The 207,617-nt window shown below is 34.8% G+C and overlaps 9 protein-coding genes across 12 annotated transcripts; 5 read left to right on the top strand and 4 right to left on the bottom strand.

The window, feature by feature from the left end:
• Window positions 1-5,649: 5,649 nt before the first annotated feature.
• Ccs (Copper chaperone for superoxide dismutase) lies at window positions 5,650-14,161 on the top strand. Its single transcript, XM_068771182.1, has 7 exons — window positions 5,650-5,739; window positions 7,058-7,150; window positions 8,637-8,748; window positions 9,310-9,485; window positions 10,790-10,945; window positions 11,738-11,841; window positions 13,398-14,161. Exons 1-7 carry the CDS (start codon window positions 5,725-5,727, stop codon window positions 13,576-13,578), a joined length of 837 nt encoding a protein of 278 aa, XP_068627283.1. The 5' UTR covers window positions 5,650-5,724; the 3' UTR covers window positions 13,579-14,161.
• Window positions 14,162-24,716: 10,555 nt separating this feature from the next.
• Stat92E (Signal transducer and transcription activator Stat92E) lies at window positions 24,717-75,486 on the bottom strand. Of its 2 annotated transcripts, XM_068770998.1 has the most exons (22): window positions 75,339-75,486; window positions 70,175-70,222; window positions 69,014-69,071; window positions 68,251-68,327; window positions 67,424-67,573; window positions 66,486-66,609; window positions 65,307-65,427; window positions 64,076-64,185; window positions 62,748-62,854; window positions 61,411-61,615; window positions 60,128-60,210; window positions 58,645-58,714; window positions 57,998-58,152; window positions 57,017-57,140; window positions 54,220-54,348; window positions 53,017-53,123; window positions 50,438-50,599; window positions 48,411-48,535; window positions 44,285-44,437; window positions 43,011-43,146; window positions 26,546-26,682; window positions 24,717-25,006 (listed from the first exon to the last, which is right to left on the bottom strand). In XM_068770998.1, the coding sequence occupies exons 3-21, from the start codon at window positions 69,062-69,064 to the stop codon at window positions 26,547-26,549; spliced, it is 2,325 nt and encodes a 774-aa protein (XP_068627099.1). In that variant the 5' UTR covers window positions 69,065-69,071; window positions 70,175-70,222; window positions 75,339-75,486; the 3' UTR covers window positions 24,717-25,006; window position 26,546. The 2 variants fall into 2 exon arrangements, with proteins under 2 accessions (XP_068627099.1, XP_068627098.1); XM_068770997.1 differs by lacking the exons at window positions 24,717-25,006; window positions 26,546-26,682; window positions 68,251-68,327; ... (1 more) ...; window positions 70,175-70,222; window positions 75,339-75,486 and adding an exon at window positions 41,364-42,403 and having other exon boundaries at window positions 67,424-67,568.
• A 2,066-nt stretch (window positions 75,487-77,552) lies between these two features.
• On the top strand, window positions 77,553-86,212 carry LOC137927283 (uncharacterized). Its single transcript, XM_068771066.1, has 4 exons — window positions 77,553-77,636; window positions 78,369-78,476; window positions 83,587-83,666; window positions 86,082-86,212. Coding segments are annotated over exons 1-4 (321 nt in total). The 5' UTR covers window positions 77,553-77,634.
• A 2,934-nt stretch (window positions 86,213-89,146) lies between these two features.
• On the bottom strand, window positions 89,147-93,405 carry LOC137927426 (dynein axonemal light chain 1-like). The gene is made up of 5 exons (XM_068771232.1): window positions 93,251-93,405; window positions 92,842-92,953; window positions 92,015-92,161; window positions 90,922-91,092; window positions 89,147-89,200 (listed from the first exon to the last, which is right to left on the bottom strand). Exons 1-5 carry the CDS (start codon window positions 93,403-93,405, stop codon window positions 89,147-89,149), a joined length of 639 nt encoding a protein of 212 aa, XP_068627333.1.
• A 1,395-nt stretch (window positions 93,406-94,800) lies between these two features.
• On the top strand, window positions 94,801-102,355 carry LOC137927434 (zinc finger protein interacting with ribonucleoprotein K-like). The gene is made up of 6 exons (XM_068771243.1): window positions 94,801-95,087; window positions 97,423-97,484; window positions 97,982-98,140; window positions 99,316-99,569; window positions 100,428-100,620; window positions 101,711-102,355. The coding sequence occupies exons 2-6, from the start codon at window positions 97,428-97,430 to the stop codon at window positions 102,302-102,304; spliced, it is 1,257 nt and encodes a 418-aa protein (XP_068627344.1). The 5' UTR covers window positions 94,801-95,087; window positions 97,423-97,427; the 3' UTR covers window positions 102,305-102,355.
• Window positions 102,356-106,684: 4,329 nt separating this feature from the next.
• On the bottom strand, window positions 106,685-117,628 carry LOC137927435 (neurofilament heavy polypeptide-like). Of its 3 annotated transcripts, none has more exons than XM_068771246.1 (9): window positions 117,404-117,628; window positions 114,409-114,675; window positions 113,595-113,709; window positions 112,027-112,148; window positions 111,483-111,601; window positions 110,377-110,489; window positions 109,640-109,768; window positions 108,771-109,039; window positions 106,685-108,319 (listed from the first exon to the last, which is right to left on the bottom strand). In XM_068771246.1, the coding sequence occupies exons 2-9, from the start codon at window positions 114,475-114,477 to the stop codon at window positions 108,098-108,100; spliced, it is 1,158 nt and encodes a 385-aa protein (XP_068627347.1). In that variant the 5' UTR covers window positions 114,478-114,675; window positions 117,404-117,628; the 3' UTR covers window positions 106,685-108,097. The 3 variants fall into 3 exon arrangements, with proteins under 3 accessions (XP_068627347.1, XP_068627346.1, XP_068627345.1); XM_068771245.1 differs by having other exon boundaries at window positions 106,685-108,322; window positions 109,640-109,765; XM_068771244.1 differs by having other exon boundaries at window positions 106,685-108,322; window positions 117,404-117,622.
• A 521-nt stretch (window positions 117,629-118,149) lies between these two features.
• On the top strand, window positions 118,150-122,834 carry LOC137927440 (uncharacterized). The gene is made up of 3 exons (XM_068771251.1): window positions 118,150-118,323; window positions 120,443-120,561; window positions 121,599-122,834. The coding sequence occupies exons 1-3, from the start codon at window positions 118,195-118,197 to the stop codon at window positions 122,719-122,721; spliced, it is 1,371 nt and encodes a 456-aa protein (XP_068627352.1). The 5' UTR covers window positions 118,150-118,194; the 3' UTR covers window positions 122,722-122,834.
• A 23,207-nt stretch (window positions 122,835-146,041) lies between these two features.
• LOC137927282 (monocarboxylate transporter 12-like) lies at window positions 146,042-180,573 on the top strand. The gene is made up of 19 exons (XM_068771065.1): window positions 146,042-146,050; window positions 148,339-148,446; window positions 152,363-152,491; window positions 154,546-154,679; window positions 155,823-156,016; window positions 156,985-157,128; window positions 159,439-159,505; window positions 161,952-162,067; window positions 163,191-163,316; window positions 163,524-163,526; window positions 165,632-165,780; window positions 169,447-169,522; window positions 171,347-171,473; window positions 171,907-172,062; window positions 173,333-173,475; window positions 174,609-174,714; window positions 176,584-176,657; window positions 178,793-178,939; window positions 180,437-180,573. Exons 1-19 carry the CDS (start codon window positions 146,042-146,044, stop codon window positions 180,571-180,573), a joined length of 2,145 nt encoding a protein of 714 aa, XP_068627166.1.
• An 8,371-nt stretch (window positions 180,574-188,944) lies between these two features.
• On the bottom strand, window positions 188,945-200,291 carry LOC137927437 (E3 ubiquitin-protein ligase RNF220-like). Its single transcript, XM_068771247.1, has 8 exons — window positions 199,747-200,291; window positions 194,661-194,867; window positions 194,341-194,478; window positions 193,194-193,265; window positions 191,906-192,034; window positions 190,771-190,836; window positions 190,092-190,166; window positions 188,945-189,552 (listed from the first exon to the last, which is right to left on the bottom strand). Exons 1-8 carry the CDS (start codon window positions 200,104-200,106, stop codon window positions 189,460-189,462), a joined length of 1,140 nt encoding a protein of 379 aa, XP_068627348.1. The 5' UTR covers window positions 200,107-200,291; the 3' UTR covers window positions 188,945-189,459.
• Between the last annotated feature and the right edge of the window lie 7,326 nt (window positions 200,292-207,617).

Raw genomic sequence — 207,617 nt, 5'->3', positions numbered from 1 at the left:
ATATTCCAACACAGCCGTCTACATTAGATGATCATAGACAAGTACCACAAAAACCAAGACCTCAACCGAAATTCGGGAGATTGCACCCCATGCCAAGAGGTCTGTTACTCCCCGGAGGTAGACGATGGCGTCGACCTGGCGAAGAAGTCAGCGAAGAATTAATAGCGGAGACAATTCTTGCTCAATCAGAACTAATTCATGGAAAAACATTAGGGTATAAATGAAGAATACATTTTGAAATATTATCTGTTGTGACAGTTGACATTTTGTGATTTATGGCATGCTGTACAAAACTGACAGATTTATAATTATTGACAAATAATATTTAATTTGAATAATTATCGACGTATTAATATAATTTCTGAAGATGTTTCTCCTTAGATGTCTAATTGAAAATATCATATTATTATTTTGAATTGAATATAATCATCTTCATCATTTCAGCAATAGGATGTCCACTAGTGGACTTAGGCATCCCAAATACATTTCTAATGGGAACAGATGGAAGCGGCTTGCATTCAGCGTCTTCCAATGACTGTAACAAGGTCATCTGTCCTTGTTAGCAAACGTCATACACTGAAAATACAGTTAAATTATTTAACAAAAATTAAATAAAACAGACGTTGATAATACAAGAGTTAATATGTATGTTTCAGGAAAGCATTTATCGGGGTAGACTTCGTGAAACAGAGGTCAAATGCTTTGACAAATAAAAAAAAGTTTAAACTTGAATGACGTCATTATTACTTAGTTATCTGCGTCTTATGCGAAATATAATAAACATTGGTGTACTGTTTATACAAAGTGTCATAGACATTATTAAAAAGAATAAAATATTAATTTATTTAATTCAAAAGGCAATGCCAATTTTATTAATTTAATAACAATAGTTTTATTTGGAAACATGTTTATTATTTACTAAATATTAAATATTTAAACTTAATTACCTATAGTTGAAATGATGATGGTTAACATTATTTCTGAACGAATGCGGGTTACTTTTTTAAATGTCACCTGTCATTAAAATGGCGCGGAAGAATGTGTAATTTGTATAACTTTAAATAGATCCCTTTTTAAATTACCATACTAACATATTAACCTTTTTGTTTGTTCGCATGTTTGTCCACAAGGTGGAATGGAACAAGATTTGGCCCGGACCTTCGGTTTGTAGGAAGTTTAGGTAAGTTCGGTGTGACCAGCGAAATAAATATGACGTAATAAAAATTAAAAAATTAAAAACTCAAATAATTAAATTTAATTCGAAAAGTGTTTACGTATAAGTTCATGTTTAATATCATCATCATGTCTGGTGATAAACCACTGGAAGGTACCTCATCCGAAGGTAGCAACGATGATCGATGTTTCGGTGCCCGAATTCAGTGACTTATCGCAACCTTGACTATATGGTTCCACGTACCCACTCACCCACGCTGATGCTACCGGCTGGTGATCACCTCTTGAGACCTGATCATCAATTCAGACAAGCAATACTTCATGTTGGTGACGTTTGTTCTTCTGCATATCTAATTACTGGTTCTGTAGCTCCGAGCATATCTCTCTCCATTGCTTTCCTTGACCTCTCATAAGGTCCATCATAAACGACCACGTCTCAGATCAATGAGTCATCATCTATTCATATTTATTTTGACAACTTTTGACGTCTACCATCATCTCTCCCTTTAATTTGCTTACAAAACAAGCACTATTTTAACAGATTCACTACCAGTGTCTTGAACATGGAAGTCAGTCAGAAGCCAAAATTCTTTATGGTTTTTAATTTGTTATAAAAGAATTACAAATGTTATTAATTATCATTTTCATATAAAAGGTAACTTAAAAAATTAGAAATTAAAAATATCACGCACCGGCGCGAGATCGGCACTGTGAAAGGAATTTTCAATCAGTACCGAGTATCGCGTTTTTCGGCACGTACCCATTCTCGTATTCATATTGCAGGCGAAATAAAATATTAATAAAAGATAAATAAAAACCAATATTTCGCTAACAAAGTTAGAAAGTGCAAGCGCAGTGCAAATGTGTTAGGATATTACTTCGTGCGATGCCAGCGCCGTACTGGCTCATATAAGTTAGTCGGAAGGTATCACGCGCCGGCGCGAGATCGGCAACTGAGTTGTTTGTTCGGCGAATACATAATGAGTTAATACAGTGATTTTTATTTAGCTGGTCATAATAAAAATTTAACAATGTTACAGAGAATCGAACTGCCATCTTGTGGATTTCCATAACGTACAGGAAAAGGTCGTACCCACTTATAATAAACTGATCGAAGTGAGTTGTCGTTTTTGTATGTGTTGCTATGCTTTGAAAGTTTTTATATTTAATGTTGCATGTTTAAAAAATCTTTTTATATTGTTTAAATGTAAATTTTTGTTGGTTTTACCTATTAACATTGCTATTATTTATGATTTAAGATTATTTAAAGTTAAATACAATTGTAGTTTTCATGAGGTGGAAAACTCATTTGATCAATGTGTCATGTGCTGGAGATTTCTCTGTTAGTTGATGTAATGAGGTGATAAGATTCTAAGGAGATTTTAAGGAGTTGAGATCAGGAAACAGCGTCCCACAGTATGAGCAAACGACCTTGGTAAAGTCATCGGAAGACCCTGGAAGCAGACCGCTTTCAACAGGTCCTATTGGAAATCTCTGTGGGAATCTTTAGTCCAGCAGTGGGCATTTTACAGCTAAAATGATGATATTTCTCTGATCTCCATTAAATAAGCTACTCTTTTATACCGTGTATAGTTTCACAAAACCTTCCTGTGTAATGCCTCCGAATTATTATGGCGTTACTGCCTCATTAGAAACTTATGTTCTCAACTATTAAGTTAAGTTCTCAAGTAATAACTTCAAATTATGACATAAGATATATATACACATTTAACGAGGATTAAAAATGCTTAACTCCTGAAGAAGCACCGTGGAGGGGAGAAACATATGTTGAGTCATTTGGCGGTGGCGGTTGTGTGATTAGCATTGTTTGCCTCATACGCATTTATCAGCGGGCTGGCGGGCGGTGCACTTTGTTGCACGACTACCACTGCATGTGCGGAAGTGACTAAATATTGGTCCTTTTCTTACTTAAGATGGACTTCCGCGAGGTAATGCCTGTTTCCATTAAAAATTAAAAATGCTTTCAGGATAAACTTCATGAAGTACGAAAAACCTCCTATACCCCTCGACCACCTGCAACACTCCGAGGTGTACAAGCTGATCCACAACGTGGACCAGGCACCCCTGAAGTGTGTTGAGATGAGAGGTACCGTCATTGCCGAAGCTGATTATAGAGAGGTAAAATCTAATGACCCATTGTATAATACTATCTGAAACTCACTATAAAGTGGTAATTTCTTCATATGACTTTCAAAAGGTGATTTAAAATTTTAAAATACTAGCGTAAACGACTATATAGAGCTAATTTCCTATGACCCATTATATAATACTAGCTGCAACTAACCACAAAGAGGTAATTCCTAATGACTCATTTTATAATACTATCTGAAATTCTCTATAAAGATGTAATTCCTAATGACCCATTGTATAATACTATCTGAAACTCACTATAAAGTGCTAATTTCTGATGACACATTGTATAATAATCGTTGAAACTGACACAAAGTTAATTTCTAATGACTTATTCTATAATACTATCTAAATCTGACTTTAAAAAGGTTATTTTAATATTTAAAATACTAGCGGAAACTGACCATATAGAGGTAGTTTCTGATGATTCATTATATAATACTAGCAAAAACTAACCCCAAAGAGGTAATTCCTAATGACCCGTTGTATAATTCTTTCTGAAACTCACTATAAAGGTGTAATTTCTGATGTTTACCCATATATCGCTCTATGCAATAATTGGCAGCAAATGCGCTATTCACATCCCTTTAAAGCTTTACACCTATAACTAATCACCCTGTATTTAATATTTCGTTCGTCTTAACGTAAACAACTTTAGTGAAAAACTACCAAAATGTCTCAATATATTTTCCTACCAAATTCGTTTCCTACCAAAGTAATGATCATAAAAATTTGTTTCCAGAAATGTCGCTCCTTATCTCCACGTCTTCCGGAATCTACTGAAGAAGAAAAATTGACAATTTCAGAGCAGCTTCAACCGTAAAACTACCGCAATGGTATTTCTCACATTGTAATATTTAATTATTTTGATAAACGACGAGTTCTCATAATAAATATTTATTTTAATGTGTTATTTATTTTATCTATATTTTTAGTGTTACCATGATTGCAATATTCTTACTGAAAATATACAGGATTATTTTCCAAAAGCATTAAGTCGAGGAAAAATGCTTTTCCCACATATAACGAATATAAACAGAATAAAAAAGAAAAAATGCAACCAAAATCGCAAAATCCAAAATTTGAAATATTTACGGACATATAGTAATGTACTCACTGACTACAATAAGTCTATAAACTGAAATTAATACTCCTACTAATCTAGAATTAAAATAAATTCGGCATAAACTTTTTCATTCCGGTAATTTTGAAGTTAAAGAAAAACCTCGCTCTGATCGCAAAGATACGGATAAAATGGACACCATGTTTTTAACAATTTGTGATTCAAAATCTATATCGAATATCGATACTGAATATGTTTTGTTTTGCTACTTATGAAAAAAGACCGACATACAAAATAATGATTAATACTTTTGGATACAAGAACACATTGGATACAGCAACGGCATCCTACACCTACAAGATAAAAAAGTCATAAAACAAAATGGCACCTATATTTATCAGATTTAAATGTAAATAAACCTAAAAAAATTATGTCGTGAATTTTCATATAAAAAGCAAAGGAATCTTTTCTCCAGAAAGGGCCCACGAAAATTCCATTAATTAGATATTGCACTAGATTAAGGCACCGCCAATCTCTTATCTCGCTAAAATGACCTTCAAAAAGTGTGTAGGCCCTAGCTCGGGTAAGGCTTTAATGTGTTTAGCATTTAAATTCGAGGCAGTTTAAAAGTACCTCATAGTAAAATATGACCTCTGATTCTTTTTACTGCAAAATTGTGTCCAATTTGTTATTGTTCTTTATAATATTATAATGAAATTTATTAGTGAATTCTATAGCTACAGTGTGTTTAAAATAGAAAAAAAATAACAGGCCAATAAAAAGCTTCGGTGGTGCAAATTTAAACGGAATTTTATAAAAAAATATAGAATACAGTGAAGTGTTAAGGTGTTTGAAAAAAACTTTTTTTAATAACGAATTAAAATTTGGTTAACAAAACTAATTTTAGTTGTTAAAACGGTTTGCACGTAACATTAGATACAAATTTAAATATTACTGTTAAAATAAACTAAAGAATAATCAATTTAAATGCATTTACTCATGCTCCTATTAACATTGCAAGCAGAGCCTTCTCTTTTATTTAATACCCTAGTTTAATTTAATTCTTAATTATTTTATTTTAAGACATTTTACCTACATCTCTAGCACGTAATATACCCGTGTGATTTCTTGAGGTATCTTCTTTAATAAATAAATTAAGCAACATAACAGCAGTCTCCGTAAACTATTTAATTATAAAAGTGACATTTAAACGTCAAAGTCGTTGTGAATGTCAAGTAATGTTTTCATTACTTCGCACTTATCTACAAGTGGTAATATATTCCAGAAAGTTTTTTAAATAAATAATTTGAGATCTGCTGATACATTATTTACACAACATGTTAACGTCTAAGGTAAATGTATAATTTTTTCTTCTAACAACAATATCGTATTTAAATCAAATATGTTTATAAAAATTTTACTTCTTATTGATTGTAATTTAAAAACCTTGTTGAATACAAGCATTATATATGTCCTCTTTTGTTTAAACAACAGCGTAATACATAGCCCTTTTTATATAGCTAATTCGAATTCACATTTATATACATATATAATAATTTTAAATCTTAAAAATATTATTTGAAGGTAGAAGCTCGTATGTGCAAAACATGCGCTTAACTTAACCAATAATATAATTACTTAGCCATTATTTTGCTTAATTAAATCATTTCATTTTAAAATATATTTAAATGGAACAGCAGATGTCAATTTGTATATTATTTACTTCAAAACAATATTTTTAAGTCGCAATATCTCAATTGTATCGCCATTAATATGAAAAAAATATATTTAATCCATATAGCTCACTAACCTTGATTTAATAAAAATTAAATTCAAAAGTAAAATGTAAATAATGCAGATTTTGAAATATTTTATATAGTTTTTTTTTACTTATTAAGGGTTGCCAACAAAGTTAATATTAATAAATATAAATACAAAGCAATTAAAAAAGATTACAAGAAGACAAAACAGTATATAAGGGCAAACAAAAGAAAATTTGCATATGAACATTACTTCAAACATTATTCTATTTACCTACATATCACAAATTTTAAAAAATAGCACATAATTATTATTCTTTTATTAAACATTTATTATAAGAAAAATGTCTCCACTATAGATTCCCTATAAGACTGATTGTCAAAGGCATGCAACCAGTAGCCTCTGGCAAGCTTTACGAGGTTATTTGTTTGGTTTCTGTATAGATGTTAGGACTTCTATACAGAATGCTGCACTTGTTGGTTCATCTTCTTTGTCATTCTGTGGAGCTACAACCCTCTATTAGTCCAAGGCATTCTTGACAATCCTTTTCTATCTTAATCTATCATTCACCATTATTTACCAAGATGTCTTCTTTCCAATACTCCTGGGATCTACCACTTCACACTCCTTGGTCTTCCATAGTTTTGTTGGTTGATGTTCTTCACTCCAAAGGCTCCAGCGGCTAGATGCTCTGTGCACTATATGGCTACATCACTACTACTTCAATCCATCACTTGCCAATCCATTGGGCTATGTTAATAAATTTAGTTTTTCTATGGATTCCTGTATTCATTTTGGGAACAAATTCTTAGTGTGGGCTTGTATTTTATTTTCATACTTACTGGTAACATATCTAATGTGTGTTTTCTATGCAATATTAAATATATATTAAAATTAATTATTTTCCAGCTTGAAGTCTTGGTGGAGTTTGGTCCAAGAATTGATGACCAGATAGTAAATAAAACTTTAAATGAACTCAAGTCTCGGGACGGAGTAACAGATGTAAGTAAGTTTTAATATGAATATGTTTGGTAGTTTCCATAACAAGTTATTAATATAGAATTTATATTATGTGTACATAAAACATGAAATAAAAGGGAATTTGTTATTATCATTTTATTTATATACATAAAAACTAAACCATATATCCCATAATGACACTATAAGTTGAGGATGTTCAACTGCTTAATGGTGATGAATTATATAATTATTTTACATAACAGACCTGTATAGACTATTTATAACTATGAAGATATCTAATGATTGCTTTGTAACACATTTTTAATAACATGATATTTATTTGACATAACTTCGAAACTTATGTCAAAAATTGTCATGACAAATACAATAAATATCACTAAACTATGTCTTCAAAAAAAACTGAGTGCATACACAACATTATATATAATAAAGTTTCACGACATTTCTCAGACATTCCTTTTCTTAATTTTAAATCTAAAATTAAATGTATGTTGCTAAATAAATCATATATGTGTGTGGAACTTGATTTGTTGACGCATTTACATTGTTGATATTATAAATGTAAATGTGGAAAGTTGTTAAATTTATTTTAAAAAAGTTTTCTCTGGCTCTCAGCATATCAACGTTCCGTGCCAGTGGTAGCTTACTATATATAATGTTAAAATAATCAAAAATGTAATTGCATATGCAAACAGAAGTAATTTTTCAAACTTTGATGATGTTTGTACAATCAAAAGTTGAATAATGTCTATAACAGTCTGGTAAAAAAAAGAAGCATATTTCAGAGTAATATTTATCGAGTTTATTGTGGGATCTATGTCATCTATTCATGTCTAGAAGTGTTTCAATCTCTCGTATTTTTAAGTTGAAGTATGACATTAAAGATTTCCATTATGATTTGTATGAATATGCCTTCGTCAAGTTCCTCTGAATTACCTCGACAAGGATATCTGTTCTCCTTGTGACTGGACATCTTACATTGCACTTGCTAGCAATATTGTCCCAGCCATATGATGTCCTGCAGGACATGAGCTTTCCCCGTAGATTCCCAAAATTATTAGTTAGAAAGGACCTGCATCCAGGGTCTTCCGGTGACCTTAAATATTTGGACAGGCCGTCTTGTAGATGGATGTTTTATGCTACCCTTGTCAGTCCATACTCTCTGCAGGCCCTCGAGACTAATAGTCATCATCTTCATCACCGTTTCAAACGCAAGGCATCCACTATTGGACTCCCATGAGTTTCCAATATGATGATTGGAAGTAGCTATGTCTAGTCTCCTGACGACATTAACAAGGTCTGTATACTTAGTGGGTGAACATCCAATGCTTCGCTTGCTGATCTATAATCTTACCTCGAAACCTTAGTACCCTTGGTCATCACCATGATTTCAGCAGTAAGATATCCATTGCTGAACATAGATCTTCCTTGTATTTTACCTATAGAACCAGTTAAAGGTTGTTTATTTATCCTTTGGAAGTGTTTATTAATGTCATGTCTTTTACAGGCGGTGTTCAAAGATGGTGCGATTATGGTTGAAACCACATTACCCAGTACAGAAGTCCTGGATGTGGTGACCAGGGCGTCTGGGAAGAGAGCTGTACTGCAAGGATTTGGAGGTAATGATACCAGTCTTCAAGGTTTAAATTAAAAATTCCTTTCATGAGTTAAATCAAGTCGAATAGAGTTTACTATAGGGTTTTACTATATTACATGTTTAATGAACATTGAGGATGAAGGTCTTTCACCTATGTGTGTTGCCGGTGATGATGTACGGATCCGAGACGTGGTCACCTGCGACCGAACACATAAGAAGGGACAAGATCATCTAGACAGCAATGGACGGGACTGTGCGTTTGGCTGCAAGATATAACTATATATATATATATATATATATATATATATAGTTATATCAATGATTTCAGAAATGATATAGTAATTTGACTCCTGGGAGACAATTTCCATTGTTCACAAACAAGTTTCATGGCATATCCTCCACATAGATATAATTGAGGGGGGGGGGGGCATATGCCCTGCAGTGGGCATTTACCAGCTAAAACAACGACATTACAATTTTAATATAATTTTAATACATAATTTCATTTACCAGCTAAATTAATTTAGCTGGTAAATGAAATTATGTAATATATTTCAAAGTGTTCAATTTTATTTAATCACAGATGCACAGTCTGCTGTATCAATGGTGTCGAGTCAGGCTTGTTGTGGGGCACAAGTGATCGGTGTGGTCAGGTTCCAGCAGACACCTGAAGGTCCTTTGGTCGCTGACGGCTGCATCGACGGTCTCAGCACTGGACTCCACGGTCTACATGTCCATGAAGTTGGGGACCTAAGCCAGGTAAGTTCAATACTTCATCGTGAACACTGAAGATAAGTCCACTGGAGCCTTGAGGTTCTGGAGGCCATAAACCAGCAAGCACAGCATAGGAGATCTTATTAAGATAAAGGAATTGGAAATATATGAGAGAAATCTATCCCTAGTCCCTTGGCTGAAACAGTGATGATAAAGACGAATAATTATTAAAGTGATCACAAAAAAAACTGTCTGAGTTTGTTGTGTCCTCACAGGTCAGGTTTCGTTTTATATTTTATTTGAACACTAGGTATATACACATCCGATCCCTGTCTAAAATATTTAATGGAATCAGGCGTTACCTTGCGGAAGTCCATCCTAATTAAATTGGACCAATATAATAATAATAACACTCTGTGTTTGGCACTAATCGGTGTAACATAACTCCTGAAGATGCCCCGTAGAGGGGTGAAACACGTGTTGAGTGATGTGCGGAAGTGGCTAAATATTGGTCCTTTTCTTACCCTGTCTAAAAGTTTCTATGATCATCACTCAACCAACCAATAGTACGTCAAACATTAAATCCTACTGCTGTCTCGCTCGCACAGTACCTACACGCAGACCTGTGCATGTTCACTCACCCACGAGTTGTACTACCCAAAATGTAGATAGCAGCAAATTAAAAAAGCCGAAAGAACCATATCGACTAGCGATATTGAATAAAGTGTTTCTTATACGTTCCACGAACTTTTACTAAACAACCTATCTCTTATATTTCTAAGTAAAAATAATTTATTTATCTTGTAACATATAAATGCTAGGAACATTACTACCGTTATTCCTAACAGTATATCCCAGTATGAAGGATCTAAATTACTATTACATAGGGTGATTGAAGTTAGATGTAAAAAATACATTTAAAAAACTTTTAGGTTAAACGGTTTTTTGATACCCATATTGTGGTGGTTGTGGAAAAATATGTACCTAGTCCGCCATATTGGAACGACGTCCATCTTTAATTTTAAATTTTGACATAATCATCGTGTTTTACTAGTGTAGCCCTTTCATTTGATACCCATATTGAGGGGGTTAAGGAAAAATATGTAATCCGCCATTTTGTATCGGCGGCCATCTTAGATTTATAGTGTTATTGATTTTATTATATTGTATTGTCATCAAAATTAAATGTGTGTACCAAATTTCAGATCTATCTGACAACGGGAAGGTGCCTAAATTTCAATTTCTAATTTTGATCCAAATAAATTCCGTACGGGTCGAACTAAATAAAACCGTTTAAATATAAAAAAAATTCTAATAAAATCTCCATATTAACAGTTTATGTATTTCAGGGTTGTGACAGTATAGGAAGTCATTATAATCCTTCAAACACAAAACACGGAGGACCTGATGATCCACCTGAGGAACGTCACGCCGGGGACCTGGGTAATATTGTTGCAGACGAGACTGGAAGGGCCACCTTTAGATTAGTCAATGATGTATTGAAGGTATGATATCTAACCTTTCTCTTGATAATATATCTGTAGAGATACATCAGATTAAAAAAAAATAGTTGCATCAATTTTGAACGCAAAGTAATCATTTGTATGATTGAATGTTTAGGTAATTTTTTAATTTTCGAACGCTTGTTCAGTTTTTTTTCTGTTGGCATCCTTGGGTCTTAAAAGTCAAGTGGTATGAATATTAATGTAATATTAAAAAAAAAATCTGCCATGTTAATGGTTAAAATTATTAACACTTTTGTGTGCGACTGTACGTTATTACAATATATGTAATGTTTCTAAGTTATTTTTTTATATATTTATGTAAATTAAATATGAAACTTACTTTAAATTCTATTACAGTGTCTTATATAAAAATTTGTAAATGAATGTATTTACTACTGTATTAAGTATATTATAAAAATGAATACCTGTGGGCACTTTTTAGATGATTCTAGATCACAGTATCATCATATATGATTCACACCGGCAATAAATATTGCACATCGACCTTTGGAAAGAGACAATTGCCTAAATTCGGCTTTGTAGAGCACTATCTCTGTCGCACGAAATACAAACAGTCCGGTATCTATTAGGAGCTGTTACATCAAGTATCATTTGCTTCTTTTGATAATTATTTTTATTCTTTGTATAAAATGCACCGATTTTTCTATAAGTGGCGGCTTTAGGTTGGGGTAAAATAGATTAAAAAACCTAAAAAATGTGGTATTTGTTATATATATATATATATATATATATATATATATATACATATATGCATATATATTTATTTTCCAGGTGTGGGATATAGTTGGTAGGTCTGTAGCTGTCACAGAAAGGAGGGATGACTTTGGAAGGGGCTCATCACCAGAATCAAAGATCGATGGAGACAGCGGTTGTAAGTGAGTATTGTTCTAATACACCTGGAGTCTTCCGCGTTGAATCATTTACAGTTACCACTTGTGGGAATGCCTGAAGAGTATTTATAGAAAATTATAATCAAATCGAGTTCCTTTATAATGGTATCCGTCAATTGAAAGATAGGTTTCCCAACGGTGCTTGATATGTTAAGAGTCCAAGATAAACTCTGTTTTTTGTGATCAATTTTAAAATGTGATTACCAACATTTATTAATGATTCTCTCTCCTTCAAGTTGATAGTCACTCACTGCATAGCATAATCATCATCTCCATCACCTCTGGAAACTTGTCTGTGTGCAGTAGCAATCCTAATGTACAAAGTTTGAATTATGGGTTACATCCAGGGAATCGAATCCGCGACCTGTGATCGCATGTCTCAGTCCCCCACCACTGAGCTGCCACTCTTAGAACATTTTAATTTTTTTTTCGTCTCAAGTGGCAGTGGATAGGTCAGGTCGCTCCTGCTGACAGTATTTGGCGAAGAAAGGTTCTCATACCAGGTTGACCAACGTAGACCATGGCAGTTCAAGACTGGTGTTACTGGCAAACTAGAACAATGATGACGATCTTGGACTGATGATGAAGGGCTTCCAAGAGTAAAATCAACTCTTGAGTAGATTATATAAGCCTGAACAGTTTTACTCTGTTCAGACTACAATCATATATGATTTTCGCAAGTCTCAATCATTTGATATTAATTATATAGGATTGCTTATACCGACAAATAGCGCCTTTGGTCAGCAGTGGGCATGGCGAACTAGAACAATGATGACGATCTTGACTGATGGTGAAAATCTTTCTAGAGTTGATTTTAATTTGAGTAGATTATATAATATTTAATGGAATCAGGCGTTACCTCGCGGAAGTCCATCCTAAGTAAGAAAAGGACTAATATTTAGCCACTTCCGCACATGCAGTGGTAGTCGTGCCCGCTGATAAATGCGTATGCGGCAAACAATGCGAATCACACAACCGTCACCGCCAAATCACTCAACACGTGTTTCACCCCTCCACGGGGCATCTTCAGGAGTTATGTTACACCGATTAGTGCCAAACAAAGAGTCTCTGGTCTTTTTCTTACTTAGATTATATAAGCCTGAACCACTTCTGTTCGGTGTTACTACTGTGGGAGTCGTATATACACTGATGTGATGTCTGAATGAATAATAGGTGTAAGATTTTGTGTGCGAGCGTAGCCGACGGGCGAACTTAGTGTGCCGAATTAGTGCAGCGGGCACATGCACGCACCGGTGGCGCGGGCGCAGACCTTTTGTTACTTTTGTTTCTTTTGCGCCTTTGTTTTATTGCCCGGTTTCACTCGGTCGCAGAGCACATTGCGCCCCAGAGTCCTACGACGAATGCACGTCCTTTTTGCTCGCACTCAAGCGCTAATAAAAATTTGTTCGTGTGTTAAATAAATTGATAAAGTGCTACAAATATCTTTTAATAAGACACAAAACTCTTTACTTAGATTATATAAGCTTGAACCACTTATGTTTGGTATTACTACAATCATATAATTTTATTTTCTGGTGCAGTGTCGCTTGTGGGGTGATCGCTCGTTCAGCAGGTGTGTTCCAGAACCCAAAGCGCGTGTGCGCTTGTGACGGTGTGGTAGTGTGGGACGAGCGCGACCGTCCGCTTGCAGGTCACGGAAGGAGGGGAGGCTGTTGCCAAAAAGGGGCGAAGTCCCACTCGAAGCCCTGTTGCAAAGTCTAAAGCATTTTCCCAGACTTTAATACCCTGTCTCACCTTTGCCTATCTTAAAACGCCTCCATATGTAACATATATAATTTTTATATTAAAGCATAAGGTTTAAACTCATTTCCAAACGTGGGCCCAACTTTGGGAACCAATGGCATAAAGCAATACAATAATCTCGTGTCCAGGCGTGGGACCCACGTTGGGAACAAATGGTATAAAGCAATCAAACAATACGTAGATATATGTGTTTACATTTCAAATCTATATATATACAGGGTGATTGGTTATATATGTAAAAAAATTAAAAGTGGTGAATGTATAACTCATATTCTCTATGCCGTCCGGCGACACCACAGTGGTGTCGTGCGCAAAATAGTATAAATAGTATCGCTGAGTTCTGTCAGTGTTTTGTTTAGGTAACAATAAATTAGACACGTCAAAAAGTTTTTTGTTTTTATAAGTGCTTGTGCCCTTTCATCACGGCAGACGAAATAGACGACACGATTATTTATGATGAATGCGCGGACGTCTTGCCTGACGTTCCGGACGATTCGGAAGAAGACATTGGTGATGAAAAAAGTGAAAGTGGAACAGAATAGTCGCAAGATAGTGAAATATTTACAAGGAGAATTCGACGTTGCATCTTGGAGACTGTTTTGTCTGACCATACGAAAGAAAAATACTGAATACCAAAGAGAATGGAAATAAACAAATATATAAAACAAACAAATTTTGTATTTATTTACGTATGTATATCTTCGAAATTTCACGAAAGTAAGGGAACAGGGTTAAGAACGCATGAGAACTAGCGATGAGTTGATTAATACTTTACAATTCATAATTTCCTGATAATGTCAAAGACGGCCGGCGACAAGCCAAGTGATCCGAATTAGCGCTGCTGGCGCCAAGCGAAAAAATTTTTACGAAACGTGCGGACGTGAAAAGTGATTTTTTTTAATATTACTGTGTTTGCTTGAGGGTCTAGATGAAGGGAAAAATAGACTTTTTTTAATTTCCTTGGAAAGAATATTATACAACAGTAAAACCCGTACAGCCAACCTATAAAAAAACTAATAGTAATGTGAACATTCGGCTTAAAAGATTGGTATCAAAATTGAAACTCTAGGCTATTAAGGGTTAAGAAAAAGCGGTTTCAAATTTCTACATATTAAAATTAATAATTCTTTACTATCTATCCTTTCAGACTTTGTTCAAACAGAAGTAGTTCTCGTATTTTAATATAAAAAATAAATTAATGTAACATATCTCTGAATGATCCACACCTATAACCAATCATCTTGTATATATTTATTTTTAAATATAAAATATTATATTAATAACATTGATAAGTGATTTATATCAATCTATAGCAGTGTTTCCCATAAAACCGAAAGCTTTAAACACAATTCCATTTTCGAATTTCCCCACTGTGGACCCCACTTTGGGAAACGCTGTTTTACATTGTTATATCTAGAAATGGGAGCTTTCTGTGCATTATCTATGATCAAATTGTCTATAGAAAGATTTGATAAATCGAAGTCGAGTTTTGGTTGCAATAAATTTGACCTACATAGAGAAATTGGTATATTTTTATACATTTGAAAGAAGCAAAAGTTAATATATTTACAATCATTTTTAACTATATTTTATTATGACTTAATATCATCGGGGTTTGAAGGGTTTTGTAAAATAGAAGGGGATTCCCGGTTTTTAAATCATTCACAGATAATCTTTAGCGTATATATTAACGTAAATATGGCTGCCTCCACAGAATGAAATGACAATTGCCGTTATCATCTTTGACGAGTTTTTAAATATTTGCAATCTACGAGTTTAAATATACATTGTCAATTTATGCCATAATTTTTGGCTTAAAATGGCGGAGATAGGCAAAGTTGTCTTTTTTTTTTCTAAATAAACAAGTTCAAAGTACGAACTAGAATATAAATATTCATATTGTTCGGTATAATTGGCTTTCAAACTAAAGAAAATTTTATGGAAAAGCGAAAGAATATAATACAAGGCTTATTGCGTTGCAAATGAGTAGCAAGAAGCGTGCGTCCAACGCGCGAGTGAAGCTGACAATGACAAGCGGCGGCCGGAAATAGCCGAAGTTGCCCGATGCGCCGGCGCAGGGAAACGCTCGCGTAATGTAGGTGCGATTTTTCGTTACAAAAGGTACGACCATTTAGTATGCGTCCTTTTGGGTGTTTGTTGTTTTTTTTTTGCAATCCGAATTCTGCCATCGGACACTATATTTGATTTATTACTATAGAAATCTATTATATCAACCTTTTAAATTCCGCTTATTTAACCCTTAAATGCATAATGATGTAAAACCGCAACATACTACTTAAACCTAAAATGAGTACTACACGTAAAAGTAAATGCATTGTGTTGTATATCTGCAACATAAGGTTTTTGAAAAAGTAAGTATAAAAAATATTATAAACATATTTTTTTTATTTTTGCTATCATTTTGGTGTACTTATCTGCAAGATAAATATTTTTTTAAAGTATGAATAAAAGTCATGTATTTAAGGGTTAAGTGCTTTGGCATTTTGTAATTAAAAATGTGAGCTTTGATCTTGTATTTAAGTCGTTTCTATTGTGATATTTGGGTTGAATATTTCTTGTGGGTCAGTAAATAGTGTGGGTAGATGGAAATTTTGAAAGACGGTCGTGGTAACATTTGTGTATATTTCAATTGTACAAAGCTATTGGGTATAGTGTTGTGTGAATATGTTAATTTTTGATTGTTTGAGAATAAAAATCATTTGAAATATTATTGAATCTTTTATTTATCAACTGTCTAACTTAGATAAATGTTGGATTACCCTCACCAAACTAAAGAATGTCCAGTTCTTAAGACAGACTACACTAACGATTGTATGACAACAATGTCTCGCTTTGAATGCTAAGAGGGCATTATTGAGAAGTGACGAACTAAAAAGGTCCCTCAAGGGCGCCATTAAGCTTAGTCACTCCATAGAGCGTCCACAGAAGCGATTTAAGAGGTCAGCGCCCTCCAAAACCTGAAATAGGAGTAAATGGCAACTTGAACCGAGGTTTCCAAGGAGCCTTCAAGTTCCGCTACTTTAATAGGACCCTCGGGCTAGAAGCCCTCTGCAGTCTGCTACCTCAAAGCCGCGGAATCTGCAAATGCCATTTGGGCAGCAGTGACAGTTTGGACCAAAAGACATGTCTTTTACAGTTCTAATAATGTTACGCCTTCTGCAGTCTACCTCAAACCCGCAAATCTACAAATGCCATTTGGGCAGCAGTGACAGTTTGGACCAAAAGACGCCTTTTGCAGTTCTAATTTTACCAGAAACCATATTAACACATTCCATGCCATGTGGGGCATATACGACTCCCGCTGCAGTTTCCGTTCAGGCCATTTGCAGTTTTCATAAAAAAAAAACAAAGAATTCTTAACCCTTAAATGCATAATGACGAAAAACTGCCACTGCCACTTTGAATACGATTGTGTACAGTATATGCATAGCGTTTTATGTCTGCAACATAAGGTTTTTTAAATAAATAAGCATAAAAACATACATTGTAGTGTACTTATCTGCAAGATATTTCTTGAAAGTATAAGTCATGCATTTAAGGGTTAAACAAATGAATTGAAGGGTTGAATATAGATAACTCCATATCACATATGCGCGTACGTAATGAATATTAAAATTTATAACTTTTTCCCGCTAATAGCTTTGCAGTATTGAAAAAGTATAAAGCATACGTCTTAAGCGACTTTTTAATCTTTAAAGTGTGGGTCGTATACGCTTGACACGACCCGAATGGCAAATCTTCAAAAATTGCCGCGGCACGGAACGTGTTAATAATTCACTGTATTTATAACAGATTTTTATTTAGTATTTTATTGCATTTTCTTTAATATTGGGTGCCAGAGGAAACGTTGACATTAAGATGTTATGTACAGCTTGACCCATTATAAATGTGAAAACTTTATAGGGATGAATGCATAACTCACTTGCCAACAGATAGCCTTTTACACCTTTTTCCAATCAAAATGTAAAATTTCTCAAATAAATAATATTATTGATTTTTAATAGAAATTGTTGACAGTAATCGAACTATACATTGAACCATTTAAAACTTTCACATTTATAATTAATCTCCCCTTTATTTATAAAAATATACGTGTACAAAAATTTACGTTATTTCAATATTAATATGTTCAACAACCATCTTTATTTTTTCATTTATTATTTTATCTATTTTAGATAAAGTTGAAGCTATAAACATGAATAAAAGATAATTTCACCTATTGCGAAAGGTATATAATATGAATATAAATGAAACGAATAGTTAACAGTAATAATTTTTATTTAGGCTTACGTGTACAAAGCTACATAGAACAGCGCTGGGCAATAAAATTCATTGACAGCTGTCAAACTGACACTGACAGCTGTCAAACTGACACTGACAGCTGTCAATTTGACATTGTCAAAGTGACATTGATTATTTAGCTAAAGGCTATGTAATTAATATAAGTACAAACAATGTGATTATTACACAATTTCACTACATTATAAACCAGCTGACTTAGGTATATTTATATGTTAAACAGATTATAAAAATAAACATTACATTTATAATCACTTTATTTACGGGCGAATGAATCGATTTGCACTATTCGGTGTAGATATTTGTAGGGATGTCAAAAATATTTAATATAGAATGGCAATCGAACATTTTCAAAATATCCTATTATATTGTTTTGGATATATCATACTTTAGTACAATATTAATATATGCTATACATAGAGTATAAATGATTTTAATCAGCGTTTCTTAAACTCTGAAAACTGTAGTTCCGTGTGGATTACTTAGGGATTGCACGAACGTTAAGATCATGTTTTTAGTAACGCTTCTTACAACATTCAAGGAAGTAATAAAAAAATATTATAATCTCGATATACGAAATGCGATAGTCTGTCGTCGCGAATTGTTACGGCGCCAACGACAATTTTACTTATTTAAAACCAGCCCTGGTATAACTACGGGAAATCCCCGACTCAATTCTTTATTTATCAACACTCTGTGTATATACGAGTATCATACTCACCTGCCGATATGAACTGATGCCGAACCTGACATAAGAATTCAACTTTCATTTTTTGAATATCTTTTAAAGATTTTTTTTTTCAAAATAACTGTCAATTTGGTCGTATAAAATGCATTTATATAATGTTACATTAAAAGCATACCATTGAAAAAAACCAGAGGTAACACAATAAAAGTGTCTTGTAAATAGGGTTCCACTTATCAAAATGATTAAGAAACGCTGATACGAATTTAGATACAGGCTTCAAACTCATGTAATATAATACATTATTCTAGGGCCATCCAGTATGATCTATAAAAACGTAAAAGGTTGACCCAGTACGTATACGGTTCAATAAATTTTATTCACGTACGTAATTGAAGGTACTCTTGCATCTGATTATTAGAAATGTAGGGTAATCTTGAAAAAATAGTAATGGTGTCATCGCTTGTAAAAGCATTTGTGTCGCACAGAAAGCTTTCAAAGAGTGACATAAGGTGTTGGCTGCTAGTGTTATTCTGTTTAGAAACCTGTATATTGTTTGATCCATTAACTAAACTACAAATGCACCATCAGTGCTGAAACTGCCTGTGGAGGTAGATATTAAAAACTCCTTTTTGAATTTGAAAAATTTCAAAGGAACGTTTTTTCTGGTGCCCAAAATTAATCTTCTTATAATATGTTATATAGTTCGTTATACATTATTTAGTTTCTAATTTTAAATGTCGGTAGAGTTAATATTGGAACGCAAGAAATATGTGAGGATACATTATAACCATTAGTAAAATTATGTATTAGCTAAAACTAGCATACATTTACATTTAGAACATATCATATTGACTTTTAATTCTACCCTCAATATTTATACTCAATTTTATTCGTAGATGAATTATAAAATGGCAACACTGACTGAAATACTTACTATAAAGGCACTGTGTAGTTCGTGATGGCGGTAAATTTTATTTTTTATCTAACTACCCTCAATTTCAACTGCAAATTCGATAAGGCCACGTTAGATCACAAACGACTTATTATCATCTATTTCAGAGGGTAGACAAATAAAAGGTTTTCTAAGATAAAATTCGTGAAACATGCGGATCTATTGAATAAACGCCTTATTTTAGCATGTTAAAAAATTGACAAATTTATTGACTTAACTATATTCTATTACCGAAAGGGAGCTCCAATGTAAATCTTACATATATCCAAATTATTTGGGGGACAGAAAAGTAATGTCGCTATCTTAAGTTAAATTCACATGTCTACATTTTTAAAAAGTTTTTATTTCTAATCAACAATACATTCATCTTCGTTATCAACAACTTTTTGTCGTCTAGTATACAAAATCAATGCCGGAGCGGTAACAAATCAATCGGTTTTTCTGTATATTTCGACAGAAACGACATTACTTTCCGGTTTCCCTAATACATCAATGTAAGAAACTCAAAGCAAATAACAAACCGATCTCTCGGTACATTTTATATAAACATAAAACCCTTATTTGGTTGTTTTATTGCATATTAACGCATTCTTATATAATATATATACAATAAAGTAAATAAAAAAAGAGAGTACGTATATTTTTTTTTGATTTTACGACTACCCACATTTGATAACCAGTTTTTATTCCGTACGTCATCTGTTTAGGCGTTAATATAACCGATTTTTTATTCCATTTTGCGTTTTAAAATTACTCTCTGATAGTTTGTTCGAAAATTAAAAAATGTAAAACGCTGTTATAAAAAGGTATCAGAATTCCTACCTACATGAAAAATCTAAATTCGTGATGCCAGGGCTCACCAAACTCTTCACATATAGTATTTTTTTCAGCTGACACAAAATTAAATGTGGCTAGAAATGCTCTTTTTGGTGTAACATAATTTTACTTACTACCCGCATATTTTAAGAAAAATAAATTGAAGTTCGAATTAGAAGAATTTAAATTTTGTAAAGCGCTCGTTCTTTAGATATTTCATATAAATATTATAATTATTTTATATGTAGGCTTCAATCTACGGTTGACAGAAAATTGCCTCCCAGATATATATCTATGGGGCATATACTAGCATCGCCACGCTTGGCTATCGCAATATGGTATTGTTACTCAGAGGATGCTACTGCCCATCTTCTGGTAAATTGTGTGTAGTAGTAATCTATATAATTAACGCATAAAGTGTGAATTAAATAAGATTTTATCCCGGGAATCGAACTCGCGACCTCATTCCTTTATCGCCTACCAACCACTGCTCGAAAATTAGATTACTTAACCCTTAGTAGAAGGCTCCGAAAGAATGCCGAAATTGAGACTATAGTAGCACAGCCAAATATCATTGGCGAATATAAAGCTCAACGAATCCGCTGGCTTGGTCACTTGGAGCGAATGGGATCGGATCGGAGCGTGAAGGTAGCGTACCTGGAAAAACCGAGGGGTCGAAGACCAGTGGGTAGATCCAGGTATCGCTGGATCGATCGCGTTGAGGCAGACTTGCGCGAATTGAATGTCAACCAATGGCAGACGATGGCGCAAGATAGAGGAAAGTGGAAGTCTCTCGCTTCGGAGGCCAAGACCCACTTTGGGTCACTGAGCTAGCGGAGTAGTAGTAGTAACCCTTAGTAGCCTGATTTACGAAAATGATTTTTTTTAATATTACTGTGTTTGCTTGAGGGTCTAGATGAAGGGAAAAATAGATTTGTTTTTTAATTTCGTTGGAAAGAATATTATACAACAGTAAAATTCGTACAGCCAACATATAAAAAAAACTAATAGTAATATGAACATTCGGTTTAAAAGATTGGTATCAAAATTGAAACTTGGTTATTAAGGGTTAAAAGTAAGTATTGAGGGTAGTCAGACAATAGACCGGCGAGCTTGTCAATGTCTTGATGGCACTAGACACTGGCCACTTCCAACCGATCCTGGTGGAAATCTATCGAGGATGCAAATGTAGTAGATGTACTCTTGAATGAGTTTGACAACATCTATTAGACAAGAACACCGTACTATCAAATGTTTACTTACTAAACCCATTCCAATGTTTTACATTCATCATTTTATTTATAAAAATATATATAGATATATACTATAAATTACGTTGCATTTGGTATACAAGTTTATACTCGATATCGTTTACATTTATAAAAACACTTAACATATACACGTGTTAAAATCAAATAACACGCTAGTGGTATATTGATATATACAAACATACGTACACTGTTACCCGTTTTTGTGCGGTGAATAAGTACCCCACACTTTGAAAATATATAACTACCCTACGTGCTTGTCACATGAAGATCAGAAACTAATAAAGAAAGAACTCGGCTTTCTTAAAGTACAATGGTAAAACCAATCTGCAACATATTAACATGAAATCAACTCCGCGACCTAATATATCACGGGTATGTAATATCATGAATAATTTACAATATTAGGATTCAACGAATAACTTCCTCCTCCTTTTTTTTATGGTTTTGGGGGGAAATCTTCCGGAAGTTCTAGGTACCCCGCCTCTGGGGGGAGGACAGGGGTATGTGGGATTCCTACCCACTAACCCCCCCCCCACCCGGTAATCGCCCTCTGCGCTATACGGGGGACCGCGGTATCTCCTGGTCATGGATCGCCACGCGGTTTTCTCTCGCGCCGTGCTATATCCGTATATATCTAGATAGCCCGTCCCGGGGTATGCGTATATACGCTACCCGCGAAACCCTCGTGGTGCTATCACGTCGAACCATCGTCCGCCTGCGAGTCGCCGAAGCTAGTTGGAGTTTAGGGCCCCCACCCTAAACTACCGCGACTCCGAAGGCCCCGTTTATGGTAAGGGAGCACCATTCACCGAAGGGCCATCGCGAGGCGCGTCTCTGCGCTGTGGGCATTGACTCCGAGCGGGGTCTGTCTTCTGCAGATCCCGTTGGGCCGCCACCTTCTGGACCATGACAGTCTCACAGAAAGAGGCCACGGCCCCTCACGCCGAACGACATAAGCCTCCCTCAACGTGATATGACCAGTCTTACGCTGTTCGCATCTAGAAACTATCGGTCTACCTATTGAGGGACCTACTCACGCAGCGTCTACCTGCTCATGGTCATACTAGAACCTTTGATAAAGGCCTTCGGTACAAGCCATATGCCCCGCCCTAACTGCCACTTCAGACGTGAGCAACTCTTCGAGCTATGTCAGTGACCTTTTGGTGGATTTCCTTTCCCTGCAACGATACTCCGTGCAAAGCTCTGTCCATTGCTTTCTATCTAACCTTGAGGCTTAAGAGACTATAAGTCATCACCGGAAACACACTCGTCATATACCTTCATCTTCTGATATTGAACATATCCCAAATCGAACAAACTAAACGGTCGATTGAACGTTGGTAGGTTTTAAATTGATATTATCAAGTATATTCCGATTCATTTGAAATTACATATTCTCATATACCGCACAAAAACAGGCTTTATTATTTACGTATATAGTTGTCAATTGTAAAATAAAAATCGTATTTATAATAATTAAACAAAAAAAAACAATAATTTGAACACTGGCTTCATAGTAAAAACATCATTTCAATATTTATCATAGACATCTGAACCGCATAAAATTTAAATATATTGGGCAATTGGTTTTACTTTTGGATGGTATTTTTGATAAGTTACAGTCTTCAAATCTTGCTTGATATCTAGACAATGAAAATTGCACGGTAACAAATATGTAACCTATAAAAGTTATAATAAAAAAATATTGACCCACAAAAATCTTGATATTTGGCAAAAAAAACAACATATTTTACACGGAAAAGATGTACACTATACCTTCTTAAACTTAATAATGCAATAAATAAATACATTTAAAAAACTTTTAAGTTAAACGGTTTTTTGATACCCATATTGTGGTGGTTGTGGAAAAATATGTACCTAGTCCGCCATATTGGAACGGCGTCCATCTTGAATTTTAAATTTTAACATAATCATCGAGTTTTACTAGTGTAGCCCTTTCATTTAATACCCATATTGAGGGGATTAAGGAAAAATATGTAATCCGCCATTTTGTATCGGCGGCCATCTTGTATTTATAATGTTATTGATTTTATTATATTGTATTGTCATCTAAATTAAATGTGTGTACCAAATTTCAAATCAATCTGACAACGGGAAGGTGCTTAATTTCAATTTCCAAATTTGACCCAAATAAACAAATTCCGTACGGGTCGAACTAAATAAAACCGTTTAAAAATACACTGAACAATATTATAAGGCGCTGTCAAAACATGGCGCGAAGTCGTATGTCGACAATACAGATTAAAAATATTCGTACTCGTGTTAACAAGTCAAATATTTTTTTTTTTGAAAATTTGAATTTCATGCGGAACAGACATACACGAAAGCTTAAACATAAACATTAAAATAAAAATATAAAATACATTCAACAGTGTAATAAGGTGCTGTGAAAATATGGCGCGAAATCGTCAAGTCAATACAGATTAAAAATTGTTCTGCCTGTTTTAACATGCAACATAAAAAGTTTCTATTTAGAAAATTCTAATTTCACACAGAACACGCGTACACCATATTTTCTTAAATATAATCATTAAAATAAAAATATATGATACATTTAACAATGTAATAAGGTGCCATCATAATATAGCGCGAATTCGTATCTCAATACAGATTAAAATTATTTGTTTTCGTGTTAACACTCAAAAATTAAGTTTTTTTTTAAAAAAAAAAGTGATTATCATACGGAACATACGTAGACGACAATTTCTCAGACATATTCATTAAAACAAAAATATAAAATACATTCAACAATGTAATAAGGTGCCACCATAATATGGCGCGAATTTGTATTAAGTCAAAACAGATTAAAAATTGGTTCACTCGTTAAAATGAACTATAGTTTTTTTTTTTTTAATAAAGTTTACACGGAACAGACACACTCGAAAGTTTATTAAACATGATCATTAAAATAAAAATAAAAAACATACTAAACAATTAAATACGATGCTGTCAAAAAGTTGCGCAAAATCGTGATTGTGTAAAAATACAGATTAAAAACTCTTGTGCTGAATTGTAATATAAAGTTTTTTTTAAGTTTCAGTGCCACGCGCTTAAAATATCTACATTATAAAGTCTATATATAGTTTAACATATATATGTCACGTTTAATTTCATTACATTTATATATATTTACGTAAATAATCACGTATAAAAGCGTATTTATCATTTTTGTTAATTATATATGTATTTATATATCGTAATTTTTTATTTTTTCTCTATGGCACGGTTTTTTGCATAATCTATATATATGTTAATATAGCCCCTATATTAATTGACTCGATGTGGTAATCATCGACTGATTTTGTTTCTGGACGCCATCTGAAAGAAAATTAAAAAAAAACAATCGTGATTTTGTTGTCACTGTCACTTAAGTGTCAATCGTTCCGACTAGGGGCAGAACAGTGATTCCCAAAGTGGTCTATATCGACCCCTAGGGGTCTATGACAACCTGCAAGGGGTCTACGTCAGCGAAAAAAAAATTGGGGGTCCATGAAATGAAAATGGGGGTCCACGATAGTGGATCTCAACACATACACTGATAGTACCTATTTACTTACATAATACTATCTGATAATATTAAAACATTTACATTATTTATAAAAGTACCTATGAAGTAAAAAAATTATTATATATGTTTATAAAATTGTGTAAGTTGTTGGATGTTGGTATTCGCTTTGTGGTCGCAATGCATTTTGAAATTGTAAAAACCTAATAAATGTATAAATTAACATGTGTTTTTACTTAAAGTTTTTAACACTAAACTTCACTACAGTTAGAAATTTACAGGAAATCAATATCAGGTATGTAGGGGGTCTACCCAACACGGAAAAACATGGCAAAGGGTCTAAGACACAAAAAAGTTTGGGGAACTCTGATCTAGAACGAGGGACCGCCGCTTCAAGAACGAAACCAAAATTATCGTTCTAGAACAGAATATGTGCTAATAAATTACTGTCTTACGGAACTTCATCATCTTCATCACCACCATCATCAGCCGTTTACTGAGTCGTGGTCAGTAACGTCGGTTGCACTCTGCTCAACACAACACTGCCACTTTAGACAATAACTTTTAAAGCTACGTCAGCGTCCTTGAGAGTTCTACGAATCTCCACATTTCTGCTTTGATCTAAAAGCGAAATTCCGAGCACCACAGTCCTTTTAGGTGATCTTTAGCATTGAGGCACATTGAAAACGACCACGCCACAGCCGTAAATCATCACCGGCAACACACAGTTGTCATATCTTATAGATATGCCGGCATGTGCGGAAGTGGCAAAATATTGGTCCTTTTCTTACTTAGGATGGACTTCCGCGAGGTAACGCTTGATTCCATTAAATATATCTTATAGAATCAGGCGTTACCTCGTGGAAGTCCATCCTAAGAAAGGAACTAATAGATAGCTACTTCCGCTATGCAGCAGTAGTCGTGCAATGAAATGCACCGCTCGCCAGCCCGCTGATAAATGCGCATGCGGTAAACAATGCGAAACACAACTACCACCGTTAATCTACTCTACACGCGTTTCACCCCTCCACGGGCTATCCTTAGGAGATGTTAATCCGACCAGCGTCAAACACCGAGTGAGCTCCGTCCGACACCGCTCTGCCATTTATATGCCATCTCCCCCCCACTAATCAAAGTCACGTAACCGATCACGTGAGTGATTTTTTTTTCTTAGCTTACACGTAAGTTATATGTTATTGTACGTAGTAGATGAGTGATTTGAGTAAGTGTGTCGATATATTCGTAATAAATGAGAAGAAGAAACATTCATCTGCACGTTAAATATAGTTTTTCCACACTTATCAAACATCTAAGTGTTCAGATGATAAACCCCTACCATTTGCGATACCCACCTCACTTCATGCTCATATTGCCGCTGTAGAAGTCGAAGTCATCCAAACCGTCCGGCTCGAAAGCACGGATCTGCTCGAAAAGCTCGCTGTCCATGAAGCTGCTCTCAGTCTGAGCTGGTGTCGCTGCGCTGAAGTAGCTGCGCCCGCAATAACACTCGTCGCGGTGTGTTCGAGTTGTGTGCGAGATTATTGACAATGGTAGTGGCAAAATTACGTTAAAATTTTCGTATTTTTTTTTCCAAATTGTGTGCGAGATTATTGACAATGGTAGTGACAAAATTACGTTAAAATTTTCGTTTTTTTTTTTCGTTTCCGAGTTTTGTGCGAGATTATTGACAATGGTAGTGGCAAAATTACGTTAAAATTTTCGTATTTTTTTTTTGTTTCCGAGTTGTGTGCGAGATTATTAACAATGGTAGTGACAAAATTACGTTAAAATTTTCGTATTTTTTTTTGGTTTCCGAGTTGTATGCGAGATTATTGACAATGGTAGTGACAAAATTACGTTAAAATTTTCGTATTTTTTTTTCCAAATTGTGTGCGAGATTATTGACAATGGTAGTGACAAAATTACGTTAAAATTTTCATTTTTTTTTCCAAATTGTGTGCGAGATTATTGACAATGGTAGTGGCAAAATTACGTTAAAATATTCGTATTTTTTTTTGTTTCCGAGTTGTGTGCGAGATTATTGACAATGGTAGTGGCAAAATTACGTTAAAATTTTTCCCATTTTTTTTTCGTTTCAATTATTTGTTACGTTACCATAAAGAATATTTTTGTGTAAAAATGTGTTATTTTATGTACATGTGTTTGTTGAAGGTTTAAAATATGTTGAGTGTGTAGTCGATGCGATGTCGTTGTCGCCCGGCAGGAAATCGGATCGGGAAAAAACAGAAAATGCAACACGTTATTTGACGGTCGTTACAACAAATGAGAAAATTAAAAAAAAACCACACGCACTGACAAACTAATTCCCCGCCAAAAATGGCATCACAGACATAAAAAAAGGCTTAACATCTGCCCGGGTATACAGACTAAATATAACTCCGAAATTAAACAAAAAATTAAAAAACAATAACCTTATATTTACAATATAACGACCGTCTGTGTTGCATTTTCGCGAAGGATATTCAAAAAAGTTGTCTTTCACATCTCAAACTATTTTCAAAAACAACTTTTTTCTTTTAAATAACAACAACGCATTTTAAATTCACATATAATTCATAAATACATCGAAATTTCACATCAAAATACATCTTATTAATTGTTAAAATTGATTAGATCAGAATTTTAATACAATAGCTAACAACATTTACATTCAATTGGTTCTTTTTTTTCGGCGACATTGTAAAGGCGGGTCCACACGTTCGTTACTTGATAAAATTTATTTAATACAGTGCTACCGAAACCGCTGTACCGCGCCTTAGGTATGCGACGAGGGGGGAGTATCGGGCGCTCCGTTTCTTCATACCTTCATCACTCCGCCGCGCTGTCCTAAGCTAGGTACAGCGGTTTCGGCATACATTCAAACTAGTTTTGCATTGGACAGGAGTATGAGTTAAAAAATAACTAACATGCCGCATAGAAACAGGTGTGATTATCGATTTGAAATTTAAAAAAAAATTATCATACGTCAAAGTTGACGTCTATGGACGGTTTTTTTTAAATTATGACGCCAGTGTTGCCAAGGCATATCTACTGTCCCCCAATACAAACAACACCGAAATATCGCTTTGCAATTTAATCCTTTGAGGCACGGAATTTAAGAAATTAAAAATACCAATCGCACATAAATTTTATTTCGTTCTATATTTAACAAAATTGGTGTGTAGAAAAATTAATTGTCATTAACTACAAAAAAATTTCGGTTTCAACACTTGATCAACCATATGAGAAACCTTGCCATTGCAATCGTGTATATTTTTAAAAAATGCTAATGGTGTTGCCAATTACTTTAAATAATAAAGTTCAGAAAAAAATGTATGAGCATGCAACTATTCCAATATTTCCAGATGGGTAAAGAAATGTCCCACCATGTGTTATTACGCATCAAAAAAGTGCGACATTTTTAATATCAGCGTGCCCCAAAGTGTTAAACAAACAATATATGTTACATACACCAATTTTTATTCTATCCATCTGTCTGTCTTGTTCCGGCTAGTCTTTAAGATGACTGAACCTGATGATGATATGTAACATAGGCCATTTTTATTTTATATATTTTTTTTTAAATCTATATATTTTTAATGCCATAATATTTATTATAAATTTGGTCACAGAACGATCAATGCACTTAGCGTGAACCAACCTGTTTCTAGTGTACACGTATCGTGAATTCCAGGGATAGTCCAAACGGCATAACATTAGTATAAAATAAACCAACTTTAATCTTTAAATATGGATGCACCGCCTTCACTTTTATAAATATACACAACGATTGGTTATAAATGTAATAGTTTTTAATACTTCGTTAGATTGTAAATTGAAAATTGTTAAAGAAAGACGTAATAAAAACCAAATGTGATAAGGAAATGTGTATAAGAAGGTTAAAACGAAATGAATGAAAGAAATTGTGAAGATTAAAAAGAATTTAAAAAAATATTCAAACAGAAATTGTGATGTCCCTGCCCCAAACAAAACAGGAAAAACGAACGGAAATGCCCCCAAAATGGGGAGAAATAAGCTTGTCAGCAAAATATAATAGTCATTCGAAAATAATACTGCGATCAAAAAGTAAAGTGAATTTGTTTATAAAATATAAACTATTTATTTATTCTTCCAAATCAATTTCATCACGCAATTTCGCCAACGCATCTTTCAATCCGCGAAACAGTCGAGCCTTTTTCCGGTACAGCCTTCAAAACCTTTAATTTAATTTTCCTCACGTGTCGATGAACGATCATGCTGAAATCATGCGGAAGATCTTGGGACCAGCGAGAAATCAGGACGGATCTTGGAGGCTCCGAAAGAATGCCGAAATTGAGACTTTAGTATCACAGCCAAATATCATTGGCGAATATAAAGCTCAACGAATCCGCTGGCTTGGTCACTTGGAGCGAATGGGATCGGATCGGAGCGTGAAGGTAGCGTACCTGGAAAAACCGAGGGGTCGAAGACCAGTGGGTAGACCCAGGTATCGCTGGATCGATCGCGTTGAGGCAGACTTGCGCGAATTGAATGTCAACAAATGGCAGACGATGGCGCAAGATAGAGGAAAGTGGAAGTCTCTCGCTTCGGAGGCCAAGACCCACTTTGGGTCACTGAGCCAGCGGAGTAAGTAAGTCGATGAACGATATGTGTCGAGTTTTCGGTGAAGTCGCGAAGAACCAATGCAGTGTAACATCGACCAATCCACACTTGACGGGTTTTAGACACAAAACATCTTTTAAAATAGTTTGAACTGAGTCAAGTGATATTACAACTTTTAACAGACAGACGCTTGGCTAATGTTATAGAAACAACTACCCACAAAGGATGAAAATAAATACATTTAAAAAACTTTTAAGTTAAACGGTTTTTTGATATCCATATTGTGGTGGTTGTGGAAAAATATGTACCTAGTCCGCCATATTGGAACGGCGTCCATCTTGAATTTTAAATTTTGACATAATCATCGTGTTTACTAGTGTAGCCCTTTCATTTGATATTGAGGGGGTTAAGTAAAAATACGTAATCCGCCATTTTGTATCGGCGGCCATCTTAGATTTATAATGTTATTGATTTTATTATATTGTATTGTATTGTCATCTAAATTAAATGTGTGTACCAAATTTCAGATCAATCTGACGACGGGAAGGTGCTTAAATTTCAATTTCTAATTTTGACCCAAATAAATAAATTCCGTACGGGTCGAACTAAATAAAACCGTTTAAAAATACCCGCCTTCGTACCAGTTACACATAAACATTTCATCTTACTTTTTGATTACAGTTTTTGATTACCATAATGTAATGGAATGCGACTCGCAAATAACTTTTATCAATACAGTCTGCACAGACAGATAATAATTAATTTTTTTGCTATATTATAATTACGAACGAAAATTGACAATAAACTTTTAAAGCTTTTCACATCTATAACCAATCATACTGTATATGCTATATATGTTTATTAAAGAATTTCACAAATTATTTAATACAGTACCCGGCGATATATATTGCACATCGACCTTTGGAAAGAGACAATCGGCGTTGTCTCTATCGCACGAAATACAACTGACAAAACGTTACATAGGTATTGTGCGACAGAGATAATGCTCTACGAAGCCGAAATTAGCCGATTGTCTCTTTCCAAAAGTCGATGTGCAATATTTATCGCAGTTTACTGTATTTCTATCAACATTTTTAAATTCAAATATCAAGTCAATAGTCTTTTATATTCGATACCTATCATTTTGCAGATATTTTTAACCTACACTTATATTATAGCCTAAAATAGTCACATCCTTTTCACTCTAACCAAGTTATACATTGTTTTGTCTCACTCACACAATTTCCTCATAGATACATCAGATTCTCTTATCGATTACATGGAACAGTGTTGCCAATTTAAAAAATATTAACCAATAAACAATCAACTTTATAACACGGTGTGTAAGTTCAACATCGAGCACTCGTATAACGCGCTATCACTCAAATTATTAAATCTTGGTTTATGTGGGTATTTCCCGCGTTATAAGAATCACCTTGTTTTATCTATACACACATATATATCCACAATCTTTATCAATGATATATCTTAATGCTTAACGCACTTAAAAATAATATCATAGTACTTCCTTCGCCTTTAAAATAGGATATTGTATAGCATCTCTTAATTATTCGTATTTATGTAGTACCTTTCCCACGTTAATATTGGTGTAAACATTCACGTTGGATAAATATACTTGTATATATATGTATATGTATATATATATATAGTTTGTCATGGCTCCCATAGTCCCTATGTAACCGAAGTTATATCTTCATAGGTACTGTGTAAAGATATTTCTTGAATACGCCTGATATGTCAGACATGTGAAATAAAAACCAGAATCCAAAGACCGCCACGATGAACGGTTCTGCCCGTATCCAGCGACCTCCTGCCACCTTGACCATGCCACTACCGGTCTGTAGCAACCACTATAAAGCCTTCCAGCTCTACTACTCTAGACATAGTACACCAATACCTCACTTTGCGTCGTGGTTACGTTCCAAAAGAACACGACGCAAATTGAAACGACGCAAAGTGAATTAAGATTTTCTATAGCAAGCCATGTAAAGGTCGAAAATAGGTTCCAGGGTCACGAAAATACAACTTTTTAAAAAGAAAATCGAACAAAGTAAACATTTATATAAATTTATTATTCTCTTTTAAAATAAGCACAACACACTACTTAATTGAAACTGAACTCTTAAAATTAGCAAAACAAAGTGAAAAAAACATCTGTATTAAAATTGCTTTGATTTTTAGTTAGAAAGGGTATCCCCGAGTTTTGGTGCATGGCGCAATTAGAAACAAAAGTGTTGCCATCTTTTAGAAAAAAGAAAATTTCAAAACAAAATTAAACACTCGAACCCAAAACAACGCAACCTCGAAAATCTAACGACGCACAGTGAAAATTATTACTAATTAAGCAGCGACGCAACTCCGAAAAAAACGAAACGATGCAAATCGAGGTATTGGTGTACTATGTAAAATTCTTGCTTCCTCTCAGTTGATGGTAAAAATAATGCAAAGCTCCAGGTCTAATTACCCCAAGGCCCTCATGTAGCTTATATTGGGTTGTTCGGAAAGTAATTTCATTTTATCACGAAAGAGGTTTTATTGTATTTTTTCACATCAAACTTCACACTTAAGTCGCATTGTCATTATAAATTTTGACAGCTAAGTACAATTGATTTTAAGCAGTAGTTTTTGGACGGCGCCCTTTCAAATATGGAGGGCAATAAGAAGCATTTTCGTCATTTTACTTTTCTACCATAGAAAAGATAAAAATGCTGTTGAGTCAAGAAATAAATTAACCCTTAATAACCTGATTTACGAAAGTGATATTTTTTTTAATATTACTGTGTTTGCTTGAGGGTCTAGGTGAAGGAAAAAATAGATTTTTTTTAATTTCGTTGGAAAGAATATTATACAACAGTAAAATACGTACAGCCAACCTATAAAAAAAACTAATAGTAATGTGAACATTCGGTTTAAAAGATTGATATCAAAATTGAATCTCTAGGCTATTAAGGGTTAAACTATATATATGGAGATGTGTTGACAGTTCGCCAGTGCCAGAACTGATCTGCAAAATTTCGATATCGAAGGTTCACCACGTTCTGGAAGATTGGGTGAAGCTGATGAAGACGCGATAAAGGCATTAGCTGATGCAAACCAGCGAATAACAAAACTTGTGATCGGCTAGTGATCAAATTTATCGAATTCAACTGTTTATGACCACCTGAAAGGTCTTGGTTTAACCTCGTAGTGTTCCACCAAGATAATACAAGAACTAATACAAGTAAGAAAAGGACCAATATTTAGCCACTTCCGCAAATGCAGTGCGGTTTAACGTAGTTGTATAATTCGCATTGTTTGCCGCATACGCATTTATCAGCGGGCTGGCGGGCGGTGCACTTTGTTGCACGACTACCACTGCATGTGAAGTGGCTAAATATTGGTCCTTTTTTACTTGGAATGGACTTCCGCAAGGTAACGCCTGATTCCATTAAATATTTAACCTCCTACAAGTTTGATCACTCGCCAAAAGTTTTTACAGTTTGGATGGGATGTAATACCACTTTCACCATATTCTCCACACCTGGCCTCTTAGAGTTATTATTTGTTCCGGTCACTGCAAAACTTTTTGCACGGTAAAACCTTTATCTCAAATGAACACGTCAAAAATCACCTGCATGAGTTCTTCACCAGAAAAGTTCAAAAATTTCCTGAGCGTATAATCATGCTACTATCAGAAAAATGACAAAATGTGTTGGATCAGAAACGCCAAAATAAATTTGATTTAAATATTTATTAATTATACGAAGAACGTATTTCATTTTCAACACAAAAAAAAAACCAAATTACTTTTCGAACAACCCAATATTATATTCGAATTGGTAAAACAATAATACAGTGCCCACACCTAACCAACATCAGCAACACATATATAATATGAGATTCGAATCACCTAACATTTATAATAAACTCATATAGTGTTTCCTAATCTTTTTAAAATTCTTACACGATCTATAATACATAATTTTATATTAAAGCGAAAGGGTTAAACTCGTGTCGAGTTCATTTTTTTGCCTCACTGTGGGGCGTGGGAATCACGCTGGGAAACACTGCGTTAGAATCTACTATTTAAAATTATTATACTACCCTCAATATTACCCACAATTCTAGCAACAATTATATATATATATATATATATATCTTTCATATGTTTCCAATAACATCAGCGTTCTGCCTTATGGGTGTCTGTGGTCATCACTCCAGAACCTCGACTTAACACATTGCTGACTGGCCACTAGTAATCTCGTGATGGGTTTCCTTTGCATCACTGTTGTTATCTGTTGGCGACCATGCAGTACATTGGTAAGTATAATACAAGCTGTTCCTCTCGCTTATAAGAGCCGACAAATCTTTTCTTGTAAAAATAACGATGATGGAACTTAATGAAGAATCTTTCAATGAATTATAAGCAGGCGCTTTATCTGATTGTCCAAGCGATTGCGAATCAAACTGGTGGTGAACTGAACATGATGCTACGTCAGAAGAGAGCGGCTCTGATGTTAGGCCAACGAAATATCAAAACAGAAATATTATAGCATCAGATAGTGATGGTTTGAAAGAAGAGTGAAACGAACTTATTACACTAAACTTACTGAATTATTTAAATATTCCTGTTGCAACTGTTGAACTTGGTGACGCCACTGTCAGTTTGGTATCGGCTTTATATTTTGCTAGTTATGTTTTTGAATTAGTCGTTACGCAGACCAGTTTGTACCGTTCTCAAATGAAAGGGTTTCATATTTATGAAAATCCAGTGACATGAGATAAATTTTCAGCAAAATCGCCAGTCAACAATGTGTTAAGAGGTCATTTGAACAACTCGCTATGACACATCCACTTCTATATTCATCTAATCTCTTCATATATATATTTTAATATATATCAAGAAAATATCTTAACATATTATTATTTTGTCATGGTCATAATAATGCAAAATGCATGGAGATCAATAAAATTGGTCATTTTAAATCGACACATAAATGCCACATAAGGTATGTGAAATAAAAAAATCTCAAACGCGTTTTTTATACATTCCAAATCACATTTATACTATTTTAACATTTATAACCGATGATTGAATATTCGAATGCATATTTGCAATGGATTAAAGCGTTGGATTACTATGGAAGAGGCTTTTGTATCGAAAACGTGAAGTCCACAGAGATTCTTTTTTATTTCTGAAACTATTGAATCAGCAAAAGTATACTTCTAGCATAGCTTACAGTACCGAACTAAAATTTGAATATCGGTATTTGATATTTGGAATATCTGGATACCGGTATTAAAACTGGTATTATTAATAAAAAAATTGACTACAGGCAGTTATCGAGTTACGTTTGAACTTTCAATGAAAAAATTTCATAAATTTTTTTCCAAAACATGTGTCAATTTTTTTTACATTTTTCGTCACATATATCTAAAGATTTTAAAGAATGTACAACGCAATATTCACCAAGCGATTGACTGATTAAATGAAATTTATAACGAGAAGAAAAAACAAACTGTCCAAGCGAAATTGGATTTGTTTATAAAAACAAAACGCACTAACACTACACTCGCTGATAAATCTCAAGAGACAACAATGAATATCAGTAGCTCAGTCAATATGCCAGAATAATGCTTATATATATACTTATTTATATCAACAAAATAAAATCAATTAAAAATCAAAATCATCAAAAATCAGTGTTGGATAGTATGGAATAGGTTTTTGTATCGAATATATTCTAGTATTTCAAACTGAACACATCTTTAATCAAATAATTAAATATATATCTATTGATGTAGAAATCATCATCATTATTTTAACCGTAAAATGTCCACAGCTAGACTAGTTGGATACAGCCTTTATATCTTTAATCATATATATAAATGTATTGACATTTTCATCAAAGAGCCGACTCCATATTTTAGTATCATCTTTTAGCAAACACATCTTACATGACCTATAGCTACACGATACCAAAATCGACTTAACATTTTAAAAAAGGAACATTGACACATTTAAATATGATAGCAATCAATCAAATCATAATATAATATTAAATTTTATTTCAATTATTGCCAATATATTAACTTAATATTACGTTAGTATTTCACGATAACATAATTTTAAACCTGTCAAAATGAGAATGTAAAACACAATCGACATACTGGCAACATTCGATTAGGAAAAAAAACAAAACATATTTTGACGTAACACATTTAGGCGGTAAAACATATTTTAACATAGAAAAAGAATGAGAATGACCCCACAGGTCGCCCACAGTTGGGACATGGGTCTCCTCATAGATTTTAAATGCCGGCTTGAATCAACCTGTCCACTTAAAGAGAATATCTCCTACACTCTTAGTCAAATATTGTCAATATATATAATTATTTGATAATTGTCGATGTGTTAGCTAGTATGGAATACACTTTCATATTAAAACATCTCGTGATTTCTGAATTGATGGGTTCATTGGTCTAGACCAGTGATTCCCAAAGTGGTCTATATCGACCCCTAGGGGTCTATGACAACCTGCAAGGGGTCTACGTCAGCGAAAAAAATATTTTTAATGTTACGTATTTTTTACAATACAGATACAAAATTTTATTTTGAGTAGTTTTAATTTAAATTCAATTAATAAATGTATAAATTAGCATGTGTTTTTACTTTAAGTTTTTAACACTAAACTTCTTACCGACACGGAAAAACATGGCAAGGGGTCTACGACACAAAAAATTTTGGGGAACTCTGGTCTAGACGATAAATAACTTTTGCCTGTATACAATTGTATCTAGACTCGTAGAATAGTTTTGTTCTATCAGTGACTTATAAAAGCCGCCTCCATAGCATCTGAGCGACATTTAACTTTAGACAATTACGCATTCGAATATACCAACCTAGTCTTTAATTTTATTGTGATTAAAACCTTTTTTCACTCTTTACAAAAATTAATTATAAAAAAAGTAAATAGATAAAAAGGCTTAAAATTTATTTATTTAACCTCAATAATACGGAATAAATTTGACGTTAAAAATGGCGCCAAAATGATTACACTTTTTTTTTAAAATACGACTAACACAATAGAATTTTTTTCGTCATTTTAATTTTATTATTAAATTATATATTTTTGGTTCATTAATTTCAAACAGATATTCCAATCAACCGTGCCCCCATTCATAACGATAATGATAAAAAATTTGTACAACACACGGCATTTGATTTGGCACACCGGATAAAAAAAATACGAAATATATCGGCTAAGTTCGTTAATCTCGGTGTATATACAGGGTGTAACGCGACCTCGTGATCTCAATGTATTTACCTCAATTTTTTTACTGGACTGTCACTGCTGCCTAAATGGCATTTCAAGACCCTGCAAGTTCGAGATGGCAGGGCGGAGAGGGCACCTAGACTAGATATCTTTTACATTAGGGTACCACTAAAAGTAATTTCGTTTCTGTCGACATATTTCACAGAAAAACCTATTGCTTTTTATCTCACCGCCATTGATTTGTATACTAGATGGCAAAAGGTTGTTGATAACGAAGGTGAACATATTGTTGATTAGAAATAAAAACTTAAGTAAGAAAAGGACCAATATTTAGCCACTTCCGCACATGCAGTGGTAGTCGTGCAACAAAGTACGCATATATCAGCGGGCTGGCGGGCGGTGCACTTTCTTACTTAGGATAGACTTCCGCAAGGTAACGCCTGATTCCATTAAATAAAAAAAAAAATTGTTAAAAATTTAGTCGTGTAAATTCGACTTAAGAATGCGACATTACTTACCGTTCTCCCTAAAGGCTCCGTTGGAACTCAGACTTGGGCCTGTACAAACTAATGTTTCATAGGATTTGGCTGCCACTACAATTTCGACACTTATCTAGTATGATGATTGTTGTCATACCCTGTGATATATAATCCGGCTTCGTTTCGACGATGTGTTCAATGTAGGTGGCTTGTCTTATATTCATCGTTCGGAAACTCGTGTAAGTGTCATGGTTTCAGAACATTGCGTTTGAATGTACCGGATGTGAATGTATTGTAGGCGACGACACCTACAATCAATGATTTGTGTTTTGAGCGGAAGATTCAAAATAATGAATTGATGCCCGTTTTATGAACTGAACATATCGACATGACTCTATTTATGTTCAGAAATTAAAAATGGTTCAATTCATCTTTGTGAATTTTGTAATTTTCGACGTGCCAAATCATATGCCGCGCAAAACATACATATAATAATTTCAATAAAATTATTATATTAGACTTATTTATAAACGCCTATTTTTTCTTACAAAACATTATATGATCATTTGGAACGTATTTTGTTAACCACTAATGTAATTATTAAAAATTTAAATTTCACAACATTTAAAACAGTTTATACCGAACATCTTAGTTTCTATCTTTTGAATATGAGAGATTGCTAATTAGGGGACAAAATAGGTTACTTCTTATAGCTCGTTGCATAGTTAAAATATTTAAAACTATATTTATCGATGCGAACGCTAAAGACCGCTCTATCAATTCGTGTTCATTCGTGTTCGTTCATGTTCAATCATGTCCATTCGTGTTCAAACGTGTCCATTCGTGTTCAAACATGTCCATACGTGTTCGAACCACCGTACGATGTACCGCGCTTTTAATTGAATAAACTGTTATATGTATTGATTTAACAAATATAAACATTTTTGTTTTCGTCCGGTTTATCAGTTTAAAAAGTTAAAATGGTTAGTTCCAAAATCAAAAATATGCAGAATTTTTTCAACAAATCTAAAGTTTGAAATATCACGTTTGAATATATTTTTTAATTAAACGATACAACATACAGAATTTAAATTAATTAATCCGTTTTGATCAAATAAAAAAATCTTAAAACTGCTAGTTCCAAATTTAAACATTAAGATAAAAACGTATTTTTTGTAATAAATCTCTGCTGTAACATTTATACAATATAAGAATCTGACTTCATAAAATTTTATTTAAAAAAAAATTACGATACATAATTAGATCAATTCGAATATAAACATTTTTATTTGATCATCATCGCGTCAGTTTAAAAAGATATAAAACGAAAAAAAGTTCCAAATTTAAACGTCATAAAAGATTTTTTAAAGATACACTACTGATTTTTTGCTCAATTGGAAAATCTAAATTTTCATTGCATATTTTAAAAATATTTGAATTAAAATATATATATATATATATATATATATATATTTAATAAAAAATATTTTTTGACAATTCGCTGTCAGTTTAAAAAGTTATAACGGTCAGTTCGAAATTCAAACAATAAACAGAATTATTTTAATCACGCCACGAGTGACACGGATATCTTGCAATACCACAGATATTAAAACTGTATTTTAATAGCGCATGTCGTTGTTGACGAATTTATCTAAAAAAAAAAAGAAGAAATCGTTCTAAACGGTTTTAAAAAGTGATCGTTAAATTCGTTATGGAACCCTGAGAATGCTCTTTTAGATATGTTATTTATTATATAAGTATTAATAGATTATTAATAAATCGTTTTTTTTAATTAATTGACAATAATTAACAATATTCAGCTATATTATAAAGTTTCTCCAAAATATTTTCAAAATAGTGTAACCGAAACCGCTGTACCGCGCCATAGGTTTACACGCGGCGAGACGGGGGGAGTATCCACCGCTCTGTTCCATCAATCCGTCGTCAACGCGTCACGCTTTCCTAAGCTATATAAATCGTAAATATCAAAGAATTGGTTTTGACAGTAATTACGTTTTCAGCAGAGATACTAGAATGCATATTTACCTAAACAAGTGTTGGATAAATATGGAAAGAACTTTTGTAATACTAACTAGCGAGTAAGACGATTAAGTATATCTGTTTGTGCAAGGGAGACGGCTACATCTGGTCGTGAGCGGGTAAAGACGACAAAAATATATTTGTAATTAAATTATTATTACAACTATTTGAAAACTCCACAATATGCATAATATTAAACATTAATAAGTATATATGCATTCGAATATTCGTCTGCCATTAACTATAAAAGCTAAATATGTCGACAGTTGAAAATATATTTCGAACCGAGTCACGAATCTCCAGAATACTTCTAGTTTTTATATATGATTATTTCAACTATACATAATTAATATTAATAACTGATTTTCCTTATCTATGGTTGTATACGTGTGCAAAAATCAATTGTCGAACAGAATCTTTACCATAAGCTAAGCTATGTTCACAGTTCATAAATATATGTCGAACCGTGTCACGAATCTCCAGAATATTTCTAGTTTTTCTATATGATCATTTCAACTATTGATAAAAAATATTAATAACTGATTATCCTTGTCTATGGCTGTATAAGTGTGCACATATCGATTGTCAAACAGATTCTTTATTAAAAGCTACGTATGTTGACAGTTGAAAGATGCAAGTCGAACTGAATCACGAATCACCAGAATATTTCTAGTTTTTCTATATGATCATTTCAACTATAGATAATTAATAATAATAACTGATTTTCCTTATCTATGGTTGTATACGTGTGCAAAATCAATTGTCAAACAGATTCTATACCAAAAGCTAAGCTATGTTGACAATTAATAAATATATGTCGAAATGAGTCACGAATCTCCAGAATATTTCTGGTTTTTCTATATGATCATTCCAACTATAGACAATTAATATTAGAAACTGATTATCCTTATCTATGGTTGTATACGTGTGCACATATACTCGATATGTGAAACAGATTCTTTCCCAAAAACCTAGGTATGTTGACAGTTGATAAATATATGTTGAACTGAGTCACGAATCTCCAGAATATTTCTGGTTTTTCTATATGACCAATTCAACTATAGACAATTAATATTAATAACTGATTATCCTTATCTATGGTTGAATACGTGTGCACATATCGATTGTCAAAAAGATTATTAAAAGCTACGTATATTAACAGTTGAAAGATATAAGTCGAACTGAGTCACGAATCTACAGAATACTTCTAGTTATTCTGTATAATCATATTGATATATGTCGTCAAAGTTTTCAGTTTATTTTTAGAAACGTATATGTGAACATCTATAGATGTAAACATATATACACATGATTTGGATCACTAGACTATAGAATATTTCTTGTAAATTTATTTCATATATTTATATTTGTCTACAGATGTGTGTGTATGTGTGGACATATCCCAGACAAATATACTTTTGTTTAATATATTGTTATCTATATATATATATATATATTATAATAAATTCAACAGCATGAATATTCGATATAGACAATTAAAGTCATATGGACATATAAAACGTCTGAACATGAGTAAGTCGTCATATCATAGTACATACAATCCTTTATGTTGAACTTAGAAATTGCATTTTTTTAATTTCCTATGGATTAAATAAGTAAATACTAACATATTTAGACCAAATCCTTAAGATTTAATTTTAAAAGGAATTACAATTATTTTAATACTGATAATAAAATTTACCACGAGCTTGGTGCATGAATGAGACAGTATAATGGGGAAGATAGACAAACGTCAAACCGTCTGTACTTAGAACGTCTCATGTGGGTCTTGCTTAATATTCCCTTTACATCTCACTTCTGAGATACATCAGGCGGTGAATATAAATTATTTGAGGATACCTCTAGAGATATATGAGCAGCAGGACTGGAAATGTTGACATACGTCAAAACATCTGTTCTTATATCTCGTGTGAGTTCAATCAGGTCATCTATCTTACCGCTCATATACTGTGGTGACTATAATATGCCTGAGGAAATCTCTAGAAGTATGTAAGCGATAGGATTGAGGAGACAAGTCAATCTGTTCTTAAATATCACATGTGCGTGTTTCCAATAGTGCGGTACCCCGTTCCATCGCTCATATATATCTAGAGCAAATTAACACTTCAGTAATTAAAATCTCGTATCGAATGTTATATTATTATAAATGTCAGTTTTAAATTTCGAATGAAATGAAATTTTTAAAAAGCGTTATTATTACAGACCTTATGCGCTTTAACATAGTTTAAAAAAAACCAAAGTCGTTCATTCACACATATAACAAACAAGATGGCGGACAGTTGAGATTTCCCGCCAAATTTTAACAACCACTCTCAAAATAGAATAAAAATGTTTTTAAATTTAACTACGCTACATCGAATGTTTTTTTTTTTAATTTTTGGTGTGCCCGCGTCCGCTCAGCTTATTGCAGTAAGATCAAAGATCCGCCGCTAGAAAAAGAACGAACATTTCTTTTTTTTTTTGGTCACATTAATACTAACACCCTACAAATTCGCCAGTCTCAGATCGCATTTGTCATTTTTTTTTAATTTTTCATAATTCCACGAAAATTAACACTGAACTCACACTAAACTGAAATGTACTTTAAGAGAACGTGTACAGAGTTCAGTTTTGATTTTCGTGAAACATCTTACACTAAGGAAGCACTTGTCACTTATGTTATAAAAAAATACGTATAAAAAAGCACAAACAAAGGATGTGACTATTCGCAATACTTAAAAAACTTAATGTCGACAGTAAAAAAAATATAAAACTATAATACTCCAGGCTTCTTCAAAACTCAAGCATGTACCTGGGAAATGATGGAAATAAACAAAAAAAAATGTATAAAATCACAAAAACACAAAAATAAACCAAAAAAATGTTTGCTAGTACGAGAAATGCACAAATAGAATACTGAAGCTACAGACAATTATAACCATAAAATGCACAAATAATATCATTAGATATACAGGATGTTCAGTTATAGGTGTAAAACCTTTAATGATAAATGTTCTGTTCACATATATCTATATATGGTGTATGCCTTGGAGTGGAGATCTATCTGCTGAGAAGAAGTAGAAGAATGTATTGTACACTAAATCCAAAACTTATTTGATATAAATATAAATAACTACTCGTATAATATCTAAGAAAAAAAATTAAAATTCGAATCACTACATTCATTCACGACTTTAAATCTTTTACACCTATAAATAATCACCCTGTATAATAATAGTATTCGTGAGAAGGTAAAGATGCGTTTACACAGGATTGGAAACAGCTGATTGAAGAAGTTATAAAGGCATAATGGATCAGAAACGACCATTAAAAAGATTATACTGTAATAAACGACTTCGAAGGGGCGTGGCCCGAATTTTAAGTGGGCGTGGATATGAGGCAGGGCTTATGGTACATACCTGCTCTGGACACTCGGCGTGTTGCGGTGCGAGTCTGGTGAATGAGAGTGGGCGTAGGCTGGCGATGGTGACATGTACGGCGGTAGAGTGGTCACCAACACCGGCTTCACGTATCCGTTCTTCAGCATTTCATTCTCTGCGAAAGTCACATATTTTAAGAATTATTCGATACATAAGATAAATCATCGTAAGCTGCAGGCTTTCAACCAGTCATATTGGAAATCTATATGGAATGATTATGCCCACTAGTGAACATCCTATAGCTTAAACAATAATGATAACCAAGGGTATTTTGGTTCCACCTTGAAGATCACCGACCGGGTGGACAAGTGACATTGTTAAAGTCGTCCGAATGACACTAGATACAGGGTGCTTGCAATAGCTTCTATTGAAGATCTACGGGGGCGGCCTATGTCCAGCAGTGGGCGTCAATGAAGATGGTGTGACAACCCCACGTTCAAGTCTTTCTGCACATTTTGTGTAATGCTATTGTAGAAGCAAATACATTGCCAATAAAAAAAATTTCTTAAATCGAAGTCGAGTCTGAGGTATAAAAAATATTTTTGCTTCTGGTATTTATATTGTATATATCAGAGGTGGCCAAACTCTTTGATAGTTCAGGGCCATTTATCGAAATTTGAAATTTGTCTCGGGCCGCAATTTAATACGTTAGTGAATAAACAGACGTTAACTATAATAGTATATTCACCTATAGATATCTTTAGTGGTTGCCTGTGCTTTAAAATATGCATGTGTTTAAACTATAAACCTTATTGGTATAAAACTTGTCCAAAACATTTGGTTTTGGTAGCTTTTTTTTTCTTAGTCGCCATCTATAATCACCAACTACTTGCATAGTCTTTTAGTCTAAGGTATTATACTTTTTTCAAATTCTTCACTTCGTATTCAGCCTTTTAATTTTAGCCTAGATTAAATTTAAAGCATTTTAAGATATTTTTGACATGTTACAGAAAATATTTTGATTTGATATGTTACACCGATTAGAGCCAAACACAAAATCTGTGTTAATCGGTGTAACATTACTCCTGAAGATGCTCCGTGGAGAGGTGAAACGCGTGTTGAGTGATTTAACAGTGGTAGTTGTGTAATTCTTTTTTATCAGCGGGCTGTCGGGTGGTGTATTTTATTACACGACTACCACTGCATGTGCGGAAGTGGCTAAATATTGGTCCTTTTCTTACTTAGGATGGACTTTCGCAAGGTAACGCCTGATTCCATTAAATATGTTAAAACAGCCGAGTGATGGCACTGACCAGGCTTGGTGTAGTACTTGGAGAAGACGTCATCCTTCGCGACGTTAGGGTAGAGGAACTGGAGCTGCGCGAGGTCCAGGATGCGGTCAGCTAGCGAGCGCAGCATCAGGTCGCGCGACGTGAATGGCTGGAGACTGAACACCTCATTTCCTTCTGCGGAACAACAATATTCAATCGTCAGTTGAAGTATTTACTTTGTACATCTCTTAGATATAATAAAGTGTGTAAGTCAACTTGTACTTTTACTTTAAATACATATTAAAGATTATAATCGAATAGAACAAAATAGAACAGGAGAAAATCGAGTCAGCTGGTGGAGTGGAGTGAAAAGCTGTGTACAGCATTGTATAGTAAGGTGGAGTATAGAATAGTGTAGAGTGGAGTGAAGAGCAGTGTACAGCAGTGTAGATTAAGGCAGAGTATACAGCAATGTAGAGTGAACCGAATACCCGTGTACACCAGTGTAGAGTAAGATAGATTTTAGAGCAATATAGCGTGGAGTGAATAGCAAAGTACACCAGTGTAGATTAAGGTAGAGTATGGAGCAATGTAGAGTGAACTGAATAGCAGTGTCCACCAGTGTAGAGTAAGGTTGATTAAAGAGCAGAATAGAGCGGGGTGAAAAGCAGTGTACACCAGTGTAGAGTAAGGCACCAGTATAAAGCAATGTAGAGTGCACTGAATAGCAGTGTCAACCAGTGTAGAGTAAGGTAGATTAAAGAGCAGAATAGAGCGGGGTGAAAAGCAGTGTACACCAGTGTAGAGTAAGGCACCAGTATAGAGCAATGTAGAGTGCACTGAATAGCAGTGTCAACCAGTGTAGAGTAAGGTAGATTAAAGAGCAGAATAGAGCGAGGTGAAAAGCAGTGTACACCAGTGTAGAGTAAGGCACCAGTATAGAGCAATGTAGAGTGCACTGAATAGCAGTGTCAACCAGTGTAGAGTAAGGTAGATTAAAGAGCAGAATAGAGCGGGGTGAAAAGCAGTGTACACCAGTGTAGAGTAAGGCACCAGTATAGAGCAATGTAGAGTGCACTGAATAGCAGTGTCAACCAGTGTAGAGTAAGGTAGATTAAAGAGCAGAATAGAGCGGGGTGAAAAGCAGTGTACACCAGTGTAGAGTAAGGCACCAGTATAGAGCAATGTAGAGTGCACTGAATAGCAGTGTCAACCAGTGTAGAGTAAGGTAGATTAAAGAGCAGAATAGAGCGGGGTGAAAAGCAGTGTACACCAGTGTAGAGTAAGGCACCAGTATAGAGCAATGTAGAGTGCACTGAATAGCAGTGTCAACCAGTGTAGAGTAAGGTAGATTAAAGAGCAGAATAGAGCAGGGTGAAAAGCAGTGTACACCAGTGTAGAGTAAGGCACCAGTATAGAGCAATGTAGAGTGCACTGAATAGCAGTGTCAACCAGTGTAGAGTAAGGTAGATTAAAGAGCAGAATAGAGCGGGGTGAAAAGCAGTGTACACCAGTGTAGAGTAAGGCACCAGTATAGAGCAATGTAGAGTGCACTGAATAGCAGTGTCAACCAGTGTAGAGTAAGGTAGATTAAAGAGCAGAATAGAGCGGTGTGAAAAGCAGTGTACACCATTGCAGAGTAAGGCACCAGTATAGAGCAATGTAGAGTGCACTGAATAGCAGTGTCAACCAGTGTAGAGTAAGGTTGATTAAAGAGCAGAATAGAGCGGGGTGAAAAGCAGTGTACACCAGTGTAGAGTAAGGCACCAGTATAGAGCAATGTAGAGTGCACTGAATAGCAGTGTCAACCAGTGTAGAGTAAGGTAGATTAAAGAGCAGAATAGAGCGGTGTGAAAAGCAGTGTACACCATTGTAGAGTAAGGCACCAGTATAGAGCAATGTAGAGTGCACTGAATAGCAGTGTCAACCAGTGTAGAGTAAGGTTGATTAAAGAGCAGAATAGAGCGGGGTGAAAAGCAGTGTACACCAGTGTAGAGTAAGGCACCAGTATAGAGCAATGTAGAGTGCACTGAATAGCAGTGTCAACCAGTGTAGAGTAAGGTTGATTAAAGAGCAGAATAGAGCGGGGTGAAAAGCAGTGTACACCAGTGTAGAGTAAGGCACCAGTATAGAGCAATGTAGAGTGCACTGAATAGCAGTGTCAACCAGTGTAGAGTAAGGTAGATTAAAGAGCAGAATAGAGCGGGGTGAAAAGCAGTGTACACCAGTGTAGAGTAAGGCACCAGTATAGAGCAATGTAGAGTGCACTGAATAGCAGTGTCAACCAGTGTAGAGTAAGGTAGATTAAAGAGCAGAATAGAGCGGGGTGAAAAGCAGTGTACACCAGTGTAGAGTAAGGCACCAGTATAGAGCAATGTAGAGTGCACTGAATAGCAGTGTCAACCAGTGTAGAGTAAGGTTGATTAAAGAGCAGAATAGAGCGGGGTGAAAAGCAGTGTACACCAGTGTAGAGTAAGGCACCAGTATAGAGCAATGTAGAGTGCACTGAATAGCAGTGTCAACCAGTGTAGAGTAAGGTTGATTAAAGAGCAGAATAGAGCGGGGTGAAAAGCAGTGTACACCAGTGTAGAGTAAGGCACCAGTATAGAGCAATGTAGAGTGCACTGAATAGCAGTGTCAACCAGTGTAGAGTAAGGTTGATTAAAGAGCAGAATAGAGCGGGGTGAAAAGCAGTGTACACCAGTGTAGAGTAAGGCACCAGTATAGAGCAATGTAGAGTGCACTGAATAGCAGTGTCAACCAGTGTAGAGTAAGGTAGATTAAAGAGCAGAATAGAGCGGGGTGAAAAGCAGTGTACACCAGTGTAGAGTAAGGCACCAGTATAGAGCAATGTAGAGTGCACTGAATAGCAGTGTCAACCAGTGTAGAGTAAGGTTGATTAAAGAGCAGAATAGAGCGGGGTGAAAAGCAGTGTACACCAGTGTAGAGTAAGGCACCAGTATAGAGCAATGTAGAGTGCACTGAATAGCAGTGTCAACCAGTGTAGAGTAAGGTAGATTAAAGAGCAGAATAGAGCGGGGTGAAAAGCAGTGTACACCAGTGTAGAGTAAGGCACCAGTATAGAGCAATGTAGAGTGCACTGAATAGCAGTGTCAACCAGTGTAGAGTAAGGTTGATTAAAGAGCAGAATAGAGCGGGGTGAAAAGCAGTGTACACCAGTGTAGAGTAAGGCACCAGTATAGAGCAATGTAGAGTGCACTGAATAGCAGTGTCAACCAGTGTAGAGTAAGGTTGATTAAAGAGCAGAATAGAGCGGGGTGAAAAGCAGTGTGCACCAGTGTAGAGTAAGGCACCAGTATAGAGCAATGTAGAGTGCACTGAATAGCAGTGTCAACCAGTGTAGAGTAAGGTTGATTAAAGAGCAGAATAGAGCGGGGTGAAAAGCAGTGTACACCAGTGTAGAGTAAGGCACCAGTATAGAGCAATGTAGAGTGCACTGAATAGCAGTGTCAACCAGTGTAGAGTAAGGTAGATTAAAGAGCAGAATAGAGCGGGGTGAAAAGCAGTGTACACCAGTGTAGAGTAAGGCACCAGTATAGAGCAATGTAGAGTGCACTGAATAGCAGTGTCAACCAGTGTAGAGTAAGGTAGATTAAAGAGCAGAATAGAGCGGGGTGAAAAGCAGTGTACACCAGTGTAGAGTAAGGCACCAGTATAGAGCAATGTAGAGTGCACTGAATAGCAGTGTCAACCAGTGTAGAGTAAGGTTGATTAAAGAGCAGAATAGAGCGGGGTGAAAAGCAGTGTACACCAGTGTAGAGTAAGGCACCAGTATAGAGCAATGTAGAGTGCACTGAATAGCAGTGTCAACCAGTGTAGAGTAAGGTTGATTAAAGAGCAGAATAGAGCGGGGTGAAAAGCAGTGTACACCAGTGTAGAGTAAGGCACCAGTATAGAGCAATGTAGAGTGCACTGAATAGCAGTGTCAACCAGTGTAGAGTAAGGTAGATTAAAGAGCAGAGTAGAGTAGAGTGAAGAACAGTGTAGGGTAATGAAAAGCAGTGTAGGATTGAGTAGTATAGCACATTGGTGTACGCTACACTAGTGAACAAAGAGTTGCGTCGCTAAACCTTTCTGTAGTTCTACAATAAGGTAACAAACAGATAGAAAAAAATTAAAATCAATTAATATATAAAAACACACCAACCTCCGGTCCAGGCAATGGTGATGCCTCCGAGTTCTGAATCAGAGAAACGTAGTAAGAACGTTCCGGGCGGACACTTTGCTAGCATCTCCTCGGCCTGCTTCTTCTGTATGAAGCCCATTATCAGTCTAGAACAGAAGAACACGTTTTACATATTTCTAAATTTATCACAACAATCTCTATTGGGATATAAGATGATAATTACAGAGAAAATACGTGTTAAATGTATGAACAATAAATGAAATGTTGCAAAATAAAATAGTAAGGAAACCTAGAATGTAGTGGTTGAGGATGAATGTATGGCTAATGGAATGAAAGAGAAAGACTGGGAAAATTGTAGAATGAAAGAAACAGTACGATAGATAAGATGATATATGAAAGAGAAGAATGATAATAATAAAAAAAATGAATAAATTACTAGAATTAAAAAGTCCCTGTCCCACACGAGATAGGGGAACGAGAGGTCCCCAACAGCGGGGACCATATAAAAAAAAATCTCTATTGGGAATTTTTAACACTTTTACAAAGGTGTTTTATAGTGTAGTGGCAATTACTAAAACATAGTACAATCATGTACAATACCCGGCGATTAATATTGCACATCGTTCTTTGGAAAGGGAAGATCGTCTATTTTCGGCTTCGTTTTTTTTTTAATGGCCGCCGCTATTGGGGGCCTCTCGTACCCCTATCTTTGGTGGGACAGGGACTTTACGGGCAATTTATTTTTTCACATAGTTATTTATTATTTCCATTCTCTCCTTTCGTTCTTCACGTATTCTTTCAATCTATTCTTTCATTCCACATTTCTGCTATCTTTCCCTTTTACTCTGTGACCTTTCATTCCTCCCTCATTACATGTTACATTTTATCTTTATTTCTTTTCGTTTACATTTTTATCACATTTTTTCTTATTGTATATTTAAAATTTTTCTTATTTTCTTTAATTTTTATTTTTTTGTGTATTACTTTTTTAATTATTTCCTTGCAGTATGAGAGGAATTCTTCCCTAGTATCCTTTCCGCCTATCAGGGAGGCTATTGACTCCTTTTTCGGCTTCGTAGAGAGCTCTATCTCTGTCCAACACTACCTACTTGACGTTTTGTCAGTTGTGCGACAGAGATAACGCTCTACAAAGCCGAGATTAGCCGATTGTCTCTTTCCAAAGATCGATGTGCAATATTTATCGACCGGTATAGTAAAAAACATGTTGTTGATACTCGCTAAGAAAGCTAATTATTGTCGCCCACTCTTTATAAAACTATATTTGTAAAGATCAACTGTTTCTCTCCGACTCTTATCAGAACTGCTTATAGCTGATGATAGCTTACTGAAGGACTGACAATGTCTACATATATATATATATATATATATATATATATATATATATATATATATATATATATATATATATAAAAACCAGTAGAGGCATGTTCAAGGTGGCAGGAAGTCGTCGGATACGGGTAGCGCAGAACCGTTCATAGTGGCGGTCTTTGGATTCTGGTTTTTATTTCACATGTCTGACATATCAGGCATATTCAAGAAATATCTTTACACAGTACCTATGAAGATATAACTTCGGTTACATAGGAACTACGGGAGTCATGACAAACTATATATATATATATATATATACATATATATATATATATATATACATATATATATATATATACATATATATATATATATATATACATATATATATATATATACATATATATATATATATTAAGGGCACCGGAAAGTAATGTCGCTTTCTTAAGTTAATTCACACGACTGCATTTTTAACAAGTGAACAGAAATGAAATTCTAATCAACAATATGTTCACCTTCGTTATCAACAAACACCTTTTGCCATATAGTATACAAATCAATGCCGGAGCGATAACAAATCAATCGGTTTTTCTGTAAAATATGTCGACAGAAACGACATTAATTTCCCCCCTAATATAATATTCATATCGATTCATGATTATAAAGTGCTTTTAAAAGTCTATCCAAATAAAAAAGTAACTTTGAAATAAACTCACCGATCGCACCATAGTGTCCGAAGGTAGTCCCTGGTGACTTTCACCACCATGTAGAACCACTCCCAGAACGTGAAGTTCCTCTCCGGCAGCGCATCCTTGCAGAACTGGGTCCAGCTGACTGTCATCGCGTTCAGTTCTATCGTTGACATTGGAAGACTTGTCCTGTATATGTTAAAAGTAAATGAGTGATTTGACCACAGCTTTGGCTTGGAGGACCCATTGGCTGTGTGATGACATCACTACCACTTTGGAAAGCATTAGGAGTGGAAGAAGAATTGAGAGAAGACATCTCCGACAACGCTTCTATCGTACAATGCGATTAAAATAAGAATAGGACGGGCTCTCGGCTAACTTCACTTATATAAGTACGGTCAGCATTAAATATATAAAATAAAAAAATAATAATAATTGTTTTTGTTGATTGTTTAATTTGTTCTACAATGAGCAAAAGAGGTAAGTGTTTTACATTGGCGAGCTCGAGAGATTATCAGCAATGTTGATAAGTACTTCGAGGAAGAGAAAAAACGTGCCATTATGTTGTTGGACCAGTTAAAACAAGCAAGAATTGTACCAGGGCCAGATGGCAATATTCATATATCGCGTGATGTATTTGGAAGTTTCATTAAGCATTTGGAAACTGCTTCGAAGGTAACCGAGCGAGTGACTAGCCACTGGTATTATTTTTTAACATTGCTTTTTTTGCACACTATACCAAGTTCCCGTTGTGACGTCACAACATGGCGCTAGGCCGGTCCTATTCTTATTTTAATCGCATTGTATGTTAAAAGTAAATGAGTGATTTGACCACAGCTTTGGCTTGGAGGACCCATTGGCTGATTTGGTCGGTAGCTTCTTCCTGACTTACATCACTACCACTTTGGAAAGCATTAGTAGTGGAAGAAGAATTGACAGAAGACAACTCCAACAACGCTTCTATCGTACTTTTTACGAACACATAAAAGAAATCAAGACCCGTACTTGAGTATACAGATACGGAACAGATCGTATATCACAAGGGAATACAACTACTCATCATAATAGATATGAGAGTTGCAGTTTCTTTTGCCACTACTTTTCTAACACTTTTCGAAATTGCAGTAATAATTTCTATCTAATTGCATTGCGCAAGCCCATCCTAAGTAAGAAAAGGACTAATATATAGCTACTTCTTTCATGTAGCAGTAGTCGTGCAATTCACTCTGTGTTTGACACTAATCGGTGTAACATAACTCCTGAAGATGCCCCGTGGAGGGGTGAAACACATGTTGAGTGATTTAACGGTGGCAGTTGTGTAATTCGCATTGTTTGCCGCATGCGCATTTACGAGCGGGCTGGCGGGCGGTGCACTTTGTTGCACGACTACCACTGCATGTGCGGAAGTGGCTTACATAGGATGGACTTCCGCAAGGTAACGCCTGATTCCATTAAAAAGTAAATATAAAATAGATCATCCAAATTCAAAGATGAAATTAATTTATTCAACTTTCAACAGGAATTTTATTAACTGACAATGCATCTTTTAAAGTTTGACAATACTTTTTCATAAATCTCTGTCAGATCAAGCGACATTATTACCAAGGATTCTTGTCATTTAAATATTCATTTATAAAGCTTTAAAAATTTAAAGGTTTCTGCCTTCAAAAGTAGGCAATTATGATTAAAAATCAAAAGTTGTCTTAATTTTTTTAAAAGACATATTTTTTTATTATCTTACAAACAAAATTAATTTCTTTGCTAAAGAAAATATCAAGTAAAGATAAAATTGAGGCATTACAGGAATGAAAACAGAAGCAATAAAAGACAAACTGTATTTCAAATAATCTAAGTTACAAAACTTAAAATTTAAATCAAGTGCACTATTGCATAGCACAATCAACTGAGTAATGTACAGTATCCGGCGATAAATATTGCACATCGACATTTGGAAAGAGATAATAAGATAATTTCTGCTTCGTAGAGCGTTATCTCTGTCCCACACCACCTTTGTGATGTTTTGTCAGACGTGCGACAGAGATAACGCTATACTAAGCCGAAATTAGCCGATTGTCTCTTTCCAAAGGTCGATGTGCAATATTTATAGCCGGGTACTGTATAAGTAATGCTTCTTTATTTAAAAAAATCGTTTTGTAACGGTACTTCCACGGAATTCGATATTTCTGCTTAATACAACCTATTGTGTATTAAAATAAATAAGGTTGCCAAACTAGTGAATATTCTAATATGTACATTTTCTAAAAGATCTTTATTTGCCCTTTTAAAAGAAAAAATGACAGTAGATTAGTTAAATAATGATATAAATGAGATTTTTATCTTGAAGACGAGTATACTCGACATTAGCGAAACATTTTCGATTTCCTCTGACGAGTATATTCGACATAAACTGTCAAAGAGTTAAATAATAAGCCTTTTTCGTTAATTGACTTTAAATAAGTGTATGCATATTCCTGCGTGTGTACAAATTAGAACTCTTTTCAATTATGTAAGTCTTGAGAATCAGTAAAGGCAACACCTGTTTAATACAATGAAAATTAAATATTACTTTTACATATCATGTAATATATATCATTACATTGAATTACCTGAATATCTTCTCAGCGAGGAATCTAAGGTTGTCTTCGGACAGATCCCCACCGGTGGCTGAACCGAATTTGATGCGAAGTGTCTCAGCCAACTGGCCCCATGTTACCTGACAAATAATTTTTTTTTAATTTATTTATTCATTTATTAATGTCCACCGATAGAACCCCTCTTAGGCCTCCGGAAAATATCGCCACAATGGTTGCTATCAAAGGTCAATTCAATATTTTAATATATATATATTTATATATATACTATGGGGGGGGGGGGGGTATCAGGCAACATTGGTATAGAAGGATGTGAGGATTGACTGTCAGATTTGCAATGTACCATCGGCTGAAATATTGAAAATAATGATGATAATGACATAGTATCGCTTTCAGTTTAAAATAAACCTATGTGGTTTGAAAGTACGTCCTGAAAAAATCTCACAAGTTTTCTGTGATTTCTTTGACAAATGCCTTCAATACAAGAATTGCTACCCTCTATTATAAGATCAGAAGGTTGCGTTTTCAAATCACATCGGGGTCATCTCATGTGGTTGGAGTTTAACAGGTTAGGTAGGCAATGTTGGAGACAACACCTAACGAGCTGGAGCAAAAAATTAAACGCTCGGATGAAAGATAGACACAGTTTATTTAAAAATTCATCCGCCTACAACTTCAGACACACCAACGCCGTAATAAATTATTTGTCATGCGAATGAAATAATTTTTACATAAAACTTTCACCACTCATTTGTAAATATTAAACATTGATTCTAAATTAATATAAGATAGTATTTAATTACATATTCCATCATAGCACTAAAGGTTTAATACAAATTCACAAACAACAACACATATGTCTCGACGCCGTTCGCCATTATTATATTTCATAAAATTTTTCGTCGTGAGACGCGGTTTTGACAGCCGCCTACAAATCATACGCCGCGCGTCCTTACATTTTGCGCATGCGCAGACCGATGGATTGACAGATAAGCGAAAGCATTTTGACAACTGTGATTATTTCGCTACAGTTTAAATAAAAATAAATTATAATTATACATGAATTTCACTATAAAAAAATTTAAATGTATCAGATATAACTCCAACTACGCATTTTGAAAATCTTCGGTCGAAATCTATGTTCAGCAGTGAACATATTACAGCTAAAATGGTGATGAGATTGGTGATAACAAAAGTAAAGTAGTGTAATTTCTATACCTTGTCAGGCACGGCAAAAGGCACGCGGCCCGGCGGGCTGAACGCGTTGTCCCACGTGACGGTCGCCCAGCCGTGGGGCTCTTGATTACCGTGAACTATCACCACCACGGGCAAGGACAAAGTCCACACCTGAAAGAAATCAAATCAGTAGTATTATATACATGTATATACAGATAACACATACGCACACACATACATACACACACACACATATATATACATATATTTACGAATGAAATCCCCCCTATTACCGAGAAGGAGCTAATGGTAGCATGCGGTAGGGTTGGAAACAACAAAGCTCCGGGACCGGATGGGATCCCCAACGTAGCTCTTAAGCAAGCTATTGTAGCAACACCAGGAGTCTTCTTGGAGGCCTACAATAGCTGCTTACTGGAAGGCACCTTTCCTACCGCGTGGAAACGACAGAGACTGGTACTTCTCCCTAAAGGTAAGAAGCCACCAGACGAGCCATCGTCATACCGGCCCCTCTGTATGCTGGATACTGCGGGGAAAATACTAGAACGTATTATCCACAGCAGGATCGAAGCAGCAGTTGAACCCCACCTAGCTAACTCACAGTATGGGTTCAGAAAAGGCCGGTCTACGCTGGACGCTATAGAGCAAGTAGTCAATATAGCAAAACTAGCAGTGTCTGGGAAAAGATGGAAGAGAGGCTCGATAAAATACTGCCTGGTTGCCACCTTGGACATTAAAAACGCCTTTAACTCAGCAAAATGGGAGGTCATCATGGGGGCACTTAGCTCACTGAATGTACCTCTATACCTACGTAAAATAGTCGCTAGTTACTTCTCTGATAGGGTCCTCATATACACTACGGAAATCGGGACGGAGGAGTACAAAGTCACCGGAGGCGTCCCACAGGGGTCAGTACTGGGGCCACTTTTGTGGAACGCTATGTACGATGGACTCCTAAAGAAACATCTACCCAGCGAAACTAAACTCGTCGCATTCGCTGATGATCTAGCAGTCGTTATAGTAGCGAAACACGTGGAGGAAGTGAAGTGGGCATTTGAAAGATCCTTCCAAGTAATCACCCTGTGGATGAGGTCAGTCGGACTAGAACTGGCTGAGCAGAAGACGGAAGCAGTGCTCATTACTGGCAGGAGAGTTGCGGAGACCATCACACTCAATGTCGGCAGCTGTGAAATCACAACTCAACCAGCTATACGGTACCTAGGAGTAATGATCGACCATAGGCTAAACTTTAAAGATCAGGCTGAGAGAGCAGCAGCGAAAGCGTCTCTGGTGACAGCTAAACTCTGCCGACTCATGCCTAATGTCGGAGGTCCCAAGCAAAACAGAAGGAAGTTATTAGCGTCGGTGACTACGTCAGTGCTTATGTACGGAGTACCCATATGGTCCGACGCACTGAGCAAACAGGAGTCCCGACGGAAAATCGCCTCTGTTTATAGAGTCAGCACTCTACGGGTAGCTAGCGCCTTTCGTACAGTATCGGAGGATGCAGCATGCGTGATAGCAGGTATGGTTCCTGTTGCGCTTCTTGCAGACGAAAGAACTGATCTGTACCGTAGCAAAAAAAGCAAATCAGACCCAACTTCAGCTGAACTTAGAATTCGGGGAAGACTGAAAAGCTTGCAACAGTGGCAATCGTCCTGGGATAAGTCGACGAAAGGAAAATGGACGCGTAAGCTTATACCAAACCTAGAGTCATGGGTGAACCGAGATCATGGAGAGTTGAACTACTACCTGACTCAGATGATATCCGGCCACGGATGTTACCGAGCGTATCTCCATAGGTTCAAATACGAAGATTCCCCTGACTGTCCTAATTGTGTCGGAATGATTGAAGATGCAGAGCATGTCTTTTTCGTCTGCCCCCGATTTAACGAAGCCAGGAGGTCTTGGGAAGAAGGTGTAGGATGCAAAATCTATCCTGAAACTCTGATAGCTACAATGCTATCCTCGCCTTCGGCCTGGGAACTTACGAGCGCGTACTGTACGACGGTGCTAAAGGAGTTGCGTAAAATAGAGCAAGAGCGGAGGAAGTTGGCCTGAACAGCCACTCTATCAGAGAAAGCTGCGGCTAAATCCCCCCCGCGAAGTAATGCCTAACGGCCATGCCGTGGGGACCAGGGATACCGAAGAGAGAGGATTGTTTTTAGTCGGTATTGATCTAGATCGAGTCCGACATACGGGGCACCAACATCAGGCCCTATGATACGTAAACGTATTTTTAAACCTCTATAAAAAAAAAATAAAAAAAAAACACACATATATATGATTAAATATTAAATGTATTATGGTTTAGATCAGTGATTCCCAAAGCGGTCTATATCGACCCCTAGGGGTCTATGACAACCTGCAAGGGGTCTACGTCAACGAAAAAAAATTTAGGGGTACATGAAATGAAAATGGGGGTCCACAGACTGGACATCAGTAGCCGAGGAGATTTAAGATTAACCCTTACAAAATTGACGCCAAATGTTGATAATTTATTATTAAAGCATCAGGTTCATCCTTCTCACTAAAAATATTGACTTATTGCTTATGTTATTTTATTTAATGTTACGTATATTTTACATAACAGATAAAAAAAAATTGTTTTTATTTTTTTCTTCAAAATCTTTTGTTTCTATTTTTTTATGATACAGCATACAAATATACATACAACCCTAAATTTTCACCCCTCTACGATCAACCCTTATTTTTTGTATTTTTAACGTTTCCTAGAAATAATATGCATAGCAAAACAACGTTTGCGCGATCAGCTACTATATATACATAATGTGTGTGGTTGTGAATAATAACCAAATACCTGGAACACCAGCTCACCACCGCCCACATTGAACTCGGACTGGAAAAGGAGAGTCAGTTTCTCATCCATTACACTCTCTGTGCCTTTCTTCTCCGCCCTCTTGATTTTTCTGAGTTGCATATTCCTGAAAATCAAGATATTTATTATAACATTGCTATCGCAGTGGTAGCTAACTCATGAGAACCTACCAACAAGGAGAAATAATGGGTTTTAACAGACCTTTTTTCGGACTGTGACAAGATCCTAGATATGGTGACTTCACTCCGTGGGATTCTCTGTGGAGATATCGGATCTATCGCGTTATAGGAGGTCCGTGTGCGGTGATTGAAGTATACGACTCACGTTCACCACACTACTTATATAACATTTTATCAGACGCATTGTAATAAAAATAAAAATACTTGTATTATCAGCTCCTTATAGATACGGGACTGTTTGTATTTTGTGCGACAGAGATAACGCTCTACAAAGCCGAAATTAGCCGATTGTCTCTTTCCATAGTTCGATGTGCAATATTTATCGCCGGGTACTGCACAAATATATCGTCGGAGCGGTCAACGGTAGCACAATCTACATCAGAGTTTGGGAATTGAACCCGCGTGCTATGTTCACAAGTTTTAGTATTCTGCCGCTGTTTATTACATCCTGTATATATATTTATTTGCTCACTTAAATGAGTTAATAAATACATATTTAATTATGCAGGTAATTTTTAATTACGTTGGCGACTTTTTTTCATATATGTTAATATAAAAATCCTCTAAATGCCTAAAAGTGGTAAGGATCACCAATGGTTGCGTTCACGCGAATAAACGGTGTACTATAATTATCATCACAAGGTGAATTATCTTTTGAGATAGAAACAAAGCCAATTGTCTTCAAGTATCTTTGTCATTTAAATATTCCTATAGAGGATAACGGTGATGAAAATCCACATAGCAACCCATGAGTCTCTTGTTGGAGTGTGAGGAGTTGACCGACCTGAAGCTGACGCTAAGTTGCCTGCTGGTCGGCTGGTACTCCATGCAGCCGCTGTTGTTCAGGATGTCCCCGCATTCCACCGGCTGCTTGCCTCGTCCACTCTGCGTGTCGCTCTTCAGCAGCAGCTGTGCCTGCTGCTCCGATATGATCACCACCTGCAAATACATACTTCCAAATGTCAGATGCATGGATATTATATATATATATATTAGTGGTAGCCAAGCTCCTTGATAGCACGAACCATTGTTCGAAATTTGAAATTTTTCATGAGCCGCAATTTACTTCGCATTTAAATACGCAAACGAATGGTTATTTTACAAAAATCATATTTATTGAAATCATATAACAAAAGTACAAAATAAAACTTAATGCAAGCACTGCTGTCATTCATAGTTGCCGGAATAAAACTTCGTGCAAGCACTTCTGTCATTCCGAGTTGCCGGAATAAAACTACGTGCAAGTACTACTGTCATTCCCAGTGGAAAGGGTTTAAGCATTAGCGGCAATCTGTTTTGCGATCTAATACAACACCGTGGCCAGCATCCTGCCAAACTGGTAACCTCCTGGTAAACTATGTATAAAGCATCGGATCAAGTCTAGGAGACGTTGTGGTAACCCTTGAAGTTAAGGTTTTCTGAAACACTCACCGTAACCCTCGGAGGTGTCATATGGACGTTGAGCTGACCACCAACGAGCAGGCGGACTGTAGCCGTGAATCTGAAAACATATCAACACAATTAAGACATATTTTTTTTATTTTAATATTCCAAAGTTTTTCCCTAACATAGTCAGAGACGATATTTCTAAATTACAATTTCTAGGCGGGGGGGGGGGGATGGAGGGCCCAGGCAGTGTCAGACTCTTACTGGCTAAAACCCCCCACCGACGGTTCTGTTACAATTAAGTTTCTAGTTATTTTGCTTATTCTCTAATATTTCTATGGTATTAACTCCTATTTATATTACACTTACTATTTACTTTAGCTATTTACATGTATTTATTAATCTATACTTATATGTGAGTTCTCCGTTTAATACTAATTCCTATCTGTATATCCTTATACAATACGAAAGATTTAGATTATTTACATTAGATACGATTTTTCTTCCTTTGAAATCACTTACATAGTACTAATTGTACCGAAACTTAAGATATATACAAGACGGAGTAAGGAGGGGCTGTCGCTCCCTCTTTTATCAGTCTGATAACGCTCTCTATGGTATAGTGATTTCTTTAATATTGTATTTTCAACAGCTTCTCAGGTCCACGTGTGGGCTACATAATTAAAAATTTCGGTTGCGTAGAGAGTTATCTCTGTCGATAAAACGTCACATGGGTAGTGTGGGACAGAGATAGTGCTACAACGCCGAAATTATCCGATCGTCTCTTTCCAAAGGTCGATGTGCAATAGTAATCGCCGGATACTGTATATATGTTTGATGTCCTTCGGAGAGTTGATTTCGTTGAGGGCACATTTCGCAATCCTTCCCACTCCTATTACAATGTTATGCAGATTTACATTTCAGTGGTCGTTTTGGAAATTTCTAAAACCCAAAAAAATAGTTCAACCCATTTCAAAGGTTTAAATTAAAAATTTTCTAGAATCATCGCTGCGGCTGTCAAGTTCACACTGACACCGAAAAGGCATCCGGATCATTTTTGCATTGTAATTTTCATAAGACGCACCTGCATTTGAATGAATATCATTTTAAATTCGTAAGATTATACAGGGTGTATCGCAGACAATGAAGTGGTGGGTGACTATTACCTCTTGAGTGCAAAGGGATATATCATGTAAGAAAAGGACCAATATTTAGCCACTTCCGCACATGCAGTGGATGTTGTGCAACAAAGTGCACCGCCCGCCAGCCCGCTGATAAATGTGCATACGGCAAACAACGCAAATCACACAACCGCCACCGCCAAATTACTCAACACGTGTTTCACCCCTCCACGGGGCATCTTCAGGAGTTATGTTACACCGATTAGTGCCAAACACAGAGTCATGAGCGAGTCATTTACTTACTGCATGTGCGAAAGAGGCTAAATATTGGTCCTTTTCTTGCTTAAGATGGACTTCCGCATGGTAATGCCTGATTCCATTAAATATTTAAGGGTTACATCACTCACCGAGTGTTAGTCTTCATCACTTGCGGCGGTTGCTTCTCGATAACGAAAGTGGACGTCACCAATGTTGACAGCAGACTCGTCACCTACAAATTAACACTCGAATTAGAGTGACATACTTTCCTTGTCATGGAAAATGTATGAAATATCTCGTCCCACAACAAACGCTAACAATCAGGTAAGACTGGTGAAATCTATGAGGATCTGATGAAACCAAACGGTGAAGAGTGTTTAGTCATAAGGATTAAGATAAAGGCTTATGACCAATGTGTTACATGTGATGACATATGGCACTGAAACATAGTCTCTCACCGATCATTTTCAAAATTACTCGTTCAACGAACCAAGGTTTATACTCAGGATATTATGAGATGCATAGAGGAACGAAATTGACATAGTTCAAGAGTGAAGACTTTCAAATTGTAGTCACAATGACCATATACCAGCAAGCGCTGCAAAGGACATCAACCTATTAGACCAGTGATTCCCAAAGTGGTCTATATCGACCACTTTAGACCCCTAGGGGTCTATGACAACCTGCAAAGGGTCTACGCCAACAAAAAAAAATTGGGGGTCCATGAAATGAAAAAGGGGGTCAACGATAGTGGATCTCAACACATACACTGATAGTACCTATTTACTTACATCATACTATCTTATAATATCAAAACATTTACATTATTTATAAAAGTACCTATGAAGTAAAAAAATTATTATATATGTTATTAAAATTGTGTAAGTTGTAGGATGTTGGTATGCACTAAAAATATTGACTTATTGCTTATGTTATTTTATTTATAGTTTATTTTATGTTTATTTAATGTTACGTATATTTTACATAACAGATACAAAATTTTATTTTGAATGGTTTAATTTAAATTCACTTAATAAATGTATAAATTAACATGTGTCTTTACTTTAAGTTTTTAACACTAAAATTCACTACAGTTATAAATTTACAGAAAATCAATATCAGGTAAGTCATCAGGGGTCTACTCAACACGGAAAAACATGGCAAGGGGTCCATGACACAAAAAAGTTTGGGGAACTCTGTATTAGACCAAACAACTTTCTCAAGGTCACCCTTCAATCGGTCTTATTGAAAATCCATGGTCAAAAGCTATGGATATCTTACAGTTAAATTATGATGAAGCAAGTTCTTGCATTAACCACAATCAATACCAGATCTAGAAATCTGGATCAAATCTAAATTAGTAATAGTGGAATAGGTCCCCCACTATATACTGACAATAGCGATCTTTGAGAAAGGAACTTTGAGTACAAACCTGTTTGCTCATGTCGTCCAGCATTTCAACGAGATGCGGCTGCCGAAGCTCCACGATCGTCTTGCTGTTGATCCTGGCCACGTTGTTGACCTGCTGCCGGCTGGTCCAGATCAGGTCCGCCAGCATCTCGCACCACTCTTGTATCGTGTTCAAATTGGACTGCATGGGTACGCCATTACCACTCAGCTGTTGCTCACGTTTCCACCTGCGAATGGTGATGATGTACAGGAAATGAGTGTTTGGACTACCTCTAGTTATTTCAAGAACTAATAATTTAATTTATATACAGATGTACAGATGATGGTTATAGGTGTATATAACCTTTAGAATATAAATATATAGAGCGATTGTTGTCAATTAACGGTATGGTACACCCTGTCCAAAAATCAACGTTTTCAGAAATATATATAGTGAGAAAAAGCTTTCTGAAATTTCGTAATACTATATATTAAAATTGATTATATTTTTATTATATGTCCACGTACTGCCAAGAGTTATTGGCCAAAAGTGATCACTTTATACGTGGTGATTGGACAGGTGAAGTATACATTGAAGGTCTTCGACCAATTTGTGTAGCCGTGACATGTGAATCCGAGACATGATCACAATGAAGAACCAAGTTCATCAATCTAGCTCATTTGAAGTGACTGTGGTCAGCGAACATTGCTCTTGCAACAGATGACCATTTGCAAGTGAAAGATTCTCAAGTATTGACCACAAGCAGTAGGTAGGGCACTAGGTGTACCAACAAGGTTAACAATCAACATGGTGATCATCAGACGTCTTACCGGCTGAGATGATCAATATATTCACCCCTTCATATCTTGTACTATAATCACCCTGTATAGGGCACGGGGAATTCTCCAAGTACCTTCACCGGTTTAAGCTCGACCCCTCGTGCTTCTGTGAACCGGGCGTGAACCTGACCGTGGTCCACCTGGTTGCCCGTTGTCCCGCATTCGGAGGACTCCTGGTCGACTCCGAATGCCGGTTGGACGTAAAAATAAATAAGGGAAACATCGCCTCTATGTTAGATGCCAAAAGTAGGTAATCGTTTTGCAATTTTTGTAAAGCAATAGTTAAACATGTCACAAATAAAACAGTGTAATAGAGTAAGAAGGCGATATATGAATGAGAATTAGAACGAAAGAGACAGATAGAATGAATTGCGGAATGAACGAATGGAATGATAGATTATGTGAAGAATGATAGTAGAGAATGAAAATGAAAAGGACAGTGAAACAAAATTAATAACACAACAAACGACCCTGTCCTTCCCAAAATAAGGGAACGAGAATAAATAGAAAAAAATCATCCTGTATAAAAAAGTTTCTTACTTGATAAGCTCCTCATCCAGAACCTGACTCTGCAGCTGTCTCAGGTTGGCGATGTTGTCTTTCATACGATCCACGAGTTCCATCTGAGACTGGTTGATTTGGGCGACCTTGAAACGAAACAAATCAATTTTATATGCAGTCACCAAAAAAATTTGTTTAATTTTAAACTATCATCATTTTAGACATTCACTGCTGAATTTTAACCACCCTCATTAGATTTTCTATAGGACCTATTTCGTTTTGTATTTTTATGGCCTTCGCTATTCGGGACCTCTCATACAGCTATCTTTGAGAAAGGATTATTTTAATTTTTTAATAATTTATATGCATTCTTTTCTTTTCATTTCCATACTCTTCTATCATTCTTCATACCAGATATCTTTTCTCTTTTTTCATTCTTTTCCATACTAATTTTCTTTCATTCATCACCTCACTTTCTTCACCTCATTTCTTAATTATAACAGAATTATCACATCTTTTGCTTAATTTATACTTATTTGACATTATTATTATTTCCTGTTAACAATTTATCGCAGTTACTTTATTTTGCAAATTGCAATTTAAAATTGGAACACAATTGAAGAAATTCTTAATAAATTAAATTCGTCGGTACTACCAACCAAATGGTTTTTTTTTTTCTATTTTTGACATTTCATCACTTTACAAATGAGTGCCTTGATAGATCTTGATACTTCTAGCAACTTGTAGTTTATATTTACCGCAATTGTGGTATATAACTCTGAAACCCACAAACACCTAAAAATGGCAACAGTCAAAGATCATTGGCTAATATCCTACTAAAGACTTCTTCCTCACCATACAAACCAGCTAACTGCCCCAATTCTTACATTGTCAAACTGTGCCAAATGCCTGAAGAGGCATGGCATCCTGAAGCTGCATGAAAGAATATAGCTGTGTGATAAGGGAGTGGCTTTGTTGTATACCACCCCTATCCTGATATACTCCACACAAAACATACACATATAGTAACCAGAATGATGGATAGACTCTGTGTTTGGCACTAATCGGTGTAACATAGCTCCTGAAGATGCCCCGTGGAGGGGTGAAACACGTGTTGAGTGGTTTGGCGGTGGCGGTTGTGTGATTCGGTTTGTTTGCCGCATACGCATTTATCAGCGGGCTAGCGGGCGGTGCACTTTGTTGAACGACTACCACTGCATGTGCGGAAGTGGCTAAATATTGGTCCTTTTCTTACTGATAGGCACAAAGGAAAAACTTATTTTTCCACTTTCTATAACTTTTCGTTATATGCTTTCTTCTATCGTACGAAAAGCCGGTTAAAGTATATACAATATAGTAATTTTTACCAGAGCATTGAGTTTCCTCTCCATATCTTCAATCTGCACCCGGAGACAGGCCTCCAGCTCTCTACGTTCGGTTGTTATGGGTCCTGACTGTTGCAAATAGTTGATATGACCTGCGGATAATTAATATTATATTATTTATAGTCAGCATACAATATACCACCTATTTGTACCATGCCTTTCTAAAATCCCTACCCCTCCCCCTACCCCCTGGCCCCTAGTAACATACATTTTTATATTAAAGCGAAAGGGTTTACCTTGTTCCAAGTCCACTTTCTAATAAAACAAGTCCAAAAATACTACTTTTCATGTGTAAAGAAATACTAAACATTGTTAATTTTTCTTTTTTTATTTATTACTTTATAAAACCGAGAGAAAGGTAAAACAAGCTTATCCTTATTTTCAATATAGCCATGTAACAGATTACAAATCTTATTTAATTTACTTATTTATTTTATAACCAATTTTTGTTCTCTTTAAAAAATAGAGGAAACAGAAAGAAACAATTCATACGGTACAAGAGGCGGTGTTATTGTTCGAGACGATCTCTACCAGACAACCTTTGAATGGAGATGAGAGACATAAAGGAAAGTACAATTTAGGATGTATGTACATACAAACACATACATTACTATACACACATATATATATACAAATATATATATATATATATATATATATATATATATAGATCCCGCAAACGTTGATTTGCAAAAAAATAGGTTTTTAATTAAAAAATTTAAAATAAGGGTTGATCGTAGAGGGGCGAAAATTTAGAGTAGTATGTATTTTTGTATGCTGTATCATAAAAAAATAAATTCAAAAAATTTTGTATAAAATACAATAAAAAATTTAGGGGTGGTCCACCCTTATCACTTAGGGGTATGGAAAATAGATAGTCGCCGATTCTCAGATCTACTGAATACGCATATAGAATTTGGTATAAATCGGTCAAGCCGTTTCGGAGGAGTACGGTAACTATCATTGTGACATGGAAATTTTATATATTAGTAGATGCATATATATATGTAGAAAAGGTACTACATAAATACGAATAATTAAGAGTACATAATATCCTATTTTATATGCGATGAAAGTGCACTTTTACCATTTTATTTTTATATCATCACCTTCATCATATCTTTTGGATGTTCACTGTTGAACATAGGACTTCCCTATATATTTTCCCTACGTTCAGATGCAAGATCAATATGGGACCCAGCCCAAAACATACCCTTGTTCTTCAAGCACTCGTGATACTGCAGAGAAAATGACTCGATGTTGGCCTGAAGGTTCCTTATCTCTTCACTTGCCATGCTGACCTTCTGACGAACGTTTTGAAGTCCGGTAATGAGCTGAAACAATAATGAATATGGTAATATATATATATATATATATAGGGTTGGTATTGACAGGAGATGTCACCAGGAATGTATAATGTTCCACAGAATAATTACATTCATTTATCTTATAAAAAACAAGACACATAGAAACATTTTAAGTAATAAAAGGACCAATATTTAGCCACTTCCGCACATGCAGTGGTAGTCGTGCAACAAAGTGCACCGCCCGCCATAGGCCTGTCATCAGCTCTTTTCTAGAACAATCTTCAAAAGCAGAATTGATGAAATTATTTAAAATTTCATTAGGTAGAAGTAAGACAAACTTAAATAATTCAGTTCAATTGGAAACAAACTTAAATAATTCAGTTCGATTGGATAAAAACTTAAATAATTCAGTACGATTGGATACAAACTTAAATAATTCAGTACGATTGGATACAAACTTAAATAATTCAGTACGATTGGATACAAACTTAAATAATTCAGTATGATTGGATACAAACTTAAATAATTCAGTATGATTGGATACAAACTTAAATAATTCAGTTCGATTGGATACAAACTTAAATAATTCAGTTCGATTGGATATAAACTTAAATAATTCAGTTCGATTGGATACAAACTTAAATAATTCAGTTCGATTGGATACAAACTTAAATAATTCAGTTCGATTGGATACAAACTTAAATAATTCAGTTCGATTGGATATAAACTTAAATAATTCAGTTTGATTGGATACAAACTTAAATAATTCAGTTCGATTGGATGTAAACTTAAATAATTCAGTTTGATTGGATACAAACTTAAATAATTCAGTTCGATTGGATACAAACTTAAATAATTCAGTTCGATTGGATACAAACTTAAATAATTCAGTTCGATTGGATACAAACTTAAATAATTCACACTTTGTTCATTAATTATTTAGGATTGCAATTACTAATCTGCCTGATTATGGTGTATCCCCCCCATAGCTGTCTTTGGGGGAAAGGAAGACAATGCCTAGCAATAAGGCTTCTATGTTCTGAAATAACGAATTATACATAAAAAAAAATATATAAAACATTCACCTCACTGTACTTCCTCTCGGTGTGCGGTTGCGCCACGTATGGTGTCCCCATAGCACTTTGAATCACCTCCATCTCCAAAGCCAAGCAGCGACGCAGGTAAGCAAATAGCTTATGGGGTTCGTGGCTGAAATTTGAATAAATTATCAAGCTAAAAATAAAGGCTTCGCTCTGGGTCTAATATAAAATGAGGGGTATTTGCTTAAGAACCAAGTTCATCAATGTTACACAAAGAATTGCTTTTATTTTTGACCATTCTCTGCCCCGCAAGGTGTTATTGTGGAGAAGAAGCAGGAAGAAACACAATAACATCATATCTTTTAAACAAAGTTTTACATTACAAATTGATGCATATACACTTTCTTTAAAACCAAGCGACATCACTGCCAAGGATTCTTGTCATATAAATTTTCTTTTATTAAAAAATAATCCTGATCTATCAATTTACTTTTAATATTAATAAATAGTGATAATAAATATGATACTGTTTATTACAAATGGATTAGTGATTTTTAACAGTTCAGGAGGACCAGATGACAGCTAGTAACCATATCTAATACATTCAGGCGTTACTTTGCGGAAGTCCATCCTAGTAAGAAAGGGACTAGTATATAGCTAACTTTACATGGTTTGCTATAAAAAATCTTAATTCACTTTGCGGCGTTTCAATTTGCGTCGTGTTTTTTTGGAACGTAACCACGACGCAAAGTGAGGTATTGGTGTTTATATAGAATGGAAATTGTTTTTCACCATAATGCCAGACCACACATTTTTGCCACTCTACAAAAATTAAAGTTTAGTTGGCAGGTGATAATGTATCCGTTACATTCTTCACCTTGAACCTTCAAATTTCCACCTGTTTCGGTATCTTCAGAATTATTGACAGTATCATACTGAATGCTCTTTAATATAGCATGTACATAGGGTAATAATTTACTGACCTGTATTGAACACGAAATGTATTGGCAGCCTCCTTCAGTTTCATCTGAGTCACAAACATCTCCGGTGACAGCATCAGGTCGGCATTGGTCTGGATCTCTTGAACCAGCTCCTCGACGAAGTACCTCTGTTGCTCCTCCGGTTCTGAGGTCCTGGAGACAAAGATGCATTATTAACACATTGTTGACTGATAATTTTACTGATATATATTATTTGAGAATGGTAGAAATTGGTCTGCATAATGACTAAATCAAAAACATCACTATCAAAAAACAAAGCCTACCTAACTGACAATCAGAGCATCACCAAGTTCAATAGTTGCACCAGAGATATTTAAATAATTCTGTAATTTTGGTGTACCATCATGTTTGTTCCACTCTTCTTTCAAATCGTCGTTACTATCTGATGATATAACATTTCTCTCTCATGTCGACAGTTCAATGTTGTTTTTTTAGTTATAAGATTAAGATCTACAATCAGTAATACAAAGTGACTATTTGGCAAATTATTTGGACAGTGATTTCTTGAGCGATTTGGAAGTGAAGTTTGGACTAAGCGAAAGTATAGTTTGTGTTAAAGTATGGTGACCGTCTGATTTCTGAATAAAGGACTCCATGTGAACCAATTGGTGTTTCATTTCAAATCAGAACCCACAGTACGTAACAATAATATAGGTAGAAATTTTTACACCAACATATGATTCTTTGCATGCGGTGTCACTAACTTATTTTGTGTATAGCATATAAGGTTTTAATATACAAAACCCCTAGATTTATTCTCATTCTTGAGTTATATGGCATAATATGTTAGATGAGATGTGGACACTCACCAGATCCTGCTCTCTATCCAGGAAGCTAGACAGTGCCTCACTTCGATAGGGAAGTGGTCTCCGTAGATAGCTCGCACCTGAAAATAAATTTACACATCATTAATTCAATAGATGGATGCCCACTGGAAGGTATAGTCCTCCAATAGGCCTTGCCAATACTTCCAATAGGATTGTTTCAAGCAACTATTGTTGAGGTCAATCTAACTCAAGTTTGTATAAAAGTTTACTTTTCAGATATTATCATATACCACCATTAGTCGTCACTGTAAATCAGTGATTCCCAAAGTGGTCTATGTCGACCCCTAGGGGTCTATGACGACCTGCAAGGGGTCTAAGTCAGCGAAAAAAAATTTGGGGGTCCATGAAATGAAAATGGGGGTCCACAATAGTGGATCTCAACACATACACTGATAGTACCCAGATAGTACACAGATAGGATGATGTAAGTAAATAACTTACATCATACTATCTTATAATATCAAAACATTTACATTATTTATAAAAGTACCTATGAAGTAAAAAAATTATTATATATGTTTATAAAATTGTGTAAGTTGTAGGATGTTGGTATTCGCTTTGTGGTTGCAATACATTTTGAACTTGTAAAAACCTGAGTCTCCTGAAATAAATTTACAGGAAATAAATATCAGGTAAGTAGGGGGTCTACCCAACACGGAAAAACATGGCAAGGGGTCTACGACACAAAAAAGTTTAGGGAACTCTGCTCTAAATGATCCAACTTGAATAATAAATATTTTTTTACCTGCTGAAGACTCTCCTGGGGTAGCTGTTGAGCTCGAGCCCAGAGAGACATGGCTGCGCTGAAACAAAATAGGATTTATTAATCCTGTTGCAACGACAAACAGAATACTCTATGAAAGCACTAACAATATAAGATACATATTAGTTGGCTAAAAAGTAATATTGTTTCTGTCTACATATTTTACAGTAAAACTGATACTGATTGATATTTACTGGTCCGATATTGAACATTTGTATACTAGATGACAAAATATTGTCAATAACAAAGTGGAACATATTGTTGATTAGAAATATAAACTTGTTAAAAACGTAGTCATTTGAATTTAACTTAAGAAAGCGACATTACTTTCTGGACCCCCTAATATATGGAGACACCTAGTAGCGACTACAAACCGGTAGGCGCGAGGTGGGTAGTCCACCACTATGTGGACTGACAACATAGTTAAGTTCCCTGAAAGTAGAGCAGGGAGATCACAAGACCATTCATCATAGAGATCCTTGGTAAAAAACCTTTAGCTTGCAGAAGGCTTGCCATATCAGCTGAAAAGAAGATATGAAGAAACAGCACCAAAATACAACTAATGGGTGCCATCCTCTTCATACTTCTATTTAATGGAATCAGGCATTATTTTGCGGATGTCCATCTTAAGTAAGAAAAGGACAAATATTTAGCCACTTCCGCACATGCAGTGGTAGTCGTGCAACAATGCAACAACAATGAAACAACTCTGTGTTTGGCACTAATCGGTGTAACACTCCTGAAGATGCCCCATGGAGGGGTGAAACACGTGTTGAGTGATTTAACGGTGGTAGTTGTGTAATTCTTTTTTATCTACGGGCTAGCGGGTGGTGCACTTTGTTGCACGACTACCACTGCATGTGCGGAAGTGGTTAAATATTGGTCCTTTTCTTACTTCATACTTCTATATGCAAGTCTCTCAAATCTCTTACAAGGATAAGGACAGATACATTTGAGAAGTGTTACTTGCACCAAATGATTAGAAATCCTTGTAGTGTCCTGTACCCATTTATCTATCCACAAAACGCTCTTAATAAGGATTTGAATATACAGTTTCATGCTGTAAGTTAAGACGAGTCAACCAGGGTCCACAAAGATTATCAATTAGATGTTGGTAAATTATTAATTATTATTTAAACTTACTTTTAATTGACCAGTACTACACCGAATCGCTGACTTGCAAAGATTTATCTGAAATTAAATAAAACACTTTTAATATAATGGTTAACCAGATATAAACAAATAGGTGTAAACATTTTAAAGCTTTTACTGATAAATGGAGTATATCAGGGGAGGCCAAGCTCCTTGATAGTCCAAGCCATTGTCCTAAACTTGAAATTCTTCACGAGCCGCAATTTATTTGTCGAAAATACAAAATATGTGCATTGAAGTTAGATATATGCACACGTATATGACAGCACTCCTAACAATACTTAAGACGCCAGTTAGTTAATTATGATCGGTGTTTGGATTTCACTAATTGTATGTTGGAATATTAATAATAATTGTTTACGACAGTGATTTGTTTCAATATCCCAGTAGCTGACATGGGTTATATAAATTTAAATATTGAAATAATTTGATATTCAATCAGAGCCAAAAATAATTGTTCAAAGAGCAGCACGTGGCTCGCATGCTGCAGTTTGGCCATCCCAGGTTCATCACCCTGCATGGTCAGAAATTTAAAAACATTAATTCTAGTATACTCCAGAAAACCATAGGATGCATGTGATTAACATTTTATACCAGATGTCTAACCAGGTTCCTCTCAATAGAGTCAACATTCCGAACCCAAAAGTTATGAGAAGATTTCGACCTATTTAATGGATACAGGTGTTACCTTGCGGAAGTCCATCCTAAGTAAGAAAAGAACCAATATATAGCTACTTCCGCCAATGCAGGAGTAGTCATGCAATAAAGTGCACCACCCACCAGCCCGCTGATAAATGTGCAAGCGGCAAACCATGCAAATTACACAACTACCACCGCTAAATCACTCAACACATGTATCACCCCTCCACGGGGCATTCTCAGGAGTAATGTTACACTGATTAGTGCCAAATGCAGTGTTTTTTGTTTGTACCAATAAATAGTACTATATATAAACATATATTATATTTTCTTTTACTCATTGCTTAAACTGCAATCAGTCTTCGAATAAAACGAGATGTGTTCCTGGTCCTTTATCACATTTAAAGCTCTTCTCACCAGGAGATACTTCATTCTTTACTAATTGTCACCAAGTTTTCACCCATCATTGCAGGTTATAATTGCCAATACTTGCTAAGTTGAACAGTTGACTATCCAGTCATTGTATATATTAGGGGGCCCGGAAAGTAATGTCACTTGCTTACGTTAAATTCACATGAGTAAATTTTTAACAAGTTTTTATTTCTAATCAACTATATGTTCATCTTCATTATCGTCAACCTTTTGCCATCTAGTATACAAATCAATGCCAGAGCGGTAAAAATCAATCGGTTTTTCTGTAAATTATGTTAACAGAAACGACTATACTTTACGGTCCTCCTAATATGCATTCGCTGATACTTTTAATGTCTTGACAGTTATGTACAATGCTTCATGGATCTGTGTTTGTAATGAACCATGGCATGTTTGAAATGGTTCTTAGGACACCACTTTGCAGCTTTTAGTGATGTTGGAATCACTGGCAATTCCTTACAGATGTGTGCTATACATCTAAATTGATTTCCAGATTATTTTATATATCAGCAGTTTTCTTTTTTTTAGTCCCAATTTTTGAGGGCTTTTCTTTCATTATATGTGTGAGAGATCTTTGAGATCATCAGAGAATCTGATATTAATAATGCCGGCACATTTTTCTATGTTTACTACCAAATATTTCACCACACAAGCTGTTCAGTTGTGGAATGATTTACCGTTGAATATATGATTTGCTAACTCACTACCTATTTTTAAGAAAATGGTTAAGACTAAGTAAACCATTACTAGACCATTACTTATTTGTTCTAAGTAAGAAACTAATATATAGCTACATCCGCTATTATATATATTAGTTATTTTCTTAGTTAGGATGGATTTCTGCAAGGTTTCACCTGATTCTAATAGATGCTTATTTGTTCATTAATTCATTTCTTTTTTATTCCTTATGAGCCAAGTGCGATCCAAACCAATTTGATGTTTTTATTTATTATTGTATTATATTTATAATATGTATTACAATGTAATATATATTGTACCTTATTTAATATAAGTATGTATGTAGTATTCATTGCGTGTTTATACTATCATATAAAACCTGAAGAGAATATTGAAAAAATTTTAAACAATAACATATTATAGCAGAAATGGTGGTTATTTGTGTTTTTTTCATATAAACTATCTATAAAAATGCACCTTCTCACTGGCATTTTTGGCATTCAAAGATCAAAAATTTATCATTTAAAGACAAAGGATGGTAACATTCAACAAATTTAATAACAGAGTTACAGAAAACAATGCTTAGATTATTGTGCGAGCAATCACAAATAACATTTTGTTGTAAACCAGTTAATGTAACCCCAACATATAGAACAAAAGCATAATAAAATTGTAATGAGGTATATCCAGATTTTGTAAGTCGTAACATAGGTTCCATCTATGCTGGTGAACTGTCTAACAATGTTCTGCGGCATAAGTGATGAAGATGATGACACTGTTTTAACATGTTGAACGCCATGGCGGACACCGTGTGTCCGACAGCATACTGTCCCTTGGGGCCACACCATTAAATCGAAAATCGACAAAAAATCGCCAAGGTGTTTTTTTGCAAATATTGTCAGTAAAACCCTTAAAAATAATAGGCGACTTACGGAAACAGCGATTTACCCATTATTTTACTGCGGGGCCGCGCGGGTTACATGCCTTGGTAAAAACAGTCAAAACACTGTCCATTGGCTCCATAGAGGCTAAACATGGTTTTTAGTCTGGCATTCAATGTGTTAAAGAGCTGGTGACTTGATAATAATATCTTTATTTCCCTGCAGAAGTATATCTGAATGATTTGTTGAACATTATCTTTCATACAGATGCTGTCTAGTATTAACCACTAATCGGTAAATGAGATGTGTGGGTAGACCCTTCCAGTAGATATATCGACGATATAACCAAGATCGCGCGAAGTCGCTGAACGGGGAGCAGCGCTAACAGTCATCGTGGCGATCTTGGCAAGTCTATGCATTGCAGAGAGCAGTTATCGGCTGACATGGTGTGATCTTCAGAAAAGTTCTTTGAAATTTCTACATTTAAAATGATATTCTCATTTGAACTACACTAAATGTCTTCTCGTATCATAATCGAATCACGAAACGTAGTTTTTATGAAGACGTTTTAACTTTATTATTTAAACTTTTTTCTTGGCACCACTAAAGGTTGTTGTACTAATGTACATTGCTTTATAATTAACAATGGATGAATACAAAATGTTAATAGTTCACTAAGAAATCGTATAAGATATAAGAACAGCTTTTCATTGCAACTTTATAAATATTTTGTGACTTTCCGCCAATTGTCCAACGGGTTAATATCTCTATCACACAGAGAACAACCACTCGAAGTACCTTCCGCTTATATCTAAACATTATAAACTCTGTAATACATTACCTGTTATATTTAAAATGCGTAGTTCGCGGAACTGAGTACGGCTTGCATATACAATGCAAATCTACACCGGTGTAACGAGGAAAAAAAATCTTTACGATAGCTTATCTTATTATTCCAATATACTAGATAAATGAACGGCGCGAATACAGTGGGGAACACGCCGGATTTATAATTCCAGGGCTCCGCAACACCTGTATCGAGCGAGACCCGAACAGAAGTACTGGTGGGAAGCAAATTCTCGGAAATTTTGACGTTTACGCACACAAAACTAACGTCCATAGCACACAGATGAAATGAAAAAAAACGTAGTGATGTGCGCACAGGGACGATCGATGCGAATAATCGATAGTTTAATATATCGATATAAACTGGCTTATATTATTAGTCTTAATTTGACAAGCATATTGTGAAATTTATGTTTAACCCTTAAATGCATAATGATGAAAATCTGCAACATACCACTTAAATAGTGTAAGTAGCAGTAAATGCATACATATAAAAATTATTTTCCTCTGCATTGTAGTGTACCTATCTGCAAGATATATATTTTTTAAAAGTATATTAATAAAAGTCATGCATTTAAGGGTTAAAAGTCTGTCAGTAGACAGCTTTCTTAATAGTGCATTATCAGCTATATATATATATATATATATATATATATATATATATATATATATATATATATATATATTCTAGTTTTATACGTGTATTATATGAATTTCTCAGGAAAGTATACCCAAACGGGGCGATTTTAATTAATTTTATCGTTCCTATTACAGTAATAGTATGGTAACTTGTAAGCATATTTAAAGGTACAATAAATTAAATTAGAAATATTATAATACCCGTAATATTTCCTTTTGTCTAACATGTTACGTGAATCACCTTAATATATATAAATACCATTGTTTAACATTACTGAGTTTAATAAAATCGATTAAGGTAATCAAAAAATAAATTAGTTTTAACAAGCACTATGCAAAATACATCGATAAGATAATTAAAAAAAAACATTTATTTCAGTACAAGTCATGCTTAGCATTATAATTATATTGAATGTTATATACACCAGTAACCAAGTATAATAACGAAATTCTATAGTTATATTCAGTAAAGCAAATGTTTAGAATTCTAGGCTGGTTTCAATTTTTTGGTTTTGGTAGAATACCCTAATTTAAAATTGAATAATTGTTTAAATTTGTAACACTTTTTTTTTGAAAAAGCTTAGTTATGTGACAAAAGTTTCATTAAGTTCACTGTTATACTATGTATGAGTGTTTGAATAAATACGCGAAATTTGTATTGCGTGGCAATAATACAAATTTTTATAAGTAATTAATATAGTTTCGAAAGCACTTTCGCATTAAGTTGGATAAATTAAATTTGAAAGATTGTAACGTATGAAAGATTGTTATAATTTTATAGAAGTCAATTTTTGTAAAATCTATATGTGCAAATTTCTTTCAAAACCTAAATTAATATATAAATTGTATGAGTCTTAAGTCTTTTTATTGGTTAATGTTTATCATTTTCATTAAATTCAATGATCAAAAATGTAGGACCGAATGAAAATCGCGTACTCCCGAGTCTATCGATTCAAGAATCGACATAAAGAAAATCGTACGTCACTAAAACACAATGTGAACAATGCTAATTTTAGATATGTCAACAAGTGTACGCTTACCTGTTATTTTAAAACTTTTGGATATTTCACTTTCGTATTAACATAATTTGATACTACAATACACGTTAACTGCATATATTGATCCACATAAATTTTAAAACTTATCGATAGAATAAAACACAATAAAAACCAGCCCCGCCGTCCTAGGATCCTTTACCCTTCGAAGGATAAGCAGCAAACTACTTAATGTTGCCAGAAAGATATAATGTAGTCTACCGTTACAAAGCCGGGCAAAATTATGACTTGTCAAATTTGTTTAAAATATATACAGAATTAATAAATTTTAAATGTGTATGTTATGTCCTTGATAAATTATCAACTAACTTTAAATTTATACTTTGATGTCAAGATGAAGCTTAATAATTTTATAAATATTGTTTGATCAAAGAATAAAAAAATAAATTGACAATATATTTGTCTAAATTAAAATGTTTAAGGTTCCGTACTCATATACATTCATAAATAAATTATTTGAGTCTTCTGTATAAAAAAACATGCGATTACATAGTGGAACACAAAAAAAAATTCAATTTAGTTCGCAAAAAAATCCGCTTCGCTTCGCATCGCTTTAAAATCCCTTAATACAAGTACTTCTACGAAACATCGGTTGTTTTATCTTAATTTACAAAGTAGACAAGATTGACTTTAATCGTTAGCAACATACTAAATTATTAATTTATTTTGTTTATAATTATTTTAATAATGCAATGCAATCTTGAAAATATGTTACCTGTTGGCTAACCAATAAATAAGTAAAAAAATTTTAATTATATTATTTTATGCATAAAAAACCTTGACTCTACAAGTGATTTAACTAAATCCATATGTACTTCATTGAAAACATTTAATAAACGTTACCACTTGGTAGCAATTTAATAACTGGCAACATAAACCATCAATGACGTATTTGGGAGACGGTAGATAGGTAACAAAAAAGAAATCTTTCAAAATTCTGACATTTTATCAGTTTCAACTCGCGATGATTTTACACATAAAATATTAAAACAAAGATAAATATAAAACAAAAATTACATAAATATATCAATGGAGGATTCAAATTCTGCGTAAGTGTGTAACAAATCGCTTTAGAACGTAGATAACACATGAAATATTTTTACTATTTTAGCGATGAGGTGACATCGATGAAAGCTCACTGTATCTTAAAATATAGTTACCATCTCTTTTAAAAGTTTTCTAAATAGGCATTATAAACGAAATTATGAAAGTTTACTTAAATAATTACTTGTCAGAAGTGTCTGCTCTGCTATCGACTGTCGTGGGGGAAAAATTTCTCTAGTGGTGACAAACCGGTAAACGCGGCATAGGTATGCCCCCTTATAACATAATTGTCATTGTGGTGATCATAAGGAGAGAGAGAGAGATACATTGATGATGAAACGAAAGTCATTTAAATCATCTGATTCAGTAATCAGATGATTTAAATGACTTTAATACGATTATAATCTAAAGTATGTGACAGTTTACATCCTTTATATAAATTAAAAAAATGAATATTACGCAATGACACAGTATGGGATAGGTAAATAAACGTCAAGCCGTCTGTTCTCTTGACTGCTAATGTCAATATTTATTGACATCAACAACAAAAGGGACTCTGTGTTTGACACTAATCGGTGTAACATTACTCCTGAGGATGCCCCGTGGAGGAGTGAAACATGCGTTGAATGATTTAACGATGGTAGTTGGGTAATTCGCATTGTTTGCCGCACGCGCATTTATCAGCGGACTGGCGGGCGGTGCATTTTATTGCACGACTACTCGTGCATTGGCGGAAGTAGCTAAATATTGGTCCTTTTCTTAGTCAAACTAAAATCGGGCTATCGGGCAGGTAGTGATTAAACTCTAAAAAAAATAATGTATCGTACTTTTAAAGTATTTTTTAAATTATTTTTTAGAGATTTCTAGGTTATGCTTTTTTTTGGATTCGAGAATGGAATCTTCTGGAAGTTCAAAATATGGAAGAATCTTTCTTTTCTCTTTACTACTATGCTTCGTTCCATTGCTAGTTACCAAGTGACAAATGGCAATTATGGGCTACAACAAAAAAACTCAACTAATAAACTAAATATATACAGCGTTGTAGATTATTTCTGCGATATAGGAATATGATCATTGATCATCTCCATGTGCCTTGGAACACTGTTTGAAAATGGTAAAATCGATTTAATTCTCGATTTTTAAATTTAGAACGGGTAACGTTTCGTCAAAATCTTGGACCCACAATCGAACAACGGAGACGGAGTCAAAAAGAGTCCATTCAAGACATCCAGGGAATATGTGCGTATTAATTTTTTTTAATATCTTCGAGATGAAATTATTTTGGGATCGGAAAAATCTTTACTAAAATAAAACTGTTACCTGAAGTACACCATATTGTGTTTCATATGGATATTTCATTTTCATTTGATTTTCTAAAGCAGAGTTCCCCAAACTTTTTTGTGTCGTAGACCCCTTGCCATGTTTTTCCGGGTTGGGTAAACCCCCTACTTACCTGATATTGATTTCCTGTAAATTTCTAACTGTAGTGAAGCTTAGTGTTAAAAACTTAAAGTGAAAACACATGTTAATTTATACATTTATTAATTGAATTTAAATTATATTATATTAAATGTAAATGTTTTGATATTATAAGATAGTATGATGTAAGTAAATAGGTACTATCATTGTATGCGTTTAGATCCACTATCGTGGACCCCTAAATTTTTTTTCGCTGACGTAGACCCCTTGCAGTTTGTCATAGACCCCTAGGGGTCGATATAGACCAACTTGGAAATCACTGATCTAAAGGTTTTTACACAAAGAGACACTATATACGTGTATAGTGTTGTGGCTGTTATGTAGCGTAGGTTTACGAAAGTCGGGGGTGATACGGGAATTTTTTGACTACCCTCACTAGAACGCGGGATTCCCCGACGTAACTCTTTCACGCGCGCTTTTCGACACACAAACCGTTCTGGAAACAAAAACATTCCTTTACTCCTGAAGTTGTTTAATACTCTACCTGTTCAGGTCAATCAAGCCGCCATGCCCGTATTGCAAGTCTTGGATGAACGCGCCCGATTACTCCAAGAGTAGGGTAATGAAGACCACTTCGGTTTCCCAGGGAAATGGAAATACGTGAGATGTTTTCGGAATATCATTGCTGTAGCAGAAGTATATCTACTACTGAACATGTGTTTTACAGTTAGATTTCTAAACGAACCGCTCGGAAGCTACCCGCATCCAGTGTCTTTCAACGACTTTTACAGAATTCGAATTCGAATATTTGAATTTGAATATTTGAATGACAGAGATTAAATAAAATAATGAGTAAGTACTTACATTTACTGTGTTTCATCCTAAGACAGGAGGGCAGAGTAGTGACGCGTGACGTATGTATACGCTATTAAGCCTTTGCACTCCATTGTCTCTTCTCGTGAGACATCGTAATTCCATCCTATCACTCCGTTGTCTCCTCTTGTAGTATATAGTAATTCAAGCCCATAACTCCGTTGTCCTCTCTCGTGGGACGTCGTAATTCTACCATATCACTACGTTGTCCTCTCTCGTGGGACATCGTAATTCTACCCTATTTGTCCATTGCCTCTTTTAGTGGGATATCGTAATTCTACCCTATTTGTCCATTGCCTCTTTTAGTGGGATATCGTAATTCTAGCCTATCACTCCATTATCGTCTCATGGGACATCGTAAATCGATATCACTCCGTAGTCTCCTTTCGTGTGACATCGTAATTCTAGCCTATTACTCGGTTATCCCTTCTCGTGGGACATCTTAATTCTAGCCTATCTGTCCGTTGCCCCTTTTAGTGGGATATCGTAATTCTAGCCTATCATTCCATTATTCTCTCATAGGACATCATAAATCGATATCACTCCGTAGTCTCCTTTCGTGTTACATCGTATTTCTAGCCTATCACGCCATTGTCCCCTTTCGTTGGACAACATAATTGTAGCCTAACACTCCAATGTTCCCTCTATTTCTCTTTCCGTCTCTTCCCTTTTCGATCCCTATATTACGGGGAATTGAGTTATTTCTGGACAACTTTTAGAGATGTGCACATTTCCCTGATGTTTCCACTTTAAATGGCACAAGATATCAAATCGAAACATAGTATAATTATCAAAATATACAAAAGAAATGTCAGTGAGTTTTGTATTGGTAGAGAACGTGAGAATTGTGCCCATGGACAAAAACAAAGAGATTGCATTGTCTTTTTAGATAGGAAAACACCCGGTGACAAACGTTAGGCAACTTATCGTCACACGTGTGTAAATAGGACTGAAATCTTTATTGAGGAGTGTTTTAACCTCTATCGTACTGCATAAAATTTAACACGTTCACTGCGGCTTGAGGTCGATTCAGCCTCATGGTAGACTGCACTGGTGCGGCGCGTAAAACTCGTGTTTTCTCTCTAGTGCGGCGGCTGTTTACACTCAACCGTATGAGGTATGACAAAGACAAATATAGCTTTCTTTATGTCTGCGAAGCATTGACTCAATATTGTAAAAAAAATGATTGAAACATGAGGCAGAAAAGGCCTCAACCGCACTACTATGAAGTTCAGCTTGAGGCTGATTCGACCTCAGCCGCACCAGCTGAAAGTTCTTCAAAATTGGGCCCGCAGTGAACGTGTTAAAAAAAGTATATTGATTTTTTTTTTGCAAATGTCTGTTTCTCGATGTCAACCAATTCATATAAGTCCAATGTCAAAACCATCCAAACTCTACTACATAATATGTAAATACAAGTCCCTGTCGCAGAAGAGCGATGAGTAGCTGGTAGCCAACATCTAGAACTGCCTGGAGTGCAAAGGGTTATTGAAACTGAACCTCCAATATAATATTCTGATTTAAATAGTGATAGAACTGAACATGCAATTATTATACATGACAAACATAAAACGAACGGTAGAGACGATAGCTTAAAAGGGATTTCTAAGGCACCGTTATAACACTGTCAAAAAGTAAGGTGAAAGAAAATAAATAAATTATTTATTCTTCCAAATTAATTTTATACTCTTCAAAGTAATTTCTGTCCGATAAAATGCATTTTTCCAACGTTTTTTCCAGTCCTCGAAACAGTCTGAATAGTCTTTTCCAGTATAGCCTTCAAGACCTTCAACTCGGTTTTGTATCTCCTTAATCCTGTTGAAACAGCGTTGCCGTTTTGGTCTTCTGAATTTGCTGAATAGCTAGAAGTCACACGGAGCCAAATCAACCTGATACGGTGGTTGTGGAACGATATCAGTCGATATTTAATGGAATCAGGCGTTACCTTGCGGAAGTCCATCCTAAGTAAGGACCAATACTTAGCCACTTCCGCACACGCAGTTGTAGTAATGCACGTCTACCACTTGCATCATAGTTGCATGACTACCACTGCATGTGCGGAAGTGGCTAAATATTGGTCCTTTTCTTACTGATATCAGTCGAGTTTTTTGCAAAAAAAGTCGCGAGGAACCAATGCAGTATGACATTGATCAATCGTCTTGACGTCTTGAGATACAAAACATTTTTTTAATTTGTTTGTACAGAGGCAAATGTTATTTCAACATTTGACAAACAGATCCTTGACAAATGTTATAGACAGTCCTACCAACCAAGAAAAAAAAATTACCTGCCTTCCTAATGCCCGGGAGTTTTATATTACAATTTCACCTTACCTTTTTGATCACAGTAGTACATATAACGGACGGTTTTATAGGCGTCAATAGCCTTTGTTTTAAAGCTGTGAACAAACGGCTGAAGTGGTGATGGTGATACAAGCGCTATAAATATAGGAAGATACCAAACATTAGACTAAAATCTAGAAGTCAATTTAAAAGTTTTTGATGTTTTACCATAGAAGGAGTCAAAACATTAGAAATCACACAAGAAAAGTCCCCGAAACACCAGCCCAGGCGCCACATCTGAAATACGGCATGTTTGGTCAGAGAAAATCCGCTGCGAATCCGTAAGTAACTATATTAAGTTTCAAGAGGTATATTAGAAGGTCAACAGAGAACAGATCTTACTCGGGGATGACGCAGTCAGGTCATAAACGGGGCCTTTGGAGTCGTGGGGATCTCCCACTAGCTTCAACAGCTCTGAGGCGAACGATGGATCGACATGGTCTTCAACCATCCCAATAGCATCACGAAGGTTCCGGCAGTAGCGTGAACAACGCGAGCTGCGGGTGGTCTTTAATGAAGATACCGCTGTCCCTCACAAAACGTAAGGTGACCGCTATGAGGGTAGTAATGTATAGGAATCTCACACAACCCTGCTTTTCTTCCATAAGTAGGGCATTTTGAACTTCCAGAAGATTCCATTCTCGAATCCAACAAAAATATAACCAAGAAATCTCTCAAAATTAATTAAAAAAATACTTTAAAAGTACGATACAATATTTTTTAGAGTTTAATCACTACTTGCCCTATAGCCCGAATCGACTTTGACGTTTATTTATGGGACACCTGTACACAAATAGTATGTTCATCTCGATCAAATATCATAGTCATTAACTACAAGATAAGATAGTCTTATTACAAAAATGTAAATGTTTCTTGGTGAAAAAACCCTCAAAATAAAAGGATCGAGTGCGGTCTCGGGGCTGACGGCCTGCGTCAGCCCGAGTGATCAGCGGTTGTAGGTCTCCTTGCATTACATTTGCGTACACCTTTACCGAACATTCCTCTCCCTAACTAATATAATTTTAAATGCTCTTACCAATGCTTCTTTGGAAGAATATTCTAGAAACAATGTAATGCAGAAATTGTAATAAATCTTATATTTGATTTTGATATATATAAATCTCTCTCTGACTCTGTGTTTGGCACTAATCGGTGTATAACTCCTGAAGACGTCCCGTGAAGAGGTGAAACACGCGTTGAGTGGTTTGGCGGTGGCGGTTTTGTGATTCGCATTGTTTGCCGCATACGTATTTATTAGCGGGCTGGCAGGCGGTTCATTTTATTGCACGACTACCACTGCATGTGCGGAGGTGGCTAAATATTGGTCCTTTTCTTACTAAGGATGGACTTCCGCGAGGTAACGCCTGATTCCATTAAATATATAAATCTCTGTTATACCTCTCGCTCCTTCGTCCACCGTATACAAACTTACTGTGAATTAATTACTTTTTATTTCGTTAACTAGATCTTAATATTTGTTCAGATTAGTCGCGTGGTGTTTCAATATCGTTTTTGTTTAATTGAATATATATAAATTTGGTAAAAGGCAATATATAATTGCATTGGTATGTTATGTCAAGTCGATCGACGGCCACTGCTCTTCCCCAGAGATCGCCATAGTGACTGATCTGTTACTGTTGGCGTCCAGCAGAGGCGGTTTAACCTATAGTGCAGGGTGTGCAATGCACACAGGCGCTGCCATGCCCATTACGCGGCACTAATTATTAAAATTTACCACATGTTTTATATTTAACCTATCAGGGAAGAAGTTAAAATGCGCCTTGTGTTGTAAGTTCCATGGGCAGAGAAACAGAAATTCGATACATTTCGCTTCTATTTCGCTGTCCATAAAACTTAAAACACAAGACGAAACATGAACTATCGCGGTTCGCCGCTTAGTTTCGCAACAGAGATGTGCTACAGGCATAAAAACAGTGAGTGTTATTCTGCCGTCATAAGAAGAAAGGCCGTAACTAATACCATACTGTAAGCTATACCTACTTATAAAATAGCTTGTTGGAATATGAACAAAACTTTCTTGTTACGACGGCAAAGTTAATAGTTTTGGTCGCGGGGGAGAGGGGGGGGGTCGGGCCTAGGGGGCGCCAGGGTTTTACTGCACGCGGGCGCTACACGAGCTAGAGCCGCCAGGCTTTCAGCGACTTACTACGACCTTAAGTAAGTGGTCGGTTGATGTAACTAGGGACGTTTTGGGGGAGAAATCTTCAGGCCCTGCCCTCAGGAGGAAGGACATACTTATGTGGGATTCCTATCCACCAAAACCCCCTTGGTGGTCTTTTCCTACGGAACTCGCAGTTGCCGCACATTCCGGTTGGAACATGTGCCACCCCAGGCATCCTCGCTGTACCACAGCAACACTTATACCACTTCGCGTTGCTGCCCTTCTCGGTTTGACATTTAGTATATAATAAAAGTCCAAACCCTGAACGCCGGCAAACCACCTAATGAGGGCCACCTGTGTGTACCAATGTGTGTATATGCAGAACAAGTTCAATTTTCATGTTGAATAATTTCCATAATTTTCACGTTGACAGGAAAACAAACGAAGAAAATTCGAAAATGGCAACGAAAGAAAATGTCAGTGAAAAAATCGAAAAAAAGGACATCATACCTGGTAACACTAATATATACTATTTATAATATGATATATGTTATTATATTTATATGTGAATTAAAGATTTGCATAAAGAAAAGAAAAATTAGATGAAAGTTATATGTGTAAGTCTATGAAAAAATACATGAACAGTTCTTGTCTTGTCTCTGCGGACTGGATTCCGCAACCAAGAGTTGCGCTTAAGTTGCGTCGGATTTAACCTTATCCAAATCAATCCAACTCCTGGAGAAATCCCAGCTGATCATTGATATCGCCTGCAATCTCATCAGAGATGGATAGCCCTGGTTGCTACCCCCGTACATCAAAGTAGCGGCTGCCATGTCCTCTTCCAGGCACGTGCACAAAGGACTGTCATGAAAAAGATGATCAATTAAGATCCTTGCCACCAAACCCTGAAGGGGTGGTACTGACTAGAAATCCCATATAACCTTGTCCTCCCTCTAGAAGGGAGGGTATCTTATATCCATCCAGAAGATGTACTCAACAAATCCAAAAAAATGATATATGGCTGTAAAAATAAGAAAAATTTATTAATTGGTCTATGCTAGCTGCAGCTGCGTAATCTGTCAATAGATGATTTTTTATAATATATGTTTTAGATTTTTATATTTTACCCACATAAGTGATTTCCATTTCCTGGCTCATCATGATATTTCTGGAACCATTAGTCTTAGAGGTTTGAAATTTGGTGGGAAAATTCGATTCATCAAGCAGAGATCAGCTAAGAACGGATTTTGATAAATTCCACCCGCAAGGGGAGTTGGGAGAGGGTTCGGGCCGGGAACACCTGGTATATGAACGAGAGATATCCACCAATACACTAATTTATCACGATATCTCTGGAACCATTTGTCTTAGAGATTCAAAATTTGATGAGAAAAATTTTGTTTCGTCTAGAACAAGTCAGCTGAAAACGGATTTTAAAAAATTCTATTCGCGGAAGAGTTAGGAGTGGGTCAATTGAGTCCGCGTAACAGGCAGGTGACACCTGGTATATGTATATATGAGAGACTTCCACCTATATACTGACTCATCACGATATCTCTGGAACCATATGTCTTAGAGAACTGAAATTTGGTAAGAATATTTTTTTATGGAGAAGAAGTCAGCTTAGAACGGATTTTAAAAAAATTCTATTCGCGGGGGAGTTGGGAGTGGGTCAATTGAGTCCGTATAACAGGCACGTGACACCTGGTATATGTATATATGAGAGACTTCCACCTATGTACTGACTCATCACGATATCTCTGGAACCATATCTCCTAGAGATTCGATATTTTGTAAAAAAAAATATTTCTTCTAGTAGAGATCATCTAAGAAAATATTTTAAAATATTCTATTCGCAAAAGGAGTTGGGAGTAGTTCAATTGATTCCGTGTAACAGGCAGGTGACACCTGGTATGTGTATATATGACAGACTTCCACCTATATACTGACTCATCACGATATCTCTGGAACCATAGGTCTTAGAGAATTGAAATTTGGTAAGAATATTCCTTTTGTGGAAAAGAAGTCAGCTAAGATTTTAAAACGTGCTTTTTTTTAAAACTTGTAAGTATAAAATTTGGCCAAAATATTTTTTGGCATTTTAAAAATTACCAAGGGGGACGGCTATTTACCGTTATAATAATATAAATAGACTTTAGTATAATAAGTTTCTGGACTGGAGACTATAGTCCGGCAATCGTAGGATATCCATCCACAAGGATATACGACTTTTTTAAATCCACCTCCAACAGAAATCTACAGCTGACCAGCTGGTCAGCTACATGCAGGGATGCGCAGTGCCCTGGAAACGATTACAAAACTTAAAGTAAATATGGAGAGCATCGCCTTAATGATAAGCGACGACAACCTTCGCCCATCATTCCTATCGTTTGCTCGTAGGGTGGTGAGTGATACTGTTAATAGAAACAAAACAGTATAGATAAGTAGGTACCAATTAAACTGCACATAAAATAACTAGTCAATTAATAATACGTAAATAGACTTAAATAGAACAAGAAAAGTGAATCCCAAAAAAAGAAAACTGTGATATAAGGAATAGGATAAGTAATAAAATAAACAATAAAAGAAATGTACCTAGCCACCTAAGAGTAATAAGATGATGGAAGGAAGGCGATGAAAGCAAGAAGGAATGAAAGAACAAAAACAATGCAAGATATTGTGAAGGAAATACAGTAAGAACAAAAGAAATTGAGATGTATGAAAGTGAGTGAAGAATAAAGATAAAATAATTGAAAAACTCATTTTGTAAATAAAGTCCCTGAGCCCAACATATTAGGGGTACGGGAGGCCCCCAATAGCGGGGGCCAATAAAAAAAATAGAAATCTACAGAGAAGATATGTCCAGCTGTTAACGTCGAAAAGCTGCAATGATGATGAAATGAATGAATATATTTACTGTTGTTACAGCATCTGAACCTAACAGCCCATTCTTCTCAATACGAGCATTGAACGACAAGGATAAAAGCAAATTTTCTGCATCGCAGACGAACCGGGGTGATGTGGAACTATCTCGTCTTATATCTACCGCCTCACCTTGAAATGACCTTTATTTTGTACAATAAAATGTATATTTTTAAAAGTTTTATTTATTTATTTAAGAGCTTATACCCAAATGAAACAAACTACACCAATACCTCGCTTCGCGTCGTTTCGTTTTGCGCTTTTTTTATGTTGCGTCGCTGCGTAATTGATACAAATTTTCACTGTGCGTCGTTAGATTTTCGTGGTTGCGTTGTTTTGGGTTCAAATATTTTTTTTTTAAATTTTATTTTTTCTAAAAGATGGCAACACTTTTGTTTCTAATTGCGCCATGCCATAAAAACTCGGGGATTCCTTTTCTGACTAATAATCAACGCAATTTGAATACAGTTTTATTTTCACTTTGTTTTGCTAATTTTAAGAGTTCAGTTTCAATTACGTAGTGTGTTGTGCTTTTTTTTAAAAGACAATATTACGTAGTTTATTGTAATGTAGTGTGTTGTTTTTTTTTTATAAGAGAATAATAAATTTATATAAATTTTTACGTGTTGTTTCTGGTTACAAAAAAGGTAAATATTTTTTCAATTTATTTATTAGCAGAGTTATATTATTTTTGTTTTTTAAATGTTTACTATGTTCAATTTTCTTTTTAAAAAGTAGTATTTTCGTGACCCTGGAACCTCTTCGATGTTTATATGGTTTGCTTTAGAAAATCTTAATTCACTTTGCGTCGTGTTTATTTTTTTGGAACGTAACCACGAAGCTAAGTGAGGTATTGGTGTATGTATGTTTTACACCGGCACTCAGTTCAATAGAAAATTTAAATAAATAAAACACATTTAAAACAATAAATTTTATTTATTAATTTATTTACTTGATATTATACAACATTTACATAAAAAAACAGACGACCTTGTTAATCGTGGGGTCGCTTGCCTATGTCCAGATGTGGACGTTCTATGTCTGAAATTATGAATAACAAAAATAAGGTTTCTACTTACTAACAAGTCTTGACCCTTAGTAGCCTGATTTACGAAAGTGTTTTTTTTTTTAATATTACTGTGTTTGCTTGAGGGTCTAGATAAAGGGAAAAATACATTTTTTTTTAATTTCGTTGGAAAGAATATTATACAACAGTAAAATCCGTACAGCCAACATATAAAAAAACTAATGGTAATGTGAAAATTCGGTTTAAAAGATTGGTATCAAAGTTGAACTCTAGGCTATTAAAGCTTAATTGATCAAAAGATTCGGATATTGATAAAAGTAAGCGATATATTCCAACGAATTTTTACGTTTAAATGTTAGTGTATAGTTCATAGTAAATAATTGCCTGTGGAGCATTGTTGAGACTACATTATTAAACATTGCTGAGATTCTTTTTTCAAACTCATCACAATAAATATCGTCGCAACTAGATGGCGTTGTCAAATTCGCTTATTTATCTGTGTATATGTTAATCATGTTTCATAAATCCGAGACTTATTTTTTTTAAGTTATATATATAAATGTTTTATTCTATTGTTTAAGTTATTATGCACCCTTATGCAGAATGTGTGACCTCCACAATTTATATGTTAGTGATATTGATATATTTTCATGCTCTCTCGTATCATTTAAAAAACAATTTCGTTCGAAATTATTAAATACATACAATACAATTTAAACTATAATATAAATATATAAACAAACATAATATAAATACATTAACCATAATCTTTGATCTCTGTTTAGTAATGTTTTTATTTTTATTTAATTATTTTATTGTTTGACTATAAATCATTATATGTTCTCAGTGAGATAGTTATAAGGTAACAAAAGTAGCTAATTTTATATTTCTAAGCTTCTAAGTTTGTACTTTATTACTGCCTTTTGTTACTGTTTATCTCCAACAAAGTAAATAAATTAATAAATTATCACTAATCGGTGTAAAATAACTCCTGAAGATGCCCCGGCGAGGGGTGAAGACGTGTTGAGTAATTTGGCGGTGGCGGTTGTGTGATTCGCATTGTTTGCCGCATACGCATTTATCAGCGGGCTGGCGGGCGGTGCACTTTGTTGCACGACTACCACTGCATGTGCGGAAGTGGCTAAATATTGGTCCTTTTCTTACTTGGGATGGACTTCCGCAAAATAACGCTTGATTCCATTAAATATTTAAGATCAGCATGAAAGCAAATTAATCCAATTACATCGGGTGGCAACTTAAATAAATTATCTAAGAGTCGATTTGGGACTCTATGAGTCTGAACTAGTACTCTGGTGAACAGCGATCCTCCCGTATCTTAACTCAGAACTGATGCTAGTACCATCCGATATCCCTCACGTTTTTGAATTTCTTTTTATTGACGCCGGATGTTCACATTGTTTTAACAGCTTGTTTGACAAAGTAAAGTCTAGATCAGAGTTCCCCAAACTTTTTTGAGTCGTAGACCCCTTGCCATGTTTTTCCGTGTTGGGTAGACCCCCCACTTACCTGATATTGATTTGCTGTAAATTTCTAACTGTAGTGAAGTTTAGTGTTAAAAACTTAAAGTAAAAACACATGTTAATTTATACATTTATTATATAAAACTACTCGAAATAAAATTTTGTATCTGTCATGTAAAATATACGTAACATTAAATAAATATAAAATAAACTATAAATAACATAACTTTTATAAATAATGTAAATGTTTTGATATTATAAGATAGTACGATGTAAGTAAATAGGTACTATCAGTGTGTGTGTTGAGATCCACTGTCGTGGACCCCCATTTTCATTTCATGGAGCCCCAAATTTTTTTTCGCTGACGTAGACCCCTTGCAGGTTGTCATAGACCCTTTGAGAATCACTGGTCTAGATAATAGATATAATTTCCTGCCTAATTTGCGCATTACACTGTAATAAGCTGTCTACTTTTTTATAACTTACTATTGTGTATCTGTGGTAAATGTGGATGAGAATGGAGGTTGTAATTCTATATTTTTTATTACGTAGAATTAAAATTTTTAATCATCTTTTTCGGCGCCGACTAATGTCTCCACACCATCACCGTTGTCCGGCTGTAAAGAAAGTATATTTAAAAAAAAGAAACTTTTAATAGAAAAGAGGTTGTATATCTTAATAGAAATGAAACTACGTAATACGCCGCATGACTGTTCAATATAGAATGCTCCTATTGACATAATTACATGGCCATTTCAACCCACAGATGCTCACTGCAAGGAACATACCACCCACAAAAGTATCTACTACCGCAGTGTGTTATGTGTTTATTATGTTACACAGAAGACACATTCTAGTTCACGGACCCTTCCGCTCCGTGAACTCGATACCAAGCTGTAAAAGCCTTGGGGCTAACATCTAACATCTTCAGAAACAATACAATACACCTATCCCCCGATTTACACGGTAGATACGTTCCTGAGAAAAACGTGTAAATCGAAAATTAAAAAATTTTAAGTCAAAACCGTGTAAATCGAAAACCTTGCAGAAAATGCATAATTTTGCTATTTAACAGTTGTGATTTTTTTCAATATGTTTAAGTGTACACAGAAATAAAAATAAAATGCATTGACAAGTTAAAATATTTAATATATTACGGAAACACTGTTTTTTTTTTTTTATTAAAACCAATGGTGTTTTATTATCCTTTATCACTGTCAGAAATTACTCTCTTTTTTTTTCGGAATCGAAGGTTCGAATTCACTTTCATCACTCGAAGTTATTTATGCCGATTCGATGTTTGAAGCAGAAATATTTACATTATGAGAGATGGTAATAAAATCGGTTGATAAAAATTGCTTAAATTTTTTTGTGAAAACCGTGTAAAAGCGAAAACGTGTAAAACGAGTACCGTGTAAATCGTGGGATAGGTGTACATAGAAGACACATCCTCTGGAAACTTGTTTTTTTTTTTATAGGCCTCTCGTACCCCTAATTATTTGGGATCAGGGCCTTTGTTTACAATTAAGTTTTCAGATCTTTCATCTTTATTCTTCACTCACTGTCATACTTCTCAATTACTTTTATTCTTACCTTATTTCCATCACAGTATCTTTCATTTTGTTCTTTCATTCCTTCTTGCTTTCATCGCCTTCCTTCCATCATCTTGTTACTCTTAGGTGGCTAGGCATATTTGTTTTATTCTTTATTTTATTATTGACTTATTCTATTTTTTTTATCACAGTTTTCTTTGAGTTGTGCTTTCTTCATACATTACTACAATTTTCCTATTCTATTTTTCCTATTATTAATTGACTAGTTATTTTATGTGCAGTTTATTTGGTACCTACTTATCTATACTGTTTTGTTTCTATTAACAGTGTCACTCACCACCCTACGAGCAAACGATAGGAATGATGGGCGAAGGTTGTCGTCGCCCATCATTAAGGCGATGCTCTCTAAATCTATCTTTAAGCTAGAAACTTGTTTGTAATCAGTAACAATAATACATAATTCATTCACATCTACAATATTAATAAAAATAGACAGTGGATGTAGTAGAATTAACAATGCAATACAATACCCGGCGATAAATATTGCACATCGATATTTAGAAACAGACAATTGGTTAATTTCGGCTTCGTAGAGCATTATCTCTGTCGAACCAAATATGACAGACAAAACGTCACATGGGTAGTGTGGGACAGAGATAGTGCTCTACGAAGCCGAAAATAACCGATTGTCTCTTTCCAAAGGTCGATGTGAAATATTTATCGTTGGATACTGTACGTAGGTTTTATTTCTAACTATATTAACGTGTTAGTACAGAAAACATTACCTGCATATCAGAAACAATAAGCGGTGGATCATCTTCTCTTAAAACAGTTTCGCCGTCGAGTTTTTTAAGCTGTGGCAATCTTCTGGCAGCTTCCGCGCGCCAAACGTCAAGTTCGCACGCATCGTACAAAGGGTTGCCAACAAATAATAAGTCCTCTAAATTTGGTAACTCCTTAAATATAATTATTTTAATTAATTTATGGAGAAATTGTTAAATTGAAGTCATACATATATAACTACTAAGGTAGTGGGTTCTCTCGTGTGGGCAGCTTACGACTATAGATGTAAAATCTTGAAAGTGGTGAATAAACAACCCCCTTATTGTATGCCCATCCGAAAAATAATGGTTTCAGAGGCAATGAATATTGTAAGAAAAATTGGTTTTAAATTTCATATTAAAATTCAATATTGTTTACTATCTGACATTACACACTTTGTAGAACCAGAAGTTACTGGAGGATCGAAATCAAATTAAAAAAAAATTAACCGCTAAAGGCCGATGGATTGACACGTTGAATTGGCCAACTAGCGTGCAGAACTAATGGATGCTGGAGTCTTAAAGTTCTAGGATGCAGACCCCTAAACGACAAGCAAAGTGTAGAACATTCACCCACCAGGTAGATTGACTACCTTGTAAGTCGTCAAAAGATACTGGATGCAAGCCGCTTCCAACCTGTCATTGTAATTTATAGAAAAAATAAAAGATAAGATAAAGTAGAAATAATGTGATAACCAAAAGCTGTAATAGTAAAGAACGAGGCGAAGGAAGTGAGGCGATGAATGAACGGCAGAAAGTAAGAAAGAGAAAGATAGAACTTGTAGAATGAAAGTAAAAGAAAGATAGATCATGTGAAGTATTACAGAAGAGCATGAAAATAAAAGAGAAAAGAAAGTGAATTGTTAAAAGATAAAAACGTCCCTGTCCCATAAAGAAGATGAGGGAACGAGATGCCCACAATAGCGGGAGCCATAAAAAATCAATGGAGAAGGCCTAGGTCCAGTAGTGGACCCTCACCACTTCAATGATGTTGATGATGAATGATTTATCAATACATATTAAAAAAGAAACTATGAGTGTGTATATATATCCATACCTGAAGCTTGTTAAACTCGCTCCACTCTTTAACGATATTATTACTCATGTAAAGTACCCTCAAATTCCTTAAAACATTTATTCCTTTTAGTTTCTCGATCAAGTTGTATGAAATCCAAAGTTCTTCTAATGTATCACCAAGCGATTCCTGTAATTTTATTTTCTTCTGCTTAAAATGTTCAGATTATCTAATATGTTTATATATCTATTTTGATTAAAAAGTTATTTGATTAAATAGTACCCGGCTATAAATATTGCACTTCGGCCTTTGGAAAGAGACAATCGTCTATTTCGGCTTCGTAGAGCGTTATCTCTGTCGCACGAAATACAAACAGTCCGGTATCTATTAGGAGCTGTTGATACAAGTATTTTTATTTTTATTACATGTATCATTTTAACAATAGGTATAATTGTGTTGTAGTACATGTGTGTACTGTAAACACAATGTGAACATGTTTTTTCTACCCCAACTTAAAGCCACCACTTATAGAAAAATTGGTTTATTAATTATTATTTATTATCTGTTTCTGCACACTATTATTGGTCTGTGACATTTGAATGAAAAAAAAAACAATAATGTATCATATTTCAGAGTGATCACATTAAAACGGTAATTGGAAATTTGTGTACAAATTGTAAAGGTTTTTTTTGACAAATGAGTCGTATGTTTACCACTTTCAAACTTAATTAATAATAAAAGCAACATATGAAATGTTTTTCGTTTTAAATTTATTATTTATGCTTAATAATATGAAATGAATAACTTTGAATATATGAATTTTATGACAGACTAACAATATAACAGATGCTACAGATAAAAAATATTACCATTCCAGCAAATGATTTAATATAATTTCTTCCTAAGGACAAAACACGCAGCTTTTTTAAACTACTAAGGCCGCTTACTTTCTCAATCATATTCGTTGATAAACTTAATTTCCTGAAAGTGAATGCAAATAAATTTTATACAAAGATTATTTATAAAATGAGTCAGAAATTAAAACGGGATATGAACTTTCTTAGAAAAAAATACCTTAAATACATATTACATGGTTTGTAAAATCTCACATAACAGTCTCAAAGAATCTAAAGATGATTATATAATATTTTGTATGTTTGTCTAACTTCAAAATTACTTTGATCTGCTATTAAAATTGGTGCCAATATTTTCATATATGTATTAATGGAAAAAATATATAATTTAAAATTTAAAAAATTAAAACTAATTAAAACTTACTCGCAATTAACTAAACATGATAATGAATTATCCATTTTTTCTATCGGAGGCCATTGAAATATTAAACTGACTTCTGTAGCCGTGCCCGCTTCTTGTCCAGTTTTTTCCTCCCATCGTTTGATTGCTTCCTTAATTGTTGTTGCTTTTGCTGCCATATTTAGTTACATTTATATTAATAAATACTTCCTCCTCCTTGACGACTTATTTATCGATAAAACTACGATAGTAACGTATTATTGGAAAACAACAACGTGAGTATGGCAACATTACACCAAACCATTTGGCGGGAAAAGTTGACATCTTTCTGACATAAAAATGAAAAACATCAAAAAATGGTTATACTCTATTTAGCGCACAGAGTAAATAAAGAGAAATGGACGACTTATCCCGTCGCCATTTATTTTATTTATTATTGAACTATTTTCGTAGACATTGTCTTCTTCGTCTATTAATCAGCCAAAAGATTCCCATGCTGCATATAGCGACTTGTCACAACCTTAATTATGTCAGCTAGTGGTCGCCACTTGAGACTCTTTCGGACCCAACGGCCATTGGAGCAAGCAGCTTCAAACGAGCAATTCTTCAAGCTACGTTGAACTACTTCTGCAGATCACCTCATAGAAATGAGAATTCTCAACAGACATGGTCAAAAACCTTCATCTTAAAACACTGACGCCTTGATTCCTGATTAATTTATGATTTAGTGTATTTCTGGGGTACGGCATCGAAAAATCTAGCAACGAAGAAATTAGTGTGGTGTTCTTGTTTAACGAGACAACAGAATATTTATTTCTAGTTAAATAGTCTGTAATAAATTGACCCTTTTCTCGATCTTCAAAACGTACGTTGAAATAACGCTATATTACTTTTATTTAGCGAATATAACATCGACTTAACGAAATTACTTTCATAAAATTTGTGGCAGATTTAAATTCCAATTCGTTGTAGCTAACTTCGGTTAGTATGTTTGGTAAATTTTAAATTAAAATATTCACGTAATTTCATTACAGTAAAGAGGTTTTTGAATTATTGAAGATAAATGATAATCTTTGTAAAAATATATGTATTTAATAAAATAGTAGGAAAGGATTGAAAAATATAACACTATTTGGAATGCTTAAAAAGCGAGATGCCACACAAAAAGCATAGAGCAAAATGGAAAATCAACATAATATTTTATTATTTCTATCCTTTAAAATAAAGTCAAAGGATTTGAAAATAAAATAAAAGCTAGAATTTTTCAATAATATATTGTTGTTTTGCTTTAAAACATTCTTATTTTCAGATTTATAAGGAAAGAACCGATCCCAAAGTTTTAATTTATTATCTGTGTACTTATGCGTGCTGATATTTCTCGAAGCACGAAATGGCGTCCGAGCTGCTTATTTCGGACAATTAACTGTAAAACTCTGCACTGTGTAGTTAAAACGTGATTTATTTGTTATTCGCATATAATTAGTGCAATGTTTGCGTAATTCAAACGGGCATTTGTCATTTTGACGTTTTGATATTCACCATAGTTTTTAATTTTTTCTTTTTCCGTGTCATTCTTTTTTTTTAATTAAAAAAAAACAAACGCCTCTCTATTGTCTGACGGTCCAAAAGGAATTTTGTTTTCAAAGGTGAATAATAATGAAATGTATTTCATTAATTATATAAATAGTGTTCTAGACGAAATTATTTCTTTTTACAAGTGATCTAGTGTTACATAAAAATAATGGTTATATCAATAATCAAATTTTCGGGTCGTGTGGTCGTTGAAGCTGAGGATTAAAAAGTTATTTTGTCATTTTTCAATTCCCGCTGTTTTTTGTGAATTTGAAAATTAATATCAGAAGTAAGTATCACTATTTATATAGTTTTATAATTAAACTCTGTCGTATTTAAACGTGTTCATAATCCAAGAAAACGTATTTCATATGACAGTTCAATATTTGTTGATTCATATTGGATTTCATTGTTCTTCATTTTATGCTTTTAAAATTATTTATAAGACACGCCTAAATATTCCTTAAAGATAATTTTATTATTTTAACTGTATAAATTGCTATTTATGTATCGGTAATCTTAAGAATTTACTATAAAATTAAAAAGTTCGTATGTTTGTTACGTGTTATGTACTTTATTAATGCGCCGCAGAAAAACTTATACGATTTTTCATTATATAAATCTATTTAATGAAACTTATGAATAACCTATAACCTTTATCCCTTTCTTTTATTAAGATTATCTGAATCTACAAATTTCATTTTTATACATTTCATATATGAATGTCATATTTTAATATTTATTATCCTACTTTAGACAAAGATTAATTACAGAATACAAAAATCGTAAAAATCCGTACAGCCATTCTTAATTTATAAATAATAACATGATTTTGTTTTATATATATAGATATTGAGAAATAGTTTTAAAAAATCTACAAGCTTATGTCAATAACATGTTTACTAATTTAAAAAAAGGACATCAGAAGAAAATGTATTATAATAATGAAAGTTATATGTAACAAGCAAATGAATTCTGATCACCTGCTTATTTAAAATGTGTACATTGTTGATGCAGATAATGTTGTAGATGTTTCCTAGCACAGTGATTAGTTACAACTGTAAAATATTTTATGGAGTGAATGTATAGCTCATTTGTAGTCAATTCATCTATGATATACCAAATCTAAAAATCAATGGTGTCAGAAATAATAAATAACATAATGATAATATAGTATAAAAATGCATTTTCAAAAATCTGATTACTACATAATCAAATCAATTACTGTTTATTATCTGTCCTTTCATGCAAACGGGTTGGTCAAGTTGACCATCTCTCCGATATGAACCTGTTGGCATGGTCCAGCAGGTAAACAATGTGCTGGTAGACCTCGTAAACCATGGGCAGATAACATTGTTCAAGTGGCAGCCAATATCTAAAGCGAAAGATAGAGTAGAATGAAAAGAATCAAGAAACATAAATTGATTAATAACACTATAAATACAATTTTAACAAATGTAAACAATTTATTGTGATAATAAGATTTGATATCTGTCGCTGCAAATATTGTACCATTAGCCTGTGATATTTTGAAAGAAAAAATATATTACCTTAGCTTTTTGAGCTATAGATTCATTCTTTTACAGCTTTATACCTATAATCAATCAGTATATCTTAATCTGCAATAGAACTCCCTTATGATAGTTTTTCTAATTGATTTGTTTCATATACTATCTTCTTCTTCTTCCTTCTTCCCTTTTCCCTTTATTTGGGGTTGGGTCTCCTTATCAATTTGCGCCAGGCCACTCTATCCTGGGTTGTCTCTGCATCAAGTTAAAGGGTTTCCAGTTTCTTTCTGATATTAGACCACCACATAGCTTTTGGACGCCCTCTCCCTCTTGGGAATTTTGGGAGGCTTAGGCAGTTTTTACCATTTTTGTTTCATATACTATACTTTTAAGCATTAAATATATATAATCCTCTTGTATGTTAACTGTCGAAATAGTTATTCAGACCCCATCTGTGGATCCCACTAGAGGACTTCCAACTGATATAGGCGTGAGCAATAATTTTGCATACCTAGGTTTGGAAAAACTGTTTATTCTCTTAATCTAATAGGATTCTGATACAAATCATTTGATTTATCATTTAATTATATTCTTTGATGTAATTTCTTACCATACACTTCACTTTGACCTGCATTGCAAGTGTTCTATGTGAAATATTATGAGCTACTAAAACTTTACTTTTTTTTCTGATATATAAAATTACTTAAAAAAATAAAATGATTTATGGATGTCATGTTGTATCTTTTTATACAATTTTACTTGTATGATAAAATGAAAACCAATTACCATATTTTACAATACTTTGTTTTTAAGCTAAACTAGTTTTTAAATTTGGACCAAAATAAGTCACTAAAGTGGATGAACATATCTTTAGATATTAATACATTCTTGATTTTGGGACAGTTTAGTTTTTTGTTTACAATAATTTAAGTTTATATGAAAAAGTAAGAAGTATATAAACTTTAAAATCTGATCTAAAGAAAACAAGGTAATCACATCTATAGCGTGTTCTGTCAAAGGACATGCCACAGATGCGTGTAAGTTTGTTGGGTAGCATTAACAGTAATGTTACAGATTCAATTTATAGATGAAATATGTTTTATATTATTGTTACAGACAAAATGGACGGTATGGTGAGGTCCGTAAATGTGGTGCCGTTGCCCAAATTGAAGATAAAGGTAAAATTATTTCTTCTTTACTTAATGTGGTAAAGATATATATACTTGTAGTATATATATATATATATATACTCTTAAGTTTGATTAACAAATTAACTTTAACAAACAATGTACAAGATATAGGTCTCCACCAAAAATAGCCAAAATAACCGGTGCTACATGTGTCAAATGACTTGCCAAGTCCAGTCACTTCACACAACCTAGATTATGTTGTGATTGTATTTATATTATTAATATTTTGTTGTATTATATTGTTGTTAAGGCCTGTCTTGCAGTGTGTTGAGATGTTAGCGACTGATATGAATATATGAAAATATTTATATGCAATTGTGTGTATGTCTTGGCACCTTTTACAATATACATCACAAATGAAATCAATCATATATGGTGTACAATAATTCTGGTTACCAGTTCAGGGGAGTTGGTTTACATGATCTCAAATAAAGTTATGAAAGTTTGTATATTTTATTTACATTATACATATTGTTTATTTACAGAAGGAGCTGTTGTCGGAAGATGAGGATGAAGATACGGTGATGTGCAGTATTTGCTGTAAGAACTTCGCCAATGATGTGGCCCTGAGGAACCATGCTAGGATGGAACATGTGGAAGCATACATAAGTGGAGATTCATCGCTGTGGACTGAGAAGGTTGTGGTAAGTGTTATTGCAATGATTCCTTACAAGACACTGGATGGGAGCCTGTGAAAATCTGCCTTACCTGATGTAACCTTGAGTTCTGTAAAAGTTTAAGAATTCTTCACAGGAACAGTACGGTATTACAATATACCAGACTTCCCCAAACTTTTTTGTGTCGTACACCCCTTGCCATGTTTTTCCTTGTTGGGTAGACCCCCTACTTACCTGATATTAATTTCCTGTAAATTTCTAACCGTAGTGAAGTTTAGTGTTATAAACTTAAAGTAAAAACACATGTTAATTTATTTAATGGATTCAGGCGTTACATTGCGGAAGTCCATCCTAAATAAGAAAGGACCAATATCTAGCCACCTCCGCACATGCAGTGGTTGTCGTGCATGAAAGTGCACCGCCCGCCAGCCCGCTCGTAAATGCGCATGCGACAGACAATGCCAACTACACAACCGCCACCGTAAATTCACTCAACACGTGTTTCACCCCTCCACGGGGCATCTTCAGGAGTTGTTACACAGATTAGTGCTAAACACCGAGTCCACTCCATGCATTTACGAGCGGGCTGGCGGGCGGTGCACTTTCATGCACGACAACCACTGCATGTGCGGAGGTGGCTAGATATTGGTCCTTTCTTACATGTTAATTTATACATTTATTAATTGAATTTAAATTAAAACTACTCAAAATAAAATTTTGTATCTGTTATGTAAATAGGTACTATCAGTGTATGTGTTGATCCACTATCGTGGACTCCTATTTTTTTTTTTCATGGACCCCCAAATTTTTTTTCGCTGACGTAGACCTCTTGCAGGTTGTCATAGACCCTAGAAACATTCGGTACAGAATATTTATTGTTATTTGTGAACCGCGATATTTCAAAATCGTGAAAGAAAAGAGTTAGGTTATAAATGCTTTTATTATGTATTTAAATTTTTCCACCGGTATTTGGAATAATATTTAGATTTGTTGAACATGTATTCAAATTTCAAATTTACTATTAAATATATATTTTTTACGCAAATTTTTTAATAAGCTACTAACAAATATATCAACTATGTAAAAAATAATTGGATGTAATTGTATGTGTTTTTCAAAAGCATACTAAACGTATGATTTCGGTTTTTTTAAATGACTTGGACAAATTTTTTTTAATTAAATATTGAAATTTCTCTCCGAAGCCAAAGAAGCCGATGCTATCATCACTGTCATCAGACAAGAGAATGATTGAGGAGAAGACGCGGGAGCTGATCGCGACGATGGGACCTACCAGCATGATGAGCCTCGCCTCCAAGGACGTCAGCTACATCATCGTCAAATCAGAAGGAGAACCTGAAACTTCAAAAAAGAAGAAGACAGATAAGCTGGACAGCAAGAAGGATAATAAGCTGAAGTCTTCAACCCAGAAGAAGGATAAAGAACCACAGCCAATTACGTAAGTATAATATTCACCGGTATGGGTAAGTTGAGAAACCCCCTTGTGGGGTCCTGGAATCCAGTGATTCCATGGAGCATCAGCAGAAGCGATATGAAAGCTCGGTGATCTACAGTCTGATAAAATTGTAGTATGTATCGATCCCAGGTTTCTCCAGAAGCCCTGGAACTTGGCCACCTTTAAAGAAGTCTTTGGCACCATGCCATCTAGAACCGGCGAAATGCCACTTGGGCAATAGTGTAAGTTAAGAATAAATGAAGCTATTTCATCCAAAAGTCGTCAAATTTGTTCCTCAGTCACGAGGAAATGTCAGTATGATTCTGAAAGTTTATTAAAGTTCAATTTGGTGGGCGTTTGTTCAAAGAGCATCTGGGGAGTCCCCGCATGTGGTAAAACAATGAAATTCTTCGATTGGTGTAGTCTTAGTTTCCAAAGTGGTCCAAGAGAACCCTGGAAGTCCACGGGAAGCTAGACGTGGGTCTATGTTGGTGTGATAAAAAGGGGTCTTCGTAATTCAAAAGCGAGGTATAGGAAGATTTATATGCTTTGAACAGTGAAGAACTAGAATTTTGTTTCGACTTGACCAATCACGACTACCACTGCATGTGCGGAAGTGGCTAAATATTGGTCCTTTTCTTACTTAGGATGGACTTCCGCAAGGTAACGCCTGATTCCATTAAATATCTATCAGATCTAATCTCTACATTCTTGTTGAGTTTTTGAAATATGGTGGAACTGTAGCTGGTGGGTATCCACCACCAGCTAAATATTGAAAGTGGTGACCAAAGTCCGATAATGGTCTTTTTTCTCCTCTCCTCCCCACCTTCAGTATGATAACAAGATATCTTTATCCGGTAGGGGTCCATTCGAGTGTCTGCAACCTTCGAACCTGGTGGCGGACGGCACATGCCATCAGATCTTCTTCTCGTGCTGCGAGTACTCGACACACTATAGAGACGAACATACGCGACGCCGCAAGGGGCTCCGGTGCCAGGTCTGCGAGAAGCCCCTGAACACAACCGGAGAAGCACAGTCTCTTTACTTTTGTGACGTAAGCAATTTATATTTTTTCATTATCATCACTATTTCAGCCATAGGATGTTCACAAAGAGTCTTTGGTCTAATTAGAGCTCTAAACTCCTAGCTTCAGCTACTCTGAGGCGGATGTGAACTCGAACCATCGTGATTGTCCCTGAGTTTCAGGGGTTTAGGGACCACAAATAATCATCATTCATGGTACGTTACTACTGGGAATAGTCTTTGTCCAAATATTTCCAACGACGAGTCGCTTAATAATACTGTGTATGTCAGGACCTATTTTTGGAACCCTCGTACCCTCTGGTATTACTTTAACGTGAACAAGTGTGAATGAGGAACGTATACAGCTGGACATGTTCCTCCACCATATTTGCAATAGGACCAGATGGAAGTCACACCTGCAGTGTCTTGCAACGACCTTAAATAAGTTTGTCCACCTTTGGTTGGACGTCGTTCTCTGAGCTTACCAGCTGGTGGAACATGATGTAATTAATAGGTATTATTCGTTCTCTTGATATAAACAAAGTGATCACTGTAAATGATCATCATTTCAACGATAGTTCACTGCTGGACAAAAGACTCCTCGCAGATTTTCAAAAATATCGATAGGAACCCCAGTGTCTTGTAATAACTTTAACGAGGTCATTTATGTAAATTGTGGTGACCTTACTACTTGTCCTCGGGCTCCAGAACCTTCAGGGTTCAGATTCCAGCGGCCGCTTGATCCACACACTACGTGGTCTGCTCATTGCCATTAACCGCTGGACAATGTCAGTTATTACTTTAGCAATATGATGTCCACTGTTGGTCATAGGCAACTTTTATAGATTTCCAAAAGAATCGATTAGGAGGCCTACATTCAGTGTTCTCCCATAAGTGGTATATTAATACCATCACCTTTCTGGGATCATGTCGCTGGTTCATCTAGAGGAATACCTACCTTCGCTGCGTCTACCGGCTCCTTGACTTTTCGGTCCCAACAGTTGTTGGTTGAAGTCTCTGTCCCACACGAGATAGGGGAACGAGAGGTCCCCAACAGCGGGGACCATTATATACCAGTTGTTGGTTGAACTGAAAAAAAATGATAAATCTTGTTTCTTCAGATATGCGGCACGGGTTTCCAAAACAACAGAGAACTGTCCGAGCACAGTTCAAAGGCTCACGTTAAGCTGAAACCATTCGAGTGCACAATATGCCACAAGCGATTCACCCAACAGGGTGGACTGCAGCAGCACACGCGAATGCACACAGGATATCGCCCTTACACCTGCACCGTCTGCTCAAAGTCCTTCACCCAGAAGTCTGGTCTCGACCAGCATTTCCGAATCCATACTAAAGTTCGCCCCTACCGCTGTGTGATCTGCAATAAAACGTTTTGTCAATCCGTCCATCTAAAACAGCACATGAGGACTCACACAAACGTATCTCCATTCCAATGCGGCATATGCGAGAAGAGATTCAAACAGAGTTCACATTTGAACTACCATCTGAAGTACCACAACCCGGCTACAATGACGGAGGAGCAGAAGAAAAAGTACATGGAACTGGTCGGAATGATCGGTAAAGAGACGGTGGAGATTAAAGTGGAGTGTGAGACAGAGATGGAGATGCCGATGGTGACGGAGGTCAGCACGGAGTACGTTCTTGACGGATGCGAAACTGTAGGCGACGAGACTTGGTGTGTGAGCTTAAACTGATTGTGTATAAGTGCCAATACGTCCGAGAGCTGTTTATAGCACTGCAAACGGAACATCGACCATCTGGTTGCATATATACAGGGTGATTCGTATAGATATAAAAAATTTGAATTTTATATGTGGAAAACAGGCCAATAATTTATGTCAGTACATAGAAGTATTTCCAAAACCATTGATTTTTTATGTGGTTCACCATATATTGATAGCCAATGAGGTATGCATTCAATCCTTTAAAGCTTCAACATCTAAAATCACCCTGTATAACTGTGTAAAGTTTCCTCGGATGGACAATAGTATGAGACTTTGAAAACGAGAGATAGGTTCTAGTTTTTGTAGGGTAGTTGAAAGTTTGTGTACAAATATTTATATATACAAATAGTTTTTGTATAGAGTTATCTTAATGAATTGTTTTTTTTTAACCTGTTTTAATTTAAATTGTACAGGTGCATGAAACTGGCTGCGTGTGTAGGTAGTTTCACAATTTTTATTAATTTATTTCTACCCTCAAATTTTTTTTAACAATGCACGACCACTTATGTTCGCCATGCAAGTCATTTTTAAATACAAAATCCTTAACAAAAAAGCACATGGTTTTACCAACGTATTTGTGATGGCGAAAGGTGATTATCAAATGGTAAAATAGATGGAGACAAGATAAAATATTGAACTTTAAGGTAAGACGAAGGATATAGGCCGCTAACAACCGGTTTTAAGAAATCTATGAAGGAAGCAGTGGAAGCCTTACGGCTGAAACGAGATTGTCTCCTATACACTCAAATCTGTTTTTGTGCAATTGCGGGTACGTCAACATTTTAATTAAGTAAAAAAACATTATTAAGTAAGTAAAGGATCAATATTTAGCCACTTCCGCACTTGCAGTGGTAGTCGTGCAACAAAGTGCACTGACCGCCAGCCCGCTGATAAATGCATATGCGGCAAACAATGCGAATCACACAACTGCCACCGCTAAATCACTCGACACGCGTTTCACTCCTCCACGGGGCATCTTCAGGAGTTATGTTACACTGATTAGTGCCAAACACCGAGACTCTGTGTTCTTTGTTGCATGACTACCACTGCATGTGCGGAAGTGGCTAAATATTCGCCTTTTTCTTACTTAGGATGGACTTCCGCAAGGTAACGCCTGATTCAATTAAATATGAAACATTATTGATTAGTTATTAATAAATAAATTAGTTGTTAGGTTCTTTTATATCTGGCTACCTAGATATACAGGAGGATGGATTAGTCATTGCAAAAATTTATCATCGACTTTTAAAGTGCGAGGTAATATTTTCTAGTGACAATGTGAATGTAAAAAGGATAATTATTATACATTTTGCGATTTTTAGTTTTTTTATTCGTGATTCTTTTTAATTCGATTCTATCTAGCCGCACAAAAACAGGTTTGAGTGTAAATCGTTTTAAAAAATAATTTTTATACATACCACACTTCACGTGCTAAATTAAAACATGGTAAGTTTGCTACAACTCTGACAATAATGGGCATTTAAGATGCTCTATCAATGTACAGGATGGTTGGTTATAGGTGTAAGATAAAGGGTTAAATTTATAGCTCATTTGTCGATAAAAATCCTTAATTCCTTTTACATCTATTTTAAATCACCTTATATATAGTGATTACACTGAAATGTTACAATACCCGGCGATAAATATTCGTTATCTCTGTCGCATGACTAGTTACATAGCTAGTGTAGGACAGAGATGATAAATGATACTTGTTGTAACAGCTCTTAATAAATACTGGACTGTTTGTATTTCGTGCGACAGAGATAGTGCTCTACGAAGCCGAAAATAACCGATTGTCTCTTTCCAAAGGTTGATGTGTAATATTCATCGCCGGATTCTGTAATTTATTTCTTTTATTGTAATGTAACTGGACAATAACTTCTGGCATTAGTGAACATTAGTTTTATTATAAAGTAAGCAGAATTTGACTGCATGAGATATACATTCGCCCCTTTAAATCTTTTATGCCTATAACCAATCAACTGATTTCGACATTTTTGTTAATAAATTATTACAAGCCAAAGGTTGTAAACCGATTTGAATTCTAGGAACTAGGATTAATTTGATGCAATATACAATACGATACAAGCGTAAATAAATGTGAAAACTATTATGGCGTTATCATTTTCCTATAAGGGCAACATTACTTGGTACTTACGTATTATCGCCGCCGCGGCAAAAATTTACCTAAAATGTCCACCGTAACACATCACTCTAACCTAAATTACTGATGATTAAATATAAAATGAACCACTTTTCATAAAATAAAAAAAAACAGCCAAACCTACCTTCTTGTTTTATCGGCTAGTTAATAGAATTTTTGCCGCGGTGGCGTTAATACGTAAGTACCCATTACTTTATAGTGGCGCATCGAAAAGGGGAATTCCACAAAAATAAAACTGTCCAATTACAGTACCCAGCGATAAATAGGAAAATCCAAAGAAAAAAAACTGTTCAATTACAATACCCGGCGATAAATATTGCACATCGACCTTTGGAAAGAGACAATCGTATAATTCCGGCAAAACATCACATAGGTAGTGTGGGACAGGGATAACGCTCTACGAAGCCGAAATTAGCCGAATGTCTCTTTCCAATATTTGATGCCGGGTACTGTACATTTGTTTCCTAATTTAAATTTTTAGTTTTGTAACTTACGATTTAAAATTCAGATTTTCTATTGCTTCCGATCTCAATCTTGTAATGCTTTAACTCTATCTTTGTGATATTACCAATGAAACGATTTTGTTTGGTAACAAATAAAAAATGTATTCTTTAAGAATCCAACAGACAACGTTTGATTTTTAATCATAATTGCCTACTTTTATAGGCAGAAACATTTTACTCTTTGTCGAGTATACTCGCTTTCGCTGGTAAATAAGCAGTCAGAAAGTTTTTCGAAACAAAAATAAAGTGTTAAAGCCTTTGCCCAACAGTGGACATCTTACGACACGATGATGACGGAACTTTAGTTCGCTGAAAAACAACGCTCGTCATAGGGGATGCTTTTGTACAGATGCAGAATTTGATCACAAAGTTTGAAATTCGAATCTAGTTTACTTTTAAGTACATCAAACTAAGAAAATTAAGCATAATCAGCCACTTATCTCTTGTTTGGACATCTTGATACGAAACTTTTCTCTGACGAAATACAAACCCTCGTTAAACCTGAAATAAATAGACTGACGTTGGAATAAAACAAACGAATTTTGTAATATTTTACTTATATAGGGAATTTGTCTATAAACAGTTAAAAATCGTTATTGTGACAAATGAAAAGAAAATATATGTTTATATATATATAGGTAAAATTACATGTTATCATAATTTTTATAATGGATACAAGCACTTTAGGACGACAAACAGACGTTTCTCGCTTGTGTAGGGTAACCATGAATCTACAAACGTAATACACACAAAACTCTTGCGGGCATAGTCAGTTTTACGACTACCCACACAAAAACCACTTCAAGAATTCACTGCATTTTTCATCGCGTAACCGGGAAACACTCCCTAATACGCTATCAATTAAAAATATCTAACATTTACGAAAACAACGCCATCTATCGACGGTTTAAAAACAAATTTTACAAGTTTGTATATACACAAAAAACATCACGCAATCACGAGTGATCAAGATATCATCACGATAATTTCCGGTGACAAATGAAAACACAAATCTGCATATAAAATTACAAAACATCTTACAGATTAAAAATTTAACTGTTACTTGTAATTAAACAGTTTCCAATCCCGCTTGAGTTAAGGCACTATATTTCATTAAAATGGGCAAAGCGGTTCATCATTCCATTTTTAAATCACTTAAAACAATTGCAAATCAAAAACGAGTTCATAATCAAAATTTTGGCGTGACAAACACATCTCATCAAAGCATAATTTATAATCTCTATACAAACAGACGACTGATATTGGACAAATAAAACCAAAGAAATCCATTGCAATTTTTTTTTGTACATGATTAAAATTATAATTGAGGGTACTTTGAAAAAAGGTTGTAAAAATACTCTTTAGATATTTTTGTTAAAAAACAACCACTTTCACAAATATTTCTAGGCTCAAACTTTATTTTATTTTAATCGTGATTTTCAATCAATTCTCTACATATTTATAACACCACAATACATGTAAACACATTTAAAACTTACAAAACCGATGCTATTGGGTCTGTAAGTCGTCCCGGGATGCCTAAGTCTAAATCTAAACGAATAGATAACGTCACACGAGACCCCACCTAAGATAGTCCTAAACGATAAAACTAAAGTCCTGCGCGGGGGGGAGGAGGAGTCCAAATGAGGGGGTGAATAATGTGAAGTTCTAGATTAGGTGAACCTGGTCTGGACGAAGGGAAAATGGTTTAAGAGTAGGGAAGGCGGGTTTACATGAGGGGGAGAGGGTATGGAAGGTAGAAAGCTGGTCTTGACGAGGGGAAGGGGGGGGGGCTAGAAAGAAACTTCACTCGCACAGCTAACCCTAGGATATACTTAAACTAATATTACATAGCATAATACCCATATGACACGCGCGTGCATTTTTAATATACATTTTTTTTTCATTACACAGTACATGATAATTCCCAGTTCCAAAATAATTTCAACCGGGTAGGACAGTACCTCACATAGGAGCTAGGCTGCGACCTCTTTTGAGACCTCGCGGTGGGCAGTGGGGAGGTTTGAGCAAAACCCAAAAAAAAAAACTATTGTCTATGCACCGTTGAACACTAAAGGCAGTGTTTGACATACCCTAATATCCTCGGTTACTAATTTTCATTTTCATCTACCAATTTGTTTAATGCAAATCGCAATCTTACATGAGGGTAGTACTAAAAATCAAAACGCTATAAAAATTGTACATCTAACATTTTTAAATCTATGCGTTACTTTACCAGTGCAATAGATAAATTTTAAATGACTACATATAGTACATCCTGAATAAGACTGGCATATTAAAATTTTATATATGTATATATAAGAGATTTCTACCAATGTACTGACTTTTCACAATAACTCTAGAACCATAAGACGTAGAGACATGAAATTTGATAGGAATATTCCTTAATCCAAAGATGGTCGATTTTGAACGGATTTTAATTCTACCCGCAGGAATTAAGAGGCCATATTTCTTTAAAAATGAATATATTCAAATTATAGCCCTTATAGGTATAAAATTTGGCCAAAATATTTAGTTTTTGGTAATTAAAAACTACCAAAAATTTAATTTAAGATAGGACACCAGCAAAAGCGGGTCAAGTGGAAGAGGAATTACTTTATAAATGTTAAAGTTTATATATAATAAAGTAATTCTTTAGAGTTATATATATATAACCTAAAGCGAATTTAAATAACACTACTTTATAAAGTGTTGCAATATTTAAAATATGCTTCTAGAAAATAACATACCCTAATGTTAACATCTAAAATTTTGCATTGATACATATGCAAATGTCTTCCTACCCACTGTCCACGGCGTTTCATAAGCAAAAGATAAAAACTATATGTATACCTTTTTTTAATTAAATTCTAAATAATGTTTATCTTAAATATTCACATATCTCTTTATACACTATGATTTTTTTTTGTAATTTTTCCAAAACGCGTGAGAGAAAAAAAATGCAAACCGTATATACGCCGGGTGAATATCACATCTTTACAGACTAAATAAAAAATAGAGAAAGATACGTTTGCCCTGCGACAAAAAAATTTTTTTAGTAGTTTTTGTACATTGAGACGATGTTGCCAATTCATATCACTTGGCAGAGTTTTTCCTTTGAACACTGGGCTTCTCCGTCTTAGGTTTTTCCTTTACTGGGAGCTTTTCCTTCTTGTCGGTCTTGTCTTTGGGCGCTGGGTTCTGTTTATCTATGGGAGGTGAGGTCGGTTTCTTGGGTTTGTTTGCTTTCGCTGCTGCTGCATAATTGATTGGCTTAATCCCTCCTGGAAACGTCTCCTCTGCTATTGGGGGCTGCGACTGCTGGAATTTGGAGCCTTCAGTTTAAATGGGCCCTGGGAGTTGGTCTACTAATTACAGGTAAGAACCAGATAAGATCTTAACCAAAAATGGTGATATTAAATCATTATTAAAATTCTGAACTACTATACTGAACATGATGAAAAGCTATAATAGGAAGACCGGAAAGACATGTTGCTTTCTTAAGTTGTGTACAAAATGCATTTATTGATATATGATATATAATTTAAAATTGTGTACAAACAAGTGTATTTATTTGTATTTGTAAACCGCTATAGTTTAAAATCATGTACAAATAAGTGTATTTATTCGTATTGGTGAATTGGGATAATTTAAAACCATGTACAAAAAAGTGTATTTATTTTTATTAGTCAACTGCATTACTCCATGTGTTGCCAACATGTATTGACTACCTTTTTGTTTAATATATTCTTTCTGACAAGATTCTTACCTTGGCAATCTCTCCCACCACTACAACTTCCTCCGTCTTCTCCTCTACTCTTGTCTCACTTTTAACAGTTTTCACTTCCTTCTTCTTCTGCGGCACTTTTGTTTCAGATTTCACCACCATCGGCTTAGGCTTGGGTTTTGCCTCCTGCTTCGCGGGTTTCTTTGCGTCCTGTTTCTTGGCCGGCTTGGGCTCCTTGGTTTGCTTGTCTGCGATGGGTTCCACGTCTGCTGCACTTACTTCTGGTGTCTCACTGGCCGCTGGCACAGATGCTGTGCATATATTACATAGATGGTTAGTTATATGCCAACACATTTGACAATTATTATTGTATATACAGGGTGATTTGTGTGAAGAGTGAATGTACCAAATAGCTTATATGCTGTCAATTATTGTATGAACCCTTACACCCTACCTAAAAATCAATGGTTCACAGAAATATCAAATATATATTAAAACTAATTATTGTTTACTATCTATCCTTGCAGACATTGTACCTTGATTATTGACCTGTCGTATTGCAATAGAATAAATTATGTAAGCTATTTCAGTGATCTCTTTATACAGGATGATCAAAAATATATGTAAAAGTTGCTGTAAAATGAGCTATACATTATTTACCCTTTGAAAGATTTCCGATAGAAAAATAAATTAAACTTTATCAGAGTAATCACCATATACAGAATGATTGGAAATAGATGTACAAACTTTACACTTTTAAGAAAAATAAGATATAAAGACAATAGTAAGATTTAGGTAGAAAAAAAATATATTACATGTTCTTTAAATAAAATAATTTTGCAATACGAAGACCGCACGGTTTTCGAAATCACCCTGTATATAAGTAACAAGACTCAGAATCAAAAACTAACCTTCAGTTGGACTCGCATCTGTAACTTCTTTACTCTCAATCGTTTCTGTCTGAGGTGTGGTCTCTTCTTTTGAACTCTGTAGCTCCTCTATTTGTTTCTCTTCTGTACTTTTTTCTGCTTTTTCTTCTGCTGTAAACAAATATACAATGTCACCATCAACATATCAATTACACAGGAACAGATATTCTAAAATATCTCATGTGCATTTTGTCAGTGGCGGTCTCCAGATTCTCCTTTTAAGTGTAAGTCTAAATAAATAAAGGTAAGTTTAGTTGAAAGATCAAATCAGAAATGAGATCTGTAGAAGAACTAACTTCGAAGAATTCCTTGTCTGAAGGCAATGGGATGGCACATCTCTTGTGCAACCGACTGTTGGAACCTGAAGTTTCTAGCGACCACAAGCTGGTAGATGATGATAGACCCCCCATCAGGTGGACCGACGACATAGTCAAGGTACCGGGAAGTCAATCTTCAGACCTTTGGATGTAGCCCTATGTCATGGAGTGTCCTATTATACACCAAAAGGATGTGGTAAAGGGAGGCAAAGTGTAAATGGAATGTACATAAGTAGTAAGAGAACGAAAGAAAGAAAGAGAAAGGTAGAGGAGAGTGATAAGAAAACGAGGACTTAAAGATGCTTGGCATTGGGCTTTTATCGGATATGATGAAGATGATCATCACCTTTATTTTAACTTCAATAAAAGTTGTGAATACACCAGCTTAGTTAAATATCTTACCCGGCGAGGTTGTAGATCTTGCCCGTGTTGGAACAAACTCTGCAGCGAGCGGGTTAAGGGTAGACCTGGACACTGTCTCCTCCAGCGACAGTGACGCTTGTCCGTTGCTTGTGCTGTAAACATTTTCATCATCGAATCAAAATCAATCATGGCTTCTAAAGATTGGAGGAAAAAGGAATCTAGATGATGAACATAAGTATATATGTCCTTTGAAAGAAGCCCACAGTGATGCATAGCCTAGCGGTGGGGTAGATTATATAATATAAAGGGTGATTATTATTACATTTATTTAAAAAAAATAATGGCATCGTTCAACTTTAAGCTATGATAGTTCCTAACACCCTGACATAGAAGAAGCCATAACAAACACATTTATATTTCTCTTTATGGTTTTCACATGAAGTTAATACTGTAACAAAATTCTCTGATTCATTACAATATAATTTAGAGTAATTACTCTACACAGTTGCCCATAAGTGTTTCTTAGCCTTTTGTTTGCTGCAACATGGCGCCTGTCAGTGTCAGAACGAATTTTTTTTAAAACCATAATTGAAATATTATTATTTATGATCCTGTGGTCAGTAGTACATCCAGAACAAACGATATTAAACTGAATTTCTAAGCTGATTCAATATAATGCAGCTTACATTATTTCAGACAGATCTGACCCATGTGCACCCAGGGGAGTTCGGACAAATATGTTGGTAGACATTTGACAGGTTAAATCAGTGATTCCCAAAGTGGTTCTATATCGACCCCTAGGGGTCTATGGCAACCTGCAAGGGCTCTACGTCAGCGAAAAAAAAATTGGGGGTCCATGAAATGAAAATTTGTTTATTTATTGTTACGTATATTTTACATAACAGATACAAAATTTTATTTTGAGTAGTTTTAATTTAAATTCAATTAATAAATAAATAAATTAACATGTGTTTTTACTTTAAGTTTTTAAGACTAAACTTCACTACAGTTAGAAATTTACAGGAAATCAATATCAGGTAAGTAGGGGGTCTACCCAACACGGAAAAACATGGCAAGGGGTCTACGACACAAAAAAATTTGGGGAACTTTGGGTTAAATAAAGCATAAAGTGAAGTGTAACTTACGTTGGGTAATGGTTGTTGTGACCGTTGGAGACAGGCCTGTGCCTCTCTCTCTGCTCGTCCTCCAGCATTGCTTCTATGCACTGCTCCATCAGAGCTTCTTCTTCTAACTGCTGCATAACCTGTATGCGAACATTTATATATGCAATTACCATTTTCACTGATAGATATTGATATAATATTTGTGTTACAGAGTATAGCATTACAATTAATTATTGTCAACTATCTATCAGCATTCCTAGAAAGAGAAGAATTGACATAGGAAGAACGAAGCAAAATCCTAACATGGTACACAAGAAGACAAACTGAAAAGAGTTAGTTCATCTGTAGACGGGAAGAATTTATTTATCAGCAGAGTTATATTAATTTTGTTTTTTAAATGTTTACTTTGTTCAATTTTCTTTTTAAAAGTTAGTGACCCTGGAACGTATCTTCGATCTCTACATGATTTGCTACAGAAAATCTTAATTCACTTTGCGTCGTGTTTTTTCGGAACGTAACCACGGCGCAAAGTGAGTTATTGGTGTATATATAAAAGTCATCTCACCTGTTTGTCAAACTCCTCCTCGTTCTCCATCCACATATAGTCTGCAAAGTCATCCTGTGGTGCTGGTGGAACTGGTGGATACGCTGCCGGGGGGTAGTACGCTCCCGCCATCACGAAGCCTGCTGGAATGTTAAAAAAGTAATTTCAATAATATGTCTATATTTTTGTATTTACTTACTATGCTACCGTGACTCTTTCACGGAACATCAGTTTTTCCTATTGTCCATATCAGGTCCTATCTCCCTAGATCAGTGATTCCCAAAGTGGTCTATATCGACCCCTAGGGGTCTATGACAACCTGCAAGGGGTCTACGTCAGCAAAAAAAAATTTGGGGGTCCACGATGGTGGATCTCAACACATACACTGATAGTACTTATTTACATCATACTATCTTATAATATCAAAACATTTACATTATTTATAAAAGTACCTATGAAGTAAAAAAATTAATATATATGTTATATGAATAAGTATTATGGAATATTGTGAGGAAATTTTTATTTTCCTTTCCATCGTCATACCTAGTGGGAAGGGGGTTAAGCGCTGTTACCGATCTCCTAACGAAAAAAAGAAACAGACTGGACATCATTAGCCGACGAGATATAAGATTAACCCTCACAAAATTGACGCCAAATGTTGATAATTTATTATTAAAACATCAGGTTCATCCTTCTCACTAAAAATATTGACTTATTGCTTATGATATTTTATTTATAGTTTATTTAATGTTGCGTATATTTTACATAACAGATACAAAATTTAATTTTGAATAGTTTTAATTTAAACTCAATAAATGTATAAATTAACATGTGTTTTTACTTTAAGTTTTTAACACTAAACTTCACTAGTTAGAAATTTACTGGAAATCAATATCAGGTAAGTAGGGGGGTCTACCCAACACGGAAAAACATGGCAAGGGGTCTACAACACAAAGAAGTTTGGGGAACTCTGCTCTAGATATTGAATAAAGAATAATCAACCAACTAATAAAAAGAGATATGGCTGATATTATCTCATCTGTTGGTATAAAATGTATCTAACAATACTAGCCATGAAATTTTAAGTAAGAACAGGACCAATATTTAGCCACTTCCGCACATGCAGTGGTAGTCGTGCAATAAAATACACCGCCCGCCAGCCCGCTGATAAACACAGAGTTTGGCACTAATCGGTGTAAAATAACTCCTGAAGATGCCCCGTAGAGGGGTGACTCACGTGTTGAGTAGTTTGGTGGTGGCGGTTGTGTGATTCGCGTTGTTTGCCGCATACGCATATATCAGCGGGCTGGCGGGCGGTGCATTTCATTGCACGACTGCCACTGCATGTGCGGAAGTGGCTAAATATTGGTCTTTTTCTTGAGGTAACGCCTGATTCCATTAAATATCCATGAAATTTTATTAATAAATATGTGGATGTGTGCTTCCAACCTTTCTATTGGAATAAATCTATCCTATGGCTTATGTTCAGTGGACATCTTACAGTTGAAATAATAACGATGATGAAATAAAGTGAAGTTTTATTCTGTGATAAAAGTAAAAGGTATGTTCAGTCTGATGATGTCACTAACCAGGTATATGTCCCCTCGGTATGTGAACAGGGTAGACAGGAGCTCTGTGGACACCAGCGTCGCCGCTTCCAACTACACCGCCACCTACGCCGTTGTCGATAATTACGCCGTTTGGCTGAAAAATTGAAAATTCACTATTTTACAAATAAAATTATCAAATTCTTTACTCCACCTAAGATAATTAGAATTGCAAAGTTATTTTGTGTTCCTTACACAATACCTGCCACCTCATCATGCATTCAACTTTTTTTTTTCGACTTTATGCCTTTGGTTATAGGAATAGAAAGTTTCAAAGGGTGTAATTTTGTTGGAACACTAGACTGGTCGGTGAAGATGAACACCTAAGCATTACAAGTTCCTGTTTAAACTTGATACATGGGTACACATCAGCCATGAGCACCGTACATGAATTGCTGAGAATTAACATCTAAAATAACATACATTTTTATATCTTTTTACATAATCCCTTCGCTCCACATTGTTCCCAACTTTTAAAGGTAATGTCAAGGAACCTACACTCTGAATTAGGTGTTGTCGGTGTCAATCGATATGGTCACTCTGTGTTTGGCACTAATCGGTGTAACATAACTACTGAAGATGCCCCGTGGAGGGGTGAATCACGTGTTGAGTGATTTGGAGGTGGCAGTTGTGCGATTCGCATTGTTTGCTGTATACGCATTTATCAGCGGGCTGGTGGGCGGTGCACTTTGTTGCATGACTACTACTGCATATGCGGAAGTGGCTTTTCTTACTTAGGATGGACTTCCGCAAGATAACACCTAATTCCATTAAAAATATATATGGTAATACACACCTGCCACTGTCCATTTTCTTCATTGCCATAATAAGCACCGATATTAGCTGATGTCTCCGGTATTTTCATTCTTGTAATACTTCACAAGTTACCTTTATCCATATACTGGACTGGGTTAAATCATATATAGTCCACAATCTACAAATGTCTATAGTTCTTAAAACAAGTTATACGAAAATTTACTTCTTATTGGTCAATAGAGGCACTGTTATCATAAGAATGTGTAACTTATTTAATAGATTATCTTCAATCTTCATAGCTGGCACTCTGAAAAAAAAAGACAAAGTCAAAGTTAAAATAGCTTTTATTACATGAGAACATTTATGATCAACAATTTATTTAAGTTTATGTTAGTTTGTTAAGCGCCATCTAACGAAGGCAACAACTAACTATAGGCTTTGCAATTGTTTCCTTAAGAATAGAACAATTCATTCCCAACATATTTATCATGTACATACTCTGAAATAAAGCAATATGCCACATGTCAGAGCCTGAGCTTAAGAACTAAAACAAAAGGTCAAAGTTGTATATTTATTTTCAAACCACATATCAATTGATAGACACCCAATGCAAATCATCGTGCGTTGCTCTGACCACACCCAGTCAACTATTTAGTCAGTCAATCTAGTCGGGGACCTACTCATGCCACATCTACTGGCAATTGGTCACCGCTAAAGATCCTTTCAAGCCTCCACCATTGGTCATTGATTACATGAGTGATAAGCCCACAGGCACTTCATCACACTTCCTCACTAATAACAGCTTTTATTCAGACTGCCTTACATGTACTTAACTTTTCAAGCACAAATTTATATATATCAGTTCCTCCTACTCTTCCATTTCCATCTATTGTTGACTACTCTTGTCCAATGACTACATACGACCATAACATCATCAGCTCTACATCTAAAATCTCTACCCTGTTTTCTTTTCCTGCCATTTTCCACCAATTTGTAATTAACCCTTCACACTCAAGCAGTGAGTCTCCCTCACCATGGGCCTTGATGCCCCAACTCAAGAGGTGACTGTCATTTACCACTTCTTTCACTGCCGTAACATGATGCGCAGCAGTAATTGTTTAGTTTTTGTTCTTTCCATGTGAGTTCCTACACCCTTTTATCATTTTACACTTTATAAGATAACCTTTTAAATGATATCCTTTCAAATGCAGAACAGACTGAAATTAGTATGCAACCGGATTGTGTTTTCTAGAAAAGGTGAAGTCAAAAAGGTGAAGGAGAAAACATCCGGTCAAATGGAAAGCTCCATATCATTCTAGCAGGACTTAGAAAAGATTGCAGTCAGCTTGCAACGAAATCAACATGGCAAATAGATGACTCCAAAATGTCTTGAGTTGCTATCAGTCAGTTTCAGGTCAGTCTGCGCAGAAAACTTCTCGGCGTGCAAAGGGTTAATATTGACCATTTTTCATTCACACTGTAACACTTCCTATCTTATTTGTGTATAATATAACATGATATGAGATTAATTATAAATAAATCACACTATATATGCCATTGACAACCTATCCATATTTAAAGTGAAACATCATTTCAATATATTGCCAGTATAAAATATTCACATAATGGATTACCATAAAATGTCAACATATCTGATGACTCAATCATAATGATGTAAGGATGTGTCCACATTGGACAAAATATGTTGGTCTACATCTTATGAGAAAGTCATTAATATAGGAAATGCAAAAACTGACTATATACATTTATTATACACTTTATTTCTAGCACAGGTATTTAAAAGTCTTGTAACATCTTTACATCTTTTTAATAACTGTTGACACCCAATATAATAATTTGTCCCTTTCACTTTCTAACAGAGCATTAAAAGATCATATACAGGATGATTAGAATTAGGTGTAAAAGTAAACAGAAAGAATTTTTAGTTCATTTATCAACAAAAAACAAAAAAGGTTTTACAAAACAATTGCTTGTAAATTAATTAAGACATTTTTTTTAAATAAATGCAACTGGTTTATGCAATGTTTTTTTGAATAGAGGATGCCATACATTAATTGATAGGAAATAAACTACACATCTGCCATTTCAATGTTTGAACTATCTTTTTTTAATCACCCATTTAGTACAAAGAAATTATTTCTGAAGACAAATCCTATAAACATCTAGTTAGATGTATAAGCTTTTTGGCACATACTGTAGCAGAAAAAGTATAATCTGGTTCAACCATTCACCATTTGCTCTAGTATCTTTGAGCTGTGAAAGTGTTGATGCCAATTAAACACAGATAAATGAGAAAGTCATCAATCCCCTCCATTTCTCGACGGCGACAAAATATTTACATTCAAGTCTCACACATCTTTAACCATTCACGAATATATACATACAAATATATTATATATATATATATATATATATATATATATATATATAATATGTATTTATTCATTTTACCATTCACAAAGAAGCATTTAAAGTGGCCTCGGCAAAATGCCGAAAATATTTTTTTAATTAGATCAAGGTATTTTCCTTACCAAATATACTGGCCGGTTTTTCTCAAACAATCAAAAAAGGTTATCAATGTAAATAGTTTAGTATAATAATAGTAGATTAAGATAAGATCATAGCCCTAACCGATTTGTTATGAAATAGACTGTCAACAATGTAAATCGGTTAAATGTAATAATATTCCACTTTCTCCGCCAAATATTCATCGAATTCATCACGCAAGCGAGGCAGACGAATAAAACACACTTTAGTGTGTATACAACGCGGTCAAACGTCTCGAAAGGCGTAAGAACAAAAATTCGTCCCCAAAATAGATACGCCATTCAGAAATCGACACACTTATTAATCTAGTGGACAATCTTTCAATAAAAACCATGCTCGGTACAAAGTCGAGGCGGCGCACACGCGGGAGTCGCTCTGTAGTAATTTAACTAAATAAAATTACAAGTTTAATACACGTGTCCACTCCGTCCATCTACGTAACATACCAACATTGGCGGATTACTCACTCATCAGACGCATTTCACGCTCCCTTTCGTTATTAAATAGTCCTGCGGCTTGTTTTACTGTATTTATTGCTTATTCGTTGCACTGATAACTGATAAATGAACGTTTAACACTATAACCTGTAAACTCACAGCACACAAGACCGATTTGTTGGCCGTCGTGGCGCAAATGGCGACCGACGTGGTGTTTGCGCGGGCTGGCTCGGGGACCGCAACAACTTCGCAGCGCCGACTATTTTTATTAATAATTTTAAACGTTTTATGTCGACGATGGATAATAACTTTGGAAATTAACGATTTAAGATAGAATACATACTCTTGTTAATTTAGACGTGCCAAAATTATTGTCAAAATGATTTTCCATCGAGATTTCTATTTTTAAATTTCTTACAAAACTATTTAGTTTGATCATTCAAAACGAATTTATTTATATCACCAATAACTCAATCACGTTATATAAAATCTAAAATATCTTATTAGAATGATTCTTTATGATTAAACAATAATAAAACAAAAATATATCTCAATTTAAAGTTTTCTCTAAACAAAAAACAATTCACAGTAACAATTTGAATAAGAACAATTTAACTTGATCGAAACATATTTATTATTCATTTATTACAAAATGTATTAATTGGTTATAATATTTATAACAGATCTGACATTTTCTTGTATAACGAAACGTAGCTGTTATTTTTATTTACCTACATAATTTTTTGTTTACCTTTTTTATAAAGTTTAAATCGATAAATCATAATATATATAGTTTTTAAGCGAAATAGAGATTTATAATAATGGCTACGTTAAATGATTACTACGATGCAACTTCTGTTTGTCGCGCTTGTTTGATTGGGACTGGAGAAATGAAGAATATGGTTGAGCACGGACTTTTGGAAGATTTCTATAAATTTAGCGGCGTAAAGGTAAATTTATTTTTATATACGACCATTATTACTGAATATGAATATCTATAACACTTATTGAGTGCATATGTACTAAAATACATCTAATTTTTCTATTAGACGGTAGATACGTCCCAGATACGCGCGAAAAAGAAAATACGTGTTATATATAAATTTGGACATATATTCAACAATAAAAAAATCATGTATGTTAAAAAAATTGAATCCATAGGTACATAACATAAAATACTATTTGAAATTAGGAATAAAAATCAATTTTGCAACTTATTATCACTATTTGATTAAAAGTGTGAACCTTTATTATGTAATGGAACAAAATTATAAATTGTAATGCACCTTCTTATTTAAGATGTATACAATATTTACAATACTTATAATTCAAAACCACAAATAAGTGAAAAAAATTCATATTTATAGATAAATGTATTCACATGTACCATGTATTACAAAACAAAACGGAAATAAAATATATTTATTCATTTTTCTATATTACCTATATAAAACCCATTTTGAATAGAATACCCAAGCAATCACTCTGTGTTTGGCATTAATCGGTGTAACATAACTCCTGAAGATGCCCCGTGGAGGGGTGAAACATGTGTTAAGTGATTTGACAGTGGCAGTTGTTTAATTCGCATTGTTTGCTGCATACGCATTTATCAGCAGACTGGCGGGCAGTGCACTTTGTTGCATGACTACCACAGCATGTGCGGAAGTAGCCAAATATTGGTCCTTTTCTACCAATCACTCTGATTATAGATATCACTGTGGTTAATAATGCAATCTATTATTTTAAAAATAAACATTAAAATTACTATTTTCCATCTATAGCATCTGTCCATACGGAAAAAATTTAAATAAATCCTATAGTAACTTCAATGACTTATGCTAGTCACAGTGATTTGGCCTCCTAAGGCAGTCAAATGTTGGTATAGAGGACTGAGATGTAATGGAGAGACTAAAACATTCAAACATTACTCGAGATTAGTCATTAAAAGAAATAACACCCGTCCTTCCATCTTGTGGTGGAAACTAAATACTAATAACATATATTCAAAGATTCTTTATTGATCAAGTTTACTCCACCACTTCTATAAACAACAATAAATACCTAAAAACCGGAGAACAACATGTAAAAGAAACTCTCACACTTGAACCTTCATATTTTATCAGCCGCTTACCAGCTTGCCTATCCAGATCTACACCAAAATAATTTTCTCGTTGAGACAAGTAGTTCAGGACTTCAGTAATGGCTGAGGTGTAACAGGATGTGACCCCAGTACTTTACAAGATAATATTCTTGCAGGAGTATGAATAGCCATGTAACTTTGACAAATACAAATGTTCCGGTTGGTGTTTTATATGGAACAATCATTCGGTTTACTCAACACTATCTTTTTTACATTCACTCGCAGAGCCTGTGACTTTGTCTGCATGAAAATGAACATTTTTTTTAGTTAATTCAATTGTTTTTTTGTTTATGAATTTTTCTATTATAAAAGTAAGCCTAAGTTAATTCATATTACATGAGCTATTTGCCAGTATGAATCCCGTCAAAATCAGTGTAGCCATTTCAAATATTGACTGGAACAAACAGAAAGACAGACTTAATATAAAACAAATGTAATTTTTGTATATGTATATACACATACATATAAATACACACACATATATATATATGTATATATATATATATATATATGTATATTATAAATGTAGTATAAAGCAGTTACTTTAATTTTACAAACAGACATTCCAATTTTATTTGTAAAGATAAAAAAGAACAAATGAAAATCTATCTTAGAAAGGTTCTGTATTCATAAGGAAATATGTTTATTGATTAATAAATTTAAAATACATATTTATTAGACATTGATGTGCCAGGAGGTGAACACATGTTTCCCTATGCTTTTAGTTGTTATTTTGACAGGGTTTTGTTAAAAAGACATGTCAATTTAATAGAAACACCAACTTCTCAGAAATTACTAGGTGTGTCGATGATTTTTCTTACTACAGGGTGTATTAAACATTAATTAACACCTATGATCATAAATCAACCTGTACAAAATTATTGTTTTATAGAAAAAAAAATGACATAAATAATATTTTATAATTTCAGATGGACAATGTATTGCGTTTATCAGAACTGCTATGTGCATCTTGTGAGGGAGTACTACTGGAGTGTCGAAGGTTTCGATCTCTGTGTCAGCGGAGTGACTCTGTTCTAAGAGATAACATGCAGGTAGTAAATTTAAAGCCTTAGATCCTGGAGTAGAACCTTGGGCTTCCATGAGATTCAAGGGGGGTTTTAGATAGTAAAGACCGTTTGAGACAATGTATCCGAACATAAGTTTCTAAAGTTGGCTGTGTGTAAAGTTTTCTTTTGACAACTTTAATCTAATAAACAAAACATGCAGTGTAATATAGTATATAAGCGAATTACTTGTGTTGAACTTTGAAAGTGGTCTTTAGAGCTAAATTTGAACCTATGATTAAAATGATATCTTGACTCAATATAGGCTGATAATATTTATAAAAGATGAAAATTTTTTTTTGATATCCACTCTCATTACATTTAAATATTTAATCAATTTTTGTTTTTTTTTTAAATATTAAATTTTTGGTTGGATTCAACTGAAATTTCTATAATTAGATCTTTATTTTTTTTTTGATAAATTTTGAAATATGGTAGAAATGTTGTTGCGAGGGTCCACTGGCCAGTTAACTTTTGAAAGGGGTTGTTGAGAAAAACTCTTGGAGCCTCAAGTTTAAACTGATTCTTTAAAAGTTCCAATATGGTCTTGGTGACTTAATTTTATGATAATAATAGATATTTATTGATTCTTTTCAAGTTTTACATTTAAATCTATATTGTATTAGGAATGAGGAGGTTAACAAACACGAAAGTACACATATATCTCGCTTTGTGTCATTTCGTTGCGTTTTTTCGAAGTTGCATCTCTAATTAATTAGTACAAATTTTCACTGGTTACATTCTTTTGGATTTGAGCCTTTAATTTCTTTGTCTAAAAGATGGCAACATTTTTGTTTCAATTACGTCATGCCATCAAAACCCGGGGATTTTCTTTCTAACTAAAAATCAACGCAATTTTAATACAGTTTTATTTTCACTAGTAAATATTTTCCAATTTATTTATTAGCAGAGTTATATATTTTTTTAAATTTTCATCAATCACTTTTCTTGTCAGGGTTACATTTTGCCCATCTTTATGAGAAACAAGTATATTTAAAGTATATGTCTTATTGTTACAGAGTGGTACAACGGTAAGAGAAAATGGTATTCCAGAGTCAGATAAAACCGAAGAAAACACTGCCACGTGTGTTTTATTTGAAAATAAATTGGTTATTATGATAACAGCACCTGATAAGCAGTCAAATATACTACTGAATTGTCCCTATCAATGCTCAGAAACATTTCTTAAGAAATCCGAACTATTCAACCATATGACAAGAAAACATGGAGTCGAGAAAGATTATCAAATAGAAATGCAGTACTACTGTACTGTAGATGAATGCTCTTATAACATGAATTTGGTCAAGAAAAAATATTTCTCGGGTAGGAAATTTCTAAATCAGCATTACAATAAAGTGCATGATAATAAAAATATAACATGTGACACTTGTAAAATGAGTTTTCCCAATGATTCTGCATACGTGAGACATTTGAAAACATGTAATTTCACATACGAATGTCACAATTGCAATCGAGTGTACAAAACAAATGAGAAACTTCTAGTTCACTTAATGAGACATCACCCATCACTCCATCAGCAATATAAAAACGAGAGGAAAGCAGAGAAACGAAAATCTAAAATGAGGGTAGATGTAAAAAAGACAAAAGTCGAATCTGAATATATCTGTGACAGTCCGAAGAGGTCATTTGCAACTCAAACTTTAAAACCCGAGGAGAATATAAAGAATGATGTAGCATTGCCATCATGGCCGGAAAAATGTGACGGTTATGAAGCTAAAACAGATGAGATATCCACGCAGACTGTGTTCGAAGATTTATTATCACTGAAATCACAAGCTAGCGAAGACGAATCTATATATTTCTCTGAAACCGTCTCACTTTCTGATATACAAACTCAAACATTCCCAGATGAGTTCGGACTGCACAGATCCAATAAACTGACAATAACATCTGAAACACAATCACCAGATTTAAGTATAAAGGAAACTCAGACATGTCTTTGCTTGTACGACTCTCCAAAGTTCAACTGTAAATTATTTGACAGTGTTTCATCGAGTCCGGTGATGAATTTGACTTCAACTGAAACTCAAACAGCGGATCTGGGTGCTATTGATGCGTTTCTAGGTTTCAATACAGCTGAAACACAAACTAGTTTCGAAGATAATTTGGACAAGGATTTATGATTTTGGATCTAATTCCACTTGTACAGGTAGATCATGACATATAAAAAAAGATTGTAATCATAACAGCCCCTAGACGCACACTACAAGGCATAGGCCAGACCTGTAAGCTTGACTTTTTCAAAAACATCTCTTTCAAGGTATCCAACAGATCTATGAAACGTTTCTATCAAACAAGTTTTCAATAACAGAATTAAAAAAAAAAACGCCTGTACTTTGTACATTACCCGGCGATAAATATTGCACATCGACCTTTGGAAAGAGAAAACGACTAATTTTGGCTTCGTAGAGCGATATCTCTGTCGCACGAAATAAAAGTATCATTTGCCTCTTTGTATAAAATACACCAATTTTTCGAAACTATACTTGTTGTAACCGGACTGTTTGTATTTACTTTATATATATATATATATATATATATATATATATATATATATATATATTTATTTATTATAGTTTTCAGTCTTAGGCTATCAATAACTATTGGTAAATTATGTAAAATGTTTATATTAACGTAGAATATTCTGGAAAAAACGAAGAATTAGTTTTATTAGAAGAATTTTAAAAGAATTTGTGTTATTTTTATTTAAAAATACCCACAGATCAACCAGATAATCACATATCTGTTACTCTAATGAATAATTTTCCTAAAAAAATTATAATAAGGCGGTTTTAATAAGTTACTAACTGTGATCAACGCCGAAATATACGAAACGACGGCGACTAAGGACGAATGTTGCGATCGAGCCAGTCGGGGCTGACGGTGTGCATCAAAAATGTACAGATAATTAAGTTGTTGTGCAGGTTCTATTGTGCGACGTTAGCTGGCGGTCAGATTAAAAAAATTACGACTACATTATAAGCTCGTCCTTTAGGTGACCATATTACTTCTTGTATTCATCTATCCACGCGGTGATGAACAGACTAGAAATTATCTGCTAGATGTCTTGAGGAAGGCGGGGATCTATGAGAGCTTTCGGGGCGACAATGAAACGGTACAGTCGACAGCAGTGGCGTACCAAGAACTTTTGCCGCCCGGGGCGATCTCCCGCCCTTTTTATTATAAGTCAATCAAATAGTGGTTTTTATAAATTAATACACATAAATAAATTATTAAGTTATTTAATCAATATTAATAATACACAGAGTAAATTTTTTTAGACATATTTGTAGCTGTATCTTCTAGCTTTCATACTAGAAAAATCGTGTATAATGCTCTCAAAATTTATATTATTTGTAATTTCTTGTTCTATTGACAATATTGCAAGATTTTGTAGTCTTAATTGACTCATTGTAGAACGAAGATAATTTTTTTTTCAACTTACATTTTGAGAAGCTTCTTTCGCAACTAGCGACACTGATTGAAATTATTAAAAAAATTCTAAACAAAATTACAATGTTAGGAACAGAATATTCATTATTTATCAAAAAAGAAAATAAATATGAAATGAACAAGTTGCTTTTTACAACTATAAGTAAATATAAAAAATGCCGCCCCAAGATAAGTGCCGCCCGGTGCGGACCGCACGCACCGCCCCCCCCCTAGGTACGCCACTGGTCGGCAGGGTACCATAGTGTAAAGAAGAATTTGTGGTGTGAATCCTGTGGGTGCTCGCGGTGTTCCAGTCTAGTGTTCGGTAGGTTAGGTTAGGTTAGGTTAGGTACGAACGAACGAATAATTAGAACATGCCCGTGGTTACGTGTTATATCGGTGCTGCGAATAAGCACATCTTTTGAATGCAGTACCATTAAATATTGCATATCGACCTTTAGAAAGAGACAATCGGCTAATTTCGGTTTCGTATAGCGTTATCCCTGTCGCACGAAATACAACGACTGACGAATCGTCACATATGTAGTGTGGGACAGAGATAGTGCTGTACTAAGCCGAAATTAGCCGATTGTCTCTTTCCAAAGGTCGATGTGAAATATTTACTGGACACACCCCACGGCTATAACTATGAAATATATCCAAAATTTAATGGTTTCATAGGTATTAAGGTAATAATAATATAGTATGTGTACATATACACCTATCCCCCGATTTACACGGTAGATACGTTCCTGAGAAAAACGTGTAATTCGAAAATTAAAAATTTTCAAGTCAAAACGGTAAATCGAAAAACTTGGAGAAAATGCATAATTTTGCTATTTAACAGTTGTGATTTTTTTCAATATTTTTTGGTGTATACAGAAATAAAAATAAAATGCATTGAAAAGTTAAAATATTTAATGTATTACGGAAACACTTTTTTTATCTAATTACAATACATGAAATAGAAGAACAAAAAATAAAACTAAAGGTGTTTTATGAAATAGATAAAAGATAAAATTAAAAGATATTTTATCACTGTCAGAAATCACTCTCATTTTTTTTTCTGAATCGAAGGTTCCAATTCACTTTCATCACTCGAAGTTATTTGTGCCGATTCGATGTTTGAAGCAGAAATATTTACATTATCAGAGATGGTAATAAACTCTGTTATTAAAACAAAAAAAAAACTTTATTGGAAAACCGTGTAAAAGCGAAAACGTGTAAAGCAAGTACCGTGTAAATCGGGGGATAGGTGTACAGTGATATAAATATAAATTAAAAAATAACCGGAAGGAATGAATATCAAAATATTACTCGGATCCGAGTGGTCGGCATACAGCATGCCGGGATGATAACTATTCGAATTCAAGTGCCGATATTTCCGGTAAATTCTGGTAGGTGCGGTTCTAGCTCGTGTAACGCCCGTGTGCAATAAAACCCTGGCGCCCATTTGCCGTCACAACAAGAAAGTTTTTTAATATTCCAACAAGCTATTTTATAAGAAGGTATAGCTTACAGTGTCAGTCTCTTTCTTAGGCAGAAAACCAAATCGCCAAAATTTTTTGTCTCGTTTTTTTGATCAGAAGTACAAAATTACAGCGACAGTATGATATACTACACTACCCATAAGATGGTTAAAAGTCATCGAACTAAACGACATTCCGTGTACTATAGTGTGTAAATAAATATTGAATGAATATATCTCAAAATTTCATACAAAATACGCGGAAACGTTTTCCCTTTAATAGTAAAAGTGTGAAAAAAAATTTTCCATGTCAAAATTACCATAGAATTGGAACATATATTCCCAGACCAGACTAATGTTCCGATATGGGGAATATTGTTCAATATGAAATAGAATGTAGCTGTTGAAACCGAAGCCCCTTAGATAGACATCGAACTTTGCCGCCAAATAATACAAAAATGTAAATTCAGGCCGAAAAAAATCAGATCAAAAATTATTTATTTATATGACGTTTATCATTTTGTCAGCTGCTAGATACCATAGAACATAGGTCTTCTGTAAAAATCATCACCACGACCTACCGGTCTTGCGTTACATCCGGCGACTTTCTTCAACCTTGAATATCATCAGTCCACGTTACCGGCTCCTGTTTCCATGAGCCTGCCACTTTAGACAAGCTATTGTTCAAACTACGTCAAAGATCTTGATTCTTCTGCAGATCACATTCCTGGTGCGATCTCGCTGGGAAGCTCTTATAGTTTTATTGCTCTCTGGGTGACCTAGAGTCTTATGATGTCTCGTCTTCCACATCTCAGATCTGTACTTTTTCACTAACACATATTGTTCAAACCTCTTTTTCAGACATTTTGGTATTTCGAACTATGTTTCGGAGCTTTCTGTATGCCTGTTCAAGTTGAATTCAAGTTATTTCTTTATAAAAGTTGGAATTATCTAGAGCAGTGATTCCCAAAGTGGTCTATATCGACCCCTAGGGGTCTATGACAACCTGCAAGGGGTCTACGTCAGCGAAAAAAATTTTTGGGTCCATGAAAGTGAAACCAAGAAGATAGTACCTATTTACTTACATCATACTATTTAATTATTAATTAAAACGAATCATTTACATTATTTATAAATAATAATATAAAGAAACAGACTGGACATCATTAGCCGAGGAGATTTAAGATTAACCCTTACAAAATTGACGCCAAATGTTGATAATTTATTATTAAAGCATCAGCTTCATCCTTCTCGCTAAAAGTATTGACTTATTGCTTATGTTATTTTATTTATAGTTTATTTTATATTTATTTAATGTTACGTATATTTTACATAACAGATACAAAATTTTATTTTGAGTAGTTTTAATTTAAATTCAATTAATAAATGTATAAATTAACATATGTTTTTACTTTAAGTTTTTAACACTAAACCTCACCACAGTTAGAAATTTACAGGAAATCAATATCGGGTATGTAGGGGGTCTACCCAACACGGACAAAACATGGCAAGGGGTCTACGACACAAAAAAGTTTGAGGAACTCTGACCTAAACAGTTTGTCCCAGACAACTTGACAACTATATGAATAGGCAAATACATATTAGACGTCTGTCTTGATCATGCATAGGTCTTACTTGTCCGAAGGCTCTCATAAAATCTATCATTGTACCCAGGACTTCCATGGTCTAAATTTTTTTATTATCATCCATCTATAGGCGTTTTTCAAGATCGCTACGGCGACCAATCTTGCGTTACGATATTTGTCCTCAACGACCGTCAGCTCCGATGACGTCAATTAACAAAAATAAACATATAAGTAATATAACAAGGAAATTGTAAAATATATTGAGTGTTGTTAGAGTAAAAAAATATGTTGAAATATTTTAGTAGTCTTGTAATATTGATTTTGTACGCGCATGCGCTGTATATCTTTCAGACGAGTTAATATCTATCTTGACTCCGTAGCGGTCGGTGTAGTGTTTTAATCGCATATTATCGATTATAATCTGATATTTTAGTTATTATAACTAATTTTATCGATATATCGTTTCGTAAAATGTTGACGGTTCTGGCACCGTAAATTCGCGTCGTTCGGTCGTATCGAGAACAATATTTATAGTTTTTTTTTTTGTATCTTCATAAACAGGCAAAGGGAGTCAAGTAAAACGTCTTTTCAGAAAGTGTACGCGGTATCAAAACCAATGTATTTGGCGGCGTATGCCGTTTGTACTGCAAATGCTAGATTAGAATCAACGGAATCCGAGGATCATTTTAAGCGGAACGTGTCAATATCCTTACCTCCTGATATATCCTGTACGCAATGTCTCTACCACGAGAGTTTATATTTAAAAAGGTAAGTGCATTTATTTACTTTTCATTATTTATTCTAGACCAGTGTTTCCCAAACTTTTTTGTGTCGTATACCCCTTGCCATGTTTTTCCGTGTTGGATAGACCAACTACTTACCTGATATTGATTTCCTGTAAATTTCTAAATGTAGTGAAGTTTAGTGTTAAAAACTTAAAGTAAAAACAACATGTTAATTTATACATTTATTAATTGAGTTTAAATTAAAAATACTCAAAATAAAATTTTGTATCTGTTATGTAAAATATCATACGATGTAACATTAAATAAACATAAAATAAACTATAAATAAAATAACATAAGCAAAAATTCAATATTTTTAGTGTGAAGGATGAACCTGATTTTACTTCATAGGTACTTTTATAAAAAATGTAAATGTTTTGATATTATAAGATAGTATGATGTAAGTAAATAGGTACTATCAGTGTAAGTGTTGAGATCCACTATCGCGGACCCCCATTTTCATTTCATGGACCCCCAAATTTTTTTTCGCTGATGTAGACCCCTTGCAGGTTGTTATAGACCCCTAGTGGTCGATATAGATCACTTTGGGAATCACTGTTCTAGGGCAGTGTTTTCTAAACTTTTTTGTACCATGCCTCTCTTAACCATTTTTAAAATTCTTAGCCCCCCCTGTGTAACATATATAATTTTTATTTAAATAGCAAAAGAATTAAAATCCATTTTCGAATTGCTCCACTTGACAATCAAATGGCTGCCCTCTGGGGCATGGGGGCCACGTTGGGAAACACTGTTCTAGAGGATCCCTTTTACTAATCGACCACTTTTAATATATAATTATGTAGAAACTTAATTGTAACAGGGCCGAGGGGGGAGGGGTTTAGTCAGTAAGAGTCTGACACTGTCTGGGCCCTCCATTCCCAGGCTTCCTATTGAGGATTTCCTCCCTCCGTCTAGAAATTGTTAATAGATATTAAGGCTGACTATGTTAGAGAAAATTATGTAAGAATTATTATTTAAAAAAAATAATTATGAAAATTAAAAAAAAAAATGAAATAATTTAAGAAGCTGTTATGTTTTTTCGTGTGTGTGAAGCGTGATTATTTATGTATGTGTTAACAGTCGAATCTAGCAGTGGTAACTCAGTGATAGAGAACTGGGATTTGCATTCGTTGGTCGCTGGTGGATGAAAGGTACCCACATATAGCGACCTCACGTGATCTTATGTCGTGGGTCCAACTAGTGGGAGTTCTACCCACGCCCCAACTCCTGGTGGACACTCGAGAACCTTTTTTTCCACATGCACTGCCACTTCTCCGGATATTTATTTTATTTTATTTAATATTCTTTATTGTACACGATAAGATACATAATCGAATAAAAATCAACTTAGCTGTGGTGTCTTAAAAAAAATTATTGACCCCAGAGCGAAGTTAGTTACTGAATAATGTCAGTTGACATTTAGTTTCAATACAAATTAGATATTTGAAAATCGCAGACTCTTCGAGATTTTTCTCTGCATCCTAACGCAGTGGTAGAGCATATATATATATATATATATATATATATATATATATATATATATATATATATATATATATATGCTATCAGTCTTGCAAAATTCTTACCCGGCCCCAATTCGAAGGTAATATTCTTCCTCGTGGTTCTAGAGATATCGTGAAGAATCAGTACATAGATGAAAATTTCTTATATACAGTATGATTGGTTCTAGGTGTAAAACCTTCCAATTACTCTATATTAGTGTTTTTCAATACTTTGTGTGCAATGCGCCACCCTATGTAACATACATATAAATATATATTAAAAATACATATGTATAAATATATACTAAAGTTAGAGTCTTATACACGTGTCCACTTATTTATTTATTTAATATTATTTATTGTACACGTTAATATACATTTAATAAGTTTTACAATAATATACAAAAAAGTACAATGGCGGTCTTATCACACAAGGCAATCTCTTACAGACAACCATAGTATGGAAAAGGTAAAAGTACTAATAAAGAACGAATTCTCTTACGATATACACACTTAATTGTAAGTGTATTGACACTTACGAATTCCTTAACAATAAAATTGTCCTCCCGTGGGACGTGGGCCCCACGTTGGAAAATACAGCTCTGTGTAAAACGATCTCTCTAAAATATATAACATGAATTGTTTTTTTTTATATTTGAACACGACGGGTCAATGACATCTGGCAGTAATTCCCCAGGGATAGATAATAAACAATAATTAATTTTAATATGTTGTATGACTAATTTTAAAAAGATTTCTCTTACTAAATTATTGTTACTTTATTTATTATATATCGCCTTAAAGCATTTTTTTCTATAACCAATCGTCTTGTATACTTATCGTTTTTATTTTATATTTCACTAAACGGACTCTTATAATATTTATATAAAAGTAAGTTAAAATACTTAGGAAGTATTAGATACGGTACGGAATTTATTTGTTTATTTATTTGGGTCAAAATTAGAAATTGAAATTTAAGCACCTTCCCGTTGTCAGATTGATCTGAAATTTGGTACACACATTTAATTTAGATGACAATACAATATAATAAAATCAATAACATTATAAATCTAAGATGGCCGCCGATACAAAATGGCGGATTACATATTTATTCTTAACGCCCTCAATATAGGTATCAAATGAAAGGGCTACACTAGTAAAACACGATGATTATGTCAAAATATAAAATTCAAGATGGACGCCGTTCCAATATGGCGGACTAGGTACATATTTTTCCACAACCACCACAATATGGGTATCAAAAAACCGTTTAACTTAAAAGTTTTTTAAATGTATTTATTTAATATTCTTTATTTTACACGCTAGTATACATTTAAATAGCTTCACAATAATATACAAACAAGTGAAGGTTGATCTTATAACACGAATCACACAAGGCAATCTCTTACAGACAAACATAGTATGGAAAAGGTAGAATTGTAAATAATAGTAAATCATTCCACAATCAAACGGCCTGTGTGGTGAAAGATTTAGCCTTAAACGAGGAAGAATGCGCCGGCATTTTTAATTGCAGATTCTCTGATGATCTCAATTACCTCTCATGTGTATCCTGAAGTAATTGAATCCTTGATTTGAGATAAAATGGAGCGAGTGGATTAAAAAGAAGAATATTGTAGAGTAGATAAAGTATGTAAGCATTTCGGCGAAGCCTTATGGATAACCAATTGAGATTAGCGCGAAATTCCGGGACATGGTCGTACTTATCTAATAGATTCAGGCGTTACCTCGCTGAAGTTCATCATCATTAAGAAAGGGACTAATATATAGCTACTTCCGCTATGCAGCAGTGCCAAACACTGAGTGAAGGTCGATGTTTGACACTGGTCGGTCTAATATCTCCTGAGGATGCCCAGTGGAGGGGTGAAACACGTGATTAACGGTGGTAGTTGTGTTTCGCATTGTTTACCGCACGCGCATTTATCAGCGGACTGACGGGCGGTGCACTTTATTGCACGACTACTGCTGCATAGCGGAAGTAGCTATATATTAATCCCTTTCTTAATTATGATCATATTTACGGTGAACAAATATGAAACGAATATAGAAATTTTGAAGGCGCTCAAGTTTATTAGTTGAATTTATACAGTTTGATTGAAATACTTTACTTTCTTACTTACTCCGCTGGCACAGTGACCCAAAGTGGGTCTTGGCCTTCGAAGCGAGAGACTTCCACTTTCCTCTATCTTGCGCCATCGTCTGCCATTGGTTGACATTCAATTCGCGCAAGTCTGCCTCAACGCGATCGATCCAGCGATACCTGGGTCTACCCACTTGTCTTCGACCCCTTGGTTTTTCCAGGTACCTTCACGCTTCGATCCGATCTCATTCGCTCCAAGTGACCAAGCCAGCGGATTCGTTGAGCTTTATATTCGCCAATGATATTTGGGTAGACCCACTGGTCTTCGACCCCTCGGATTGAAATACTTTAAAAGTTTTTATGTACAAATGTTCTATACATTCACCATTTTAAAGCATATATACGTTGTATATTTCATGGGAATCTAGACGAAGTCGCGTTTCACACGAAGCGCAGACAGACTTGTTAAACTAGAGGTCAACGTACGATTCGACTGCACTGGGCTTTTGTCGGTAAATCGATATTGGGGTGCACAGATGCAGTACGCTTTGTACTGGAATATATTAGGTCACATATGTATCTACTTTATTTTTTTACTAGCTGATCCCGCAAACGTTGTTTTGCAAAAAAAAAATTAAAGTTTTTAATTAACAAATGTAAGATAAGGTTTGATCGTAGAGGGGTGAAAATTTAGGTTTGTATGTATTTTTGTATGCTGTATCATAATAAAATAAAAACCAAAAAAATTGTCTAAAAAATTAAAAATAAAATTTAGGGGTGGACCACCCTTATCACTAAGGGGTATGGAAAATAGATAGTAGCCGATTCTCAGACATACTGAATACGCATGTAAAATTTGGTAAAAATCGGTCAAGCCGTTTCGGAGGAGTTCAAGTTCGAACACCGTGACACGAGAATTTTATATATTAGATTTATTAACTTATGTATCTATTATTTTATGCCAGTGTTTATTAAATTTTATTCTTTATTTTATACAACTAAGAGAAATCAAATTAAAATTAGAACATTTTGCTGGTGCGACGGCCGTTAACGCTGGAAGGTTTTTGTCGATCTTGAGCTGGTACAAGGTGGGGAAGTTTCCCACTATAGGGACCTATGACTTAATTAAAGGCACGAATTGTCGCTGGGCAGTATATGACATTGTGGGATTCTTCCCAGGATCGACAAGTCTTGAAGTTGTAACAACAACAACAAAGTCAGAAGTAGAAGTGTGTTTATTCATTTGAACTTTGTCTGTATTTACATCGACGTAATTAAACAATATTTAATTGAATCAGGCGTTACCTTGCGGAAGTCGATCCTGAGTAAGAAAAGGACCAATATTTACCCACTTCCGCACATGCAGTGGTAGTCGTGCAACAAAGTACATTATAAAACCAAGTTTTTTTTTTTGTAAATGAATCAACCGTTCTCGTGTGTCGTAGAACATTCTAGATAGACAAGCCGAGGTCGTTACACTCGCGTCGCTTACACGGCGGAAGGAAATCGATACGGCTACCTTTTGTAGGTTGTTTTGCTTTTCTATTGTTAATCCTTAGGATGCACCAATGCAGTATATCTATTTGATTTAGTCTTTATTGCAAAACCAATGCACCAAAGACTAAATCAAATAGATGGTTGTTTTGTTTTTCTATTTTTAATCCTAAGGATGCACCAATGCAGTAAATCTGTTTGATTTGGTCTCTATTTCTCCTCGATCGGACATTTAGTTTCGACATATAGGTAGCCCAAGGATTGTGGTCAACCTTTTGTAGGTTGTTTAGCTTTTTTATTACTAATCCCTAGGATGTACCAATGCAGTATATCTGTTTGATTTGGTCTCTATTTCTCCTCGATCGGACATTTATTTCCGACATGTAGGTAGCCCAAGGATTGTGGTCAACCTTTTGTAGGTTGTTTAGCTTTTTTATTACTAATTCCTAGGATGTACCAATGCAGTATATCTGTTTGATTTGGTCTCTATTTCTCCTCGATCGGACATATAGTTCCGACATATCATTCTGACATATAGGTAGCCCAAGGATTGCGGTCAACCTTTTGTAGGTTGTTTAGCTTTTCTAATATTAATACTGCGGATGCACCAATGCAGTATATCTGTGTGATTTGGTGTTTTTTACTCTTCGGTCGGACATATAGTTCCGACATATAGGTAGCCCAACGATTGCGGTCATCATTTTATAGGTTGTTAAGCTTTTCTAGTATTCATACTAGGGATGCACCAATGCAGTATATATGTTTGATTTGGTCTCTATTTCTCCTCGATCGGACATATAGTTCCGACATATAGGTAGCCCAAGGATTGTGGTCAATCTTTTGTAGGTTGTTTTGCTTTTCTATTATTAATCCCTAGGATGCACCAATGCAGTATATCTATTTGATTCGGTCTCTATTTCTCTTCGATCGGACATATAATTCCGACAAATAGGTAGCCCAAAGGATTGCGGTCAACGTTTTACAGGTTGTTTTGCTTTTTTTAATATTAATCCTGGGGATGCACCAATGCAATATGTCTGTGTGATTTGGTATTTATTACTCCTCGGTCGGGCGTAAGGTTCCGACGTATAGGTTGCCCAAGGATTGTGGTCAACCTTTTGTAGGTTGTTAAGCTTTTGTAATATTAATCCGCGGAAGGATGCACTAATACAGTATGTCTGTGTGATTTAGTGCTTATTACTCCTCGGTCGGACATATAGTTCCGACATATAGGTAGCCCAAGTATTATAGTGAACATACAGCCAATGTAGGGTTCAATTGCAGATATATTTGTCCAACACGTAGTATACAGCATATAGTTTGTTAAAAAAATAATTGGTCCACTTATACTAATATATTTATTCGACATATATTCGACCTGTCGTGGCCTAAAGGTACTTTATAAAAAGAGTAAGAGAGCAAACAGACCGATATAATGTAACTTATGAATATAATTTTCGTTCCATTCTGTTAACTATTAGAAGAAGTATTTGTTCTTTCTTGATCTCTTGTTATCGAGGAAGATAAGACTGAAAGCATGATCGAAAAGTTTCATATGTACATTTTTACAGAAACTTCTGCACACTTTACAATTTTGATCCGAACGCAGTGGCGGTCGTAATATCACTAATGGCGTCGGAATTCAATTTACGTTCGAATTTCGAACGCGCGATAATAATTCAAAACTGAAAGAATTGTTGCCATAGTGGCCAGCAATATCAAGTGTGATCGCTTTAGTTTTAATTAGGATAATATTTTAATGAACCAAGTTTAATAAAAGATGTTGTACATATTTGTTATTAACGTATGCACTAATTTTAACATTTGCTATAATATTTTGGGGGAGAGTAATGGAGGGAGCTATGCTTGAAGCTTCGTTAGATCGAATGAAGCTGAACTAACGTAACTTGAAGAATTGCTCATTTGAAATGGTAGTGGATCACAGCGGATGGTCATTGGGAAGGAGCCGAAAGATTATCTAGTGGCAACGGTAGGCGCTCACTATTTCATTGGACGCGGGCAGACCTGGATGGATGGATGGGCATTTCTTCGTTGGTTTCCCTTGTTCTTTTGCAGATCTCCTCATTTATTATTCGATTTCACAGATAAGCTCTGAACACGGCCCTCTCCAATAATCTCTGGGTGAACCTGAAGCTTCTTATAAATCTCATGGTATTCGACCACGCCTTAGATCTATAGATCATAGATCCACATTGGCAGTAATGTTTCATCTGCAAGCTAACGGTCATTGAACTAGCCATACAGAAGGTATACTCTGAATTTATTGACGAGATCTAGCCAGGAACAAGGAGATCCCTGCATGAATGTAAAGAACCGTTACAGTGTGAACAGCTGGAATATTTGTAAATCTGAAGACATTATTACGCTGTTCGACGAACAGAAGATTCTCCGAAACCATGTTTTAACACGGAATCTTCTTATATTTTATTAAAAGTGTTGTAACTACTCCGATTATATAAATCTGACAGAGCATTTTTTTATATATCGTGCTGAGGCTACTTCTTCGACATATATATACATTGTTATGTACATATATATATAATTTGATACTTTGATTTATATATATTAATCACAACGAATAAAAATTTACATCATACAATACATTTTTCGAAACATAAAATTCATTTATTTCTAAACAAATTAATAAAAACTAACAAGAGATTCAATAACCTTATACAGAAATAATAAAAATCAAAATTACGCCGCATTGGTTTTGTCACGATCGAATAGAATACAAGATGGCGGACACCAACTGACTCATCTTTGGCGCGAATCGATTTTTTAACTTTTAAGGTTAGGTTAGTCATAGCTTTTGTTAGACGTGGCATTTACATGTCCATGTTTTTCCTATACAGTGTGATTCATTATAGGTGTAAAATCTATAAAGTAGTAAATATAAAACCATTGTAATGCGGCTGGCCAATAACTTTTGATAGTATAAAATCTACAGCAACAGATAATAATAAATTGTTTAAATGTGAAATGTTCAAGTTTAATCTATATCGTCATTAGGTTTCTATTATAGTTAAGTAAGTTAGAACATATAGCTTTCTAGAAATGGCTGTATTTCTTCGAATGGTTTCACTTATTTATATATTTTTTTTTTGACGCGCAGAACAGTTGGCCGCTCAGGTTTAAAGGTGTCCGTTCAAGGTGAAGAGACGATCATGATGAAGTACTTGGAAGACGCTTAGAGGCCTATGTCCAGCCGTGGACAACCATAATTTTTAATTACTAATTAGATGATGCTTAATTTATTGTAGGCCTCTTCTCTTCCCTTTCTCTGTTTTGGACTTCATCCATTTTCTGTCTGCCATCGCATTTGTGGAGTCTCTCTTCACCTTTTCTGTTCCCGTGGATTCCACTCCAGCAGGCTCTTGCATCAGGAATGTTGTTGTCTGGAAATATGCCCAGCACATTCCTGTTCGAGTCTTGCCGCTCTGAGGCAAATATTTCCGCCAAGCTACTTGTTAGTCCTTCGTTCCCTTAGAGTGAGATCATTTTTTGACCTCCAATCGCCACGCACATTTAAGAAAATTCCAGAAGTAGTAGCGAGAAATTGTTTCGCTTATTATGAAAGAAATAAAAAATTGAATAACTTATTCTAGATTGAACTTTTGTGTAACCGCGTGTAAGTTTAACGGCCGAGCATTTTTCTGATGCGCCATTTTCGAGTCAATGACTCACGCGTCCCCGTGACCCGTAGCAGATTCGCTGCGATATTTGGGTCAGACCAAAGTAACAATGACCCCTTACATAATACAGTATAACGCTACCTACTAGCGAAATAAAGGTTTTTGATCGCAAATTTACATTACAGTGTATAAATTTGCAAAAGTTATCGATATAAATGAAATATGTTTTATTTATGGATATGCCGATAGGTGTCCACTGCAAGGCATAGGTCTTTTCCAAAGATGATCACAATAATCTTGCTCTGCATCTACCAACTTCCTATTACTTTTATTATATCGTAAGTTATTTTATAATAGAATATAAATAAACAGCAAAATATTAACAGATAAATAAAAGTATTATTGAGAACAGCGCCATCTAGTTGCGTTGCTTGCAACTATGCAGTTTATCGATACAAATTATTTAATTTAGCGCCATCTAGTAAATTTTCTGTAATATCGCAATGTGCGAAATTTGAAAGCCATTCCGGCAAATATTGTATTAGAAGTTACTAGATGATATTAGTCTAAGCGAAGAGAAAATAAACGATTTTTATACTAAAAGCAAATGTAATATTTATTCAAAGAAAGCAAAAAAACCTGTCACGATATGTACACACCCCTAATACATTTCTCTTTCCATTGATTAGCCGGTGACGATGTATGGCAGAGTTGAACAACCTTTTTAATCAACGGGCCAATTTAAATTTTAAAATTGTTTCTCGCGTCGCACATAATGTACAGTACCCGGCGGTAATATTGCACATCGACCTTTGGAAAGAGACAATCGGCTTATTTCGGCTTCGTAGAGCGTTGTCTCTGTCGCACGAAATAAGACTGAGAAAACGTCACATTTTGTGGGACAGAGATAGTGCTCAAAGGACGATGTGCAATATTTATCGCCGTGTATTGTAACACTTATTATTAATCTACAAAACCATATTAATGATAAACATTAGAATAAAAAATCTAAAATTTTAATAGAAAGTAAAGTATTTATATAGAAATTCAATACAAAAAAATTGCGTAGACGCATCGCATTCATATTATATGTTTGATCACTTCGCTGTTTGAGTAACGTACGGTTTTAGTATGTACTACCATTTTAATATAAAATAATACACACTTCCAAAGCCTTCATCAGAATCAATATCGGGTGGGCGTGGTCGTGGGAGGTTGTGTGAATTTGAAAACTAAAGTAATCTTGCGTATGATTCAAAATAAATACTGTCTTTTCTTTATAAGCACTTTCTTTACACGATCAGATAATAATAAATAAGAAAATCAGAATGATTGACAAGATATTTAGAGATACGACGTTGACGCGGTGGGCTGGCGGCCATTCGATCAAAAGCTGCGATCCAAGATGGCCGCCCCGCTACTATAGACGCGACTCTCCGCTTACTTATTCTCTGTTGATGTTAATGCTATTAAACCGAAGGCTTTTACAGCTTCATCGGACCTGAGTTCACGGAGCGAAAGGGTCGATGAACTTAAAAACGATCCACGACTTTGCAGTCACACTAATAAGTTAGTAGAAAGTTGATGAATGTTTAAAGAGCCGCGTGATACTCATCCCTGGTTTACAGGATCATGAATAGAGATCAGCGCTTAGGAGTAGAGAATTTTAGGAATAGAGAGAGGTTCCGTATCCTAATTTAAGATGTTATCCTAAGATCGCATGACAGTTCAACACGGAATGCCATTACGGAATACTTTTGTTTGACATCTATTTTCTATTGTTTCGATTAAATTAGTGCTTTGCCCTAAGATTTTACAGCTTCTTCGGATATGAGTTCACGGAGCGGAAGGGTCCGTGAACTATTATATATTAACCCTTAAATGCACGACTTTTATTTATACTTTTAAAAAATATATATTTTGCAGATAGGTACACTACAATGCAGAGGAAAATATTTTTATATATGTATAATATTATTATACTTATTTAATTTTTTTTTTCAAAATCTTATGTTGCAGCAATACAACACTATGCATTTACTGCTACTTATATCGTTTAAGTGTTATGTTGCAGATTTGCATCATTATGCATTTAAGGGTTAAAAAGTACATACTATGTACTTTTTAACCCTTAAATACGTATTTCAAAACATACTCGTACATTTGTCACTCTGATGCCGGATGGTAGTAAGGAGGTTTACCTAATCGTATCAGCGTGGACCACTCCGAAATATAAGAAAGGATACATTCGTCAAAATTACGTAACGATTTATACACCACGGAAAATAATATGGTGAAGTTCTCACAGACGTGGCGAATAAGTAATGGTGCTTTTAAACTTCAGACGTTGCTCGAAGTTAGTTTTATTTATTTAAATTTTAGAATTTAAGTTATTTCGTCAGACGGGACTCCCCGGTTTGCACGCGGCTGATAAACATGAAGGCTCAAAACTTGAAGTAAATAAACAATACTTTGATAAACAAATATATGAAAATTAATACAGACTAAATATTGGAAATTGAAAAAAAATTGTTTTTAACTCTAATTATTAAATTTAAAATAAAGTGTATTATATAAAAAATGAGTCATAAAAATCTGAAGATATTGCAAAGGAGGGATGTATGTAAATAAAACTAAAAAAACCTGAAAAACTCTTGTCCGAAATGTAACGTGTGTGGGGTTCCACACATGGCATTGAAAACGAGCAGTACCAAAAAACGGGGGCCACATAAAAATATATGCTGGTTCAAGTGGCAGTTGATTCTTGTCACTGAATGACATCAAACATCAATTTTTGTATTTATTTATTTAATATTCTTTATTGTACACGCAAGGATACATTTAAATAGTTTCATAATAATAAACAAAGAAGTACAATGGGCGGTCTTATCACACGAGGCAATCTCTTATAGACAACCATAGTATGAAAACAGTAGAAGTATAAATAGTACAAAACATACATATATACAAATATACATACATAAACGTACATACATATGTATATAGTGTAAAGAATTATAATAAATAAGGTACAATTCATATTATAAATAAATGCAATACAATAATAAATAAAAACATCGAATATTTAGTTGATTTTATTGTAATTGTTCTATATGTGTAGTTGTCGGTGTCTCCTTTAAGTGTTATTTAAAAAATGTATCTCATATTGTCTTATATGACAAATAAATTTGAATTTGTTAATAAATTACGGAAAATATTTATATCTCGGTATATATAATTAATATCTAATAACCTAAATATATGTTTTAATAACATTTTTAAATTAAGAACTATCCGTTGCAAAAATTATAGAATTGACAGAATTTATTATTGGCCAGTCGCAGATCAAGATAAGAATAAAATGACGTGTTACAAGAGTATCATTTTTTATTATTGAATTATTGTCTTAAAGTACACTCCGTGACTTCTCTTTGCTATAGAACCTTAAGGCTTCCGCGGACATCTGTTCTACGCGTTGTTGCCTGCACACTACCAATTCAGACATTAGCAACATTGATTATTATAATTTAGATAATGATTATTTAAACTACAACGTAACTTATTTATATATACTACAGTGTTATTAAAAGTTTTAAAGATATGAATGTATAAGTTATTTACTATCAAATAATATATATTACACCCTAAAATGAATGTTTGAAAATAATAAATATCGTAATTGCATTTTATAAAGACATTATATCAAATAAAGCGATCACTCTGAAACCGCGTATTTTCAGGAGAGACGAAAATCTAATTATTGTTTATATTTCAAAAATTCATACACATAAAATAATAATCTTTGAATATTTATACTTAAAAGAACGCTTTGAATAAATCCTTTTTATTTTTGTTTGTACTTTACCTTGATTATAAAAAAATAACCATATCTATCTCCGCCATTTTGAGCAAGAAAATTATGGAATGAATTGACAAGACGAATATTTAAAAACTCGACAGAGATCTTAAATTTTATTACTTTTTACTATCTGTCCATGCAGTATATTGCCAGAAAATATTGATGTCGTATTCCAGAAAAAAAGTAACATTTTCTAGTATATCAGTAGTGGTAGCATATTAGAGGTCTGTCATCTGCGATCGTGAAATACATTCCCGGAATACAATCTTATATAATTCACACTTTATACATTAATCATTTAGGATTGCCACTGCTCACTTATAAGTTTCCAGAGGATAGTCAGCAGCGTTCTCTGCGTACCATAATAACATACTGCAATCGCCAACCATCCTGCCAACCGTGGCGATTATGGTATATCTCCCCATAGATATCTTTGGGGTGGCGTATACCTTACAGTGGATGTCTATGGGCTGAAACGAAGACATCGATGATTTCAAAGTGAACACTTTTTGTTTCCAAAGAGCTAAACATTTAGCCCAGTGATTCCCAAAGTGGTCTATATCGACCCCTAGGGGTCTATGACAACCTGCAAGGGGTCTACGTCAGCGAAAAAAAATTTGGGGGTCCATGAAATGAAAATAGGGGTCCACGACAGTAGATCTCAACACATACACTGATAGTACCTATTTACTTACATCATACTATCTTATAATATCAAAACATTTACATTTTTTATAAAAGTACCTATGAAGTAAAAAAATTATTGCTCATGTTATTTTATTTATAGTTTATTTTATATTTATTTAATGTTATTTATATTTTACGTAACAGATACAAAACTTTATTTTGAGTAGTTTTAATTTAAACTCAATTAACATGTGTTTTTACTTTAAGTTTTTAACACTAAACTTCACTACAGTTAGAAATTTACAGGAAATCAATATCAGGTAAGAAGGGGTCTACCCAACACGGAATAACATGGCAAGGGGTCTACGACACAAAAAAGTTTGGGGAACCCTGATTTAGCATTTTAAAATTTCTACACTTATAACTAATCATCCTGTACATTCAATTCGCATAAATACTTTTCAATGCAATTACCAGTATTAATATTTATAAAACATTTCCGATACGATATGTTTAGTATTTACAACGTAGTGAATTTCAGCTTATATGGTTACAAGGGTTACGTATGACCCAGCGATGGCCTCGTGACCCAATAAAGATGCACGTATGATGAACTGGGTCAAGGGAGGCAGAACAGCTGTAGAAGGCCTACCGCATTTTAATAGCAACAGATTGACTTTGAACAAAATTAAAAAATTTTAATGGAATCAGGCGTTACCTTTCAGAAGTCCATCTTAAGTAAGAAAAGGACCAATATTTAGCCGCTTCCGCACGTGCAGTGGTAGTCGTGCAACAAAGTGCACCGCCCGCCAGCCCGCTGATAAATGCGTATGCGGCAAACAATGCGAATCACAGAACTGCCACCGTCAAATAACTCAACACGTTTTTCACCCCTCCACGGGGCATCTTCAGGAGTTATGTTACACCGATTAGTGCTCTGTGTTTGGCACTAATTATTTAATTTTCCCGGCAGACTTTTGCCAGAAATTATTGTTTCAATTCTGTCATTATTATTTACCGTATGACTTTCACTAGATATAAACATCCTTCATCATATCCAATAGAACCGGTAGAGAGCTTTCAAATAAATAAATAAACTATAGATTCACCCTTTTAAAGCCTTTACATCTATAAACAATTACTCTGTATAATCTGTGGACAGAGTTAAACATTTTTTTTATTCTATACTTGTAACAATTATAAATATGTAGCTTGTTCCTCATATAAATAAACTTTACCAAAATTTAGATTCACCCTTTTAAAGCCTTTACATTTATAAACAATTACTCTGTATAATCTGTGGACAGAGTTAAACATTTCTTTTATTCTATACTTGTAACAATTATCAATATGTAGCTCGTTCCTTATATAAATATACTTTACCAAAATTTAGACTCACTCTTTTAAAGCCTTTACATCTATAAACAATTACTCTGTATAATCTGTGGACAGAGTTAAACATTTTTTTAATCTATACTTGTAACAATTATCAACATGTAGCTCGTTCCTCATATAAATAAACTTTACCAAAATTTAGATTCACCCTTTTAAAGCCTTTACATCTATAAACAATTACTCTGTATAATCTGTGGACAGAGTTAAACATTTTTATTATTCTATACTTGTAACAATTATCAATATGTAGCTTGTTCCTTATATAAATAAACTTCATCAAAATAATGTTCTCAAAGGATCGCTCTTGAAGTGGCAAGACAGGCGACGGCCGTTGGTGTTTCTAGTGGCAACACCGAGTTGCTAGGCTCGACGTGACTTTTTTATGGCCACCGCTATTGGGGTATCTCGTTCTCCTATCTTATTTACGGGACAGGAACGTTTTGTCTTTAATGATTCACTTTCTTTGCTTTTTTATTCCCACGCTCTTCTGTCATACTTCACATGATCTATCTTTCTTCTACTTACATTCTACAATTTCTATCATTCTCTACCTTACTTTCTACCGTTAATTCATCACCTCACTTTCTTCGCCTCGTTCCTTACTACAGCTTTTGGTTATCACATTATTTTTACTTTATCTTATATCACAGATTACATGGTTTTTGTTTAATTTACTTTATAATTATTTCTTATTGTTTTTAGATACTACCTGTATTAGTTGTGTTTACATTTATTACATTTTTTGCTATTATTTTTGCAATAATCAAGGAACACTGGCCTGTTGGGTTTTTCTTCTATTAATGAGGCGATAGTGTCACTTATTTTTTTTACTCAACCTGCTTTCGAAATCGTACCGAAGTACTCCGAACGTGGGACAGTGGACTACAAGGTGGACCATGATCTGGTCCACGCCCGCTTCACAGAACATAAGGTCTTGAATATCTGGATGCGGGCAGTGGAAGACCAGACCGTCTTTGGGGACGCCAATCCTCAGCAGGTGTATATTTGACAAGAACGAATGAAAAAGAACTTCTACTTTCATTTATGAAACCTAAAAGCCTCCAGCATTGTTCCTATCGATCGTGTGGTACCCACTCCGCAATGTGGTATTTCTTGGCTGAACGCCAGAAACGTGAAACTTTGTGTACATCATTGAACTATGCCGTAATGCAGTATCGTGTCATTAGACGTTAGATTGCGGAAATTAATTTTATTTGTCTATTTATTTATTTAATATATCACATGTTAAACTTATAGCAAACATTTTTAATTTTGTGGGCAACCCCGCATATGTCGTCTGAATATATTTTTACGACAATGACACATAACCTCAATGTCACATAAACGAGATAATAATTTGTCGAATTAGTAAATAGAGCATTCCATATTGATGTCCTCGTCTAGAAGCTTTTAGTCAGGCTAAAATGGACATGTATCCCTGACAAGAAAAGATTGATTTATATATTTTCGATCTTGCGATATATATCACTCTTTTATATCTTTAACTCATTTAGCTCAGTTCGGCTTGGAGAGAGAATAATGCAGCTAACACTAAACATATATCCTTTATATCTTCGACTCTTTTAGCTCAGACTTAGAACTCAGTACAGCGAAATAAAACGTGTGATATATTCATTGATTATATACAATGAATTGCATTTAATTCCACGACTACTGCTGCATAGCGGAAGTAGATATATATTAGTTCCTTTCTTACTTAGGATGGACTTCCGCGAGGTAACGCCTGAATACTAGATACCTATAATGTTGTTACGAACAGATTGACTTTACTATCTATTGTTATATTGTTTTAATGATGTTATTGCTTCTAGCCTTAAGGCTTTTACAGCTTCGTCTGATATACGGAAGGTTCTGTGAAATATACTAAAAAGTACAGCATTCATTTTTCAGAATCTACATTTGACATTCCGATCGAAGTTGAGTTGCTAATCTAGTCGTATTGGTGTTGATGTTGGTGTAGTGCGTGTGGAGTGAGGATTTTTTAAAGCCTAACTAGTTTGAGATAGGAACTTTTATTAAACGGTTTTATTTAGTTCGACCCGTACGGAATTTGTTTATTTGGGTCAAAATTAGAAATTTAAATTTAAGCACCTTCCCGTTGTCAGATTGATCTGAAATTTGGTACACATATTTAATTTAAATGACAATACAATATAATAAAATCAATAACATTATAAATCTAAGATGGCCGCCGATACAAAATGGCGGATTACATATTTTTCCTTAACCCCGTCAATATAGGTATCAAATGAAAGGGCTACACTAGTAAACACGATGATTATGTCAAAATTTAAAATTCAAAATGGACGCCGTTCCAATATGGCGGACTAGGTACATATTTATCCACAACCACCATAATTTGGGTATCAAAAAACCGTTTAACTTAAAAGTTTTTTAAATGTATTTATAGCCTAACTAGTTTCGGATAGGAACTTTTATTTTTTATTAATTATTTTTTTCACATATATTATTTTATTGTCGCGCTTTTTTTCCATACGTCTTAAGATCTTCCATTATCTTCCTTACTTCCCACATTTCATCTGTCTTACCCTTTCATTTCCATTTTCCTTCTTTTTCGATGATTCATCCATCACCACATTCCTTGGGTTTAACAATATTTATTTTAAATTTTATTTTAAAGAATTTAATTTATGTACGTGTTACTATTATTTACAATTATTTTTTCTTATTATTATCTGTGTTATATTTTTTTGCATAATCTAACGAATACAGGTCGCTTCCATCGTTCTCAATTAGCGAGGGTGTTGAGTTCTCGTTGATATTAGTGCCTAACCGGGTGGTGTGAGGATTAGGGGGTAGCGTGGACCTCTCGGCAGTCTAAGAAAAGATACTGATCCTACCTCAGATCGCCCCCGCTGTTCACAAAGACGGGGTCGTGCGGCCAATGCCCTTTACGTTTCGGTCGATGTCCTTTACTAAAGGGCGAAGAACTATTTATAATTACCTGAATTAAATAACCTATCGGACTTTGTTCTGGCAAACAATCACTTTCAATATATTACTTTTTTTTAACTAGGATAACAATGTGCACTTACATCAAAACTCGGGGATTCCCTTTCTAACTTAAAAAACAACGCAATTTGAATACAGTTTTATTTTCACTTTGTTGTGCTAATTTTGAGAGTTCAGTTTCAATTACGTAGTGTGTTGTAATGTAGTGAGTCGTGCTTTGTTTTTAAAAGAGAATAATAAATTTATATACATTTTCACGTGTTGTTTCTGATTACAAAAAAGGTAAATATTTATTCCAATATATTTATCGGCAGAGTTATATTATTTTTTAAAAGTAGTATTTTGGTGACCCTAGAACCTAACTTCGTTCTTAACATGGTTTGCTATAGAAAACCTTAATTCACTTTGCGGCGTTTCAATTTGCGTCGTGTTTTTTTGGAATGTAACCACGACGCAAAGTGAGGTATTGGTGTATATACAGAATTATTAAAAATACAGATAAACAAAATGACTAAATAAAATAAGTAAAAAAACAGTCCAATAGGAAATGGTGAAGGTAATCAGGCGACGCATGAAAGGTAAAGAAATGAAAGATTGTGTAGGAAAAAAAGTGGAACGAATGAAATATGAAATGAAATGAAAATAAAAGAAGGATGCTATTTTTTAAAAAAAGAAACTAATAATACCTTATAGCACATTAAGAAGCCGATTATTATAAAAGAATGCGAATGAATTATATAATAAACTGAATCTTCGGGAAACCTTTTAAATACACAGTTCAGAAATTGTCGAACGTTTTGCGTCTTGAAGAAGTTATGTAAGGATTCAATTATAGGTAATATATATATATATATATATATGTACCCACACTACCAGGGTGACGCTTTGTCAGTCGTTGTATTTCGTGCGACAGAGATAAAGCTCTACGAAGTCGAAATTAGCCTATTGTCTCTTTCCAAAGGTCGATGTGCAATATTTATCGTCATGTACTGTATCTTTTAATTTTTTTTAAGATATCAATTTTAAGTTCTCAGAAATAATTTTTAGTTATATATCTTGTGGTAACTCGTTTAGTATGTTGACATTTATTTACATAGTAATAATTATAAGAATTTAATATTAGCTAATTTTTACGTACAAAAATAATCAGTAAATATATAGATATATAATAATAAAAGAATTTACATATTTTTATAAATAACAAAGTCGTGTTAGTTATATACGGCTGGACCAATTTTGATCCTTTGTGTGTTTTTAATTTCCCTTCGTCCGAAATAAGATTAATAAGATAATTGGCATTAAAATATGATATTAATTATTAAACAAAAACAGCAAACACATCATCGCCATCTCAACCACAGGATCCATTGCTGGCCATAGACTAATCCCATAGACCACCTTCTTGTACCTAATTTTTTTTGTAAATTAAACAAAAAACAAATCTGCCTATTCATTGACTGTCACACGGAATAAAGTTCCACAGGTTAGTTAGTTAACAATATATTAAAATTCTACAGATTAAAAAAAATTGCAAGCGAATTAATACAAAACACTGCTTTAATCACACGAACCACAGAATAAATTAAAAACCCTGTTCCAAAAACAATAATCGTCAGGATTGAATCTTAAGACTCCAGCAACAGTTGCACAGCCAGATGGTTGCTGAGGAATAAAAGGAAATAGAGGAATAAGGTTCTGGAATGGAGACCACAAAGCGAAGAACGTCCACTCATAAGGTGGACAAGCTTTGACTTTGTTAATGTCATCAGAAAACGCTAGTTGGAAACCGCTTCTAATCAGCTCTATTAGAAATATGCATAATAAAATAAAGAATAAAAAAAATGTATCTAGCCACCTAAGAGTAATAAGATGATGGAAGGAAGGCGATGAAAGCAAGAAGGAATGAAAGAACAAAATGAAAGATATTGTGATGGAAATAAGGTAAGAATAAAAGAAATTGAGAAGTATAACAGTAAGTGAAGAATAAAGATGAAAAATCTGAAAAACTTATTTGTAAACAAAGACCCTGATCCCAACTTATTAGGGGTACGAGAGGCGTCCAATAGCGGTGGCCAATAAAAAAATGCTAGAGGTCCGTATCTAGCTGTGGACGAGCTGCTGAAATGGTGATGGTGAACATTCTAGACCTAACCGGTAAGATCACAGACTTTACCCAAAAAATTTTAACACTACCGTTCGCACGTTTCAACAGCGCTAATTCGGATTACTTGGCTTGTCGCCGGCCGCCGTTTTTGACATTATCGGGAAATTATGAATTGTAAAGTTTTAATCAACTCATCGCTAATTCTCATGCGTTCTCAAACCTGTTCCCTTACTTTCATGAAATTTCAAAGATATACATACGTAAATAAATACAAAATTTGTTTGTTTTATATATTTGTTTATTTCCATTCTCTTTGGTGTTCAGTATTTTTCATTCGTATGGTATGAAGCAAAACAGTCTCCAAGATGCAAAGTTAAATTCGCCTTGTAAATATTTCACTATCTTCCGACGATTCTGCTCCACTTTCACTTTTTTCATCTCCAATGTCTTCTTCCGAATCGGCCAAATCATCCGGAACGTCAGACAAGACGTCCGCGCGTTCATCATAAATAATCGTGTCGTCTATTTCGTCTGCCATGATGAAAGGGCACAAGCACTTATAAAAACAAAATACTTTTTGGCGTGTGTAACTTATTGTTACCTAAACAAAACACCAACAGAACTCAGCGATACTATTTATACTATTTTGCGCACGACACTACTGTGGTGTCGCCGGACGGCATAGAGTTGGAATTTTTTATTCAGGAATTGATCTTGTATGTCTGGTTTCTCTGTTCCAGGAACTTGCGCGGCTCGAAGGTCAGGTGCTCGGCAGTTCAGCACCACCAACATCCTCCGCGCCGTTGTCTTGTTCCATCGACCTCCCGGCTACCGACACCATTGTTGAGGTAAACGATTTAGGAATAACATAGTAATTGATATTTGGTATATCACGAGTAAGAAAAAGCGTCTTAGTTAGGCCCTCCTAGATGGATCGACGATATAGTTAGTCATGGAATGCACAATGGTTGACCTTGCGATCTTTGGTTGATGATGTTGATCTTAATTTTTAGTCAAAAGACTGTGGGAGACAAGGTAGTTCTGTAGCTTCTTGTTAATGTTGACCGGTACAATGCGATTAAAATAAGAATAGGACCGGCCTAGCGCCATGTTGTGACGTCACAACGGGAACTTGGTATAGTGTGCAAAAAAAGCAATGTTAAAAAATAATACCAGTGGCTAAAGTCACTCGCTCGTTTACCTTCGAAGCAGTTTCCAAATGCTTAATGAAACTTCCAAATACATCACGCGATATATGAATATTGCCATCTGGCCCTGGTACAATTCTTGCTTGTTTTAACTGGTCCAACAACATAATGGCACGTTTTTTTCTCTTCCTCGAAGTACTTATCAACATTGCTGATAATCTCTCGAGCTCGCCGATGTAAAACACTACCTCTTTTGCTCATTGTAGAACAAATTAAACAATCAACAAAAACAATTATTATTATTTTTTTATTTTATATATTTAATGCTGACCGTACTTATATGAGTGAAGTTAGCCGAGAGGCCGTCCTATTCTTATTTTAATCGCATTGTACGGTACGGTATGTGTCTGAAGTCATGCTGTTAGCCGGTTTTGGCTTTGTACCAGATTCATCGAAATGGAGCCCGTGGAAACTGAGGTCCACAGGCCGAAATTTTAGGCCGCGGAACGTACCACCAGTTACGGCGAAGACGACCAAACGTTGGAAACTATAACCGTATAGGTGTATAGTGAATGATTGAGTTAATTATGTAACGCGAAGCGAGGACTACTCGGCGGTCGAGAGAGACACGGGCCTCTCCGGACCGCCCTCGCTTTAAACGAATTAGGCGGACGCGGCCGTCGTATGATGTGTAGGTGTATAGTGAATGTATGTGCATCGAGACCGGCGTGGTTCGATATGATAATATTGACTAGGCTATATTCTAATGTTGATGGGCGCTGTTAGCCGTTTTGGCTTTTACAGCTTCATCGGCCTCAGGGCTCGCGGATCCGAAATCCGCGAGCTAATGATCTTAAAAAAAAAATCTACGTCAGATGCTTCACCTGACGTATTGTATTAGCTAATTGTTACTAAGTCGGCTTTCGGAGAAAGATGACACCCTTCCTCCGAAGACATTTTACCTGAATAGATATCGGAACTATGATAATATGGACCACACCTCCGCTAGCACTTATAATGAGCGCGGAGACTCTCAACAGCGCGATGCAAACTTTTGTTGCGTCTACCGTGGCGCCATCTGTCATCTATCCGTTTCATTACGACGCCGCCGCGATGCGATCGACGGTCACGTGGGTAAGAGCTCGTTGCTAGGCAACGCGTGTTTCGAGGCGCGGTCCAAAGGCGGAGCGGTTAGCGAGTGGTGCGCGAAATGCACGCCACAAGACCTTCTAATGATCATCTGAAAGCGCAAGATGTAGACTGGTTCTAGATGTTTTTATTGCAAATCTATACAGGAAACCTATGTCCAGCTGTGAATTTCTTACAGATTAAATAACAATGATACTAGTTAAACAGAAGCTTTGCCTACAAGGACACTCGAATGTTAAACTTATATGAAATGATTATCCAAATTCTAGATCATCTACGCACTAACTTGTATACATTTAACATATTCTTACTACATACTTAGCTAATATTTATTTAATAATATTTATTGTACACGCAAGGATATTTAAATAGTTTCATAATAATAAACAAAAGAGTACAATGGGCGGTCTTATAGGAGACAATATCTTACAGACAATCATAGTATGGAAAAGGTACAAGTATAAATAATGAGACTTGCCCATGTGACGACTTCCGATCACTTTTGATCACTTACTCAGACACTGCTCCCGATTCGAATCCAAAAGACGTAACCACGTGACTTTATGTGAAAACCTTAATATACCTCCGTTCAACTTACCGGACCTTCTCAAGAAAAAATCTACAGCAGAATCTTTTGATGAGTTGACCCGGCACATTGTCCTAAATCTCAAGGCATTTAACGGTCTGTAGCGCTTGGGCAGCGACTTGAAATAAAATAATGTACCAACTAATATATAATTGAGTATTCCAAATTGTATTGTTAATATGTATAAATTTTAGCTGTATTTACCCATAAGAGAAAATGGTGTAAGAAAAATTGTAAAAAATTATAAAACGCTGTCGTGCCTCGCAGCTGGGAGAAGAAAGATCCGTATCAAATAGCGGCAACCCTCTCCCAACTGTCTGCGTTTAGTTTAAGCGAAAATAAATATTGTAAAAAAAACACTAGCGATACTAATTAGAATTAATAAAAAAACCCTTGACATACCTTCATAATTTTAGAGCAGTTTTATTCTATTGATAATAAAATTCTGCCTAGACTCTCCCGCATTCGAAAGGCCACAAATCGAAACTGAATGCCAGTTAGGTAGAAAGATAGAGAAGGCAAACATCACCTCTATAATGATACAGAAAGAAGACAGAGCAACCTTCTTCAACTTCTGCAGAACAGTAATAAATAGGAACAAATGATAAGATAAACAGTGCAATACAAAAATGTATATCAGAACTAATTATAATTGAAATATTAAATATGTAAATGCTAATATTAAAAATAAGAGAAATAAACTGTCATATATAGGTATAAAATGTAAAATTAACTAAAAAAGCTGTGATATATAAAATATAAATCGTATAAATAAACTAAACTACACCAATATCTCGCTTTGGGTCGTTACGTTTTGCGTTTTTTTCGAAGTTGCGTCGCTGCTTAATTAGCACTAATTTTCACTGTGCGTCGTTAGATTTTCGAGGTTGCGTTGTTTTTAGTTCGAATCTTTAATTTTTTATTGAAAATTTCTTTTTTTCTAAAAGATGGCAACACTTTTGTTTCTAATTGCGCCATGCCATCAAAACTCGGGATTCCCTTTCTAACTAAAAATCAACGCAATTTTAATACAGTTTTATCTTCACTTTGTCTTGCTAATTTTGAAGAGTTCAGTTTCAATTACGTAGTGTGTTGTGCTTTTTTTAAAAGAGAATAATAAATTTCTACGTGTTGTTTCTGGTTACAGAAAAGGTGTATATTATTCCAATTTATTTATTGGCAGAGTTATATTATTTTTGTTTATTAAATGTTTACTTTGTTCAATTTTATTTATAAAAAGTAGTATTTTCGTAACCCTGGAACCTATCTTCGATCTTTACATGGTTTGCTATAGAAAATCTTAATCCACTTTGCGGCGTTTCAATTTGCGTCGTGTTTTATTGGAACGTAACCACGACACAAAGTGAGGTATTGGTGTATATATGAAATTTATTATACAATAAATTGTTAAAAAAAAACATTTAATATATATTATTTATTTACACCTCTAATGTTTCCATTCCATTTTTTCATTCAGTTGTCTGTAAGAGATTGCCGCCTGTGATAAGACCGCCCATTATACTTTTTTGTTTGTTATTATGAAACTATTTAAAGTTATTGGTATATAGTAATTGAGGATGGACGAAAGAATATTAGAGCTAGAGAGAAAAATTGACTGAATTATGGAATGAAAAAGAGAATAATAGAGACTGAAGAACGGAAGAAGAGGTATGAAAATAATAAAAAGGAAGTGAAAAATTTTAATAAAGAAAATAAATCCCTGTTGCCAACAAAATAGGGGGTGGAACGAGATGTCCCCAATAGTGGGAGCCATAAAAAAGGCGCTCATCGTGGCGATCTTTGATCTCTGATCGGCTGACATGGTCTATATTACTCTGAGATGTTTTCTGTCTGTGTATAATTTTGTCTGCGTCTCCTCAGGCGACATTATCACCAGACAACGCCGGCTCCCTCCTGTCGGTGCAGTCCGCCCCACCAGAGCAGAGGACCATGCCTCCAGAGCAAAGGGAACGTCCAGCCAGCTTACTTCTTGAGTTACCACTAGCCACTGTAAGTATTGAAGTAAGAATATACATCATTTTTCATATATCCATGGTCTCCTGGCGGGAAATCGCTAGGTGCTGGCAGCTTCAGCAGTCATCACCGTGATGTTCGGGAGAGGCCGATGTACTTGCTGTAAGGATCTATCAGCCGACATGATGATAATGGTTGATTATATTTACCTTATAATCCAAGTGAATGTAACCATCAACACAAAAAAATAAACAATAAAAATATTAAAAATACTTTAGTAAGAAAGGGACAAATATATAGCTAATTCCGCTATGAAGCAGTAGTCATATTACTTCTGAGGATACCTCTTGGAGGGGTGAAACACGTGTAGAGTAGTTTAACGGTGGTAGTTGTGTTTTCCATTGTTTGCCGCACGCGCATTTATCAGCGGGCTGGCGGGCGGTGAACTTCATTGCACGACTACTGCTGCATAGCGGAAGTAGCTATATATTAGTCAGTTTCTTACTTAAGATGGACTTTCGCAAAGTAACGTCTGAATCTATTTGGTAAAAAATACTGTATTTATGTTGTGGGATTCTCTCTAGAGTTGGTAGACTTTGGAGGTAATAATAACAGGGACTTTTAAGTAGAAGGGTGTATATATGCATTTGATGTGATTGAAGTCAAGCTGCTAGTCGGCTCAGGCTTTGTGCAGCTTCATTGATATTTAGCTCACGGAGACAGGAGGTCAGTTACATCGAAGTCGTACGCGTTAAGAGGAACTTCACCCGTGTAGATGTAGTGTTGTGATTGTAGTGTAGCAATAATTTAAACCATAATATAAATATATAGACAAACATAATATAAATACATAAACCATAGTCTTTGATCCCTGTTTAGCAATGTTTTTACTTATTTTTTCATTGTTTGACTATAAATCATTATATGTTCTGAGTGAGATAGTTATAAGGTAACAACTGTAACTAATTTTATATTTCTAAGCTTCTAAGTTTGTATTTTCTTACTGCCTTTTGTTACTGTCTATCTCCAATAAAGTAAATAAAGAATGGACTTTCGCAAAGTAAAGCCTGAATCTATTAGATAAAAAATACTGTATTTATGTTGTGGGATTCTTCTTAGAGCTGAAGGTTTTGGAGGTAATAATAACACGACTTCTGAAGTAGAAGTATGTATATATGCATTTGATGTGATTGAAGTTAAGCTGCTAGTCGACTCAGGCTTTGTGCACGGAGACAGGAGGTCCGCGAGCTAAAAACGAAGAAACAGTTACTTCGAAGTCAAGAGGGACTTCACCAGTGTTGGTGTAGTGTTGTCACTGTAGTGTAGCGAAGCGTGGACTACTCGGTGATCGGGAGTGACATGTGCCTCTTCTGACCCTCCTCGCTTGAAGGCGAGGCGGTTACTCATCAAGTTTAACCCATATCGATTTAAAACTATGAAAACAATATTCGATCAATAATAAGCCGAGAAGTATTGTATAGCGCTCTCTTTCGCACGATGTGTATAAACAATTATATTTTTGTGGAATTCCCCTTTTATATACGCCGCTGTCGATGACGTAAAACAGATATCTTACATACATCCAATGAAATTTTATTTATACAGTAATACCCCGCTTTACGCGAGGGATACGTTCCAAAAAAAAATCGCGTTAACTGAAATTCGCGTATAACGAGTTTTATGACTAAACATAGTCAAAAATAATTACAAAAAAATACAAATCATTTTAATCAATCACTTTAATTCTAGGAACACTCTATGCAATACATACTCTTATTTTTTTACGGAAAAATACATCTATTGTCTTTTGGGTAACGTTTTGTTTACGTTCTTGTAAAATACGTTCATAACACCCAACACTGTTTTCAATTGTTTGACAGATAGTCAAGACACCATAGAGAAGTTGATGACTACATTATATTTATACGCACTCTTTCGCGTAATTCGAGGCATTTGAGCGCGATATTTGCAATTCGCGTTATAGTGAAACCGCGTATAACGGGGTCGCGTAAAGCGGGGTATTACTGTATATATATAAATTACGATAATTTCATTTAGTTCCTGGTGTAATTCCGAACTGGATTTTGCAGCAAGTCGGCGCTTATTTATCGGCGATGTCGCCAACGGAACAGGAAGAGGATTCCTTGTTGACCCTCTCGTCCGTCACGGCGCGTCCTCTGCTTGCAGCCTCCAGGAAGCTGCGACCACGACCAGATTCCGCCGAGTAGGTTCTATAGCTGTACTAAACACTCACATAAGACATATCCATCATAATTCTCTAGTTGCTATGTTTTTAACACTATAGCGTACAATTATATATAAGAGTCAATTAATATTGTAAACTAATTTTACTTTCAAATAAAAATAAAGTAAAAAACACAAATATATTATAACAAAGACAAAAAAAGTGTTCTTTTCAATGTAATTCAGTTCTATTTGTTTTAAACACTAGCTTCGCCCGCGACTTCGTTCGAGTGTGATCTAACAAAATATTTATTTACTTTTTTTTTCGTTTAAATATTTTTCTTAAAATATAAGTAGCCTAAGTTATTTCTTATATCAGTTACCTAACAGTATAAGTCCCGTCAAAATCGGTACAACCATTTCAAACATTAGCCGGAACAAACAGACAGAAAAACGAAAAACAAAAAAACATGTAATTTTGGTAAATGCACCGCATATATATATATTAAAGAATGTAGTAAAAAGCGGTTATTTTCATATTACAAACAGACACTCCAATTTTATTTATGTGTATAGATTATCTGATCCGACAAATGTAGTTAATAACAATTTAATAAATAAAATACTGTTTATTAGTATGTTTGTATTCTACAATAGTTACATTAGTTAATATATATATATAATATACAACCACGACTCGAAACGCTTTCGAAACATCATTCTTTCGCTTGTTTTTTCGTTTCAATTCAAATGCAGCATGAACTGTCACGGCAAAATTTATTGCAGTGATAGTTGCGCCATCTGAAAATTAGTCATAGTGACTTAGAAAAAGCTTTATGGACTAATGCACAACAACTTTGCTGAAGGTCATAACATGTATATATATATATATATATATATATATATAGAGAGAGAGAGAGAGAGAGAGATAGAGAGCGAATTAAGTTTTAGTTAAGCAGCGTCCTCTGCGTACCATAATACCACATTGCGATCAGCCAAGTTTGGCGATTATGGTATATCCAACATAGATATCTTTATACATGTATTTATACAGTATATAATGTACATTTAAATATATATTTATACATAGTATGTATACTTTAATACCGGGTTTGCTAATAATTTTATAGTAATTTTTAAACGCGAATTTTAAATTATATTTTTTTATAAAACCTTTTTCCAGTATACCATGTCCCCCGGATGGTGGATACGGTTGGGTGGTGGTGTTTGGTGCGTTCATGGTGCAGTTTTGGGTTGCGGGACTGTTCAAGTCTTACGGAGTGCTGTACGTGGAGATAATGGAGACATTCCCGGACTCATCGGAGTCCGTCGCATCATGGATACCGGCTGCCTTGTCCACGTTATGTCTAGCCCTTGGTAAGTTCCACATCAGGTCTTCATATTTAACTCTTCGTCATCATTTATTCAGGTTCTGGACGCCCACTAGTCTAAGCCAAAGGTCTCCCTATGAATTTTCACTGAAGTACAATATTTTCTTAATAATTTAATTTTATTAAATATTCTTTATTGTACACGCTAGGAAACATATAAATAGTTACATAATAATAAACAAAAAAGTACAATGGGCGGTCTTATCACACGTGGCAATCTCTTACAGGCAACTGATTGGAAAAACAGTATGGAAATATTAGAAGTATAAATAAATAATATATAATAAAAGTTTTTTTTACCAATTGATTGTGTAATAAATTTCATATACACCAATACCTCACTTTGCGTCGTAGTTACGTTCCAAAAAAACATGACGCAATGTGAATTAAGATTTTCTATAGCGAGACTTGTAAAGATCGAAGATAGGTTCCAGTGTTATGAAAATACTACTTTTTAAAAATAAACTTGAACAAAGTAAACATTTAAAAAACAAAAATATTATAACGCTCCCAATAAATAAATTGAAAAAATATTTAACTTTTTTGTAACCAGAAACAACACGTAAAAATGTATATAAATTTATTATTATCTTTTAAAAAAAAGCACAACACACTACATTACTACACACTACGTAATTGAAACTGAACTCCTAAATCAGCAAAATGAAGTGAAAATAAAACTGTATTCAAATTGCGTGGCGCAATTAGAAACAAAAGTGTTGCCATCTTTTAGAAAAAAAGAACATTTCAAAAAAAAATTAAAGACTCGCATACAAAACAAAGCAACATCGAAAAACTAACGACGCACAGTGAAATAATTTTCTACTAATTAAGCAGCAACGTAACTTCGAAAAAAACACAAAACGAAACGACGCAAAGAGAGGTATTGGTGTATTTATAAGAAGATACAAATTTGTGAAATTGTTTCTGAAATATCATGTTTTCTCTCTACAGCTCCGCTATCTTCGGCTCTTTGTGAGAAATATTCTTGTCGTCTGGTGGTGTTCATTGGCGGATTGTTCTGCGGCACGGGCTTGGCGCTTTCATTCTTCAGCAAAGGGTTGCTCCATCTTCTCCTGAGCTTCGGAGTCATGACTGGTAAGTCTTTAACTTAAGGTATCTTTCGATCGAAGACATACTTTTGAAAGGTAGTGGATAGTTAAATTCTTGTAGATACATTGTTTTTAAACGGTCTTATTTAGTTCGACCCGTACGGAATTTGTTTGGATCAAAATTAGAAATTGAAATTTAAGCACCTTCCCGTTGTCACATTGATCTGAAATTTGGTACACACATTTAATTTAGATGACAATACAATATAATAAAATCAATAACATTATAAATCTAAGATGGCCGCCGATACAAAATGGCGGATTACGTATTTTTCCTTAACCCCCTCAATATCAAATGAAATGGCTACACTAGTAAACACGATGATTATGTCAAAATTTAAAATTCAAGATGGACGCCGTTCCAATATGGCGGACTAGGTACATATTTTTTCACAACCACCACAATATGGGTATCAAAAAACCGTTTAACTTAAAAGTTTTTTAAATGTATTTATTTCTGTCAGAATTATAACTTATCAATTTAATTACCAGTAATAATATCTATCAAACATTCTCTATGATATACTATCTATTCTACAACATAGTAAATTTTAGTATTAATACATACTATGTTTACATATCAGAGAAAGATCTAGCAATGGCCCCTATACAGATGCACGTATGATTAACTGGGTCAAGAAAGTATAGATGTTTCTAGAAGAAGGACTACATTTTAAGTTGAAACAGATTAAAAATATCGTGTAAAATTTAATATTCCACATTTTAAATTATTATTACTTTTCGTTCTGGCAGATTTTGTACTGCCAGAAATCATTGGCCAGTCGCATTCCAATCAACATTATATCATATCACCCCATAGATTTTAGATAGATAGAAGCTGTAAAGAATGAAAGGAGATACACCAATACCTCACTTTGCGTCGTGGTTACGTTCCAAAAAAACACGACGCAAATTGAAACGCCGCAAAGTGAATTAAGATTTTCTATAGCAAACCATGTAATGATCGAAGATAGGTTCCAGGGTCACGAAAATACTACTTTTTAAAATGAAAATTGAACAAAGTAAACATTTAAAAAACTAAAAAAATATAACTCAGCCAATAAATAAATTGGAATAATATTTACCTTTTCTGTAACCAGAAACAACACGTAAAAAATTATATAAATTTATTATTCTCTTTTAAAAAAAAGCACAACACACTACATTACAACACACTACGTAATTGAAACTGAACTCTTAAAATTAGCAAAACAAAGTGAAAATAGAACTGTATTAAAATTGCGTTAATTTTTAGTTAGAAAGGGAATCCTCGAGATTAGATGGCATGGCGCTATTAGAAACAAAAGTGCTGCCATCTTTTAGAAAAAAAAGAAAATTTCAATAAAAAATTAAAGACTCTACCCAAAAACAACGTTACCTCGAAAATCTAACGACGCACAGTAAAAATTAGTACTAATTAAGCAGCGACGTAACTTCGAAAAAAACTCAAAACGTAACGACACAAAGCGAGGTATTGGTGTATATGTAAAAGAACTTGTGAATGTAAGAAGAGAACGATGATCAAAAAATTGATCTAAATTTATTTGAAACAAAAGTACATGTCGTAGATTTAAAATAGGGAAAACGATAGGCCTTTAAAAATGGCGCCAAATAAAAAAATCGAAGCGGCTTGGATGCAGCGTTTTAATTATCTTTACTGTATAAGTAATAATTGAAATTATCATCATCCAGCGCAGGACATTGTAGAAGATATAGGCCTTGCAGTGTGTTTTCATCAGTTGAAAAGAAATAAATCGACTTCAACTTCTGTTTCTAATAGTATACGATTTAAGTTAGCTAACAACAGATTAAGAGACAATTAAAATATTATACGTAAATGTATAAGAAAAGGCAAGGACGCTCATATCTGTGGAAAATAGATTCTAATAATAATAAAAAACCCCTCTCATTATTATCAACCACCTTGTTGACATCCTGCGCTTGTCGGTCTGTGGTATCTCTTCCAGAACCATGTCCTCCCAGCGCCCAGAGATCCTCAACCAGGGTCACCTGACATCTTTACGGTCTATTATGCTATTTCAATTAATAGCTACCGAAACTGCTGTACCGCGCCTTAGGTATCTGAGACGGGGGGTATGAACTGCTATGTTCCTTCGGTCCTTCAACTCTTGTAATGTTGTTAATGTTCTTTTTTCCTCGGCCCCCACTTCGCCGCGCCTTCATAAGGCGCGGTACAACAGTTTCAGTACCACTTTAACATAGATACTTTAGTTTAAAAGCATATTTGATTTTTAACTCTAAGTCTTATATAATAAAATGCAATTTTCTTTGACAGGAATCGGCGGTGGACTTTCCACGACACCCGGAATAGTTATCGTATCGCAGTATTTCGATAAGCACAGGTAAGTTTACTTCGATATTAAGTTATATGGAAGTAAGTTCTAAGTTTTCATGTATTACTCTTATACAGGATGATTATAAAGGATGGATATGGATATATGGATAGTCTTTGATCCCTGTTTATTTAATGGAATCAGGCGTTACCTCGCGGAAGTCCATCCTAAGTAAGAAAAGGACCAATATTTAGCCACTTCCGCACATGCAGTGGTAGTCGTGCAACAAAGTGCACCGCCCGCCAGCCCACTGATAAATACGTATGCGGCAAACAATGCGAATTACACAACTGCCACCACCAAATTACTCAACACGTGTTTTACCCCTCCACGGGGCATCTTCAGGAGTTGTTACACCGATTAGTGTAGTGTAGTCTTTGATCCCTGTTTAGTAATGTTTTTATTTGTTTTTTCATTGTTTGACTATAAATCATTTTATGTTCTCAGTGAAATAGTTATAAGGTAACAATTGTAACTAATTTTATATTTCTAAGCTTCTAAGTTTGTACTTTCTTACTGCCTTTTGTTACTGTTCCTCTCATAAAGTAAATAAATAAATAAATAAGAGTTTCAAACTGAATGATAGTAATGGTTTCAGAAATATTAAGTAACCTAATGATGATATAGTAAGAAAAAACATATTCAAAGTTCAGATTATTATATGTTAAAATTAATTATTATTTACTACAGTGTTCCCCAAACTTTTTTGTGTCGTAGACCCCTTGCCATGTTTTTCCGTGTTGGGTAGACCCCCTACTTACCTGATGTTGATTTCCTGTAAATTTCTAACTGTATTGAAGTTTAGTGTTAAAAACTGAAAGTAAAAACACATGTTAATTTATACATTTATTAATTGAATTTAAATTAAAACTACTCAAAATAAAATTTTGTATTTGTTATGTAAAATATACGTAACATTAAATAAACTATAAATAAAATAATATAAGGAATAAGTCAATATTTTTAGTGAAAAGGATGAACCTGATGCTTTAATAATAAATTATCAATATTTGGCGTCAATTTTGTAAGGGTTAATCTTAAATCTCCTCGGCTAATGATGTCCAGTCTGTGGACCCCCATTTTCATTTCATGGACCCCCAAATTTTTTTTCGCTGACGTAGACCCATTGCAGGTTGACGTATACCCCTTGCAGGCTGTCATAGACCCCTAAGGGTCGATATAGACCACTTTGGGAATCACTGGTTTACTATCTGTCCGTGAAGATTTAACTGCAAGAAGTTATTCGCCTGTACTACAATAGAAAATATAAATTAATATCGTTCTCTTTTCTTTTCTTTAACATTTATATTGTGTATATAATACACTAGAACAGGGGTGACCAACACTCGGCTCGCGGGCAATTACGGTCAGTTTAATATGTTAATGCGACCCGCTTAGCATTTCTAAAATTATTTCATTGACTTTCCGTTAATATATTGTTAGAAAATTAATAATAATAACAAAAAAAATACTAAATTAGAAATAATCAAATATGATCACTGACCAAAATTAGCTGCCTCATATATATACATATATATATGACATATATAATGATTTCTCTTTAATAGATAAATATGTAAGCGCATTGTTTGCGGCAACATCGCTTTCCTTTTGGAAACATAGAGCTGCCACATTTTCTTGCGATTTTATTGTAACGTGGTGAGAGACGTAATCAGGTAAAACAAAACCATGTAACAAGAAGTGTGGCGAGGTATGGGAGGTGATGCGTGAATGTAGTGTGGGTGAATGCTGTATGTTGAATGATAGAAATTGTGAAAGATGAGAAAGCAAAGGCGAAAGTAGGGTAAACATACCTGTCCCGAAAAAAAGACAGGAGAAAGAGTGTATTTTAAATTAAATAAAAACAAATAGATAAATATGAAAATATAAACTAAATTAAAAAATACAATAAAATTATGAAGAAGATATGGGAATACTTTTAAATAAGGCCTTTAATAGATTAAATTGAATTTATAGCTAAGATGGAATGCCTACTACATTCTATCTTTACAATGCTGGGAAAATATTAATTGATTTCTTATATTCATAGTTCTATCATAGACTGTAAACTGTTAAACGAAAATCTCCCGGCGTTTCTTGATACTCGTTTTAAATACCTCAGCTTGTAGTTTCTAGACGATTCGACGCCGGGTAGAGAGGCGAGGTAAAGAAACATTAAACCGACTTGAAGGAAAAACCTCTTTTATATTCTGTACTTTATTTTATCTTATTGCCTGCCTGTTACAGTGAAAGACGTAATAAAGCAGAGGAAACACAATAGAACTTGCATAAATTGCTCTATATACCTAACCTGTCCAATTTTGATGCCGCGCCGTCAGCCCCGACTGGCGCGATCGTTGAACTTGTCCTATGTTCCCTGCGGTCTACTTTGTATTATAATTTGATCGGCCGTCATACTATCATGTTACATTTAAAAAAATCTTTTGTCTTTCAGAGCATTGGCTAACGGCATATGTGTAAGCGGGACGGCTGCTGGTAGCTTTGTCTTTCCTATGCTCATTGAGAAACTGGTGGATACCTACGGACTTCACGGCACTGTACTGCTTTTAGGTAAGTGTGAACATCCTGTAGAGGTTAAGCATAATGCATGGTTTGTTGTGACATACCTTATCCTATCGAAGACACCGCGCAAAATATAATCAAATAAAAAATATATAGTCCAAAAAATCTTCTTAGTAACTTTCACACTATACCGTCTATAATTAAACGGTTTTATTTAGTTCGACCCGTACGGAATTTATTTGTTTATTTATTTGGGTCAAAATAAGAAATTGAAATTTAAGCACCTTCCCGTTGTCAGATTGATCTGAAATTTGGTACACACGTTTAATTTTGATGACAATACAATATAATAAAATCAATAACATTATAAATCTAAGATGGCCGCCGATACAAAATGGCGGATTACGTATTTTTCCTTAACCCCCTCAATATAAAATGAAAGGGCTACACTAGTAAACACGATGATTATGTCAAAATTTAAAATTCAAGATGGACGCCGTTCCAATATGGCGGACTAGGTACATATTTTTCCACAACCACCACAATATGTATATCAAAAAACCGTTTAACTTAAAAGTTTTTTAAATGTATTTATATAGTATCAAACTTATATGCAGGCAAGTTTTTGTAACTTTAACTGTGTGGAACTACGATTTCAGTTACCCTCCGTGACACTGCAGTCCCAGTAACTTTCACTATATGAGACTACGGTTGCGGTAACTCTCTATATGGAACTGCAGTTTCAGTAACTTTCATCTAGTGCAAGACTTCTTAAATTATGGGTCGCGACCCCAAATGGGGTCGCGTAGCAAAATTCTGGGCTCGAGAGATTTTAATGTCAAATATTTATATATACCATTTTATAACATTTTTTGCAATTTTTAATTATAGATTTTTGTATGTTTAAAAACGAATTGTAAAACTTTATATTTTTAAATATATATGTATATTGTTACCTAATAAATAAATCATCAAAAAAATGTTAATTCTTTTTTTATACTTGACTTGGGGTCGTCAAGAAACACTTAATCATAAATGGGGTCGTGAATGACAAAAGTTTAAGGAGCCTTGATCTAGTGCAAGTATGATCTTGGTAGTTTTCACTGTATAGAACTGCGGTCACAGTAACTTTTATTGTGTGAAACTACAGTGTTAATAAATTCGTGTTTAGGCGGCGGTATGCTGCACGTGTGCGTGTCGGCGACGCTGTACCGCGCGCCACCAGTGCCACGACCTGCCACTCCTGTCACCACAACCACCACGGAGAACACGACGCTTCTTCACGACATACAGGAGGGTATAACATTAGTTCTTATAACTTAATCATCAGAGGACAGATCCCGCTCGGAGACGACGCCGTCAGCGCAGGGACGCGCCTCGCGACGGCCCTCCGGTGAATGGTGCTCCCCTACCGTAAACGGGGCCTTCGGAGCTGCGGAAGTTTAGGGTAGGGGCCCTAAACTCCCACTAGCTTCGGCGACTCTGAGGCGGACGATAGTTCAAGGTGGTCTCGAACCATCGTGATAGCACCACGAAGGTTTCGGGGGTAACGTATACACGCATACCCCGGGACGGGCTATCTAAAATGACCCTGACCTGGAGATACCGCGGACTTGACTGGGAGATACCGCGGTCCCCTGTATAGCGCAGAGGGCGATCACCGGAGGGGGGGATTAGTAGGTAGGAATCCCACATACCCCTGTCCTCCCCCCAGAGGCTGAGCATCTTGAACGTCCGGAAGATTTACCCCCCCCCTCCCTGAAACCAAAAAAAAGGCGGTGGGAGGGAACATCGCTCGTGCAATCGATGGATGTTGGAGCCAAAAGGTTCATACGTGGAGACAATGTGCTGAATTTTCTGTAGAACCAGTTGAAAGGGGCAGGAATCCAGCATTTTCTGGTGACCTTTGTATAAGATTGGGATTGACTTTAGTGGACTGTATTTAATTAGAAGGCCTTGGTCCAGAGAATGAATTAATTTATTAAGAATTAATTTTACAAGGAAGGGAAAACACGTGTGCTCGGTGGAGGTAGGGAGCAGAGAGAGCACAGATAAAAACATATTTTACCGATTCGCCAAACCATAGATAAAATCTAAACTAAAACATTTTTTGTTGATACTATTGCCAACAATCTTTTCGCCTTTTAGGTGGATCTCCTACGTTGCGGTTATCAGTTATAGATATTGTATAAAACAAATAGTATTCAACCTCTTTAAAATATGACAATACGGAATGTTATTTAACACCAAAAAAAAAGATACAACGTTATTTGTGGTGTAAATCCTAGTGTTAGGAGGGAATGGGCACGCTTCCCACCAGGTGGACCGAGTGATGGTTAAGATCGCGGAGTCTCTGGATTCGGTTAGCGCAGGACTGGTGATCGTTGCGATCTCTGGTGGAGGCATTGTTCATCAGCTGGGTGTGTTTGGAACTCTTGTGGCTTGAAGTAAAAGGATACCATTATAAGGGAGCAGAGACACGAAAGATGTACCCCACCCATACCATGAACTACGCTGGTGATTTTGGTCCTTTTATTTCCTCTCTCTCTCTCTCTCTCTCTCTATATATATATATATATATATATATATATATATATAAACAATAATAAATATACAGGACGATTGATAATAGAAAAAAATGCTTTAAGGCGATATAACTCTCCATATTAAAAAATCAATTGTTTCAGAAATAATAAATATTAATATTCATGTTATATATTTCAGAGAGATCGTTTTACATAGAGCTGTATTTCCCAACGTGGGGCCCACATCCCACATAACAATTTTATGGTTAAGGAATTCGAAAGTGGACACGCATATATATATATGTATATATATATATATATATATATTTGTTGCAAAAAATATCGTAGACCTTCATTTTAAATATAAAAATTATTATAGCATTCAAGACTTTATTTAATCATAATGTGTGGAACTTGATTTTTTGATTTATATACATGTTTAATATTATAATATACACATCAAGAATTGAATTACATTTTGAAAGAGCAACTGTTGAGTTTCTACCCTGCTTTGATAAGCATCGAGCTGGTGGTACCTTACAGTCCACTTGAATAAAAATATTTTAAATTTTCAACATTGTTGATTAAAGAAATTGCAATGCAGGAAGGTGGTGACAAATGCAATAGGTAAAAATAAAACAAACACTAAAATATAGAAATAAAAGAAATATAGTACTACCAAATATAGTGCAAGAAACAGAATAATATAAGATGATAATTATAAAGAAAATACGTGTTAAATATTAGAAACAAAAAATGTAATGTTGCACAATAAAATAGTAAGGAAACCTAGAATGTAGTGGTTGAGGATGGATGTACGGCTAATGGAATGACAGAGAAAGACTGGGAAAATTGTAGAATGAAAGAAACAGTACGACAGATAAGATGATATATGAAAGAGAAGAATGATAATAATAAAAAATATGAATAAATTACTAGAAATAAAAAGTCCCTGTCCCACACGAGATAGGGGAACGAGAGGTCCCCAACAACAGCGGAGACCATTTAATAATAATAAAAAAAGAAATTACATTTCACGTTTAATATAAACACAGTAATATATAAAATCGTTTACAATCTATTTCAGGAAAAGCGGAACTGAACAAGGACAACAAACTGGCGAACCTGTTCCAGACGGACACGGAAATGACCCTCAATCAAAAGAACGCCCTCATCACAGAAGACGCTAAACGCACAAACTTACTCGCTGAGATCATCCACCCCAGTCTTATCGAGGTATTGCTTCTATACAGGATGATTGATTTTAGACGTAAAAGCTCTTAACACGTTCACTGCGGCTTGAGGTCGATTCAGCCTCATGGTAGACTTTGCACTGGTGCGGCACGTAAAACTCGTGTTTTCTCTCTAGTGCGGCGGCTGTTTACACTCAACCGTATGAGATATGACAAAGACAAATATAGCTTTCTTCATGTCTGCGAAGCATTGACTCAATATTGTAAAAAATATTGATGAACATGAGGCAGAAAAGACCTCAACCGCACTACTAGGAAGTTCAGCTTGAGGCTGATTCGACCTCAGCCGCACCAGCTGAAAGTTCTTCAAAATTGGGCCCGCAGTGAACGTGTTAAATGGTAAAATATATCCAACATTTAATAGTTTCATAAATAATAACTTAAGAATAATATATATTAGCAATTTAAATTCCAAACAGAAATTATACGGGGCAATGCAATCTTACTCAAATTGTTAGTAATAGGATAGTAAAACGAACTAAGAATGTTGTTACACATGAATAAAATGACTTGATTGGTTGATTTTTACATTTTCTTATCGCTTGACTACTTATTTATCTGTTGGAAAGCGACGATGTGGAAAAGGAAGCACGCAGATTTAGTAAGTACCTATTCACACTGACCCTAGTAGGGGAGGCCGGCATATCGTTCAATACTCAGGCTGTACGGATTAGAAACGTCGCGTTGAAAGGCCTGGTATACCCCTATGAAAATTCATAGTGTAAGGGTGGTAAGACTTCCTACTCGCCTAAAGAAAAAAGGGGGATAGTGGGAATAAGTCTTGAAGTAGTACGAACACGTTTCTTCGTTCTATTAGTCGTATTAATGCAGCTTATTTGTATAAACTATGAAGAATATATTAATATGTCTTAGTTATTTATTATTTATATATAACTTTATACCAACAATGAATAGCATACTAACATAGAATACTAACGTAATGATAATATATAGTATAAGTATATCTACAGTGACATAAATATAAATTTAAAAATAACCGGAAGGGATAAATGAATGTTTGAATATATGTATCACAAAAATTAGTCGGATCCGAGTGGTCGGCATACAGCATGCCAGGGTGACAAATATTCGAAATTCGTGCCGAAATTCTGGTAGGTAGTCCTCTAGCTCGTGTAGCGCCCGTGTGCAATGATCCCTGGCGCCCCCTAGGCCTGACCTCCCCCCCCCCCCCCGCTATAACTATTAACTTTGCCGTCGTAACAAGAAAGTTTTGTTCATTCCAACAAGCTATTTTATATGTAGGTATAGCTTACAGTATGGTATTAATTACGGCCTTTCTTATGACGGCAGAGTAACACTCATTGTTTTTATGCCTGTAGCACATCTCTGTTGCGAAACTAAGCGGCAAACCGCGATAGTTGGTGTTTCATCTTGTGTTTTAAGTTTTATGGACAGCGAAATAGAAGCGAAATGTATCGAATTTCTGTTTCTCTGCCCATAGAACTTATAACACAAGGCGCATTTTAACCTCTTCTTACCTAATAGGTTAAAAATATAACATGTGGTAAATTTTAATAATTAGTGCCGCGTAATGGGCATGGCAGCGCCTGTGTGAATTGCACACCCTGCACTATAGGTTAAGCCGCCCTTGAATTAACTTTGGTAAATTTAGCTTCGACGTTGAGGAACCGATATCATATCCGGTAACATTGGAGACTTGGAACATCATGCGTACAAGGCATAATAAATCCCGTAGTGCGATCACTAAACATAGGTGTAAACAGTTTTTCTTGAATAAAACGACTTTCATCTGACTCGTAGAACCCGCTTAGTTGCTGATGACTTTAATGGAATCCTACTACTTATCTAATACTACTATCCTACTACTAATACTAGTAGAAAAGGCTCCCAAAACAATATCCACTCGCCACAAACGTCTGAGCATTTTTTACCACTACAAAACGTAAGGGACGCCCTATCGACCCGCCTCACTCGGATCCGAGTGATGAACCCTAAATGATTTAGAAATTTAAAGAATTATTATAGTTCTTATTACTACATATTACACATACTACACTGTCGCTTGACAAGGTGACGGAATCATCACGATAATATAAACAGTTTATATAGATATTTAAATATGTATATATTGTGGTATATATATATAATTATATTATGTAGTAGCCATTAACATATTTACAGTACCCGGCGCTAAATATTGCACATCGACCTTTGGAAAGAGACAATCGGCTAAATTCGGCTTCTATCGGCTTCTTTATGGTACACATACGTAGTGTGGGACAGAGATAGTATATATAGATGTATAGAGCTCCACAAAAATTACAACTGTACATAATAAACATTATTATTTTTATTTTTATTACATCGTCTTAATTTAACAATAACCTAAAGTCACCACTTATAGTATATATTACTGGAGCAAAATAAAATAATTAAACGTGTTTACATTATGTTTACGTATTTAATTATTTAGGAAAATTACAACTATACATAATAAACATCATTATACTTATTTTTATTTTGATTACAACGTCTCAATTTAGCAATAACCTAAAGTCACCGCTTGTAGAAAAATTGACGTGTTTTATTCAAAGAATAAAAATAATTATCAAAAGAAGCAAATGATACTTGTTGTAACAGCTCCTAATAGATACCGGAATGTTTGTATTTTGTGCGACAGTGATAGCGCTATTAGAAGCCGAAATTAGCCAATAGTCTCTTTTTAAAGGTCGAAGTGCAATATTTATCGCCTGGTACTGTACATATATTCCATAGATATTAGCGTCCGTCCGTGTTTAAAATTGAGTTTATGGATTTTTTTGCTCACGTCTTTGCATGTTACAACATTTACTTAGTTTTTTCATCTATACATTCAATCCTTTTGAGCTAAACTTTTACACCTATAACCATTCATCCTGTATATATATTAGAGGCACTGGAAAGTAATGTCGCTTTCTTATGTTAAATTCACACAACTATATTTTTAATAAATTTTTATTTCTAATCAACAATATATTCAACTTCGTTATCAACAACCTTTTGCCGTCTAGTATACAAATCAATGCCGGAGCGGTAACAAGTCAATCGGTTTTTCTGTAAAATATGTCGACAGAAACGACATTACTTTCCGGTACCCACTAACACAGTGATTCCCAAAGTGTTCTATATCGAATCCCAGGGGTCTATGTCAACCTGCAAGGGGTCTACGTCAGCGAAAAAAAATTTTGGGGGTCCATGAAATGAAAATGGGGGTCCACACACTGGACATCATTAGCCGAGGAGATTTAAGATTAACCCTTACAAAATTGACGCCAAATGTTGATAATTTATTATTAAAGCATCAGGTTCATCCTTCTCACTAAAAAGATTGACTTAATACTTATGTTATTTTATTTATAGTTTATTTAATGTTACGTATATTTTACATAACAGATACAGAATTTTATTTTGAGTAGTTTTAATTTAAATTCAATTAATAAATGTATAAATTAACATGTGTTTTTACTTTAAGTTTTTAACACTAAACTTCACTACAGTTAGAAATTTACAGGAAATCAATATCAGGTAAGTAGGGGGTCTACCCAACACGGAAAAACATGGCAAGGGGTCGACGACACAAAAAAGTTTGGGGAACTCTGCCCTAACATATTCCGTGATGTTCATACAGGTGGCGCGTCCACCCTTGCCGTCGCAGATGTCGGATTCCGAGGACTCCGAGGGTCTGGATGTACTAGGTGTAGTTGGTGAGTAGCATTTCATAATCAAACCCGTTTTAAATTACTATTTACTTTCAGTTAATCTAAGTATATGTTTAATTTCTCGTTATTCGTTGTTTAACCAACCACCGTCCACGGGCGTTAATTCACGCCCGAACATAAATACAGTCGCTGTCCGCGTGTGTGAATTCACACCAATTTTTTTTATTAAAATAATCAAACTTATATTAGAAAAGGACCAATATTTAGCCACTTCCGCACAAGCAGAGGTAGTCGTGCAACAAAGTGCACCGCCCGCTGATAAATGCATATGCGGCAAACAATGCGAATCACACAACTGCGTCGCCAAATCACGACTACCACTGCATATGCGGAAGTGGGTAAATATTGGTCCTTTTCTTACTTAGGATGGACTTCCGCAAGGTAACGCCTGATTCCATTAAATAATCAAACTTATATTTCTACTTTAATACAATTGCATATACTTATTCTTTTAATAAAAATCTTCTAGAATATATATTTATTAGTATTTTTTATTTATTATAAGCATAACTTTCCGATGTTAAGTGCCGCGCGAGATGACGTAATGACTGCGGGCATAAGGCGTTAAAAGCCTTCTTTATCGGGGAACCTTTAAAGGTTAACAATGGTTTTTGACTTGGAAAAACATATGAGAGGATATATGAGTATGTCCTGTACTATATCTATACACCAATACCTCGCTTAGCGTCGTTTCGTTTTGCGTTTTATTCGAAGTTGCGTCGCTGCTTAATTAGTACTAATTTTCACTGTGCGTCGTTCGATTTTCGAGGTTGCGTTGTTTTGGGTTCGTGTTTTAATTTTTTTTTTAATTTTCCTCTTTTCTAAAAGATGGCAACACTTTTGCTTTTAATTGCGCCATGCCACCAAAACTCGGGGATTCCCTTTCTAACTTAAATCAACGCAATTTTAATACAGTTTTATGTTCACTCTTGTTGTAATGTAGTGTGTTGTGCTTTTTTAAAAGAGAATAATAAATTAACTTAATTTTAACGTGTTGTTTCTTGTTACAAAAAAAGTAAATATTTTTCCAATATTTATTGGCAGAGTTATATTATTTTTGTTTTTTAAATGTTTACTTTGTTCAGTTTTCTTTATAAAAAGTAGTATTTTCGTAACCCTGGAACCTATCTTCGATCTTTACATGGTTTGCTATAGAAAATCTTAATTCACTTTGCGGCGTTTCAATTTGCGTCGTGTTTTTATGGAACGTAACCACAACGCAAAGTGAGGTATTGGTGTACTATATCCTGGACTATGGTTAAGGCTATGTTCGAGATCAATCGACGATCGAAAGTAACAGTGCAGGGTTGGTAAGTTTTGAGAGACAGTAGGAGAGTCACATAGGCTGCAGAGCAGACGACCCTTTGCGCAAGAGTAGAGTACATCCACCCATAAAGAGAACTGACGGCATTTGTTAGATCTTCGGAAGAAGCTGGATGCAGAAATCAACCAGTTGGATATCTATAAGTAACGGGTACATCCAGTAGTGGATATATTAAATAATAAGTACTACATAGATTGTTTGTAAGAAAGGGACCAATATTTAGCCACTTCCGCACATGCAGTGGTAGTCGTGCAACCCGCCAGCCCGCTGATAAATGCGTATCCAGCAAACAATGCGAATTACACAACTGCCACCGTCAAATTACTCAACACGTGTTTAACTCCTCTACGGGGCATCTTCAGAAGTTATGTTACACCGATTAGTGCCAAACACAGAGTCACTGACTAAATATTGGTCCCTTTCTTACTTAGGAAGGACTTCCGTAAGGTAACGCCTGATTCTATCAAATATATTGTTTGGTTCAGGGTTACCACGCGAGGTAGCCAGACTACGGCTTCGACCCACCAGGTCCTCGTCAATCCTGCACTCCGTGGAAGATCTGTCCACTGACAGTACTTGCGTATACAAAGCCAGCAGAAGAAAATTGAGCCGGTAAGAAACATCTCTATATCGAAAATCATTCTACTACGGAAATCGCCCAATCAACCAATAGTACGTCAAACATTAATCTCCAGTGTCGTCTCGCTCGCACAGTACCAATACGCAGACCTGCGCGGGCTCACTCACCCACGAGTTGTACTACCCAAAATGTATATAGCGGCAAAATAAAGAAGTCGAATGAAGCAAAGAACAAAGAAGCGCAGGAACAATCCAGAAGAGAATCAAGAACCAAATCGACTAGCGATATTGAATATAGCGTTTCTTTTACTCAACGCACTTATTAAAAGCCCCATGTATTTATTCGAATCTGTGATTTACTACAATAAGTTGTAATTATTTACTACTAAACTAGTAATAATAAGTAGTAATGTTTTGATTCTAAAAATATACATGAATAAATATTCATTTATTAATTTTTTTTTAGATCTTTGTACATTCGCCCGCCTCTACCGAGTCGTCTTATTCAAAACAAGCTGGTAGAACCGACGAATGACGTGAAGAAAGAAGAAGAAGTACAGAAGGAGATCATTACGGACGTCGAAGAGGCGAAGAAAGATGGATGCGTTGATAAAATCTCAAGGTAAGTAAGATGATAGATAAGCGTCAAGCCATCTGTTCTTTATTCTTTAGCATGATTACGTCCTCCCCATACTATTTACGTGGTTAAAAGGTTAATGTTTAAAGTTTATTGCTGATAAATGAGGTTATTCTGAAAACAGAGTGACGCATTATTGTTTATTTGAACCATATATCTATATAGTCTAGAGAAATTGTCTAATAAAACGACATTCAAAGCTTATTATTTAAATTGTTGATTCCATTTAAAAGTTCATTCTGCAATATTTTAAATTATCACAACATCTCAAATGTCAACTGCTTTACCGACCGGCGACCGCAATGGACGCCATCATAACACAATTGTTAACAGCGCCATCTATGAAGTGTCAAGGTTAAACAGGTACTGCTTTACCGACATTAAATAAGCGCGGCGCAATGCAAAATAGAATTATTAAAGAAACTAGTCCTGTTTATATCTTTAACGTCTATAACACATGGCCAGGAAAACTTGTAGGAAGCAATTTAAATCTAGCTTATTTCGTCTCCTTAACTAGGTCATGTGTCTTTGTGATCGAACCTAGATAGCCAGTACGTGTTCTATAGAGCCTGTCCTTAGGGCACGAGATAATATACTTGACTGAAAATTCTAAATCGCATATTTGTATGTACAGAAATCCTGGCTATAACAAAATATATTTTTAAAATGAGAAATGCTCACATGGCGAGGGGAACGAGGGTTCCAAAAAGGAGGGCTGTCTTTGTGATCGAACCTCGCCAGCCGGTGCGTGTTCTACAGAACCTTCGGGCACGAGATAATATACTTGACTGAAAATTCTTAATCGCATATTTGTATGTACAAAAATCCTGGCTATAACAAAATATATTTCTGAAATGAGAAATGCCCACATGGCGGGGGGAACGAGGGTTCCAAAAAGGAGGGCTGTCTTTGTGATCGAACCTCGCGAGCCGGTACGTGTTCTACAGACCCTAGGGGCACTAGATAATATACTTGACTGAAAATTCTAAATCGCATATTTGTATGTACAGAAATCCTGGCAATAACAAAATATATTTTTGAAATGAGAAATGCCCACATAGCGGGGGGAACGAGGGTCCCCAAAAAGGAGGGCTTAAATAAAACACGATACTTTTAGAACTCATTAATCCTTGGCGTTCATTATTTTCAACATAAGTAAGTCCACAGCTGGACATAGGTCTCCTCGATAGACTTAAAGCTTTAACATCTGTAAAACATGGTCATGTAGGTTTAACTGTTAAACTTAAATCGGCAGATACCTGGATGTATCGCTGCTGAAGTCCTGGAGGTTTGGGCTGCTATGTGCGTCTGTTGCTCTGATGTCCTGTGGATCTCCTTATGCGCTTTACTACTTGCCAGCGTACACCGTCGCGGCCGGACATAGCAAGTCTGCTGCAGGTAACTACAAGCTGGGAAATAACTAATTATGGGAATAAATGGATTTATTCCATTTATTCTCACAATATCAACCTACTACACAACCTTATTCCCAGATTTGTAACACTTATAATCAATCAAATGTAGAATTATCCGAATTGGACATTCTAAGAGATTCTAAATTTGCTTTCAGGGATAAAATATTTAAACACTTTTCGTAAAGATATTTTTTTCTGTATTATATTTGTTATCTAATATATAAAATTTCCATATCACAATGTTAGTTACCGTACTCCTCCGAAACGGCTTTACCGATTTTTACCAAATTTTATATGCGTATTCAGTAGGTCTGAGAATCGGCTACTAGCTATTTTCCATACCCCTAAGTGATTAGGGTGGTCTACCCCTAAATTTTTTATTTTATTTTTTATATAATTTTTTTAATAATACGGCATACAAAAATACATACAAAACTAAATTTTCACTCCTCTACGATCAACCCTTATTTTTTATTTGTTAGTTAAAAACGTTTTTTTTTTGCAAAGTTGTTGTTTATAGTTAATTTGACATACAGTATCCGGCGACAGATATTGCACATCGACTTTTGTAAAGAGACAATCGGATAATTTTGGCTTCATAGAGCACTATCTCTGTCTCACACTACCTATGTGACGTTTTGTTAGTCATTGTATTTCGTGCGACAGAGATAACGCTCTACGAAGCCAAAATTAGCCGATTGTCTCTTTCTAAAGGTCGGTGTGCAATATTTATCGTCGGGCACTGCACCAAGAGATTCTTCCAAGCACTGGTAGTTCTTGAAGATGGTGACAATACGATGTCCAAAGTAGAATTATATAAATCGATTAAACTCGAACTATTTTTATAAACAAATCCTTAAACACTTCGGATCGGTGCTCGCCGGTCAAAAAACTTTACCCACAGTTGAGCATCCACTTTAGTGGAAAGTCGTAATATGAACCGAAAATATGAAGTAATGTCCGCTTGTAATGTTAAAGATAAAAGATAAAACACGTTTATTGAACTTAGGAACTTTTAACAGAACTTTAACCTTGCGGTCAAACATCATACGCTTGCTGGTTATTTGTTCTACGCGCCATTATACACAGATTACTATAATCGTATTCACCTTCCAGGTCATCTGGTGGCGATAAGTGCTGTGCTAGACCTTTGTGGGCGTCTTGGACTAGGCTGGCTCTGCGACCTGCATCTCTTCTGCAGGAGGAAAGCGTACATCTTGAGGTAACTAACTTTTATAAATACTATAGTCCAACACTTTGTAGCTTCCATTCTAGTACCTACCTTTTGTTATGTGTCATAGTGTGTAAAAACTTCAAGGCGTTTTGTTGACAAATAAGCTATATATTAGGGGGATCGGAAAATAATTTTGTTTTTGTCGAAATATTTTACAGAAAAAATACATTAAAAAAACTTTTAAGTTAAACGGATTTTTGATACCCAAATTGTGGTTGTTGTGGAAAAATATGTACCTAGTCCGCCACATTGGAACGGCGTCCATCTTGAATTTTAAATTTTGACATAATCATCGTGTTTTACTAGTGTAGCCCTTTCATTTGATACCCATATTGAGGGGGTTAAGGAAAAATATGTAATCCGCCATTTTGTATCGGCGGCCATCTTAGATTTACAATGTTATTGATTTTATTATATATAGTATTGTCATCTAAATTAAACGTGTGTACCAAATTTCGGATCAATCTGACAACGGGAAGGTGCTTAAATTTCAATTTCTAATTTTGACCCAAATAAATAAACAAATTCCGTACGGGTCGAACTAAATAAAACCGTTTAAAAAGCGATTGATTTGTTACCGCTCCGGCATTGATTTGTATACTAGATGTCAAAAGGTTGTTGATAACGAAGGTGAATATATCGTTGATTATAAATAAAAACTTGTCGAAAATGTAGTCGTGTGAATTTAACTTACAGCGACATTACTTACTGGTCCCACTAATACAACGTGAAGGTAATTTCGAGACAGTTCTATACGGAGTGGGGAGTCCCCACATTAAAAACATTTTCTTTAATATTCATTTACTATTTTGTGAATTATCAGATTTTAGGAATAGTGTCTTAATCCTTATTGAAAAGTCTGTCGTGCGAAGTAAAAACGAGTCTGATGTCTGATACCATCAACTGTATGTGTGCTCACCAGGGAACTCTCAAATCTGGCTTAGAAATTTAAGATCGAGTACTTTCTGCACCATGCCATCTGGAAACTGGGTTCAAAAAAATGATTAACCTATCAGTTCCAACATTCTGAGCGATGAAACACTATTCTTTTTTTTTGTCATACAATTCGTTCAAGAATTTCGCCTCTACAGACGATTTACTGTGATGAATGCAAACAGCCCAACTGTGGGAAGCTATACGATATTATTTCCACAAGTGTTCCCACAAGCGTTTATGGAACAGCCAGTTTCACTTCGTACAACAGTGTTTCGTTTATAGTATGATAAACCTTCTCTACTCCTAAACGTACTTTATTAAATAACCATAAATTAGAATATTATTCTTATAGCTAAGAAACGTGGTTTTACTGGTCTTCTCTGGAGAGCTCAATGTTGCACAACGAGCGGTGATGAGGGAGTGATGAACAGAAATGAAGAAATCCGTGGCCTAGCCAAAGTAACCGTCGTGGTCCAGCGAATTGGCTAGTCAAAGTGGCTATAAAGTTCTGAAGTGAAAACCACGGATCGGAAATGGTCGTCTAAAAGCGTTGAACACTGGCTGATTCTAGGGTCGTAGAAAATCTAGCGTCAGGTTTATATCGAGACATCTATAGATATCCTAAATCCATAAATTCATATATAAGGATTGATCTGTTAGGGATAGGGAAATAAATTCGTTTATTTTTTCTTTGTTTCCATGTCACGTCACAATTTCGTCTAGAAACGTCTATTAAAATTTGTCGGAATGGCTTTCTAACAACGCTTGATACATATATCACAGAAAAAACACTAGATGGCGCGAAAATACAAAATAGGTGTCGATAAAACTGCATACTGTTGCAAGCGATGCAACTAGATGGCGTTGTCGTCAATTGATTTTAATCTGATATGATGATTCATTTGTAAAATGTTTTCCTAGTATCCTGGTGGCGGGCGCTGCGGTGTTGACTCTCCCCAGCCTGACATCCTGGTGGGCTCTGGCGATCGCCTCAGGTAACCAACTTTATCTTTAATAAGAAAGGACCAATATCTAGCCACCTCCGCACATGGCACACCACCGTGCCATCCGTGGAGGGGTGAAACACGTGTTGAGTGAATTTACGGTGGCGGTTGTGTAGTTTGCATTGTCTGTCGCATGCGCATTTACGAGCGGGCTGGCGGGCGGTGCACTTTCATGCACGACAACCACTGCATGTGCGGAGGTGGCTAGATATTGGTCCTTTCTTATTTAGGATGGACTTCCGCAATGTGACGCCTGAATCCATTAAACTTTATCTTTATTCCATGCTTTGACCTAATCTTCCCATTTTAAACGAAGAATCTTGCGTTTGAGCCTTAATTTCGACCCTTTGGAGTTTTTGGGACCGTTTACTTTCTGAATATATTCTCCGGTGGGGTAATATCCTGTAGGAACAGGGGAATCCCACGCCAGAGGTCTCCATATTTACATCGGGTGTAAGAGAACACTATAATATTTCTGGCTTTGTGATTGGCTGTCGGTTTTCATTGATTTAATATTGTTTCCATAGTTTTATAAACTCGATATAAATACGGGCTAAACTTGATAAATATACACACTTCTACTTAGGACTTCACGTTGTCATTACAGTACCCCGCGATAAATATTGCACATCGACCTTTGGAAAGAGACAATTGGCTAATTTCGGCTTCGTAGAGCGTTACCTCCGTCGCACAAAATACAAACAGTCCGGTATCTATTAGGAGCTGTTACAACAAGTATCATTTGCTTCTTTTGATAATTATTTTTATTTTTTGAATAAAATATACCAATTTTTCTATAAGTGGCGGCTTTAGGTTATTGCTAAAATGAGACATTGTAATAAAAATAAGTATAATGATATTTATTATGTACAGTTGTAATTTTTCTAAATAATTAAATACGTAAACATAATGTGAACATGTTTTTAAATTTATTTTATTCCATAAGCCGAAATTAGCCGATTGTCTCTTTCCAAAGGTCGATGAGCAATATTTATCGCCGAGTACACATAATAGATACTACACAAGATGATTGTTTCTGTACGTTTGCAGTCAATCAAAATACTGTAAGCCCTAGCCAAAAATTAATCGTTTTAGAAATAATGAAAAAAATAATAATACTAAATGTTAAAATTAATTATTATTTATTATCTGTTACTACAGAATTTGTACTGACATAAATTATTAATCTGTCACGTTTCAATAAAAAAAAATCGATGTAACATATTTCACAGTGATCACATTAAAACGGTTATTGGAAATCGGTGTACAAATTTTAAAGCTTTTTTTTTTGACAAATGAGTCATATGTTCACTCCTTTTAATTAATTATAAAATGAACATATGAAATGTTATTCGTTTTATGGTCCATGTGCAATATTTATCGCCGGGTACTGTACTTACTAGACCTGCCGGCTCTAGAAAGTATATCACAATTTCATCATCATTTGATCATCAGTTCAATGCTGGACATAAACCTCTTTCATAGATATCCAGTTGCCGGGTTCGGAATATTGATTCTTTTGAGAAACTTGATAAATACTTCTTTAAGTTTAATTATATAATCTTTTTCTCTTATGACTCTAATACAATAATATACCTTATAATGGAGATACAGGTTAGGTAGGCAATGTTAGAGACAACACCTAACGAGCTGGAGCACAAAAATTAAAACGCTCGGATGTAAGATAGACACAGTTTATTTTAAAAGTCATCCGCCTACAACTTGAGACACACCAACGCCGTAATAAATTATTTGTCATGCGAATGAAATAATTTTAACATAAAACTTTCATCACTCATTGGTTAATATTAAACATTGATTCAAAATTGATATAAGATAGTATTAAATTCCATATTCCATCACAACACTAAAAATTTAATACAAATTCACAAAACAACAACACATATGTCACTTGACGCCGTTCGCCATTATTATATTTTATATTTTTCGGCGCGAGACGCGATTTTGACAACCGCCTACAAATTATACGCCGCGCGTTCTTAGTTTTTGCGCATGCGCAGAAACGATGGATTGACAGATAAGCGAAAGCATTTTGACAGCTGTCATTATTTCGCTACAAACTTATCGGTTAATCTTGCTTTAATATATTCATGTGATGATTACAGGAGCTTATGGACTGTGTTTGGGATGTTGGTTCCTGTTGGTGCCAGTTTTGCTGGCGGACGCCTTCGGGACCGCGAGGATCGCCTCCTCCTATGGTTTAGTGAGGATGTTCCAGAGCTTAGCCGCTGTGTCTGTACCACCGACAGCTGGTAAGCATCCATTTAAAGCCTTTTGTACCAACTTAGATGACAGTGTGAATATTAAATTTTCTATTTTTCGTCCGAATTGTGTTTATAACATACAAAGCAAGGAATAAAAATTGATAAATAAACCCAAATATATCGTAAAATTGTGTATTACACTCGTGTTGTCCATCGCAATGGCTAGCGCTTGAATTAATGGCATTGTGATCGAGTAGCGGTTTGAATTTCAACGCCTACCCTCTTTTTATTTATTTTATTACTAAAAAAGGGACTAATATATAGCGACCAATCGATTTAACATCTGAGGATGCCCCGTGGAGGTGTGAAATACGTGTAGAGTAGATTAACGGCGGTAGTTGTGTTTCGCATTGTTTGCCGCACGTGCATTTATCAGCGGGCTGGCGGGCGGTGCGCTTCATTGCACGACTACTGCTGCATAGCGGAAGTAGTATCTATTAGTCTCTTTCTTAGTTAGAATGGACTTCCACGAGTTAACGCCTGAATCTATTAGACATTTTATTACTATTATGGGATTCTTCCTAGAGATGGTAAGTCTTGAGGAAGTAACAACATGAAGTTCTAAGCAGAAGTGTGTGTATTCATTTGAGCTCTGCCTTTATTTATACCAAAATAAATGAACAATTTTATTTCTGTGGGATTCCCCTTTTCGGTGCGCCGCTGTCGATGACGTCATGTTGCCCCTACATTATAGTCTAGTGCATGTACCCATGTCAGGGAAAATTATTGTTGCCTTAGTAACTGGCCAATCACTTGTTATTCAGTGATAGTAATATACGAGTATATCTCTTTATTCCAATAACAATTTACTACAGCAATCGTTATTGAGCTAATGTGAAAAATTCGTGTATACGGTGTACTTTATAAATTTTTCGCGTATTTATTCCTTATTCACTGTATGTATATGTTTTATTTTGTATTTACAATACTCGGCTATAAATATTTCACATCAAACTTTGGAAAGACAATCGGCTAATTTCGGCTTCGTAGAGCACTTTGTTTTAACAATTACTTTTAAAATTTACTTAATTTTTTTTGCTCACGTTTTTGCATGTTACAACAGTGTTTACTTAATTTCTTTTTAAATATATCCTAACTTAAATCCTAAATTATTTATAATTAAATTGAAATCAACTATTTTTTTTTTTTGGAATCACTGATGTCTTATTTTTAATGGCGCCCTAACTTTGTCCAGTTTTTAAGATTGTTTCATTCGGCCACTTCCTCATCTCTGCTCCATATTGTCATCCTCAGGTTGTTCGCCAGTATCTATGCGATATTATTGAATCTTGTGATCGCGTCTTGAGTCTCGTCTGTGCAATACACACACTAATTCGTGTGACGTGATGGACACTGTTGTACAGCCCGAGGTTGTCTGTTGTTGTAACAACAATTACCGCCTCGATCTTTAGCCCCTGAGCCTCGTGGATGGATAGCATCCTTGAACCTGTCTCTTTATCTTGTCTAATAATAACTTGTTTTCAGGACTGGTGAGAGACATAACCGGAGGCTACTCTTGGTGCTTCTACGGCATGGGATCCTGCATGGTATTGGGTTCAATTCCCGTCATCGCATTTCATATCACCACTAAAAACGAAGATAACGAGTCATCAGTCGATTGAAGTACATAAATGTGTAATTATAAATTTATCAAAGCGAATACATGAATATAAATTCAAACTTAAAACTGTTCCAATTGGAATTAGTTTATATTATACATGTATTATCATAAATATAACTATTATAAAACTATCATTAATAGTAACTAAAATATTTTACGTATGAATTACTTTAACAATGATTTGATATTATATACTCATAAATAAACTCACATAAAATCCTAATGTGGCAGCTAATATCATTGAAATATTAAAATTAAAGGTTCCCATACCTTTGTCTTGTATACAATATTCAAAAAGTTGCTGGCCAGTGGACCCCCGTAACACAAAACATGCGTTGATATTTTGTTTTGTTGATGTTCCAAATACGGATTAATTCGAAATGAAAATTTGAATTTGTGCAACTCTAGGCACGTTATAACGAATATAAAATATGCAAATAAAAGTGAGTCGATAAGCTTGTTAAAATTTTATCTGCCTATATTGACATGTAAATAATTTATAAACCAATTTTAAACTTTAGTTTTGGGAACTTATTTTTAGTCACGCGAACTTATACCACTGTCTAGTTTCCTGTAGACCCTTGGAGGTCCAACTAGACCACTTTGGGAACCTTTGTATCATATTAAACAACTAAACTAAAACTAAATTTCACTTCATAGTAATATATCTATCACTATATATCACGGCAGACTTTATGCAGCCATAAATACTGGTCAGATGCATTTCAATAGGAAAAATATTAATGTAACGTATTTAGATCATTTTAATAATGATTAAAATGTAAAATCGTTGAACCACAATATAAATTTGTTAGCGCGTGAATTGTCAAGCGATCTGTCAAACCGCGCTAACATTATGTCATAACATTCTATAGTCATTTTTTGAAATTATCTAGTTTCTGTGCATTATTAATAAATTTTGTTTGATAAATATCTTCTACACAAAACAAAACTTAAAAGTCACTCAATTTATGACGTAACCATTTATATGTATATTTACGTAATAGGTATTAATTTTTATATATATAAATAAATATACATCAATGAGAAAAGATATAAAAAATATTAATTGTCACATAGTTATATGACAGAAATTGAATTATATATTTCAAGAAATTGCAATTTATTCGAAAATATTGAAGACACTAAAATACAAATAAATAATAGAATTTTTTGACATTAAATACGTTCAAATGTACCAAAGCCGATATAACCAACCAATTTCGAATAGCAACCTTATCATGAATAAATCGTTCATATTTATTGACAACCGAAATCGGTCGGGTTATACATATCCGTAACTTTCTGTTTTTTGACGTTTCGTTGTAAAATAGCTGTCAGACGTTAGAGTAAGTACGCGCACTTGTGGATCGGCAACCTTTTTAAACAATATCCTAGTATTGACAAAAATTGAAAATTGCAAGATAAAATAATGTCCTTTAGGTAGCGTAATTAACTTTTTTAACTAAAGTGTAATTCGTCAAATGATTGCAATATATCCAGTGGTATTAATAATTTATGGAGAAATTTACTGAAAGTGAATGAAAAGTCAAACTTAATTATGGAATTTTATCATAAAATTTTGAAGAAAGTCAGATATTGAGTTGAAAAATAACTTACGATCTTGTTTATGCATCGATTGACTTTAAAATCGATATGAAATCCGAGTCTGTCAGTATAATTCGGTTAAAAGAATTTTAAAAAGTACTTATTCGATCTCTTCCCTAAACATAAATTGTGTATATTAAAAAAAACAATATCTAATATTCAAATACTAAAGAAATCAATTAATGTCAATGTCAGAAGTCAAAAAATGGCGGGAAAAGTTACATTTTTGTCAAATTTTCCCGCTTATATGATTATAGCTGTAAAAGCTAGGAGTTGAATGCACAGTTCATTGGTCTGCGAAAAGATTATACGCCTATTTCTAATCACCTGTATAATGTGATCACTGTAAAATATTTTTTAAATTATATTTTCTGTTCGAATGCGACATTCCAATAACTTCTAGTAGTACAAATTGCAAAGATAAATAGTAAACATTTATGAATTCTTATATACACACACACAACGTATATATATATATATATATATATATATATATATATATATATATATATATATATATATATATATATATATATATATATATATATATATACGTATTACATCTGATTGTGAAGTCTCCGTTATTCGTTTTCCGCTTCCACTTCGCTCTGTTCGACTATTGTCAGAAACATTGCAGAACCGCATGTCTTTTTTGACCAGATCCATCCATGTAGTTTTCAGTCACCCTCAGGGTCTGTAACCTGGTACGTTGAGATTGGACGCGACGTTGCCTTCGTCGTCTGCTTTCTCGAAGTTTCCGAGACCACCGCGAATGTATTCGTTGCGAATGTTATCGAGTCTCCCCCCGCACATTCACCGTAGCATCTTCATTTCTGCCACTTAGATGGTGTTGACTTGGCGCTTTGTTACTGTCTATGTTTCGCTGCTGTATGTTAAGATTGGGTTGATGATGCTTATATATATATATATATATATATATATATATATATACATATATGTACATATATATATATATATATGTATATATATGTATATATATATCTACGGTACCGAAATTACCCAATACTGGTACTGTACTGCCGTAAGTTAATGGCGTGTCGTATTTTAAACGGTTTTATTTAGTTCGACCCGTACGGAATTTATTTGTTTGGGTCAAAATTAGAAATTGAAATTTAAGCACCTTCCCGTTGTCAAATTGTCAAACTTGGTCACACATTTAATTTAGATGACAATATAATATAATAAAATCAATAATATTCTAAATCTAAGATGGCCGCTGATACAAAATGGCGGATTACATATTTTTCAATATGGGTATCAAATGAAAGGGCTACACTAGTAAAACACGATGATTATGTCAAAATTTAATATTTAAGATTGACACCGTTCCAATATGGCAGACTAGGTACATATTTTTCCACAACCACCACAATATGGGTATCAAATAAAAGTTTTTTTACCGATTATTATTAATAGAAAAAATAGATTAATGTAACATATTTCACAGTAATCATATTAAATAGGGTGATTGGAATTAGGTGTAATTTTTTTTTGTGACAAATGTGCTATATATTCACTCACAATGCTTTTACCTGCAATCAATCATCCTGTGTAATACAAATAATAATTTAATATATATATATATATATATTATGTTATTAATGGCAATACTGCGTTTTAGATTGCAATGACAAACTCTGTTAGGATTTCGATGTTGGTTAAGAGATATATAATAATATGCAAAACAATTTTTCTGTCTACCCTCGGAGCTATTGTGGTCGTTTTAAAAGCTGTGTGTTCAGTAGTGTAATAGGCGGAAGTTACGAATATATCAATCATTGAACATCATCTAATTATCACATAAGCTAAGACTTGGAATATTCGGATGCGTTTTTGCTAACAGTTATTATTTGAACTAAAATATTGTTACGTATCAAAAAGATTTGTTTATTCACGCCACCAAGTTAACAAATAGCTACGGACGGCGATTCGCGTACAATTTCGTAATTATTTATTTAGATACACAATCGGTACATTCTGTTATATTTTACTTTATAGATGAAATAATATTTAAAAATTAAATATACAACATTAAAGAAAGATGAGAAAACATCAAATCGATAATGATATATTGAAAAACGAGGAAACATATAGCTTATGACTTTAGACACCAAAAGAGGTCTTAATTTGAAAATATTTCCTGCGGCATGAAACTTTCAAGGTTCCCCTCAACCCTCGTGGAGTTCCAAAAAAACAACTTAATCTAAAAACCTGCAACAAACTATATAATAATAATAGGCGTATCCACCTTGCATCAAGTCTCTCACTTACGCGTACTATGGCTTTGTTCGATTTTTGCAGCACGCTATTAGCCGTTTGCATTTACAAGTTCATCGGAAATTTTATGCTATCTGTGGTCGGTGTTTCTGTGTATTTGCGGCGACTATGTTATCGTTGATCAAAAGTTTTTTTTCCAAGTAACGATATTAGTTTTGAGCAAACACGCATCCGAATTTTCAACCTCTATCTACGGATTCCAGTAAGCTATGACTGTTACACTATTCTAAACTCGATGTTAAAATAAATCATAAATGTAGGCTTAAGAGAAAATTTAAAAAAAATAAACGACTGTAAAACAAAGTTGCAGGAAGGCTTTATATTCGTGTGATATTTTAGCGAAATTTTATTTTTTAGTTTGCAATGTCATAGTGTAGTTAGTCGTAAAATACAATAAAAAAAGTATTAATATTAATTTTAAAATAGTTGAATTTATTATTCATTATAATTTATTTAATACACACAATTTATTTGTTAAATAGCTAACGTAATTAATGAAAAAAAAATATAATATTAGTTTCATTGCGAATGGCAACATTAAAAAAAAACTATTTTTGACAAATTGAAACGTGAACACAGCGCTTTTTTAATGTCAGTATTATGATTTTATTAGCGGGAATGATCCATAGGGATTTAAAAGATGTGTTTCGGTTTCGTCCCTAAGGGATTTTGTAGATTTAACTATTGAATGAACATGTAAAGATAAATATACAATCTGTGAACATAATTGTTTCATTTTAAAACCTATCTAAGACTGTTTCGCATTCAGAAGACTGAGACGACTCCGAAAGCCACGAATGTTTGCGACGAGTCAATGACCTCGCAAATAAATGACGAAAAAAAGAGACCAACATGCCTTCAATTTTGGCGGGAAATCGTGACAAAAGTAATAAATATAAACAAAAGTTGAAATGTAAAAATAATTATAAATAGTTACACAGCAAATAAGGTAAAATAAAAAATAAATGTAAATAGAACAAAATGTGTCAAAATGATAAAAGATAAATAAATGTATAATTGAAGAACGAGATAAGGAATGAAAGGATCGAAAAGAGAAAGGTAGAAGAGATGTAGAAAGAAAGAAAATAAGATGAATGAAAGAAGCGCGCGGAAATAAAATAATTATATGAGAAACTTATTAAAATAAAATAATAGTCCCCATCACAAAAATGAGATAGGGTTACGGCCCCAAATAGCGAGGACCATAAATAAAGAAAAAAACCCTACCTCAGTATTCTTATATACACCAATATTTGCATTTTTTTTTGAAGTTGCGTTGCTGCTTAATTAGTACTAATTTTCACTGTGCGTCGTTAGATTAGCCGTTTTGGCTTTTACAGCTTCATCGGACTCGGGGTGTGTAACTGTGTGTATATTGAATATACACACATATTATACCGCTTAACCCATATTTATACCGATTTAAAACTATGAAAACAATGTTCAACCAATAAAAATTTTCAGCCAATCACAGGACGAGAAGTATTGTAAACCGCCCCCTTTCGTCCGATGTGATACAATAATATTTCTGTGGAATTCGCCTTTTTATGGCGTCGCTGACGATGACGTAATGTAATTACCTTAAAGTTATTACTGCCACTTGAACCTTCATATTTTATCGGCCGCTTAATTCTCGACCGATGCCAAAATACTGTCCGTACCCTCACCCATGATGCAGCAAAGTATTTTACTCTCCGGGTAGCTCTTTGCAAAATCACCGGGGGCGTGAACTTTCTACGACATTATTCCTGCAGATGTATAGCCATGTAACTTTGACTAATAAACTGCACAGTGAACTCAAACTCAAAACCGTCCAAGAGTTCTTCCAGCCCTGCTCAAAAGCATATTTTGAGAAGGCCTTCTCTCACCTCAACCCCCTCAAAGCGAATTCTACTCACTACCCTTTTTTTTCATTTTATGGGCAACAGGCCTTTTGTTTATCCATTATTATTTTACGTCATAGATATGACGTTTAAAAAACGGAAACCCATTGTTTTGAACAAAATGCTGACAATATCATGGTCACATTCTTCAAGATAGCTATATATCTTTCTCTCTCAAGATTTGAAAAAGGAAAGACAACTATCAATGGACTTGTAATCTTTGTTGGTGTCAAAGATGCCAATGCCTCGGAATAAAATGTAATTCTAATTTATAATAAAACACATACAAAATATAATTTTATTTACAACCGTTCATTTTTAATACTACTCTTACATATACTTATTGTACAACTTCACAGAAGGCGTTCCTTATACGTTAATATCATTCTTTGTCCGTTTTAAATTTATTTTACATTCGCTATACATAATATGTCAATTTTGACTTCATGAAGTCTCAGGAAGAATTTATAATAAATAGATTCTCTGAATAAAGTTAACACATTGTTGACTGGCAGTTTTACTAAAAATTTGTTTGATGTCACCGGAATTGCAAAAATATGTAACCATTTCATTTGAGAACGGTACAAATTGGTCTGCGTAACAATTAAATCAAAAACACAACTATCAAAAAATAAAGCCGCTACCCTACTAACAGTCAGAGCATCACCAAGTTCAACAGTTGCATCAGGAATATTTAAATAATTCTACAAGTTTGGTGTAATATCATGTTCGTTCCACTCTTCTTTCAAATCATCACTATCTGATGCCATAATATTTCTCATTTGATATTTCGTTGGCCTAATATCAGAGCCGCTCTCTTCATGCAGCATCATGTACACAGCCACCACAATTTAATTCACAATCACTTGGACAACCAGATAAAGTATCTACATATAATTCATTGAAAGATTCTTCATTATGTTCCATCATCTTTTTCTTAAATTTTTCACAACTAAAGATTTGTCGGCTCTTATAAGCGAGATAAACAGCTTGTATTATACTGGCCAATGCACTGCATGGTCGCGAATAGTTATAACAACAAATGTAAAAGAAAACCAATCATGAGTTTACTCGTGGCCAGTCAACAATGTGTTAATAATAATAAACATTAAATATGTAGGGTTCCCCATAAATAAATTTCAATCCGAAATCAAATATAAAGTTACTAAGTCAAATCTTAGGTAGGCTGAATCAGGATTGGCAAGTTCGAGTGGCAGCAGAAAGACCATAGCACAATCTATGAATCTCTTCGTTCCTGATTTATCAATATATGTGGTAGGTATATGTCCACCTGTGGACATTCTACAGCTGAACGGAATTAAACAGTGGGAACTTACGTTTTGCACTGTGCTATGAGAGATATGTCCAGACAAAGTCTAAGACAAAACTTTGTATACACCAATACCTCACTTCGCGTCATGGTTACGTTCCAAAAATACACGACGCAAATTGAAACGCCGCAAAATGAATTAAGATTTTCTATAGCAAACCATGTAAAGATCGAAGATAGGTTCCAGGGTTACGAAAATACAACTTTTTAAAAAGAAAATTGAACAAAGTAAACATTTAATAAACAAAAATAATATAACTCTGCCAATAAATAAATTGCAAAAATGTTTACATTTTATGTAACCAGAAACAACACGTAAAAATTTATATAAAGCTATTATTCTCTTTAAAAAAAAGCGCAACACTACCTAATTGAAACTAAACTCCAAAATTAGCAAAACAAAGTGAATATAAAACTGTATTCAAATTGCGTTGTTTTTAGTTAGAAAGTAAATCCCCAAGTTTTGTTGGCATGGCGCAATTAGAAATAAAAGAGCTGGCAACATTACACCCTTAAAAAAAAAGAATATTTCAAAAAAAAAATTAAAAAATCGAACACAAAACAACGCAACCTCGAAAATCTAACGACGCACAGTGAAAATTAGTGCTAATTAGGCTGCGACGCAACTTCGAAAAAAACGCAAAACGGAACGACGCAAAGCGAGGTATTGGTGTATATTAAAAAGTCTTATTCTTGTGTGGTATACAGTCCCCCCAATGCCATACGGTGTTGATGATCCAAAAACAATCAATTCTGGCTCTTTTTACTTGGTTTTTAATGGCTAATGATGATAAAAATTAAGTTTTCCAAGGTCAACTCCCTTACTAACCAACTTATTAGGGTTTGACGTTGATTTATGGGAATTCCTTTAATGACCATATATGATCTCTGCATGAACTAGACTGAGGTGAATTGTTGATACTTCAAAGGTTTATATATACCGCATTTGGATGAGGGGTATTTATGGCAGCCTTCAGGGCTTGGAGCAGTCATCTCCTCTTAAGCTCCCCCCAAAGATCATCACTTGGTACACCATGTGACCACTATGGAACCCACTCCAGAATCTTTCACACCCAAGAACAGTCAGTTACACGAGTGATGTGCCTACTACCACTGCGACGAGTAATTCTTCAAGCCACATTGATGACTTTGGTCTTTCCGAGCATCATTTCTGATTCATAATTCTTGATGACCTTATGAGGCCCACATCGCGGATCCAAATACCATCACTGGCAACACACATCGGTCAAAAATGTTCAATACCCCTCAATATATTAAATTTGTCATTCACATCTTTAAATTTAACCCTTTTCTTAATAATGTATCTGTAGAGATACATCAGAAATAAAAAAAAATAGTGTCATCAATTTTGAACACAAAGTAATCATTTGTATGTGAATGTTTAGGTAATTTCTTAATTTTCGAACGCTTGTTCAGTTTTTTTCTGTTGGCATCCTTGGGTGTTAAAAGTCAAGTGGTATGAATATTAATGTAATATTTAAAAAAAATTCTGCCAAGTTAAGCGTTAAATGTCAGTAATCCTTTGAACAATAACTTAAATCGAGTTTGGAGATATTATATATATATATATGTACACAATCAACTGAATTTATGTTCCGGAGAACCTATCAAGTCTTCTAGATTTCTGGAGCTGCTCCAATTGGTGAACCTGGTCACTGCACAGTGAGTTGTCCTCTAGATGTTAAGGTATCAGCATCTGATTAGTTCCACTTCATCACAATTGACTCTAAAGCATGTCTTTCAATATTTACATAAATATCCTCCTCAAGTGTTGTGTGCTTGTGATAGCGTTGCACTGCGGACATATCTTCTTCGCTTTTAGCGACTGGAGCCAACAGACCTGGAAACAATTACTATTATTCATATGGGATTCTTAATTTCATTAATATACAGGGTGATTGGTTATAAGTGTAAGAGCTTTATAAAGCAGGAATAAGGAACATTTTCTTAACAATTTATTGTTACAAAATTAATTATAAATAGTGGCACATGCTAAACCAATCAAAACCGATAAAAACAGATCAAAACGTAGTGATGCACGGTAAGAAAGTTGGGTACGTATTATACATACGCTGGTAACGAAAAAATGGTACCAAAATTAACAGATATATTCGTTTTTCCCTCCATATCACGTTTATTCATATTTTGCATTTAAATTTAATTTTCCCATTATAATCTAAATGAAAATTAATTTTTTGTAAATTATTAATTAGTGTTACATTAAAAAATTATGATTTAAACTGACCTGTTTATTAAAAAGGTTGTTCGCCCCTGTTATAGCAATGTGTCACATGTCAGCAAAAACCTTTTACTTTGAATCATCCTATATGGGAACCTAATTTGTTAGATCTATCAAATTTACAAGTGGATCATAAATACCTCGCAATATACATGCCAGCACTGAATCGACACGGCCGGAGAGATGTGTGGCCCGAGACATATCAGACATTTCGCCTGTAAAGAAATAACGAAAAAATTTCAGCAGAGTTATAAAATAAGTTGTTAACTTATTAGATATCTTAACCAAGTTGTATCACCATCATATCAGCCTTTAAATTACCGAAGACCTCTCACAACGATCACACAGGTCTTGTCTTACATTCAGCGATTTAGTGGGATCTTGATTACGTCTTTGGTCCACCTAGGTCTTGGATACCATTTGAGAACCTTTCAGCTTCAACAGCCATCAGATTCACGAGTGCAGTGTCCCATCAACCTGCCACTTCAAATAAAATCGGTGACTTTGGTTCATCGGTATATCTCCTTATTTGTGATTAGATATTGCAGTGAAGTTGTGTCTATATTTATTATTTAATCTCCTTTCTACCATTATAGATCATCATTTAAACCGTAGATGTTCACAGCTGGACATAAGTCTTTTGCAAATTATAAATAGTACCAGTGGGAAGTGGTTTCCATCCTGTCTCCACCATCTTGGTGGAGGTCCAATGCTGTGATTGCTTGAACCTGGTCTCCAGAACCCTAAGTCCCAAGCATTGTCTGTTCTACCACTCTACCATTCTCTTAACTACAATTTTTACCAAAATAATGCACTCACATCTAATGCAGAGTTTTGCCGTTGCTCCAGTTCTTTAATTTTCGCTTTGAGAGCTCTGATCCTTGTCTGAAATAAGATACAAATATATCAAGCAATAGGTATTGAGTATCAAAATTGGTAGACCTAATACACAAACTACTCTCAACAGCCTGCCTTTCTGCTTTCGATTCATTTTCAATCTTTGCAAATACGACCATATATCTTCCTACTGTTCTCAACTAAAATGGCTGCCTATCCTGACAGCGCACTAACTACAGTTTTTTCCCACTTCACCTGCCTACTTAACATCTCTATTCCAGTTCATACCCAATATTCACCAAAAAAGATTTTGCTCCTCAAGCAATCGTCTACTGATATTTCCTCCATAGTACTGACTTTATTCACTCCTTCGCAATACAATCTATTCTTCTCTGGAACGCGCTCCTTCTCGATGTTATGATGATTAGGAATCGGTGCGCGTTTAAAGCAAAGGTTCGAGAGCTGTCGCTTGACAAGCTGACGGAATCATCAAAAGATCCATAGATGTTATTATTTATATATATATACACACACACATATATATATACATATATATTGTATATTATGCTATATGCTAGCTTAGATTAAACATGAAGCAAATGGGGTGACAGTCTTGTACCCCAGGAACGGCCATAGAAGTCAGGGTCAAAACCAAGGGTTGCAGCTGATTGGACGGAATTGAGGACATTAAATGAGGTTATAGTTAATGTCTGTTTGATCACTCTTAAACGGTTTCATTACAGATAGAAAGAGATAGAAACTAATTTTAGGCAAAGGGTAAAACATTAAATATCTGAAATACGACTCTGAATATAATGCAAGGATTATTACGTTGCAAATTAGTTGCAAATCGCGGCAGCAAGAAGCGTGCGTCCAGCGCGCGAGCATAGCTAACAATGGCGAGCGGCGGCCGGAGATAGCCGAAGTTGACCGATGCGCCGGCGCAGGCAAATGCTCGCGTAATGTAGGTGCAATCTTTACGTTACAAATGGTACGACCATTTAGTGTGTATCCTTTTGGGACTCCACAAGGGCATTTGTCTAAAGCATACCAAAACAAGACATATTTTAATCTAAAATAATATATTATAATTAATTAAGAGTGGGATATAACATACCTCAGCGCTAGCTTCAACGAGTCCATTATGTTTAGGCGTATCCTCAGACTCCATTCGTTCAATCTCATTCTCAGTCTCTATGCTAGGGTATTCTTCTGGTTGTGCTTCTTCTGTTGTTTCTAATTCTGCCTGGAAAAGTATAGCATTCCTCTATTAATACTCCAGGGAAATACTTCCAACAAATTAAATACAGATAATTTAGTCTCTGGATGTGGGCAGAGGTAGATCGGTTAGTGTGGTGATCAATGGAGGGGTGGTCTATGCCCAGCAGTGGGCATCTATTGACTGACATGAATAACTAAAATTAGTACAAAAATATATAACGTCAAATTTTTCTAGAAATTCTTATGATAATGTATAGACATTTTGTATAAGAAAATCTTGTAAAATTTCGCATTCTCTATTTTAGTAATGTAAATGCTGTAATAGGGACAGAGATGGTATCTGATTATTCCATTAATTGAAGATACCAGGTCTATTGTGTTGTAGAGTTTGGTGAGAGAAGTGTGGGGCTTGGGGTTGAACACCCACATACCAGGTTTAGTTACACCTTGCATTGGCTTTCACCTTCACCAACCAATCCATTCACTTACTAAATTATAATCCCTTACTAAATATTACTAAAGATGCTTTGAAACCTTATTACAGAATTATTGATTTTCACTCTATACCAGTATTTCCAAACCTTTTTTTATTATGTCCCACTATGTAACATGTATAATTTTTATATTAAGGCAAAAGGCCCACCTGTGGGGCATGGGCCCCACTTTGGAAAACACTGCTCTATAGAGATCGAATCCTTCCTACATTAGAGACGTATTTTACTGCAATACCTTTCGCTCTTATCTCCAAATACAAATTCACTATGAATTTATTTCCAGTTATATTGAATAGAACATATTATTTGTTCATCTTAGTTGTGATGCCTTTGAATATATTCACAATTTATTAGCAAGGGTTCCACAAAGATTTATCTGCTTTTGACAGTGAAAAAGCCAAAATATTGGCTTGCCTTTTTCTACTAATGGAAGATAATATTTTATTATTCTATATTCAGGACAATATTTTACTTTGCATATTTGTCTTTCAAATTTCTTTAGTAAAATCTAGATTCACATTTTTCGCCTAGTTTTAGGAATATGGTTGAAATATAACTGCAGCAAGTCCAGGAACCAGCTAAATCTTGAAAGTGGTCTATGGTAAATAATATGAGAACCTCTGACTTATACGATATATATTTACTACCAGCAAAAAATCAATGTGACCCATCACCAGCGCTTTTACTTACTTCAGGTGCTATTCTCGATGGTGAGTACTGAACTGGACCATACAGCTCGGTATCTTCATCACCGTCGACCACCTGAAACGAAATATCCAGTGGTAGGTTTAAAAATTCACATTAGTAGTATCCCCTCTATGGGTAACTATATCTGGTATTATTTTAATAACATAAAAATGAAAATAGTACTCGAGTAAGTTTGAGTGCCATAAATAATCTTTCAAAGAGCCGTAGGTTGGCTACCCCTGTTATATAGGTTGATTAGAAAAAAGTGTACACCCATAACCAATCATCTCTGTATCATATAAACTTTAACCCTTTCAGTGCCGGGCGAAAAAGATGTTTTACTAGGGTTTAGGAAAATGCGCATAAAAACCTAAGAAGAAACAATATTTACATGATTCAAAAAGCAGTGTACTTTGGATGAAGTACAAAACAAAACATTGACTAGTTTTTCTCTACGCATTAAAAATTATGTAAATGGAAAAGGTATAATCTAATATATAAAATTCTCGTGTCACGGTGTTCGAACTTGAACTCCTCCTAAACGGCTTGACCGATTTTTACCAAAATCTATATGCGTATTCAGTAGGTCTGAGAATCGGCTACTATCTATTTTCCATACCCCTAAGTGATTTGGGTGGTCCACCCATAAATTTTTTATTTTATTTTTTATACAATTTTTTTTATACAGCATACAAAAATACATACAACCCTAAATTTTCACCCCTTATTTTTATTTGTTAAATAAAAACTTTAATTTTTTTTTGCAAAACAACGTTTGCGGGATCAGCTAGTTATTCATAAAAATAGTAAAAGTTGAGTTCTGTCTTACTCAACTTTTTTGCATATAGAGTCATCTTTTCATCAAAATTTTATATGGACCCATTATTATGAAGTATATCTGGAAATGGTTTAATAAAAGCCCAAAGCCTCTGCAAATGACGCCGCAGCTTGTATGTCGCTGGAGCGGCAACCATCGGTGTTTATGTTAGATTTCAGTACCTCCATATTTGGTCGTCTTCCACAGAGTTAAAATGAAAACCTATATTTTTTTATTTTTTCATAATAAAATTAGATAGCCAATATATCGGCTCTGGCACTTCTCGCCAGGATTAAACAATAAAATGCTTTGTTACTCTATCTATATACTAACCAGAGCTTGATCATTGGAAGCTCTTCGGACACTGACGGCGGCTCCGCTCTCAGCCGCTTGTAAGGCCGCAGCCCTGACTCTCCACTCTCCGCACCACTGGTACTCCGCCCCAAACCCACCGCCCGTCGGCTCGTCGTTCTTTAAACATATATCAATAATAATATATTGATTGCACACCTAATACAACAGAAATTCAAAAAAATCGCCGCAAAAGTCTGGACATAGCTTTCTGTGACTTAGTCACTTTTCAGTGACTTAGTCAAAAGAAGGGGCCTTAAAGTCCACCAAAGGACTCTATGTTCCTACTTATAATTACTAACCTCCACATCAATGCTGCCATCCTCGGAGCTCGTGTCAGGTACATCATCGGTCATCTCTGCTCCGGTTCTCTTCAAACATCTAAGTGCGTGTCGCTGTAATCTAGAGACTGGTAGAGATGCATTGCAGACTGGACATTCTCCTGTCTGTGGGGGTGGTGTGAGACGCCGCCTTGCTCGGAGTCTTCGCAGTCTATTGGTGTGCACCCGCTGAAAATATTATACCTTCCATTAATTTTTAATTTTCAGGTCAAGGGCACATTTCAGGCTAGCGTGAAGAGTGCATACATCAGAACAAGCTAACTGGAATATCAGCACAAGAAACTGTCTGTTAAGCTGTGTTCATGTTACTTTTCTCTCTAACCCCCCACTATGACTCGCTTTCCTAAGGCACAGTACAATCTTTTCAATAGCACTGTATAACAAATGTGAAGTTATTTCTTCTCCAACAGTCCCATTCCAAATGACAAGGTCTGACAGGCAAAACCTATGGTCAATTAGTCAAAACTTGTAATCTGTGTTTGCGTTTCTGTCTATACATAATCAATTTCTGTTGTGATTGGTGTAAAGGGTATAAAGAAGTGAATTATACATTTACATTACAAGAATCAAGCTACTAAGAATCAGTTTTGAATCAACCAAATCCTCTCAAAGCAAACACATCATGCTTACACTCCCAATTCTTCATACAAGGCCAGAAAGAGGCATCGTTAGAACATCCTTACTGAATTACTTTGAAATGAACTTAATTGGTATCACAATTAAGGATTTTCACAAAGACACACACAAGACATCATCTTCAGACCTCACAATGACCAAAACTGTTTATGATACACCAAAGTCAAGCAGTCACAGTTCACAAACTGATTCTGTATCTAACTACACATACTAGGTGAGTGATCTGAGGCTTTTTAATTTGATTTGATTTAATCTGATCTTTAATTGCAGAGAAGCCCTTGCTTTCATCTCATATTATAGACTTAAACTCATTATACCATACACACACATGAATATAATCTGCCTAAGCATGAACATCTTTGTTCAACTAGTAAACTTGAGATAGTTTAATTTTGTTCTTGAATTTAAAGGTTCACAAACTCGCTCAATGAACCCACAAACTCAGTTCTGATAATGTTGTGAAAGTCAAGTCTCTGGGATAGCAGCATTTACATCAACACATGCTATATAACAGGGGTGGCCAGACTGCAGCCCACAAGCCACTCACGGCTCTTCAAACTATTATTTTAGACTTAAATTGATTTGTCAAATTATTTCCATATTTTAAATTTATATTGCATATGTCGTAGTTTCCGGAAAATTGAAATAAAGCGACATATCTTATAGAAAAACCGATAGATTTTTACCACTCCAGCATTGAAAATATGTTTACTAAATGGCAAAAGATTGTTGATAATGAAGGTGAATATAATGTTGATTAAAATAAAAACTTGTTAAAGATGTAGTCGTGTGAATTTAACTTAAGAAAGCGACATTATTTTCCGGTCCCCCTAGTTCATGTGATAGTTTTAAAAACCACCATAAAATTTGTGAAGTCTAAACAGTAATAATAATTATTACTCTTTGGACTAACCAGAATCTAAAAAAAACTAAAAAGTACCATTAGTACCACTACCATTCACCAAATTTTAGTGTTATCTATATCACTTCCTAATTTCTATATTCAATACACATTACATTTACACGGTTTACATATTTTCAATCATTTATTCCTATGTCCATAAGATGGTGCAGAGGGCGTCCACGATACATCGCCATCCCGAGCAGTCTTGAGCCTCGCGATTTACTTCGCTCCACGTCAATCCAACTGCCTTCACTTCTGCAGTGATTGTCCGCCGCCAGTTTTGCTTTCGGCGGCCACGTTTTTGCTTTCCTTGAGGATTGCATTCTAGCTTGCCTTGGTATGTGATCAGGGTCCCCCTTCGGAACGCGTGGTCTATCCAGTTCCACTTGCGGCGTTTGATCTGCTGGTCGATTGGCATCTCACCGCAGCTTTTCTAGAGGTCTACCTATGTTAGAGACTTTCTCAGGCCAGTATATACCAAGAATACATGAAGACAGTTGTTAATGAAGACATATATATAATACAAATAATTACAAAAAATATTTGTATTATAGTATATTATATATAGTATATTACATTTTGTATCTTTTAAATGCTATTAAATTATGGTTTGTGGAAAATAAATTAATTTTGAAAAATGGCCCAGACTATCATGGAGATTGGCCACCCCTGCTGAATATAAGGGGGACCTAAAGTAATGTGCTTTCTAAATTAAATTCACACCACTAGATTTTTATTAAGATTTTATTTCTAATCAACAATTTGTCCACCTTTGTTATCAACAACCTTTTGCCATCTAGTATATAAATCAATGCCGGAGCAGTAACAAATCAATCGGTTTTTTGTAAAATATGTCGACAGATGACATTAATTTCCAGTCCCCTTAATATAATTTGCAATACAATAAACTTGTTTTCTATTTTAAAAATCAATACAATGTATATATAATTAAGGAATTATTATTTATTGTAAAAAATAAATTAGCCATAAATTACTTATTTGAACCTAGAGAAAGTTTGTTATGCTTTCAAATTTAACCTGTTCTTACTTACATTATTGTTCTTATGTAATATCTAATATATAAAATTTCCATGTCACAATGTTAGTTACCGTACTCCTCCAAAACGGCTTGACCAATTTTTACAAATTTTTTTTTGTGTATACCCTGATACAGTGATGAATAGTTGTTCACCCTTAAATTTTTTTTTTTAATTTTTTTACCAAATTTTTGGTTTTTATTTCTTTATGATACAGCATACAAAAATACATACAACCCTAAATTATCACCCCTCTACAAGCAACCCTTATTTCTTATGTGTTTATTAATTTTATTTTTTTTGCAAAACAACGTTTGCAGGATCAGCTAGTTTTTATATATAGGTCGATACATTATAGGTATAAATGTTTTCAAGGGGTTTGTTAATGGTACACCCTGTACCAAAATCAATAGTTTTAGAAATAATAATGTAATGATGAGATGAATGAGTAAGAGAGCTTTTTAAAATTCATATGATATTAAAATTAATTATTGTTTACTATCTGTTTCTGCAGACTTTGTATTGACAGAAGTCATAGGCCAATTACCATTCCAATAGAAAAATTAACATAACATATTTCAGAGTGATCAATGGTACAGGCAATTGGAAATATGTTCTATACCTATTCTGTTTTTTATTAAATGGCTCCTGCTATTGTACCCCTTACTTTCATATGATTAGAGACTTTTATTTCTTTTTAATAATTTTATCACTTATATTTTTATTTTTGCACCCTTCTTCCATGCATTTTGAGATCTTTTATTTATTCCTAACATTCTATATTTCTAAATAAGAAAGGACCAATATTTAGCCATTTCCGCACATGCAGTGGTTGTCGTGCATGAATGTGCACCGCCCGCCAGCCCGCTCGTAAATGCGCATGCGACAGACAATGCCAACTACACAACCGCCACCGTAAATTCACGAGTCTCTCGGTGTTTAGCACTAATCGGTGTAACAACTCCTGAAGATGCCCCGTGGAGGGGTGAAACACGTGTTGAGTGAATTTACGGTGGCGGTTGTGTAGTTGGCATTGTCTGTCGCATGCGCATTTACGAGCGGGCTGGCGGGCGGTGCACTTTCATGCACGACAACCACTGCATGTGCGGAAGTGGCTAAATATTGGTCCTTTCTTATTTAGGATGGACTTCCGCAATGTAACGCCTGAATCCATTAAATTCTATATTTCATCTGTCTTGCTTCTTTCATTCCATTTTCCCTCTTTTATGATGCCTTTCATACATCACCACCTCATTTCTCAGTATTTTTTTTTCATAATTTATTTATATACTTGTTATTTTGCTTACATTCATTTTATTGTATTTACGTTTTTCGTATATTATTGACTATTATTTCTTTTTATCACAATTTTTCTACATAGCCTAAGAAACTCTGGCCGCATCTCATCATTTTCGATAATAATAATCTTAGTGCCTAACCGGCATTCGGAGCCGACTTGGAGTCCTCCAAAGGCCACAAGGTGGTCCACGGCCAGTGCATAGCAGCACAAGGGATCCTCCTTGAGCCTAATCCGGTGAAAGTACTCCTACCCTTTACACTAATAACCAATCATTCTGTATATTTACAAATACTCTACTCTCTACTCTACTCTACTCTACATATGTTTCATCCCTCAGGCCATCCTCAGATATTAAACCGACCAGTGCCAAACAACAGTCATACTTGGTGTTTCACATTGTTTGCCACATGCGGGGCTGGTGAGTGGTGCACTTCATTGCACAACTACTTCTGCATAGCGGTAGTAGCTATATTTTTGTGCATCACCAATCTTTGGGGGAGGCCCACACCATGCAGTGGGCATCTATCAGTTGAAAAGAAGTAGTAGTGGGAAGACTTTAGATATAGGCAATATTAGATAGATCATTGAGCCAATCTTTGGGGAAAGCCTGCACCTTGCAGTAGGCACCTATCTGCTGCCATGATGATGATAAGTAGAAAAAAGGTTACATTTTAAACTTGAATAAGTGTTACAGCTTACAATCTCATATTAACAATAAATATAAACACTGTTCAAACATCTTTTGTAATATTTAAGTTTCTGTAAATTGATATACAATATAACTAAAGAAACTAGTGTATGATCATTGTTTCCAACTATTGTAGTCACCAGATTTTGCTAAAACCATTATTTACCAGCTCCTAACTACCAGAGTATTTTTGTTCGGAGCAGACTTCAGCTATTGCAACCACAAGTGTCTTAACTGGTTATGGTCTTAACAAACCCACTGTCCCCTCAGGTGTATGGAAGCAGCATCACAGATCACCCCACCTCAATTCATGAGGGTGTTTCTTTGAGATCACATTCATCAAGGGTCTATTGGGATTTCGTAAGGAGGCAGTTTGGCTTGATAAAAGCTGAAATGGATGTTAATGAGTGCAGTGCCTCTTTATTATGGAAACCAGCCCGCTGAGATAAGACAAGTCGCCGAATTAACAAAGGTGAACTTACTTGATAAACGTCACTGCCTAAACATCCTGAGACATCAACATCATCTTCGTTCTGCGGCTCTGTAGTGGTGCTGGACCCAGGCACTGCATGGTTCGCGCTAGGACTGGTGGCGCTGAGCTTCCTCTTGGTGCCGCCGCTGGACAACTTCTGCAGGCGTTCTACCTCTAGCGCCAGGTGACCCTCCAACTCTCCATGTCTTATCGTGCAGCTGCATACAGGGCAGTTGGCGTGTTCCGAAACTTTCTTTCTGTTCCTGACGCTGTTCAGTATGATGTTCTCGTCGTAGACACTGCAGAAGTTATTTCCGCCACTGCTTAAATTCGATGACCCCTCCATGTTATACATTAAAACGGGTAACATCTCAATGTTTTGTAGACACTGTTCCTTAAATCTAATAACATCACAGCACTCGCGAGATAAAACGATATTTTAAATATTACTTAATAACAATTGAACTTTAACAGTCTGCGTGTAATTCATCTTGCAGTGTATTCAATTGTTGTTGTTTATAATTATCGTTATAACTGAACGTAAACAAAAATAACTAGGACCGTAGTCACTTTTATTTAATGACAATAATAAAAAAAAACTATTCACGATTGCCATATATGAAAATGACAGACATTCGTAAATTAATTTTGGGACAATGAATATTACAATGTTTAGCAACAATGTTGCAATATGAAAAATAAACATGTAAGAACATTCTTATGTTAAAATATAATCTAATCTCTTACTTTCTCTAAGCAAAACTATATTTCATATTGACATGTTAAATTGCTTTTGCTTAAAACTTTTCATAAGCACAGAAAATAAAATTTTCAGAAATATATTTATTTGAATCGAATTTTTTTGACTTTATTTCTAGTAATTTTATTTTTTTTAATTATTATTTTATTTCGTACAAACACAATTATTTGATAAAACGAAAATGAATCCAGTACAATGAAATCAATATGACCTTTGCTAATAATTGTCTATTTATTTATTTTTCACATTTGTGAAAAGGTAAATTTATGTAATATAATTTTACTATGTAATTATAGATTTAAAAAAACGTTTATTTATTAAAGAATCATAGAAATTAAATATTGCTTTTAATAGATGTAGCATACAATTTATCTATTAAGAACAATATTTACTGCTTGATGGTTTGAAGATTGATTTTAAATTAAATCTTTCTTTGTTATCAAAATATTATTAACAACTTAGTCTTTTAACTTGTCTTAACAAAACAATTAAATTGAATTGTTACATCTAACATTATTGATGATGGATTATTAAAATACAAGTATAAAAATTAAACAAGAAACACAAAATCAAATATATTTTAACGTATATAAAACTTTCCTTCATAGACAACTTTTACATAATATAGTAACATTGTTTTTAGTCTTTAGAACGTCTTCCAATCTGCCCACTGTAACTATTAAGATTGTAGCTGATTTTATAATAGTATTAATAATATTATTCATAACAGTTTATCTAAAACATTAACGGTGCTAATTGTAATCGCATTTGTTAATATTCATTGATCAGGCTTGTTGTTGAATAAAAGTGCATTGGCGGGATATATTATACAAAATTGAAATGGCCAACTTTTACAATTTTTATGGTGTCGTCCTTGTTTGTGTTGAAAAATTTTAGTTGTTCATTAATTCGCTTTACTAAATGATTGTTAGAGTCAAATGGTATTATGCCAGTTATATAAATCAAGTAGCTTTTTCGTCGTTGGTTGTAAGGTAGTTTTTAAATTTTAGGTTCGTTTTTATTTGGTTAGCGGGATTTTGTGGTTTTTGTTGGAATTTTATCTGGTTGGTTTTTCTTCTCCTAATTGATTAAAGTACTCGGCTCCCAATGATTTTTATTTTATATTTTGGTTTTGTTTTCTTTCGAAGGTAGTTTGTGTTCAATTTGTTAAACTTAAAAAGACCAAGTTGTTGATATTTTATATTTTGCCATTATTTTAAAATCCTTAATTAATTTATGTTAGTTAAATTTGTAAATCGTACAACTTTTGTAATGGCGGACATGTCATGCATATTTCTTCACCAATCAAAAGTGGGACTTAGATAACTAGTAACCAAGTGATTAATGTTATATTAAAATATTAAATTTAATAATACTACACGCAATAAGAAATTACGTTTCTTTCTCCAAAAGGTCTCGAAAAATCTTTTATAACGTAATGGCTTCCATGTTCCAATTCTGAGTTAGTTATTTCTTTGTTGCATTTGTCCTGGTTGTTGTTGTTATTTGTTTTTATTGTACAGGATTAAAGTGATTTATAATTGAGTCAGGTTATTAAATATATTCCAAGGGAATCTTAACAATTTATATTGTTTTAATGCGCTGTTCAATTAGTAAGCTTGTGAAAAACTAAAATATGGCAATTAATTATATACAATGGGTTTGAAAGTAAATTTAGGATATAATTTTTTCTTTTGTTGTTGTCATTCGTTTTTTGGTATAGGAAACCACCCAATGTCATTCTTATTTTAAAATTTTGAAAACATTAAAGTGTTTTTAACAATAAAATATATGATTTAATTCGGGCAATTGGATTTACATAATAATAAACAACATATGTACATAGAATGAGAAGGAAAAATAAATTATTTAAGAACTTTAAAGTTGGTGTTTATAGTTCAGTTTCTGTATGTTTGTATAGTTTGTTTGTTTTTGCTTCTTGTGTTATTGTAATAGAAAATTAAAATTAAAAAATTTGGTCAATATGTTTGTAAGAATATTATATTATATTTATATTATATATATTTGTAAGAATAGTACTAGGAGGCTAGATTTTCTTTGAAGTTTCTTTAGGTTTTTGTTGTCCATGTGTGGCTTAGGTTCATTAAATGTTTGGCGAGTTGTGGTTTTTCATTAGTATGGTCTTTGGTTTGTTTTAGGTATGTGAAGTTTTATGAACTATGTTAACAACATCTTTCTTTCTATGAAAACTAGTATATTTTATTTATGTTCAGCTATTTATTTACATCAGGCAGTTTTTAAGTCTTTTATGTTTGTTTTGCTACTTCAAATCTAATCCTCTATTGGCAGAGACCTATAATATAGGGCATTGAGTTTAAGATTTATTTTTAATTTCTACATAACTGGATCATTTATATTTCTATCTATCTTTTAGTCTAATCAATTACATTGTCTACCTTCTTTATTTTATTATAATTAGTATGTGCTTGCTTTTCCATTGGTTGAATTCGAAAGTGTAAAAGTAATGTGTGAATGACTTATAGCACTTTTGCTTTTAACTTATACAATTGATAATTTATTTAATTTTTATTATCTTATTTTTCTCTCTGTTTTGTGTGTATGTCATCTATTCTTTAAATAGATGACATCATCTTTTCTCAAGTTGACTTTTTATAGTTATAGGTCTATGATAACAATTTTATCATTTGTGTTACATGGCTATTTATTACAATTTTTATATATATTTTTTTAATTTTTTGCTGCACCAGTTAACAATTACTTTGTTAAGTCGCTGCAGTATCTCATTTAAAACTATGTTGGTTTATTGGGTTGTCCCATAGATCCTTTAAGCGCTATCTATTGTGCGTCTTAGTTGGGACTTTGGATCAATATTCCAGATGAAGTATTGGCATTTTAAATTACATACAGAGGCCGGCGATAACACGGCTTGTTAAAATTTATTAAACTCTGAAAACATGATCTTTGAGAATGACAGTGTGGTGCAGTTTAACAGGTTAGGCAGGTTATGTTGGTGACGACACCTAGCGAGCTGGAGCACAAAAATTAAAACGCACGGATGAAAGATAGACACAGTTTATTTTAAAAGACATCCGCCTATAACTTCAGATACACCAATGCCGTAACAAATTATTCGTCATGCGAATGAAATAATTTTACATAAACTTTCTTCACTCATTTGTAAATATTAAACATTGATTCAAAATTGATATAAGATAGTATTTAATTCCATATTTCATCACAGCACTAAAGATTTAATACAAATTCACATACAACGACACATATGTCTCGACGCCGTTTGCCATTATTATATTTCATATTTTTCGGCGAGAGACGCGATTTTGACAACCGCCTACAAATCATACGCCGCGCGTCCTTAGTTTTTGCGCATGCGTAGACCGATGGATTGACAGATAAGCGAAATCATTTTGACAACTGTTATTATTTCGCTATAACAGCAAACGTCAAACAGAAATTGGAATTGGTGTTGCTATTTGAAAATTTAATATGTAATGTTTCTGTGAAAGGGGTAATGTTTAGGAATTTAGGTATGGTTTTCTTCTTTTCAGCCAATAGATGTCTACTGCAATGCTTAGCTGTTCGCGGTTCTGGAGTCCGTCCGCGACCCTCGTTGTCGGTTCTGGGGTGGGGGGGGGGGGTCTTCCCGCACAGCTTCTTCCGTCTCTTGGTCACTTTTATGCCTCGACGGTCATTGGTCACACGAGCAATGTACCCACTTTAGACGAAAAATTCTTTGACCTACTTCACTAACTTTAGTTCTTTTGCGGATCTTCTTGCTTCTGATTCGATTTCGCAGGGAAATTCCGAGCTATAGCTCTCCATTGCTCTTATCTGTTGACAACTTTTAACTGTTTGTTGTTTATAATATAATAAGAATATTGTGCCATCATGACGGCGGGTATCCATGTATAATATAGCCTTTATTCATACCAACTTGATTTGAGGATACATCTATAATAAAAAAAAAAAATCCAGTTCGGTGAAATTGTAGAGTATTGTAGCGACTCGACCCGAGGCTTGCCAGGGAGTTCTCGATCTTTGCTAGACCGAAAGAAGTTTTTAGGCTAGGTTCTCTCTGCTCTCTCGCAACCGCGGAATCTGCAGTTGCAACTTGGGGATCAAACAAATCAAAGTAAAATAAAAAGTATAAATTTATTAGTTTTAGTTTTTATTAGATCTGTTATACAATCTGTAAAGGTTTGCCCAATAGACGTATATTATACATTGTTTTTAATGATAAATAGCTATAGTTTATCGTTGGAGGGTTGCGGTCATTTTCCTCCACGAGTGTCAGTCGGATTGAGTGAGATTGGTGCGCTTGTCTTTGTCAGTTTCTTTTGTTGAGTCTGGTTTCTAACGGTCGATTATTTGCTTTTTTTGCAAAGGGATATGCATCTGGACCGTATGGTATTAAAGAATATTTTTATTATTGTTCAGATATTTCAAAACGTTACATTTCTCAGGCATGATAACTTAAATTACTGACTTTTTTCATTTTTTGTAGGTATGTTTGCTTTTGAGTTTTGTGATTTAAATTTGATAAGGGCGAAATGAAATGCAGTCTTTAAAATAAATCTTCATTCAGGGGTTAGGAAGGATGCTTAAAATCAGTCCTCGGAACGTCACCCTGGGAGTCAAGAAGACTATGGCGACTGTCCGCAGCGGCAACATGGACGTCCTAGCGTATCGCGTCTCACAGCACTCTGGGTTCGGCCGCACATCAGCGCACGCGCAAGCAAGCCCTAATAAACTCTCGCTTCGACGCGCCTACCTTTGTATAGTGGTTGTGTGAACAATAAATTTTCTCAATAGCATCCGCTTATCTCATTTCACCACCACAAGACTAAAGCGCAGGTCGTGTCGCACAAGCTGGGTGAATTTGTCTCCGGCGGCCGCGAGTTTGGACAAACCTTCGAATAGGAATGAATAAGCGTGTGTAGCAAAGCCAAGCTGCACTTTGGCAACTGCGATTTTTTGCAATTCTACCTACCGGTGTACTACGTCCAAACGTCGCATGTCTTGCCATTTTAATTATTCCATGGAAACTCAATTGACGTTGTTGATCTAAATTGTTTCAATTTTTTAATTATGTAGCTTTTCGTTCCAATGTCATAGATGTGAACAGCTTGTCTGTGGTTTGCTACATCTGATGGGTTCATTTGATTTTTGGTCATATCTCACTTCCATCCTTAACATTTTAAATCATTCTTCTCTTTTCTTCTACATTTTCTTCCACTTTAATATTGTTTATTTACACTCCACGCATTTTCTCTATCCATCCTATGGCCTGTATCACTTACTCGACCGTATGTTTTGTTTTATTTATAACCTTATTTGCGGGCATTTATCTCGTGGCCTACGTTTACCGCCCCAAGATGCGTTTAATACAGAAATTGCGACATTTTCTTGACCCCACGTCTCAAAGTAACAACACCTTAAGTGTAAAAAGATGTATAGACAATAAGAAGACCTTCGTAAATACCGTCTATAGATTAATGGGACAAAAAGACCCGTAGCTAACAAAGAATCAAAGTTTTTTTTGGTCAAAATTAGATTTATTTGTCAACGTATACCAATTTTGCAGAAAGATTTATCTTTTGGCTAAAACTAGGCATTAGTTTCTGCGATAATCTCTGCATTCGATCAAATTTTCTTATCGCAGAGCATTTTTTTTGTTTTGGAGAGAAAATCTTCCGGGTGTTCAAGATATGCTGCCTCTGGGGAAAGAACAGGGTTTGAAACTTACCAGTGATTGCCTTCTGTGCACTATGTGAAGGACTGTGGTATCTTCCGGTCAGGGACATCACCACGCGGTCTTCCCTCGCGTTTTGGTATTTAAGATAACCGATTCCGGGGTATATGTAGTCCACGCTTCTCCCAAAATCCTCGTGGTGTTATCACAGTTCTACAAGTTGCGTCCATTGTTTTCTTTATGATGAGGTTTCTTCACGTTCGTTAGCTGAACTCCATTCCAGCTATTTGTCCTGTCAGCACGGTTCAACCTTGGGAATAGCGTTATTTCTGAAGAGGTTTTCTTCCTCGTATAGAACTTGAGTATGCTTTTAGAAAAGCGTCACCGTCACGGCCGCCGTTGACTTTGCTTTACCTCTTCCTCTTCGCGTCTCATGGGTGCAGAAGACTGTTTCGGACGGGACGCCATCCTAGTCTTTTTTGCTACATGGGAGAATAAACAAAAAATGCATCCGCGGATGCAATGACCCACTGCGTCCAGGTATGCCTCGTATCGGTCACATATCTCTGTCCCCTTCCGCGCAGGAAACTCCTTGTTCCTTGGACTCCCGAATTACCGCCCCAGTATATAGCAAAGAAACCCCCAATGTGAAAATGAGCGAAAATATTTTGGGACCAAGTAGTGCTCCCTTGCCAGACCTACCGACTACTCTGCGATAGTTTGCATCAACAGATATTGCGCTACGCAGTAGTGGTTGAAGATATTCAGCGGGCTTGGAGGATCTTCAGCCTTAGAGCGAATGCGCGGGAGGACAAGAGCTATCTTTTTCCCCACTTTTTGGTCTGCTTTTTAGGTTTTCTGACCTTGGTTCCAAGCTGGTGTACGGAGGGTCGCTTGGGAGGCGCGGTCGGCCTTCCTTGGCCACACGATGTCTGCTCCATATTCTGCCAAATAGATTTCTTCCTTAATCGCGGCGTAGTATGTTTCGCTGCCATCTGGAACTGTCAAAGTCAAAGAAAAACGGCTGCAGCTTTAAGCACTTGCCCTGGTTTGGGTATTTTTTTTTAAATTTTCCCGGCCATGCGTGGAACATCGTCTAAATTTTCAAATTTTTTGTCACTAAGACAATGTTGCAGTGATCGGAATAAATATTTCTTCGAGGGTGTAATATCGGGCGAGTATGGTGAATAAGGCAGTACCTCCCACCCCAATTCGTTAATTTTGTCTAAGAACCGTTTTGCACAGTGCGATCTTGCATTGTAATGTTGCAGAATAAATCTTTTTCTGTTGGCAATTGCCGCACACTGTTTAATCAAAGACTGGTTCACTCGTTCCAATTGTTCACAATAGATATCAGCATTAACAGTTTGTCCAGGTTTTTATCACTTCACAGTGAACAACTCTGCGTGTATTCCACCAAACACACAGA

The sequence above is a fragment of the Battus philenor genome, unplaced genomic scaffold (genome assembly GCF_028537555.1).
Source record: "Battus philenor isolate CCGP_79_NKW_IND1 unplaced genomic scaffold, ilBatPhil1.0.hap1 SCAF_30, whole genome shotgun sequence".
Taxonomy (NCBI): Eukaryota; Metazoa; Arthropoda; class Insecta; order Lepidoptera; family Papilionidae; genus Battus; species Battus philenor.
The sequence above is the reverse complement of the archived record's forward strand: the minus strand, read 5'-3'. Positions and strand labels throughout refer to the sequence as shown.

Excerpts from the sequence above, each read along its gene's own strand:
- LOC137927440 (XM_068771251.1), top strand. The coding sequence starts at position 118,195 with ATGGCTACGTTAAATGATTACTACGATGCAACTTCTGTTTGTCGCGCT. Across the intron at positions 118,324-120,442 it reads ATAAATTTAGCGGCGTAAAG|ATGGACAATGTATTGCGTTT; the intron begins GTAAATTTATTT and ends TTATAATTTCAG. Across the intron at positions 120,562-121,598 it reads TCTGTTCTAAGAGATAACAT|TGGTACAACGGTAAGAGAAA; the intron begins GCAGGTAGTAAA and ends ATTGTTACAGAG.
- LOC137927437 (XM_068771247.1), bottom strand. The coding sequence starts at position 200,106 with ATGTTACCCGTTTTAATGTATAACATGGAGGGGTCATCGAATTTAAGC. Across the intron at positions 194,479-194,660 it reads ATGGCAGCATTGATGTGGAG|AACGACGAGCCGACGGGCGG; the intron begins GTTAGTAATTAT and ends ATATGTTTAAAG. Across the intron at positions 189,553-190,091 it reads GCTGGCATGTATATTGCGAG|GTCTGTTGGCTCCAGTCGCT; the intron begins GTATTTATGATC and ends AATTGTTTCCAG.
- LOC137927282 (XM_068771065.1), top strand. Across the intron at positions 157,129-159,438 it reads GAGCTTCGGAGTCATGACTG|GAATCGGCGGTGGACTTTCC; the intron begins GTAAGTCTTTAA and ends TTTCTTTGACAG. Across the intron at positions 174,715-176,583 it reads AGGAAAGCGTACATCTTGAG|TATCCTGGTGGCGGGCGCTG; the intron begins GTAACTAACTTT and ends ATGTTTTCCTAG.
- LOC137927426 (XM_068771232.1), bottom strand. The coding sequence starts at position 93,405 with ATGGCAGCAAAAGCAACAACAATTAAGGAAGCAATCAAACGATGGGAG. Across the intron at positions 91,093-92,014 it reads GCGAGTTTAACAAGCTTCAG|GAGTTACCAAATTTAGAGGA; the intron begins GTATGGATATAT and ends ATTATATTTAAG. Across the intron at positions 89,201-90,921 it reads TTATTGTTTCTGATATGCAG|CCGGACAACGGTGATGGTGT; the intron begins GTAATGTTTTCT and ends CTTTCTTTACAG.
- Stat92E (XM_068770998.1), bottom strand. The coding sequence starts at position 69,064 with ATGTCTCTCTGGGCTCGAGCTCAACAGCTACCCCAGGAGAGTCTTCAG. Across the intron at positions 54,349-57,016 it reads GTGGTGAGCTGGTGTTCCAG|GTGTGGACTTTGTCCTTGCC; the intron begins GTATTTGGTTAT and ends GATTTCTTTCAG. Across the intron at positions 53,124-54,219 it reads CTTTTGCCGTGCCTGACAAG|GTAACATGGGGCCAGTTGGC; the intron begins GTATAGAAATTA and ends ATTATTTGTCAG.
- Ccs (XM_068771182.1), top strand. Across the intron at positions 10,946-11,737 it reads TAGTCAATGATGTATTGAAG|GTGTGGGATATAGTTGGTAG; the intron begins GTATGATATCTA and ends TTTATTTTCCAG. Across the intron at positions 11,842-13,397 it reads GATGGAGACAGCGGTTGTAA|TGTCGCTTGTGGGGTGATCG; the intron begins GTGAGTATTGTT and ends TTTCTGGTGCAG.
- LOC137927435 (XM_068771244.1), bottom strand. The coding sequence starts at position 114,477 with ATGAAAATACCGGAGACATCAGCTAATATCGGTGCTTATTATGGCAAT. Across the intron at positions 112,149-113,594 it reads ACCGAGGGGACATATACCTG|CAGGCTTCGTGATGGCGGGA; the intron begins GTTAGTGACATC and ends TTAACATTCCAG. Across the intron at positions 108,323-108,770 it reads TGGTGGGAGAGATTGCCAAG|CAGTCGCAGCCCCCAATAGC; the intron begins GTAAGAATCTTG and ends TCCAAATTCCAG.
- LOC137927434 (XM_068771243.1), top strand. The coding sequence starts at position 97,428 with ATGGACGGTATGGTGAGGTCCGTAAATGTGGTGCCGTTGCCCAAATTG. Across the intron at positions 99,570-100,427 it reads AAAGAACCACAGCCAATTAC|GGGTCCATTCGAGTGTCTGC; the intron begins GTAAGTATAATA and ends TTTATCCGGTAG. Across the intron at positions 100,621-101,710 it reads AGTCTCTTTACTTTTGTGAC|ATATGCGGCACGGGTTTCCA; the intron begins GTAAGCAATTTA and ends TTGTTTCTTCAG.
- LOC137927283 (XM_068771066.1), top strand. Across the intron at positions 78,477-83,586 it reads TCCCAGGGAAATGGAAATAC|GAAAACAAACGAAGAAAATT; the intron begins GTGAGATGTTTT and ends TCACGTTGACAG. Across the intron at positions 83,667-86,081 it reads AAAAAAGGACATCATACCTG|CATCTGAACCTAACAGCCCA; the intron begins GTAACACTAATA and ends CTGTTGTTACAG.